Source organism: Globicephala melas, chromosome 9, assembly GCF_963455315.2.
Source record: "Globicephala melas chromosome 9, mGloMel1.2, whole genome shotgun sequence".
Lineage (NCBI taxonomy): Eukaryota > Metazoa > Chordata > Mammalia > Artiodactyla > Delphinidae > Globicephala > Globicephala melas.
In genome coordinates, this window is record NC_083322.1 from 56,160,653 (window position 1) to 56,405,007 (window position 244,355).

General features: G+C 36.8%; 2 protein-coding genes across 10 annotated transcripts; one reads left to right on the forward strand and one right to left on the reverse strand.

The window, feature by feature from the left end:
- Positions 1–16,076: 16,076 nt before the first annotated feature.
- Positions 16,077–64,218, reverse strand: HEPACAM2 (HEPACAM family member 2). Of its 8 annotated transcripts, none has more exons than XM_030857264.2 (10): positions 63,855–64,218; positions 49,356–49,706; positions 44,384–44,668; positions 34,050–34,346; positions 24,291–24,416; positions 24,178–24,202; positions 24,048–24,085; positions 22,615–22,688; positions 19,509–19,618; positions 16,077–16,614 (listed from the first exon to the last, which is right to left on the reverse strand). In XM_030857264.2, the coding sequence occupies exons 2-10, from the start codon at positions 49,558–49,560 to the stop codon at positions 16,611–16,613; spliced, it is 1,164 nt and encodes a 387-aa protein (XP_030713124.1). In that variant the 5' UTR covers positions 49,561–49,706; positions 63,855–64,218; the 3' UTR covers positions 16,077–16,610. The 8 variants fall into 8 exon arrangements, 6 of the variants coding, with proteins under 6 accessions (XP_030713124.1, XP_030713123.1, XP_060160578.1 ...); XM_030857263.2 differs by having other exon boundaries at positions 49,356–49,709; XM_060304595.1 differs by lacking the exon at positions 63,855–64,218 and adding an exon at positions 56,700–56,791 and having other exon boundaries at positions 49,356–49,709.
- Positions 64,219–64,367: 149 nt separating this feature from the next.
- VPS50 (VPS50 subunit of EARP/GARPII complex) lies at positions 64,368–200,104 on the forward strand. Of its 2 annotated transcripts, XM_030857259.2 has the most exons (28): positions 64,368–64,511; positions 72,146–72,214; positions 84,599–84,721; positions 87,599–87,670; positions 89,837–89,890; positions 90,699–90,769; positions 91,542–91,659; positions 91,743–91,778; positions 92,932–93,014; positions 105,307–105,349; positions 106,749–106,847; positions 108,494–108,634; positions 126,996–127,128; positions 130,132–130,223; positions 134,269–134,363; positions 134,689–134,787; positions 155,951–156,041; positions 158,779–158,955; positions 161,766–161,884; positions 165,723–165,829; positions 175,677–175,798; positions 183,838–183,918; positions 189,682–189,830; positions 190,876–190,972; positions 191,999–192,157; positions 194,542–194,663; positions 196,523–196,712; positions 199,230–200,104. In XM_030857259.2, exons 1-28 carry the CDS (start codon positions 64,479–64,481, stop codon positions 199,347–199,349), a joined length of 2,895 nt encoding a protein of 964 aa, XP_030713119.1. In that variant the 5' UTR covers positions 64,368–64,478; the 3' UTR covers positions 199,350–200,104. The 2 variants fall into 2 exon arrangements, with proteins under 2 accessions (XP_030713119.1, XP_060160582.1); XM_060304599.1 differs by lacking the exons at positions 130,132–130,223; positions 134,269–134,363; positions 134,689–134,787; ... (10 more) ...; positions 196,523–196,712; positions 199,230–200,104 and adding an exon at positions 108,765–108,811.
- The last annotated feature ends 44,251 nt before the right edge of the window (positions 200,105–244,355 follow it).

Sequence of the window (244,355 nt, forward strand, 5' to 3'; positions counted from 1 at the left end):
AAGCACTTGGCTGGGTGCTCTATATGCTGCAAAGATGACAAACTCTCTCCTCATGTAGGAGCTGACAATCTGATGGGGCAAAAGCAAGAACAGAATCTGAGCTGGAAGGATGTTCGTTATCCTTAATACAGTGCACTAAGTTGAGAGATCATCAATGGGTATAAAGAGCACATAAAGGCAAACTGGAAATGCTATAAATGAGGGATCGAGGAATGAAAGGGAAAGTTAGTTCAGCTGAAGTAATGTGGTAAATGTTTTGAACAATGAAGTGAAGACCAGAGCAAAAAATGAACAGATATGTTATCTATGTCCCTAGCTACCAGTTTTTATTCTGTAGTCTTTTTTTTTTAACATCTTTATTGGAGTTTAATTGCTTTACAGTGTTGTGTTAGTTTCTGCTCTATAAAAAATTGAATCAGCTATATGCAAACGTATATCCCCATGTCCGCTCCCTCTTGCATCTCCCTCCCACCCTCCTTATCCCACTCCTCTAGGTGGTCACAAAGCACCGAGCTGATCTCCCTGTGCCACGCAGCTGCTTCCCACTAGCTATCTATTTTACATTTGGTAGTGTATATATGTCCATGCCACTCTCTCACTTCGTCCCAGCTTACCCTACCCCCTCCCCGTGTCCTCAAGTCCATTCTCTATGTTTGTGTCTTTATTCCTGTCCTGCCCCTAGGTTCATCAGAACCATTTTTGTTTTTTAGATTCCATATTTATGTGTTAGCATATGGTATTTGTTTCTCTCTTTCTGACTTACTTCATTCTGTATGACAGACTCTAGGTCCATCCACCGCATTACAAATAACTCAGTTTCATTTCTTTTTATGGCTGAGTAATATTCCATTGTATATATGTGCCACATCTTCTTTATCCACTCATCTGTCGATGGACACTTAGGTTGCTTCCATGTCCTGGCTATTGTAAATAGTGCTGCAATGAACATTGTGGTACATGTCTCTTTTTGAATTATGGTTTTCTCAGGGTATATGGCCAGTAGTGGGATTGCTGGGTCATATGGTAGTTCTATTTTTAATTTTTAAAGGAACCTCCATACTGTTCTCCATAATGGCTATACCAATTTACATTCCCACCAACAGTGCAAGAGGGTTCCCTTTTCTCCACACCCTCTCCAGCTTTTGTTGTTTGTAGATTTTCTGATGATGCCCATTCTAACTGGTGTGAGGTGACACCTGATTGTAGTTTTGATTTGCATTTCTCTAATGATTAGTGACGTTGAGCATCTTTTCATGTGTTTATTGGCAATCTGTGTATCTTCTTTGGAGAAATGTCTATTTAGGTCTTCTGCCCATTTTTGGATTGGGTTGTTTGTTTTTTTTGATATTGAGCTGCATGAGCTGCTTGTACATTTTGGAGATTAATCCTTTGTCAGTTGCTTCATTTGCAAATGTTTTCTCCCATTTTGAGGGTTGTCTTTTCGTCTTGTTTATGGTTTCCTTTGCTGTGCAAAAGCTTTGAAGTTTCATTAGGTCCCATTTGTTTATTTTTGTTTTTATTTCCATTTCTCTAGGAAGCGGGTCAAAAAGGATCTTTCTGTGATTTATGTCAAAGAGTGCTCTTCCTGTGTTTTCCTCTAAGAATTTTATAGTGTCCGGTCTTACATTTAGGTCTCAAATCCATTTTGAGTTTATTTTTGTGTATGGTGTTAGGGAGTGTTCTAATTTCATGACTTAAATGGTCATTTTGATGAATTGTTGGAAGCTGAGCATGAACTAACATGAGAATGAGAAACTTTCAGTCTTAGAAGGGCCCCCACGCTTTGATGGGTTTTATCTCCAGGAAACTCATGGGGAAGAACTAAGAAAATTCTGCCTTATAGCTCTGGCAAGGGGAGGAGAGAAATAACCATTCTGAAATAAAACTACAGCACTCTTCACAACAAAGGCCTACTTTCCAGGGGAAGACTACCAGAGTCTTACCCCACCTACTGGGAATGACATTTATCCAACTATCCTTCCTGTCTTACCTAAGCGGGGAGAAGCTAAGAAACAGCTGTGAAAGTCACAGCTCAGGGACAAGGTTCCACTAAAAAACTGATATTTAATCATAGGATTATAGAATGCTTTCCCTCTCCCCCACCTTAGCACCACATCAATAGGGCTCCAGGCTAGTCACAGTGGATTATAGTTAAAAGAACTTAAAAATATAGATTCTATTTAAGAAGGATGCAAAACCAAGAACATTAGAGGAATTTAAAGCCTCTGAAACCTACAGTTCATGCCTTCCCAGAGCTCAGTATATTAATTTTCTAAGGCTACTGAAATTACCACAGACTGGGTGGCTTAAACAAAAGAAATTTATTGTCTCACAGTTCTGCAGGCAGAAGTCGAAAACCAAGGTGTTGAGACAGTTGGTTTCTTTTGAGGGCTGTGAAGGAAAGTCTGTTTCATGCCTCTCTTCTAGCTTCTGGTGGCCTAAGTCACTCCTTGGCTTGTACATAGTGTTCCCTTGTGTCTTCACATAGCCTTCCCTGTATGCGTCTCTGTATCTTCACATGGTGTTCTTTTTTTTTTGCGGTATGTGGGCCTCTCACTGCTGTGGCCTCCCCCGCCACAGAGCACAGGCTCCGGATGCACAGGCTCAGCGGCCATGACTCACGGGCCCAGCTGCTCCACAGCATGTGGGATCTTCCCGGACCGGGTCACGAACCCGTGTCCCCTGCATCGGCAGGCGGACTCTCAACCACTGCGCCACCAGGGAAGCCCCCACATGGTGTTCTTTTTATGACACCGGTCATTGGATTAGAGGCCCACCCAACTCCGGTATTACCTAATCATAACTAATTACATCTGCAATGACTCTATTTCCCAAAGAGGTCACATTCCTAGGTATTAGGAATTACTACGAGTTAGGACTTCAACATATGAATTTTGGGAGGGGGCACAATTCAACCCATAATACAGACTAATAAAGGGAAAAAACATAAATGGATAATATCAGAAATGATAGAGAGGGCATTACTACTTATCCCACTGACATTAAAAAAGATAAAAGAGGAATACCACAAACAACCCTATGATCACAAATTTGGTATCTTTGATGAAACAGACCAATTCCTTGCAATATACAAATTATTAAAATTCACACAAAGAGGTTTCCCTGGTGGCGCAGTGGTTGGGAGTCCGCCTGCCGATGCAGGAGACGCGGGTTCGTGCCCCGGTCCAGGAGGATCCCACATGCCGCCGAGCGGCTGGGCCCGTGAGCCATGGCTGCTGAGTCTGCGCGTCCGGAGCCTGTGCTCCGCAATGGGAGAGGCCACAGCAGTGAGAGGCCTGCGTACCGCAAAAAAAAAAAAAATTCACACAAGGAGAAATAGATAATATGAATAGGCCTATATTTTTAAGATATCAAATCAATAATTAATAACCTTCCAAAAAAGAAAGGACATGCCTAGATGGTTTCACAGGTGATTTCTACCAGACATTTTCAAAGTAAACAATACTAGTTGTGTATAATCTTTTCCAGAAAACAGAAGCTGAGGGAACACATCCTGACTCACTCTGTGAGGTTAGCAATTCCCTAATACCAAAACTAGACTAAGACAAAAGAAAGGAAAATTACAAACCAATATCTTTCATGAACACAGACGCAAAAATCCTCAAAAAGGTATTAGCAAATAAAATCTAACAGTCTTTGAAAAGAATTATACATCACAACCAAGTAAGATATATTTCAGCTATGGAAGGTTGTTTCAACATTTGAAAATTAATGCAATCCACCACATCAATGGGCTAGAGAAAAAAAAATAATACGATCCTGTCAATTGAGTAAAGGTAATTGGCAAAATCCAACACCTATTCATAATAAAAACTCTCAGCAAACTAGGAGTAGTGGAGAAATTTCTCTGCTTGATAAAGAACATCTACAAAAATCCTAGAGCTAATACCACACTTAATGGTAAGAAACCAGATGCTTGTCCCCTAAGATCAAGAATAAGGCAAAGATGTCCTTACCACTCTTATCTCAAACTGCATGGAAGTACTAGCTAGTGAATTTAGACAAAAAATTAAATCAATGGTATACAGGTTGGGTAAAAAGAAAGAAAACTATTGAGACTATTAAAACTAATAAGACATTATTGCAGTAAGGCAGACAAGAGATAATGGTGACCCGGATTAACATGGTGGTGGAGATGGAGAGAAGATGGATTTAAGACGTAGGAAGTAGAAGTGACAGAGCTTGGAGATGGATTAAATGTTCATGACGAAGGAGAGGGAAACATTAAGGATGACTTTTAGCATTTGCTGTGTATAGCAAGATTGGTGGTGGGCCATTTATAGAGATGAAAGAGGACACTGAAAGAGTAAGTTTGGAAGGAAAAATCATGAATTAGGTTTTGGTTAAATAGAGATTGAGATACCTTAGAGATCTTTAAGAAGTGAAGAAATATATATTTTTTACATGTGTTCCTGGAGCTCAGAAGAAAGTACTGGGCCAGAAATTAGGGTTTGTGAATAATTTGGATATAGGTGGTAATTTAAATCATAGCTATAAAGAATTTCCTAGGAAGAGATTAAAGAGTGAGAAGAGGGTCAAAGACTGAGCTATGATATTCAATGGCCAAGAAGAGGAGGATGATCACTGAAAGAAACAGAGAAATGTCTAGAGAAGTGGGTGGGTGGGGGGAAGCCAAGAGTAGTGAGTGTTTCAGGAAGGAAGTGTTGGTCAAGAGTGCTGACTACTGTTGAGACACTACAAAGAATACCGAAAAAAGTCCATGTTTAGTAAGCTGGAGGTCATTAGTGATTTTACAGAGAGCTGTTTTAATGGAGTGTTGGGGGCACATACTCCCAGACTGGAGTGAGTTTAAGCCTGAGCAGGAGGTATGAAAATTGTAATAACATATATAGAAATTAAGAAGCTTGACTGTGAAGTGAGAGTTAGAGATAGGAGTATATGTTGTCAGAAGTGAGGGTGTAGAGGATGTGGGTTTGAGTGAAGAATTCTTATTATTAGTTTGGGTATCAGACACAAGTATATTTTAAAGCTGGTGGAACACATTCCACTGATAGGAAAGACTGAATATACAGAAGAGAAGAAAAGGATAATGGATGATGTAAAGTTCTTGAGTAGGCAACAGGGGGTAGATGCCAAAGCAGAGGTAAAGAGGTTAGTTCCCTCTATGATAATTAGAGAAATGCAGACCAGGATGGAAGCACAAGGGAGGTGTGTATTTTTTATTTTAGAAAAATGAAGGAGTTTCCATCTGGTGACTTCTGTTTCCTCTGCAAAGTAGGGACTTTGTCTCATTTATCTTGACTGGTGCGTATGCAAAAGACAACAATCAGCACATTTATAAATTCTGTTTTCTAGGCACATAGCTGTTTAGTTTTGTGGGTTATGGATTTTATTTTTGGTGTGCTACTGCATACTGTAGTTTATTATCTCTTTAGGGTTTTGACAGTTTCTAAAAGACCTGAAATCTTTCTATAAAGATAAAAATTATAGAAATTATAACTAAAGGTGATTTTTTTCTTTCTGACATTTTTAAAATGGTTGCATCATATTCCAACTCATACATGTATTATAATCATTTGAACATTAAGTTATTTTAAATACTACTGTAATAAATATTCTTATACACGTCTCATTGTCCCTCATCATTTCTTAAACATGGATTACTGGGTTAAAGAGTCTAAACATTTTTAAATCTCCTAATGCATATTAGGAGATTTGCCCTCCAGAAAGATATTCCGTTCATTTAGTCAAACCCAAACGGCAAAACATAATAGAATGATAAATACGGTAATTTAAAAACAGATTACTGTTCAAAATACACAGATTTTATACTTTAATCTAACACTTTCTAATTTGGAACCATAGGTGGCACTAGAAGATCAGGGAATGGAACCGCTTCCAGAATCCCAGGTTGGAAGGGATTTTGAATGGACATCTCAGCCATAGACAAGCTATAAACAATTCTGGAAAAATAATCCTTCCTGTTCTTAACTTATCTATAAATCAACTTGGCTGAACATTCTAATCTTATACTTTTAGTATTAACTGTCATATTTGAGACTGTGTAACAGTGCAAGACCTATTTGCATTTATCTTCTCTTCTAGACGGTGGAGTATACTTCACCATGCCGTTTGCTAACTATTCGTAAAAACACCAATTGTTTAATGCAGAAGCTTTCATTCTTCTGCTTCTATAACTTTTGTTTTTTCCAATAAGAAAACATATAGTCATAAGTCAGAAAAGCAAAGAGTTCTCCCATGACCTGATCATAAAGATAAACATTGTAACAATCTGGATGTGAGTTTATGGGACATACTTAATTTGCTAAGCTGTATGGTGACTTTCTAAGTTTGCAGTGCGAAAATTGTGTTTTAAACAAAATATATACGAATGCCAAACTGATGCGTCCTACTAGAGATGGTTTTGCATGCCCCCACTGTCCACTGTTTACACTGTTAGTGGGAGTTGTTCATGTGACTTCTTACTTAGCACTTCTACATTTCAACAGGTCAGTGACTGAGAAGCAAACAGGCTTGCAGGCACCTGATTTTCTTAGAAGACCAAATGGCCCCTGCTGATCCAGATGAAACATACATACATTAAGTACTGCTTGCCTTGACTTAGCTTGAAATGAAAATCTGGGAGTTGGCTTTCCCTCTGTAACCCCCTTCAGCAATGACAGTAGAAAATGTTTTCATTACCCCCAATTTATGGTTGGGAGATAGGAAGGGGAGAGAAGCGGTGGGAAACATATATCTTAGTGCCTTTACAAAGATATGCCACAAAATGCTAACCTTACTATTTGTCGCTCACAATAAAAATGCATCAGATGCAGAGGATATGAGAATTGAGTCTACTCATTAAAACTAGCTTACACTAGTTTAAACAAGTACCCACTAATTCAGAGAACTTTCAGAGCCACCTTAAACACAGACACACAGACACACAGGCACACAGACACACAGACACACACACACACACACACACACACACACCCTGCCTTCATCTAGACCTTCTTGTTTTTATATAAATAAAAGTTACACTAACAACACTCTGGGAGCAGCTTGGTATCAGAGATATGACTTGAAATTCTGGGTACCCAATTCTAGAAATGTCAGGACCATTACCTTATCTTTATATCTGCAGATAAAGAAGTTTGGAAATGGAAACATTGCCTGAATATATATAAATATGTATATAGATGTTTCTATATATAAATAAATATATTTATATGTACATATGTGTATATACACACATATTGAGAGATACATACTCCTTTTGATTATAGTGTGTTGATTCTGCTTCTTAAAAAATTCTCCATTTTTTCTACTTTTTATCTGTAAAGGAGAAGCCACATGAACACTGAACACATTAAATAGTCTATGTTCTACTGCTATTTAACTCCAGTTAAATTGTCTTAGCGCTTAGAGGCATTATCTGGGGACATTGTAAGTAAACACATGGCTTCATGAAGCCTTCCGTATAATTTCACAAAGCAGTCTTTGCTGGACTGGGCCAGGAGGTAGCTAGAGATGACACAGACATATACTCATTAGTTGATGACATTGGAGAGATGACCCAACTTCTCTGAACCTCAGTTTCTTCATCTATAAAGTAGGGATAGTGCTTTATATAATTATTCTGAGAGATAGGGAGAATATATTTTAAATGCCCGGCAGAGGTTGGTATATATTGCACAATACATTGAACAATAAATTAAGGGAATCCATGAAAGGCCTCTGCCTCGGGTTAGTCTTTTGTGTTCCAAAGCAACGTGCTTCAGTTCAATTTCAATTCAGTTCAGTTCAATTCAATGACATAGACTTTTAGCCGTAAGAAGCAAGACACCAAATATGTAATATCTTTCACTCACCGTTCTAACCTGGAAGTTGCCATGGTAACAAACAGCTCTGTCTGTTTTTGGTGATGAGGCTCCTTCACTCCAGGTTTCACCCTTCTTCTTTCTTTTACAACCTAGCTGGAGAAGCGGGCAGGCCATTACAGTCAAATCTACATATTCTGATAAAGTAAGTTCTAGGTTTCATCAATAGAATTATGTTTTAAATATCTCCATTGCCAGGCTCTGAATCTTGATGTCCTTCCATCTTGGCCACAGTTCTTCACAAGTGGCCAGAATCAAACAGTTGGTCCAAAATCCTCTATTTGGGGAGCCCTGGGCCATGCTCAGAGCCACTCCCCATTACAAATGTCACCTGTTCACACTCTCTGATTTTTACCTTTCAGGGATCCAGCTTGGGGGAAGGGAGAAAGGAAATTAAAGGCAGAAGGACATGAAATGCAACAAGGAGAAATGAAAGCAGAAAAAAAGAAGCAACATCAGGAGGAAAGGGACAAGGAAAAGAAAGAAAGAGTGTAAATGAAGAGGACAGAACACTGTCGAATAAATGGAATTTCAGGCAGATGTGTGATTAAAATGTTAGGTTCTGCTTATTAAATGTTTTTGCCTTTTTAAAATTGTAAACATATATCAAGCAGTACACATTTCTGTAAAGTGAAAAAGAAAAAATGCAAGCCTTTCTACCCACTACTCTTTTCTTCTTTCCAGGGGTTGCTACCATTGACATTTCAGTATATTTCTTACTGAAATATTTTCTTTTTTTAAAAAATTAATTAATTAATTTGTTTGTTTTTACTTTTGGCTGTTTTGGATCTTCGTTGCTCTGGGTGGGCTCTCTCCAGTTGTGGTGAGCAGGGGCTGCTCTTCGCTGCAGTGCGCGGGCTTCTCATTGTCGTGGCTTCTCTTGTTGCGGAGCACGGGCTCTAGGCACACGGGCTTCAGTAGTTGTGGCAGGTGGGCTCAGTAGTTGTGGCTCACAGACTCTAGAGCGCAGGCTCAGTTGTTGTGGCTCACGTGCTTAGTTGCTCCGTGGCATGTGGGGTCCTCCCAGACCAGGGATCGAACCCATGTACCCTGCATTGGCAGGTGGATTCTTAACCACAGCGCCACCAGGGAAGCCCTGAATATTTTCTTTATATAAAATGGTTTATCTACATAAGGAATCATACCATAAAACTGACCTGTGACATATTGTTTTGCAGCTAATAATATGTGCAGCATTTTCCCTCATGTTATTATCGCTTACTTTTTAATAGTTACATAGTGCCCTAACTCAATGTAACTAGTATTTAACTGATACTCTGTGGATTGGTGTTTAGGCTGGTTTCTTCTTCCCTTCCTTTAAACATATAACTTGAAAAAGAAAAAAATTCAAAAATAATGACTGGGAAAATTGTGGACAGTTCACTGACATCACAGTACACTGTGTGTAATTACTTATTGGTGCTTACACTAAGTAGTGCTGCATAAAAATCATAAGAGTACAAGTGAGGTGCCATGCTGAGTTCTTAGACGAGAAAACAAACCCTTTATGACTAGCTTCTCTTTCAGTTATTTTAGCAAAGGCAGCAGCTTGGTTAAAAAATTTTGACCTTTCAATATGTCTGCTAAGCAGATATAGATTTTGTAGTAATTAATAAAATGATAAGTCATGGAATTTAAGGAAATTAAAGAGCTCTTTTGGTCATCCCTCTCACATTACAGATTAGACAACCAGGACTGTTTGGTTTTGTATGGATATATACACTAGTATTTTTTAATAACATTTAACGTTTCTACATTTATAACCTAATAACTAAAAAAGTTATTTTATTTATTTAAAATTATTTCAAGAGCTTCCCCAAGATGGCAGAGTAGGAAGACCCTAAATCACCTCCTCACAGGTACACCAAAATTACAACTACTTACAGAGCAACTAACAATGAGAACAACATGAATACTGGCAGAAACTATTTTCCACAACTAAACAACTAAAGATATAAAGAAGGAGTCACAACAAGAGGAGTAGGAGGGGCTGAGATGGGATATAGTCAGGACTCACATCCCCAGGTAAGTGACCCACAACAGGAGGAATATAACAATCACAAAGGTCCTCCCCAAGGAGTGGGGGTCCAAGCCCTACAGGGGGTTCCCCATCTCAGGGGTCCTGAACTGGGAAGATGAGCTCCCAGAATGTCTGGTTTTGAAAAACAGTGGGGCTTATGTTCGGGAGAGCTGAGGGCTGTAGGAAACAAAGACTCCATTCTTAAAGGGCACGCACAAAATCTCACATGCTCTGAGTCCTAGCACAGCAGCAGTAGTTTGAAAGTAACCTGCGTGAGACCCACATGTTGATCCTGGAGAAACTTCCAGAGAGGCAGGAAGTAAGTAGGACTCCTGTGGGGGACAGAATCACTGGTGGCAGCCATTTTTGAGAGCTCGTTCTACTGTGATGACACCTGTAATGGCAAGCACCATTTTGGAATCCTCCCTCTATCCTATAGGGGCTGGGGATTTGCCCCACTCACCAGCTGCCCAAACTAGCTGCACACTACCCGGCTGCACAGCAAAATGCACCGAAAGCCTACCCTGCCCTCCAGTGGGCCCACAGCCACTGCACAAGGCGGGACCTCACAGACCACCGGGCCAGGGACCAGCCCTGCCCCCAGCGTGCCCACAATAGTTGTCTCTATCACACTGAAGAGCCCATGCAGCCCACATAGGGGGCACAGCACTCCTAGAGCATATAGCTCTGGTGACCAGAGGGGAGTGTGCTGCTGGGCCCCATAGGATGTCTCTTACAAAAGATCACTTCTCCAAGATCAGGAAATGTAACTGAACTACCTAATACATATAAATGAACACTGAGAATTAGGCAAAATGAGAAGACAAATGAGTATGTTCCAAATGAAGAAGCAACATAAAACCCCAGAAGAATAACTGAGAGGAGTGGAGATAAGCAAACTATCCGACAAAGAGTTCAAGGTAATGATCATAAAGATGCTCAATGAACTTGGGAGGAGACTGGATGAACACACTGAGAATTTTAACAGAATTAGAAAATATGAAGAAAATCTAAACTGAACTGAAGCATACAGAAAAAAAACAAAAAAACACCTATAAGCGATCAACTGTAGATTAGGTGATACAGAGAAGTGGATCAGTGAACTGGAAGACTTATAGATAATGGAAATCACCCAGGTTGAACAAAAAAAAAAAAAGAAAAAAGAAAAAAGAATTTTAAAAAATGAGGACAGTTTAAGAGATCTCTAGAATAACATCAAGCATTACAGGAGTTCCAGAAGGAGAAGAGACAGAAAAGGGGGCAGAAAACTTACTTGAAGTGGTAGTAGCTGAAAACTTCCCTAACCTGGGAAAAGAAACAGGCATCCAAGTCCAGGAAGCAAGGAAAAATGGCTCCCAAAGTTATCAAGTGCCCTGAGAGTCAGTCTCAAAGAACTGGAAGACTATTGGAAGCAGTAATTTATTTGCCTCCTATCCCTGGTGTCTTCATTAAATATACAAAGCATAGGTAATGCAATTCATTACAATTCAAAAACCATTTATTGTCTGTGTTCTAAAGTGCATATAATGGGATGGATGCCATATGGGACACTCAGAAGAGATGGCTGTCATGGGGGCATGGTCTCTGAAGTCCCCACCACTTCAGACAACTGGTTTTTGTAGAACTTAAGCAACTGACTGCTCTGAAGCTTCAGAAAGCCTCTGCCAACAACCTAAAGTGGAATTCTGCTGCAGGAACCATCTGCCAGTTTATGCCCCATTGTGTGGTGAGCAATAGAGCTGTCATCTTCACTAGGAGCATATTCAAATGAGAAAGTTCTCAGACACAAACAAAAACCAAACAAATATAGTCAGCCCTCCACATCTGTGGGTTCTGCATCCATGGATTCAACCATAGATTGAAGACACCCGAAAAAATATTCCAGAAAGTTCCCCAAAGCAAAACTTGAATTTGCCGTGCAGGCAACTATTTACATAGCACTAATGTTGTGTTTACAACTATTTACATAGCATTTACATTGTGTTAGGTATTATAAGTTATCTAAAGATGATTTAAAGTATAGGGGACGATTGTGTAGGTTATGTACAAACACATTTTATATAAGGGACTTGAGCAAATCTTTTCATTTCCTGAGTATTTGTTCCTTCATCTGTAAAGCAGGTATGCTTGTTCTAGCCCACAAGGCTCTTGTGAAGATCAGTGGGGGTAGTGGATGTAAAAGTATTTGTAAACTTCAAGGTTAACACAGTAATTCCAGTAAAAAGTGTACCTGGCAGATGAGAAGGAAGGAGAGTACCAGTGTTAAATCCAAGTGCTGTGTCTGATTTCTGCCTACTCATGAGAAAGGAATCTCTGCTTTCTTACTGCCTTATGAAACTAAAACATACACATTCATATGTATATGAACATGAACTTTAGAGGAATATGTAAGAATGACAGAGAAGTTCACAGGGATGCATAGAGGTAGAAGCATACAGAAGCAGAAAATTAAAACTTTCTAAAAATAAGTTAAATCTTTAATAACATAGTAAAATAGCTACCTATATGCCATGTACTATTCTATCATTCAATTTTATTAAACAGAACCTTATAAGGTGCATGATCTCATAAAACTGAGAGATCACATAAATCGTCTTAGAGTGTATTTTGCAGTTTATTTTAATTGAAATTGTCTTATTAATATGGAAGTGCACAAATGTCAAAGAAATAAGGAAAACTTTTATTCGTAAGTATTTTAATTTTTGCTTAAAATTCTATCAGTAGGATATATTCTTTCAAAATAATAAGCAGGAGGAATATGAATCTATTCCAAGTTAGAAGCAATAATATGAAGTTAAAAATTTTAATTAACAACAGCCAAGATTATGTTTAGTAATAAGGAAAGAACTTTAGGCTGGTTTTTAAAGATTAATTTGTTAATTAGGTGAACATCTGGGTTGGTTCATCACTTCCCTTGGAAATCTTGATTAATTTATGAGATTTTCATCCCCACTTACTAAAAAAGCAGTGAGTCATCCAGTGTTACACACTAGTGACAGCAAAAGTTAATTGGATTCTAGATCCTTTCAGACTTCTCCCTTCCGCAATTCCTTGCTGCTTTGAGTGGAACCACGCACTGAGTCTGTGTGTTTTTGTGTGTGTGAGAGAGACACAGAAGTGAGAGAAATAGCAAGTGATTGAAAAGTGAGTTTGAAAAAAATAAGTGTATGTGTTTGTATTTCCCTTGGTTGTGGTAAGAAAGTCTGGAGGGATACACAGAACTAGCCTAACCCCAAACCAAAACCAAAAACTAATAAAAACCAGTTATTAGTGCATACTTTTAATAGGATTTTGATTTGTGAATCATGTGAATGTATTATTACCTATTAAAAGGCTGTTTAAGATTGTCTATGTTTTAAAGTGTCCCAGAGTTGGGTCTAGAAAAGAGAACACAGAGATGCAGCAGTAGCTCATTGTAGTTAGGGTCTGCTCTACAAGTAAGAAGACACGTGGTCTCCAGGAGGGGATTCAAATTTGAGAAAGGAGGGGAGAGACAGATGTATCTGGGGTGACTGGGTGACTGGGAAAGCTGACCTGCTCTCTCCTAGCCCTGCAGTAAGATTTCACCCTTTCTTTGGCTCTGACAACTAACAAATCGCATTCAGTTCAGAGGCCCCTCCTTAGAAATCCTCCTGTATATGCCGCATGATCTCAGTGGTATAAAACAATACTCTCAGATGAAGGGAAATTCATCATACTAGTTATTAACCTCATTTCTTCTTTCGCCTTGCCTTTGTAAACTCTAATTTTTCCTTCATCCTGTTTTCTTTATCACCTTTATTTTTGGGGGTGTATTTTATCTTGTTATATTATGCATTTATATGAGCTACCATAAATCCTTTCTGGAACTGGAAGGAGTAGGAATAAACGTATGCATAACTAACCTGGGAAACTGCTAACAGGTTACTTCTGGAAGGTGAGATTACAAGTGATTTTAAATTTTTATCCAGATTTATTGATATATAACTGACATACAACATAGTATAACTTTAAGGTGTGGTGATTTGGTACATGTATATATTGTGAAATAATTATCACAATAAGGTTAGTTGACACATCCATCACCTCACATAATTACATTTGTTTATTTTGGTCATGAGAATATTTCAGATCTACTCTCTACAGGTGATTTTAATTGTATATATATATATATATTTAACAATGGGCAGGGATTCCTTTTCTAATTAGATAATTTTTTTTCTTTTTACCAAATGTAGAAGAATATTTGTGGTGGAACTGATGGACTTTTCCAGCAGAAAAATATATAATGGTGGTAGAGAAAGAAAACCGGGAAAGAAGATAGGGTAGGTTGTAAGATTTAGTCTTAATTTTCCTTTCACCATGTTCTTCTATGAAAATATGGGAGGTATAGTATAAATATAGTGGTTCACTTGAAATACGTTTTTAAAAAATGCTATTCCTTTTTATTATTTTAAAAAATTTTATTTCTTCAATTTAAGTATAGTTGATTCACAATATTGTGTTAGTTTCAGGTGTACAGCAAAGTGATTCAGTTATACATATATTATATATTCTTTTCCAGATTCTTTTCCCTTATAGGTTATTGCAAAATATTGAGTAGAGTTCCCTGTGCTATACAGTACGTCCTTGTTGGTTATCTATTTTATATATAGCACTGTGTATATGTTAATCCAAAGCTCCTAATTTAGCCCTTCCCTCCCTTTCTCCTTTGGTAACCATAAGTTTCTTTTCTATGTCTGTGGGTCTATTTCTGTTTTGTAAATAAGTTTACTTGTATCATTTTTTTAGATTCCACATATAATCAATATCATATGATATTTGTCTTTTTCTGTCTTTGTCTTCACTTCGTATGATAATCTCTAGGTCCATCCATGTTGCTGCAAATGGTGTTATTTCATTCCTTTTTTACTGCTGAGTAATATTCCATTGTATATATATGTATACCACATCTTCATTATCCATTCATCTGTTGACGGACATTTAGGTTGCTTCCTTGTCATGGCTATTGTAGACAGTGCTGCAGTGAACACTGGGGTGCATGTATCTCTTAGAATTAGAGTTTTCTCCAGATACAGGACCAAGAGTAGGATTGCTGGATCATATGGTAAGTATTTTTAGTTTTTTAAGGAACCTCCATACTTCTTCATAGTGGCTGCACCAATTTACATTCCCACCAACACTGTAGGAGGGTTCCCTTTTCTCCACAGCCTCTCCAGCATTTATTTTTTGTAGACTTTTTGATGATGGCCATTCTGACCACTGTGAGGTAATACTTCACTGTAGTTTTGATTTGCAAGAAATGCTACTCTTTTGATTTCTTTCTCCTTTATAAAATAATAGGCCATTAGACGTCTAATGGCCTATTATTAAAGTCAGAAAATATAATCATATTTCTTCTTTTTTAATAGTTGCAAGGTGAATCATTTTATGGACCTAATGTCACTAATGTCATTTTTAAATCCCCCATTGTTGTATATTTAGGTTGTTTCTACCTTTATTTAGCCAGAATAAAATTCTAAAGAGTGGCATTGGCAGGTCAGAGTGTCTGTAGCCAATGTCAGTAAACATAAATTGACATAATCTTTCATCTTCAAGATCTACAAGACTGACTGCTCCATTCCCACTCCCTGGGACTCACTGTACCCTGAAGAGTTACCCATGCCACTCTGTATACCTGCTTCTCTCTAGGTCTCAGATCACCTTTCTCTCACAGAGTTTCTGCAACCTAACCCTTGGTAGTTTTATCTGGTACCTTTTATCTAGCAGTCTTGACTAATGATAATTGTTATCTGAATCAGTTATTTCATTTGGGGGTTATAAAATGGTGTTTTTTAATTCTACTGTTTAGTTTCTAACTGATTTTTTTAAACTACAGCAATATACAAGTAGAATCCACAACTCAATAAAGTAAAAAATTCAAGCCTGAAAGTAAATAGTCATGTGAGTGCAAGAGTCTTATTTTAGTAGCTCTCTATGATGCACATTGGGAAATAAGGATAAAAAATCTAATTCTATAATGTTATTTTATGTAAAATTTTTACTCTAAAATACAAAGAATCAAGGCCATATAAAAGCAAAAGCAGAATAATTTATTTGAATCCATCTTTCTTTGAACAAAAATAAAAATAAGACTCTAAGTCATTTCCTTCAGCATTTTACAAGTCTTTTCAAAAACACCATTGGTGATTGACAACCTAGAAGGCACAGTCTTGCTTTTGTGACAATCATCTTTATTATTCTGTGGTACAAATAGCAAGAAGGAAGTTTGGGAATGACATAAAAAAATACAGCAATCTTAACAGTAATGAGAATTTAATAAAACAAAGCCTGCTGAAATTTTTACAAATATAAGGTTTCCACATTTGTAGGTTAGATAGGATAGTGTCAATGCTGATGAAATGGAACATATAGATTAGAATTAATTGAGCGTTGTAGGAAACTTGATACCGAAAAAGTAATTGGAAAGTCCCGTCCTTTTCTTCCTTCCGTCAGGGCAATAAAGACTGTCCGCTGAGAACTCTTTCCCCACCATGCTCCTCTGCAGCACAATGCATTGTGTGTATGCTGGAAAACCTGCAGTCTGATTTTTATAAATGACTCTATTCTGCATTAAAAGGAGTGATGAGTAAGAGGTATCGGGTTTGATTCCTTCACTGTTGCTGGATGAATATACATTTTCACTGTTTTTCCTCAATATGTGCTTTCATTATTTCGCTTCAATGCATTGCTTTGCCCATGAATGCTCACCTGGCAAAGAGACGTGTAAAATGTTCTATAGATTTCCAGGTCTACATGTCAAAGAACCTTAAATTCTTTTATTCTTTTCCACAGCTGCAAATAATATGAGTGTTTTGAACTAGTTTAAGAAAATTACATTTACAAACCAATAAGTATAAAGAGTAAGCAATCACTAAATTCTGTAGATAATTTCCTTTTGAAACTAAAAGGTTTACTTACTTGGATGTCCTGTGAGCAAGTCGAGTTCAAAACAAACTGTGCCAAGAGCATTTAATGAGGTCAACAGACAGCATTTAAATAAATGTAGCCATAAGTTCAATAAACAAATAACTGGGCTGAGTAGCAGAATATGAACACAGGCCAACTTACCAATTTGTTAAACACCAGTTCAGTTAGGTAATAGATGCATGTAGTAATGAAAACAACACTGCTAGAATAGTCTAAGAGCCAAAGGAAAAAAATTTTGGCTGTGTTTCTATCTCAGAACCAACTGTCAAATAGAGGTAAAAGAAAGCAGGAAATTACAGTTCTTCACCCAGACCTGGCACATTTACTTTGGGAATGGGGGAGATTCACTAACCACCTATAATACTGCATTATTCATGAAATTGATCTTTGAATTTAATTGGACCTAGAGAATAAAACCATAGGAAAGATAAAGGGTCTCTGAATGTTTAGGGAATGTTTATTCTATTGAGGAATATTTATTCTACTGAGGATCACTGATCTTTAGTTAAAATAAGCAAAGAGGAGCCCACTAAGCTATGAAATCTTCAAAAGACTGAGTCTTATTTAATCTCTGTCCCTAGGACATAGTTAATGACCTGGAGATGTTTGTGGATTGATTGTAAGTAAAACAAGTGCAAAACAGTTTCTAATGAAATAAAGAGAAAATATTCTATTTGTTTGTTTTTAAAATTTAGAATAGGTAACACATCTGTATTCAAGGAAAACAACACTTGTAAAAATGTTGGCTCCTCTTTAGGATGAGCTGGAAGGGAGAAAGAGGAGGAAAAATTTTAAAGAGATATTAGAGAGAAGGGAGACAGTCTTACAGAGAAAGAAAGGCAGATTCAGAGAGCGAAGACATCTCAGGATGGAGGTGAAGTCCAGCCAAAGACACACAAAGGGCAACTTCCTCAGAAGATGGGGCAGAAGGAGGTGAGAAGAGAGAGGCTATGGAGATGGGGAGGAGAAGGCACTGGGGCTGGGAGTATGAGGGAGTTCTTGCATGGACTGCCCCTGGAAAGAGCATGTTCTCAACAGCAGTTAAATAGTCCTTTATGTGCTGGAAAAAGAGCTTTTCTGCTTTATTTTTAACTTTCAAAGTTTATTTCTGAAATCAAATTTTATACTCCCAAGAAATTGTAGATACATTGCTCATGTCTGAAAGCAGTCTAATTTCAGAGGATGATTTTTTTTTTTTAATTTAAGGAATCATTTTTTTCACCTGCAAAACCCACCAAATCACTTTATTTGGTGCTCTGAAATTATAGCTGCCATATTCCACAGTTTAAAATCATTTATTTCATTGTTAGGAGTCTTAAAAGATAAACCGCAAGTTTTCATTTGGTTTGTTTGCAGGCTAACTGGAAAAATAGATACATAGAATAAAGGACATATAGAAAAATAAATGAATTTAAATAGGGTAATATTTTTGATTGGATACAATCTTAAAATTAGGAAGCAGACATACTCCCAAAATTCTTTATATTCCTTATTTTTAACAAAGAAAAATATCCCTTCATTTTCTATTCTCCAAAGTAAAGAGGATTAGATATCATTTTAGAGAGGTTTTTTTTTTTTAACTGTCATGGAATAACATTCCACTATTGTGTTCTATTAGATTAATAACATAATGCTATAAAGCAATTTTCTTTTCTTTTCAAACCAGAAGCTCCCAGTTCCATCAGAGTCTGCTCCTAATTAACCTGATTCCCTTTTCTCCAGGCTCCCTGAGACAAGAAGGAATGCACTGATGGGGTCCTCTGAGGTGCTCTCGCCACTTATTTAGCCCTTAAATGACTGCATAGTACCCCCAGGACTGGGTATTCTCCCCGGAAGACCGTTTCCCATGCATTCATCCTAGCTGTTATTTTTGATATTTACCCAGAGGTGTGCATGAATTACTTCACTAGAAGTGTTTCTTTTGCCAAAGCGGAAGTTCCTGTGTGTGGTTATTGATATTCTTTTCAAAGTCAATAAATGACAAATAAAGAAATGATGGAAGATGATTTGTGGCAGTTACGCCTGCAGGCAGCTACAGCCCACAAAAAAGGGAAGTTCATTTCACTATTTCAAAAGGCTGTAGGCTTAGTTTTCCACAAATGGGAAGGGAAGGCGACTGCTTGGTGTCAGCTCCGAGGTTAACTGGATAAGCAGTTTCCTGGCTTTGGCCTCAGCTTAAGTTTCACTTCTCTGGGTGTGAGGCCAGTGGTTTTATTCACTTGGGAGTAGACTGCTTTGAATCTGTGAGAGGTGGGCGTTTGATGGTGACACTGTTGGGCACATTTTGCAGGTTTGTTTTTTTCCTGGTCCTATTTGTAGTGATAGATCACTGGCTTTAAAACCACCACAGTCACTGGAAAATCATCAAGATAACCAAGATGGCTTGAGAACTGGTCTAAAGACCCCTTTCTTACCAAGATGTGGATTCCCTGGGGGAAATGCTAGATTCTAGAGCTCTGCATCTGGTTCACTGGCCCCAGAAGATACTTGTGTGTTAGCCTGTTTTATTTATTAAAACTATTTTCAGGTGGGAAAGTGTGTTCAAATGTACAGACACTATAATTTCCTGTTTTAATATTTTTTTCTTCTGAGCCTTTCAATAAACTCTGGGGACAGCTGGGGATGCATGCTGAGTCCTTTCAATGTAGCATCATAAAATGCAAGTTCATACTTACTCTGGATGGTCTTGCTGTTGGGCAGGGATGTGCTGAATAACTTCGTAAATTGTACTGTGCAAATCTTGCCCTGGTACACCATCAGAGGCTGGAACAGATCTCGCTGGCATCTAGAAAATGTGGCACGTTAAAAAGATTGGCAGACTAGTAATAGTATTCCCAGTACGTTGCACAGTTGAAAACAACTGGAAGAGGTTAAGATTAGAAAATTAGAACTATTTAACTTCCCTTCAATATCCATTTCCTCCTTGCTACAGTTCCCTGCACTGGTCCTATGGTAGTTTGTGCAGTGGCATAGCTATGAGGTCAGAGAGGAATAACTGGACAAACCATCACTTTTTTTCTCCATTTAAGAAAAAAGCTGGCAGTACTGTAAAGGAAATACAGTAGAAAAAAATAGCAAAAGAGAAGATATCAGGATAGCTTAGAATCAAAGAGCATATATTACTATCCTTTATATTACATCTCAGTCTTACCTTTCTGACACTAATCACCAATCACGTGTGCAAGGGTGGTTTAGAAAAAAAGGATAACTTACAGGCAGAAGCCTTCATCACATTGCAAGTTATTAAAGATAGTACCAAGAAATACAGAACACACAAAAGAAGAGGTTTTGGTTTGAATGCAGTAATGGGCTCTAAAAAGTAAGGCTTGGATGTATGTGGAAAGTACAGTAGTGTATGTCTGTCTGGTTAAAATCAACATGTATTTTATTGAAATTGGCATTCATGTTTCATTAACTCCTATTCCTTATATTTGATACTGTTATGCTTGTAAACACTGTTTTCCAATCACTTAGCTAAAGTCTGGTTCCCCTCCTCCTCCCAAACTCGTTCTATTTTCATCGTACTTCTGGCCACTTTCAGTCCTTTATATTTATACAGATCCACCTAGAGGACTCTTTGCCCTTGATAAATCATCTGAAGAGTTCTTTATCTCATTTGACCTGCTAGGTTACTTTGGAATATCTTAGCTTTAGATTTTTCTGGAAACTGCCTGTTTCTATTCTACTTCTTAAAGCTCTCATGGCAGTCCTAGGCTATTCATCCTAGGACGGAATAGGTGATTCATCCTATCATTTTTGTGTCAAGGGGATTTTGGTTTAGAGTTTTTACTCTTGATTTTCTTTGGTATAGAGGTGTTCAGGGGCTATGATAAAAGCAATCTATAGATAATGACTAACTTACTCAACTAACCTAATATTAGACCTGTTAGCAAGTAATAAATTTCTTCATTTCATGCCATTGCTTTCTGTCCAATTCCCCAAAAGAAGTGCTAAATGGGCAATGAAATGTACAGTAAGTAGAGAGAAGAGGAGTATGCATCTGTACATGTATCAAAACAAACTCAAAGATGATTCTGATTTTTAAAAACTCAAAAAGTTAGTAATCAATTTATTTCCCTTCTTAACTTCAATTTTGAGATCTTGGTAATGTTATTATTATTCCTTTTCTTCTCAAAACCGTTGCATTTAGCTGTTAATCTTCACACATAACTGCCATTCTGGCTGCTTCTCACACAGATCCTCCTACTCATGTCCGGGTCCTTCTGCTCCATGGGTTGTTGGTGTTGGTTTCTCACTTCTTCCCAAAGCACCTGGAACTGCCAATGAAGGACCTCAGCTGATTCCTCAGGAGTTTTCAGCATTGAAGATGGGCATAGTTCCAAGTTGAGTTATTCTACTTAAGACAGATATAAGCGGGGCTTCTGATACGTAATCAAGCACTCATTTCTCTGCCTCAGGTTCTTTAGAACTGTAGTATTTTGAGCAGATAGAGGTCCTCTCAATAAAATCTTGAAACTGAGTACTGATTAATTGCAAGGCTAAATTTAAAGTTTCCTACATAGATCTCACTCCTTTCCAATGCATTCCTAGGAATAAAAACTGACTTCAAAATTCACTTTTAAGTCTTATTAGTTCTTCAGTTTCCTGCTTTCCCATTTAAAAGCCACACCTGAGAGGGGTGCTTTCTGCCATGGTGAGGAGCTGTTTGAAATAACTCATCCACCAAGTATTTATTTTTGTCTTTTTGATTGTAGAAGTGAAGGGTGAGCCAATCCTGCGTGAGACTGAATAGGACATTGCAAAGCTTTTGCAATGCAGTTTTTCTCTTCATCTGTGATGATGTGGGCACTGGTGCTACGACTCACCCATAGGAGGATGAAATCCAATCAATCCCCCTCCATTACTCACGTGGCATTTGAGAACTAAAGCCTGTGGCCAGGTAACTTACTGCTTGAACCTTAGAATCTTATATAGAATTCTCTGAACAAGTGAGGTAACCAATCCCTAACAACAAATATTGATAGTTCTCTTTTAAAAAGGAAAATGAAAATGCCCAGAGGCAAGTAGTCCGTTTCTGGCCCCTTCCTTAAGTGAACTATCATAGGGGAATACGGAAACAGAGGAAAGGTCGGTTGTACATAAATCTGTAAAAATATTAATGAGCTGATTAGCTCAGAGAAACATTCTGCTTTCCTGTTAAACAAAACTGATTGCTGAAAAGACCTTGTCTGTGTGGACTGAAAAAAATGGCTTCAACTGTATAAAAGTTCCCGCTCTCACATCTCATGCACCTTTAGGAAAAAATAAAGATATGTACCTGCATACTTTGGGTTTATATGGTACCTTTCTTCTGAAGAGCATAAGGTACCTTCAAGGGTATAATCAATTGTCTTTGTAATGTTCTCATGAGATATGAGGAGGAAATAAAGGGGAAACTGAGCAACAGAGAGAGTCAGTGAAGTGAGAGGCTGCAGTCATCAAAGTGATGCAGAATTATTTAAACCAGGGACTCTTGGTCCCCTATTTATTCACTTCTCTTGACCTTCAACCTAGTTAATTCCCTCTTCCCTGAGCTTACCAGGTAAGGAAAGTTTATGAATTCGTGTAACTTCCTTATTTGTGTTAGCTTTATTGATAGAGGCTGAGAAAGATGCTTTAGCTCCCCAGATCCGGCAACGTCATTCATTACAGAGTGAGTAAACACTGCTGAGGGTAATGCAGCCATCTGACCACACTGCCCACATGCTAAATGAATGCTGCTTACACCTCTCGTGAAGCAGAATGCTACTTCTGGGCTAATTGGCCACTAGGAAAACCAACCCTGGGAACACCAGAAGCATCTGGAAAAGCAACAAATTCATATATTCCAAAGTCATCCAGAGCATCTTCGTGGCCTGAAATGGAAAACAAATACTACTTACAAACCAAATGCCTCAAATTGCTATTGCTATTTTTTAGAAAAACCTTTATAAAACTTATCTTCATGGTTTGCTTCAAGTGGTATGTGTATAAAACCAATTTAACATTTCTTAATCACCTATAGTCATGCTGCCACTAAATAGTATTGGAAATCACTCCTGTTGAAGCTCAGAATTGAAACTGAATTGGGACAATTATTCTTAAAGTCTGATGTGGAAACTGTGTATTATATATTAATACACTGTTTATATATAATATAATATTATATATATATATTATATAAACACATGTGGGCAGCCTTGTCCTTTGTAACTCTCAGTTACCAGACACTTATAAACACCAAGGCTTCAATCTGTCAATCACAGCAGCTCTTAATCCACCCATAATATCTACTGTACTCTGCTAGATCTAAGAGTCCCCCAGGACTAATAAGAATAAATAAGCAACTATTGCTGCCCATACATACAAAACAGAAAACAAGTCCGATGTCACCTAAACTATCAGCAGTAAAATGACAGGAATGGGGTGGTTGGGAGGAACCAGGTGGTCTCTGGGGCCTTTCTGAACTCTGACGGTTTATCATTTGTGAGAAAGGACTAGACAAGAGGAAGAAGACCCATGTTTACTGAGCATCCAGGCATTGTATTAGGCACTCCACCTACATTACTGGATTTAATTCTCAGAGCAACCCTGAGGGGAAGTTATAATCTCTATTGTATAGGTGAGTTGAGGTCAGGAAAAATAATTAATTTTCCCAAGGTGACGTTGGGGGAAAGTGGCACAGATGGGATGGAAACCTAGCTCCTCTGACTCCAAGGCCTGAGCAAAAGCCCCACTGTTAACTTATGACAACTCAGTAGGGAGTCAGAAGTGAGGGGCACCGCTGGGGACAGAGAAGCAGCAAACCTGTGGGACCTCCCTTTCCTCTTCTCCCTGGGAAGGAGCTGCCAGCACTGTATCTGCTTTAGGAACTGACACAGTGAGAGAACCCTTGGGCATTTTCAAAATAATAAGAGGATCAATGGAACAGGATTCAGCAGAACTCAGTGATGGCGGGCAAGTGACAGTCTCTCTGAGCCTTAGTTCTCTTGCCTGTGAAATGGAGTTGAAAGTGCCTTTCAGGCTTATTTTACAGACCTGTGTGACTTACATAAAACTAATACAAGGGATAGAACTTTGTGAAGTGAGGGCAGTCATCCTGGGAAGGGAGTGTTAGTGTTATCCCATGTGAATTCTGTTATGTAAATAGTACATTTTACATATATAATCAATATCAACAATATATATTAATATACATTAATATTGATAACAGCCCCTCTCAGCCCAGCCATTACCTGAAAACGTTTGAGCTTTCCTGTATTCGGTTTCTGGCCTGAAAAGACAAATTGGTGTTTCTGTCAGTCTTAATCATTGAGGAAAAAGCATTCAAGAGAAAAATTATTTTCATAGAAACATATGCATTACCTGCCTTCTAGCTTTTGCTTTATAACTAAAACCAAAAAAGAAAAAACACAGTAAGATACACTTTAGTGCACATATACAACCATTCAAAATTTTTAAAAAAAATTTTAACCTACCTTTGTAGGGTTGATATTTTTTCCATAGGAGGAGAAGACACATGGATATAATCAAAAAGAGTGATATTCCAGTTATACTTGCTAAAGGGGACAATGATTTCCCTTTTTGTGCAAGTTTCTCTATTCCTAAATAAAAAGACAAATATATTTTTATTAAAGATCAATAATAAATTGATCCTAAATAAATAAATCCTAACTGGTACAGTACTGCAAATGTGTGTGTGTATATATATATATATATATATATATATATATATATATATATGGGGAGAGAGAGAGAGAGAGAGAGAGGGAGGGGGAGAGAGAGAGAGAGAGAGAGAGAGAGAGAGAGAGAGAGAGAAGTCTGAGTGAGACCAAACAGAAGGCAGGCACTTATTTTAGAATACATACTAAACTCTCTAAGGATATTTGTGATTGGAAATGTGGTGAGCTGTCCAGGATAATACCAATATGTTGTACTAGATGTAGCAAATAGCTCATATCATACTTTTCAATAGTGTTCACCAGCATTTAGCTTGGATCTGTTGGATCTCACTGTATAAAACATCCCCAGATGCTAGGTTGTTCTCTCTCTTTCCATCTCACTCTTTTAACATTGTTCAGGTATGTGGATTTTCTAGGGCAGTGGTATGTAGTTAAAGGTGTGAGAGGGGAGGTGTTCATTTCAAATAATTACTAATTTTTGACCAATAAAGAAATTTTAATCCCTAAAATAGAATGTGTGTATGATTGTCAATAAGACATTTAAAGCCCCACCTTTGACTACAATTCACTGTTTTGCAAGTCATTCCTTTTGTTAATATCTCTATATAAAATATAGTGCTAAAAGCTAACACTTGCTGAGTGCTTATAATACATCAGACTCTGTTCTAAGAGCACATGATACGTATTAACCCATGGAATGTTCACAACAATGTTATTAGGGAGGTAATATTATTATTATTATCCCCTTTTAGAGATGGGAATCTGAGGCTTGCCTGAGGTCACTCAGGTTGTAAGTGGCAGAGTCCAGATGTGCCCCCAGACTCTTGACACTTTGTGCTGCCTCACTTTGATGCTGTTTTGACAAAACTTACTAAGTATGGCAATGTTAACACCAGTTCCAGACTATAACATGCTTAGTCAGAGAGTTAATCTATAAAGTGGAAAGTTGTGTGGCCTTCAACAAAAGCAAGTAACAGATATCTGTCTTCCATGTTATCATGTGAATCAGACATTGATGTGGAAATGAATGGTGGCAGTTGCCTGTCTCTGTCTAGTTTAATGTGGGAGTGAAAGTTATGGGATGTCACTTCCCTTCTGCCGTGGTGGAGAACAGCTTGGAGGATCTGGGTGTGGTGAAGAACATGGTGTGGACTCAACTCTGCAATAAATATCCAGCCTGCACCGTGTTGTCTTCCACCACAAAGCCTCTACTGAGGTCTCCAGCAGCCAAGATAAGGATGAAACTTTAATCTTTCCCTTCTTTCTTTGTGGACCTATATGTACTCTCTCAGCTTTTCTACCTACAATGTTTTCACTTTTTAATCTTCCCAGAATCTTTTCATAATGTAGTGTAGATCATATATGTTAAACTCCAGTTAAAAGTCATGGAAATCATGCTATCTCCTCTAATTTTCCCATGTAATACTGTTCTTGTACTCCCTTTAAGTCCTTAAGAGTTTAAGCAGGTTGCTTTTCATCACCAAAAATCTTTACCATCTCAGATGGTATATTTATAAATTTCTGATATGCATTCAGAGAATTGTGTTCTTAAAATGTTCTTTTTATGGGATTACAATAGCTGTGTAATATTTATTGCTTTTAAACAGATTTTAAGGTAAAGTCCTTTTAGCTTTGGGTGGAAGAAATAAATGCAAGGTAGTATAAAATGGACTAGAATGGCAATTTATTGGTTCTGATCTAGACCAGAACATCACAAAACTTATTAGAAATGTTATTTTTCCTCCTTTTCTCTTGGTTAATAATTTGTAGGAAAAGTTATATTCTCCCACTGTTAGAATGCTGAGCTTTAGGTTTGTAACTACTTTAGCATTTGGGTGATCTCTGTGTGAGGTCTTAGCCTTTCTTCAGATACTGTGCTTCTACTTCACAGGTTTGTTCTCTCTAAAGAGCTGGGCAGCTTTGAATGAGCCACTTGACTCTAAGGGTCTGGATTTTCCCAGTAGTAAAGGAGGAGGCCTGAATGATTGGTTTTTAAGTTCTTTTGTTGCTCAGATATTATATGACTTGAGGCAGCCAAAGAGTTTTACATGAAGTTTATGTAAATAGGACACTATACCCAATGGTATGCTAGTAACTGAGTATCAAAAAGAATTATATGCACACATATACATACAAAAGTTATAAATTTTACTGATATGAAGGATGTGTGGCCTAATTTAGAATAATAAAATATGCAGTACTCTTTATTGTTAATTCCATATATCTAATTGATTCTCATGGAATGCTTTTGTTGATTTTTGCTGAACTCTTGCATTTTCAACCTGTGAGTGATATTCAACTATGCTTTGAAACAATTATACTTCAAATAAATGCTTGGTTACTATCCAATTCAGCAAAGAGATAGTTTACATCATAGATGAACAAGTGTAGCTTCAACACGAACGCTGGCTGATATGTACTAAGATGAAAGTGAAACAACAATGACATTCATTGGAATTTCATTTAACAGTGATGTGACTGACTTCTTTGCTAAATAGGAAAATAGATTTTGAATACCGGGAGAACTCAATTTTTTTTCGCCATATGTAATGTGGCACTTTTAAATTTAATCTGTATTATCATCTCCATCTTTTAAATTTAATCTGTATTATCATCTCCATCACTTTCTTAAGTGTAACAATCAACAATTTCTCCATCACTTTCGTACGTGTAGACAATCTTATTAACTGAACAACATCCCCTGAGTTTTGAAAAGTATTTTCATTATTATTAAGTTCAAAATATTTTATAATATTCATTGTGATTTCTTATTTATCCTAGAGATTATTTAGAAGCATATTGTTTAATTTCCTCATGCCTGGGAGTTTTCTTTCTTGATTTTTTTAGTTGAATTCCACTCTATTTAGAATGCATACTCTGCTTGATATAAATCTTTTAAAATTTGTTGAGATTTAAAAAAAAATGACCATATATATAGGTGCATGCTTCTAAAGTATAAATTCAGAAGGACCCATACTCTGCTGTGGTTGTCAATAAGATAAAGGTAAATAGAATGGTCTCTTGAGACACAAGCAGTGATACAAAAGCAAAGTAATAAAGAAGAAAAAATTGTTAAGAAATACTAAATAATAAAATGGCATGATTTAAGACACAGCATATGATTTGGGCACCACTCTTATCAAGAGAATTCTCTTATTTCTTTATTTTAGATCCAATACTAAAATCAAAACTACACAATTTTCAGATATGCACAATTAAATGTATGTGCATTATATGTATATAAAACCAAATGTACATTTGTTTCCCATTTATTTGGTACAGATATATCATATCAGTAATAATGAAAATAATAAAAAAATTTAAAGTGTCATTTATAGGTACAGATAAAGAAACAGTTTCAGAGAAATGAAAATATTGGCCACAGTCAGTATGCTGTTGATCCATGGTCAAAGAATAGTTTTCTCCCAGGCTTTTCTTTTCTTTTTAAAAATAAATTTATTTATTTTTATTTATTTTTGGCTGCGTTGGGTCTTTGTTGCTGCGTGCAGGCTTTCTTTAGTTGTGGAGAGCAGGGGCTACTCTTCATTGCTATGCACGGGCTTCTCATTGCGGCGGCTTTTCTTGTTGTGGAGCACAGGCTCCAGGTGCGAGGGCTTCAGTAGTTGTAGCACGCGGGCTCAGTAGTTGTGGCTCGTGGGCTCTAGAGTGCAGGGTCAGTAGTTGTGGCACATGGGCTTCGTTGCTCCGTGGCATGTGGGATCCTCCCGGACCAGGGCTTGAATCTGTGTCCCCAGCATTGGCAGGCGGATTCCTAACCACTGTGCCACCAGGGAAGCCCAAGAATGGTTTTCATAATTGGCAGGTAGCCCCCAATATATTCAGTTTTTCCTCCAACCTTTTCTAACACCAGATTTGATGTGCTCTGACTCTCTCATTTCTTGATAGCCAGACTGCCTTCACTAAGATTCAATATCCCTTAGTCCCTAAAAAAAAAATTCAATGCTAATTTATTCTAGTCCAGTTTCAACAATGAACTTTACAACGAAAAATATTTTACTGTAGTGTCAGCTATTTTTTCCCCCTTAAACCTGAAAATATGCTAATAAGTATTATTTCAGAGTATTTCTCATTCTCATTCTTATGCTGAAGTTACACTATGGCATACATCAGCTCTTTGCCAGGCACTTCCATGATTCTGAGGCCTTGTAATAGGTTTAACATACAATGACTGGATGTCTCATACTATATAAGATACATCTCCTCCCCTCTCCATTTTTACCTTTTGTCCCTTTTATTTTGTGTTTCCTAAAATGACTGAATTTGTACATTCTGTCCTACAGAGGATCCAACTCGTTCCCTTTACCATTATTTCTTTATTTCTTCAAACTCCTTCCTTATTGCCCTCTTTCCTCTCTCTCCCTTGGCCTCTGTTAGCCCTCCATCAGAGAACCACCCTGAGGTGACCACCACCTGTCAGCTTAAAACCCTGGCTATGGCAAAGGCCAAGTGTCTTTTCCCTGGAGAATGAAGAATAGAGATAGTCCTTTTCTCAGAAACAAATGATCTTCCCTGTTGGGCCCCCTTCTCTTCTAGAGCATCCCGGCTCTCTATGCTCAGCACTGCTTCTCTCTACCAGAACACACAAGATTTACCAGGTCCAGCATTTGAAATTCACAAAATAAAAATGCCAGATATCTCTGGGATCAAATCAAGGGGCACAGTTGCCGTTGTGTCAGCTCTAGGCAAGTGTATTTTAGAGAGATGGATTTCTAGAACCCAACTTGAAAATAAGTCAGCAGGGAAATTCTGACCCTATTGCCACAAAGAATGTATAGGGATCCCAAGTGCAGTTCTGGATACTTGCAGGAGCCCCATTCTTCCTCCTTTCAGAGAGTTTTGTACTCTTTAGCACATAGCATGCCACTCTCCCCATTATTTAAACATGACTGACTCATTTACCAAAGCCCTAGTGCAAATGCTATTTGCCCCCTCCTTTGACAAACAAATAAAATGAAATAACATATTAAGTGCAAATATAGGCAAGAGGTGTGGTATCCATCGCAACCCTGCTGCTTGAGAGACTGCACCTAAAACAGGATAGCCGTATGCTCCAGTCAGCGTGTCTATTTCAAGATCAGAATGGAGTCCTGAGATCTCGCCCATCCAATCTGTTAGCTGATTACAGCCGCTGATTCATGTCCCTATGGAAATGAAGGTGCCCTACTGGGAAGGCACGCTATTTCCACACTCTACTATGGCCCCACCTGACAGACACCGTGGTTCTATGCTAGATGCTCATGGGATGTCACCTAATGTTTCAGGTTCTGGATGTCAGGGCTGCAGCTTATCTCAGTTGTTATATCCCATGGTCCAAGGTGAAATACACCTCCTGGAGATCTTAACCAGAGAAATTTCTAGGTAGTTAGAAGAAATCAGTAAATTTATCTTTCTGCCTAGGAGTAGTGTCATTTTCCCATTCTTTTCTTTATGAAAAGATGTGCAATAGAAATAGATATGAAAAAATTATAGATTTTGCAGAATCATGTACAAAAATATTTCTACTATAGCTAAATCTCAAACTATGGCCATGTGGCTCTTGAGAACTCTAATAGTGTATACAGTGGAATGTTTTCATTAAATGTGAACATTTGCATTCTGATCATAAACATTTTCATTTTATACATATCGCATGTCACAATAGTGATTTAGGCCCAGTTAAATTTTAAAGTAGGGACACTTGCATTCAAGGAAGTCTTTAATTAAAGTAATAAAATCATTCTTTTTCCAAAATATGAATGCTAATTTATTACTTTAATTGCTATTCTTTCCTTGAAACTTATATGCTAGCTGTTACTTTTAGTTACAGATATTTCGTAATTTCTCACTAGTATGAAATTATACACATGTCTGGACAAACCAGAGTATCTTTGTATATAGCATGAAGTTAGTTAAGATGATAAGAAAATACACATTATCTTGTACATATATGTGACATATCTTGTATATATGTGACATATCTTTTAGATATTGATATTCTCAGTTAAGAACATCCAGGGAGACAGTTTATACAGTGGTTAAAAAAAGGGTTTTGAATTTGGATACTATTTTATTACCAACTAGCTGTGTGAATTTGCCTATTTCCCCTGTTTTCTTTAGGATATCTCTACTAAGATACAGAAAGGTCAACTGATATCTCAAATTAGATGTGAATCATAGCCCACAGAGCTGGAAGGCACCATCTGGTCTAGTCTTACACAGGCAGGAAAACATAGAGCTAATTGTCACATTCTCCAGTCTTCCTCTCCCCAACTGAAAGTCCCTAACAAAACTTTTGATTATTTCCAGACTTTGTTATTTTATTTCCATATTTGTGACCCTGGAGTCATCTTTGACTCCTTTTCCCTTTGCCTCCCACTTCTTATTGTTGAGGCTTTTTGATTGGCCACATTCTTTGCCTCATTAAAAACAAATGTTCATCTATTCCTTATAACTGGACTCTGGTTATGCCAAACACAACTTGTTTTCGAAAATATCTCAGAGGCAGGTATCTTATCCCTCTAAATTATTTCAAATTTTCCACAGATATTAATATAGGTAGCTCATCAAAGTGGATGGTCAGTAAGTGCTCAATTGATAGTTACAAGAGATGTCCATTTTTTTCACTGTAGCTTGGTGTACCCTTAATCTGCATTGCAGAGATTAATTCATTTGGAAAGCTTTAAAAAAAATCAAATACTTAAAACACATCAATAGTACTCATTTTCTTTGCTATTTGCCGCTGTTTAAGATCTGTGGACATTTGGGGACTGGAAAACAGCTCTAAAAGCCACAAAGAGGTTATGAATGTTGACAACATTGAATCCTTCTGAAAAATAAGCACCTGCTCTTCTTATTTACAATAATAACAAATGTCTGGTCTTTGTACTGGTCAAACAGGTTTTTTAGATTTTACAAAAGGTAATTATTTGATATTAAGACTGTAGCTGTCTTTGGACCTTGGTAATAAGATCTTAATCAAATATTGGGGGCTTCTGATACTATGACAATATCTTGGCTAAATATTAATGGAGAAAGTTTAGGTAGTAAGAAAGGCTTCACTGCAGTATACACCTACATAGTATAGCCATGTTTTCACTTGCAGTGAGCATGAGGAACAAGTCTATGGTAACATCCAGATTGCCACAAAGTTATTTTATATACTTAATTATGGTGTGTTTCAAAATTATGTTTCAGTTAACCACTGAGGTAAAAAGCTCATTAAATCATATTAAAAATTTAGTAAAATAGAAAGCAAAGAATGCTAGCTGTTTACATACATGCCTGCCATCCATATGAAGTTGTGAGCATCTTGTTAGCAGGAATTATTTTTTTTAAATGGCATTTTCAATGTTTACCCGAGTATTTGGCCCATAATAGGTGTTAAATAATGAATGAATGAGTGCCTGATTTATATAACCCTGAACACATACATGCTTTGGGGACCTATAAGGGAAATATGTTATTAACTACTGCCCAAGTGAAGCATAATTCAGGTAAAAATTCTAGAGCTGCATCATCCAATATGGTAGCCACTAGACATATGTGGCTATTTACATTTAAATTAAAGTTAATACAGATAAAATGAAATAAAAGCTTCAGTTCCTCAGTGGCATAAACCATATTTTAAGTGCTCTAAAGTCAAATGAGGCTAGGGACTACCATACTGGATAGAGCAGACATCAAACATTTCCTTCATTGCAGAAAGTTCCACTGGATATCACTCTTCTAGAGAGTGTGGTATTTTCTTCATATGATAAAAAACAAAATCTCACCATGCCAGTATGTAAATTCTAATGTACTGAAATGATTTTGCAAATATGAATACCCTCAACTTCATGGAGTCTTGGGAAGGCCCCACCTACCATATATTTATCAATCTGTAAATTTTTAATAGTCTTATCATTCTCAATGGCTCGTTAAGAGTTTTAAATTAAATTCAAAAGGCTATGGAGAAAAAAAAACCCACCTTAAACAAGTGGGTGTCACAGTTGTGCTTGCTAAATAATCAGATCCAAGATCCTAGCTGCCAGGTCCTGATCTGATAGGTCTGAGGTATCTTAATGAAAATACATTATTAGACCTCCCCAGGTGATTTTGATGCACATGGCCCAAAGGCCAAGTACTGCAAAATTTGGCCTAAGAATTCCAAGGATTATATTCTTGCTTTATATATTAAAGAAACATGTACTGACTCTGTCTATGTAACAGGCCCTATTCTAGGCAGCAGGGCTGTAAAGACAGAGAAAGAGAAGACACCAATGCAGAAGGTATTAATGAGCGGCGCCTTTTGCAAACTTGTTCCTCTACCAATCATAGAAACCCTGACCACCACTTCCTGTCCAAGCCTGTCCCCAGGTTGTCCCCAGGTGGAATCTGGCTTGTCTTCGTCTGCATGCAAAGAAGAGTCTAAGAAGGACTTGACAGTAGCAGTAGCAGTAGTAGCAGTAGAGGACAGAGCAAAAGAAGAAGAAGGTGGAAGCAGAGGAGAAAGCAGAAGGGGAGGAGGAAGAGGAGGAGGAGGGGAGAAAAAGGGAGAAGGGAGAAGGAGAGAAGAGAATGGGCTTGAGAGATAGAAAGAAAGGAAACTCGATGACTGGATGTTAGGCAGGGCAATAAGCAAGAGAAAAAAGTCTGGGATGGGGTTTAGCTTTCTGGCTAAGGTTGGTAGATACTAAGACCATTCATTTAAACAGGGAATACAGAAAGAATGGTAATTTGGGGGAAAAGAAGATGTTTCATTTTTGATATATTGAAACAGTATGCTGCCTCTAGCACTTGAAAGTAGAGACATTTAGAAGGTAACTGGGAATACAGTTTTAGATCTTTAAAGATAAAGATTTGGGATGTACCAGTGTCACATGAAACCACGGGAGTGAATGAAATCATACAGAAGAATGAAATCATACTGTAGAGAGAAAAGAGAAGGCTCAGAAAGTTGGGAATTTGGTGGACATAAATATTTTAGGCAGTGATTCTTAACTACTTGGATTGATGACCTTTCTGAAAATCAGATGACTTCTAGAAAATGCCAAATTTCACAGACTTACAAAATTGTGTAGTTTCCAAGGTGTTGAGACCCCTATTGTGAACACCCACAGATTTCAGATTTCAGGTTTTAAATGGTGAAAGAAGAAGGGAAGCCTGTGAAGGACAGTGAGAAGGGAGCCAGATAGGAAAACCAGATTTCATGGAGATGTATTCATCTGACCTAATGCAACAGTAGATATAAAACTTTTAAATGAATAACCTCTTCTCTTATATTCCTGTTTGTAAAATCAGGAAAGCAAGAATATACATTTAGAAGTAATTTATTGAATTCCCTTTTTCTTTATAGCCCCTCGGAGCTAGCAATTGAATTCTCTCTCCATTATTCTTTGGGTTTTCTTTCTTTGACTCTTAGAAACCATGGCTTAGTTAACTCAGGAAAGAGTTTCTTAGAGTATATGAACAATCCCACAATGATATTCTCTTCCACACAGGTATAAAATAGGAGTAGAGGAAGGCTATCGTGCATTTGTGTTTCATTGGGATCCCTGCCTTTTACATCACACTCACCTACAGAAGTGATGATGATGGTGAAATGAGTTTCGTCTCGCCTTCCAGTTACATTGTTGTAAGCACAGCACACATAGTCAGTTGTCTTCTGGGCTATTTTCTCAGATGCAACTTCCAAGCGAGGCCCGTGCTTAATGACATATGTGACATTGTCTGTCCTCCGGATCCAGGAGTAGGTGTTGGGAGGATAAGAATCAGCAGAACAATCAAACAAGATCGCTTCTCCAATATCCACAGTGAACACTTCCCCTACTTTTAGCCCTTTATCAGAATTAACTTGAAGTCCATAAGGTCCATCTACATTAATTGAAAAAAGAAATAAAGGGGTGACATAAATAATTACAACATAGTTTTTGAGTTTGGGAGAGCTTAGCAGCATTTTATTTTCCATGAAAGTCCTCATGTTAAACGTGGGCCGATAGATCTTCATTTAGACTCCCAGTAAATGATAAAGACCTAAAAGTGTTTTATTCTGGTATCCATGGAAATGGAAATAATTTTGAGATGTGATTGAACTTATCTGAAATAGTGTAAGCCCTAAAACTTAGGATATAATTTTATAGACACTGTTATCATGATTGTGGTGCTAAGCTTTCGAGTCATGTATAGATAAATCTGCAATCTTGTTAGACAAATTCCATTTTTCTGAAACTGCAGTTGTACTTAAAAGCATTTAAAAAATAGATTATGGCCACTATTTTCTCTTTGACAACCTTTCTTTGAGTATTATCTACTTTTCTTCTAAGGGCTGGGACAGTTCATGCAAATATTTATGTTACACAGTTTCACGTGGAACATCACATGGAACAAAAATTTGTGTAAAAAGATATAGGAGTATTCCATACTTTCATGACATTTTAAGAGTTTAAAGAATTAAAAAAATTCCTCCCACAAGCTAAGCATAGATTCCATTTGGAAAAAATACATCTTCATTATCATCAACAAATATTCATTGATCATCAATAAACTACTTAATCATGGATATCCCCTGGTATTTTTCCTTACACTGCAATGTTCCTGTAGCAGCTTGCTATTTCTATGGCACAAGATTGCCTGCAGATAAAGACACATTTCCCACTGATTTCTTCAGAGAACATATAAAAAGAGATTTAAAAAATATTCCCCAGCTAGATAGGTCTCTCTCATTCGTATATATCCTGACTTATATTCTAAAAACTTTAAGGTTTAGGCATTATTGTGCTCATTTTTCAGCTGACGATAACCAGTATTTGTTGGATATTCACCATCTGAAGACACTTTAAGTACTTATGCAGACAACCACATTTAATCTTTAAAGCAACCGCATAAGGTAAATGTTATTATTCCCATTATAACGTGAAGGAAGAGATATTTAAAAAATTAATTTTCCCATGGTCACATAGCTATTAAATGGCAGCTCTGGGACTATAAAATATATGTATTTAATTATTCATATTACCTCTCCAAAAAAACTGTTAAGTGGTATAAACTTTCTATATCAAAATAATTTCTGGTTTTCTAACTGTATTATTTGTTCTACAATAAATTACTGTCTAATTATACATTAATTCTGTACTCAGTTAATCAAGTAATCAATCAAAAAATACTTGTTTGAGAGATACTAAGTGTTACATAATATATTTAATATGTGAGAGATAAAAAATGTGTAAGAGATAAAAAATGTGTAAGACACAGTTCCTATTCTCAAGGAATTTATAAACTGGATAAGGCTATGGATGGATTGCTCATAAATAACCTAATCTCAAAGGTGCTGATTTAAAAAAAAGTAACGACTGTTCATCTCTCATTGTGTGGAATAATATAATGTAGTGATTAGACAGTAGGATAATGAGGTTAAATCCCGATTTTGTCAATGATTAGTAAAGTGTTCTTCAAAAGTCATTTAAACTTCTGGGGTCTCACTTTCCTCACCTTTACTATAAAAAGATTGATTAGATGACTGGTTGCCAATTGTGCTACCTTTGAAACACCATGATTCATGCCATGCTAAAGTTATTCTGGATACTGGCAAGCCAACCCCAAATTTGCAGATTCCCAGACTGGTTCTCCATTATGTCAGCATATTCTGACCAATCTACCATTGGAGAGACAAATTTCCCAAGATACAACAGAAACTGAAGGTGCAAAACAATAAATTATATTTAGCTAGAGGACATACACTTTACACATATTTACTTCCTAAAGACACAGAGGCATCTGAAGGAACCCTGTAGATTTATACTAATATGTATACATGAGATGATCCTGCTTTCAGAAAGCAAACATAGAAGTACCTTCAAATTCGAAGTAATCAGGAACTGGAGATGGAGCATTAAAGTGAAGAGAAATGAATGCCCCTTTCCTGTGACTGAACTAGAACCCTGTCATACTGTTTTCTCATTTCAGGCTGTGATACGGTCTCGGGGAAAACCTCTGCTTTAGAACTGTTTGTTGTAAAATAAAACACTCTTATTCTGAATTCCACTGAATAATATTGTGTAATGGGAATGAAAAGTTGTTTTCACTCATTCAACCAAAATCAATATTGAGATGCTACTGTGTGTGCATGATACTGTTCTAGGCATTGTGAGGAGACCTGAGGTGTCGTATACTGGTTCCTGTTGCTATTATCTCAGACCCAGTGCAGCAGCAGTGTTCCCTCAAGTTGTCAGCATTGATAGAACATTAGGGAAGCAAAGGCCACCGACTGGTGGGCACTGGTTATGGTTCCCATAGTAGGAAACCAATGGGAGGAATCAACAGAGGTTTAGAGCAGCAAAAGCCCCGAGTCTGTCACAAAGGTTAAAGTCTGAGAGCAGAGAGGCGGGCTTGAAAAGGAAGAGAAGTGTGGTCATTCAGTATTTTCTGTCTTCCCACTTGTTTTCAGGGTTTATAGAATGTGAGTATAAAAACAAATTGTTTGACAATTTAACACACATAAAAATGAGAAATACTGCTTTCAAAATGTGCTGACATTACTCAAAACTTTTTGGGGAACTTCCCATTTGGGATTGCTTTAGGACCTTGCAACATAATGGAATATTCTCAAAAGTAGTAATTCTTCCATTTTGGAGAGTGGGTTCCATTTGCAGAGAAAGCCCACAGTAATTTAGAGCCAAGGCTGGTGAATAAGGTTGATTATCTAATTTAATGATCACTCTAGTTTAAAATAAAACATGTTTTTAAAGAAAGGAATCTGATTGTCTTAGTTCCTCTTCCCTATACTCATGTTTATTTTGATTTTGCTACTTCCTCATTTATTGGGTTTCACGATTGGCATAATATTTTCTCTCCTGTCTGCTTAATTATATGCTATATGTGGCTCTTCGGAGTCAGCATCAAATATCTCAAACTCCCCCAGCCACCACACAAGCACCTCTTCCAGTTCCTGGAACCTAACACCTTGAAGAATTTAAGTTCCTTGCTTCTGACATGATTTCTTAAAATGTAGCATATTTTATCTGATTTTATAAGAAATACATGTTCACTGCAGAAAATCATAAAATTCCAGAGAAGGATGAAGATGAAAACTCACTTGTTTTCATCTCAGAGAATGAATATCCATATTTCAGTATATGATCTTTAAGCCTTTTTTCTCTACCTCTCCCTCTCCCTCCCTCTCTCTCTCTCTCTCTCTCACACACACACACACAGATTGATCTATCATCTATCTACTTATCATCTATCTATCATCTATCATCTATCTATCTGTCTGTCACACTCTACCTACAGCTTACAATATATTTTCTTCTTCCTATACTATGATGTTATTTCCTTCTCATTAGCACATCAGGCTGACCATCCTTTACTTTGAAGTGCAGTCTAGTATATTATTCATGGGAATGAGCAATCCAATTGAAGACATTTGGAGTGATTCAACCAGCGTGGCCTCTGACATTGAAGATGAAAGCAGAAGGATAATTCTATTTTGACTGTGGTTCAGTTTCTTGCCCTTGGCAGAGAACTCCCAATAGAAGTGAACCCTTTGCCTCAGGAATGGCTGTTTACTGAGTGACTTGTAAAATACATATCATCTGTTCTCTTTAACAATTTATGGCTGGGCAGGAACAGTACCTAAATTTCCATCATGATGCTGCCTGCCACCCTGCTTGGGAGCAGATGGTAAGTATTTACTGTGAATGACCTTTTTTTCTTTAATTTTTATCACTTAGAGCACTTCCCTGCAGCAGTGCCATATGTTGCACACAAAATGCATCAGTTACTGGGTTATTATTTACAACAGAGCTGGAAGGCATACACATTTCATGAACTGCAAGTAGCTACTAGCCTGAATTACTGGCTTGACATTGTATTCCACCAAGGCCAATACCAGGTTATGACATCATAACCTCATAAATATCTAGTCACTCTTGATTTTGTTATACTTTTTCTGCCAAAATAAAAAATAATTCCTGCTTTCATGAAGAAAATTGTCATAGAAACAGCGCCTTAAGAAAATAGAAAAGGTGATTCATGCTGAAATTCTCAATGATGATGTGGTCCTCTACGGGGGAATATTGGAATATAACATTTACTACATTACTGAGGAACTTTGCTAAAGGTCAGAAAAAACAAAAACAAAGCAAAACATAACAATGAAGGGCCAGAGCACTATAACTAAGAAGCTGTTATAATGGGAATTTAGCCTTCCTACAGCTTCATCAAGTAACACTGAAATCTGAAAGGGATATGAAGAAAGATAATCTGGTCCATTTTAGGCAAATTCAAGAAACCCCTACTGAATTCTTAATCTGTGTCAAGTATTGCCTTAGGGATACAGAGATGAATAACACGGAGCTCCTATTTTGGCCTGAGGTGCTTACGAGTGGAAGAGACTAAAGGAAACATAATGCAGTGAGTTCCAGGGGAGAGATGTGCGTGGGGTGCTGCAGGAGCACAGCAAACCTCTTAGTGACACTGAAGACCTGAGACCAGGGTGGGGGCAGGTAAGCCTTTCTGGAGAAGATGATATTGTGAAGGAAAAGGAGGGTATAACTAGGTGAAGAAAGAGAAGTGGGAACATCAACTAAGGCACATATTCTCAGTTTGCATGGAATAATAAAGATTGAAAGCATGTTGATGCTGTATCAATAGAGTAAATGACAGTTCTTCAGATTACATATTTTATTTAATTCTTGTAACCCCAAACCCAAACCAAAACCAACAAAACAAAACCAAACAACAAAATGGCTAAAACTGTGACAGTAAAAAAAAATAATGAATCTGGGTTGTGTTTCTGTATGTTACATGGGTAAAAACTGCTTAGCACAAACAAGACCATGATGTTTGATTTCTGAATCAAATCAAACCATAAGTGAATGAGTGAATAAATGAATTAGTGAATAAGATCAATAAGATGAGATGTTGATCAAGTGAAGGTCCTTGCATTTGAATGCAAAAATAATCAAGAAAATAAATTATTAACATTCTATTCAGAATTACCACAGAGTAAGAGTAAAAAATCTTAAATCATCTAGATAATTCATCTTTACAATGTGGAAATGGAACCCACATTGTAAAATTTTCCAAGTGTTCTTCTTTCTACTACCTGTCATTAGTCTTTACTCATGACAGGTGTTTCTCTGTGAGATTTCCATAGACTATGCCTAAAAGAGTGCAAAGAAGAAAGTTCAGTCTGTAAATAGAAGATATGTCCTGTAAAATCTGAACTGATTCAGATGGGGATATTCTAATTCTTTCAAATAACACAGGAAAGGAAAGAGGATTTAGGAGTTTAAAGCATAATATTTAACATTTACAGGTGTGATTATGGTTTTCCCCCCATTTTAATACTTTACACACTGTGTATCACCATATTCTGTGATAATCATAAGATTAGGGCATGAACTTGCACATGTTGAAAGAAAGATCTTATTTTCACTTTGCCAGATAAAACTAAACTATATAGCAAAGCAAAAGTGTATTTCAAGATGCAAATGATACTTTCATGTACCTGTAATTGCTTATGCAATTTCCCCCAGGAATTTTTCATTTACATCTATGGCTAGAGTTTAAAGATAGGTAAATAGATGGTGAGATAAATAGATAATAATAAGAATTCATGTAAAGAATATATTTTCATGTAGAAAAATAAAATGTGGTAAATAATGGTAACGTCTGGGGAAGAAAGTTCTTTTCAAAGTATTCTTTCAGTTTTCTCTTTGCAGGTATCTTCTAAATTACCCAGGCTTTCCACAACTTCTTGCTGTCATGTTGCCAATTATGTAAGCATAGTTTGGGCTCCAAGGGAAAAAAAAAAGAAAAAAAAAGAGGAAAAGCAAAAGAGCGAACATTATTGAGTTTTTCCTATGTGCCACTTGCTGCCTTCTTTACACATAAAATCTCACTTAATCCTCCCCATCCCTCTAGAGATAGGTATTAGCCTTACACTGAGACAGTGCAGATAAGGAGATGAGGAAACTGACGTACAGGGTGACGATGGCAGTCTGAATGGACAGCTTAGGCTCATAACACCGTGCTATCCACTACACTCTCCAAAGGACACGATATTTACTAGAGTCCATGGTTGAAACAAAATAAAATCAGGTTTTCTTCAGTGGACAAAGAATGCTCCAACACAATCTTACTTCTGCTCTTACCACACTGAATGATGGTTCCTCCAAATTAATATTCAGTAGATGATATCTGGCTGGTTTAATATCATGTTTTGCATTTTGTACGTTTTCTATGTGAATGTAAACCATTTAGACCAAATAATAAAGAACAACGTAAGGATGTGTCTATATAGCCCTAGATTCGATTCCATTTGTCTGCTCACATTTTCTTTCACTGTGTTCAAGTACCTTGAATGCTTAGGTCTGTGCTACCTGGAGTTGAATGGAAGTTTTAATTCATGTCAGAATAATCTTATTCAGTCAAGAATATGCCTACATGTATAATAGATGGTGCCAAATCTAAATTTTTCACTCCAATTCAATGCTAGTCGTGCAGAGAGTCACAGTTTACACTTCGTAAATCTATTTCTCTGCCTTGTGCTTTAAGGCAGACAGAATATTTTCACAATATAACTAATGATTGTAATAAATCTTATATAAGTTGCTTCTAGTGAGTGGTGTTTTGGTATTTTTTGGTGAAAAACTGTAATTTCCTTCTTCTCTGGCAATCTTTAATATAATTTCCTCTGTTTCTGTTTCTCTGTTCATCTTTGAGACACTGAATTCTGAACTAGGTTGGACTAGCAGTTAATCCTCTTTGAGTTCCCCTACACCAAAGGTGAATTACACAATCAATGTATGAAGTTTTTTCTATTTCTGTGTGAACAATATTTTTCAGAAAAAAATGCTTTCATATTGCTCTTAGACATGTTTAATCACTGTATGGAGTTCAAAATTGGTAACGTTTTTCTCTATATTATAGGTTAATAAAATATATCCTACCTTCCTTTTTCCCTTTCCTATAAACACTCTTTCTATAATTGCATGACATTTGTGATCCATTTTGAAAAATGTGATCTCTTGACAAACATTTCTTGATTTAGTCTAGAATATGTGTGTATTTACTTATAAAACATTCTGTAGTCTTTTAAAAAATTTGAACATTTGCTTTAAAAATAATTTTCCTCATTGTTTACCAAGTAATGCCTGGCATTCGAAGTTCCCCCTAATCTGACTCAAATATACAGGTATCCTCTGATTTCAAAAACTTTGCATTACGCCACTTGGCTTTTATGAAAGACCTACATTAGTACCTGTTTTAGCTGACTGAAAGAAATCTGAAGAGGATTTTTGCTTTCACAAAAAAGATGAAAAGCAAAAATTGGCGTTCAGTGTTTGTTTTGCAGGAGCCGTTTTAGAGGCAGTGGGCACCCCAGCGGCGAAAGTGGCGCCACCAAGCCCCTTCCCGGGGAACTAAACTCAGTATCTCCGTATGAAGGCTCCATAGCTTTGAACTGCGTCTGTGAGCAACTGTGCTTTATTTTGATTTATTTTGTGCATCCATTAGCAAGACATGTCATAAGGCAACTGCTTATTCACTTTATACCATTTCGGTTTACACAAGGTTTCATAGGAACGCTCTACTTTCTGATGGAAGGGAGTGGGGAACCTCTATCTATTCCTCATTGTATCCTACGCTCTAGCCAAACTGGACCATTTGCCAAATACTTTGACCTCTGCTTAGTGTCTGTGTCTGCTGTCCCTATTGTGTGAAATGTTTTTTACAGACATTGCCCCTTGCCCCATTCATACCCATTGTTCAAGGTCCATCTCAAATGTTACTTTCTATAATAAGTCTTCTCTCCAGCTAGAAGTAATGTTTTCATCTCTGAATTCCCATAGACTCATAATAGTATAGTAATAATAATGGCCAACAGTTATATAGTATTTACTATGGGCCAATCACTGTTCTAAGCAATTTACGTAAAGTAACAGATTTAATCCAAACAATAACTCTGTGAAGTAGGTACTATCATTATCATCATTATATGGTTGAAGAAACTGAGGCACAAGAGAGGTAAGGCAGTAGGAGCAGGATTTCTGGCTCCAGAGTTCTGGAGCTATACTCCTTTGTATACATTCCTATGGTATCTAAGACATTCTCATACATTTCACTGTCACATTTTCTCACTTCTGCTAAAATACAGGATAGCTTCCAGTTTTAAGATTCAATGGTTCTATTTTTATCTTAATTTTGCTTAATTAAACAAATGTTATTGTATAACTGTGTCATACCACCGTACTCCACTTCCCAGAAGTTGCTTTTCCTGCTACAATTCTGTGGCTTGGTTTTATTGTTAAGCTTTATCTAGTTGAAAAAACCTACATATGCTTTTTTCCAAAGAGTTAATAACACACTTCCTCAAGAAGACTATCAATTTTCTATTGAAGAAAATAGAATACAGATGTATCAATAATACAAACAGTTTCCATTTACTGAATGCTTGCTTGGTGTCATCTACTGACTATTCTTCAGAGAGGATTGATTTCATTTAATGTGGTGAGGTAGTTTTAACCATCTCCATTTTACAGATGAGGCTCAGAAAAGTCAAGGGATTTCTTAAAGTCACATAGGTAGTGACAGAACCCATTTCCCACGTAGGCCTACCTCCTAAGCACCTAAACACTAGGTTTTAGGGCCTTTCTGAGCATTATGCAGATATATTTGATGAGTGAGTAGATACATTTACAAGGCTTAATTTTACCCTTGTGATTCAACCAGCTGAAACCTCCACCCTCATGCCACACAGTGAGAAGTTTTACTTTGCCATGCCTTATTTATTTTGTTATATTGCTGTTGTGGCCATGCACTAAGCTATAATGGTAACTGATCAGATGACTTCCCAATGTGATAAGCCATTGGTTCAACTAGGGGAGATTTTGCACACACCAGTCCCTCTCCCCCACACTCAGGGGACATATGGCAATGTCCAGAGACATTTTTAGTTGTCACAACTTGAGGGGAGGGTGCTACTGGTATGTAGTGGGTAGGGGCCATGGATGCTATTAAACATCCTATAATGCATAGGACAACCCCCCACAACAAAGAGTTGTCCAGCCAAAATGTCATTAGTGTGGAGGTTGAGAAACCTTGTGAGAAGCTGAAATTAGAATGCAATGTTAAACATATTGGAGGTGGTGCTATGGAGCAGAGGGGATGGGGAAAAATAATACAATTAAGAGAGAGAAATCTTGCTTGGGTTGGTGATGATAATATGACATGAACTGAAAAGTTTGGTGAACTTAACTTGTACATGAGATTAAACAAAAATAACGATAGCAACTACATCAACAGAAAAAAGAACCAGAGAGAATTGAAAGCCAAAATAATTACGGATTCCCTGGGAAGCTGAATAGCTTACTGCAGAATAATTATGCTTTCTCTGTGATCCTCTCTGCACCCTGCCTCTAGAAGTGGAGCTGAGAAAATGGGCAGAGAGAACAGCCACGCCTTGGGCCGCATTTCCCATGCATAGCCCGGGAACATTCTTTCTCCGTGTAGTCAGCTCCAGAGCACGTCCCTCTCCCATTTTATGATGAACAGCTCCTCCTCCACGGGGGTGAATAAATCAGTGTCTTCTGCATGGTTCTGGGTTTGAAATTGAGGTTCCTACTTTCCACTAGAATTAAGGTCACACATGCACTGAGTCAGAGAATGTATCCTAAAAGGCCCCTGGCCAATATCTCAACTTGATTTTCAAGAAACAGGGTTGTACAAGTAACTATATTTCATGACAAGACAGTGCCTAGGAAGTATAATTGCACCTAGTACTACATTACAATGATGGTGAAAACCGAATGACATCTGGTGTCAACATCTGGTGATGTTCTCTGTGACTCCTCTCATGAAAACTTCCCAGAAGAAAACTCATGTGTATGTATATATTTTAAAAAACTTACAATATATGGTAGGCATAATGATGTCACTTTCCATCTCACTGATAGGGTTCTTCACCAGACAACTGTAATTCCCAATGTCTTCTTTGGTCACTGGAACAATATGAAGGCTGTTGTTTTGGAGAGAAAAGGAGTTGGTGGAGCTGGTGTGGACAGGCCTCCCATTTTTTAGCCACTGGTAAACCAGCCGGGTGCCCCCTTCCACGAGGCATGTCAGGGTCATGTTCCCCACATACTCCACAGCCCCAGAGGAAGGCTGAGTCTGCACCACTGGTTTCGTGACAGGATCTGCAACATCAGAACAGATAGAAATGATTTTTGCCACCACAGAATTATAATAAAAGTCTATGAGGTCTTTCAAATATTAAATCCTAGGAAAATGATTCCAACGTTTTGCACTTTATAAATGTAGACAGTTCAGGAAGTAATTAAAGAAGAAAATAAAAAAGTCATGGCAAACACAAAATGATAAAATATAAAAATATCATTTATAGCAGAAATAACTGAGTCTAGAAGTTACTCTTCAAGGATTTTCTAATGGAAACCTTTACTTTATAGATAATGCAGTTAGTGGTAGAGAATGTCGGCTTCCCTATTTCCTGTTCATTGTGCTTTCCTCCGACACCATAAGGGTGTACTCTCACAAGCAAAGTTTACGTAGTTATTCCCCTCTCTTGATTTGTCCTAATATCCCAAGAGCAGCTGGCAGGGATACATGTGGTGAGCGCAAATTCCTACCCACCATCTGCAAAACACAAAGCTCAGATATATCATACTTTGGGGGGATTGAGAGAAAGTTTTAAAGAATTACATTTGCACCATTTACTTTTCCTTCTATGTAAGTGAACTAATTACATGTTTTAATTACTGTGCATTTATATTGCAGCGTTATGTTAGTCACTGAACCATGTTAGTCACTGTACCATGTTAGTCACTTTAACGAACGAAAGCCTATAATAATCTCCTTCTATGCATGATTACAGGACACACAGAGAATGAGATGATATATAAGTAACAGAAAATTGGCTCCAATGTTTAGCTTTCAATTTCCTATCAAACTTTTAATTGGGGTTGAGATAAACCCACGCACATATGGTCACCTTATCTTTGATAAAGGAGGTAAGAATATACAACGGAGAAAAGACAGCCTCTTCAATAAGTGGTGCTGGGAAAACTAGACAGCTACATGTGAAAGAATGAAATTAGAACACTCCCTAACACCATACACAAAAGTAAACTCAAAATGGATTAAAGACCTAAATGTAAGGCCAGACACTATAAAACTCTTAGAGGAAAACATAGGCAGAATACTCCATGACAAAAATCCAGCAAGATCCTTTTTGACCCACTTCCTAGAGAAAGGGAAATAAAAACAAAAATAAACAAATGTGACCTAATGAAACTTAAAAGCTTTTGCAAAGCAAAGGAAACCATAAACAAGAAGAAAAGACAACCCTTAGAATGGGAGAAAATATTTGCAAATGAAGCAACTGACAAAGGATTAATCTCCAAAATATACAAGCAGCTCATGCAGCTCAATATCAAAAAAACAAACAACCCAATCCAAAAATGGGCAGAAGACCTAAATAGACATTTCTCCAAAGAAGATATACAGATTGCCAACAAACACATGAAAGGATGCTCGACATCACTAATCATTATAGAAATGCAAGTCAAAACTACAATGAGGTATCACCTAACACGGGTCAGAATGGCCATCATTAAAAAATCTACAAACAATAAATGCTGGAGAGGGTATGGAGAAAAAGGAACCCTCTTGCACTGTTTGTGGGAATGTAAATTGATACAGCCACTATGGAGAACAGCATGGAGGTTCCTCAAAAAACTAGAAATAGAACTACCATACGACCCAGCAATCCCACTACTGGGCATATACCCTGAGAAAACCATAATTCAGAAAGAGTCAGGTACCACAATGTTCATTGCAGCTCTATTTACAATACCAGGACATGGAAGCAACCCAAGTATCCATTGACAGATGAATGTATAAAGAAGATGTGGCACATATATACAGTGGAATACTACTCGGCCATAAAAAGAAATGAAACTGAGTTATTTGTAGCTAGGTGGATGGACCTAGAGACTGTCATACAGAATGAAGTAAGTCAGAAAGAGAAAAACAAATACTGTATGCTAACACATATATATGGAATCTAAAAAAAAAAAAAAATGGTTCTGAAGAACCTAGGGGCAGGACAGGAATAAAGACGCAGACATAGAGAATGGACTTGAGGACATGGGGAGGGGGAAGGGTAAGCTGGGATGAAGTGAGAGAGTAGCATGGACGTATATACACTACCAAACGTAAAATAGATAGCTAGTGGGAAGGAGCCGCATAGCACAGGGAGATCAGGTCGGTGCTTTTCGTCCACCTAGAGGGGTGGGATAGGGAGGGGGGAGGGAGATGCGAGAGGGAGGAAATATGGGGATGTATGTATATGTTAGCTGATTCACTTTGTTATAAAGCAGAAACTAACACACCATTGTAAAGCAATTATACTCCAATAAAGATGTTAAAAAAAAACAACAACAGCTTTTAATTGGGGTTGATGCATCTTCTCAGGTAAATCTGTCTTGACTCAGGTTCACATTTTTTTTACACTGGAAAATGTGCATTAGAGCACAAACAGATCCAATCCTTCTGCCCAGAGAAGACAGGAAAAAATGAAAGATAAGGAGAAGAGGTTGAAAGGTAACTTGCAGGGGTGCTGAGTAGTTCTGAAGGCTCCAGCCTTTCTCAAGATGGGTGCAATCAAGTGGTCCGCTCAATTTAACCCTTTATATTCCCTGGCAAGAACAAAGGGTTTGGAATAGCTTTTGTTTACATTACTATGATTTAAAAAGAAAAATGAATTGGTACATTTTATTATGTAGAAAAAGCTTATGTTTCAAATGTGCCCATGCATGGAAATACATGTGGTATGGAATAAGTCAAATAGATGATGTTGAAGGTCTCATATGGGAGAGCCAATCATTAGAATAGATGTTGGTACTGTGATCATACACTTGCATTTAACAGTGTATCTCAGATATGGAAGTTTCCTAAGAAGATTTTTTACACAGGCCCTAAATCCCTATCAAGACCTTTTTGTTGCAGGGGGAAGGCACAATATAGGAGTAGGTTAATAAGAAGTACAAACTACTATGAATAAAATAAATAAGTTACAAGGGTATATTGTAGAGCACAGGGAACAGATTCAATATTTTATAATAACTGTAAATGGAGTATAATCTATAAAATTTTTGAATCACTGTATTGTATACCTGTAACTACTATAATATTGTAAATCAACTATACCTCAATAAAAAATTTTTTAGGAAGAACTTTTGGCTGCATGTCTATAAACAGATCCAACTGTACTACATATTAACAAGTAATGGATGTTCTATTAAAAGTTTGGAAGGAGAGACAAGATACTACCCAGGAGAATTTCATGAAAATATGAAAATGTCCTCCTTTTCTCTCCCCAAAGTTGTTCTCTAGGCATCTGCTGCCACATCCTGTGTCTTTGTTCCCCTGCAAGCTCTCCAGTTTCCACTCATTTACTGTGCACATATTTACTGAGTGTCTACAAATGGCCTGCATCGGGGTTTAGGCAGTGAGGAAAAAGCAGCAAATACAAAGCCTGCTCCCATGGACCTTGTATTCTAGGCAAGGAAGAGAAACAATAAAAAAATAAAAATATACAATACATCCAGTGTTATGAATGGAATAAATCAGAACTCAAGATAAAGAGTAACTCTCTCTCTCTCTGTATACTTTACATAAGGTGGTCAGGAAAGCCTTTACAGATAAAGTGACACTTTGGCTGAGACAGAAAGGAAATAGGAGATAGTGCCATTACCTAAGAGAAGAGCAACCTAGGTAGAGTGAACAGTCAAGTACAAAGGCCCTGAGGTGTGAGTGTGTTTGGCCTGTTCTAGGAAGAGCGAGGAGGCCAGTGTGGTCAGAACAGAGTGAGTGAGGGGAAGAGAGCTGGGAAGGGGTCAGAGAGGTACTGGGTATGTTGGGGGGGGTCACACTGGGCCTTGTGGGACATCGCTAGCACTTTGGCTTTGATTGTGAGTGAGACAGGAAGCTATGGGAGGATTCTGAGCTGCAGAAGGCAGGGGTAGAAACGGGGATAGTGGAACAGGCTGTTAGGACAGTTCAGGCCAGAGCTGATGGTGGGGTCGAGCGGGTCGGTAGTGGGTGTGGTGAGAAGTGACTCACTTCTGTCCATATCTTGAAGGTAAAGATGCCAGGATTAACTTGTGGACTGGATGTGGGGTGTGAGAGAAAGAGGGAGTCAAGGGTGATGGCAAGGTTTTGTCCTAAGCAACTGATGGAATGAAGTTGCTATTTGCTAAAACAGAGGAATATTGTTAAATAGACAGGTTTAGGGGGGAAAAATCAGAAGTTGGGCTTTGGGTGTAGTATATTTAAGGTATGCTGCTTACATACCTCAATAAGGAAAATAAATGTCTGAAAGTTGTCTGAACCCCACTCTCCCTCAGAGGACATACCTAGCAAATTCTATTGTTGCTTAAGTATGGTCACTGAGCAAGTTTCATCCTCCCCAGTGTACCAAAATAAAAAAAAAAATTCTTTATGTGACAAAAATGGGGCGCTTCCCAGGGTACATTCTGTTAATGAGAAATAAAATTTTCTCTGCCTCATTATATCAGCAACTTTATACTTGATAGTTTCCAGGCAAACAAATAATACGTTTTCCTTACTGCTTGATTACCTTTAGCAGGGCACTGCGCATATACTTTACATGCATGTCTTATTTAATCCTTAGAAAGCCTCATGAGGTGGATAATGTCATTCATGCCATGAGACATTGAGGCTCTGAGGGTTAATTTGCCCAAGGTTGCAGAGCCAGGACCTAAAGCCCAGGTAGTCTAATCTCCTGAGCCATTGCCAACTGCTGTGCTACTCAGCTGCCCATGTCACTTATAGCGGACTTACCATCAACGGTAACTTGAATCTTCTGACTAGCTGACACAGTTCCATTTCCCTGAATGTTGACCTTCACGATGTAATTGCCTTCATCAGTGAACTGCAATGGGTTGATGAGCAGGGAGGCATTGGGTGGCATCATGGTGAATTTGTGTTGGTATTCCAAGTCGGGAACCACAGACTTGTTCACAGAGCCCAGTAAGTATTTGGGCATCGTGTGGGGTCTCTCAAACAGCCATATGATCTGGATATCTGAAGCCGGAGTGTGGAATCCATAGTGTACGGGGAGGTAGAGAGCCTGACCCCTGATGCCATGGACTGTGTGTGATGGCACTGCCACCTTCAGCCCGGAACAAGCACCTGCTATGAAGGAAAGGAAAGTTGTAAAGACCCTGAACCACATTTCACAATCTAAAGGGGAAATACAGAGAGAACCTGATCGGGCGATAATCCTTTTCAAAGAAGAGAGGCTTCTAGGTACTGACTCTTCTAGTACCGGTTACCTGTAGAGGTAAATATTTGTCTCTGAAACCTGCATTTTAAAAACTCCCCACAAAGACTGTTGATTGCATGACCTCTTTAAAGGCAAGATGAAAAGGAAAAGCAGAAGTTATTATCTCTAACTGTTAAAGAATAATGGGAAAAGGAGAACTGGGAAAGATTATTAGTTCTAAAGTCCAATGAAACCTTTTAAAAAATTTGAAATTGTGACTGATTAATGTCTGAGTCATATCATATCCTAATCAAACTATGTGGTTGAGGGGCTACTTCCTCCTGAGAATCTTCCTCCACAGTCTTCTGAAATGGCTTAACAGTCCATAATTGGAAGTTTTTCCTTTTAGCTGAAGCCTTGCCAAATGCAAATATCCTAAGGAGAACGGCATTAAACTATGACCAGTTGTGACTGGTTATTCCTGCTCAGAAGCAGGGATCTGGTTGGTGTGTTTGAGTCACAGCAAGAGGCAGGAGCAGGTGGAGAAGAGTGGAGTGTAGTGAGACAGGAGGCCAGCAAGGTGGCTGGGCCAGACCAGGGAGTGCCTTAGGGTCATGGCAAACACTTTGGCAATTTTACTTTGAGTGAGATGGGAACACAGCTGGATTTCTGTGAGCAAGAGGGATAGAGGTCTTTCTTCTTATTTTTTTAGGTGTGCTCTAGCTGCCGTGAGAACTGACTGAAATAGGGGAAAGAGCAGGAGCAGGGTGACCACTTAGGAGATGACTGCAGTAAAGTAGGCAAGAGATGACTGTGTTGTAGATAAGGGTGCTAGTAAAAGATATTGTGAGAAAAGCCCGGTGGTGCTAACAGGATTTGATGACACATTGCGGGTGGGATACAAGAAACAAAGATGAGCCAAGAATGATTCTAAGGTTGTTGACCTGATCAACTGGAAGAAAGGAGTCGTCATTTATTAATGGGCAACTAATCAATTAATCATGGGGAATACTGTGGGAGACATTTTTGTGGAAAGATTGGGAGTCAGCTTTGGACATGTTCATTTTAGATGCCCATTAGAAATCTAAGAGGCAAGGTTTCTTCGTAGTTTCTGGCACCTGGAGATTTCCGCTTCTTTACCTTGAGCTATATATTGTTTTATTTTATCTAGCATATATATATATATATTTACAATTGAGAAGAGAGTTCTCCTTAGCTCAGGTTACCATGTAGCTACCATTTTCTACCATTTTGATTAGAATACTAATCAAAAGCTCTTTGCTTCAAAATCCTCATTTTAAAGGGGAGCAATACGGTACCTACATCATATGAACAGTGGAGGAGAAAATGAGAGGAATTTAAATGTGAAGTCTTTTGAACAGTGATGGAAAAAAGAAAGAACGGAAAGGAAATTGGAGACAGTTGGCATAGACAACACTTCTGGGGAATTTTGCTGAGAAAAGGAGCAGAAAAAGTATTTTTTAAAATTTCTTTTTTTTTCTTTGGATAGATGCTGAACAGCATGTTTGGAGCTATTGGAATGATCACTAGAAAGAGAAGTCTTGATGAAGCAGAAAACAGATGGGTGAGGGTGGAAAAGAATCCTAGGTGAGGAGGGATGAAAATTTGGGCACAAATAGAGATATCTTACAATTTCAATTTTGTCATATACAAAATGTTTATCTTCTTTGATTGCTTCTCCCTTTTCATCTCTACTAGGAAGGGGATCTTTAAGATTTATCTGAATCATGTTGTGAAAGGTCATCAATATTAGGAAGGGAATGGTAGAAAGGTCTGTTTGTACAACGATTTATTTGGAGAAACTGAAATATGTAGGTCTGCTCCTATGAGGAATAAATTCTACTAACAGTAAATTCCTCTCTTTCTTTCCCAGGGTGGAGGTTAGAGCAGATTTCCATGGTTTTCGTTTTTGGGTAGCTGTTGGTAAACAGTGAGACCCTGGGGCCAGCAGGGAACTCAGAGCAAGGAACTGAAGAGGAAAAAGGACAAAGAGGAAGATAAGAGGAGTTTAAAGGGAGAAGGGGTGCCTAGATGCTCAACTGAAACTGACCATACAGACTAAAAATTAGGTGACTCTATGGGAAAAATAAATATGTGTCTTACAGTCTCCTTGGGCTCTGTGTGTATTTGTGATTGACATGTAGTTTTTTTTTCTGATAATGGGCTGTACCTGTACATTCATTGTAGTGATTTGGTCCATAACAAAGGAGTTACAAAGGTATGAGGATTTGCTTCTGTTTTCTTTTCTGGCAAGTGCAAGAATGTTAAATTTGTAGTTCTTCTTAACTTGAATCATTAGAAAAAGAAGGAGCTTGTTGCTGGGAATTATAAAGAGGAGATAAAGTGTACTGCAGAAAAGGCAAGGAAATCATAAGAGAGCTAAAGGGAGATGAGAGAGTAAATCTAGGACTTAAAACTAGTGATGTCTGAGATATGTGAAGCAGAGACTGAGAGAAGGGAGTGAAGCTCTTGAAGTCATAGACATAGAAAGACATTGGGCATTGGATGGCGGACCTGTACAGGAAAAGATTCCTCTTAGTACATGTGTTATCTGCATGAAACAACAGGCATTTTCATGCCTTTCATTGTAATTGGTGATAGGAAGTGCCTAACAAGTTCCTGGTAAGCAGAACTAGTTTTTTAGCACCCATTATTACTAACTTAAGATATGTAAAATGCACTTTTCACTGTATTTATTGTGTTGCTATTTCCTTTTTTACTTCAGTGAATACAAAAATATTCCTGAGGGTTTCACGGTTCATTCTTGATCTTGGACTCCCTTGTCCATACAGTCTTAAATTAATCACTTGCAAATTGCCTGGAAATAGGGATTTCAGGAACCTATTTTCTAAACTTGCAGAGAGATTTCTGAATTTCCTACTTTGATAAAGTTAAAAGTACACTGAAATATGAGGTCTTAGTACAGAACACATACCTGGGATAAAATGGTGATTAGTTAACTGACCTTAGATAAGTCATTTTAATTCTCTGGATGGCAGTTTTCTTATGTGTGAAAAAAGGGTAATATTAGATGAGGTCCAAGGCCTCTCTCTACTCTTTATGTTTATGTTCTTGACATCCTAAGGTGCTTTTCTCAGGGTAGCAGCTACTCTACAGTTTAAAGGGGAAGGACTCATATTTTAGTGAGAAAGGGCCCAAAGAATTTTGAAGTACTGAATCTCAGATTTAATATCCACTTATTAAGTTGGATATCTTTTCATAAAGTGGCAGTTCTGTGTTTTTTGCCAAGGTATCAAGGGGGATGGTGGGAATCTACATCATTGCCTTGAGAATGCACTGGAAAAAACGGCATAGCTCCTGATATAAAACTCAGTAGTTGCCTCTGACAGTAAGCAATTTGGTCATTGACTTATTGGTCCACTTAATACATTTCACAGCTCAACCTAGAAACCACTGCTAGACTGAGCTGTAGATAGATGGCCTGAGTGCAATTCTGGCCAATCTGTTCTCGGACTTTGGGGAAATCATTGCAGAAGTCCTTGTTTACTTTTTTTTTTTTCTGAAAAGGGGAAGAACGCTTTTTCTCTACTTTTTGTGTGGTTAGGTTGAAAAAGATTAACTGAGTTTGTAATATTCTGAATATGATTGGGAGGCATTTTCTTACCATGGAGTGCGAGCATGACTAGAATAGAAATGTAGGTGACTTTTGGATCTTGACTCAGAAAGCTGAATCTTAAGTAAGAAAGCTTGACTGGAGAGTCTATGACTGAAGTTATGGGAAGAAATTTTATTTAATAAAATATTAAATATGATACAAATATTGCAGCCCAGGGAAAAACGAAACTACTTTAGCAGAAAATAACATTTTATATGGCACTTACAATAATCATTAAGGGGAGTGACCTAGTTCTTTAGTCTATTTTAGAAACTGCATCATGTAATAATACCTTAAATAATATATTACCATCAATAGTATCTCTGAATATATTCAATGCTTATCATACCAAATGATATGATATCATGTTATTTAATTATTTTTCAAATATGTGTGCTTTTTCAAATATATGTATGACAGTGAGAAGACAGCACAGCTGTTACAATAGCTGTTTGCTTAGATTGCCTACACCATTTTTATCAGATAAATTATAGGTAGCAAGTTATAAGAGTATCAGTGAGGAATGAAATTTTCTTTATACAGTTTCTAATCTCAGCCACTAAAATCTTTTTATTTTGCAGGAAAGACATGAATCTATTGATATGATGCAATCCTTACTTGTAGTGAACTTTGCAGAATAAACAGATAATAGGGTGCTTTTGCTACATTTTAGGATCACATACTCTTTTGCCATTGCTGCATTTCCCCTGACAGGTGTGGAATCCATGCTGGCAAAACAGTAGTTTACGGACTTAAAAAAATTAGCTTCATTTTGAGAAATTTTCAAGTGCTCTTTCCTTGTTGTACGAGAAAATGTAAATGACTAAACTATTGATTTTAGGAAGTCAACCTCTGTAAGAACAAATAAATTTTATGAAAATAAATGATATAAAAATGGATGAAATTTTAATTTCCCCTTAATATTCCAAATATTTGTACTTAAATGAAAATTCAATTTTATTATTAGATTCACTAATACGTACTTTTTGAGTACAAAAAAGGAAACCCTTGACTTTTTGCATATAAGGCACTACACTAATTTGGAGAACATTGATAATGCCATTAAAAATCTGACATACAGGGACTTCCCTGGTGGCACAGTGGTTAAGAATTCGCCTGCCAATGCAGGGGACACAGGTTCGAGCACTGGTCCGGGAAGATCCCACATGCTGCGAAGCAACTAAGCCCGTGCGCCACAGCTACTGAGCCTGCACTCTAGAGCCCACAAGCCACAACTACTGAGCCCGCGTGCCACAACTACTAAAGCCTCTGTGCCTAGAGCCCATGCTCCGCAACAAGAGAAGCCACCAAAATGAGAAGCCTGTGCACCACAATGAAGAGTAGCCCCTGCTCGCCACAACTAGAGAAAGCCTGTGCGCAGCAACAAAGACCCAACGCAGCCAAAAAAAGCAAATAAATAAATTTATAAAATTAAAAAAAAAATCTGACATACAAAGTTATAGCAATACTCTCCCCTTCAGAGACTCCCTTAAACTATAAAACTAAGACATTATAAAGGACTGTCCAGCGATAAAGGACACTTTTGACGTCATATTGCAAAATTTATCTATATTCCAGCAACAAAAGACTCCCTAGACCAGTTTCACTGTATTTAATATAAACATCAGACTTCACAAAGTGACCTCTACCGTGGCTCAAAATAGTTGGCATTTACTTCCCCATTGCCATGTATGATATTAGCAAGCACAACACAACTATTATTGACTGAAAATAAACTCTTGTATCTTTGGAGAAAATAGAAATTATGATGTACTTTGAACAGACTTTATGAACTACATTTGGGGCTTCAAATTTCTAAGATTTTTTAAAAGAAAAAACAAACTGATACTCAATATTCCAAAATACAAAAACATTTCCAAATTACCCATGGTCTTTACAACATACTACCAATGGAGAAAAGTAAATTTGTGAAAGAAAGAAAGTCTTAAGGGACAATAACTGCTTTAGCTACTTATGAACATGCTATCTATTTCTCTAAAGTATATTTAATTTTATTTTAGTAGAATTCTTCAAATGAATTGTCTCTAAGTTCTTCTTAAAGCCAATTACAAAAAATTACTTAGGAAATGACAGCAGTCCCATTGTTATAAAATTAAGTGTGGCACTGACACAATGGATACTTTCGAAGCCCAGAAAAATGCACAAAGATAAAAAAGCCGGTTACGGTCATCACTTAATTTTCCTAAAAATTTCAAAACCTAAACAGATATATAGGCTTGAATTTGACAACATAAACACTGGAACAATAATCACAACTATGGGAAACTCAAACATTTAAAAAATTTACAAACTGTATATTTCAAATATGCAGAATATGAACAATATTAGGGATAAATGTAAATAACAATCACATTTACTATGAAAACTATACCATAAGATACCAGTAAGTGCAAAGCTCTAAACTACTGAAGAAGGCTAAAACTTAAGTTGTTTATTTAGCTAATTTGTTCTTAAAATTTAAGGAATAAAGTTTTTTTTAAAAATTTCTGTCTCTTGGATATAAATAAAACAAGAGACTTTTAAAACTGATAAATAGGAAGAATGGAAAGAAAACACCTGGTGAAAATAATGATGACATAAAAACAGTGGGAATGTTGGAGAAAGACTTTAAACTCTAAGGTTAAAGAGGAGAATGAGGGAGAAATACTAAAGTAGAGAAAAAAAATTTTAATTGAACTAGCCATTGGGTAAAGAGAAAGGCTAAAGGCATTTTGGAGAAATAATACTTTTAAACACATTTCTCCCGATTGTGTATAAAATATTTTTTGTTAGTTTGGAATCTCACCTTTTTCCACATTTCATAAGATAGGTAAAAAATAGGTAGAGCTAACAGTTTGCCACAATATCTTTAATTAAAACAGCCCAAAACTATGTTCAAAACTTGTTTTAAGTTTCACTGTAAGTGGTCACAAATTCATGATCTACAAGAATATTTGCCAAAGTAGAATGCATTAAAGAGTGTTCAACCTATATATAAACTCTGTAAAAAGAAGAGATTCATTAAGTTTTTAGAATGTCTTAACTTTCTTAATGAGTGCTACTCACAATAACTGTTGTCCTAAGAAAACAATAACCATCTATTTATTGAACCTCACTTCTCCTAAATGATCCTGTTTCTTTGCTGGAACAAAGTGTGTTATTGTTTAAAATTCTAAGCTGTTCTTCAATTATCTGAGTGAATCTACAGCCTAAAGCAAATATTTACCTTATGCCCACAATTTAATAAAAAGGTAGCTAGAACAAACTTCATGCAGTGCCTTACCTAAGAGAAGGAGGTATATTTTGCACTGAAAGACCCCAACCGTGCTGCTGAAGGGCTCCATGAAAGCATCCTGTCCCATGCATACAGTGCCCTGTTCCTGGTGGCAACTTGGTTCATGGACCAGCAGCTGCTGGTTTATTTGCCAGGGAAATTAGCAGTGAGGTAACATACCCTAGCCTGCCTCTTGCTTCTGTGATTTGAATACAGAATGAATGTGTATGCAAAGGACACAGGGAGTGGGAACACCTGTTATATGCTCTGCAAAAAAACAGGCTTGTGACTTTCAGAACAGCTTCTTAGCGATTATCAGTAATTGTCAGCATATTTCATGAATTATTCTTAGTTATTAATAATCACATGAAGGAAAACATCCTTTTGGGTGACTCTAATGAAACCCAGTATGCTTTCATAATGAGAGCATATTGTGAAATTTCCTGAAAAACAAAAGCGGGTTTCCTATCATGTAAAACGATGCCATTATTTTGAAATTAAAATTTTTTTCAATGAAAATTGCAGTATTTCATGTATCTGCTAAACAGTTATAAATCACCATGAAATCACTAAGTAACATGTAAAAGTTATACCAAAGAAAATAGAGCATCTTAATGTCTTTAAATGTGTATTTTTCTATGTAGTACTTCCTGTTACAAATGTCTGCCATGGTTTTATTGAATCTATGGATTCATGTAATTTTTAAAAGCAAACCACAGGTGTGTTTCCAAGTGACACTGAATCATGGACCGTGTGTAATTATAAATAAAAGCTTAAACCAAAAGATAATATCTGAGGTCACATTTTCACAACTGAAGCACAGAATAAGTGAACCAAGGCCCAGAGACAATCTTGCCTCTTACAGTGGTATCTGGGCTACAGATTTTCTGCCTGGCCTTTTCACTGCCATGGCAGCAGGCAGTCTGCGCACTTCCGCTTAATTTACTAAGTTATAAGTTAACCTCTATTTCATTTAATCTACTGCAAGAAGGTTCTAGTCCAAGCCTTTGCTATATAAAATAAAAATCTGCATCTAATCAAGCAAAATTCCTTGCATAAATCATTTTTTTAAAGTAAAGGCTCACTGAAGAAGTTCAAGTTTGGAAACACTTTTAGCATTAAAGCTTCCAGAACTGTTTCTACAGGCAAAGAAAATAAGTGACTATTGGAAAACCTGAGGCCTCTTCAGAGGTCACTTTATGACCTCTCCAAGCTTCAGAAAAATGGTAAGAGCTTCTCCCTGGTAATTATTATACCACAACTTTCTCTGTGCTATCTCTAAATCTTGCATGTGTAATTTAGAGATAGCAGCATTATTTCAGCACTTATCTCATTAACCTCAATTGATTTTATTGCATGTTTATTTTCCCTCTGGGCTCATCTAATACAAAGACTGGTCTTATTCATCTATGGATCTAGCATAGTGGTTAACTAGTATTTTTGTTAAGTTGTTCCCCCAGAAATAAACCCAAATGTTCCTTGGCCCATGTCCTCTGATTCTCAGTTGATGCTTAAGAAATGCGTGTAAATTTTAATATTGGATTGCACAAAATACAATTTGAAAGTAATATTGAAGTTCTATATATAGCACATAGACTCCCCCTCACATCTTTTAAATCAATATTAATCTCTAATTGTTTTTTATTAAATAAGCTCTTTCTAGTGCTTTTCAGAAACAGTGCTGGCTCATGATAAAGTGTTTTGGGTCCTAGGCAAAGTGGGAGAAATAAAGATGATGGAGTAAATTTTTCCTAATTTTTTTTTTTTTTTTTTTTGCGGTACGCGGGCCTCTCACTGTTGTGGCCTCTCCAGTTGTGGAGCACAGGCTCTGGACGTGCAGGCTCAGCAGCCATGGCTCACGGGCCCAGCCGCTCCGCAGCATGTGGGATCCTCCCGGACCGGGGCATGAACCCATATCCCCTGCATCAGCAGGCGGACTCTCAACCACTGCGCCACCAGGAAAGCCCTTTCCTAATGTTAAATTTACTCAATCTAAAGGACTGATATTTATTCTGAGATTTTTTTTCTGTTTTTTTGTGTGTTATATTAAAAATCCTTTACTTTATGACATAGCGATAACAGATGTTACATAAATAAATTAAATTCCAAAATGAATTAGGTCAGCTTTTCATGTCATGGCACACAGTAAAAAACGACAACGCCTGTCTGGCACATCCTGAGAAAGTGTTGTCACAGAACCATGATAATGCGCCCTCTAGTGGCAGATAGTAGGAATAAAATCTTAGCTGCTGGAGTTATTTCTGAATTCAGGATGTTTACACAGGAAGCCGCACAATATAATGTTAAAATACACCTTCATTTGATAAAGGAGGCAAGAATATACAATGGATAAAAGACATCCTCTTCAATAAGTGGTGCTGGGAAAACTGGACAGCTACATGTAAAAGAATGAAATTACAACACTCCCTAACACCATACACAAAAATAAACTCAAAATGGATTAAAGACCTAAATGTAAGGCCAGACACTATAAAACTCTTAGAGGAAAACATAGGCAGAACATTCTGTGACATAAATCACAGCAAGATCCTTTTTGATCCACCCCCTAGAGAAATGGAAATAAAAACAAACAAATGGTACCTAATGCAATTTAAAAGCTTTTGCACATCAAAAGAAACCATAAACAAGACAAAAAGACAACCCTCAGAATGGTAGAAAATACTTGCAAATGAAGCAACTGACAAAGGATTAATCTCCAAAATTTACAAGCAGCTCATGCAGCTCAATATCAAAAAAACAAACAACTCAATCCAAAAATGGGCAGAAGACCTAAATAGACATTTCTCCAAAGAAGACATACAGATGGCCAACAAACACATGAAAGAATACTCAACATCATTAATCATTAGAGAAATGCAAATCAAAACTACAATGCGATATCATCTCACACCAGTCAGAATGGCCATCATCAAAAAATCTACAAACAATAAATGCTGGAGAGGGTGTGGAGAAAAGAGAACCCTCTTGCACTGTTTGTGGGAATGTAAATTGATACAGCCACTATGGAGAACAGTATGGAGGTTCCTTAAAAAACTAAAAATAGAACTACCATATGACCCAGCAATCCCACTATGGGGCATATACCCTGAGAAAACCATAATTCAAAAAGTGACATGTACCACAATGTTCACTGCAGCTCTATTTACAATAGCCAGGACATGGAAGCAACCTAAGTGTCTGTCAACAGATGAATGGATAAAGAAGATGTGGCACATATATACAATGGAATATTACTCAGCCATAAAAAGACATGAAATTGAGTTATTTGTAGTGAGATGGATGGACATAGAGTCTGTCATACACAGTGAAGTAAGTCAGAAAGAGAGAAACAAATACTGTATGCTAACACATATATATGGAATCTAAAAAAGAAAAAAAAAGTCATGAAGAACCTAGGGGCAGGACGGGACTAAAGACGTGAGCTACTAGAGAATGGACTTGAGGACATGGGGAGGGGGAAGGGTAAGCTGGGACAAAGTGAGAGAGTGGCATGGACATATATACACTACCAAACATAAAATAGATAGCTAGTGGGAAGCAGCTGCATAGCACAGGGAGATCAGCTCGGTGCTTTGTGACCACCTAGAGGGGTGGGATAGGGAGGGTGGGAGGGAGGGAGATGCAAGAGGGAAGAGATATGGGGATATAGGTATATGTATAGCTGATTCACTTTGTTATAAAGCAGAAACTAACACACCATTGTAAGCAATTATACTCCAATAAAGATGTTAAAAAATATATAACTTCAATTGCTTTCCATTTTTACATGATTATTAAAGATGGTTTAGTGTTTTATCATTATAAGAAATTTCCCACCATCAACATCTCACATCTCACCTGTAACCTACTGAGGGGCTCTGATTTACCATACAGTTCAGGAGCTTGTTTATTGATCTTATATTTGCATTTAAAGTGGAAAAACTGATTACATTAAGCAATCTATATCCATGGTGACTAAACTGCAAACAATGCCAGAAGCTACTGGGGGTAGTGTGTGTGTGTGTATGGGTTTGGGTGGGGGTGACTGCAAGGCTTTTTTGTCACTTCTCAACTCACACTGTAGTTTACTGTCAAGTTCGTTTAAATTTTAAGTAAGGCTTGTCTTGCTTTATAAAGCAAAGAGTCTTCCATATGCATTTCAAACATCCACATTCATTATTTATATGAGTGCTTTGGAATCGCAGGAAGAACTGGGAATGAGAGGTGGTGACATGCCAATGCCAAGGTCAACATAGGGCAGTGGGGAGTAAGAAGAACTGGGGAAAGAAAGCCCTGTCTTATATTCTAATTCGATAGGTCTTAGGAAAGATTAGAGTTTACAGGGGAGAGCTGGCTGCTAGACGAGGCCATCATAATTGCCTATTCCTGTGCTAGTGTTCGCTCCTACTACAGTGCTGCCTCCCAGAAGCCCTAATCTACTGATATGGCCCCTAAATGACTATACAGCAATGTTTTCCTTCCTGGGCCCTTCTCCAGGTCACTGCTTTACCTTTGGCAAGTGTCCTGTTTTCTACTACTGCTTGCTCAGGAAGTGTAGTTACATCATCCTGGGGAGGCCACATCTTTCTGCTGCTTTGATATTTATAGGATGACTAGAAATGTATCTGCCTAATCAAGCCAGGATCTCAGCTTTTATTTAAGCTTCCAGGGGCTCCTCCTATTTGGGCCATCAGAAATATGTCCTTATCTTACTTTACTGCTAACGCTACTGCCCCGAATCAGATCAACTTACTTAATTCTTAGCCTGGATGTTCCAATCTACAAAAATGGGGCTGGCACCCCTTTACCAAGGGACGGCTGTCCAACAGGTTCTCCTCAAGACTTACTGGCAGGCCATTCACACCCTCCACTAGTTTGCTCTGGCCTACCACTAATGACCCTCAGGCAACTGTGAAAGTTCTAAGTCTCATATATGTACGTTTTTTTGTTTGTTTGTTTGTTTTTGCGGTACGCGGGCCTCTCACTGTTGTAGCCTCTCCCTTGTGGAGCACAGGCTCCAGACGCGCAGGCTCAGTGGCCATGGCTCACGGGCCTAGCCGCTCCGCGGCATGTGGGGTCTTCCCGGACTGGGACACGAACTCGTGTCCCCTGCATTGGCAGGCGGACTCTCAACCACTGTGCCACCAGGGAAGCCCTCATATGTGTATTTTTGAAAAATGGAAATGAAATGACATACTTCACCTTTTAAAAAGTGCTCTTTAGGGCTCTAGGTTTTTGTTTTTATTTTTTAGTTTAGGGAGTTAAAAAGGTAGCATGGGTGGCTCAGTTATTTTCTATAGTGTTAGGGTATGCTGAATTAGAAAATATATTTTATTTAGGCAACAGCACTGATTTACTTTACATGCTTCCAATATTATAGTTACAGCCTTTGAACTTTTAGAGGCCTGGCTGTCCACTTCGTTTTAGTTAATAAGAAGTAAACTAAAGTGTAGAGTATTAGAGTTAAACAAAGTTGTAATGCTTTCTTGCCTCTTCAGGGTCAAGCAGATACAGAAAACACTTGCTTCCCCAGTTTGGCGGATAGGAAAAAGCCAAATACACAAAATGAAAAAAACTTTTTTTTTTTGGTCACCTGTAACTTTGTGTATTGAGGGGAAAAATTCTGGGTTTGGATCTGGGTTCTAGTCCTATGACCTCAGAACCTTAGATGGATTCATTTTCTCATTCTAAAGAGTAGATTTTAAATGCTAGAGCTGGTTGCCTATAAGAATCCTTGACCTTAAACAAAGAACTCCCGCAAAAATGATAACAATAACAACGGCATCCTCCTCAGGTGAATCTGAACAGTCAAGTTTGAGAACTACTGGACTTGGATCACCCCTAATATATGCTTTTCAACTAAACTGTAAACTCCTTAAAGGTCAAAACTGTATTTTATTAATCTGAAGTGCTTAGGATAGTGTTGACTAGTGCCCAATAATCAACAAATGTTTACTGAATTGGGTTTCATTTTATATGCTAATATGGTCAGCAGTTTCTGTCTCTTTCATATTTTCAGGAACTTCTAAATACTGAAGACTTTCACACAGTAAGAACTCTCTGGCAATTAAGATTAGAGCAGGTGAAGAATGAACTAAACTAAAGTTGCCCAAAAAGTACTGAAATTTCTTCATGGGGTTAGAAGTAACAGAGTCAGAAAACCATATAGGTAAGCGTATCATTTTAAAAGGAACTGTCAAGCACAATGACAGAACTATGAACAGCGTGGTTCTGTTGGAGCAGAAAACTGGGCAGAATTATGACTATAATACTTCATAATCGTAAGGTGCTTTACAATTTATAAATTGCATTCACTTACATGCTCTCACTTAACCTTACAAAACCCTAAGTCAAATATTACAACCTCATTTGTAAAAAATTCATAAGACAAGATGCTGAGAGGTCAAAAACTAGAATTTCAGAGCTGTCAATAACCTCTATATTAGTGTCCCCCATTTGCACACCACTTTATTATTTTTGCCATATCTGACTATCACCCACTACTGTTGTTTATCTAATATTTTTCATTAGTTTGGCACACTTTAACATTTCTTTAGTTGTCCTAAGAAATATCTTTGAAATCATGGGTCTGTGTTTTATTATTTCCTAATAAACATTAATTGAAATAAATGCAAAAAGAAAATCCTTGGTAGCCTTACTTAAAACATCTGGATAAACAGCCCTTCATTTTCTGCTTGCACATCTGCAGTAACCTTAGGCAAGTTACTTAATTTCTCCGTACCTCAGATTCCTCATCTTTAAAATGGGGATAATAGTACCAATTCCATATGATGCTTGTGTGGATAAATGAGATACCAAACGTAAAGCTATTAGCAGAGTTTTTGACAGGTAGTAAGCTCTCAATAAATGTTATCTACTGTTAATTGTTAGCTCTGGGTCACTTTTTTTTTTTTCTGGTATTCTCATAATTGGAAAGTTCTTTCTTAAATTAAGCCCCAAACCACTCCCCTGTTGCTTTCCCCAGTTTAGCTAAACTGCTAAAAGTTGAAAAGAGGACGTTAAAGTGACATGTGTACTTATTGTTATATTTTCCATCTTGACTTGCCTTAGATTACACAGGTGGTAAAATGATAGGTGGGGATTAAATCCTTTGGTTTTAGTTTTCTGCTCTGGATGCCAATACTGAGGAAGAACAGCCCTAACCTGGACAGCCGCCATTGGACAACGTGGACCACTCTTTTCCTCAGGCCAAGCCCTGCGCCACCTGGGGAGTGCCAAGTTCTCAGGTCACCTCTTGGAGCCTTCCCGTCCCTGGCGTTCCCGTCCTTTCGCGTGAGTCTGTCGTCCTCTCACTCCGCCCCTCAAGACCAGGTGGGGTTTCCTCCACCACACTCCTGGGGCGGGGGGGTCATGTCAGTCTGGTTTACATACTGTCTTCTCAGTGTTTGCTCCTGTTGCTCAATGTCTGGTCACCTATGAGTTAGGTTTTCGCCTCGCCGGAGCAGCTACCGAGATCAAGAACCGCTTTAAAGGCCTGCGACCGCCATGGTCTCTCAGAGCAACAAGATTTGTGGGGCTTAACCGAAGCGTCAGCTGCTTTTCTTGCCGGGAAATGTAGTACCTGGGCCGTCCTCTCGCCTCCACTGCAGGTGCCGACGGCAGCCGGGGGACTACAATTCCCAGAACGCTCTGGGAAAGGAAGGGAAACCCAGCTCGGCAGCTCCACGTGACCACTCACTATGGCTTCCCTGTGTTGGGACCGGCTGTCTGGTAGTTCTGTGTGATTTGTTAGTTCTCTGCGGCAAGGTGCCCCTTCACGAATTCGACATGCAAAGAATCAAATCTCTTATGACCCGGCAGGTAAGTCGCAGAGGCTGAAGCAAAGGTCTCCTTCATCTCTCCTGGAAGAGGAGCCGAGATGTTCTGTCCCTGGGCCGCAGGCAGGCAGATAACCAAATTATAGGTTGTGGCAGGTGTCAGGGGCACCATAAAGCTCGAGCACACCCTGGAAAACTCACCTAAGCCGCCAGGTTTGGAGCCCTGCTCATGTGGATCCCGGTGACCCAGAAACATTCCTTTAGATGAGGTCAATGAGGAAGTCGGAGGCTACATTTGTTCGTCCTTTTCTGCCTTTTGCCAGCTGTCCGGTGATAGCCCTAACTACCCTGCAGGGTTCCCTTTATTCAAGCTGCCCATCGTCTGTGAGGATGGCCTGGGTAGGGAAGTGAGGTCTGTGCAATAAAGATGACTAGAAAGAGTGAAAAAAGCAGATAATTTGAAGACAGAATTGATAGCTTTATGACTTTGGGCAAGTCCCTAAATCTAGTAGCTTTAAGTTTCCGGATGTGAAAATGAGAATAATAATTATTTTTGTTCATCCTGTCTCACAGTTCTGTTATCGGAGTCATCAGTAAGTTAGTGTATGTGAAATGATACTTAAAAAAAAATCATTGTCATGGCAAAATAATGGTCTTTTATTTTTTGCCAGAATGCTAATTCATGAATAAAAACTTTGGCTGTTTTCTGTCTCATCTCATACATGTTAGGGACTTCCTAATAATGTGTCAGCTTCCTTCAAATCAGAAGTGGCAGAAACTTACTTTTATGTACTTATTGATTACGCTTTGGTTTTAGATACCTTTATTTATTTCAACTCTAATATTTTACTAGAATTGGCCATTCTTTATTATTTTTATATGAGAGTAGGGTAATTTAGATTAAAGTTTTAAATCAGTGTGATTTTGGGAACTTTGGAGAATGTGGAGGATGATCATTTAGTGAAAGGTTCATTTGTGAATTTTTTTGTTGATTAAAAAAAGACTACAAATGCCAAATTAAATTCTTATTTGATAGTTTAGAATTTGAGAGATAGCTGAATAGATTACAAATTGTAGATCTCTGGTGAAGAATACACGAATCCTATGTGTTTATTTTACTTCTGTCAAATTATATTGTTAATGTCATGAAAATAAAATTTAGAAGTTCTGTGAATAATAAGAGATTTAATTAAGTGTGTAATAACAGTTGGCAGTTCCTCACATTTGTTGAGTCCTGGTCTTATGCTTCGTAACACTTCTTTTTTTAGGATAGGTTTGAGTCCTGCTCCATCCTGTAGTAGCTGTGTGACCTTGAGCAACTTACCTAACTTTTTTGAGCATCTGTTTTCACATCTTTAAAATAGGAATGATAACATGTATCACATGGGGCTTTCCTAGTGGTGATGTGTATATGATATGATTAAGGTAAAGAGATAAAGGAGTTACCACAGTTCCTGTGCCTTATCAAAGAAGTGCATGATCATAGAGATCATCTCAGTGACTGAATTGATGGTTGGAAAGCGGGAAAACTGGAAGCCAGCAGTAATTCAAACAATAGTTGATTTCAGGCTGACTTTGGTATCCGTTTGATTTTTTTAAAAAATAATTTTATTTATTTTTGGCTGCATTGGGTCTTCATTGCTGCGCACGGGCTTTCTCTAGTTGCAGCGAGCAGGGGCTACTCTTTGTTGCAGTGCGTGGGCTTCTCATTGCAGTGGCTTCTCTTGTTTCAGAGCATGGGCTCTAGGTGCGCGGGCTTCAATAGTTGTGGCACGTGGGCTCAATAGTTGTGGCTCGCGGGCTCAATAGTTGTGGCTCGCGGGCTCTGGAGTGCAGGCTCAGTAGTTGTGGCGCACGGGCTTAGTTGCTCTGCGGCATGTGGGATCTTCCTGGACCAGGGTTTGAACCCTTGTCCCCTGCATTTGCAGGTGGATTCTTAACCACTGCACTATCAGGGAAGTCCTGCATTTGATTTTTAAAACAATATACAGCTTTGTACATTATGCCACCAATACCCCTAAACTGCCTCTGGGATGCTGAATTTGGACTTTTGTGCCTCAGCTAAGTTTGGTGCTCTCTCCTGTTGCTTGCTGGCAGTTCAGCACAGTTGATATCGTCATCATTGTATAGCAACTTTGATTAGTTTGTTTTCTTTTTTTAAAAAATAATTTTTTTAATTTTATTTTTGGCTGCATTGGGTCTTTGTTACTGTGCACGGGCTTTCTCTAGTTGCGGTGAGCAGGGGCTACTCTTCGTTGTGGTGTGTGGGCTTCTCATTGTGGTGGCTTCTCTTGTTGCGGAGCACGGGCTCTAGGTGCATGGGTTTCAGTAGTTGCAGCACGTGGGCTCAGTAGTTGTTACTCGCGGGCTGTAGAGTGCAGTCTCAGTAGTTGTGGCTCACGGGCTTAGTTGCTCCATGGCATGTGGGATCTTCCCAGACCAGGGCTTGAACCTGTGTCGCCTGCATTGGCAGGCGGATTCTCAACCACTGGGAAGTCCTGGTTGGTTTGTTTTCTAACCCTATTTTGTAATAGTGAGTAGGAGAGAAAAATACAGAAGTCCAGATACCAGTGATAATAAGTTTATGTCTCTTAAATGTAGTGAAATTGTTCTGAAAATGAACTCTTCAGCCTCAATCAGTTGTTTATTGGATTGAGCAGTAAAATCTGTGGTTAGTTGGGATGAAAAAAAAAAAACTAGACTAAAGAGCACATACCAAAAGCTGGAACTACACTGTGTAAAAGGTGAGGTAAAATTCAGAGTTTCACACGTATTTTAAAAGTCATCCTAATTATATTTGTTTATGGCTTGACTTCCACGTGTTTAATCATTATTAATACACATTTCATGAATCTGCGAGGTAGGAAAGTAGGGTGCTGCCTAGAGTTACATTGGGGATTTTATTTGTACTGTTTGTTGTTAGGTTAAATGTAGTAGTATTACAAATAAATATACATAAAGATGTTTCTTTTTTGTGAGGCTAAAGAATATGCTGATAATATATTGTTGTTGATGTGGAGAGATGTGAAATTAAGGTCTATGAAACTTAAAGTTTTTGGCATTTCAGCTTTCCAAGGATCTTGGTTTGGAGGAGAGTGTAGAGCAGGCTTTGTTAGCGCTCTTTATTTAGATGAGCTCTTTTGTTCTGCTTTCTCCATTATGCTGGGCTCTGTTGTTTCAGTTCATTCAACAAATGATTATTTAACACTATGTGCCAGGTACCATTCTAAGTTTGGGGGATGTAGCAGTTAACAAAACCAAGTGCTAAGGCAGATGTGGTGATACATGCTTTGGAGGAATAGAGGATAGGGAATCCTGGGAGTTATTGGCAATTTGGGGTCATTTATAATTTTAGATAGGGTGGCCATGGAAGGCCTCACTGAGAAGGTGACATTTGAGTAAAAACCTGAAGGAGGTGAGGGAGTAAACTCTGAGGATGTCTGGGAAGGAGCATTCTGGGTGGAAGGAAAAGCAGATGCGGAAGCCTTGAGGCAGGAGCATGTTTGAGGAGCAGCAAAGGGCGGTGTGGGTGGAGTGAAGTGAGTGAGGAGAGAAGTAGTAGGAGATGAGGTCAGAGAGCTGAGGGCAGGAAGCCTGATCACATAGACCCTCATCCTCATCTCATCTCCTCTACTTTTCTCCTCACCCATAGCAAGGCCAGGGAGACCAATAAGGATGCTAATGCAGTAATCCAAGTGAGATACGGTATGGACCTCACTCAGGGTGCTAAGTGGTCGACGTGTTGAGAAGAGGTCAGATTGTGGATGTATCGTAAATGTGGAGTTGACAGGATTTCTTTCTTTTTTTTTTTTTTGCTGTACGCGGGCCTCTCACTGTTGTGGCCTCTCCCGTTGCGGAGCACAGGCTCCGGACGCGCAGGCTCAGCGGCCATGGCTCACGGGCCTAGCCGCTCCGCGGCATGTGGGATCTTCCCAGACCGGGGCACGAACCCGTGTCCCCTGCATTGGCAGGCGGACTCTCAACCACTGCGCCACCAGGGAAGCCCGACAGGATTTCTTAATAGATTGGATCTGGGCTGTGAGAGAAAGAGAAGCTTCAAGGTTGACTCCAAATGGTTTGGCCCCAGCAATTGGAAGAATGGAATTGCCATTTAGTGAGGTGGGTAAGACTGAGAGAGGAACAGATTGAAGGAAGGGAGAAAGTTTTAAGACTTGTTCATTTCAAAGCCTCTTGGATATTTGGAGAAAGAAAATAGGCAGTTGGCTAAAGGCCTGAATTTCTGAGGAGACATTCAGGGTATAGATAAAAATTTAGGAGTTATGAGAATAAAGAGGGTATACAAATTGACTAAGATCACCAATGGAGTGATTGTAGAAATAAAACGAGTCCACAGTTGGAGCTTTTGAGGATTCAGTGTTTCAAGGTCGGGAGAAGAGGTGGATCTAGGAAGGCGGATTGAGAAGGAGCAGCCAGTGAAGTGAGCAGTCTGCTGCAACCCGAAGAGCACCTGCCCTGTAGCAGATGCTCAATAAATATTTGTTGGATAGAGAACATCCAAATCGAGTGGGTCCTGGAAGCCACGTAAAGAATTTACAAGACGAGGGAGTGATCAGCTGTGTTAAATGCTACAGATGGGCCGTGGAAGGTGAGAATAAGAATGAGCCTTTGGACTGAGCAGCGTTAAGGTCGACGGTGACCTGACAACAGCGCTTCTGTGGAGTGGTCAGGGGGAAAGCCTGATTAGGGTGGGTTTGAGAGAAACTGAGGGCTGCATATAAACACTCTGTTGAGTTTTGCTGAAACTTTTTCTGAAAAGAAAAGGAATCACAAATCATCTCACAGGCTCCTTTTGATCATTGGGATGTAAGTTGCTGGTCTCATAAATGGAAATTGAGTATTCATAGGGACAAAACAGAAGTAGTCTGAAGTGTATTCTGATTTGGGCAAAGAAATAAAGTTGCAAAGACAGGTATTATTTATGATGGATTTTATATAAATTTAAACTGGGGAAATTATGAAAACAAAAATCAAATACAAAAGAAAATCAAATAATGGTTAATGATTATAGTGAAAGTTTTAATTAATAAAGGCAGAGTACTGTACTTATAACCATGACTTCCTGCTTTAAAGAGGCGAAGATAAAATAAAAATGCTGACTTCATATTTGTTAGTAGAAATCTATAAAATTCCTAATCAAAGGGTTGAGGATCTGTAATCCTAAAATACAGGTGAGTCATATTGTGCTTTGAGACATTTACTTAATTCTTTATTTCTGTTTTGATAAGATAAAAAAAGCATTTCTCTGTGACATTCAGAATAATGGTCAACACTTGAAGAGTGCTTACCATGTACAAGACACCATTTTTGGCCTCTCATATATGTTATCTCCTTTATCCCTTATAACAGCCCGTGAGTTACTGTCACCGTCATTAGACTATGATGACAGGCAGGTTGTCTGCAGAAGACATTCTGTGAATCCCCTGCTTCCTAACATGTACATAGGGTTTCCAATTTTTATTACTTTTATTTTGTACATTTGGTGTGAAGTTGTCATGTATTAGTAGCAAATTATCATGTGTGGTAACTAATTTGGAGGCAAGGCCTTTTTCTAGATATTGGTATATACCACTTGTTTACTTGTTTTAGGCATTGTTTTCTTTACTGAGTAACTCTGGGGAAAGAGAAAATTACACCTGATATATTCCTTCAAGAATTTATTAGAGTGGTTAAACAAATCTATACATTTTAAAATGTTTGTTTAAATGTCATGGCAATTATTTTTTTAAAAGGTATTTCAGGGGTGGTCGTGATTTTGAATCAAATTATGAAGTTTTACTCTCATGTATGTGTATATGTTTGAATGTATATAAGTGTGTGTATATGATGTATAGAGAAGTTTATTTCATAACCCAACCTTGCCTTCTTTACCACTTTTGGTGCTATGCCCTTGTGATGACTCTTGGTGAGTAATTGAGACAACGAAGAACAAACACACAAGAGTAGTTTTGTACTTTTATTTTCTCACTCATTGTAAGACTTTTAGCCTCAGTATGCTTTTCTTATTCCTGCAGACTTCCCTAGAAACTTCATTTTAAAGTCAGTTGCATATTCCCATGGGAACGATGGTCTAATTAGAGATTGGAGCCTAAGACTCCAAATAATTTACTAATTTCTTTGGTGCTTACTCTGTTCCTGGAACTGTGCTAGCTCCTGGGCTATAAAGGCCAGTAGAGGACTTGGTCTTTCCCTTCTCTTGGGTCTGAGAGATATATATTTGATATTTAAAACTTCACTACTTTGGCAGAGGTGTTGGGAAATGTCTAGTGGGGTTTCTAAAACATTGGAGATTATAGTAGTCATCCAGGTTGCTTGTTAAAATGCAACTCCTGGTCCTAATCTAGAAATACCTATTTATTAGCTCTGTGGTGGGACCTAGAAGTTTTATGTGGAAGTTTTATGTTTAAAAACTTCCCTGGGTAATGTTGATGGAGATGATCCATGAGCATTACTGAGAAATTATGTTTCTTTGAAACGTAAGATTTAGGAAAACTTCATAGAGGAGTTCTGAAAGTGGAGTATTGGTTTGGTTTCTTTAGAGGGTGGTGTGTGTGTGTGTGTGTGTGTGTGTGTTTGTGTGTGTGTGTGAGTGAGTGAGAGAGAGAGAGAGAGTATGAGAGAGAGAGAGAGAAAGAGAGACAAAGAAGGGCGGTATTCTGGGGATAATGGAAGATTGGGGATGAGGTTAGAGCACCTTGTCATAAAAAATTGTAGCTATGACTGGTGGTATTTTATAATAGGGAAGAGAAAATACACACCTCTATAATTTAAAAATGAGCAAGTTCTACTCTAAGACCCAAATAATCAACCTAAACATAACATGTATTTTGGTTACCAAGGACACCAAAAAGCCAATATAGAGTATCTAAAGGACAGAAACTTGACAGTAGAGTAAATCTCTCTTCAAGTTCATGTACCAGCTAATTTTGCTTATAGACTAATATTACAGGGAATTTAGGTGTCTGCTTTGAATAGACTATGTTAAAAAGAGGCTTTTAAAGAAAATTTAAATGGCTGACTTCTTTCTGTCTTGATAACTTTCCCTGGTACAAATGAGACTTTCAGAATCCCTCATTTGATGTGAATATAGAAAGTACCAGGTACTTTCTATAAAGAGCTAAAGCAGTGAGATGTGAGATTTAAGTCTCAATTATGTAGTATAAATTGGGTGCATTGCTGAGAAATGATAAAATCTAGGGATTACTTATGTATTAACTAAGCAATTATCATTATTTAAAAATCTTTGGTTAGCTCAGTCAGTTGGTATATTATATCTGTGGGTCATAATGCTTGGACCTTTTTACCACATGCATTTGGTCATGATTAATAGATAAGTGCTTTTATAGAATGCTTTTTGTCACCCAAGTTTCTTTTTGTTGTTTTTGAATCATGGTTAAGTTAGACTTCAACCATTAGGTATAAAGGTGCCATATAGTAATTTTATTTTAAATTTCCGAAAGTAAATCTTTACTTGATTTAATAATAGTATAGTACTATATGTGTTGTGACAATTGTTTTTAGAAACATATGTTCTATCTATTTTAAGGCAGGAAAATTTCTGTTTTTAAAATGGTGATTTCTATTTCAATAAGTATATTCTATCATGTTACAGTTCTGCAGCACAATTAAAATTCCTTTTATGTTATTATTTTTTTTAAGGGTCTGAAAAGTCCCCCAGAGAGCCTCAGTGATGTTGGTGCCATTGAGAGTCTCCGGGTCCCTGGAAAGGTATTGATCTACATGAGTGAGCGCGACTTTTCACTTCCTTAAGAAAATATTGTTGCCTTTGGATAATTGATTCACAGAAGATTTTCCTTCCCACAGGCAGATGGTTGTTATGATGAGCTAGGTAAAGTTTTATAATGCTGTAGGCTTGGGGCTTGTTTTTGCTTTCATTACTCATTGGGATGCAGTATGATTCATTATAGTGAAGCAGAAAATGCGAAACTGATAAATTTAGAGTTTATTATTGTATCAAATTCTTTGCCTGAAAGCAGTTATATATCTATAAATGAAACTTATTGATTCATCTGCTGTAATTTGGATAAATAAAATGAAATGGCTTACTTTTTATGCTGTAACACTGAGCCAAAAATCATAGTAAATTATGTTTTTGTTATGGAGCAGAGCTTTTTCTTTTTCTTTTATAAATTTATTTATTTACTTTTGGCTGCATTGGGTCTTTGTTGCTGCATGCAGGTTTTCTCTAGTTGCAGCAAGTGGGGGCTCCTCTTTGTTGCGGTGCACCGGCTTCTCATTAAGGTGGCTTCTCTTGTTGCAGAGCATGGGCTCTAGGTGTGTGGGTTTCAGTAGTTGTGGCACGGGCTCAGTAGTTGTGGCTCGCGGGGTCTAGAGCGCAGGCTCAGTAGTTGTGGCTCACGGGCTTAGTTGCTCCGTGGCGTGTGGGATCTTCTTGGACCAGGGCTCAAACCCGTGTCCCCTGCATTGGCAGGTGGCTTCTTAACCACTGTGCCACCAGGGAAGTCCCTGGAGCAGAGATTTTTGAGTAAGTAGCTAAAGCACAGCTTATGCTAAATTGTAGATATTTTGGATTTTAATCCCCTGATACTCATGTGAACTTCGCAGTCTACAAATTTAATAGGTGTCATTTGAAAGCTAGCTGGCTTCCCCTCAGGAGAAATATTAGCCATTGTTAAATAAATAAATCCCTGCTGTCTCACTCTCCGGGGCCTCGCCACTCACAGTTGCCTCCATGTATAGCAGCTGTATCGCAGATCAAAGCCTGTTTTGAATGTCTGCTCTTGTGGTTTTCAATTTGAGGATCATATTTGGAACTACTGTTTGTTTCCTGTGTCTGGCAACTTAATACACAGGGCTTGTTTCTCTAGATCAGCAATCCTACGGCCTCTTATCACACCTCAGTGTCAGCTGCTTAGGAGGATGATTTCCCACCTCTTTGAGGTGCCTTGCCCCCTAAAGTGAATTTTGTATTTACTGCTTAGCTTTTACATTAGGTCAGATACAAATATGATAAAATTCTAACCAACGCTTTTGCATGAAATGGCTCAGAAGCTATAAAGAGACATTTTGAATAGTTTTATATAATTTTAGAAAAGACTGTTGGATGTGATAAAATTGGGAGAGATAACCATAAATCCTAATTGACAGATAATTCTCTGTATTTCTTTGACTTAAAGAAATGATTATCAGGCATTATGAACATGCCTTGAAGTGGATTGCATTAGATGTTTCAGAACCAGAGTAAAATTGATGTGAGCCTCTTTAAAAAATACATGAATGTATTGCATAGGAACTTTCTGTTGTCTTTAAACCATGAGTCCGTGATGTTTTCCCAGTAGCGGTAGGTAGAGAATTTATAATGATTTCATTACATAGTCTTCTTACTGACTCCGCACCCTCTCCCCATCAGTGATCAGCGGTGTATACTCTTTATTTAAAAAAAAAAGATTTTTTAGTTTTTAAGTTTTTAAAAAATTTTATTTTATATTGGAGTATAGTTGATTAATGCACAGGGAATTCTACTCAATATTCTGTAATAACGTAAATGGGAAGAGAATTTGAAAAAGAATAGATACGTGTATATGTATAGCAGTGTATACTTTTAAGATGATGGGCTCTGGCTAGAGAGGCCAGTCTGGAATCACAAGGTCAGCAAGTGTAAATGGTTCAGGTGATGATTAAGCCTAGGGCAGTGGGCTGATTGACACTAAGAAGCTAATTGAGTTAAACTGTAAAACAGCTAATGGTAAAATTAGCATCAATGCCCTCAGCTTAAATTTAGCCTTATACTAAGAAAGCCTTTTGAGTTTTTTGTGTCTATTCTCTCTGTGCTCTCTCTAGAAACATTTCAAGTACTGCAGGGTGAGCTACTCTGGGTGGTTTTGAGAAATTGAATTGCTGGGTCTGGAGAGTGGCAAAGCTCCAGTCAGTAGATTAAGTTTGATGTGGTTGAAGTTCACAGTCAGTACTGAAACTAAGAATTAAGAAGGCTCACGTTCAGAAATTCCTTACACAGCATAGCTTAGTATAACTTGGATGCTGAAACATAATGCTGTGTTTCACAATTTAGATGTTACTTTATAGTTAGGTCATACATATAAATTTAATTTTCTCTAAAAATTCTGTAACTGTTTATGGTGACAGGTGTTAACTAGACCTATTGTGGTGATGATTTTGCAATATATGCAAATATCAAATGATTATTTTGTACACCTGAAACTAATATATTGTTGTACCTCAATTATACCTCAATTTAAAAAAAGCATTATTTTAGCTTGGATTCCCCTGATATTCCAGTGGGAAAAGTAAAAAAACAAACAAAAAATCAATTTACACTGTTTAAGTGTTCAATGTAAATACTTGTATAGAGAAGCTTTTAAACATTAATTTATTTAATAGCTCTATCTCTCAAGTATAGGTAGAACATTTAAAAAAACGCATCTTTCGTCTTCAGGAATGGACCCATTTCTTTTTCCTGTTCTTGTCATCATATTTTTCTAAGTTTTAACAAGGAATTGAGATTTCATTGGGGTTTTCAAGTAAGAAAGTTTAGCTTGGGTGTTACATTAAAAGGTTCTTGTATAAAGGATAAGTAGGAGGGAAATATTAAGATGGAGCATATGAAATGGCTGTTTTAGATTAGAAATGGTCTAATATTGGCAGATTTCGTATGGTTCGACTCATTAGGAAAAGGAGGGTAGTTAAGGAGAACTGAAGAAGGGAGTCAGGTGAGCTTGATAATCCAGAAAGTACTATTGATTTTTTTTTTCTTGAGAACTATATAAATTCTGAGTGGGAAGAAACCTTAGAAATCATCTGGTACAATTTCTGCATTTTAGAGATAAGATGACACTATATCCCATTTTAAGAGGAGATGTGAGTCAAATAATAATCCATATATTGGAAAATTGGAATTTTGGTGGAGAAAATAGTACAGAAAGTAAAAAAAAAAAGGATTCTTTTCAGAATTTGCTATAGGAAAGGAAACTTGAGCAGATTAAAAAAATCTTAGCTTAAATAGTTCAGAGCCAAGGTTAATGGTGCCCAAACTTTGCTGCACATTAGAATCACCGGTACCCAGGCCGTACCCCAGTCCAATTAAATCACGGCGTGGGGGGTGGAGCCAGGCGTCGGTAGTGTTTAAATATCCCCAGCTGATTCCGGTGTGGAGCCATGTTTGGGAACCATCGGCCAAGCGGAGGACGCGATGAGGAGAAAGAACAGGAATACAGGAGCCCTTCTAGATAAAATTTTGTAAGTTTTATTGACAATTTTTGTGGGAAAAAGTAGAATGAAGAGTTAGTGATGACCTAAAATTTCATTCCTGGTAAATGGATTCTGTTGTTTTCAAATTAATGGGCTTTTCATGCAGAGGTAAGGATATAAGAAATTAATCTATATTGTATTTACTGACTAAACTTGTTATCCATTTAAGGAAATCTATATTGTTTGAATTATGTGAAAGATTTTTAGATAATTTAATTGGTTACAGAATTATGAAGAATTAAGACCAACATTTGTTATATAATAATTGTAATAGCCACATGGTTGGTAGTTATAGAACTTATTGGGACTGTGTTTGAGAGGATTTATTGAATCCCATTAAAAAATAAAAATATCAGAACCTTATAAGTCTATATCTTAAGTAAAACTTAAGTAAACATCTTAAGTAAACTTCCCACAGTGCTTCTATAATGTTTACATATCGTAAACCTGAAAAAAAGTACTAATATGAATATTGTTTATGAATTTTTACGGAAATACTGCCTTCTGATATTATTCTTTAAAGATAAGGGGTTTTTTTGGTTGGTTGTTTTGTTTTTTAAGGCCTTGACTTTATTGACTTGTAAATACAAATAGGATTCAGCTATGTTTACTCTTGCGTGATTGGCTTAACTATGCCTTTGATTTTCTTCATCGAAGAAAAATATAGGGTGAGGAGACAAAAGAAATAGCTGTTGCAGTCAAAACCTGAAAATATATTTGTCTAAATATAAGTATTTTTGTTTGTATACTTAATTCCATAAATATTTATTGAGTACCTACCTACTCTGTAGCATTTCTATTATATAATATTCTGGGAGTTTGGTCAGAGTGTTTTCTAGCTTTTAAATACTTCTGTGAAGTAAGATAAATGGATTTGACCGGCTTCTTAGAATCGGGGAAAAGAATCCTAAAACCACATTAATTACAGAGCTTTATTTTCAGAACTTTACCAAAACATGAGCAAAGTGCTGGAATAAGAGCCAAGAGAGCTAGGTTCAAGTATTGACTTAAACATTCAGCTTATTAAAGGGAAGTCATTTTAATAGCTTTGTGCCCCAGCGTGCTCATCTGTGAAAACATGTGAAAACTAGACGATATATATATTTTTGCGGTACGTGGGCCTGTCACTGTTGTGGCCTCTCCCGTTGCGGAGCACGGGCTCCGGACGCGCAGGCTCAGCGGCCACGGCTCACGGGCCCAGCCGCTCCGCGGCACGTGGGATCCTCCCGGACCAGGGCACGAACCCGTGTTCCCTGCATCGGCAGGCGGACTCTCAGCCACTGCGCCACCAGGGAAGCCCAAACTAGATGATATTTAAGAGCCGTTTTAGCTCTGATATTTTATACTATCTTTATTGTAATATTTGTAGGAGAGAGAAGACAAAAATACAGTCAAAAGAATAAACTGATGAGTCTATTGCTATCTGATTTAGACAGGATTAGTGTTGAAATTTATGACTAGGAGACTTTTTTAGCTTTAGTGATTGGGATAAATCACTAAATTTCAATTTAGGATTATGTTTCATTTAAGACAGGTGTCTTCTGCAGGTGGTACCAAGAGGGACTCTAACCATGGATCTGAAGAATCATTTAGACTTTTTCTTAGGCATTCATGGCTAAAAATATTTAACTGTGTTCTTTTTAACCATTAATGAAATTATGCTTCTCTTGGCTTCAGATGCTTTGATATTCTTAACCCTTCTTTCGTAGCAAATCATAAAAGATCATTTACGCAGTGCATTTGGCAATCATTTATTGAGCCAGGCTGTTACTAAGTTTTGAAGATGCAAAGAGGTACAAGACTCTATTCCTACCTGAACCTGAGTAGAAGAGACAAGCAAAAATAGATAATTGCAGAGGAGTATAGTAGAGATCTATACTAAGGTATGCACAGTGGTAGCACAGCTAGGAGAGGATTAGGGGTAGGTAGACGTGAGTGCGGGGTCTTCCAGAGTTGGTGATTAATTTGTTTTAGAAAGATAACTAGGGTACAGAGATATTTGAGTGGCAATCCTAGACCAGGATACTAATTAAGAAGATAAAGAGTATGAGGTTTAGGAAATGGAGAAGGGTTAAATTTGAGAGACATTTTAAAAGTAGGATTTAGGACTGAGAATTTTATTGGATGTAGAAGGTGTAGGAATTGGAAAGACTGGGGTCATTAAACACTGGGATTGAAGGTGCTGTGATGTCTTTTCTCAAAATAGTATTTCTTTTAAGGAGAGGTCTGATGAGGTGTTTGAAAACTAAAAAACCAGAAAACCGTAAATTAAGACTTATACACTGGACTTTTCTGTCTGTGCTTCAGCTTATGTGTCTTTTCTTCAGCTTTAGCTAGACAGGCATGTGGCAAATAGCTTGATATTTTTCATTGAAGTTGAGAAATTTTTAAAGATAGCTTTTAAAAAAAATTATATATTTGATGTCTCCAAAGCTATTATCTTTAATGTTTTCTTTTTCATAGAAATAAATTTAGGAAAATACTTGTTAAAATAGCATAACTATTGAATAAGAGAAGTAAATAAAAATATTTGGCAGAGTATCAAATATGAAAGTTTTGCTTTCCAGTTTTGTGATTTTTAGTATGTGATAGTAATTCAGTACATTTCCATGAATAAAATCAGTTTTCCTTCAAGATCTGTTTCTTTAAAAACAAATATGTGTATATTTGGAATGTTGTTATTTTGAAGAAAGGATTAAAATATATTTTATCACTTAAGTATAAAGCTGGATTAAAATAATGCCACTTGAATAACCTTTTATAAAAATCTTCTGTAAATCATTTTGCTGAAACCTCCTTTTAAATTGTAACCCTAGTAATATTCCACTAGATGGCACTGAGAGCCTGAAGAAAAGCAGGGTTGGCTTGAAAAGTTCTGTTTTATTTAAAACACACACACAAACTGATGAAACGGTTGCTTTGATGGATTATTATTGTTCTAGTGGGATTTTAAGGAAATGTGCCATTTCCCCACATAATCAGACATCTGCCAGTTCATTATAAACATACATGGTATATGTATAGTTTTAGGGTGTTTGTGATCTTGAATCCTATTTCATTTGGAAACAGAAAACCTGTTTTTGTTCAGTGATTTATGATCTTTATCATACTGATTGCATATTGAAAACTTCATGTCTTTGTTCTTTAAGCTCTGTGTAGTTTTTGATAGATAAACATATTTTGCTCTCAATTAGAGCTCTAATGTGATGTTAACTTTGGTAAGACTATGGTTTCTGTTTTTAGAATAGCTATTTTTGTTGACTGATGAAAAATGCAAACAGAAAAATAAAGCTTTTGTCTTGGCAAACCCAAATTCATGCTTTACAAGAGCAAACTTTCTTCCTTTATTCCCTTCCTTTCTCCCTCCCAACACAATGAATTCTGCATTTATTCCGGTATATAATGTGAACTATGGTCTAATAAGCTAAGTACAGAGATGGAAGTTGGTTTGCATTTTTTTTATTCTACTATGCATTTTCTTCGGGGTTTTGAAACCTGACCTGTGAAATGAAGATTTTTGCATTCATCTTTTGTTCGAATAAAAACTTACTACTGCAGATGATAAGTTTCCAGGCTGTTCTGTGGGTTTACAAATGAAATTCCTTTTCAAAGAGAATATTGAATTGAATAATATTAAGGAGAACTGTTAAGCCGTCACAACTAACTTTTTACATTTATAAGAGTGAATAGGATTGAAAGTCTGAGTTTGGATTGATGTTTTTAATTAGTGTGGTATTTTGGGTAATTTGAAAGTAGTCATTAAATATCAAATTTGCAGTCTTTCTTTTCCCTCCTAAACATGAATGCATTCCCTTAAGAGGCGAACTCTTAGGTGGGAAATAGCTTTGTAAAATTATAGCCTGGTTTCTTTAGAAACCATAAATATATTGGAAATGTTTTATAACACCTTACAGTTGAGGGCTCTAATTGTTTTATAGAGTTGAATCCCCAGTTCTCATATAACCTTTTGTTGTTACGTTGAGAGGAAAAATAGCTTGGCTAAAGTCAAAGATGTTGGCTTAAATGTTTATTATGATTGTTTTTCTTTATTTTTCATAAAGTTACATTTACGATATGCATTTTTATATGTATGTTCACGTAGCTTTATCTTGGAGATGATCAAAATAGAAGAATAGGATAGGTAGTATGTGTTATATGCAACCTTATAGTGTATTGTGACTGCTGGAAAAGACAGCTTCTAAAGTATTGAATGACTTCTTCGTTATCTGACAGTTTTCCTAAAATATTCCTGCTTGGTTTACTATGTTAAGAAAATATTTAATGTTTATGCTTACTTTTTGGTTACAGTATCTGGCACAGTGATATGTGTTAAGATATTTTTAGTAAAGGAAAAATATGGTTTTAGTATATATAAAAGTGTGTTGAATTTTAAAAACATCTCTCCCCCATGACGTTTTTCTGCCCTGCGGGAAGCCATCCTCTATTCCTTAATCTGTTGTATGCTTTCCCACTCCACTGTTTTTACTTTTGCTTTGCTTTATATTTTGTAACCTTATTCCCCCAATTTCTAATATTTGAAATTTTACCTTTTCTCATATTCTCTAAATGCCACCTCTTCCATCAGATGTGAACTCACTATCCTTTGATGCCCTTCATTTTGTTTGTATTTCCTTTATGTTCTGCCCTGCATCGTCATTGTTTATTCGTCTAACCCACTCCTATTACTTCAGCAGCTATTTGTGGGAAGATTTGTATTTTACTCATCTTTGTTTCTGTACGACCTAGTACAGAGAATTTTTACATAGTGGGAATTTTAAAAGAAATTGTTAAATTAAAATATATGACTTGACCGGGAAAGATAATACTAGAGGTTTGACAATAGGCAGGTTATTTCCTGATGATAGTATGGGAGAGAGGTTTGATTTGTTCTTTTTTGACATTTGTACTTTTGTTTTTATCTCCTTTACAATTAAACTCATTACTTTAACTGTAGTTTTTCTCCAGCTTTAATTCTGGGGTGATGTTCATGTACTCTTTAGGTGTAGTTGATTACCTACCATCAGCAGGCAAGTTGTGGCACATTTGATGGTCTGTAGTTGTTGACATATTATTTTTGGATTTTCAAAGTTTGTAGAGCATTTATAGCACTATTATTAATTATAATATGTATTTATTAGTTACTATGTGTCATAAACTTTACTATAACAATTCTTTAAAAAATTTTATTAATATCAGTCCGTAAGACTGAAATATTTTATTACCAAACATCGTTAAAGCATCTAATCTTCTTGGTAACTTTTAAAAGCATTACATATTTTAATATGGTGTAAGGAGTTTCATTTGTTATTCTATTCCCTTGATTGTGCCTTTAAAATTTTTTTGTAGGATATCTTTTGTTCATTTTGTTTATGTAAAATTTTGCCTCATACATTTATATTGGCTTGCAAAACTGGTTCTCTTTTACATGAAGAATTATGTATTTTTGTACATCTCCAACCCTAGAAAACCAGTTTATATAATGGCAAAATTATGGAGTAATTGTTTTAAGAATATGCTATCTAGCTGTTTTTGTTTATTCTAATTTACATGCATAAAATATCCCTAAAATCATTTTACATTTATTGTTATTTCTAGTTAGAAGAAAGAAGCCTTTCCTTAAGAGTTTGTGGAAAATTTTGACTATCAAAACAAGAACATGTTGTCTCTTCCTTTCCTTTTGTTCATATATTCCTTTTTTTATACAGTTCACTGTGTAAATTAATTTTAGTTTGATTCATGATTTTTATCTACATTGTGCCTTGGCACTTTGGAACATAATGATGGAGAATAAGGAGAAACCTCAGTTCTCAAGAAGTGTGTAATCTGATCGAGCTGTCAGCACTAACAGCTATGAAACGTTTAGAGAATGATTGGGTAGCAGCAGAGTCTTACAGACAGCCAGTGCAGTGGGATTAACAGGAACACGGTGATTGGGATTCTAGGCAGAATGGAGTTTGTCTGAGTTCAGATGTATGTTTTCACACAGGAGCACTAAGTTGTCTGAAAGGAGAGAGTATTTTATAGGGATATGGTGTTGGGCATTTGTTTTTGTTTTTGAATTCTGCTTTGTGTGCTATGTTTCTTTTTCTGCCTTTCTTGGTTTTATCTCTCTCCTCAGTCCAGGTTACTTAGAGTGTCAAGTGTTACATGTCACTTATTTGAAATTATGTGAGTTTGTCTGCTCTCTGTGATATAATTGCTTAGTTCTCTAGGAAGGAATGGCGTTTGACCTTTTTATATGCATATACAGATTGTACTCTTTTTTACAGATTCATCACACTTGTGAAACGTGCACTTGTGAAATATTTATAAATGAAATCATGCTTTCCCTTTGACATTTTTAATAACTTTGGATATTTGTTTCACTGTCGTTTTGAGTGTGTGTGTATGTATGTATGTCCTTTACAGGTGAAAAAAAACTAGGCATGAAGAGACTAAGTAAGTTGTCCAAGGTTAATAACAGAGTTGCAGCTAAAACCCAAGTGTCTTTACCTTTAGAACAATCAATTAGGTTGTACAGGGAGAACAGCATGTAGTTACATGCCATTGGCATTTACACATTTGAGATGAAAGTGCTCATTCATTGCAGTCTATTTGAATTCCTGGCTTGTTTCATATCTGATGGTTTTCATTCTTAGCAATTTTTGTAATCTTCAATTTTTTTGTGAATAGTACCAAGTACATTTATTTGCTGGTGGTGCTATGGAATTACTAGGGGGAGGCAACATTGCTATATCCTCACTTGGGCTTTATTCCTTCCCTCAGCTTGCAGCATCTGAAGCTGGTATTTCAAATGCCTATGACCCTTTAGGGAGAGAGATTGCCAGGAATTTCTCATCTCTTTTTCTATTTCATGTCTCACTGTCGATTCAGATTTCCACTGGATGCAGGGAGGTTGCCTGTGGATAGGCGAACTAGTTGGGAACCCTTCCACAAATGGTGTGGGTTTAACCCATGGCTCTTAAACCTCTTCAGTGCCATTGTCCAAGGTGCTACACAGATTAGTGGGTTGTAGATAAATCCCCACCGAAATACAGCTCCACTGTTAGGATGCTGGATTTCTTAGTGTACTCATAGTATCTAATTGCATGCTAAATCAGTGATGGCTGTCTTTAAACTTTTTTTTTTTTTTTTGCTTAGTGTATTCTTATAAGTTGAGTTTTGGTACCAAAGACGCATTTTCTTTTTCATGCACTTTTAATTCTGCAGGTTTAGTTTTTATACGACTTTGCCTTCTCTTTTCAATTTATTGGAATTTTAAATGTAAACAGTTAAGTATTCTCTTAAGTTTCAGATTTATTGCTCTCATATTTTCTTTTAGTTTGAATATACCTAGAGGAATTTATAGTAATAATTTTATCAATTTAAAATATAAATTAAAATCTAAAAGATATATAAGCTAGGCTCTTTTTTATAAATGAAAACTAGCCCTGCCATAAAATAATCTAGAGTATCTCTATTTGGAAAATATTGTCCTCAAATTAACCATATAATTTTTGTGTATTTAATTAGTGATGATTCATTAAGAATTTTTGTTAAGTATTATTTTGACTGTAAAATGATTTTAAATACTAGTTTCTTTTTCAAAAAATTTACTTATTTTTTTGGGCTGTGTTGAGTCTTCATTGCTGTGCACAGGCTTTCTCTATTTGTGGCGAGCGGGGGCTACTCTTCATTGAGATGTGCGGGCTTCTCATTGCGGTGGCTTCTCTTGTTGCAGAGCACAGGTGCTAGGGCACGCGGGCTTCAGTAGTTGCGGCTCGTGGGCTCTAGAGCGCAGGCTCAGTAGTTGTGGCACACAGACTTAGTTGCTCCCCAGCATGTGGGATCTTCCCGGACCAGGGCTTGAACCCGTGTCCCCTGCATTAGCAGGCGGATTCTTAACCACTGTGCCACCAGGGAAGTCCCAATACTAGTTTCTTTTTGTGTACTTAAATGTATTTGAGATTAATTTTAATAAAAAAACTGAATGACTAAATTATAAATAATGTCTGGTATTATAATAAATTATAAATAAATAATGTCTTGATTGAGTGTGTCAGAGAGTGGGTATCCGAGTTATTGAAATTTTCCAGTTAACTGAAGGTTTATCCAATTATGCAGTGAACTTGCATAGGATAAGGATGCTGACATTAAGGGTAGGGATTTGTCTGTTAAGCTCTTTTTTTGTTGTATAAATCCATAGAAGCCCCATACTCTATCATTAGAAAGCAAGCATTTTATCAAACTCAGAGCTTTAGGTTCATAATCAGTTCATTAATTGTAGTATCAGTACACCTTGAAGGAAGCCTCATGGAATTACAGAGCTAAACTTGTGAACCTTTTCTAGACATAAAATTACAGAACTAATCTTGTGAACCGTTTCTGGAACCAGTATTTCTTAGCCAAGCAGTGAGATTTTCAGCAGAAGGATTTCTGCTGTTCAGGGTTCCAGTACTAATTGTGACCTGAAAGTCACTGAGATGTACGCTGGTTATCTGTGTTGAGAGAGATTTAGAACATTGTTAGATGATGAAAACGTATATATATGTGATATGTATATATGATAGATATTAGGTAGTCTCTTTGTTTTTTCCTTTTGTTAAACATCTAAATTCTCTCAGCTGCTAGTTGGCATGCAAGGAATTGAAAATAAAATCTAGATCTTCAAACTGGCTTGTTTTTCCCTCCAGTAGATGGGTAGTTTTTAGTGTTCGGCTGTTTACTAATTTTCCATGAACTTTCCTGTTTTCTATTAGTTTGTCTCTTTGGTCAGAATGTTTCCTGGGAGAACTGTCAGTGTTAAGACAGATGATTATTTATGTCCGTGCAGATAGAATTATAACAGTTACAAGTACTATAATTGTGGTTTCCTTTCCCTTAAAGGAGGAATTTCGAGAACTTCGAGAACAACCTAGTGATCCTCAAGCTGAACAAGAACTAATTAATAGTATCGAACAAGTGTATTTTTCTACGGACTCATTTGATATTGTTAAATATGAGCTGGAGGTAAAAAAAAAAAATTCATTAACCTATCTAAAGCTTATTTTGTTCAGTGACTGAATTTGTGAGTGAGATATGAATGCCTTTTAGGGGCATTGTAGTTTTTTGATACCAGGACTGGTCTATGATGACCATATTGTGACTAAACTATCAGCATTGTTTAAAGATGAGAGTATTTTTAAAAATGAAAAATTAAGTGCAGCTATAGAATATTGGTCCAGGAAACATTTTTGTATTTTTGGTTTTTAACTGTTATCACACAATATGTTAGTATGCTGTCTCTATCTTATTTTATGTTGGCTAAATATGTTTGGGAAAGCTCTGAGACCTTTTTTTTTTTGCGGTACATGGGCCTCTCACTCCTGTGGCCTCTCCCGTTGTGGAGCACAGGCTCCGGACGCGCAGGCTCAGCGGCCATGGCTCACGGGCCCAGCCACTCTGCGGCATGCGGGATCTTCCCGGACCGGGGCACAAACACATGTCCCCTGCATCGGCAGGCGGACTCTCAACCACTGTGCCACCAAGGAAGCCCAGGGAAAGCTCTGAGACTTTTAATCATGAAAGTATATTTACATAATTGTTTAGTCATAATAAATACCCCATGCCTTAATTTTTTTTTTAATTTATTTTTTTAACATCTTTTTTGGAGTATAATTGCTTTACAATGTTGTGTTAGTTTCTGCCGTATAACAAAGTGAATCATCTATACATATACATATATCGCCATATCCCCTCCCTCTTGTGTCTCCCTCCCATCCTCCCTATCCCACCCCTCTAGGTGGTCACAAAGCACAGAGCTGATCTACCTGTGCTATGCGGCTGCTTCCCACTAGCTATCTGTTTTACATGTAATAGTGTATATATGTCAGTGCCACTCTCTCACTGCGTCCTAGCTTACCCTTCCCCCTCCCTGTGTCCTCAAGTCTATTCTCTACGTCTGTGTCTTTATTCCTGTCCTGCCCTTAGGTTCCTTAGAACCTTTTTTTTTTTTAGATTCCATATATATGTGTTAGTATACAGTAATTGTTTTTCTCTTTCTGATTTCACTCTGTACGACAGACTCTAGGTCTATCCACCTCACTACAAATAACTCAATTTCATTTCTTTTTATGGCTGAGTAATATTCCATTATATATATGTGCCACAACTTCTTTATCCATTCATCTGTTGATGGACACTTAGGTTGCTTCCATGTCCTGGCTATTGTAAATAGTGCTGCAATGAACATTGTGGTACATGTCATTTTAAAAATTTATTTATTTATTTTTGCTGTGTTGGGTCTTTGTTTCTGTGCGAGGGCTTTCTCTAGTTGTGGCAAGTGGGGGCCACTCTACATCGTGGTGCACGGGCCTCTCACTATCGCGGCCTCTCCTGTTGTGGAGCGCAGGCTCAGTAGTTGTGGCTCACGGGCCTAGTTGCTCTGCGGCATGTGGGATCCTCCCAGACCAGGGCTCAAACCCATGTCCCCTGCCTTAGCAGGCAGATTCTCAACCACTGCACCACCAGGGAAGCCCAACATGTCACTTTTTGAATTATGGTTTTCTCAGGGTATATGCCCCGTAGTGGGATTGCTGGGGCGTATGACTTCAGACTATACTACAAAGGTACAGTAATCAAGATAGTATGGTACTGGCACAAAAACAGAAATACAGATAAATGGAACAGGATAGAAAGCCCAGAGATAAACCCACGCACATATGGTCACATTGTCTTTGATAAAGGAGGCAAGAATATACAATGGAGAAAAGACAGCTTCTTCAATAAATGGTGCTGGGAAAACTGGACAGGTACATGTAAAAGTATGAGATTAGATCACTCCCTAACACCATATACAAAAATAAGCTCAAAATGGATTAAAGACCTAAATGTAAGTCCAGACACTATAAAACTCTTAGAGGAAAACATAGGCAGAACACTCTATGACATAAATCACAGCAAGATCCTTTCTGACCCACCTCCTAGGGAAATGGAAATAAAAGCAAAAATAAACGAATGGGACCTTAGGAAACTTCAAAGCTTTTGCACAGCAAAGGAAACCATAAACAAGACGAAAAGACAATCCTCAGAATTGGAGAAAATATTTGCAAACGAAGCAACTGACAAAGGATTAATCTCCAAAATTTATAAGCAGCTCATGCAGCTTAATATCATAATTGTTTGTAACATTGGCATTTTACATTTATAAGAACTGCAAAAAAAAGAATAGTAAAGTTCGTGTTTTAGATGAAACCAATTGCAGTATGCATATGTACTTCATATTGCAGTACATGCAGAGTTAGTACCCAACGTATTCTGAAATTTCATCATCAGTTGACTGAGACTTGAAGTTTAACTTGGGAGTTTCCCATCTACACAATGGAATGCATTTTTGTTAGTTTCCATACTATCCTCCAGCATATGTATAATCCAGAATGTACTCCAACAACTGTCACTATCACACTGTAGTGCTTAGTTACCATTCATAGTATTTCAGAGGGGAAATATGTTTTGAGTTCTGGACGAGTAGGGATATATGGTGGCTGGTAGAGTGGGGGATAAGGGTTAGGACTTTCTCACATTCTCCTGTTGCAGGTTGTGGAAGCAGTGTTTCCCAGCTCAGGGGCCGGAGTCCCGGTGGTAGTGGGGATTCCAGGAGTTTGGAGGTGGCAGCAGTGGAGATAGCAGGGCTGGGTGAGGGATGGAACTTGAGTACCAGGGGGTTGGGTAACAGAGATATAGGCTTTTGTGTCTGGAGTCTAGTGGGGAGGTGGGGAGGATGGGAGGAGTGGGATGTGACACCGTTTTGTATGTGCAGGTTGTAGTTCCTAAGTCAGGTGTGCAGGTAAATGAAACCAAATTAAACAATTGATTTTTTACTCTTTATTTATGGATTTTTTTTTTTAGAAGCTCCCTCCTGTTCTCAATTTGCAAGACTTAGAGGAGTACAGAGACAAATTAAAACAACAGCAAGCTGCAGTAAGTAAAAAACACATTTCTGACAAAACTGTAAATGAAACACAACAGAGAGGTGTAACGTTTGCAGGTTTTATTGTTTAACTAATATACTAACATTTTAAACAAACCTTATTATTTAACATGACTTTGACTCAAATGATGCATTTGTACTTATTCAAATTTATTGTCTATTCAGTTTCCCTCACATTACCTTGATAGATATGCTTCTAGAACTTGGAGTTCTTTCTCTGGAATCCTAAACGTGATCAAAGAATTTTGAACTTTTTTTTCCGATTACTAAGTACCTTTTTAGATTACTCCTTGTCATGCATGCATGACTTTCCTACCCATAGTTTTATGATGGAGCTTTCTTATCTCAGAATAAAGGCTCCCACTTCTAGTTGAAATAGGTCCAAAGAGATTACAGGGTTAAGATTCATTAAATCTGAATTGCTGTCACTATTTAATCGTGTGATGTTGGGCAAGTCACTTAACCTTGCTAAATCTCTTGTTTCATCTGTGAAGTAATGGGTTGGGTTGGGCCTGCATTTTCTCTAATGCCGTAAAATTCTGTGATTTTGTATTTTCCTTGTGTTAGGCTGAATTCCTTTTATAAAACTCAGACTGTACTGTAGAAGATTAAGTAATGGTAGTAAGTGGTCTTGTTAATTTTTTAATACCGAAAGAGCAATTGTAATAAATTTAGCCATTTTAATTTAAGGTATGATCTTTAATAATACATCTGACAAATAAAGGAGGATATACTTCTCTTTCTTTAGTGTTACACCCAGATGTCTCAGTTGGTGCTTGGATCTCCCTGGGGGTAGCAGCATTGGTGTGGGGAAGGGCCTTGAGCACTAGAGGGTTGTGCGGTAAAAACATGTTGTTGTTTTTGGAGAATTAGAGTTCAGTGGATGGTGGCACCTTTTGCCTTCTCCTGGTTTCAGCATATTTAAATATGTACTCCTCCATCTCTGTACTTTATGTGGTAGTATTCTTTTGGGGATGAACCCCACCACAAGGGCTGTGTAGCACAGTGGCCTTTGGAATTTAATCAACCTGGCCTTGAATCCTGACCTTGCAGCTTACTAACTGTGGGTGAATTACTGCTATGTTTAAGATTACTCATCGGGAAAATGAAGCATGTAACCCATTTCAGTAGATTGTCATAAGTACTAATTGAGATAATGTAGGAAAAGCAGTCAGTATACTGCCTAGCACAGTGTAGACTAACAATAACTACATGGTCTATTTAAAACAAAAAAAATGAAAAACCCATAACTCAAAAAAAAAAAAGGCAATGACCCAAATAAATAAATAAATAAAGTGATAACAATCCCCAATTTGGTAAAATTAGGTGGGTTTCTGTCCGTGTACATCTATACACATTCATATCTATACAAATCTATACAAATTCATAGCAGATTAAGAAAACATGAAAGAATTAACACAATCTTTGAATGTATGTGTAGTGTTTTGTTCTCAGTTGGCTTGGGGAAGGGGATACAGTTGTGTTTCTTGAGCAGATATTCACTAAATACCATTGGTGTGCCATGCTTCATGCTGGACGTGGTACCTCTGTAGTGTAGTCCTACAGGGGCCCCTGAAATTGTGAAATAAGAGGCTCATGTTCAAAATCATTATAATTCTAACTCGCATATGTTACCGTTTTTCATGGAACTGACCAAGAAACCTTAGGTATCTTCAGAGCACTCCAGAAAACACGCTTCCTGTTTTTCAGAAGTAGTGGACCAAACTGCTGTTTGTCTTCTTACGCGGTACAAAGGATTTAAAGGGTGTTCTGTTTCCCAGATAGAATTTCCATAAATTCAGTAGATTAAACATTTATTTATCTTAACAAGTCTATCTTTTTTAAAGCAAATCCTGTACCCTTAAAAATGGTTATACTTTTGTGCATGTTAGTTAAAGCAGATACTCATGTTATTAACAATAATAATGACCACATATTGAGTTTCTATTAAGGACCAAGTACTGTGCTACATGCTATATCTCTTGTACTAATTTCATAGCCAAAGAAATGTACGTGGCCAATGCATGCCAGTATTTGCTGTAGAAGTTATTAGGAAGACCTATGGAATATTCTTGCTAAAATTTTAAATGTAGAATGTAATAGGAAGCATGAGGCTTTTTCTTTTATTTCCTTTGTTTGATTGCATGTTCTTATAGGTCTCTAAAAAAGTAGCAGATTTAATCCTTGAAAAACAGCCTGCTTATGTAAAGGTAGGATAACATTTGTTATTTTTAATAGTAAAATATTAAAAATGTTTGAGTGACTTATACTTGGAACTTGAAATATTTTCATTTATTCTTTTGTCTATAGTTTATAGCAGCATATTAACTCTATTTGGGTTGTGTATATGTATGTCTTTTTTCTCTCATTTGGGGAATTTACCAAACTGCAAGAAGTGGAAGAGTTTTTATATTTGATTCTAAAGTAATCTATTTGGTTTTCCTAACTTGAAGAGCCAATGAAAATTGCTTCAGTGCACTTTGTAACTCATAGATCATTAATAATGACTGCTCAGTCTGCCTTTAAAATAAGATAAAATTGGAACTGTCTAGCTGAATCTGCCCTTTCATCAGAAAATAAGAGACTTCAAAATCCATTGAAATATCTTAACAGTGTTCAAATGAAGACATTCATTGTCAAAGCACCTTAGCAAACAAATCATATTTGTCATATACTTAATTACCTCATGAAGTTCTGTTGGATAGAAACATTTAAACGGATATATTATTAGTGTTTATTTACGCCCGTCTAAAGAGGTTGGGTCTAGATTTCCTTATAAACAATACTGCCTAAATATTTTGTTACATGCCATTGTGAAAATCAATTGAAAGTGGTTATTTAAAATAATTTTGTGGAAAAATATACCAACAATGTTCAAGTTCAGGTATTTTTGTTGCTACTTTGTTTTCCAAGCAGGCTTTTCTTTGAAGCCCACTAAAGTTTTTGTTAGAGAACCATACCAATAAGAAAGAAAAATAAAATGCCTCAAACAGTAACCTACACCTAATCTTTCCATAGGAACTTGAAAGAGTTACCTCATTACAGACAGGTCTTCAGTTAGCTGCTGTTATCTGCACAAATGGGAGGAGGTATTGCATTTGATGATACTTTGTTCAAGCTGAGTAACATTTAAGAGAAACTCTGAAACTGTCATGGAAAATTGATTTTTTTATGATGATTGCGGTTTATAGAATGCCATTCATTAACTGAACATATATAATGGTCTAAAAACTGCACTAAGAAGGTCTGTGAGAAATGTCTTTAAATCTTGTTATGGATTAAAAATATTATTGTTTTTGTGTTGCTTAAATCCGTGCTTCTCAAACTGTCTTTGGTGAAGAACCAGTTTTCTTTTTTTTTTTCTTTTTTAATTTCCAACTTGTTACAGACTATTGTTTTTGTAAAATGCAATAAAAACAAATTTCTAGGAAAATGAATTTAAAAAGACCCAACCAAACACATATAAAATAGTCTCATTTTTTCTATTATCAGATTCATCAAGCATAAAATTATTGTGTTAACTTTTGCTCTGTGTGTTTAAAAATTTTTTTATTATTGGATTCATCAAGCATAAAATTGTTTTGTCAACTTTTCTTCTACATGTTTTTAAATGCTTATTCTTAATTTCTGTACTTTTGTGGTAGATCAGTAACAGTTTGAAGATTGGTATCAGACCACCCACCATGCTTCAAGTAATGCTGGTTTAGTTTGAGCCGTTGAATAAATTTGTCAAATAGTGCTCACAGTCCCCAAATTTAAGAGCAATTCAGGATACTATCTCATTAATTGCCTAATTGTTCTGTGTGGATAGTGTTCTTATTATACTAGAAAAACTTAACTATTTATTTTTCACTTTTACAGACACTTGAATATTGCAAAGGAAGGTTTTACTCAAGCTAGTTTAGGCCTTCTTGCAAATCAAAGGAAACGTCAGTTGCTGATTGGACTTCTGAAATCTCTGAGAACTATAAAAACATTGGTATATACAGGTTACTTTTTAAAAGTTAAAGCTTAATTTTATGGTTGAAACAGATTTTACCTTTTGATTTATGTTCTTTTCAGCAAAGAACAGATGTCCGCTTAAGTGAAATGCTGGAGGTAAGTTTACAAGGCTTGGAAATTTGGTGATCCTAATAATATTAAATAGAGAATTATTGTGAAAAAAATTCAGATGTGCATTTTTCTCAAATTGGTATATGGTATGAAGAGCATTTTTAGACATGTAAAGGAACTTGCTGTAGTGCATCTTCTTCTATTGATATAATATACTTCATTTAGAAAAAATTATTGGGGGAAATGTTCAGTTTGTAGCAATGTGGGAGTGTTAACTTCAGTATCTTTTGATTATATCTGTGCCCAAATAGCAATGAAATTATCTTTTGTGTCTAACATAAAGTAGTGATTTGAGGAGTATGTCATAGATTAGTTATGTTTGGTGTCTCATATATTAATTGATTTTCTGAGTGAGCTATCTGTTTTCTGTTTGATGCTTTCTTAGCATTGTCTGTATACTTCCGCTATAAGTTTCACCAAAGCCTAATATATTACGTGTTTCCCCATAATACTCGAGCACCTTTGGGTAGGTACTTTGTCATCTCAGCATCCCCTGTGGTTTGAATTGCCTTTGTTGAATTTAGATATGAACTTCAGGAACTTTTTTTAATGATTTTCTGTATAATCACTGTATTACTTCTAAACTATTACCACTAAAACTAGGGTTTGAGAAGTGAAAAATTCATTTGCCATTAAATTACTGTTTAGGAATATTTGGGGCCATTAATGAATATTTCACTTTTTTCCAAATTTATTTGTTTAAGAATATTTATGGATTTATGATAGAACTGTTGAATGTTGATTACAAGTAGAATGCATACTGATTTGGAACATTTTCTATAAACATTACTGAAAGAAGAATGTTAACAGTTAAAGAACTCCTTCCCTCTGAAGCAGCTTGTACTTCTTTGTAGGCTTTATCTACATGTCATGGTCTCAGAGGGCTATTACTGTGTTTTTAAGGGAACAGCATATTTTTTTCATGGATACATTTTAGGCCTGGAGGTAGTTGCTTTGTTATATTTTACTATTTTGGTGTATTTTACTATTTATCTGTTGTTGGTATTATGATCCTTATTTGAGAGGAATTAAAATTTTCTGGTGCTGTAACTTTGGATAGAGTATGAACAGAGATTTTTCTTTTTCAGAAGCTTTAAGAAAAATGTTTCCGGCCTAATGACTTCTGTTGTTGATTCAGGAGGAAGACTATCCAGGAGCTATTCAGCTGTGCCTGGAATGTCAGAAAGCTGCTAGCACTTTTAAACATTACAGTTGCATAAGGTAAGGTGATGTAAAATTTTTAAAGCTGACTTTATTGTCAGTTTTTATATAGGAGTTGTGTAACATACAATGGTAATAAACACTGAATATTAATATTAAGTGCTATGTTCTAGTTTAGCCTTCTTATTTGTAAATGAGCAGCACAGTAAAATTATAAATAAAAATTCTTAACGTTTGAAAGATCAGATACTTTCTAATCCTGTTTCTTGTCACCTCATTGAAACTCTTTTTTTCATATTTTTTCCAATCTTATTGATTTCATTTTTATGGAGTAGTAGAGAATAAATTCATCTGTTCATGTCTCCATTGCAGCTCTTGAGAATTCTTCCTCCTTAACTATGCCCAGATTATAAATATTGAGAGTTCTGTTGCAGTTTGCTTTTCAGATCCAGATGGTTCAATTGTTGGCTCATCATGATAAGAATTCTTTTGGAAAATTTAAAGTGATTTCACTTTATGTAGGAGTCATCTTTGTAATATTTAAGTGATTATGTATTTAATGTATTATATCTTCTGTTTATTTATAAAATGTACAATGTAAAAATAGCTGCTGCATTCTCTGCTCTTAGTTCTAACTTTATTAATGGATTTTGGTCTGCTTAAAATGAAGGTTTTGCATTAGTTGTGACAGTACCTTGAGGAATTTCTAATCCTCAAGTGTAATTTCCGCCATTCCTCTAAAAGCATCAAAAATAAATATAGAATCTAGGGAAAATAGTGAGCTTGCCAAGGAAACCCAGTTTCAAATTAAATTCATACTTAGCCTAGAATGAGTCCCTTAGCCTCCCCTGTATGGAGAATCTGGCACTCAGTGAGCAGGATGCACTGATATTGTAGATGTTGATTGCTAGTATCTGAAAAAATAAAAGGATTATGAAAGGACAAAACATTAATACAGCTTTGGATTAAATTTTTTCTTTTAATATGCTCTCACATCATAGGTCTGTGCTGGGTATAGAATAACTAGGTATTTTCCCCCTAGAGATGATATTTTTTTTTCTTTAGGATTATGTATATTGAAGCGACCACTTTTTATTTGATTAAGAAGTGCATAGTTGGGTAGTACCAGTAATATTTTTATTTTATCCATTTTGATAATGATTAACTTTCACTATTAAAAACTTGATTATGTCATTTATACTTACTAAGTTGGGTGAATAAGCTCTAATATGTTGAATATATTTGAAAATTTCTAGCAAGGCCTTCTGGCTCCTGAAGAAGCATAGCACTCATTTAGTTCATTTCGTGGTGGTAAATCTGTTAGAATGAGAAAAGCTTATTTATGATTGGCTCAAAATACTTCAGGCAGTTATGTATTTACTGAGCGTTTATTATATGCTAGGTGGTTTGTTTTGGAATTGGCTGTATAGTGATGAACCACATATAATGTAATCAGTATAATCCATGGTTTTCTAGAGTGCTTAGTCTATCAAGATGGATTTGGATTGAAGTAGGCCCAGGTGGAATGGGGCTTTATAGAGAAGGAAGTTGAGCATACGGTGGAAGCATTGGGATCTAATTTTCCTTAGGGGGTCAGGACTAAGGAGGACCTGAAGGAGGTGCAGGAGGGATTAGCTAAACCAAGGTATGAGGTGTTGTAGATACGAGATTACGGGTATCATGATGAAGTCTTTGTTGCAGAGATGCCAAGCAAAATGAGGACGAAAATATCTATAGCATTTATAGCAACAAAGAAATCAGAGTTGACCTTGTTAGGGACAGATTTGGTTGAAGTGTAAGTGTAGGATGAGGAAATTTTATATGGAGGAGAGATGTGGAATTGAGAAGGAGCAACCTGAGTATTTGAAAATCAATGAGAAAGAGTGAGAGGTTAAAAATAAGACAGAGAACGTAATAATAAAGCTTCGTAGGGATTATTGGAGAGATTGACTTCGAAAAAGTCACCATTCTATTATAATAGGAAAGAATGAGTTTGGAAATTTGTTGGCAGGAGATTGAGGGTGCAGGTGACATGTTGACACTTCATTTTTTCCATTAATTAAAATTTTTGTTTTAGGTTTGTTAAAGTAAATATCTTACTTGGTGAGAGTTAACTATAAAAAACTGAAAGAAATCCTTATTTGGGCTTTTTCAAGTTAGCGTGAAGTGGCTTCTAAGCACTTTTTCATTTTTATGTATATAGTGATATGTGGAGGAGTTATCTGACCTGATAAAAAGTTTTGATCAGAAAGATCTGTAATGATGATGTAAATTAATCATTGTTTTATTTTAGATAATACGGTATATAAGCAGCATGCTATGTTTACATATATGAGTCATACATGCAGTAATAAGAAAAGTTTGTCTTATATTCTGAAAATAGGTAAAAATACATGCACAGATAAATTAAAATGTCCTAAGGAATTCATTGTAGTGGGATTTTATCTTAGACTTCCCGGAAATCTGTTACAGTTGTGTTTTTAACTTGGTGATTTAGTGACAACATCAGGGTGGCTCCGAAAGCAGAGCTGTTAGTTGGAAATGCTGGGTGGTGATGATAGGCCCTCCACCAGCAATTCTTCTCCCCCACATAGAGCAGTGTTTCCTTTGCCTGCCACCATTCACCTTCTCCCTTCACCTCTTATTTCACCCGTTAGCTCCTAGTTGGGAGAACGTAGGTTTGTTCACTTCTTGTAGATAATGTGATATAGGAAATAGAAATAGAATTAGTTGATATGTGGCACAGATTGAGTCCCCAAAAATGAAAGGAATTTTATTCTAATTTCCTTTTATTTTTGTCTTTATTAATTAGATGCCCCTTTCTTATTCTATGCATTTATTTTTGTTTTGCTTTTTCCTCTGGTCTGCTGAATACAATCAGTATTGAACCTGTTCTTGAGCTCTTTCATTGAGTCTGTTCACACATAATTCACCAACACTTTAAACATTCTTTTAATTTACCTGGGTCTGTGGAATTTAGCAAAGGCAAGATTCAATCTTTGCTTGGACCTGAGTGCATCAGGGTGAAAAGTCATTTGACACTCTGGTAATCATAGGAATAGTTATTTCCAACTGAATTCACACTCTTACTTTCTTTAACATTTAAATGTATTTTTATTCCTGTTGATGGTTAGAGAATCAAGAAATATATTCTTTTTTAGAAATGTCCTTTAAGAGGATCATTCCATGATTCTGAGCGTTTCTGAATTCTTGTGTGGTGTTTGTTTTTCTGTTTTTATGTTGCAGGCAAAGTCATATGTACAGTGTATCTACTCATGCACTTCTTAATTTTTCTTTAGTAGATTATATGTTCCTCTTTTCTTTCCTAGTCACATTGCTCCTTTATTGGAAATAAAGTACTTGGTAGAAGGCAGAGACTCTTAGGAGTAGATTACATGGAACAACTGAGGGTTGACTCTTATGATTCTGAAAATAGAAAAAAAGAGAATTCACAAATTTGCTTCTGCATAAAGAGGCATTGACTGTTTACCTAGTAAGTCTCAGGTTATATGACTATGTAGTTTAATACGTGAAGTACCAAGCAATTTGGTATACCCAGTTAATTGAAAAATGAAAGAAAACTGGTAGCTCTTCAATACCTTGTGTCTTCCTTGAGATGTGCTGTGTTTCAGCATCTTTAGTAAAAGATACTGTAACACCAGTTTTGTTCACTTTGATAACTGACAGGGTCCATTTTTACATTATTTGACATTTCTTGAGTTGATTGACAGAGTTATATAGTTGGGATTTACTGGGAATAAGAATCAGTGTGTTTATGTTAAAATACGTCTGAATAAAGCATTTAATTTCTTTATCACTTGACATTTATCTAAATTAGTTTCAAGAAAAGTTATTAAAAGTCAGAACTTCTTTATTTTTTAAAATTTCATTTGAAAGAAACTACTGGAATGTACCTGAGAGCATGCTGGATTATGCTCTGAAAAGTTTGTATACCAACTGAACTAGTTTGTTGAAGACTACATTTTAACATACGCAGATGGATTTAATTTCTCATAATCTTTAAAATATCCTTTTATTTTTTTCTCTGAAGACGATCTTGGCAGTTGAAAGAAAATTGCAGGTTTTAGAACTTTAAATCACAGAATAATGAGCACAGCTTTTAGGTACAAATACAGCAGTACTTGGGACTATTCTTCCCCTGTTGCCCTTGATTTCATCTTAGCAAGCAGTGCCTGCTCTCTTTCTCTAGACTCAGGCAGGGGGAGTGCAGGAACCTTACCTGGAGCAGTGTTGAGCAGTGAGTGTTTGTGCAGGATCACCAGGCCTGCTTAGCTACACCCATATGTAGATCTGAAGTCCCTGTTGCTTGATTGGCTTGGGCTGAGTTATTGATACCATGTTATTTGGACACCACCTGCATTCCTTATGTTTTATCTTAACTTCTTTTCCTCTGGCTTCCTCCCCCACACAGTGCCATTTAAAATTAAAGTGAAATCTACACAAAACGTAATACTTGAACAAAACGTCTTAAAAGGTAAAGACTTTTCTTTCTGCCCACCCATCATTCCCTTTCCTACTACCTAGTATAAACTGCTTTTACAGCTTATTAATTTTTTTCCTAATAGATTTCACTGTAATTTAACTACATGAGAATATCTTTTTCCTGATTTATCACTGTAGATAGTTGTTGATGCTCTGACTGTTTACTCCCCATAATAAAAATCAATAAGAGATAGGTGTTTGGTATACATTTTCCTTCTATTTGCTTCTCCATCTTCCAAGTTTTGTTAGTGAAACTCTTATTTTTACTTGGTCAAGTTTATAATGTTTATATTCTTTTCACAACTATAATTAAATCTGTGCGTTTTCCAACTGGTTACTTCTAAAAAAACTAACCTAATAGAAATCATATTTACTATATTATGTTTATTTAAATATTATTATCTGCAGAACTGAGTGATTGGACTTATAAAAAAGGAAAAATAATCCTTTGTCTCTGAACGAAAATCAAAATCCATTAGTGTCTTTCTATTTCTGTTGAACATTTTTCACCTTTTTGTTATGACTCGGCTGCTATCATTTCTTTGTAATATTCCTTTTTTGTGTATTTCTTTGTCCTGTGTTATAGTTACCTCTCTGAAAATTATTTTTTTTGATATGGGATACATGGGTGTAAGTGTTCAGATTTTGAAATGACCTTAATTTAGTCCATACACAATTGAAAGAAAAATTATTTTTTTCTTTAGAAAATGGAAGGCATTGCTCAGCTGTCTATTCCAGCCTTCTGTTTTGTAGGACAAAGTCAGATGCTACTCCCATTCCATTCCACCATAAATAGTGTCTTTCCTTTAGAATTTTTAGGATTTTTTTTTTCTACTTGAAGTTATAAATTTTCACCTGTCTAGAAAAGTCCTGTGTCACTCTTTACTCCTAGATGATGAGACAAGAATGAAGTATTATTTAATGCTTAACTGCATGAGATGTTATGTTACTTGTTATACCAAGAACTCTTGAAATTTATTTCTCTAGGAATTTGTAATAACAGGCAGTTAAGAGGCAGACTGTGGGATAATATGCCAGTTAACAGCACAGAGTGCATAAACAGAAGCCATCAGAGATGTTCAAGCTGTGAATGGCTCACTTCCCAAACCCCAGCACGAATGGGAAATACTGACATTTATAGGAGTGGGAGTAGAAGCTAGGCACCATTAGCTAAGGCAGCACTGACTATACAGTAATTCTAAATTATATTTTAATAAGGTTTTCTCACTAAAGCTTTATTTTTCAGCTTTTAAATATTGAATCATGATGATGGTGATAATGATGATGGTATAATAATACTTAAAAAATTTTGGCCTTTACTATGTGTCAAGCACTGTACTTGTCATTTTCCTTACTTTTTCTTATTTAACATTAACAAAATATTCCTCAGAGGTGTTGTTGTTGTCTCTCTTTTATAGATGAGGATGTCGATGCTCTATAAAATAAGTGGCAAAGCCAGGATTTAAACTTAGATCTGTTGGGTTGCAGAGCTTGTTGTTCTTTAACCACAACTATGCTAGACTGTCTACCAGTGTGATAGCTGTTATGTGTAGTGGGACTCATGGCTAATAGGCCAATTTATATTATTCTGCTCCAGTATCTGAGTTATATTCTTACTAGAGTTAATTGTATTTTTCCTAAAAGATATTTCTGCCAGTTGTGTTTGTTACTGTATTTATGTTGTTTAAGTAAATAAACTGAGATGAAACACAATTTTTGAAAGTAAGTTGAATGCATTGTAAAAACAGAACATATTGTTAAAAATAAATTTCCTTTTGAATTTTTTGTAGATGAAACAACTCATAAAAAATTGGGGCATATAAGGTAGCAGTGTGATCTGACATTGGGATTGTTTTGCATTTGTTTTTAAGCTCCTGCTTCACTTTTGAGAAACTGAAACTTGAAATTACAGACAACTTACTAGTCATTTGGCTCATATGAGACTAAGAATTTAAAACTCCAGTCAAATGAAAAGACAAGACCTTGGCTCGAAATCAGAAATGGGTGAATGAAGTACATTTATACAATTTTAGTTAAAATATTCAGTACACATAAATATTCTTGTTTTAACTTTGACCAATTGACCAACGAAAACGTCTTCTGCTGAGCTCTAGCACAGGGTTGGCAGAGCGCCTTTGTCTTTAAAGGGCCAGATAATAAATATTTTAAGCTTTGTAGGCCATAGGTCTTGGTTGCAACTCTTCGGCTCTGCCCTTGAAGACCAAGAGCTGCCTTAGATGATATGTAAACAAATACATATGGCTGTGTTTCAATAAAACTTTATTTAGAAACATGGCCGGTTGGCTAGATTTGGTTCCTCAGCCTGACATCTGCTCTGGAATTACAATTCATAAAGTTTGGAGATGTTGTGAACATTTTTAGTGTCCTTAGTAATGGACTCTAGGCTTTCTCTGTGGTGAATGATAGTGTTCTGGGTTAGGTCAGGGATTTCTGAACAGTGTATTTTACTTACGTGTATTTCAGAAGTTTTAGCACTCTACTGAACCATATATAAAGATGTAGTAATTGGGTAACTGGTGTTCAGCATATAATGGAATCTTGAAACTTTAGAGCTAGAAGCAACCTTTTAGATCCAGCCCACTTTTGCATAGGAAACTGATGCCCAGAGTTATTAAGAGACTTGTCTTAAATCACATGGCTTAATAACAGAACAGGGAAAGATCATTAAGAGGCTAATTACTTTCATACTATGTTGTCTTTCAGCAAGTCAACTTTGTACAAAATTTTGATTTATATGCATTTTGCAAGTGTGTGTCCAGATCAGTTATTTAAAAGAAAACTTTTAATTATTTATGGATATGTTATCTTTCATATTTTCTATAGTGATTATAAAAATGCCACCCCAGGGGCTTACCTGGTGGCGCAGTGGTTGAGAGTCCACCTGCTGATGCAGGGAACGTGGGTTTGTGCCCCGGTCCGGGAGGATCCCACATGCCGCAGAGCGGCTAGGCCCGTGAGCCATGGCCACTGAGCCTGCGTGTCCGGAGCCTGTGCTCCGCAACGGGAGAGGCCACAACAGTGAGAGGCCCGCGTACCACAAAAAAAAAAAAAAAGCCACCCCAAAATTGTTTGATTCATTCCATTCACTTGCAGATAGCCTTTAATAGCTTTTAGCCTTTCATCTTACAACTGGTAATTTTTTTGACTGTAATGTAGCTTTTATTTATCCAAATGTTTATGAATAGGTCCTTTTTACATACTTTGATTAATTGAAATAACTGGAATTCAGGTTTCTAAATGATGGCTAAGGGTTTCTTTAAAGGCTATTCATTTAATATGTCCACTCGTTAATCACATTTTTACATATGTATCTTTAATTAGTAGCAAACTGTTGTCAAACTACAGTTGTAGATTTTGAGAGCATTTTTAATAAGACCAAAATGTTTGATTTATAAATTTTATATTTAAAAATTTCTGCATACTATTTACATTACGATGTTTGCATTAACTCTTAATATATAGGCTATAAAATCATTTTAATCATAAATAATAGAAGCAATAAAAACATCTAGATTTATAATAACATTGTAAATAAACTCTAAAGCCCATTTTTTTAATTGCGAAGCTGAAAAAATCATTACTCTCACCTATGAATTAGTTTATATATATTCCTTTTTTCTCCAAACTCACAATATTCCCTGAGAGAATATGTTTACCAGTTCTGATATTTATTATTCTGCGTGTTCTTGCCTCTCCATATCTGTGTCTCTAGCTTGAGCCCTGTGTGATAGAGGAGTGGAACCAGCTTCCACTCTGCTTATCTCGTTTTCTTTCACTAAGGCACCTGTAGACCCAGAGTCTAGTCTGACTCTTTTTCTTCTAAAACGTTCTCCTTTTTTTTTTTTTATCTCTGTAGTTTTTTTTTTAATTGAAGTAGAAAATGGGGGCTGAAAGAATGATGGTAAATTTTTGTCATTTTTTGTTTAAAGTGCAAATTTGACTTTGCAGATATTTATTACCTGCTCTGAGTCAGGCAGTGAGTTTAGTTAGTCCTGGGGCGTCACTGGGGAATAAGCCACAGTCTGCTCTGACAGATAGTCACAGATATTTCTTTACTATAATTCAGGGTGCTGTAAGCAGAGCATTGTGAAACTTAAGGGAACAGTCAGCAGAGGAAGACTTCTGAGAAAAGATGACATTTGGAAGATAGATGGACATTTGGGCCCAAGTGAGAAAAGGAGAACGTACTTTATAGTTATTGTGAACATTATATGCAAGAACAGAGGGTGTGAAAGTCTGGGGTTTGTTTGGGGAGTTGCACATAGTCCATATGACTAAAATACAGTTGACTCTTGAACAATGTAGGGGTGAAGGGCGCTAACCCTCAGCTCAGTCGAAAATCCATGTATAACTTATATAGTTATAAATTATACTCTGAGTCTGTGATTCTGCTTCTGAGGATTCAACCAACTGAGGATTATGTAGTACTGTAGTATTTACTATTGAAAAATATCCCCTTATAAGTCCACCAGTGCAGTTCCAATCCCTGTTGTTCAAGGGTCAACTGTATAAGCACTGGAAAGTGAATGGGAAGTTAATTTTTCATGTCAATTGTTAAGTCTTATGTGCCATGCTAATTTGGGGCTTTATCCTTGGTTTAATCGGGAGCCATCACACATTTTAAAGCAGTGGATTAATGTGATTTTTATTTCTGCTTTACTTAGGAACTGCAAACTCAGTTGTCTTTAGGGACCAGGCAGGTAACATGTATGTGAAGCTGCCAGATGACAGCAGGAAATGGTCAGGTCTGCAGGACTGTTGGGCCTTGCCTAAAGCCTTTCACATACAAGCTATTGAAAATGATGCATCTGCCAAATCAAACAGAATGTTGACCAAATCCAGTCTGGAGTTAGACCCCTGCTCAGAGCTGTCCCTGAAAGCTTTTTGGAGTTTGTTGTACAATGTTTGGTATGCAGGTTGATGGTGTTCGTCAAATAAACAGATGTATGAGTTGAAGGGTGGGATGTGTGTGTTGTCTGCAGAGATACATTAGGAGGTTATTGAGTGATAATACTTGATTTAGAACACAAACTTGATAAAGGAGAAGCATAGGTGGATATGAGAAATACTGAAATGGTAGAATCATCAGGGTCTGATTACCAGTATATATGAAGAGAGAGAAGAATTAAAGATGGCTTTGGAATTTCCAGCTTGGATTGAATGGGTGGTAGTCATATGAATCAAAAGAGAGAGAACATGGGAGAAGGAACAACTCTGGGAGTTGATACTGATTTTTTTTTTTTTTAAATTGGGTGGAATGAGGAATTATTTAATTCTAAGTGCTAAGGTGCTATCATGGCTATCCTTTTAGAGGTATTATTTTGAAGCCCTTAGCTCTCATTCCTTTTTTTTTTTATTCATTCATTTATTCTTTTTCGGACAGAAATTCTCAGAATCATTTTTTTAAGGAAAATCTCACTCCCGCCTACAGGTATTTCCTTAACCTATATTTGTGTCTGTGGCTATTTTTCAGGCATAAATCCTGGTTAGAGACCCTAATTTTTAAAATAAGGTATTAATCCTACACTGTTGATTGTCAAATCCTGAAGATTTGTTCATTTTCAGTGTTTACTAGAGAATATAATCTTCAATTCTCAACCTTAATCAAAAGCATGCTTATGATAAATAATATTTGTAGAAAATGGTCTTCCTTTATGTTTTTGGATGTTTATCTTTGAGACCATCAGAAACTGGGTACTTGTATTATTATTGGTTTTACTTTTCTGACAAATTGCTTTGCATTTGTGTCTGTCTCTCTCTCTATCAAACCACTTTGGTGTTATCTCCTCAGTTTGCATTAAAAGGCTCTATAAGAAGCAAAGACAAGGAGTCCATGAATCCATATTGTATATTCTGTAAGGCTGTTACCAAGGGTGTTGTTCCTTAGGAGATAAAATATTGCTATCCTCTTTATCAAGACTGGCAAAATTTTCTCTCTCACTTAATGCCAACAAAAGTGATTTTTTTTCTCTTTGTTTTGTTTTTTCTCTTGAGTTACTGGTGTGTTTTGATATTCTGGACACTGAATTGTGTACTCTGGGCTTCCCTATTTGTTTTGACTGCTAGGACTTTGAGAGTCACATTTATAATCAGATGACAGTTGTAAAAAACCTTGTATAATTTTGGTGTATTAAACAACATCTTCCACTTGTTCTTACTGTTTTATTTTAGTTTTGCCTTAACCTCTTTTGTTAAAAATGTTTTCTCTAAAATTGTATTTATTTTGTTAGATACCACAGATCTTTTTTAATATTGGGATATTATAATTCAAATAATATCAGTGTTTTAAAAAACTGACCTAGGGAGAATTAAAGGGGAAAGAAATCAGATTCAATCACATATTCTAAGTGTATAACTCAATATATTTTTACAAAGTGAACATAATTGTGTAATTACCTCCCAGAAACAGAAACAGAACTAGAACATTTCTAATACCCCAGAAACTTCCTTCATGCCCCATTCCAGTCATTATTTTCCCAAGGTAACCAGTGTTCTGGCTTCTGTCACTAACGTTAGTTTTGCCTGTTTTGAACTTTAAAAAGTACATGCTGTATGATTCCATTTATACAAACTGACTTCTTTTTGTCCAATATTATGTTTTTGAGATTCAGGTAGTATATTTTCATTGCTATAGTATTTCATCATAAATATATCTCACTTTACCCATTTAATTGTTCACAGACAATTGAGTTGCTTCATTTTGCCTATTACAAATAATGCTGCAAGGACTGTGTATGCACTTATGAAAGATACATATCTAGGACCTCTGGGACATAGAGTATTTGTGTGTTGAGTTTTAGGTGTTAACAGTTTCCCAAAAGGTGCTATCAGTTTTCCCTTCCTCCAGGATTGAATTGCGTGTTCCTTTTGTTCTACATTCTTGCCAACATTTGTTGATGTCATTTTTAATTTTTTAAAAATATTTTTAGCCATTCCGGTCGTTTGTTATAGTGTCTTATTGCAGTTTTAATTTGCATTTCCTGAATGCCTGATGGAGTGCATATTTATATGTTTTATTGGCCGATGGGATATCTCCTTTGTCAAGTATCTGTTTAAGGCTTTTACCCTTTGTTTTTATTCTGTTCTGTTGTTCTGTTTTTGTATCCTTATAATAAGTACCACACTATCTTATTGCTGTAACTTTATAATAAGCCTTAACCTATTTTAGTGTATGTCTTACAGCATTGTTCTTCACAGTATTCTTGACTGGTCTTAGCCCTTTGAGTTTCCACATAAATTTTAGAAATGGCTTGTCAGTTTCTACATTAAAAAGCCTTCTGGGATTTTGATTAGAATTAGAGATCATTTTGGTGAGAACTGATATCAACAATATTGAAGGTTTTAGTCTGTTTACATGGTATATACCTCTATGTAGTTGTCATCTTTATTTTAGCTGTACTTTGTATTGTATATTTTTTATTTGATTTATTCCCAGGTATTTGGTTTTTTGAAATTGTATTTTTAAAAATTTCATTGTCTAATTCTTTGTTTCTAATATATAGGGATTAATTTTATTTTTGATATTTTACTTTTCATCTGTATTAAACTTATTATCTTTAAAACTTGCTATCAGTATTTAATTCTTAAATTCTTAGTTTTATCTATAGATTCTTCAGGATTTTCTGCCCACACAATCCTGTTGCTGCTAGTGATGACTCTTCTGTTTCTTCCTTTCTAATTCTTTTCCTTTTATTTATTTTTCTTGCCTTTTTGTACTGTCTGTAGGATCAGCAGCACAACTTACTGCTCATACTATTGATCTGTGCATTTAATTATTCAGTTTGTCTCTTTTAAAGATTGACACACCTAATTCTGTTTTATTTAATAGTGAACTGAATTCAAAGCTGCAAGATACTTTAGAGCAAATTGAGGTAAGAAGAATTATATATTAAGTTAAATGACTTTTTCTTTTCAGAGGTTTTTGAATAGCGTAGATGCATCTTATGTTTTGACTTTCATGTTATTATCAGTGTTTCTACATCACTATACTTTGTGTTTTTCATTTGGAATATCTATGCATGGTCAAGTTAATGGTAATTTACTTGTACTCTCAATAATACTTTAGGAATTGTGGGATCTGAAAAGAGTATTTGAAAATATTACCATATCCAGCAAGATCCCTAAACTGTTAGTCATAGGTGTGTTCTCATGTAAACTATAGGCAAAATACTTAACCATGTATTAATTATTTTTTGATTATCAACTGCTACTCCTTTTTAGTTTAGTGAGTTTATTTATTTTAAGAATGATTATTGGCTGATGATAACCCTCCTAAATTCCTAAACCTCATAATAATATCTCATACAATTCATCAAATATGTAGAAACTGGAAAGGAAAAGCTATGTTCTTGTGAGCATAAAGTCTTTTCCTCCTACATTTATTCAGAGTTCATCTCTTTCCTCAGAATCTTTGCAAAGCAGAGTGTTCATTTAAATAAACTTAATAAGAATTATTTGGTTTCTTCTGATACTTTATTTTATTGTTTTCCTGATGAGAGTACTTAGAAAAGTTGAGGGTAGACTTTCAAATGACTTTTGTGAAAGTAGTTTTTGATCATAAATGCAATTATTTCCTAATTGTAAGAATGACAGTTTATTTGGTAAACATAAATAGAACTGCTTTGAAAATCCCTTAAGTAAATAATCACGTGAAAATTTTAATGAGGACTTTCTTTCAAAGCTCAGTTTCTTTCATTCTTATAATTTTCTGTATAAGTACAGAATAATATTTATCTTAAAATGAAATCATTGAGATAGAAACCCATAAACAAAGTTGGTACAGTTAGATATGAAAGGGCAGTACCTTGAGGTATGTACTTTTAAGGTCAATGTAGTTTTCTAGAAAATTATCATTGCTTTTCAGTGATTTACAGAAGGATTGTTTTATTTTTCAGTAGTCCTACAAACTCAGTTCATATGATTGTAAGATTTTAGCAGATGCTTGAGGAAACATAGTTAAGTAAAATTAAAAACTAAAATTCCTTTAGAGACTATGATAATTATTTTGTGTCCCTTGAAACACTAGGCATTTTTTTTAAAAAACTCATATATTAATAACATCTCAATAAACTTGAGTATAGCTGGTAATAAGAATTATAATTTATTTATATTTTTATTTAAATTTGTTTTTGACTATTAAATCCAGTGTAATGGTAAATGTGTTTAGATATTAGTTAAAAGTGAGAAATTAGTTTTACTTAATATTTTCTTCTTACTACCTTGAAAATATAATTCCTTAACCACCTCTTGCCTCCTCTTTTAATTATACAGGAACAGTTGGATGTTGCTCTGTCCAAAATCTGCAAGAATTTTGACATTAACCATTATACCAAGGTTCAACAAGCTTATCGACTTCTTGGAAAAACACAGGTTAGTTTTGAAAGGATGTTTTCTTTTTTCTTAATCAGGAATCTGTTGATCTTCATGATTGCTTAAGTTTGAATATTATTATTAATATAGAGGGCTTAAAAAGTTTCATTTAACAAAGTAAATTTTTATGTTGTATTAACAATAATAACATGATCTCATAGGCTCAGAGTGTGTGTAGTGTGATTAAAACATTACAGGGGCTTCCCTGGTGGCGCAGTGGTTGAGAGTCCGCCTGCCGATGCAGGGTACGCGGGTTCGTGCCCCGGTCTGGGAAGATCCCACATGCCGCGGAGCGGCTGGGCCCGTGAGCCGTGGCCGCTGAGCCTGTGCGTCCGGAGCCTGTGCTCCGCAATGGGAGAGACCACAACAGTGAGAGGCCCACGTACCGCAAAAAAAAAAAAAAAAAAAAAAAAAAATTACAGAAGTCTGTTTTAAACTATGAAGTGTTTCTCAAGGTTAATATTTTCACCATTCTATGTAGGTTTTTTAAAAAGTATATTATGAGATAATTCAGTGGGAGAGAATTGTAGTCTTTTTTACCTCAACTCTTGGTCCTGAATAAGAACTTCTAAATTTGGAGCCTCATGGTTCCTAGATGAGCCATCATGACTCCCTCAAAGTGGTATGTAAACTTTTGTGCATTGTGTACATTTGTTGTAAAACAGGTCCGTTGCACTTATCAGATTTTTCAAAGGATTCTGTTATCCTCAGAATGTCCTCACTGCTCCCATGATGCATGGCTTTACATACTCTTAATTCTCAAGGGCTTCCTTGAAAAATTTGAAGTAGAGGCCAGTTTGAAAATTAATTGTATCTTCTGCAAATATAGGATTATACATTTTTCTAGAGAACATCCAAACATGATAGGTGTAAATGTTTTCTTCCCTTAAATGGTCTCTTGTCTTAGAAGGAAATTGAAGGCTTTACCAAACTGTTTAAACTCTATTTACATTTTATAATAAGAATAAAGAAGTTTGGTTATTTATTGTACTTTATTAGTTTTTATATCTGAAGGTATACCTAGGGAAAAATACTAGAAGGAAGACATTTGGTAATTTCGAGGGACATGTTTAAAGACCTTTGAAAATACAACTATAACTTCTGATTTCCCCCATTAGATGAATTCTTCTACTCATTAAATATTTATGGATACCTACTATGTGCATTGCTCCAGGCACCTGGATATAGGCCCTCATGTATGTTACCTTCTAGGGAGGGAGACAAACATCAAAGAAATAAATCAGTGTAAGTGGATAGAGTGATGCAAAGTACTGATTTATATAGGATAGTCAGGAAAGGCTTCTTGGAGAAGATGACCATTGAGTATCCTGAACAATGTAAAGGAATGATGGCAGAAGGCATCCAAAGGTGTGATTATGCATGACATGTTTGGGAAAAGGTAGGATGGGTACCAGTGATAAATACAGAGCAACAGAGCAGTGTTCATAATTCAGGTTTATCTTTAGTGGTATGATGTTCTGGTTATTTGCAGGCTTATTTGCAAATAATCAACACTTATAATTCTGTGTATAATAGTTATTCGTGCTGTAGCTAAAATTGGTAAAGATTTTTTCCTGTGTTTTTAAAATCTGTTGAAATTTATTTTAATAATATAAGATTATGTTGTATGTTTTTTCTTTCCATAGACAGCAATGGATCAACTTCATATGCACTTCACCCAAGCCATTCATAATACTGTGTTTCAAGTTGTTCTTGGTTATGTGGAACTATGTGCAGGAAACACAGATACAAAATTCCAAAAGCTGCAATATAAGGATCTCTGTACGGTATGTCATAACTTAATTATTGTTCATATCTATTTTAGTTTTTAAGTTTATATTTCATTTATTTTAGAGCCTACTATTTGAAGATATGTTTGCAAACAGTTTTTCTCCCATATTATTCTTTTCCTCATAGAGAAACTGGAAGATTCAGTCACATGAAGAGTAAAGGTTGATGAGATGGTACGGATTTGTGGAGTGCGGTTGCTTCTAAATGGACTCTCTCTCCTCTTACAGCTTCTTGTACCCCTCTGTCTCAGGGTCTTAACTCTCTTCTGTGAGCATCTAGGGTGCTTTTAAGCAATCATCTTTGCTGATTTTCCTTACATACTTTCAATCAGTCTTTTCATGTGTATAAATGTTGCTTCTGTCAGCATCTGTAACCAATTTTTCTTTTTCATTCTTAAAGAAACATAGGTCTGTAGGTAATATAATCCACAGGTGCGAAGTGAACTGAGTTGGGTTCTCCTTTCGAATTGTTCTTGCTGATGGATTGATGTAGTGTGAGGGAAAGAGAATGATGAACCTCTAGGAGAATGGGGGTGCTATTTGCTTTTAAAGGAAGCCTGGTAAAGCATGAATTCTGTTTGATACTTATTAACAGAATTAGGTATGATAGGTTCTTTAATGTTGAAAGAACAGACTTAGAGGAGCTGAATAATGAGATGAAGAATATGATGCATTTTAAGGTGGCCCACTTTCTTTGGCACTATTCTTGATAAAAAATTAAGGACGTTTAGAAATTACCTCAGGCTTCTTGGAAGTATTTAAGTCAGTGCTGTTACTGGCAGACAGGGATGTGAATATCTCTTATAAGCCTAAGTAGGTTTTAATTTGTTTTATAATATTGAGTTATATTTGACCTATTTAAACCAGGTAAGATTAGGAAGAGATTATCTCATATCAGATTTATTTATTTAGTTTGATGAAAAGATGTGGACTTTTAGTAAATTAAAGTGGTTAGCTCAGTAGAGGAAAAATGGAAGGAAGCCTTAGATGTTCAATCAATAAGCTGATGGAAGGAAACTTAAATATGTTTTCCTGGTGAGAACACATATCAAGGATCTGGAATGGCATGACTCAGGCAAGTGAGGTGATTCGTGAAGGAGCCTTGTATTAGGATGTACAATTCTTAATTTTTCAATATATGGCAATTGGGAATCATTTTTGCCCTAATTAAAATTAACTGATAATAATTATTGATGAAATACTGATGTAGGAGCATATGTGGCAACCGAGTGTCAGGTAAGAAAGAAACAACAGAGCCCTCAGGATATATGTGCATGGTGTTGACTGGCAGATTTTGGAAGTGAGAAGGAAGAGCCGAGGCATTTGGGCAGTTGGTTTTCTCTGTATAGTAGCAGTATTTTGAAGGAAGTCCTTAATCATAGATAAAAGTTTAAATATAACGTTAAAAATTGAAATAAGTGATTTAAAATTTTGTGTTGAAGTATAGTTGATTTAAAATTTCTGCTGCACAGAGAAGTGATTCAGTTATACGTATATATGTTCTTTTTCGTATTTTTTCCCATTGTGGTTTTATCACAGGCTATTGAATATAGTTCCCTGTGCTGTACAGTAGCACCTTGTTGTTTATTTTATATATGATAGTTTGTATCAGTTTAGCTCTTTTATTTTTATTCTTTTATTTTTATTTTTTAACATCTTTATTGGAGTATAATTGCTTCACAATGGTGTGTTAGTTTCTGCTGTACAACAAACTGAATCAGCTGTACATATACATATATCCCCATATCTCCTCCCTCTCGAGTCTCCCTCCCACCCTCCCTATCCCACCCCTCTAGGTGGTCGCAAAGCACAGAGCTGATCTACCTGTGCTATGCGGCTGCTTCCCACTAGCTATCTATTTTACATTTGGTGTGTATATATGTCCATGTCTTTTATTTTAGACAATCACTTCCCCTTCTTATATTTTTCATGGCATCCCATTTTTGAAAAGACCAGGCCCTCTGCCTTATGGAATGTGGCAACGGATCTTACTGTTGATCCCCTCTGCTCAGCACAGGGTCTGGTAATAGTAGCCTTTCTGTCCGTTTGCTGAGCACTTGAAAACAGTGATAATGGTTATGAGTAATAATCACAGAAGCTAAAAAAAAAAAAAAGATTGAAATAAATGAAATAGTATACTGATCAGAGTTGATAGAGGGATAGTGTTTCTATAAAGAGGGGAACATTTTATTTCCTTTAAATGGAAAGAGATTGGAAATGAAGAGAGATAATCATCTGCTTGTTCTTATTCACAGTATTATTTTATAAATTTTTTTTAATATAAATTTATTTTTGGCTGTGTTGGGTCTTCGTTGCTGCGCGTGGGCTTACTCTAGTTGCAGCGAGCGGGGGCTGCTCTTTGTTGCGGTGTGCGGGCTTCACATTGCGGTGGCTTCTCTTGTTGTGGAGCACGGGCTCTAGGCATGCGGGCTTCAGTAGTTGTGGCTCGTGAGCTCTAGAAGTACTGAGTACTGAGCGTAGGCTCAGTAGTTGAGGCACATGGGCTTAGTTGCTTTGTGGCATGTGGGATCTTCTTGGACCAGGGCTCGAACCTGTGTCCCCTGCACTGGCAGGCAGTTTCTTAACCACTGTGCCACCAGGGAAGCCCCACAGTATTGTTTTAAACCACTCACAGATGTCAGTCTATTACTAAATGGGCTAGAATGAAATTGAACTCCTTTTTTTTCCCCATCTTTTTGGACATTCCTTTACAAAGAAACCTGGGGCAAAATTAGTGTTCTGTTTTTTATTTTCTCTGGTAAACAGAGAACTTCAGCGTTCTTAAGGCCAGCAGCATACTGTCCCCATTATGAAGTGTCTGCCATTTGTGTTCTGTCACCATTGCTCTAAGTTTAAAAGTTGACTTTGAACTTTTTGAAGTCATTTTGTAACTGAATGTACTTTCTTTACTAAACTGTAATTTCTAAGTGATTTAATTAAAGGCACAATTTTTCTTTTTATAGTTTATCCTTGTCTAGTTTCCTATTTTTTCTTGAATGTATCGACTTAAGAGTTTTTAGATCAGTAATTTAGGCTCTTTTAAAAAATATGTACATTATCTTGAAGCACAAATAAAGGACTACTCCTTAGAAGCAAAAGTTTCAAATGAGAATTAAATCTCATATCTGGCAAGGGCCAATGTAAAGGGGCATAGTGGTTATTTTATCTGATTAAAAAGCCTCTTTGTGATTGCGTTTATCAATACATTGATGTACCCTACATGTTCACACCAGTTTGTGGAGAGATTTAAAGACACCAAGTGGAAGCTCTTTATTTAGTGACCTTGTAGAGAAACATTTTGTAGGTTTTTTGAAAGTTTATGAAGTATGCATCAGTTTTTAAAAAAAAAATGTTGTTTTTTTAACATTTTTTTTTGGCAGGCTGATGGGTTTCCCTTGGGAGCTTATTTCAAGATGTTAATTAGGATACTGTTGATTAATTTTATGATAATAGAGCTGGCTAAGCTGGCTGCAGTGTTCTCAACCATTTTTCAACTGTTCATTTTGAAATGCTTTTAATGAGTTTTGAGTTCTGTTTTTTTTTTTTTTTTTTTTTTTTTGCGGCACACAGACCTCTCACTGCCGTGGCCTCTCCCATCGCGGAGCACAGGCCTCGGACGCGCAGGCTCAGTGGCCATGGCCCACGGGCCCAGCCGCTCTGCGGCACGCGGGATCCTCCTGGCCCGGAGCACAAACCCGTGCCCCCTGCATCGGCAGGCGGACTCTCAACCACTGCGCCACCAGGGAAGCCCCTGAGTTCTGTTTTTGAAATGAACTTGATAATGTAATAATACTTTGGGGGAAAATGTAATGTTTCTTTTAGAAAAAGCTTTCTGAAATAATTTCAATATGTATTTTCTCCTTTCGGCACATTGGAGGTGTTTAGTAAATATTTCTTAAGTATATTGGATTGACCTCTTCGTCTCTAACTTGTGCGGTGTTGACTTAATCAATTTTCAGGTTTGATTAAGTGAGAGGGAAAGAAAACCAACATTGAGCACTTTCTCCATGCCATGTACTTTTACAGGTTTTTTACATGCATACATCATAGAAAGACCAACTAAAGGCTCATCAAATGTTCCATTCTTCTAGTTTTTAAATTTTTGATGCTTATAAATACTACCTCTTGATATTGAATTGTAATTCAGTGGCAGTTTGAGGGTCAATAAATATTTTTAGTAAGATCTCTGTTGAAGGTATAATTTATTTTGATGTTCATATAAGAGCCTAGAGAAATTTCCTCTTGAGACAAAAAGCTATTTCTGTTCTTAAATTCTCAGGGCACTTTCTGTTGTGAAGAATTAATATATTTTCTCTTATCAAATAGTATGAGAGTATACAGACTCTCTATGATGATAAGCTGCCAGGAATTTCAGTGCTAAATTTAATGTTCATTTGTAGTAACCATCTTGTTTTGGGTTTTCTGTAGAATTAACTGCCTCCTTATCCTTTCTCTGTTTTCTGACTTCTTAAACTAGTCTCTTTATATGTTTTTATATCACTCACAGTCTTTATGGAGTTAGAATACTGATTATATAAGTAGTCGCTCAAATTCAGCAATCATTAATTAATATATTTACTCTTAAAATACATGTATTTTAAATTATACACCTAAAACATTGATTGTAGGAAAATACAGATAAGCAAAGGAAGAAAATAAAAAATAATATTTCTGTATGCAGAGCTGGTTCTTTTAATGTGTATATAAGCAAATAGCTTTTTAAAGTAGGATTATGCTGTACACAGATTTAGAACATTTTTTTCCACTTGCTGCTTTATAAACAATTTTTCATTTCAGTAAATATGCTATGCACATACCTTTTAGTGGCTTGACAGTACTTCATTGTAAGAGATCCTGTGGATTAATTAACCAGTTTCTTATTCTTTGATGATCATAATGACAAAAGTTGGAAATAATATAAATAACACTGTAGTAAAATTTTTTTTTTTTTTTTTTTTTTTTTTTGCGGTACACGGGCCTCTCACTGTTGTGGCCTCTCCCGTTGCGGAGAACAGGCTCCGGATGCGCAGGCTCAGCGGCCATGGCTCATGGGCCCAGCTGCTCCGCGGCATGTGGGATCTTCCCAGGCCGGGGCACGAACCCGTGTCCCCTGCATCGGCCGGCGGACTCTCAACCACTGCACCATCAGGGAAGCCCTGTAGTAAATATTTTTAAAGCTAAATCTTTGCACACATCATTAATTATTTCTTTAGGATAAATAATGAAAAATAAAATTGCATTGCCAAAGGCTTTGGTTTATATTTCCAAAATTGCCCTCTAGAAAGTGTGTTTCAAATTATGCTCCTCATCAGTAGTGTCTGCTTTTATCCTTTTTCCTGTGCACATGAATGCTGAGTATTTTATATTTAATAGCTTAATTGTCAGATACCAGAAGGTAGCATATCAATACTAATTTATGTAGCTTGTCACTCAAGCATATTTAGCATGTGAAGGAAATTAAACAGGGACATTTAATTGATTGTTGAGGTTAATTTGGTTGATTTGGTTGGATAGGTGAGTGGACCTTTCCTTTCTTACTAGAGAAACCTTTTCAGTTGGAGGAATAATGCTATTTACTTGATTGCTTTATCAGATCAGTTTTAAAATACTCTAAGAATTCAGATGTCACATTCTTACCACTTATATAGTAGCACCCAGCTAATTTTTTATATGAGTTATATATATATTTTTTAAATTAATTAATTAATTAATTTATGGCTGTGTTGGGTCTTCGTTTCTGTGCGAGGGCTTACTCTAGCTGTGGCAAGTGGGGGCCACTCTTCATCGCGGTGCGCGGGCCTCTCACTATCGTGGCCTCTCTTGTTGCGGAGCACAGGCTCCAGGTGCGCAGGCTCAGTAGTTGTGGCTCACGGGCCTAGTTGCTCCGCGGCATGTGGGATCTTCCCAGACCAGGGCTTGAACCCGTGTACCCTGCATTGGCAGGCGGACTGTCAAACACTGTGCCACCAGGGAAGCCCCTATATTTTTTTAATATAAGAGTTATATATTGGTTTCTAAATATTTAAGGTAAAATAAAAAATAAGTTTTGGTAATTTTAAATATTCAAAACTTAATGATCAAAAGATAAGGAAAGTTTATCCGTCTCTTCCTTTTTCCCTGCCATTTACTCTTTGGATTGTCAAGAACTGTGAAGGGTCTGAAATTTTATCCTACTTGCAGATTAACAAGCTAGCCTGTTACTGTTTCATGGATGCTGGTAGAAGATGCAAGATTCCACTTTCTTAGTGCTCTGACTTAGTGTAAACCAGTTTCCCTTGTCATTACCCAGCTTTTGTTAATCAGTCAAGTAATGGGTTCAGCTCAGCAAGGGTAAATATGGTTATAAAGAGTTTGAAACCTAGTAAGGTCATACTAATTATGATCAGAGGTAGAATAAGAAAAGTTCAGACAACATATACAGTAGTGTCAATGGGATCAACACAGTTCTTTAAGGGTTTAAGGAGGCAAAAGAGGAGCCTGCAAGTTTTGAGTTGGTTTTGGATTTCAAGAAGCACGATGTATGTGGCTGAGTACAGGTATACAGAGGAAATATCCTGAGCAATGGCATGAAAGAAGAGCATAGGGCAAGTGAAAGGAACAGTAGGTTGTCTGGCTTAGTTTAACTGGATTCAACCAAGTATGATGATTTGGTGGTTTCTGCCATACGCTGGAACTAATGAGTGCCTATGGAGAACATGCTTTGGGCTGCTGTTATCTGAGTAACCAGCTTTCCCTCTCTTGGCTGGAAGTGAAGGGGTTTTCTAGTCACTTGAAACTGGCTCAGGTGTGATGTCCAAGTCTATGAACCCTTAAAACTATCAATGTAACTTAGACTGCTGGGTGATTTTGTGTGTGTGTGTGTGTGTGTGTGTGTGTGTGTAGGATGGGGGTAAATGTTAAAGAGCCAACCTATTTTTAACACGTGGTACACAGCTACCAGCAGAAACAAAATAATTTACTGGTAAAAAGCCATTCTCAAAACCTGCCAAGAAACCATATTCTTAGTTGGTCTTTTTACATTTAAATACTGCCCATTTTTGGTGATAATCTTAGCATAGGGTTTCACAGCATTTTATTACTTGAAACTTTGAAAGATAAATTATATATTCTGATAACACAAGCTTTGCTTGTTTTATAGTATTAAGCTTTCCATTTGATTAAGGCCATTTAGCAGCAATTAGACAAAACTGAGGATGGTAGTAAAGGAGCCCCCTTCTGTGTATTTCACAATTTAGAGGGTACTAGTTACTTAGTTCCAAGTTGGCATCATTCACACCATACATATTACATATGTCTTCATGTGTAAATACATATTTAGTATTAATGATAAAATGCCTGGGAGATGAGAATGACTTTTTTCACCAAGATGTTTGTGTTGTTGTGTTTTTTGTTTTGTTTTGTTTTTTACAATGTTGTGTTAGTTTCTGCTGTACAACAAAGTGAATCAGCTATATGTATACATATATCCCCTCTTTTTTGGATTTCCTTTCCATTAAGGTCACCACAGAGCACTGAGTAGAGTTCCCTGTGCTATACAGTCTGTTCTCATTAGTTATCTATTTTATACATAGTAGTGTATATATGTCAGTCCCAATCTCCCAGTGCATCCCACTCCCCATATCCCCCCTTGGTGTCCATACATTTGTTCTCTACGTCTGTGTCTCCATTTCAGCTTTGCAAATAGGTTCATTTGTACCATTTTTCTAGATTCCACATATATGTGTTAATATACAATATTTGTTTTTCTCTTTCTGACTGACTTAACTCTGTATGACAGACTCTAGGTCTATCCATGTCTCTGCAAATGGCACAATTTTGTTCCTTTTTATGGCTGAGTAATATTCCAGTGTATATACGTACCACATCTTCTTTATCCATTCCTCTGTTGTTGGACATTTAGGTTGCTTCCATGTCCTGGCTATTGTAAATAGTGCTGCAGTGAACATGGGGTGCGTGTATCTTTTGGAATTACAGTTTTTTCTGGGTATATGCTCAGGAGTGGGATTGCTGTGTTGTATGGTAGTTCTATTTTTAGTTTTTTAAGGAACCTCCATACTGTTCTCCACAGTGGCTGTATCAATTTACATTCCCACCAACAGTGCAAGAGGGTTCCCTTTTCTCCACACCCTCTCCAGCATTTGGCGTTTGTAGATTTTTTGATGATGGCCATTCTGACTGGTGTGAGGTGATACCTCATCGTAGTTTTGATTTGCATTTCTCTAATAATTAGTGATGTTGAGCAGCTTTTCATGTGCTTCTTGGCCATCTGTTGGTCTTCTGCCCATTTTTGGATTGGGTTTTTTAAATATTGAGCTGCATGAACTGTTTATATATTTTGGAGATTAATCCTTTGTCCGTTGGTTTGTTTGCAAATATGTTCTCCCATTTTGAGGGTTGTCTTTTCGTCTTGTTTATGGTTTCCTTTGCTGTGCAAAAGCTTTGAAGTTTCATTAGGTCCCATTTGTTTAGTTTTGTTTTTAATTCCATTTCTCTAGGAGGTCAAAAAGGATCTTGCTGTGATTTATGTCATATAGTGTTCTGCCTATGTTTTCCTCTAAGAGTTTTATAGTGTCTGGCCTTACATTTAGGTCTCTAATCCATTTTGAGATTATTTTTGTGTATGGTGTTAGGAAATGTTCTGATTTCATTCTTTTACATGTAGCTGTCCAGTTTTCCCAGCACCGCTTATTGAAGAGACTGTCTTTTCTCCATTGTATATCCTTGCCTCCTTTGTCTTAGGTTAGTTGACCATAGGTGCGTGGGTTTATCTCTGGGCTTTCTATCCTGTTTCATTGATCTATATTTCTGTTTTTGTGCCAGTACCATACATACTGTCTTGATTACTTTGTAGCTTTGTAATTTAGCCTGGAGTCAGGCAGCCTGATTCCTCCAGTTCTGTTTTTCTTTCTCAAGATTGCTTTGGCTCTTCAGGGTCTTTTGTGTTTGCATAAAAATTAAAAAAAAATTTGTTCTAATTCTGTGAAAAGTGCCATTGGTAATTTGGTAGGGATTGCATTGAATCTGTAGCTTGCTTTGGGTATTTTAGTCATTTTCACAATATTGATTCTTCCAGTCTAAGAACATGGTTTATCTCTCCATCTTTGTGTCATCTTTGATTTCTTTCATCATTATCTTACAGTTTTCTGCATACAAGTCTTTTGCCTCCTTAGGTAGGTTTATTCCTAGGTATTTTATTCTTTTTGTTGCACTGATAAATGGAATTGTTTCCTTAATTTCTCTTTCTGATCTTTCGTTGTTAGTGTGTAAGAATGCAAGAGCTTTCATGCATTAATTTTGTATCCTACAGCTTTACCAAATTCATTGACCAGCACCAGTAGTTTTCTGGTGGCATCTTTATGATTTTTTTATGTATAGTATCATGTCATCTGCAAACAGTGACAGTTTTACTTCTTGTTTTCTGACTTGGATTCCTTTTATTTCTTTTTCTTCTCTGATTGTTGTGGCTCGGACTTCATGTTTTTAAATTATGAATGAATCTGGTTTAGTATAAGGAAAGTTTTGCTATAGCATATGCATATTTTACCTATGGAGAGTCATAGTTTTTAAAACTTCAGAGAGACTCTAGGTTATTTGCTTTATCCCTTGGCATTAATATATGAAGTGAAATGCTGGAGTCATGACCAAGTCAGTCACAGAGTTGGGACCCATGCCCAAATATGTGCCATCCAGTTCACTATACTGAGCACCACTCTGATTTCCAATGATTAGAAAGTACCTAAGCTATTCATATTTTGTACAGCTTGGTCCTTGCAGAAGTAATTAGAGGTTGGAGAGATCTTGTAATTGCTTGGCCCAGCCACTTATTTAGGTCCAGAGTTCAGCCTTCCCAGAGATATTTTTAGCTCCCTGGGCCTAGTGCTGTTTTGACCTGCAACATATTTCCAGAAACCTCCCAGCTAAACAGTAGTCCTTTCCAGCAGCTTCTGGTGATGTGAGCTCACTGTGCTAATAGCATTCATCTAAAGATGCTGATAAGCCTTTGTTGTTTTCTTTGAAATCCATCTATTAGTGAGTGTGTGTGTGTGTGTGTGTGTTTGGATGGGGGTGGGGATGGCAGCACTACGAGTTTTAAATCTCTGTGAGGATGCCAAACATCTGCTCCCTTTATGTTTGTCAGGATGTGATTAGAGTGATAAATCAAAGTGAAACAAGAGCATAATAATACTTTAAGGATACTCCTAAGAATTTTATTTTGATGTTTTAATATAAAAAAATCATCTTCCTGAAATTTTTGGAGGTAATTGGTAATAGAGATTTCTGATGGGTATAAAAGTAAATTAATGTGAACTAAAGGGCTAAATTTAGCGGCCTTTTTTTTCCATATTTACCACTTTGCACCGAAGCACCTTTCAAAAGGTGACATTTTTTTCATTGTGTGCTTCAGGTTTGAAAAGGCTGCATATATTCATTTCTGGATTTACACTGTTCTGTGAAAATGGCCTCTAGATTCTTATTAAATTTATTATTTATAATTAAGGCTGAGATGTTGCTCGTTTTAAGAAGCTAACTTCATGATTTTAATTTTGACCAGGTAGGTTGGTTGGGATGGTTAATAGGAGAGATGGGAGGTACAGAGTTTTACTCTTAACTGATAGTGATGAGATTGGAAATCAGATCTGTGGATTCTGTGAAAGTGTTAATCAAGATTTGATTAAGGAGTGACTTTTGATGTTTGAATAGTGAAGGTTAGTTGTAATGCTGTGTTGAGCTTTTTGCATTGTAACATCTGGATTTGTGAATCTTCTCTAAATCCTGACCCCCCCAGGATATTTGTTACCTGTGATCTCTGGTTACTAGACATGTATGTTATCTGTATGGAGGTTGTGAGTTACAAAAAAAAAAAAAAAACTAGGTTACTTAAAATATTCCTCCTTTTCTGCATGATCTTTGGTAGTTCTGAAATACTACACCTTTTTCCTCTTTTCTTTTCACCTCTCAACCTTTCCTGAATAAATTGGTACTACTAGCTTTAGAATGGAAGTGGAAAATAGCTCTGGAACACAGAGAAATGTTTGATAAGTAAATTTCTATTTCCCATATATTCTTTTTTTTTTTTTTTGCGGTATGCAGGCCTCTCACCGCTGTGGCCTCTCGCGCCGCGGAGCAACAGGCTCCGGACGCGCGGGCCCAGTGGCCATGGTCCCCGGGCGCAGCCGCTCCGCCGCATGTGGGATCTTCCCAGACCGGGGCACGAACCCGCGTCCCCTGCATCGGCAGGTGGACTCCCAACCACTGCGCCACCAGGGAAGCCCTCTATTTCCCATATATTCTTAAAAAAATTTTAAGGCATGCTATTTAGTTCTTTGGGGTGGCTCACTGTGTGAATATTTTCTAAATTGCTTAATTCAAGGCTTTCGTTGCTATCATTGCTATGTGGTAAGAACATTGAACTGGAAATGCAATATGGCACTCCTCTGCCTTGGTATTCCTGGTTTTATACTAAAGGAATCACCCATTAATTGGGACTTGAACTGAGTTGCAGTGTTAGGTATCTAGTAATAAGTGAATGGATTAAACCAATGAAGAGGTAGCAGATCCAGGAATCTCTAACACTGTTTCGTGAAAGGTGAACCTAAGATACCCAGAGTGGTTTACTATCTAAGGGCATGTGACTGGTAAGTTGTAGAATTGGTGCTGGCTGGGATGCAGGGCTTCCAATTTCTTGTCTAGTTCTCTTTCTGTTATGCTCTGCTGGTGTGAAGAAGGATTGATGTCTAAGTGGAAGTTGTAATTCAGAAACTCAGATTCTCTTCTTGGCCTGCCTTTTATTTTTTGACTACTTATACAATTATTTGCTTATTTGTTGGTTTCTTTGAATCTGTCTTGTTATAGTTATGGTTCACACATGTCTGTGTAATAAGTTTCTCTATTTGAAATTTGGAGGTGATTTTTTATAAATTAACGAGAGAGCACTAGTTATGAATGATTTTAGTGATAAGGTATTAAAGGCATCAGAAGCATTTGTTGCTTTGAGAATTGACACTAGTTGATTGCACAGTATAGGGGAAAGTGGTTTCTGGAGTCCAACTTTAAAATGAAATGACTCTTTTTTTTTACATCTTTATTGGAGTATAATTGCTTTACAATGCTGTGTTAGTTTCTGCTTTATAACAAAGTGAATCAGTTATACATATACATATGTTACCATATCTCTTCCCTTTTGCATCTCCCTCCCTCCCACCCTCCCTATCCCACCCCTCCAGGCGGTCACAAAGCACAGAGCTGATCTCCCTGTGCTATGCGGCTGCTTCCCACTAGCTATCTACCTTACGTTCGGTAGTGTATATATGTCCATGCCTCTCTCTTGCTTTGTCACAGCTCACCCTTCCCCCTCCCCATATCCTCAAGTCCATTCTCTAGTAGGTCTGTGTCTTTATTCCTGTCTTACCCCTAGGGTTCTTCATGACATTTTGTTTTTCTTAAATTCCATATATATGTGTTAGCATACGGTATTTGTTTTTCTCTTTCTGACTTACTTTGTATGACAGACTCTAGGTCTATCCACCTCATTACAAATAGCTCAATTTCATTTCTTTTTATGGCTGAGTAATATTCCATTGTATATATGTGCCACATCTTCTTTATCCATTCATCCGATGATGGGCACTTAGGTTGTTTCCATCTCCGGGCTATTGTAAATAGAGCTGCAATGAACATTTTGGTACATGACTCTTTTTGAATTATGGTTTTCTCAGGGTATATGCCCAGTAGTGGGATTGCTGGGTCATATGGTAGTTCTATTTGTAGTTTTTTAAGGAACCTCCATACTGTTCTCCATAGTGGCTGTACCAATTCACATTCCCACCAGCCGTGCAAGAGTGTTGCCTTTTCTCCACACCCTCTTCAGCATTTATTGTTTCTAGATTTTTTGATGATGGCCATTCTGACTGGTGTGAGATGATATCTCATTGTAGTTTTGATTTGCATGAAATGACTCTTATTGTCAGCATAGTCTTCAAGTACAGAGATGAACACATTTTGGCTTAAATCTATTAAAAACTATATTTATATATCTATCCCACTTTGCCTTTTTTCGTAAACTATTTACTTTCTGTGTATTTAGTGTAATGAATCTATACATTTGTTTTGTTTTAGAATATAAATGTAGGTAAGAATCATCTTGCTCAGTACATCATAGTCTTATGTTTGTACATATGAACATATTTGAAGATAAGTTTGGGAGATTTTTAGACGTGGGCACTGGCCTAGCTAGATTTGTGAATTATTTACACTTGAGTAAGTTTGGTGAGAAAAAGCTTGGTATAATTTCACTAAATAATTTCAACGTTTTCTGAAAAAAATTTCCTATAAACATTTCTGTGTGTATACTGTCATCCAAACCCATTAAAGTTTAGCAAATAGTCAAGAGTTAACACAGTAAAGAACCTCCTTTTCCTTGAATAAATAGGCAAATGATATAGCTAGACAGTGGTTGGGTGGAGAATAGAAGGTAGTAGTTCCAAGTTTCAATTTTCTGGTTTGTTAAACTGTGGCAAGTATTATAAAAGTTAATTGGTGGGCTATAGCACAATTATTTGTATAGTTATTTTTCTTTGGGAAAAATAAGACTAACACTGCCTTCCTTTTATCTGTCAGAAAGATATGTTGGGATATAATTAGATTAAATTTATTTGCATAATATAAACACAAATTTATGCAAAGTTGAGTTTATGAAAGTTTGTAGAAGAGTACCTTTATTCCGGTGAATGATTTTTGAGTTGCAGCCCAGAATGTTTTTGTGATTTTTGCTTTTCTTTGTCCTCTGCTTTTAGCTTTTTCCTGACCTTGTGCATCATTATCGGTTTTCATTACATGTGTGTGGTATGAGAGCTATGTCAGTTGTAATGATGTGGTAAAAATAAACCAAGGAAAAAAGCAAGACTGGTTCATTGTAAAGGTAGTAATTATAATAGTAAACAGGGAAAGTCGACATAAAAAGTTACCCCAAATTATGGCATAAATATGCAGAAATATTTGTGTTGATCTCTGCAAGCCATGTGTAAATCTGGATAGCTATTCTAATTTTTCTGCAAATAGGTACCCATAGCCAATACGGTATTCTCAGAAGTGTCACTCCCTCCTGTGTTCCTTCCATTTTTATTCCCCACGCCACCTCTTACAGGTAACTGACTTCAGTGTTTTCTTCTTTATATTCACTGTGTTTATTTTTTTGATGATAGGCAAATATATCATTAATTTTTTTTCTATTTCTTATGACATACATATATATATAAAAACTTTTCCCTTTCTCACGTGTATATGTATCATATGAAAGGGAAAATTTTTTATTTAAAAATTTTTTAAAATGTATATGTCTGCTTATCATTATTTTTCACAGTTGCAAAGTGCTCTTTTGTGTGTGTGAAGTTTATCCAGCTGATCTCCTGTGTTTGGACATTTAGATAGATTCCAGTATTTTGCAGTTACAGATAATCCTTCAACGAATAACCTTGTGCATATGTGTTTTTACATTGTTTGAAGTACACCTTCAGGATAAATTCCTAGAAGTGAGATTGCTGGGTCAAAGGGAAAATACACATGTAGTTTTGTTAGACAGTGTGGTTTTGTTAGATAATGTCAAATTCATTTCCAGAGGATTGTATCGTTTTGTGTTCCCACCAGCAGTGGATGAGAGTTCCTGTTTTTTTTGTTCACAGCCTTGCCAACAGAGTATATATGGTATCAAAGATAAACAAAACTGGACGCTAAAGTGGTATGGACAGATTTCAATCAGTAATATACTGTTGTAATGGGGAAAAGAATCCATTGTGAACTGAACTCAGCTTCCATTTGTACAGGCATCACTGGGCATTGTAAAGGGAGAAAGAGGGACTAGGAAGGGGGATGAGCAGGGGCTCAGAAGAAGCAAGGAAGTGAAAAATTACAAAAAAAAAGGGGGCTTGGTTCATGTGAAACCCATCTGGGTTAGGCTCCCACCTTCTCCCTCAGAGACTGGGAGACAGGGGCCCTATCTTCAGGTTTTAGCTGGAACAAACAATATATTCTTTTGGCAGCCTTGACTTTTCTCAGGCAAGCACTTTAAGGGGTGCTAGGGTCATCCTAGAGTTGTGGCCGTGAGCTGCTAGAAACTACATTAGTGTCTTGTTCAATTCTTTGTAGGTCAAGATTGAGGACTATTGAAGGAGAGGGCTCAGGGAGCCGGCTAGAGTTTGGTCAAGGGGAGAATCTTTGTTAATGGTCAGCTTTAAAATTTTCACTGATCTGATGAGTGAGAATTTGTTTCTTACTGTAGTTTTAATTTACATTTGCCCTATTATGAGTGAAGTTGGATATGTTTTCAAATATTTAAGGGCCATCTTTATATCTCTGTTAAGTGTGTTTATATCTTCTTCCCATTTTTCTATAGGATTTTTGGTCTTTTCCCCCCAAATCTTTAAGTGTTCATTATAAATGTGAGATTTTTTTTATTGTGACATGTATTGTGAATACTTTTTTCAAGTTTATCATTTGATTTGTTTACTGTTGTTTTTTTGTTGTTATACAAAATTTATAAAAATTTTTATGTAGTAAAATTTATCAAATTTTACTTTTATTACCACTGAATTTTGAATCATAATTACAAAGCCTTTACCTATATCAAGGTGAGAGAAGAATTAACTCATGTTTTCTTTGGGTGCTAGTATAGTTTTATTTTTTAGGTTCAGCTGTCTTATCCATTTGGAGTTTGTTCCTGTGGGTGGTGTGAGGAGTAGATCTAATTTAGTCTTTTCCAACTGACCATCCAGTTGTCCCAACACTATTAATGAAAAAGACTGTCTTCACTTAAGTGATATGAGATGCTATCTTTATCATATACCATATTTTTATATGAGGCTAGATCTATTTCTGGATTGTTTTTATTGGTATCTCAGTAAATTCATAAATTAACCTAGGGAGAACTGACATCTCTGATGTTGAGACATCCTAACCAAGAGTGAGGGATGTCTTTCTATTTGTTCAAGTCTACCTTTATGTTTTTCAGTTTTTTTTTTTTTTGCATTACGCGGGCCTCTCACCGCTGCGGCCCCTCCCGTTGTGGAGCACAGGCTCCAGACACGCAGGCTCAGCAGCCATGGCTCACGGGCCCAGCCGCTCCGCGGCATGTGGGATCTTCCTGGACTGGGCACGAACCCACGTCCCCTGCATTGGCAGGCGGACTCTCAACCACTGCGCCACCATGGAAGCCCATGTCTTTCAGTTTTCTTCATAGAATTTTGGATCATTTTTTGTTAAGTTTATTCCTAAAATTTTTATCTTTTTTATTATAAGTGATTTCTCATTAATTGTATCTTCTAAATAGTTATTATTTGTGTATATGAATTCTGTTATTTTTATATGTTAATTTTATAACCTGCTACTTGCTGAATTTTTTTATTTTTTTTATTTTTTTGCGGTACGCGGGCCTCTCACTGTTGTGGCCTCTCCCGTTGCGGAGCACACGCTCCGGACGCGCAGGCTCAGCGGCCATGGCTCACGGGCCTAGCCGCTCCACAGCATGTGGGGTCCTCCCGGACCGGGGCACGAACAGTGTCCCCTGCATCGGCAGGCGGACTCTCAACCACTGCGCCACCAGGGAAGCCCTTTGCTGATTCTTTTACTGTTTGAGTTTCATCATTCATTCTCTAGGAATTATATTCTAGGTATATTATGTCATTTACAGATAGAAGTAGTTTTATTTCTTCTTTTCCTGTTCTTTTGCGTCTTATCATTTTCTCTAGTCTAATTGCATTGGCTAGTACCTCAAGAACATTGTTAAAAAGTCGTGGAGGGCTTCCCTGGTGGCACAGTGGTTGAGGGTCCGCCTGCCAATGAAGGGGATGCGGGTTCGTGCCCCGGTCCGGGAAGATCTCACATGCAGCGGAGCGGCTGGGCCTGTGAGCCATGGCCGCTGGACCTGTGCGTCCGGAGCCTGTGGTCCACAATGGGAGAGGCCACAGCGGTGAGGGGCCTGCGTACCGCAAAAAAAAAAAAAAAAGTAGTGGAGATAGTGGACATTCTTGTCTTCTTCCTGACCACAGTGGATATGCACTAAAGCTTCCTCATCTTAGGGAAATGTTTATCTGTTTTTATTTTCTCATGAGTTATTATTAGGAATGACTGTTGAATTTTGTCAAACCCTGAAAAAGGGTTTTCAGCATGTTTGGGGACAATCATTTTGTTTTTCTTCTTAGACCTATTAATGTGACAGATTGTTAATCGATCCTATAAGATTGAACCGTTGTACTGTTCTTGGCATAAGCCCCACTTGGGCAGCCTGACTCCAGTGGTTAACAGCGCCTTTATTTTACTACTTCTTAGTTGAGTTTCAGAGATTTGACATGCCTATACAAAAGTATACTTGCTGAGTCATACAAATTAGTATTTTTATTAATTGCTTGATGAATGAATGTTTTAGTAAATGGGGAATTTAGAGGAGGGGGAAATCATTATGGAGAGAAAAAATACTTTTTGAAAGAGAGAGGACGACTACCAACTGGGATTTCCTGAGCATCAATAACACCATAGCTATACTTTCTATATAGCTTATTTCTACTAGCTATTTATTTTGGAGGGCTTGGATCATAGTCTTATTAGCCTTTCACTGTTTTATCAGCATGATCAGTTGTGGTTGTTTGATTACAAATTGAAGAAATGCTACGAAATCTCAAATGATGGAGCAGATGCTCCACTGTGACAGACAGAAAGCCTGCAAAATAGAATCGAGGCATTATTCTACCTGCAGAAAAAAAGGACAGAATGAGAAACTGATAGTTTTTACAAAGGATAGAGGGAGAAAAATCCATGCATTTCCTTTAGGGAGAAGATTTTGGACCACATATTGTTTCATAGCCATGTTATACAAAACATTTTAAAATGCTGTTGTCAAATATGAAATATCTATATCAATGTGATTTACAGAATTTGCAGATTGTCAAAGTTACTTACTTAATTTACATAAATAAAATGATTGACTTGTAAATTATGACCACCTTTTTGCAAGTTGTAACTTGGGTCCAAGGGTGAGTGTAAAGCTGCATTTCATGCTAAGAACATGGCTTTGAAAAAAATATATTTGGGGAAGTTTGCACTCCTGGTTATGAGAGCACTTGCCATTCAGTAGTATGTGGATTCATAGTATATGGACTGATACTCCTAATGAATACTAAAAAGCCATGTTGAAATAGGAATTACTTGAACAAAATTTTCTTGCCATTGAACTTTCTTTTTAGATATATCAGTGGAAGAAATTTTCTTATCTAATTCTTGAGTGCATTTGATTGACACCATAACATTTTATTTTGATTAACTTTGTGTTAAACATGATAATTTGAAAGTTGGCTCTTGTCATTTTCTTCAGCATGTTACACCAGACAGCTATATTCCATGCCTTGCTGACCTGTGCAAAGCACTGTGGGAGGTTATGCTCAGCTATTACAGAACTATGGAATGGCATGAAAAGCATGACAGTGAAGATACTACTTCTGCTTCTGGTAGGAAATTATTTTGATTTGATTTTAAAAACTGAACTATAAATATGCCGTATTTCTGGAGTAAGGAGAAAGAAAAGGGACAGCTATACTTTTAGAATTTCAGGGACCACGATGACCATAGGTTAAATGTTCACCAGAGAAAGTGATTCAGCTGCTATAAAAACTCCATTACCTTTGGGGATTAACTGGGCCGAAGGACTTCTTATGTGATAGGTATTACAAGTTTCCAGGAATATGTGGTGATGACCTTAGGACTAAGTTATTAAGAAAGAGCTTTTAAAAAAAAATGAGTTGCAAACTAGGTAGGCCATTGGTCTGTCCAAATTTACTACAAAATTAATGCTAATGTTCAATATTAAGTCTTTTTTGCTAATTTTCAAGTTGTACTAATAAAACTAGATTCTAAGAATTAATAATTATACTGATACTTTTCTTCCTGAAAATAGATAGCAGGACATAAAAATTTCATAAAAAATGATGTTTTTAAATACCATCTTTGCAAGCAAAATACAACTTTAAATGTTTATGGTATAGTCATAAAGAGAAAATCTTTGAGAAGTTATATTAACTAGGCATGTTTAAATTACTTCATGTAATTATATATCTTAAGTGATTATCCTTGAACAATAGCTAAGATTAAGTATTCAAAATACTTTTTAAAGTAATAAATGAGTCTACCAGTATTTAGTATGGGCAAAATAAATTATACTGTACCTGTTTTCTTGTATTACATACAGTTTAATATAGCTAGTCAATCAAGTTATTCTAATAACTTCTAATTTCTGAAGTGTTTGGTTTCTGTGATTGTGTGGGTGGAGGAATGCGCAAATCTTAGTTTGATTAAACATAGGATTTTGGTAGTATAGAAGACACACGTTTAATATTTATCTTAACTCATAAGAAGCTCATAAATATAGATAGCAAAAAATAAGAAAGATAAATTCTGTGGAAGGATTTTCATTCTTTTAGAAATATTGTTGAGGGAGGAAGGGGTTTAAAGAAAGAGAGAGAAAGGAGAAAGTAGAAAACGGGGGGCATTGAGCCAGGATTCTAGGCCAGACTAGGCCAGTTGGGTATTTTTACCCAACTCGTCTACTACCTCTGAGAGTATGGGCTTTGCAGTCAGAGATACCTCGCTTCAAAGTTTGACTGCCATTTACCAAAGGCGAGAATGTGAATAGGTCACTTTATCATCTCCAGGCCTCAGTTTGCTCCTTAAAATGATAGGTTAAGAAAACAAAACAAACAAAAAGCTTCATAATATAGTAACACATCTACCTGTAGGATTGCTATAAAGTTTAGAGAAAATTTGAAAGTGCTTACACTGGTTGTTGTTAATATCATCAAAGGAAATGGATCAAGAGATGATTATAATAATAATGAAATGTCTATAGGCCCTTTTTTTTTTTTTTAAATTTCATTTTACTTAGGGAATTCCTGGGCTTAAGGGATTTTTTCCCCACAAAGTTTATCTTGTTTTGGCAACCTTTCTTTTTTTCTAGATATGGTACCAGTTTAGATATCTCAGCACCTCTTTTCCTTTTTCTAGTACATTATTTAAGGAGAAACCAAAGGAAAAGTTTGGAACAAAATTAATACATACTTTAGATATAAGAGTATAGAAGACAATATATACTTATCATGGTGAAGCTCGCTTTTTGCTTCAGGCTAATAGTTTACAGGTATTATGTATTGTATGCATTTTCATTGGGGTATAGATTCAAACTTAAAACTCTATTTGAGGGCTTCCCTGGTGGTGCAGAGGTTAAGAATCTGCCTGCCAATGCAGGGGACACGGGTTTGAGTCCTGGTCCAGGAAGATCCCACATGCCGCCCGTACGCAGCAACCAAGGCCCAACGCAGCCAAAAATAATAAAATAAATAAATTAAAAAAAAACTCTATTTGAACCTTCTATACTTAGTCCTATTTGCTAAAATTCCTTCACCCTAATCTGTATAATTTAAGAATGTTGAGGGCTCTGATCAGTCTAATAGTCAGGTGACAATATCTAGTACTGTAAAAAGTTATTTGTTCACCGGGAATTCTTCCTTTCTTATTCACATTAAGGACTAAAATTGTAGGAATCAGTAATTCAAAAGTTATTCTTCACAGAACTTCATACAGCTGAAAGGGCCTCTAGAGTTCATCCGTTGTTGTTCTCTAGTGATACTACTGGTGTCCTAACACTTCACCATTCTAAATAAACTAAAGCTGTAGCTCAGGTGCACTGCTCTGAGCTGCTGGGTTCCTCATAGCCAGACCATACAGATGATATGGCTTAAGCTGTAGGAGTAGTCACAAGTACATTAGGCATGTATCTGGGGCCTGGCCTATGAAAGGGCCTTTTGCTGCTTACCAGTGGATACCCTGCTAGCCTAAGATGAGATCATATCCTCAGTTGTTCTGCACAGTTTACTTGCACAAAGGCATAATTTTTAAAATATAATGTGTATGTGTATTTTCAGTTGCTTTTAGGGGGAGAATTATTTTGAGGCAGCTCATTGATCTTACCTGTTGAACTGGACATTGTTAGATTATTTACCTGGAATGGATAAAAGTATTCTGGATCATGAAAAATATAAAATGCATGCATCATTGCCTCACTGCATGAGCAGTTTTGCACTCTGCACTCTTGTTAACATGCATATTAATTGAAAATTGGGTTAGTTGGTCCTGTAATGCCCTGGCAGTAGGCAGTATATGGGTCATTAAGAATCTGGTTTCTGGGATCACACTACCCAAGTTGGAATCCCAGCTATAATCATGTATAAGCTGAGTGGTCTTAGGTGTAAAGTACTTAACATTTCAGAGTCTGAATTTGTCTATCTTATCAAATGAGTTTAATCCTAATTTCTACTTTTTGACATTGTTTTGGTTGTATAAATATTGAGAATATTGTCTGTATTTTACACATGCTTACAATATATGAGAATCCAAATTTTTTTTTTTGAAAACAAAAATGTGAAGCAAATTTTAAAACATATACCATCTTTTATTTTCAGAAGGGAGTAATATGATGGGTACTGAAGAAACAAATTTTGATCGTGGCTACATAAAAAAGAAATTAGAACATGGACTTACACGAATATGGCAGGTTTGGTTTTTTTAAACTATTTTTTTACAAAAGCAATAGAAACCTTCATGTCAAAGTTGTTTTAGAAATTCAGTATTTAAGTTTTCTGTATTTGTTTTCCCTGCAGATCTAATCATGTGTTAGTTTTTCTTTGGAATAAGTCTACCATTTGAGTTCTGTAATTTAGTTGTCAATTATATTTGACTATAAGTGGCAGTAGAAAAAGTTTTAATTTGAAAATATCCATTGGAAATATTCCTTGATTACATTTTGCTTTTAGTGACCTAACAGATTTGTGCTTTCCTAAAGAAGTTGTTTTCTTATTGAGATACTGTTTATTTTGTGTGTGTTTTTTTCCTTTTCTATTAATTTTAGGAAAAGGATAACTATATAATAGATGACATAGTTGGGTTGGAGTCTAGAACAGAATGAAGAATTCTAAGTCAGTGATTTTTGTGCCTTGAGTGAATCTTATGTATTTATTGATTGAATGTGTATTCCTTGGCTTTTCTTTAGCAGTTTAGTAGCTTAGTTGTTATCAGATAACTAAATTTGTTAATTTGTTAAAAATTTTCACTTCCTAGATAAGTGTAATTTCTTTGATGGTAACTTTGTTCTTTTTGGACTGCTTCAAAATTTAGAAGACGATAGACACTTTGACCATATTATGGTCTTTTAAAATGTATTTTTTATTTTTCTAATGAAGCTGATGTTTAGTTCGAAAACCTTTTATAGGATTTCTTTTGAAAAAAATGTTTAGGAAAATATATACTGAAAACATAAATTTCCTCAAGAATCACTTAGCAGTTATAATTTAGTGCTCTTCTAACTTTTGATAACTTTCTATTGCAGATATGCTATTTGAATTTATACTTTAATATTTAAATATGTGATAGTGGTAAGAGCTTTGCCTTTTGTGTTTTCTAATATGACCATATGAAACAAATTTTTAGTTTCCCATTAATTATGGGTTGGGGCTGACTTTTTTCTGAATGTTATATATAACAGAAAGGAAAATCTCATTCTCTAGTGTCAGATATGAGTTGTTTCTGATTTAGTCTTCTAACAGGCTCTAATTATACTTTGTTGAAATTGTAGAATCTATGATAGAATTTCTGGTAATTCAAAGTACTTTGGATTATTGGCCTGGTATTTTATATAGCTAGTTTCTATTCAATCTGGCAACCTGATGTCATTCTTGATATAGGAATATCTGTTAAATGTAAGATTTAGTAAAGCTATTATCATTTAAGTGTTTGGCAGTTTAATGAAAGTCATCATGCTTTTGAATATAGATAATTATGTTGTAGGTTTCAAGTTTTAGAATATCTTCATCTCCACCCACTTCAAGTCCCTTGAACCCCAATTCTCCAACCCCAATTCTCATCCAGTTCTACACAGGACTTTGTGTACGTTAGGAACTCATTAGTATTTGTTAAATTGAAATTACGGAGCTCAATGCAATTGAAAAAGGCAAAAGCTCTGAAAAATAAATGTTTTTTGAGAACACATCTGGCAGACAAAACCTGGCAGGAATTGAATTCATTTGATAGCACAGTCTGACCAGAATTGTCATTTGGCTTTTTGTAGTATTTATTTATCCCATTAAGTTGAACATTCATATGTTGAAGGGATATAAATGTGTTTTATTTTGGGATACTGCCCTAGACCCCACTGGGGATGTTATATAATATATACTATACATACCATAATATATTTCTAATATCTGAAATGCTAAATTCCAAAGCACAAGTGAGCATGTGACAGTTTATTGACATCATAAATTTATTATAGAGATGATAGATGATTGAGAAGCATAAGAAGGTAGTTAATATTTCTGACATAAAACTAAACTCAGAATCATAATCACCTTGATAATTATTATAAAAACTTTTCAGTTTTGAGAATATTGTTGCAAATTTTCCATGCATTTTAACTAAGTCAGAACCTTTAAGGGAAAAAGGTTGTATCAGTCATAATATGTGTATCGTACTGTTTGTGAGTTTAAGAACCGTGGTGAAAGCATGGTCCTTGACCTCGTGGAGCTTACATATCCAACCCTATGAAAGTCTTGGTCTTTCAAGATTTTCTTTTTAGTCTTTAAATATTTGATATGTGAGAAGTGACAGTTTTAAAATGCTTATTATTTCTTTCTTTTACTATAGAAAATTAGGGTTGGAGTATTTCTTCTTTCTGTGATTTTGAGATTTTCTTTACAGCCTAATAAACCACCCACTTTTAAAGTTCTTCCTGGGGCATTTGAAAAATAACCATGTATTTCTTCTTTGTATTGGGAATTAGGTTCTCTATGTAAATTAAAGCAGTTTATTATTTATATGTATTATTCTCATCTATATTCTTATTTGGTTGTGGTTTTCTTGGTCTGTGCTGTTCTGCGGGAGGAGTTTTAATCTTCCAGAATGATTGTAGTTTTTGTCAGGTTTTTCTTTTATTTCTAACAGCTTTTGTTTTTATACTCGGATGCCATGTTGATTGATGATGCAATGCTAATAACCACTTTACTTACCCTCATTGTACATAATTCTCTTTATTAATTTAAAAAAATAGCTCTTTTCTCCTTAGGCATTTTGCAGTGAATTCTAGTTTGCTTTATTATTACCATTGCTGTATTTATTTTGTTCATATTTTCCTGATAAATCCTTGACTTTATTTTAAATGTTTTTCTGTCATGTTTTAGTTGTAAAAATAAAGATAATATATAAAGTTCTTAGTATAATGCTTGACAAAAGTAAATAATCAGAAAACAGTAGTTTTTACTGCTGTTTATTAAGCTTTTATGTGTATATTAGCACTGTTTCTGATTTATTTTTCCTATTCCATTGACTTTTCTCTATATTGCTAGTGTTTTGGGGGTAGTTTTTAATATATTTAATATAGGTGGTACAAGTCCTCCATCATCCCTGATAACTTCATCCTTTCAAAGTGCTGTTTTTAAAAAAGAGGTTATTGTCTATTTATTATTTCTAGTGAATTTTAGAATAATTGTTGAGAAGAAAAGTTTTTGTGTGTGTGTGATTTTGGTTAGAATTTCACTGTATCCCTACATTAACTTGGATAAATTGACATATTTACAGTATTTAGGTATTCAGTCCCTTGACTCTCAATTTATGGAAATTTCTTTTGTATCCCATTAGAATTGTTAGTTTTTTGTTATAGGTCTGATAGCTCTTATTAAAGTTATTCCTAAGTATATTGTATTTTCAATATTTGTTTTAAAAGAAATCTCTCCATTTTTAGGTGCTTCAGCCAGGTATACGTGAAAACTATTAATTTTTATATACTGTACTTAAACACTTCACACAATATCTTATTAATTCTAATTATTTTTGAATTGATTATTTTGGGGTTTCTAGCTTACTGAACCATGCCCGATGATTTTTATCAGTATATCTAGTATGAGGACATAATTCTTATCTTGCATGTGTGTGTGTATTAGTAGTGATGATTGTGTTGCGTACTATTTTTTTTTAATTAGTTAATTTATTTATTTTTAGTTGCATTGAGTCTTTGTTGCTGCATGGGCTTTCTCTAGTTGTGGTGAACAGGGGCTACTCTTCGTTGTGGTATGTGGGCTTCTCACTGCGGTGGCTTCTCTTGTAGCGGAGCACGGGCTCTAGGCGTGCGGGCTTCAGTAGTTGTGACACACAGGCTCAGTAGTTGTGGCACGTGGGCTCAGTAGTTGTGGCTTACGGGCTCTAGAGTGCAGGCTCAGTAGTTGTGGTGCACGGGCTTAGTTGCTCCGTGGAATGTGGGATCTTCCTGGACCAGGGCTCGAACCCGTGTCCCCTGCATTGGCAGGCAGATTCTTAACCACTGCGCCACCAGGGAAGCCCCAAGTCTGTACTATTTTTATATCTGATGTTCATGGAATTGTCTCTATGATATCACCCTAAATATGTTGACTATTAGCCTAACTAGATATTTTTTTTTATCAAGTTCAGAATCTATTCCTGTCTCATTTTAATGTGTAACTATACAAAAAATGGCTCTGAGAACTTATTTTCTATATTTTGAATTTACTTGAAATATTTATTTTTTTTTATAGGATGTTCAGCTAAAAGTAAAAACCTACTTGCTTGGAACTGATTTGTCAATATTCAAATATGATGACTTCATCTTTGTTTTGGATATAATCAGCAGGTAGTGTTTGAGATCTTATTCTTTAGTTTGATTCATTGAACCATGATAATCAATGAAATCATGAATCACTGAGTTGTAATGTATAACTTAATGGAAGTAAAGATAATTGAACATTCATAGTCTAATTTCTGCTAGGTTTATGTGTGAGTGTGTTTAAATATTTTTGCCCTTTGGATGTTTGTAAACTGTAATGAATGTGATCTTTAGAATTTCTTCAAACATCCAAATTTTTATGATTTGTTATCTTTGAATAAAGATGACCTGTACTTTTTTCCCTATAATAAACATGTTGCTGAAATTTACGTAAATCTTTCTGTCCAACTAGGTTGATGCAAGTTGGAGAAGAATTCTGTGGTAGCAAGTCTGAAGTTTTGCAAGAGTCTATTAGAAAACAAAGTGTCAATTATTTTAAGAACTACCATAGGTAAGAACTCTAATAAAATATGAATAGACTTATTTAGGTAGTGAGAATACCTTTGTCTAATGCTTAACCTTATAGTGTTAATTGGTTTAAAATAATTACTTTTGAATTTGAAAGACTATCTTTGTAGCCTTTTTTAGGATGGTTAAGGATTTTTTTTTACCAAAAATATCAAAGTATTCTGATTATTTTTTGTAAATTTCAATATGTGTTTTGTCTTGAGGGGCTTAAAATATTGAACTGACTTCTGTATGGGTGGAAGATGATTATTACATTAAGGATCCCCAGAAGAATTTGGCCACTATTCTCTACCTGCATATATGCTGTGAGCTAGTAAGGAAGTTAAATCAGTAGCGGCAGCACTCAGTGAGTGGGGGATGCTTGAAACTGTGTGCCTTTTAGGAGTAAAAAGGCTTTCAGAGAAAAGGGCATGATATTCAGAATGTAGCTACAAAGCCAAGATTTTGTACTATTGCTTTGCAAAACAATCACTACTAACTTTAAAAAGGGTGCCTAGGAATGGTTTTGGGAGTGGAAGAAGGTGGGAAAGAATGTTTATACAGCAATGTGTTTGTATGCTTAAAGCAGCGTTAAATTGAGAGAATATTTATTAGACCTTTCTTCATATAAGCTGGACCCTATGCTGTACACGTTATATACATTTTATCATTTGAATTGAGTTACAGCTCACTTTTTATACTGCATTTTTAATTTTTAAAATTAAGTTTTGATTTTGTTGTTATTTGGTGCTGGGGAGAGTTGGGATTTGAAATTCTCCTTTCTTTCCTTGTTGGGAATCAACCCCTGGTCACAGGGATATGTGCTATGTCAGAAGAGAGGTTACTGGACGTGAAACCATTGACTAATTTATTATTAAATATATTTAAGTACACATTTTCTGTCTTAATTGTAAACTATTAAATATTTGTTTTGAAAGTATATTTAAGTTGATCCTGTACCAAAGCAGAGCCCTTGAGTTTCACAATTGAATGAAGAGAATGTTGAAAAATTAAAAAAATTTTTTTAATTGATTATACCTCGGGAAAACAGTGGTAAGGGAACAACATGAAACCCTAACACTACCTTAATTTATAACTTCCTTTTCTTTTAAAACTTAAGCCCTGTTAAAACAGAAGGCTTGGCCTGTACACATTGCTGTCCAAAATGAGAGGGGCCTTATACTCACAGATGGGAAAGGATAAAGAACTATGAAGGAACCAGAAGCTTCACTTACCCTATCAGAATGCAGGCATTGCTAGATGTCCATTTCTCAAAGATTGCTTTATATCCAACAAGACAACTGGGGTGTCTTTTGATGTTCATTGTGACTGCAAGATGTGTGTAATGCAAAAACATGGATTCATTTAATGGTTTGCATTCTGCATTCCATTTTACTTACTGTCAAAAGGTGTCTGTCATCTGTGGCCACCAGGCAAGGGCATTTCTAGACTCTGACTATGATGGATATTCCTTACAAAAGTTCACCTTGATGAAATTAGAAAATATAGAAATGAATTATTGTTTCCAAAACACTCAATATTTTAATGGACTTTTCTTGTTAGAAACATTTGTGAAACTTGTTTCCCGTTGAGGAGGCTGTATTGTATTCTTAGAAGGAGAGCAGGACTGGGAAATGGTAAACTCGGGATCTGACAACATTTTTGCCACCTGCCATCTCTCTGTCATTGGACAAATCATTTAACCCCTCTGAGGTATGGTTCTATCTATCAATCGTAAAATGAGGTGGCTGGACTAAAAGATCTCCCGAAGTATTACCTGCAGATCTTTCCCTTTTTTCTTGCAGCATTGTGTATTATAAAAATTGGAATAGGTTAAAAAAAAAGTAAAGATGTAATCTTTCTTTGTAGTATTCTTCTCTTTTCCCAATGTTTAAACCAGTCTTGCTCATATACTGCCTGTAGTCATTCTCTCTCCAACAGCTGCCATTTGGGAAATTATAATGAAATCACTTGGTAAAGTTGGTGCCAACCATCAGTGTGTTCTGAAGTACATCTGTTTCTTTATAAAGCAAGATAAACTTGACAGGCAGTTTAGAAATGATGCCAATGTATATATATTGAGTTGACGAAAGTCATTACATTAGCCAGTGATGAATCTAAATCTACTAAATTCCGATTTAATATCTCCTTCACCAAATCATATTACATAAATACCGAAAAATACCATGAAACATGGTGAAATATAGATCATCTGTTTCAATTTTGTTAAAGTGTTTAAATATGCTTACAATTTGTTTCATGGTCCTCTACTGCCAAGTAGAGCTCTTGAGAATAAAGAAATTCTTGAACCGAATTACTCTTATTTTATAGTCCATTTCGGTTGTTGATTTGAAGATGTAAGCATAATAAAAAGGTGAAAATAGAAGCATTTTCCTCTTTGGCAGAACATCTGTTTATAAAATGTACCTACGTTGCTTGTGGAAGTTGTATTAAAGCTTGCGTGCCATTATCTTTTTCTAGGGCAAAGCTGGATGAGAGTGTGAGGGAGCACAGTCTCTGTCATCTGTCAGTGTAAATTCTCATCTTTCAAAGATATATTTTATTCTCCCAGGTTTCTTTATGTTCAGGTTCTAAGTTTGTATATACCCAATGCTGTCATTCTTCTGCCAGATGTTGCAGAATTCCCCAAAGCACAAATAATCTAATTTGAACAGTAATGACGTAGAAATTATGTAGCAGTGTGCTATTGCCAAAACATTCTATTTAACAAGCACCTTTTATTTTTAATTACTTTAGTATTTAGAGCTTATAAATGTTTTCAGTGATCCTAAAGGTGCACTGACTGATGTCAGAAGAGGGGAAAGGTCACCTGTCCTTTTAGGGAGAAAGGTCTCTCCTTGCCTTTTAAGGTTTAAGTTTATTAAGGTTTGGTTTATTCCTTAAGTGTCTTTAAAATGTGTGTTTCTAGGGTCATTTTTATTATCCATATACTTATCTTTGTTTTCTGTCTGGATCAAATGATTTAATCATCTCTTCTGTTTTTGAATACTGGGCCTGACATTATCTAGAACTGACCTGCCGGCATGTGTTGCACCCCTACCCCTAATCCCCCACCCATATATCCTCTGCCAAATAAGTTGTTTTGGTTAAGGCTTCAGGGAGAGTAGTAAATAAGTTACCAATAATTTTAGTTGTTTTATGGGAGATCTCATAAAGAGGTTTTTTTTTTTTTTTAAAGGAAAACCTAACCTATAATAGCTTCAATTTACAAGTGTCCACGGATATGTTTTCCTAGTATTGCTTTGTAACAAACTGTCCTGAAACTTACAGGCTTAAAACAACCATCATCTTCTCATTATTACATGTATTCTGTGAGTCAGGAATAATTCACTCAGGGATCAACTGATTCTTCTCCTTCTCATAGCACTGACTGAGGTGACTAAGCAGTACTCAGCTGGTGGAAAGCTTGCGCAGCAGGTTCAAGACGGCTTCACTTGCACCTTGGTGGAGATGGCTGGAAGGGTGTACAGCTGGGTTGGTTAGTCAACATGTCTTCATGTGGCCGCTCCAGTGTGATGATCTCAGGGTGGTTGGACTTCTTACGTGGCAGCTGGCTTCCCATAGGACTAGAGTTCCAAGAGAACCACACAGAGGCTGCATGACCTTTTCTGATATAGGCTCAGGAGTCATGACTACCACATTCCTTTGAATACAGGCTTGTCGTAAGGCTGGTCCAGACTCAAGAGGAGGGAAATTAGACTTTTTCTTTTGATTGGGGAGTGGTAAGGTCGTGTCATAGAAGAGCATGTGTGTGGGATAGGAGGTATTGTTGCAGCTCTCTTTGATATATTCCTTGGGAAAATAAGGAGAAATGTTTTCAGAAAATAATTTTTTTGGACTTGGTGATAATGGTGCCAATAAGTTAAATTTATTTTTAATATGTGAAGTGTTTTACTGAAAATTTATGTAAAAGTACAACTATTTTCCATCTCTAAACTATAGAAGAGGGCTTAAATTTTGGACTTAAAATGAGAACAAAAGGAACAATGTCTTCATGATATGTATCTGTTACATTACACTACTCCCTCTTCTCTATATATGTACATACACATAAATACACAATAATAATGGGTAGGCAACTATTAAACTCCTCTTAGTAAATACAGTTGTTACTGATTTCCAATTTTCTTCCTGCTGGTAAAGCGTCTGGGGCAGTGTGGCGTTATCAGTGGCCTTGGGTTCCTACCTCTAATGTGTTACTCACTGGCTTCATGGCCTGTGTGATTTTAACCAAGTTTTTTACTTTTCTGAGCATCAAATTCCTTCTCTTTAAAGTGTATAAAGGCTTATATTAGATACTCTACCTTCTTTAAACCTTGTGCTTTTATCATTCGTTTTTGGAACCTACATTTTATTGCTTCAAGTCTTTTATTAGGTTAAGTAAAAGATCGGTGTTTCACACAGTTCTAATTCACTGACATTTTTCCTTTAACTTGTAGGTCATTATATTTGAGACACGTTGTAGATCGGTTATTATCTCCTTCACTATATTTGCACTTTAAAATCTCTTTAATTTTATTTTGATTGTACGTATTTTTTGTATACCAGAGAAGGTTTTTTGTGTCCTGCTTGTGTGTTGTTTCTAAAGATGCAGGTGGCACCCAGAGTGCTTAAAGTAATAATTGGGACTGCTTTTCATATAACTATGATTATAGTCAGTTCTGTTATTCAACATCTGATTACAGTTTGTACTTTACATACTCATTCATTGCTTTTTCATCATAACTGCCATCTTTTTTGTGATTTAGAGTAAAATAGAAGAAAGGAAATAAAATGCAAATCTTTCAATTTGTGTAAAATGTTCTTGGGGAAAGAGATGCAAAGGAAGTTTTCTTTGGCTCTATTGAATCAATTTGGATAATATGAACCAACATCATTTACAGTAAAAAAAAAAAAAAAAAAAAAAAAAGTAAATTTTTGCCTTTGACTATTGTTTCCAACCATGTTGCAGTGAAAAGAACAAGGTTTGGAAATCGGGGCCCCTGTCTCTGCTGTCTACTACTTGTGACCTTGTGACCCTTCACAAGTGGATTAATGTTTCCTTGGGCCATTTGTGGCCTTATCTTAATGGGCCTGCCCTTTATTGCGGACAATTTAGGAGGGTAGTGAGTAGATTATTACAGTTTTTTCTTTTGAAAAACTTTATTAAATCATAATTCATATAAATGTATGCATATCTTATTGTACAACTCTATGAATTTTTTACATATATGTACACCACATAAACTGCCCGGATTAAGATATGGAACTTTTCCAATATCCTAGAACAAGGTACAAGGTGTATCCCTTGTACCTTTTCTCGGTCAGTAGCCTCCTCAGAGGTAACTGCTATTCTTCTGTCACCAATGACTAGTCATGCCCGTTTTGAATATTATGTAAATATTGTAGTTTTATAAATGTTGTTCTGAATTGTATTGCTTTTTATTTTAAATTTCCTGTTGTTTCTTACACACACATACACACACACACACACACACACGTTGATTTAGTTAGTATATTGACCTTGGATTCCTATGATCTGGTGGTTAAATTAGCATTTTATTAAATCTAATAGTTTGGAAATTCTTTTGAATTGTTTATACAATATGTCATTTGTGAATAATGACGGTTTTATATATGTCTTTCTAATCTTTGTATTGGTTAGGACATCTGGTACAGTGTTGAATAGAAGTGCCAACAAGGGATATCCTTTCATTCAGTACTTTATGATATTTGTATGATATTTGTGGTAGGCTTTTGTAGATACTCTATATCAGATTAAAGAAATTCCTAAGAGACAGCCAACTTTAAGGCAAGAAATATTGGTAAAAGTAGAGGGGATACTTCATAATGATGATAGATTGTTAGGAAGATATAATAATCCTAAATTTGTATATTCCTACTAAAATAAATTTAAAATATATAAAGCAAAAGTATTCAGACTAAAAGGAGAAATAGACAAATTGATAATCATAGTTGGGAAATTTTATGTGCCACTTTCAGTAATTGGTAATACAAGCAGACAAAAAAATCAGTAAGGATATATGTTTGACCAACATATTAGTAAAATTTGCCTAATTGATATAGATATATTGGTATATGTATGTTTATACATGTGTATATATATTACAACACTTGACAGCTGAAGAATTCATATTTTTTTTTAAGAGCAGAAGGAAGGTTTATCAAAATCAACTGCTGGGCTCTAAAGCAAGTCCTTAAAAAACAAAAAGTCAAAAGATTGAAATCATAGAGAGCATATTCTCTGACCACAGTGGAATTAAACTACAAATAAATAAGAGAGATAACGAGAAAACCTGCCAGGTTTTTGAAATTAACCTATTTTCAGTGTTAAAGAAGAAATCATATTGGGAATTAGAAATTATTTAAAAATGAATGATAATAAAAGTATGATATAAAAATTGTGGGATATAGCTAAAGCAGAAGGGGGAATTTTTAGCTTTAAATGCATTTTTTGGTAAAGAAGAATGTTTGAAAATCAGTGTACTAAACTTCCATTTCAAGAAGTTAAAAAAAAATGACAGCAAATTAAACCTAAAATAGAGGGAAGATAATTACAAGAGCAGAAATCAATGAAAGAGAAAGTAAATGTATAGTAGAAATCTACAATGCCACTTAGCAAGACTGAGCAAGAAAAAGAAACACAAATTATATCAGCAGTTAAAAAGAAGGTATCTACACATCTTAGGACATTAAAAATAAAACAAAATGATATAAACTTTATGCTGATAAAGTTGACAATTTAGATTGAAAAGAACGAATTCCTTGTACATACTTAATAAGCTGATAAAATAAAATATAGAAAATCTGAATAATCCTGTATCTTTAAAGAAATTGAATCTTTGCTACAAAGCATTTCCATAAAGAAATCTCCAGGCCTGCTGCTGTCACTGGTCAATTCAGCTAAACATTTAAGGCAGAAGTAATATCAAGATAAACTCTTTCAGAGAACAGAAAAGGACGGAATGCTTTATAACTTATTTTATGAGGCCATCGTAGCACTGATACCAAAACATAACAAGTACATTATAAAAAAAAAAATTACAGGCTAGTACCTCATAAGAACATAAGTGTAAAAATCGTGAACAAAAGATTGGCAGATTATATCCAGAGATATCTAAAAACGACAATACATCGTGAAAAGACAGGGTTTATTGCAGGAAAACAAGGTTGGCTAATTTTAAAAATTAATAAATTTAATTTACTAATTAACAGCTACAGGAAAAACACCACATTGATCATTTTAACAGATAAAGAAAAAAAATTTGATGAAAATTCCACCCTAGTTCCTGATTTTAAGAAATCTTGTCTGTAATTTTTACTTTCAATCTAGTTTTGCTTCCGACCTAATTTTAATATCAATCTTACATGTAAAGTATGCCTCTTATAAACAGCATGTAGTCTTTTTTTGTTTTCTTATTTTAAAATCCAATCTGACAATTTTTGTGTTTTGATTGAACTGTTTTTTTCGTTTTCATTTAATGTATTTATTGGCATAGTTGGGTTTAAACCCATCACATTGCTGTTTGGTTTCTGAAAGTGTAGATAACTTTTTTCATTTATTTTTTTCTCTTTCTGCCTTCTTTTGGCTTGATCATCTATGTTTTCAATTTTCATATTTTTTCTCTCAGGTTTAAAATGTATATTCTCATAGTGGTTACCATCAACATTCCAATATGCATTCCTGTTCTGTTCCAGTTGACCTTAAGTTAATATACTTCCATAATAATGGGAGAACCAACTTTGTAACTCACTTACCATCTCTTACCTTTTAATGTTTTTGTCATATATACTTTTACTTTCTGTATTATTTTCTATACTTTTTTTTTTTTTTGCGGTACGCGAGCCTCTCACTGATGTGGCCTCTCCCGCTGCGGAGCACAGGCTCCAGACGCGCAGGCTCAGCAGCCACGGCTTACTAGCCCAGACGCTCCGCAGCATGCGGGATCCTCCTGGACCAGGGCACGAACCCGTGTCCCCTGCATTGGCAGGCGGACCCTCAATCACAGGGAAGCCCCTATTTTCTATACTTTTTATGGGTAGGAATAACTAAGCTTCAGTCTGTGAGTTGGTATCTTTTATCACCATACTAGTTTTATATTATTCTGTAATAGATTACAATGAGTTTAGCAGCTTAAAACAACACCCATTTATTATCTCACAGTTCTGTGGAAGTCTGGATCAGCTTGTCTAGGTTCTCAGCTTAGGTTTTCAGAGGGCCAAAATCAAGGTGTTGGTTGGGCTTTTATCTGAAGACTTTGAGGAAGAATCTGCATCTAAGCACATTCAGGACATTGGCAGAATTCAGTTCCTTGTGGTTTTAGGACTGAGGTTTCTGTTTTCTTGCTACCTGTCAGCTAAGAAGTGTTCTCAGCTTCTAGAAGCTGCTCTCCAGTCCTTGCCCCTGACCCCTTCCATTTTCAAAGCCAGCAATTCTCTCTGACTTCCCCCTTCTGCTATCAGGAGGAGAAAAAACTCTGCTTAAAAGGACTTATTCAGTTAGATTTGTTCCACCTGGATAATTTCTGATTTGATTAACTCAAGGCAGCTAATTGTAATCTTAATTATATCGGCAAAATCTTTTTTCCATATTTGGTAATGTAATCATGGGGGTGTTCTTCAACACATTTAGTCCTGGGAATTAGGGCAGACAATCTTGAGGGATTTTAGAGTGCATTTTAGAGTCATGCCTACCTCAATAATTGTAATAATAGCTTTATTGAGATGTAAATCACATACCAAAAATGCCCAAAATTCACTCCTTTAAAGTATATAATTCAGCAACAACTTTCACCACTATCTAATTTCAGAATATTTTTATCACTCCATAAAGAAACCCTGTACCAGTTTATTGTCACTCTTCTCCGGCAGCACCTGACAATCACTTATTTAGTTTTTGTCTCTATGTATTTGCCTGTGATATTTGCCTGTATACGAACATTTCATATAAATGGAATCATACATTATGGCCTATAGTGTTTGGCTTTCACTTAGCATAATATTTTTAAGGTTCATCCATTTTGGAGCATGTAACAGAACTTCCTTCTTTTTTATTGGTGAATAATATTCCATTGTATAGATATACCATATTTTGTTTATCCATTCCTCAGTTAATGGACATTTGGGTTGTTTTCACTTTTTAGCCGTGATGAATGATGGTGCTGTGAACGTTCGTGTATAAGTTTTTCGTTTTGTTTTGTTTAAGCTATAAGGATTTATGGTACAACATGAGGAATATAGCCAATATTTTGTAGTAACTGTAAATGGAAACCTTTAAAAATTATAAAAAAAATTTTTAATTAAAAAAATAAAACTTATTTAAAAACAGCACTCTCTTCAACCAAAAAATTCTCTTCCCTCGACCAGTCAAAGGAACCACAATCCCACTGAAACTTCAAACAACAACAAATGCAAAAATAATCAGAATAAAAGTATACCTTTTCTGCAGATGAGAGATCCAACACAGTTTTCTTTTTTTTTTTAAACATCTTTATTGGAGTATAATTGCTTTACTATGGTGTGTTAGTTTCTGCTATACAACAAAGTGAATCAGCTAAATGCATACATATATCCCCATATCCCCTCCCTCTTGCATCTCCCTCCCACCCTCTCTATCCCACCCCTCTTGGTGGTCACAAAGCACAGAGCTGATCTCCCTGTGGTATACAGCTGCTTCCCAGTAGCTATCCATTTTACATTTGTTAGTGTGTTTTGTCAATGCTACTCTCTCACGTCATCCCAGCTTACCCTTCCCCTTCCCTGTGTCCTCAAGTCCATTCTATATGTCTGCATCTTTATTCCTGTCCTGCCCCTAGGTTCATCAGAACGTTTTTTTTCTAGATTCCATATATATGTGTTAGCATACGGTATTTGTTTTTCTCTTTCTGACTTTCTTCACTCTGTATGAGAGACCCTAGGTCCATCCACCTCACTACAAATAACTCAATTTCATTTCTTTTTATGGCTGAGTAATATTCCATTGTATATATATGTGCCACATCTTCTTTACCCATTCATCTGTTGATGGACACTTAGATTGCTTCCATGTCCTGGCTATTGTAAATAGTGCTGCAGTGAACATTGTGGAACCTGACTCTTTTTGAATTATGGTTTTCTCAGGGTATATGCCCAGTAGTGGGATTGCTGGGTCGCATGGTAGTTCTATTTTTAGTTTTTTAAGGAACCTCCATACTGTCCTCCATAGTGGCTGTGTCAATTCACATTCCCACCAACAGTGCAAGAGGGTTCCCTTTTCTCCACACCCTCTCCAGCATTTATTGTTTGTAGATTTTCTGATGATGGCCATTCTGACTGGTGAGAGGTGATACCTCACTGTAGTTTTGATTTGCATTTCTCTAATGATTAGTGATGTTGAGCATCCTTTCATATGTTTGTTGGCCATCTGTATATCTTCTTTGGAGAAATGTCTGTTTAGGTCTTCTGCCCATTTTTGGATTGGGTTGTTTGTTGTTTTGATATTGAGCTGCATGAGCTGCTTGTATATTTTGGAGGTTAATCCTTTGTCAGTTGCTTCATTTGCAAATATTTTCTCCCATTCTGAGGGCTGTCTTTTCATCTTGTTTATGGTTTCCTTTGCTGTGCAAAAGCTTTGAAGTTTCATTAGGTCCCATTTGTTTATTTTTGTTTTTATTTCCATTACTCTAGGAGGTGGATCAAAAAAGATCTTGCTGTGATTTATGTCAACCAGTGTTCTTCCTATGTTTTCCTCTAAGAGTTTTATAGTGTCCGGTCTTACATTTAGGTTTTGAATCCATTTTGAGTTTATTTTTGTGTATGGTGTTAGGGAGTGTTCTAATTTCATTCTTTTATGTGTAGCTGTCCAGTTTTCCCAGCACCACTTATTGAGGAGACTGTCTTTTCTCCACTGTATATCCTTGCCTCCTTTGTCATACATTAGTTGACCATAGGTGTGTCGGTTTATCTCTGGGCTTTCTATCTTGTTCCATTGATCTGCGTTTCTGTTTTTGTGCCAGTACCATGTTGTCTTGATTACTGTAGCTTTGTAGTATAGTCTGAAGTCAGGGAGTCTGATTCCTCCAGCTCTGTTTTGTTCCTCAAGATTGCTTTGGCTCTTCGGGGTCTTTTCTGTCTCCATATAAATTTTAAGATTATTTGTTCTGTAAAAAATGCCATTGGTAATTTGATAGGGATTGCATTGTATCTGTAGACTCCTTTGGATAGTATAGTCATTTTCACAATATTGATTCTTCCAATCCAAGAACATGGTATATCTCTGCATCTGTTAGTATCATCTTTAATTTCTTTCATTAGTGTCTAATAGTTTTCTGCATACAGGTCTTTTGTTTCCCTAGGTAGGTTTTCTCCTAGGTATTTTATTCTTTTTGTTGCAATGGTAAATGGGAGTGTTTCCTTAATTTCTCTTTCAGATTTTTCATGCTTAGTGTATAGGAATGCCAGAGATTTCTGTGCATTAATTTTGTATCCTGCTACTTTACCAAATTCATTGACTAGCTCTAGTAGTTTTCTGGTAGCATCTTTAGGATTCTCTATGTATAGTATCATGTCATCAGGAAACAGTGACAACTTTCCTTTTCTTTTCCGATTTGGATTTCTTTTATTTCTTTTCCGTCTCTGATTGCTGTGGCTAAAACTCCCAAAACTATGTTGAATAATAGTGGTGAGAGTGTGCAACCTTGCCTTGTTCCTGATCTTAGAGAAAATGGTTTCAGTTTTTCACCATTGAGGATGATGTTGGCTGTGGGTTGGTCATATATGGCCTTTATTATGTTGACGTAGGTTCCCTCTATTCCTACGTTCTGGAGAGTTTTTATCATAAATTGGTGTTGAATTTTGTAGAAAGCTTTTTATGCATCTATCAAGAATATCATATGGTTTTTACCCTTCAGTTTGTTAATATGGTGCATCACATTGATTTGCATATATTGAAGAATCCTTGCATTCCTGGGCTAATAAACCCCACTTGATCATGGTGTATGATCTTTTTCTTTTTTACTTTCTTTTTTATTTTTTTAACATCTTTATTGTGGTATAATTGCTTTACAATAGTGTGTTAGTTTCTGCTTTATAACAAAGTGAATCAGTTATACATATACATATGTTCCCATATCTCTTCCCTCTTGCATCTCCCTCCCTCCCACCCTCCCTATCCCACCCCTCCAGGCAGTCACAAAGCACAGAGCTGATCTCCCTGTGCTATGCGGCTGCTTCCCACTAGCTGTCTACCTTACGTTTGGTAGTGTATATATGTCCATGCCTCTCTCTTGCTTTGTCACAGCTCACCCTTCCCCCTCCCCATATCCTCAAGTCCATTCTCTAGTAGGTCTGTGTCTTTATTCCTGTCTTACCCCTAGGTTCTTCACGACATTTTGTTTTCTTAAATTCCATATATATGTGTTAGCATACGGTATTTGTTTTTCTCTTTCTGACCTACTTCACTCTCTATGACAGACTCTAGGTCTATCCACCTCATTACAAATAGCTCAATTTCGTTTCTCTTTATGGCTGAGTAATATTCCATTGTATATATGTGCCACATCTTCTTTATCCATTCATCCGATGATGGGCACTTAGGTTGTTTCCATCTCCGGGCTATTGTAAATAGAGCTGCAATGAACATTTTGGTACATGACTCTTTTTGAATTATGGTTTTCTCAGGGTATATGCCCAGTAGTGGGATTGCTGGGTCATATGGTAGTTCTATTTGTAGTTTTTTAAGGAACCTCCATACTGTTCTCCATAGTGGCTGAACCAATTCACATTCCCACCAGCAGTGCAAGAGTGTTCCCTTTTCTCCACACCCTCTCCAGCATTTATTGTTTCTAGATTTTTTGATGATGGCCATTCTGACTGGTGTGAGATGATATCTCATTGTAGTTTTGATTTGCATTTCTCTAATGATTAATGATGTTGAGCATTCTTTCATGTGTTTGTTGGCAGTCTGTATATCTTCTTTGGAGAAATGTCTGTTTAGGTCTTCTGCCCATCTTTGGATTGGGTTGTTTGTTTTTTTGTTATTGAGCTGCACGATCTGCTTGTAAATTCTGGAGATTAATCCTTTGTCCGTTGCTTCATTTGCAAATATTTTCTCCCATTCTGAGGGTTGTCTTTTGGTCTTGTTGATGGTTTCCTTTGCTGTGCAAAAGCTTTGAAGTTTCATTAGGTCCCATTTGTTTATTCTTGTTTTTATTTCCATAACCCTAGGAGGTGGGTCTAAAAGGATCTTGGTGTGATTTATGTCATAGAGTGTTCTGCCTATGTTTTCCTCTAGGAGTTTGATAGTTTCTGACCTTACATTTAGGTCTTTAATCCATTTTGAGCTTATTTTTGTGTATGGTGTTAGTGAGTGATCTAATCTTATACTTTTACATGTACCTGTCCAGTTTTCCCAGCACCACTTATTGAAGAGGCTGTCCTTTCTCCACTGTACATTCCTGCCTCCTTTATCAAAGATAAGGTGACCATATGTGTGTGGGCTTACCTCTGGGCTTTCTATCCTTTTCCATTGATCTATATTTCTGATTTTATGCCAGTACCATACTGTCTTGATTACTGTAGCTTTGTAGTATAGTCTGAAGTCAGGGAGCCTGATTCCTCCAGCTCCATTTTTCATTCTCAAGATTGCTTTGGCTATGGGGTCTTTTGTGTTTCCATACAAACTGTGAAATTTTTTGTTCTAGTTCTGTGAAAAATGCCATTGGTAGTTTGATAGGGATTGCATTAAATCTGCAGATTGCTTTGGGTAGTAGAGTCATTTTCACAATGTTGATTCTTCTAATCCAAGAACATGGTATATCTCTCCATCTATTAGTATCATCTTTAATTTCTTTCATCAGTGTTTTATAAATTTCTGCATACAGGTCTTTTGTCTCCTTAGGTAGGTTTATTCCTAGATATTTTATTCTTTTTGTTGCATTGGTAACTGGGAGTTTTTTCTTGATTTCACTTTCAGATTTTTCATGCTTAGTGTATAGGAATGCCAGAGATTTCTGTGCATTAATTTTGTATCCTGCTACTTTACCAAATTCATTGATTAGCTCTAGTAGCTTTCTGGTAGCATCTTTAGGATTCTCTATGTATAGTATCATGTCATCTGCAAACAGTGACAGCTTTACTTCTTCTTTTCTGATTTGGATTCCTTTTATTTCCTTTTCTCCTCTGATTGCTGTGGCTAAAACTTCCAAAACTATATTGAATAAGAGCAGTGAGAGTGGGCAACCTTGTTTTGTTCCTGATCTTAATGGAAATGCTTTCAGTTTTTCACCATTGAGGATGATGTTGGCTGTGGGTTTGTCATATATGGCCTTTATTATGTTGAGGAAAGTTCCCTCTACGCCTACTTTCTGCAGGGTTTTTATCATAAATGTGTGTTGAATTTTGTCGAACGCTTTCTCTGCATCTATTGAGATGATCATATGTTTTTTCTCATTCAATTTGTTAATATGGTTTATCACATTGATTGATTTGCATATATTGAAGAATCCTTGCATTCCTGGAATAAACCCCACTTGATCATGGTGTATGATCCTTTTAATGTGCTGTTGGATTCTGTTTGCTAGTATTTTGTTGAGGATTTTTGCATCTATGTTCATCAGTGATATTGGCCTGTAGTTTTCTTTCTTTGTGACATCCTTGTCTGGTTTTGGTATCAAGGTGATGGTGGCCTCGTAGAAGGAATTTGGGAGTGTTCCTCCCTCTGCTATATTTTGGAAGAGTTTGAGAATTATAGGTGTTAGCTCTTCTCTAAATGTTTGATAGAATTCGCCTGTGAAGCCATTTAGTCCTGGGCTTTTGTTTGTTGGAAGATTTTTGATCGCAGTTTCAATTTCAGTGCTTGTGATTGGTCTGTTCATATTTTCTATTCCTTCCTGATTCAGTCTTGGCAGGTTGTGCATTTCTAAGAATTTGTCCATTTCTTCCAGGTTGTCCATTTTATTGGCATAGAGTTGCCTGTAGTAATCTCTCATGATCTTTTGTATTTCTGCAGTGTCAGTTGTTACTTCTTCTTTTTCATTTCTAACTCTATTGATTTGTGTCTTCTCCCTTTTTTCTAGATGAGTCTGGCTAATGGTTTATCTATTTTGTTTATCTTCTCAAAGAACCAGCTTTTAGTTTTATTGATCTTTGCTATTGTTTCCTTCATTTCTTTTACATTTATTTCTGATCTGATTTTTATGATTTCTTTCCTTCTGCTAACTTTGGGGGTTTTTTTGTTCTTCTTTCTGTAATTGCTTTAGGTGCAAGGTTAGGTTGATTATTCGAGATGTTTCCTGTTTCTTAAGGTGGGCTTGTATTGCTATAAGCTTCCCTCTTAGAACTGCTTTTGCTGCATCCCATAGGTTTTGGGTCATCGTGTCTCCATTGTCATATTTTTCTAGGTATATTTTGATTTCCTCTTTGATTTCTTCAGTGATCACTTCGTTATTAAGTAGTATATTGTTTAGCCTCCATGTGTTTGTATTTTTTACAGATCTTTTCCTGTAATTGATATCTAGTCTCGTCGTGTTGTGGTCGGAAAAAATACTTGATACAATTTCAATTTTCTTAAATTTACCAAGACTTGATTTGTAACCTAAGATATGATCTATCCTGGCGTATGTTCCATTAGCACTTGAGAAAAATGTGTATTTTGTTGTTTTTGGATGGAGTGTCCTATAAACATCAATTAAGTCCATTTGTTTAATGTATCATTGAAACCTTGTGTTTCCTTATTTATTTTCATTTTGGATGATCTCTCCATGGGTGAAAGTGGGGTGTTAACGTCCCCTACTATGAATGTGTTACTGTCGATTTCCCCTTTTATGGCTGTTAGTATTTGCCTTATGTATTGAGGTGCTCCTATGTTGAGTGGATAAATATTTACAATTGTTATATTTTCTTCTTGGATCCATCCCTTGATCATTATGTAGTGTCCTTTTTTGTCACTTGTAATAGTCTTTATTTTAAAGTCTATTTTGTCTGATATGAGAATTGCTAGTCCAGCTTTCTTTTGGTTTCCATTTGCATGGAATATCTTTTTCCATCCCCTTCCTTTCAGTCTGTATGTGTCTCTAGGTCTGAAGTGGGTCTCTTGTAGGCAGCATACATATGGGTCTTGTTTTTGTATCCACTCAGCCAATCTGTGTCTTTTGGTGGGAGCATTTAGTCCATTTACATTTAAGGTAATTATCGATATGTATGTTCATATTCCCATTTTCTAAATTGTTTTGGGTTCGTTATTATAGGTCTTTTCCTTCTCTTGTGTTTCCTACCTAGAGAAGTTCCTTTAGCATTTGTTGTGAAGCTGGTTTGGTGGTGCTGAATTCTCTTAACTTTTGCTTGTCTGTAAAGGTTTTAATTTCTCCATCAAATTTGAATGAGATCCTTGCTGTGTAGAGTTATCTTGTTTGTAGGTTTTTACGTTTCATCACTTTAAATGTGTCCTGCCACTCCCTTCTGGCTTGCAGAGTTTCTGCTGAAAGATCAGCTGTTAACCTTGTATGTTATTTGTTGCTTTTCACTTACTGCTTTTAATATTTTTTCTTTGTTTAATTTTTGATAGTTTGAGTTAATGTGTCTCAGTGTGTTTCTCTTTGTGTGTATCCTCTATGGGACTCTCTGCTTCCTGGACTTGACTGACTGTTTCCTTTTCCATGATATGGAAGTTTTCAACTATAATCTCTTTAAATATTTTCTCAGACCCCCCCCCCCTTTTTTTTTGTAGTATGCGGGCCTCTCACTGTTGTGGCCTCTCCCGTTGCGGAGCACAGGCTCCGGACATGCAGGCTCAGTGGCCATGGCTCACGGGCCTAGCCGCTCTGTGGCATGTGGGATCTTCCTGGACCGGGGCACGAACCCGTGTCCCCTGCATCGGCAGGCGGACTCTCAACCACTGCGCCACCAAGGAACCCCTCAGACCCTTTCTTTTTGTCTTCTTCTTCTGGGCCCCCTATAATTCGAATATTGGTGCGTTTAACGTTGTCCCAGAGGTCTCTGAGACTGTCGTCAATTCTTTTCATTCTGTTTTCTTTATTCTGTTCCCTGTTTGTTATTTCCACCATTTTATATTCCAGCTCACTTATCTGTTCATCTCCCTCAGTTATTCTGCTATTGATTCCTTCTAGAGTATTTTTAAGTTAAGTTATTGTGTTGCTCATCACTGTTTGTTTGCTTAGTTCTTCTAGATCCTTGTTAAATGTTTCTTGTATTTTCTCAATTCTGTTTCGGAGACTTTGGATTATCTTTATCATTACTCTGAATTCTTTTTCAGGGAGGTTGACTATTTCATTTTCATTTATTTGGTGTTATAGGTTTTTACCTTGCTCCTTTGTCTGTAACGTATTTTTTTGTCATTTCTTTTTTTTTTTTTTATGGGTGGGGTTGTATTCCTGTCTTACTGATTGTTTGGCCTGAGACGTCCAGCACTGGAGTTTGCAGGCAGTTGGATAGAGCTGGGTCTTTGTGCTGAGATTAGGACCTCCAGGAGGCCTCACTCTGATTAATGTTCCCTGGGGTCTGAGGTTCTCTGTTAGTCCAGTGGTTTGGACTCAGAGCTCCCACCATAGGAGCTTGGGCTGACCTCCGGCCTGGGAGCCAAGATCCTGCAAGCCACATGGTGCAGCAAAAAAAAGAAAAAAAAAAAGGAGGAGTACAATATCAAAGAATAAAAAACAAAATAAAATTAGAAAAATAAAAAATATATTATGAAAAGTAAAAATATAATTGAAACAACTGTAGTAATGTAAAATAAAACAACAACAGAAAATAGAAAAAAAGGAGGGGGGGCCATGCAGTGGGAACAAGCCAAATGGAGAGAGCAATAACAAAGTATAAAGAATAAAGTAAAATTAGAAAAAGAAAAGATTTATTAGGAATAATAAAAATATAAATGAATCAAGAACAATGAATCAACAAGGTAAAACAGAACCCCAATCTAAAAGAGGAAAAAAAAAAAAAGCCTTGGCTGTGGGAGTGGAACTGAGGCGGGGGTGGGGTTTACAGTGGGGTGAGACCTAGGCAGGTGGGGGGTTGATGTTTGAGTGTAGGGCAGGGCCTCTGCTTAGGACCTGCAGGGAAGGGGAGAGGCAGCATGTGGAAAGGAGGGCCTCTGCAGTGTGGAGTTCTGAGTTTGGAGGTAAGGCCCTGGGTGAGGGTGTGTGGGTGGGGTTTAGGCCCAGCACATTGGAGGGGGTCTCCGAGTATAGAGGTAGGGCCCTGGGTGTGGGTGTAGGGGCGGGGCTTGGGCTCTGCATGGTAGGAGGGAGACTCCAAGGGCACAGGATTAGGCCCGGGAGCCCAACAGGCTTCCCAGTGCCTAAGTGGACAGGGAAAGCTCTGGCCCCGTTCCCTTCCATTCCTCCACGCCCCCACTCCCCATCTACCCCAGGGTCTCCCCAGTCCCCGCTGGACCCCTAACCATGGGTGTGTCCCGCCTGGTGTAGGAACTCCTCCCCTCACCTCAGGGGTGCCAGTCCTAGAGGTCTGGCCTTTACTTTTGCTCCCCGTTCCCTCCCTCCCACTCCCTCAGGACCCATGTGGCTGGAGGGGGCCTCGGTGGGCAGAGGATCAGGCCCAGGATCTCAGCAGGCTCCTGGGGGCCCAAGTGGGCAGGGGAGACCTGGCCACGCTCCCTTTTGCTCCTTTGTCTTCCTGGTGGTCCCCCAATTTCCCCCTTCGGGTGTGAGATCCCTTCCTCTCTTCCAGCTGCTCTTCAGGGGTGCCAGTCCCGTCCCACCTCTGCTTCCCTTCCCCCTCAGCCCCTCATGCCCCACGTCCTACCCGGTCGCTGTGGGTTCCTCCCATCCCCTTAGGTGTCTGTGGTCCTTCACCGGTGCCTGGTAGATGCCCTAGTTGTGCGGACACATGAATCCGTGTCCTCCTAGTCTGCCATCTTGACTCTGCCCCCTTGTGTATAAGTTTTTGCATAGACATATATTATCAGTTCTTTGGGTATGTACCTGGGAGTGTTTGGTAGTCTGACAGGTCATTTCGCTGTTCTCCTCCTCCCCACTCCCCACCCCCACAAAAAAGTCAGGTCCTAATACCTGGAAACTGTAAGTGTTACTTTATTTGGAAAAAGTGTTTTGTAGATGTGACTAAATTAATGGTCTTGTGATGAGGAGGTTATCTTGGATTATCTGGATGGGCCCTAAATGCAATCACAGTTAAAGGGAGACAGAAGGGGACTTGATATAGACACAGAGGAAAAGACATACACATATGCAGGAGAAAGTTATGTGAAGACAGGCAGAGATTGGAGTGTTGTGGCCACTAGCCAAGGAATGGCAGCAACCACCGTAAATTGGAAGAGGCAAGGAACAGATTCTGTTCTAGAGTTTCTGGAGAGAGTGTATCCCTGCTGACAGTTTGATTTCAACCTTGTGATTTCAGACTTCTGGGCTCCAGAATTGTGAGATTATAATTTTTGTTGTTATAAGTCACCCAGTTTTTGTTAATTTGTTATAGCTGCCACAAGAAACCAATACAGAGTGAAATTGGTGGGTAATATGGTAATTCTATGTTTAATATTTTGAGGAACTACCAAAGTTTCCCAAAGGGGCTGCACCATTTTATGTTTCCACCAGCACTATATAAGAGTTCTAATTTCTCCAAATCCTTGCTCGTACCTGTTACTGTCTCTTTGATTATAGCTATCCTGGTGGTTGTGAAGTGGTACCTCATTATGGTTTGGATTTATATTTCCCTGATGACTGATGATGTTCAGCATCTTTTTATGTGCTTACTGATCATTTATATATCTTCTTTGCAAAAATGTCTGTTCAGAGCCTTTGCCCATTTAAAAATTGGGTTATTTATCTTTTTATTGTAGAATTCTAAGAGTTGTAAACTTTATAGTTTTAGTTCTTACATTAGATCTGTGATTCATTTTAGTTAATTTTTGTATATGGTGATAGGTATGGAGACAATCACTTTTGCCAAATTCTCAGTTATTACCTACATCTTCAAATATTGCTTTTGCTCTTTCTCTGTCTCTCCTCTCCATACAGTTGCATGCATACTAGATGTTTTGAATGTGTCTCACATATCTCTTACGATCTTTTCTCTTTCTTCCATTTTTCTTTTTCCATTTGTGCTTCAGTTTGGATATTTTCTGTTGCACTGTCTTTGAGTTCATTATTCCTGTCTTCTGCTGTTTGACTTACTCAATCAGTTTTTAATTTGAGGCATTGTATTTTTTTGGTTATAGAACATTTGTTTGATTCTTTTTTGTTTTTATTATTACAATGCTTTAAAATTTTCATTTCTGTCCATTTTGTGCATCTTTTTCTCTATTTTATTTAACTTATTTATAGTAGTTATCTTAAAGTCCTTGTCTGTTAACTCTAATATTTGGAGCAATTTCTGCTTTTCACAGATTTTACTGTTTATTCCCTCTTTACTTTAGAACCTGTGGATTTAAAAAAATCTAGATTTTGTTTTTAGCTTGATTTTGGAAACAACAATGAGGCTTGTTGCAGGAAGAAGGAAGAATAGGGCAGACCCTGGCCCTTTGTTTTCTGGGTTAACAGGAAGGAAGTATTTGTTTTTCTGGAATTGCTCCTATAATGTACTGATTACTCAGGAGAGACAGTAAGAGCAATAGCATTAAAGAAAGAAGAAATCAGTATGACATGTGACTACTTGCTAATTTAAGTGCCATACTTGCTAATTTAATTGGTAAATGCTGTGTGGAGACAGATAGGCCCTGAGCTAAAATATTTTTAGATAGTGATAATCAACTTGATCTTTTGGCTTAGTAAGAATGATTAAGATCTATGCTTTTTAGCATAAAACACGTATTAGCATTTGTGGTTTTATAAACCCTATAAATTATTTCTTGGTTTTTTTGGCACTAATAGCTAAGGATGTCTTAAGTACATGAGTTGGTGAGTAGCTTTTAGTTTAGTCCCTTAAGAAAAATATCATTTCCTATGCATTCATTATTTTTGCAATATAGTAAAAATATTCTGAGTTTAGTAAATATTTGTGGGTTTTCTCTTACAGATGATAAGATATTAACAAGTATGTAAAAGTGTTTACTGTGTTGGTCTGAATGGGTTTTCAAAGTTGATTATGATCATGATGATAACTCTATAATAGTTTTTGTTATATTCTTGTGTGCAGTGTACTTTTCTTATTTTTTGGAGTATTCATTTTCTTTTTTTAAGAACACGGCTTGATGAACTGAGAATGTTTCTAGAAAATGAGACCTGGGAACTTTGTCCTGTTAAGTCAAATTTCAGCATCTTGCAGCTTCACGTAAGTTTAAGAGCAAATAAATCAGTCTTTTATGTAGTCATCTTTAAAAGCAAACCATATATATGGAAACATTTATAAAATAATTAAATTAAGAAATAGTGCCTTTCCTTTTTTCCTTTAAAGTGATTAATAATAAGCCTCTTTTACAAGGTGATACTTTAATGGATGTCAAAATCTGTCTCTTTTTACAAATTCATTTTATACACTTGAGTAAAACTCCTTTGCCTGAAAAGAGTCACAATTAAAATAATTTGTTTTCTTTAGATTTCAGAAGAGGGTCTACTGCTTCATTTAAATTTTGCAGAAAAATCAGTTATATTTTGATGGTCTTTAATGAAAATGCTTATATTTGCAGAACACTTGTCATTTCTTAAAGGGTCTAATAGGTTCTGAATTTATGCTGCAACTCATAAATTTGTCTGTAATGAGAAAATGCCTCAGAGATAAAAGAGGCACTTATAAAAAAAAACATAACTAAGTTTTGTTAGTTAATTGATTCCTTGAATCCTATAATGTAATATGTGAAAATATCCTTATTTTTTTTTCTCTTGGTTGAAACATATTATAGATAAATATTTCTTGTGTGGTAGACTATGTCCTATCTGACAAATACCAAATATCAGAATACGGTATATAAATTTAGATCCCTGTTTAGAAAGTCGAGTGTGTAGTTTTTGCCTTTAGAAGAAATGGCTTTCTAGAAAGAATTTTCTTATTCCTGGATAAATGTAAAGAATACATGATTAAAAGTTTTTTTAAAGGGACAGTGTTTATGCTCATATTGTATAATAGCTTACTTCTCATCCAGGTTTATCATATTGCTTTCCTAATGTGGAAATATTAAATACACTGAAACATGTTGATTAATAAATGCTTTAAAGACAATCAAGTTAACATTAATTTTAACATTATTTAGAGTTATTAAATTAAGATGATTCCTTAACATTATTTAGAATTCCAGCATTGATTTTAGAATCTCTATTTAAATACTTTTATTTGAATTTGTAGTTAACCATCAATTTGTGTGTGTGTGTGTGGGGGGGGTACATGTGTATATAAACTTGCTGTAATTAGAAAACAACTTTTTTACAAGGTACGTTGAAATATTTCCATCCAAGTGAGCATTATATCCTTTAAAGTGGTTACCTTGAAGTTTCAGTTATGTAAGATGAGTAAGTTCTAGAGATCTATGATACAACATTTTGCCTGTAGTTAACAATACTATACTGTGCACTTAAAGTTTTTTAATGGTAGATCTCATGTTGTAACCACAATGGGGGAAAAAAGTAATTACATTGAAAGCTATTTACAGCTGAGATAGTGTTCATTTGACACATGTATTCCTGTAGATTTTGTTTTAAAAATTTTTTGTCCTATTAATTTATAGTCACCCCTTGTTTAGAATTTTTAAAATAATGGCCTGATTTTTTTTTTTTTTTTTTTGCGATACATGGGCCTCTCACTCTTGTGGCCTCTCCCGTTGCGGAGCACAGGCTCCGGACGCGCAGGCTCAGCGGCCATGGCTCACGGGCCCAGCCGCTCCACGGCTTGTGGGATCTTCCCGGACCGGGGCACAAACCTGTGTCCCCTGCATCGGCAGGCGGACTCTCAACCACTGCGCCACCAGGGAAGCCCGTAATGGCCTGATTTTTAAGCATTATTGTGGATCTGATTTAATGTGTAGCTGCAATTTAAAAAGAAACTAGACACATCATTTGAAACTTAGTAAACCAATGTAATTTTAAAGAGGATTATCTCTGAATATGAAAAATTTTAAATTGGGGAATAATATTAAAATGATTAAAAAGTATAAGAAAAATGTGTACTAAATTTTTATTAAAAATCATTAAATCAAGAGTTTTGTAATTCGAAAGAACTTGAGCCATTATTCCATCTCTTCCTCTAATTAGCTGTATAATCTTGAACTTGGACCTGAATCCCTCTGGACTGCCTCAGTTTCCTCATCTGAGAAGTGTGTGATTTGGACTGGGTGCTATAACTCTCTAGTTTTGGTATTTGTGATTCTTTGATCTAGATCGACCCTTTCATTTTACAGATGAGGAAATGGAGGCATAGGGAATCAGGGGACATTCCCGATACTATGTAGGAAGTTAATGGAATATAATGGATTAAAGTCGAGCTAGGACTAGAAGATGTATCATCTGACCTCAGTATGTATTTTTGTTGTCAGCTTCTTGGTATATGAAGAAAAATAAATGAAAGTTTATAGACATCAATATAACAAAGAAAGGTATATCTTTTATGCTTGGATTTCAGTGTACTCACATAGAGTATCTCAAATGGTGCAAGCTATTTGACTTAACAACAATTAGTTTTTATGAATGACTTTATTAAAACTGTACTCTACTAGGACTTTTGCTGTTGTGTAAAAATTTTTAGAATTATCATTCAAATTGAAGTTATTTAAAAAAATTTTCTGTGGAGTTCCATAAAGTAAGCCAAAAGCAACTTGATGCAGATAACACTGTTTTAAGTGACATCAGCGACTGAGTTGTCTTTAGGAAAACCTTTGAACACGTATGTCCAAGTTTGTGCTTTCAGATAACTTGCAAGATTTAAAAATGAATAACCTAAAAAAAAAAGAATAACCTAAAGAATAGGATTGTTTTCTATACTAACTACATCTGCATTGATGGAATATGTTTATGTACTTGAATTTTATTGTTGTGGCTAAAAGGGATCTGGCTCCTTTTTTTTTTTTTTTTTAAACATCTAGGAATTTAAATTCATGGAACAGTCACGTTCTCCATCAGTTTCACCCAATAAGCAGCCATCCTCAACTTCCTCAAAAATGGTAACCTTGTTTGAGCAGTACTGTAGTGGTGGGAATCCATTTGAAATTCAGGCTGACCACAAAGATGAAGAAACAGAAGACGTCCTGGCTTCTAATGGGGTATGTGGTGCTTTTAAAACATACTGTGGAACGTTAGTGGGATTTTCTTATTGAGCGTGTTGTACCCAATGAGCAAGGTAATTGACTAGATTTATTCATACATTTAACACCCACCTTCTTACCTATATACTTAGACACCTGTAATACTACTTGTACAGGTAATGAATGGCTTTCCAGTATGCTTTGTTGACATTGTCCTTTTGAATGATAAGTTTTGCCTTTATGTTTATTTTATGTTGTTATTAGATTACTTTATGTTCCTACCAGGTTACTAATTGAGTAGGAGCATAGTTTATTCACTGCATAATTATATGATTTATTGGATAGACAGATGTATGAAGGAATAGATCATCTGCACTTTTTTCTCAACGCCACTTGTTGGGTAACTAAGGAAGTCATTTTGTTCCATGTCCCCTTAACTGAAACAGGGTAATGTCTTGTTTAATTACCTGGCAGGGATATTTTGAGGATTTAGGAATACTACGTTTTAACAGCACTCTGAGCAGCTCAAAAAACAGTATAAACTAGAAGTAGTGTGAGTTAATGGAAAGATTTGCAGGCAGATGAATGAATATGACCTTTATTATTGATTAGCTTTGTGGATCTTGGCAAGTTATTGTGATTTTGTGACCCTCAGTTTCCCCATATTTACAATGAGGAAATACTTACTTCACAGTTACCTGTAGGGCGTTTTTACAGTATTTAATTTCCAGAGGGACTAGGTATAATTTTCATTTTAGATTTGATGAAGTTGAGGTGAAAACTGTTTGGGTTTGACAAAAATCTGTTGAATTTGTCTCCATATTTTTGGTTTGTTTTTGTTATTAAGTGAAGATATAATTTAAAAAATATTGTCATGAAAATATACCATTATCATGTTTTATCATGAAGTAGAAGTTATTCCATAGAGAACCATATTTAAAATTATAATTTAGTGATTCTTTGTGACATTTTGCCTCTATAAAGTAGACTAAACTGAAAGGAATTAAGTCATTCCAATATTTTTGAAATAATATATCCCTCTGCACTGGTGATTTGTTAATTTAAATCTCGCATAGCATTTGATTCTCATTATTTCTGGCAGTTGTGTTCAATAAAGTAAGCACGAACTATGAATTAACAAATACAGAACCGTTGTTCTTAAGCAAAATATGGGATTAAGTATCTGCAAGCCTCTGGTCACAACATTTTCACCAACTGGTCCATACACAACCTTGTTTTATGCGTGTTTTTCCTTAAAGACACCTAATTTAATATAGTGCTGATTCGTTAACTTTGAACACATGACCAACAGCACTGTAACTCATGCCTGAGTGAAGCTTATCTAACATACGTATTTTTACCTTAAGGCATTTTACAGTCTTCTCGCACTTGGGAACACTAGACAGCACTTTAGTACTATGATTGGGGGGCATTCTGAACAGTGAAATCACCAGCAAAATGTACAAAAATTTTAAGAATGTGACACTAAATAGACTTTGAAAAGGGCACTTGCTTACAGCAGGAGAACTGAAATAAGAAGGTAGAGTGTCGCCTTGCTTGCTCTTAGCTGGGAACATGTATGTAGGGTGACTCAAAAGTGTTTGCCACTCCACATGGCACATATCCGTGAATGACCAAGGAGTGTCATGAAGTATTGATGTTGGGATTACAAATTGTATCGAGTAGGGAAATTTGCAAATAAAGAATCCTTGGAAATGAGGATCTGTTGTACTGTGGAACTGACCCTAGTTTGTGTAGAACACCTTTCTGAATGCCACCAGGATCACATTGTGTACAAGTGAGGGAGAATGTCTCTAATGTTTGTTTGTAGTTATTAATGTGTGATCTAATCTTCACAGGTACAGCATAAGTCCTGAGGGTCAGGGTCCACATCTTAAAACAGCCTGTCGTAATGCTTTAGACTCTTAAAAAATAGTTGTTGAATTAGGGGACTGACTTCTTCCCTTATTGTCATTATACTGGTCTCCTCAACTGGCATATGGGGACAAAACTTCCTCATAGAATTGTTTTGAAGATTCAGTGAGACAATTTATGGAAGCACTTAGCCCAGTACTTGGTTGAAACTCAATAAATGTTAGCCATTATTTAATCATATTAGTTTATAATACTAATCAGCAATGATGATGGTGGTACTGCCACTGCTTCCTTTGTTGTGCATGGACTCCACTGTCTTCTCCCTTGCTGGCACTGGGCCATGGTGCCAAAAAGATGATGAAAAGGCACTCTTCCTCTCAAGAGCAAGTCCACCATTTTTGTCCTTGCTCTCAGTAGTCCATAGGTGCTAAGCCTAATTTTCTAAGTTGCCCTTGGAATTAAATCTCATCATAATGAATTAGATAGAATATTAGCATGTGTGTTGTGTTTAATTAAACTGACTTAATACTTCCAGCGTACCAGAATTGTATTCTCAAGCTTTTTATAATGAACTAGCAAAATGGAAATAAATAGGATGAAACCACTTGAAGGAAGAGTTTTTTTAATCAAATAAACACTCTTTTCCTGTTCTAAGGTCTAGCAGGGTATGTGTTTGTTTTCATTTGTTTATATGGAGATTCTTTTGGGCATTTATAAGCATTTGAAATATAATGTTTGTATTTTCTTTTGAGCTGGTTTAAGGTAAGATGATAAAGAAGAAAATGGAAAGTTAATATGATTTCTTGATGGCAAAATTAAAGCTCAGTTATTAAGAACTTTCATCCGTAATGTACTTCTTATAAAATTGGATACTTTTTTTACTGTGTTGAAAGACTCCAAGAAAGGTTGGTTCTTCGTGCCCATTGTTGAATAATATACTGTGTTCTTTTCAGTATGAATCTGATGAACAAGAAAAAAGTGCCTATCAGGAGTATGACAGTGACAGTGATGTTCCTGAGGAACTAAAACAAGATTATGTTGATGAGCAGACAGGCGATGCTCCTGTGAAAAGGTACTTATTCTTGGAATTTATGGTACTTCTCATTTTATGTTGCACGTTTAACATATAGGATTTACTTGAAAGGTTAAGGAAAAAAACTCATTAAACTTTTCTTTTAGTTATAGTGTCATGTGACAGAAGTTACTGTTTGTTTGTTTTTTTAAACATCTTTATTGGAGTATAATTGCTTTACAATGGTGTGTTAGTTTCTGCCTTATAACAAAGTGAATCAGCTATACATATATCCCCATATCTCCTCCCTCTTGCATTTCCCTCCCACCATCCCTATCCAACCCCTCTAGGTGGTCACAAAGCATCAAGCTGATCTCCCTGTGCTATGTGGCTGCTTCCCACTAGCTATCCGTTTTACATTTGGTAGTGTATATATGTCCATGCCACTCTCTCACTTCATCCCAGCTTACCCTTCCCCCTCCCCGTGTCCTCAAGTCTGTTCTCTACGTCTGCATCTTTACTCCTGTCTTGCCCCTAGGTTCTTCAGAACCTTTTTTTTTTTTTTTGGTTCCATATATATGTGTTAGCATACGGTATTTATTTTTCTCTTTCTGACTTCAATCTGTATGACAGTCTCTAGGTCCATCCACCTCACTACAGATACCTCAGTTTCATTTCTTTTTATGGCTGAGTAATAGTCCATTGTATATATGTGCCACATCTTCTTTATCCATTCATCTGTTGATGGACACTTAGGTTGCTTCCATGTCCTGGCTATTGTAAATAGAGCTGCAATGAACATTGTGGTACATGACTCTCAGCAATCCCACTACTGGGCACATACCCTGAGAAATTAATGTATTTTAAAAATGATTCCTGAAAGGCTAAAAATGTAGTTTTTTTGATAATGGGCATAACCCAAGAGCTCTTAATCTAGAGATCAGTGGTTTTTGCAGAAAAACAAACCTTTGATTTATAGAATCAGTGCCGCCGTTGGAGGCAGTTTATGCTTCACATAGGTCAATTTATGTTTCACATTGATTTCCTTTTTCTCAAGGAGGAAAATAGTCGTTTGTTTTGTATGCGGCTTTGCTGCCTCAATCTAGTAAATACAGAAAAATCTTCCCAATGTCATTGATATTTTGAGCCTTCTATTAAGGTTCCTATTTTTGTACTTGAGTTTTGTTTTATGATAAACTGTCTTCTTCAAAAACTGTGATAACTGTATGAGAATTTTTGTCACCTTCTTTAAATTGGGCCTGATTCTGATTTGTGAGTGAGGTAGTTTCATGACTGAGTATCAGATATTGAGTGACCACAAATATACTTTATTTTTAATGATAGATTTAAGTATAGTCTTCCCTACCCTTTACCCCCAAAGTACCTAGTGAATACTTGATTGATTTGACACCCTGACTGATGTAATCTCTCACCTCAAAAGTGAACAACTCATATAATTGGGGATATTTTAATTGGGGAAATTTGTTTCCATTGGTTTACACAAATATGTGGTACTTAATTATCTACATCTATGATCCATTATGAACTGAATAGAACTATTTTGTTGGACTTTTTCATTAGATGTTTTGAGTATGTTTTTACTAAAAGAAAAGGTCTAATTAAGTTGAAATGAACAAACGTCTGCCACTATATGTGTATGTCCTGGCATTCTTTGTAGGGTTATGCAGCCTCTTAAACTGTCTTTAACCTACCCCTAAGAAATATACACAATGTGAACTACTGATTGCAGTTAACCAGTTGACTGTTATATCAATTCCAACTTCTAAGTGTCTCTTGAATTTATCAAAATTTCTTGTATTTCACTGCTACCATCCTAGTTCATGCAGAAATCTCTGGGCCAGATTATTGAATCGGCCTCCTTACCATGGCTTCCCATTTCCAGTCTAAACCCTTTCTAATCTGTTCTTGGATACAAATTTAGATTTTTCTTTTATATACAAATTTGATCATGTTATTTTCCTGGTTAAAATGTTTAATGGCTCACCACTGCATTTAAGATATGGTTCATACTCGTTATAATCATGAGGTTCAATTCCTTTCAGTGATCTGGCCTTTACTTACCTCCTTTCTTATCACATTTCCCTCTGCCCACTCATTCTCCAGGCTACCACTGTCAACTCCTTGCGCTTCTTTAAGCGTACTCTGTTCTCTTACTTCCGATCTTATTACATGTTGTCCCCTTTTTTCCTGTACTTACCATATAACTTCTACTTTTTCTTTGAATCTAGTGCTGCCCCCCAACTCCAGACTTTACCATTATACTTTATGCCTAATCCAGATTCTAAGGAAGGTATTTTTCATATTTGTAGGTCTGAAATCAGGATGCTTGGTACAGTTGATGTATAATTTTCCTAGAACATTTTTTTAAGTGACATAACTTCTTTTTTTGTTTATTATTTTATTTATTTGTTTTTTATTGAAGTATAGTTGATTTACAATATTGTGTTAGTTTTCAGTGTACAGCAAAGTGATTTGCTTATACATATATGTGTATATATATTCTTTTTAAAAATTCTTTTCCATTATAGTTTATTATAAGGTATTGAATATAGTCCCCCATGCTATACAGTAAATGCTTGTTGTTTATCTATTTTATATCTATTTTTATGCATCTGTTAATCCCACACTCCCAGCTTATCCCCCCCTACTTCTCCTTTGGTAACCATAAGTTTGTTTTCTATGTCTGCGAGTCTGTTTCTGTTTTGTAAATAAGTTCATTTGTACTATTTTTTAGATCCCACATATAAGTGATATCATATAATATTTGTCTTTGTCTGACTTAATGCACTTAGTGTGATAATCTCTAGGCCCATCCATGTTGCTGCAAATGGCATTATTTCATGCTTTTTTATGGCTGAGTAATATTCCATTGTATATATACACCACATCTTCTTTATCTACTCATCTGTTGATGGACACTTAAGTTGCTTCGATGTCTTGGCTGTTGTAAACAATGCCACTGTTAACATTTGGGGTGCATGTATCTTTTTGAATTAGAGCTTTTGGCTTTTCTGGATATATGCCCAGTAGTAGGATTGCTGGATCATGTGGTAACTCTAGTTTTAGTTTTTTAAGGACCCTCCATACTGCTCTCCATAGTGGCTGTATCAATTTACATTCCCACCAACAGTGCAAGAGGCTTCCCTTTTCTCCACACCCTCTCCAGCATTTATTATTTATAGACTTTTGATGATGGCCATTCTGACTGGTGTGAGCTGATACCTCATTGTAGTTTTGATTTGCATTTCTCTAATAATTAGCAATGCTGAGCATCTTTTCATGTGCCTGTTGGCCATCTGTATGTCTTCTTTGGAGAAGTATCTATTTAGGTCCTCTGCCCATTTTTTGATTGGGTTGTTGTCTTTTTGTTATTGAGTTGTATGAGCTGTTTGTATATTTTGGAAATTAAGCCCTTGTCAGTCACATCATTTGCAAATATTTTCTCCCATTCTATAGGTTGTCTTTTCATTTTGTTTATGGTTTCCTTTACTGTGCAAAAGCTTATAAGTTTGATTAGGTACCATCTGTTTATTTTCGCTTTTATTTCTATTGCCTTGGGAGACTGACCTAAGAAAACATTGCTACAATATAGTGACATAGCTTCTTTTAATGGTTGTTAATTAATGTCTGAGAACCAAAGAAATACATTATAGTACTTTATTTCTCTGTTTACTGATTTCTCTTCCCCTCTGGACTGTAAGCTCTGTAAGGACAGGAGGATAATCTCTATATCCCCAGCCAATAAGTGGTAAGATTTTCAGTAACTAATTGGTGATTTTCAGTAACTAATTAGCAAATTAGATCCTAAGCTGAGTTACTTATTGATTTACTACTTGACAACCCTAATTGCAAATCTGTTTTGTTTTCTCATATTAAGCGTTTCTCGAGAGACTCTAAAAAGCAGGAAGAAATCAGATTACAGTCTAAATAAAGTGAATGCACCCATCTTAACAAATACAACACTGAATGTAATAAGACTTGTTGGTAAGTAGCTACACCTTTAAAAAAAAAAACCATTATTATAGCAGTTAAATTAGTCTACATTTGTTACCAAATGGGTTTTCATTGGGTACTCCAGGGCCCACCACAGTGAATGATTTAAGATGGTCATATGTCAGTGCCTTCTCATCTTAATTGTTCCAAATAGTATAATACTAATGTTAATGTCAGTTTTTCTTTTTTAGTTAACTACTTGAAATTTGTATCTTCCACTTTTCCTAAAATATTCCAATTAATAGAAATGTAATGGAAAAATTCTCTGTGAGTTAGAGGTACATGTAGGGTGATGATAATACCAGTTTTATATTTGCACAATATTTTGTACTTAATTGTTTCATTGATCTTTGCAATCTTCTTGTCAGATAGGCAGAGTGATTAGTGGTTTTCTGGCATTTTCAGACACAAGAGTTCTATAAGCTAAATGTTCACACCATAGGAAATGTTCTTATTACAGATAAGACCTTTATTGATGATTTTGTAGAAGGCAAATAGCATGAAGAAATGCCGTATGAAATATTTAGGTTTGAAGATGTTATGGATTTTTTAATATCAGTATTTCAAAATTTTATATGCTATCTCAACCTTTGTATTTCACAGATAGGTCTGTACATTTGACAAATAAGTTATAGAGATGTCTTCTCATGTTAATTAAGTCATCTATACCAGTCAAGAATCTTAGTGATTTTCTGTAAAGATCTCTGTCTTCTGTTTATGGAGATGATAATTTCCTGTTTCCTGGTTTAATTACTCTTAGCTCTGATAAAATAGTCTGTGTTCCTAAAGATAATTTCTAAATTTCATTAATGAATAGGATAAAGAAGACTTTTTTAAGAAGTCCCACTTTCTTTTAGGGAAAATAGTGTGGAAAATTATAATAATGAACTGAGCAGAAAAGAAAAATTATGTATTTTTATGACACAGAAAAATGACAGATTCTAAAAAGCTATTGTTTGGCTGATTATTGCTGGGGAATTAGCTTTCCTTCTTTATCCAAGAATGCTAACTGAACCTAGCATCATGAGTTAGTCTCTAGAATTTACAGAATCAAAATTAGAAGAATTCTGAAGAGGTCATCTGGTATAATTTACCATAGAATGAGCATTTCTTTCTTTACTGCATCTGATATGTGGTGGCCATCTAGCCTCTGTTTTATGTCTTACAATTGCTGGAAGCATATTACTTTGGAAGACTACTCATTCTGCTATTAGACTGATTTAATTGGTAGAAATCTTGTCCTCATGGTAAACCAAAATCTCTATTTCTGTCTCTGTCTCTAATTCTACCCTCTGGTCTTAGTTATGCCCTTAAAAGCAAAAAGAGTAAGTCTATACTTTTTTCTCCTACTTTTCCATGTGGTCACTTTTCAGATATGTGGTGGTAGGTATACTGTCCTTCCTTTCCTTGTACTTCCCCTTCCCCAGTCCATTCTTCAGGGTCAGTGTGCTCAGTTGCCTTATATGGTCCTCACTGATGGATATTCCAAAGTCCTTGTCATCCTCCTTAGTCTTCGGTACTCACTGTAGTTTTCAGTGTCTGGATACACGCTTGAGATGTAGTTGAATGAAGTCAGCTTTTGCTCGGTTATGCTGAAGTAACAAAACACCCTAACGTATCAGTGGCTTTCAACCCAGAGGTTTATCATGATGCATATTGACTCCTGATCATCTTAGTTCTGCCCCATGTATGTCTTCATTCTGAGATGCAGGCTGAAAAAGTAGCACCAATCTGGGATTTGGGGAGAAGAGTAGAGCTGAACCATGTTATGACTCTTAAAGCTGCCACTCTGATGTGCCACCCTGACATGTCACTGGTCATAGCAAGTCAGGCTTGACTGGAAGAGAGAAGTGTACTTGTACTTCTGTCACAGGAAGGTACAACCAGTCCAGGGCAGTGGACAAGGATGCATAATCTTCTTACAAGAGTGGAGGTGGGGAAGAGCAGATAATTGGGGAAAATTATACAATCAACCACATTTAAGTGGTTGTATAATTTTTTTTCCTTACCTAGATCAAAACGGACTAGAGGTCATCATATTGCTTTTTACTGTAAAAGACATACATTCACTCAAATCAGATATAAAGCCACAACAAAATTGAGGAGGGGGAAGTCATGTTTTATTCAGTTCAGTGCAGACAAATCCAAATCTTCACTTCTTGATAGGCATAAGGAAATGAAGAAACAATGCCTTGTGCTATTCTCATTATCTAAGAAGGGGTATTATAATGACAGAAGTGTGCTGCTGGTGCTAAGTTCAGAAGACAGTAACAACGAATTCTTATATAAGGATTACTGACCAACACAGTGGACACTGTTTTCTAACAGTGGACTTACAGAAACAGAAAAGCTGCATTCTTATGGGCCTTTGGTAATCAGCCATATAAAGCCAGAGCAGTCCTGAATAAAACCTTACTCAGGGAAGAGAATCTGACCGTTGTCATTTCAGTCTTCTTCCCACTAGATCTTTTACTAGAGTTGCAATTAGGAAACAAGGCCTAGTATGAAAATTTAACTTTCATGTCTTTCCATTTAGGGCTGGGAGTAGGTGCTGCCATTATTCCCCAGTAGACTTTCCTGCCTACCACTTTCTCCCTGGGATGTCTTTATCTTCATATTGTACATATTCATAAAATAGAACTTTAAGGGAACCACTCACTAAGGGGTCTCCAACTAGTAAATGCCCTATTCGAACCACGGTTGTTATTGCATAGAGGTGCTTGAAGACTATAAACTGACAAAAGTAATGTCTCTTCCTACAAGGCCAGAAGTACAGTTGTGTGAATAAGATAGATTAATTTTTGGTGCCTGGGAAGATGAAGGAACTAATTACTCAGTGGTTGGGCGACACATTTTAGAACATTAAAGGCATATTCAAAATGTTATTTTTAAGTGATATTTATTTGGCATAATTAGGAGATATTAAACAAAAGAGTGTTAATGGGGCTTCCCAGCCCCAGGTGGTACCTAAATCTGAAGGCTTGGCGTTTTTCACAAGTGCAGAGGACCAATCAGAATGCTTGCTTGTGAAAAAAGAAAATCCTGTTAGCCTGATGATTTCTTGCAGACAGAGACAGAGAAATTTTAGGGAATGTGTCTCATCACTGAAGTAGCCTTGGTGTCCAAGGAGGCAGCTCTCACTTGAGCGGGTGTGATAGGTCTGAGGGGCAGAAGATAGGTTGCCGAAACCCATGTTTGTAAAACCTACAGACCTTACAACAAAATTATTACTTTAGCAGCTGGAAGAAATACACACCAGCACATGCACAGGACTTAACATTAAACCAGAATATGTACATAAGGGATATTTAGTCATACTGTGGCTGAGTTGCAGTGTATATGATGAACACAGAAGTAGGAGGGAAGAAATCTCCTTCATTGGTACATTCTTTTAGGTGGGGCATTGATATTTTTATTTTATCATGGAGTTTTAAATTGAAAAAGTAATGCATGAAAAATTAAAATACCCTGAGGTATAAACAAAACTCCTGACCTCCAAGTCTCCTTCCTCATTTATAGCATTTCCAGTTTGCCTTTATTTGCTCTTTATACCCATTGATGATCTCTCAACTTAGTGCACTGTAGTAAGGGTAACGAACATCCTTCCAGCTCAGATTCTGTTCTTGCTTTTGCCCCATCAGATTGTCAGCTCCTACATGAGGAGAGAGTTTGTCATCTTTGCAGCATATAGAGCACCCAGCCAAGTGCTTTTCGCTTTTGTAGGTGCTCAATATACACTGGACTGACAAAACTTAATTTGTAAAATCTGAGTGTTAGAGAAACACTTTTTGCTCCTCTCTTGTAATAATCCACAACGGAAGGAGCCTCTCACCCCCACCCCCGACCCATGCACGTGTGTGTACACACACACACTTCCAGCACTTCTTCTTACCCTGTGTTCCCTCCTCTGCATAGGGGTTGTGGCTCAGACTGAATTCCCCTGGGCCGCCTTTCCTGTGGTAATCACGCTCCTCTCTCTGCATTTCCTACGATGAGCTAGTAAGTCAGGCCCCGACCTGTTCCTCTTGGTTGTAGTCCTTGTCCATCCATGCTGCTACTTGCTTGGTTTCTTTGCCAGTCCCTCTGTGTCTCTTTCCCTTGAGCATAAGGACTCATGGTCTAGATTTAGGGTGAGAGACGGGTTTTTTTTAATTGAAGTACAGTTGATTTACAATGTTTCAGGTGTAAAGCAAAGTGATTTAGTTATATATAGATATATACACACATACATATATACATATATATGTATATATTTCTTTTTCAAATTCTTTTCCATTATAGGTTATTACAAGATATTGAATATAGTTCCCTGTGCTATACAGTAGGTCCTTGTTATTTATTTTGTATATAGTAGTTTGTAACCCCAAATTCCTAATTATCCCTCCCCCGCTTTTGGTAACCATAAGTTCGTTTTCTATGTCTGTGAGTCTATTTCTGTTTTGTAAATAAGTTCATTTGTATCATTTTTTTGGATTCCACATATAACTGATATCGTGTGACATTTGTCTTTCTCTGACTTTGCTTAGTATGATAATCTCTAGGTCCATCCATGTTGCTGCAAAGGATGAGAGTTTAAACAGTGCTTCCCCTGTGAAGCTTTTCCTCATCTCTAGATTAGGCTAGATTCCCTTCACGTAACATCCTGTATATACTTCTCCCTTTTTGCATTCATCATAAGTGTATTTATTTTAAAATAATAGCAGAGGTAGCTAAGACTTCTTGCTCTTTTATTATATGCTATGTAAACACTTCACATGAATTTTCTCATGAATTCTTCATAGTACCCTTTTTACAAACTAAATTGAAGCTCAGAGATAAATAACTTGCCTTATGTCTGTCACACAGCTGGTAAGTGGCAGAACCAGGTTGTCTGATCTTAGAGCCAGTACATTCTTAACTTTCATCCTTCACAGCCAGTGGAGGACATCTGGAGCATTAATCCCTGGACAGAGTTCAGCAAGGTTATAATATAGGTTGGAGACAGGAGAACTTCTCGCAGTTTGTAATTTGGGAAGAGACATCTTTTGTGGTTATCTGGGCTATGTATTAGGTAACCTTCCTCCGTGTTCCCAAAGCATGCTGCGTCCACTGCTCTCTCTGTGCCCTCTATAGGGAACTCTGGAGAGGAAGAGAGAGGGTGGTATGCATCTGAACCATATCTTGAGCCACTGACCACATTTTTCCAACTAGGCTGGCTAACTTTAGAACCATGCTTCTATTTTTCTATCAAGGTAGCACCTCTCACAGCAACACATTAAATAGTAAAGAAGAGCTTGCTGCGAAAAGCAGGTGTCTCCCACCCACCCACTGCTCCCTACCAGGAGTGTGAAGGCAATCTCTTGGTTTGTTTCTGTTTGTCTTTCTTCTAGTTGTAATTGCCCAGAGAAGGGTGATAAGAAGGAAATGTTTTGAATCCTTGTCAGTCTAAATATGTCTTTATTCTGCTCTTTCAGGGAGTGACAGTTTAGTTGGCTATAGAATTGCCGTTAAATATTACTTTTCCTCAGAAAGTTAAAACCTCTAATGTTCTATTCATTTTATTGTAGGTGAATTTCTTCTCTCTCTCTCTCTCTCTCTCTCTCTGAAACCTTTTAGTGTTTTTTCCCTTGATGTTTCAAAATTCTCTATTGATGTATCTATGTGTGAGTTCTTTTACATTAAGTGTGTTGGGTAGTTCATGACCCTTTCAATCTGAAGGTTCATGTGCTCCTCAGCTGTGACTGATACTACTGTTTCATTGACGATCTCCACATCCCCATTTTCTTTAATCTCTTTCTTTGATTTCCCCTTACTCAAGTGTTTAGTCTCTTAGTTTGGCCCTTTATGTCTGTCATATTTTTCTAATATTTTTCTATATTCTTTCTGCTGTACCTTCTGGGAGACTTCCTTTTTCCCATTTCTTTAATTTTTTATTTAAAAAATCACATTTTTAATGACTTTAAATCTTTAAGAGCCCTTTATAATCTGTGTTTTTTCCTGCCATATTCACCTTTTATAGGGTTTTATATAATTACTGTATTTCTCTTCCTTACCTTCAATTATTTTATTTTCTCTGGGACCAGCTTTTCTTTTTACGTTCAGTCTCTGAATTTTCCTCATGGGCCTGGTGATGTTTGATTATTCTTCCCTAAAATAGAAGGCCTATATAGCCATTGTGGGTGTTCTCTGCTGAGTAACTAGAATTGTGTTGAAGCTGGCTCTTTCTCCTTAGAATGAATGCTGACTAGGAACTTTATGTATAGGGTAGGGCAGGTCTGGGTGGATTTATTGGTAGCCTTTACCTTATGGGGACAGATCCCTAAATTCCCAGAATGAGATCGATTTTAATCTGTGGTGCCAATATCCACACTAGAAACCTTCGCTTTTCTAATTTATTTTCTTAAGTTTGCTCAATTTGGGGGGTGGGGGGGCTTGTTTATTTCTTTTGAAGAGGAATCCTAGGGGGTTTTATTGTTTTTGTCTGTGGGAAAATTCTGGCAGCCTCTACAGTAGTCCCCCCTTATTTGTGGGGGATATGTTCCAAGATATCCCCTGTGGATGCCTGAAACCACAGATAGTAGCAAACCCTATATATACTATGTCTTTTCTTATACATACATACCTATAATAAAGTCTAATTTATAAATTAGGCACAGGAAGAAATTAACAACAAAAACTAATAATAAAAATAGAAAAATTGTAACAATATACTATAATAAAGTTATGTAAATGTAGTCTCTCACAATATCTTATTGTACAGATTTAATGCCTTTGCCATTTTAGCTAAGCACTTATCGCTGTGGCTGTATCTTTTGCAGTCTGAGGTGTGACAACAGAACTAGCATGAATTTCTTTTTCCTTTTTCCAAATTTCACAGATAGAAGATTCATTCTTACCACAGATCTTAGCAACCTCACCATACGACTTTTTTTCTTTCTTTATTAAGTCATGAGCTTTCACCTTTTCACTTGAAAGAAGCACTTTACAACTTCTCTTTGGCATACCTGAATTGCCAGCATCACTACTCTTGCGTTCTGGGGCCATAATTAAATAAAATAAGGATTACCTGAACACAAGCACTGAGATACCACAACAGTTGATCTGATAACTGAGATGGCTACTAAGTGACTAATGGGCAGAATGTGCGGGACAAAGGGATGGCGCCAGATGGCATGAGATTTCATCATGCTGTTCAGAACAACACTTGATCTAAAACTTATGAATTGTTTATTTCTGGAATTTTCTATTTAATATTCTTGGACAGAGGTTGACCCTGGGTAACTGAAACTGCTAATAAGGGGTGGGGTGGGGGGCTACAGTAATAACTGCTGGGGAGGAACAGTAACTGGGGGCATGTGGACAGGTAGTTTGTCCCATATGTAGACCTTCAATTAATCCGTCCTTTCTCAGCCCTATTTCTTGCTCCTGTTCTCTTGCTGTAGCTGCTGCTTCTAAGCAGTCACATCCTATCGGACAGCTTCCACCTTCTTTGTGGTTCTCTTTGCATTTTTCCATCAACTTGTTTCCATCTACTGTCTGTCATCTAGTACAGGGGTTGGGAAACTATAGCCTGCAGGCCAAATCAATCTGACTGCCTGTTTTTGTAAATAACGTTTTATTGGAATACAACCATGCTCATTTGTTCACATACTGTCTGTGGCTGCTTTTGTGCTATGACAGCAGAATTGAGTAGTTGAAACAGAGACCAGCAGAGATGAGTCTCTGCCACAGAGGCTGAATGACATACAAAGCCTAAACTATCTAGTCTTTGGTCCTTTACAGGAAAGGTTTGCCAACCCCTAGTCTAGAAATGTTTTGAGATTTCTCATTTTCTGGTGGTCATACCTACCTGCTGTTACATTCTCACCCAGTTCTCTTCATAGATGTTTTAATTCATTGTAAAATTCTCTTTCAGTTCAGTAAGTCTGAGGGGGTACATAAGTTCCCTCAGGCCTCCAAAGGCCTACTCTGCCCTCTTGAACTGGAAAGACAGAGTTCTCACTCTTCTATATTTGAATATACTAGCAGCCTGCTTATCAATGGCTGCCTTCCACGTATGACCATTTAAGGTCATGGAAGGAGCTCTGTGAGAGAGCAGAGACTCTGTGTAGTTCCTTGTGTCTTAACACAATGCCAAGAACATAGTAAGCTTTCAAGAAGTGTTTGTTGAATGTATTGAATGAGTGAATGAATATAATTATTTTTTTCAGAGCATTTGGGACCATCTAGTTTTATTTTTCTTCTGAATGCACATTTAAAACAGCTTTTACCTATTAAGAATTCATTTTTATATCCTTTCTTAAGATGAATTATATGAACAGTGGTTCATCTTATTAGGAATGGAGAGGAGCTTTTTATTCTGGATATGTATCAACCCCGAAGTTTGCATCCTTCCTCATTCTACTATTCACCTGTTTAAAATTTTCTTTTATGGATAAAAGTAATATAGCATTTTTTCATTTTTTTCCTTTACAGTATCACATTATTTAATGTGTAAATAGTTTAAATAGCTATATGTTTGCAGTCAATGAAATATCTGCAGTGATCCAGAATGTTCTAGGAGCATACTATCAAATTTTTTTCAATTGAGATTTTTTTTTTGAGATATTTTTTTAAATGTCTGGTTATGTGAAATAATTACAAAGAATGATTCTGAAACAAAAGACTTGTAAATAGGAATAAGAACAGAATCTAAATTGTGTAGTTTTTACTTTACGATGTGTATGTCTTCCTGACTGTTATTTAGAATCATTTCTCATGTAAATTAAGACGGATGGACTGAGTTCTTAGATAATAAAGAAATGGTTTTGATAGTAGACATTTCCATTAGAGTAAATTTGTCATTTTTTCCTACTGCAGTTAATGTGTTTTCTCTTGAATCCTGGTGTCCTCAATAGTACCAATTTAAAATTTATAGCAGTTACATAAAGTAGAGCCAGCACCTGAATCATTTGCTCATTTGGAAATAAAACAAATGGCCTGTTTTAATATCTTCTGCAGAAGAGCATTTTTTTTATAGATATGCTTCTTTCCCTATTATTTCCTATAAAAAATAAACACAATTAGGGACTCATTATTGTTTATTATTTGATTCAGCCCATCTCCCATGCACCCTTCAAACACATTAACAAGTTTATGAATGCAGGCATTTTGGTTTTTAAATTTTTTTCTGTAACTGTGTCATATGTTTAGAGGAAAAAGAGTGTAATATTGGCATCTTCCAAAGGAAGGAATGAGGAAGATATGTTCTTGGCACTTTGCGAGTATTGAGCTCTTGAGTGATGTAGTGATAAAGAAATGTTCTTAGCCTCTGACGCTAGATTTCACAGGACTAGGATTCAGGGGAATGGGAAGTGTCTTCCACGTGTCCTTTTTCTTCTTGTTTTTTTACTTTTGCTATGTGTGTATAAGCTTATGAAAAGACCCCACTCTTCCTCAAGTACATTGTCTTTTGTTTTATTACACCTAAACATTTTTGAAGACATTGTTTGAAATGGAATCTCCAAGAAATGAGGAACTGTGTTGTTTGTACAGTGTCATTGTAGAAGAGTTAGTTTAAGAGTTCCATAAATATAAGACAAACAGTAAAATATAATGATATGAAAAATCTTCGTAGGTATTTTTTAATATCAGTGCCATCCAGTAGTACTTTCCAAGATGGTATAACTGTTCTGTATCAGTGCTGTCCAGTACAGTAGCCACTAGCTACAAGTGACTGTTGAGTACTTGAGGCATGGCTGGTGTGACTGAGGAATGTAATATTTCATTAAAAAAATATTTTGGTAAAGTAATTTTATGGTTTCTTAATAATTATAGACTAACAGATTTTAATTTTCTATTTATTTTTTTTTCTTTTCAGGTAAATATATGCAGATGATGAACATTCTTAAACCAATTGCTTTTGATGTTATCCATTTCATGTCTCAGCTATTTGATTATTACTTGTATGCAATATATACCTTTTTTGGTCGGAATGATTCAGTAAGTCAACCTTTTGGGGGAGGAGTCTGTTTCTTTTAAAATTTATTTGTTTTTGTAAATGTAAAATTCATTCTCTCTGTATAAAATACATAAATAACATTACTTTGAAAATTATCCATAAAAAATCCAACATATTATTGATATTAGCTTTTTGTGTACCCCATCACCTTATTTAAAATACATTAATTTTAAGCTTTGATATGATAAACATATTGTATGTTATTCAAATTTTTGGCAGAAAAAGTACAGCATCAGTTTCTAACCTTGACATATTTTGGTGATGAAAAATGTGCAGGTTGTCTTGTTTAAATCTGGCCCAGTGTGTAATTATTACACAGTAAATGAGACATTTTAAATATTGGCTAACAACCTTAGCAGGCACTACTACATTCAGAAGATAACGGCAAATATTTATTTAAAATAATTGAAAATCTTTGAACTGAACCTGCCACAGAATTAATTTTCCTGCACCTCCTTTTTGTGTTTCCGAAGCTCTTGTTGAGTTTATCTTTTTCTACTCCTAAGGAGAACAGCACAGTATTAAGCAGGTAACTGATTTGATACTTGGGAATTATTATGTAGTTCACCTACATGTTTGACAGTTTTTCGTATAAAAGTATACTCGTAATACTAACTTTTCGCATACTATATTTTGTACCTTTTCAAAAACTTGTGAATTTTAATGGATAACTACATTCATCATATAAATGTTCATAGTCTTGCTGTGATTACAAGTATATCAAAGACATGATCTTTTAATATGGGATCTGAATTTCCTATGTTCTTAACTCTGCAAAATTAGAAAGAATACTAATATAATCAGAAACTAAGTTGCTGCAGAATTTATGTTGCTTTAAAATATGTACTAATCCATCACTCTCAATAAATAAATACTAAAGAAGAAAGACATTCTGGAGTTTTAGCCAATTGTCAGGATCGTTCAGTCTTCTACATGAGCTTTACTCTGTCTTCTTGGACTGTGCCTCTAGACCAGTGTGGTCTAAGAGAAGTTTTGCAGTAATGGAAATATTCTATATTTGTACTGTCCAATATGGTAGCCATAAGCCATAAGTGGCTTTTGAGCACTTGAAACGTGACTGGTATGATTGGGGACTGAATTTTCAATTGTACTTGATTTTAGTTAGTTTATCTTGAACTATAAATAGCCACACATGACTTGTGACTATCATATTAGTTAAAACAGTTCTCAACCACAGTTTTGATAAGATGTGTTCAAGTAGAGTCCTTCAGAAACTTTTGGAACTGAGTGCTTTTGGATGTGACTTTCTAGCTGATTAGATACTGGCACAGATTTGTTTACAGTGGGGTTCACTAGAAGCTGATGAAAGTTAGCCAAGTGCAGGTAGGTGCTCACTGTAAAGTATGCTGCATATTTTATTTAAAATCTGTTATGTTTTAAAGAAAACATTACTCTGATATTTTATATTAAAAGCATTTTTAATCCTGTAAGACTCAGTAAAAGCCATTTCACTGTATTCAAACAACATTGTTAATTATAAGGGTTTCTTTCTATATGGATGTTCACCCATATGCTGTATTAGAAACAGTGTGTCTTCTATGAACCAGAACAAAATGTGCATATGAGCGAGTTTGTATGAGTGAATACTGCATTTACTCTACCTCTTACTTGCACTTTTTAACATGGCTACTGCTGCTTCCTTCCCAGAAGAGAGAGAATTGTATGAGTGAATTTAAATGGTTGCTGCTCATGGAAGAATAAGCATCTCGTTGTGTCCTGGGGGTTCTAGAAAGTCATTGTCTGGAAGGGGGGACACAGTGTATGCGTTAGGTTAAGGGATTTTTTTCTGTTCATACTAATTACTCCTGAAGCTCCTACTCTTCACTGAACTGGTTATAGCCTACTACATCATGTTGTAGTATATATCTAATCCATTTGATTCATTATAATAATGGTACTCATAGTATTGCTTTGTCTTGCCTTGCCTCAAGCCTTCTGTTGTTCAACTCCTGAGTTATGTTTTCTTTGGTCCTTTCTGTTCATTCTTTTGTGAAGACCATTCTGTAGCTTACTTTAATGCAGTAGTAAGCACATAGTAGATTCTTAGGAGATATGGATTGATATCCTAATTATTTCTTTTTTCAATAATTTTATTTATTTGGCTGAGTTGGGTCTTTGTTGCTGCATGCGGGCTTTCTCTAGTTGTGGCAAGTAGGGGCTAGTCTTCATTGCGGTGTGCGGGTTTCTCATTGCAGTGGCTTCTCTCGTTGCGGAGCATGGGCTCTAGGCACATGGGCTTCCGTAGTTGCAGCATGTGGGCTCAGTAGTTTTGGCACTCGGGCCCTAGAGCTCGTGGTTTTCTGTAGTTGCGGCGCATGGGCTCAGTAGTTGCGGCAAGCGGGCTTCCTTTGCAGTGGCTTCTCTTGTTGTGGAGTATGGGCTCTAGGTGTGCAGGCTTCAGTAGTTGTGGCACACTGGCTCAGTAGTTGTGGCTCACGGGCTCTAGAGCGCAGGCTCAGTAGTTGTGGCGCACGGGCTTAGTTGCTCTGTGGCATGTGGGATCTTTCCGGACCAGGGCTTGAACCCATGTCCCCGGCGTTGGCAGGCGGATTCTTAACCACTGCACCACCAGGGAAGTCCTATATCCTAATTATTTCTTATCCAAGTAAATCTTATGAGGGTTATTACTTGACAACAGTTTGTGAGCCTCATTTAAAGTTAACTTTCATTAATGGAACTGTTTTTTTGTAGAGAGTCTGATTCAAAATCTAAACTTTTAAGAATGAATTAACTTCCATTTCTGGGTATGAGGGACTGAGACCTTATTAGATGATATTTCCTGCAGAAAACAATGATAAAACATGGATGTTTTATAAAACAAAAGGCAACTTCTTGAAGATGCTGGAGAGTGAACAGAAGCATATAGACTCTGGTGGGATTTCACGCTAGCGGTTGGGGAAAGGGAAACTATAAAAAGAAATTCTGGGCTTCCCTGGTGGCGCAGTGGTTGAGAGTCCGCCTGCCAATGCAGGGGCCACAGGTTCGAGCCCTGGTCCGGGAAGATCCCACATGCCGTGGAGCAACTAAGCCCATGCACCACAACTACTGAGCCCTTGTGCCACAACTACTGAAGCCCATGCTCTGAGAGCCTGTGCTCTGCAACAAGGGAAGCCACCACAATGAGAAACCCGTGCACCGCAACGAAGAATAGCCCCCGCTCGCCTGAACTAGAGAAAGCCCGGGCAGAGCAATGAAGACCCAACACAGCCAAAAATAAATAAATTAATTAATTAATCAAAAAAAAAATTCCATCTCCGTGGCCTTTAGCCCAGGACTAAGTGCAGTCCCTGAGGCACATAACTGGAGACACGCATAAGGAAACCTATAGTCTTTATGGATTGGGGAATCAGAAAAGTGAAGCCAGGAAACTGGGAACACTGAAAAGAGTAGGGAGAAGTTCAGATGGGGAAGAGTCAGAGGAGGGATCCCCAATTTCTGTCTACCCACATCTCTGACTAACCGATGAACCACGTTTGTGTGGAACAGACTGACTGCAGCCAGTCAAAGAAAAAAGAGCTGAATAGAGACTGAAGCTGCTACACAAGAGACAGTTTATAGTTCAAGCCTGGCCAAGAAAATTGCATACTGAAAACAAAGGAAACAGTACTTATTGGAGAAAAATAACAGAATCCGAAATCTCCAGAATCGAATGGATGATGCAATCCAATGTTACCTAAATACATAGAGCCAAAAAAGAGGAATACATCCTTCAGTAAAAAGAAAATCAATATAGTCTGAACTCAAGATGTTGGAACTAAGGGATAAAGATTTTAAATGGACCATTTTAACTATCTTCAATAAAGTAAAACAAAACATGTTTTAAATGCATGAACATCTCAGTAGAGAAATAAGAAGTTCTAGTAGAAACAGTAGGAAGAAAACCAAAGAGAAATCCTAGAACTGAAAATTCAGTTCCAGCAATTAAAAAAAATTACTGAATGTACTTAGCCAAATGGACATGACAGAGGAAAGAATTTGTGAAGTTGAAAATAAATCAATAGAAATTATTCAAAATGAAGAACATAGAGAAAAAAAGATTGAAAAACACAGATGATCAAAACCTTAGGGACGTGCTAAGTTACATCAAATGGTCAAACATACATTTAATTGGAATACCAGGTGGAGATGAGAGAGGGAATGAGGTAGAAAAAATATTTGAAGAAACACTGTCCAAAAACTGCAGATACAAGATGCTAAATGAACAGCAAACAGAATAAACACAAAGAAAAGTCTAGTGGGGTACCTCATGAGGAAATTGTCTCTTGAAAACTTTAATAGACTTATGACATAAAAAGGACCAATGATCTGATTAACAGCTGACTTCTCACGAGAAACTGTGGAGACTAGAAGAGAGTTAAACAACACCTTTCAGACACTGAAAGAAAAGAAAAAATGTCTGCCCAGAATTTTATAGCCACCAAAAATACTATTCAAGCATGAATATGAAATTAAAACATTTTCAGATAAAAAGAAAAAAAAGCACTAAGAGAAGTTGTCACCAACAGACATGTAATACAAGAAATGTTGAAGGAAGTTTTCCAGAGTGAAGGAAAATGATACCAGATGAAAACATCAATCCTCAGAAAGTATGAAAGCATTGGTAATGGAAACTACTTGGGGAAATGCAAAAGATTGTTGTTGTTGTTTTCTTTTTCCACTTAATTTCTTTTTAAACCATATAGCTGTTTAAACCTGAAAGTATAACATTCTTTTCTGGAGTTCATAATATATGTAAATGTATTACGTATAACAACTATACCATGGTATGTGGAGGGATGTGGACCTATAAGATGGCAAGATTTCTATATATTATGTAAAACAGTACATTGTGAACAGTAAATGGACTGTGAAATATCGAGAATGTATATTATAATCCATAGAAGAATAATGAAAAATAATACAAAGCACTTTAACTTTTGCCTACAGGAAAATTAAAGTAGGATTCTAATAAAAGAAAAAATCATATAATTAGAAAAAGCAGGAAAGGAGGAACCAAGGAACAAAAAAGAAAACATGTAATGGTACATGTAAACCCAGCCACAGTAAATGTTCCTGGACTAAATACTCATATTAAAAGGTAGAGATTGTCAGAGTGGATTAAAAACAAAGCCCATGCTTAGTAACAAAAAACATAGATTGAAAGCAAATGGATTGAAAAGATATGCCATGCAAACAGTAAGCATAAGGTGGCTGCAGTGGCTATGATATGAGATAAAATAAGTTTGAAAACAGAATGTATTACCGGAGATAGAGGGATTTCTAATGATGTAAGGATCAATTCATTTGGAAGACATAATGATCATAAATGCATATGTGCCTAGTAACAGAGCTTCAAAATAGATGAAGCAATAATTGACAGAATTCAAGAGGAAATGAAAAAATTCAACGACAGCTGCAGATTTTAACACTAGAGTAACTACTAGAACAAGTTAGATAGAAAATCAGCAAGTACACAGAAGATTGGAACAACTCTTTCAACCATTTTGACTTAATTGATATTTGTAGGACAACATACCTAACAATGGCAGGATATATATTCAAGTGCAGATGGTACATTTATCAGGAGAGACCATATATTCTGGGCCATTAAACATGTTGTAATGAGTTTAAAACATTGAAATCATACAGAATATATTTTCAATGTAATTATATTGGAAACCAATATCTATAAAATAGGAAAACCTAAGTGTTTGGAGATTAAACAACACACATCTAAATAAAGATTGGGTTAATGAAGAAACCACAAAAGAAGGAGGTCAATTACAAAAAAAAAAATTGACCTCCAGCACAATGTAAAGTAAAAGTGGTGAGAGTTGCCAACAAATACATGAAAGAGTGCTCAACATCACTAATCATTTAGTGATTGCACTGTTGGTGGGAATGTAAATTGATACAGCCACTATGGAGAACAGTATGGAGGTTCCTTAAAAAACTAAAAATAGAACTACCATAGGACCCAGCAATCCCACTACTGACCATATACCCGGAGAAAACTATAATTCAAAAAGAGTCATGTACCATAATGTTCATTGCAGCTCTGTTTACAATAGCCAGGACATGGAAGCAACCTAAGTGTCCATCAGCAGATGAATGGATAAAGAAGATGTGGCACATATATACAATGGAATATTACTCAGCCATAAAAAGAATCAAAATTGAGTTATTTGTAGTGAGGTGGATGGACCTAGAGTCTGTCATACGGAGTGAAGTAAGTCAGAAAGCGAAAAACAAATACCGTATGCTAACACATATATATGGAATCTAAAAAAAAAAAAAGGTTCCGAAGAACCTAGGGGCAGATCAGGAATAAAGACGCAGACATGGAGAATGGACTTGAGGACACGGGGACGGGGAAGGGTAAGCTGGGACAAAGTGAGAGAGTGGCATGGACTTATATGTACTACCAAACGTAAGATAGATAGCTAGTGGGAAGCAGCCGCATAGCACAGGGAGATCAGCTCAGTACTTTGTGACCACCTAGAGGGGTGGGATATATACATATGTATATGTATAGCTGATTCACTTTGTTATGCAGCAGAAACTAACACACCATTGTAAAGCAATTATACTCCAATAGAGATGTTATAAAAAAAAATGATTTGAAATCAAAGGTTTTACCTCTCAAGAAAAAGTGGTGAGAGTTGACATCCTCATCTTGTTCCCTCCACTTTCATCTATCCTGGATAGGAAGCATTGAACCTTTCACCATTGAGTATGATGCTAGCTATTTTATAGATGCCTGTAGTCATGTTGAAGAAACTCTCCTCTGTTACTGAATTTTTCTAAACTTTTACCATGAAAGGATAAATTTAGTCAAATGCCTTTTTCTGAATCTATTTAAACAATCATAACTTTCTTTCCTAAAGAAATATATTAATATGGTGAAATACACTGGTTAACTTCAAAGTAGGATTTTTGGCTGTTAAACTAGTCTTGCATTCCCAAGACAAATACCACTTGGTCATGAATCAGTTTGCTAATATTTTAAGGATTTAAAAAATTTGTGTCCATAAAGTTTAGGAGTCTGTAGTTACGTTTTGTGTGGTATCTTTCTTTCTTTCTTTTTTTTTTTTTTTGTGGTACATGGGCCTCTCACTGTTGTGGCCTCTCCTGTTGCGGAGCACAGGCTCCGGACACGCAGGCTCAGCAGCCATGTCTCACGGGCCCAGCCGCTCCGTGGCATGTGGGATCTTCCTGGACCGGGGCACGAACCCGCGTCCCCTGCATCGGCAGGCGGACCGTCAACCACTGCGCCACTAGGGAAGCCCTCTGTGGTATCTTTGTTTGGTTTAGGAATCAGAGTAATATTAGTAAAACAATAAAACAATTGGGAAACATTCTCTTTTCTTCTACTTTCTGAGGGTCTATGTAGGACTAGTACTTTTTGAAGGTTTTTATTAAATGAAATTTAATAAGAGCTGCTAAAGTTTTCTATTTCTTCTTAGGTCAATTTTTATAATAGCTTGTCAAGGAATTTGTCTGTTTCATCTGGTTTGGTAAATTTATTGGCATAAGATTATTCATAGTATTCCCTTATTATCCTTCTGGTGTTTCAACATTAGATCTGTAGTGTTATTCATGCTCTTATTCTTGATATTGAAAGTATGTATCATCTCTGTTTTGTTTTTTCTGTATCAGTGTGGCCCTTCTTATCCTTGGGTTCTTTAAGTATCTAAAAATCTTAAGTTTTGCAATTAAAAACAATAACTTGTGGGACATAAATTTTGGTGAACTCTCTCCTGATAAATCCATTAGATTGATAGATGTTAGTGTGACCTGTAAATGCACATGTGTAAATAGCTCTCTTGTTCCTTTGAGGGTTAAGATTTGATTTCTGTCTTTGATGTTTTGGTATTTTTAAATGCAATTTGGAAACCCTCTGAATGCTAAGTATCTGAGTGAAAACTCACCACATACTTACTTTTCACTAATTTGAAGTTACAACATTTGCAGGGTTATCTCCACAGCAGTTTAACATGCCTCTCGTTTTCTTTTTCAGTTGGAATCCACGGGACTAGGTCTTAGCAGTAGTAGACTAAGAACAACTCTAAACAGAATACAAGAAAGCCTCATTGATCTGGTAAGTAATCAATTCTTTTAGGTTATTTAAAATAGAAATTGGCGATCTAATCAACTACATGTAAGTGTATTTCTATATGTACATCGAGTTCCTGTGTCCCTAGAACATTAATGGCATGCAGTAAGTAAAATGGAGATTTCTTATAGCCTGATGGAGAGAGAAAGCTGGTGTACACAAAAGAATATGATACTGGCTCTACATGCAGTACAAGTTCAAAGAGAAGAAAGGTTTATGTTCAAAATTACTGTGAGAGAATGACTGAAGGAGGAAGTGAGACTTATGCTAGACTTTGAAGAGTAGGCATGGGAGCAGTGGGGAAGAGGAGAAAGAAAGCATTCAATTTAAGGTTCAGAGGCTGAGCAAGGGCCTTGAGGTGGGAGCGAGCCTGGCCCAAATTTTGGCAGATTTTTGTGATGGGGCACCAGTTTATGCCAAAGAATTGTGTTGCAAAGAGTGTTTAGGATGACTTTTTAAATGGCTTTAATATTTGAGAAGTTTAGGTTTAGTCAGCTATGCAGTAGGGGGTCTGGATTCTTAACAGTGTCATGTGATGAAATGCATGTTTTAAAAAGCTGGGTTAGGTAGCAAAACAGGGCTGATCCTCTATAGTGTTTAAGCCAACATAAGCAGTTAAAATAAAAAAAAATTTTCTTATGCTTGGTCACTGTAGCCAGAGACTTTTGTCATTCAGTGCATTTCTCTGCATCTATGAATTTTCCTTTATTCTGTCACTTACCCAAATAAGCAATCACTTTCCTCTTTTCTCATAAGCTCTATATTATGAGCATACTTCTGTTATTGAAGTTTTTATAAAGCAATGTAATCATTCTTTTAAGAAATACTTGTTTGGAATAATTATTATATGCCAGGCATTGTAGGCCTGGAAAGTCATCAGTGAACAAAAGAGGTAATTCCCGTCTTCTTGGAACTTGAATCTTATTGGGGCAGAGAGACAGATAAATGTATAAGAGTGTCAGATACTGATCAGTGCCAAGAAGAAGATGAAGCAGAGTGATGGGACAGTGATCTTTAAGCAGAGATATGAATAAAGTGAGAGAGGCGTATGCAGATATTTCAGGTGAGCACTGTTTACACAGAGGAAATAACCTGTATCCGTCTCATCCATCCCCCTTAAAATTTGGAGGTCTTTTGGCCCAGCACTTTTTTTTTTTTTTTTATGGTACGCGGGCCTCTCACTGTTGTGTCCTCTCCCATTGCGGAGCACAGGCTCCGGACACGCAGGCTCAGCGTCCATGGCTCACGGGCCCAGCCGCTCTGCGGCATGTGGGATCTTCCCGGACCGGGGCACGAACCCGTGTCCCCTGCATCGGCAGGCGGACTCTCAACCACTGCGCCACAAGGGAAGCCCCAGCACATATTTTTTTAATATATGTTCATAGTCCTAGCACTTACCTTGGCACATAGCATCTGTTCAATAAATGTTTATAGAGTAAGTGAATAAACTCGAATCCTTGAGTTTGGTGTCTCCTGGATTAACCTGGCTTGTTTTCTTGTCCACTTAATCCTGATCTTTGTTTTCAGAGTCAAGGCTCCTTGTTTGACACAGCCATCTATTTCTTTTTCTTTTTTCCTTCTTTTTTTTTTTTTGGTCTTTGTTGTGTAAAATCCATCATTGGCTTTCAGTCCCATTGGCAGTTATCTGTTTTGATTTTGCTTCTCCTTCTTTGATACTTAGTATAACCTTGACCTGAAGATCTTGTTTTCCAGATCTTAGTCCACAGCCTCAGTTTTTCTTGTTTCTGGCTGAATGCCTCAAGATAGGTGGGCTGAAATATACCACTAGAATCATTCACTCTAGCATTTCTCTGCCAGCTCTGCTAGTTACTAGCTTATGATTGTCAAACCACGGTTCCAGATCTGACCCTTAAGCTGTGGATTTAATGCTGCCATACAGTGTGTAATGAAATAGCATGACCCAGTAAACAATGGGACCAAACTAGCTGTTATTTAAGACAAGCTGTCACCCATCTAACGATAACAGTGTATCTGTAGCATCTGTCAGACCAGTTCTTTGTTCATTGGATAAGTTTTTTCCTGAATTGCTGTAATAGTCAATTTTAGAAATGCGTTTTTTTAAAACCAGCTACACACCCCTCCCCAATAAATTGATACATGTGCCTGGTTTTTTCTTTGCCACCTTGTCTTTTAAAAATATCTTTTTTTTAAGACCTTATTCTTAGCATCTCTTAAATCAAAGACTGTACCTTGGATCAGAAGACTGTGTGAGCCGTTGTTCCTCTGTCAGTTTGTAAGGAGCACTGACCTTTGACAGAGCCTATCCACAGTCCCCACTCCTCTGATGGATAAGACTCTACAACAATACAGTAGAAGTTTTTCTGAAAATTTCCAGTGTTTTATGTGTTAAGTTATTACGCATACTGCTAAGCATCGTTTTATTATTTTAAAAAATATATTTGTCATTTACTAGACCTTGATCTCAGGTTTTCATAAGCTGGTATATAAATTTTCTTCACTTCATTAATTTGCATCTACATTGGCAGAGAACATTAATTGGTTTCTTGCTATTCAATACATTCTTTGGCTATTAAAATAATTTATAGCCTAATTTGGAACCACTGGATGGAGGTAGTATTTTTCCTTATATTTCTCCTATGTGTTAGTTAAAACTTTAGTAAGCACTTTTTTGGTGATTTTATTTTCTCCATATATATCTTCTGAGTTTTGCTTCTCTTTAAGCTGTAAAAGGCAAAATGGAATCATCATGTTCTTTAAAATGCCACCTGAAATTGTTTATCATCTAAATTCACCATAAACTAAGAAAATTTGTTTGACCCATCAAATAAAAGTCTAAGAAAAATTGTCTAATAGTGGATAAGCAGGAAAGGAAGTTGGGGTAGGTGGTAATGGTACCAGAAATGTGAATTTTTAGTTATCTACCTGGTGATGCTGAACTGTTTAAGACCTGTGGCCAACTTTGAATCTTTGATAATAAAAATGTATTTTAAATTGATCCAGAAAAGTCCATAAATATGAATTTTCTTTGTGTTAGTACATTACTGGCAGGAAAGGCTAAAAATATAAGTTTCACTGTGAGAGTAAAGATTGATTAAAGTTTCATTTTTTTAAAGTCTTCAGAGAGTTGTGTGTCCTTTCCTTACTATACTGGTGTAAGCTGAAACATGGATCTGTTTAGGAGCTTTTCCGTTTAAGTGTGCAATAAGCACATACCATTTATTTATGTCAGCTTGATAGTTTGGGACTTTCTTGCTCTCTTCAAGTGTATTTCCCTAAATGGATCTGTTTTGAAGGTAGACACATTAAGATTTGTTGATGGATTATAAGAGGAGTGTGACACTGAGAAGAATCAAGGATGGCCCCTGACTTCTGGAGAATGGAGGTGCCATAATGGGGATGGATAAGACTTTTAGGAGGACACACTTGAAGAGGACATCAAGAGTTCAGTTTCAGATATGTTAAATGCACTAGAGGTGAGAGAGGGGTCAGGGCAAGTATATAAATTTTGAGCTGTTGGCATGTGGATGGCATTTAAAACTGTGAGACCGGATGAAATCATGTAGGGAGTAGAATGTAAGTCAGAGAAGTCTCAGGACTGAACCCAGTGTTTAAAGATCAGGGGGAATGTTCAGAGATGGATATTCAGAGTTGGTTATTGGATTTGGCCATAAGGAGGCCGGTGGGGACCTTGCTTACTCTTTCTTTGGAGTGGAGCAGACAAAAACCTGGTTGGAATGGGCTTGAAAGAGGATAATAGGAGAGGAAGAGAAGATTCTTATCAACATCTCCATCAATGAAACTAACAGAGGGCCTGCTAATGTCAACAGGCATGCCAAGGACTTAAGGTACAAAGAGGGTGAAATTGGTCCCTACCCACCAAGAACTCACAGTGAGGTAGGAGAGTTAGAAAACAACAACTGATAAAGTATGCAGTATGCCACATAACAGGTATATGTATAGGCAATATTAACACAAGTAAGATAGTTATTTTTCTTGGGAGACTGAGAAAGTTATAGAAAGGAGGTGAATATGCGTTCCTACTTAAACAATGAGGTAAGAGCCAGGCAGGCAAGGAGAAGAGAGCTGTTACGACAGGAGTGTCAGTACGACAGGTGTAGTAAGCAGCCCAGTGTGACTAGACCTCAGGGGTGTAGAGATTATCTTGAAATGAGACTGGCAAGGTTGCTGTTTGTAAAGGAGTAATATCGTGGCAACAAGTTTAGGCTTTTTTTCTGTAAGGAAGGGATCGTCAGTTGAGACTTTTAAATTACGGAGTGGTATGATCACATCTTCATTTTAGAAAGATCACCTAGGTATTACTGAAGTAATGACATGAGGAAGAAACAAACAAGAGAGGTGTCTGTTTAGGCATGAGGGAGGTGCAAAGGAAGAGGGGGTGTTCAAGAATGATTCTAAGGTTCTTCACTTGGACAGTCTGGTAGATGGTTATTAAATAGCCCCCTCAGGGACTTCCTTGGTGGTCCAGTGGTTAAGATTCCACGCTCCCAATGCAGAGGGCCTGGGTTCAATCCCTGGTCAGGGAACTAGATCCCACATGCTGCAACAAAGATCCCGTGTGCTGCAACTAAGACCTGGCACAGCCAAATAAATAAATAAATCTTAAAAATAATAATAATAAAAGTATTAAATAGCCACCAGAATTAAATTAAATAGCACAGGCACCCAATTGGTACCAAACCATATGTAATTTTGTGATTTGTGTGTTGTTGTTGTTGTTTTTGGCAGTAGTTGGGTGATTATTTTCCTTTTTAGTAGAAGGAAATAAATAGTGGAGCTGTGACATTGATTAACTTGCATAGTTCCCTTATCCTGATTCTCCTTAGAGAAAGCACAGTTGTTCCCAAAATAACTTTTAAATGCTAATTGAGTAATTAGAGATTGAAGAGAGACAATACCTTTAGTAGAATATAGGATATAAAAAAGAACTAAACAAGAATGAAACCATTTTCTAACTTGAAAGGTTTTATAATGTATTATTTCCATTTTGCAAAATTTATAAACCTGTTATACTCCCAGGGTCCTATGCATTTGATGTCTCTTTTATTCATAAGGCAAATGTTAGAGATTTGTGATTATGTAATTGATTTAAAAAGTAATCCAGATTTACATTTTGTACACGTTTAGATTTGTTTGTATTCAATTTTTGTGCTGTAGTTTTCTTTGAGGATCTTATAAGGCTCATCTCACTCTGCTCTTTGGGCATCCCTTTCTTTTATTTCCATTTACCATCTTCTTTCAGGTCAGTAATCTATCCCTAGAGATATACAATACAGTTGCTTCTGTTTCAGTTTAGAACAACATTTTAGTCCTGCCTTCTTGGGATTATACCAAAGTTACCTTGATTAAGGTTTAGGTGTGAAATGGTTAATCACACCATAATTTTGGATTTTACCAGCCTGGTCCTGGAGAGGCAGTCTGTTCTTCCTCATTTACAAGTTCTTGAAGGGCATCTCACTATTGTCTCTGTGAAATATTTGTCAATTCATAAAGATTCCTTGTGTTGGCCAATTTTAGGTCATGCACAGATAATAGCATATGGAGTTGGATCATTTTCACTTAGTATAAAAAGGAAAGTTCTAGTAGTTAGAAAATGTAAAAGGAGGAAAAAAAGAACTGAAACTAAATGTAATTAATGTATGCCTGAGAGCATTTTAATTATAGCTCCACTTTTGTAAAATCACATGGGTTATTGCTATTAGATTTGCTGTTTCAGGCTGTGTGTGTATATGTATGTTATATTTTCAGGAAGTTTCAGCTGATCCTACTGCCACGCTCACAGCAGCAGAAGAGAGAAAGGAGAAGGTACCGAGCCCTCACCTCAGTCACCTAGTGGTTTTGACATTTGGGGATACATTGTATGGGTTGGCGGAAAGAGTGGTAGCCACAGAATCCTTGTAAGTTGTTAAAAACAGTTGCTTTGCCATTAAATATTTAAGAAAGATTATAAAAGTAAGCACTGTATTCTAGCTGTATGCATTTCCCACTTCTAAATATTCCTTAAATTACTCAATATTTCTGAGAAGTATATCCTAAACTAGATTACGAATCAGTTTTTAAAATGGCATGGTTGATTTTCAGGTGTATAAATGGAAGGAGGGTAATCTTTTAAGTTTCATTCTTTAGCAGCATGATCCTTGGTTTAAGTAAGACTTTAGAAAAGCATATTATATTATAGTACTTTATAGTTTGCCATTGAATTACAATTCTAGAGAAACTGTAGTTACATTGTCAGTTTAGTGTTAAATGTAGTCGATCCTTGACATCAGCAGGAGTGCATCCTGACCTTTATAAATCTCCAAGTTCTTTAATAAAGTGAGAGCATATAACTTCTTCCATAAAATATGGTCCAGTATAATTTAAGAGGTTTTGTATATAACAAAGAGTAGTGAAAAACAGTGTGACTACCAGCAGTCTTCAGCTGAATGATTACGATTCATTCACGTGTATGTCTCGTGTATGCATGTGAAGTTCACGTCTGTGTCTCAGCCAAGTTCCATTTTATTTCCTGTTATGAATGTTTGGGTTATTTCTAAAAAGTGTCAGGTGTTAAATCTGTGAATTCATGGGTCTGATGTGTGTAATTACATGGGAAATCCTTCTAAAAATACTGTTGTATTCTTTCTTCAATCTTTTGTGTTATCTGTGCTCATATCTTACATGCAAAGCAGCATAACTGTACACCTTGTGGTAACCAGATTAGCTCCTTTGAAGTCATCCTTCTTTCACATCACCTCACGTTCAGTGATAACTCAGCATTAATTTTTGTGTGAATTGTAAATGAGTGTGTCAAGTGGCAATGCAAGGTAGTTGTTTAAAATGGAAAATAATTTTAATTGTTAAACTTTTGCTCAGAGATCTTAAAGATTAGTTACACAAAAAATATTGACAGGCTCTAAATCCTGTGTTTTGTTTACATGGTGGATTATTTATTCCCTTTAGGGTATTCTTGGCTGAACAGTTTGAGTTCCTTCAGCCACATCTGGATGCTGTGATGCCTGCAGTCAAAAAACCCTTTCTTCAGCAGTTTTATTCTCAGGTCAGACATGTCTTATATATCATTTCAACTGTGAGCAGGATAGGACTGTCACATGTTATTTAGGTGTTTCGTTTTTTTTTTAAACTAGTGGTCAGTCTCTCAACCTCAGGAGAGGTGGATTAGAATATTTGTTTATTCATTCATGAATTCCTGTATTAAATAAATACTTATTGAGTACCTCTTATAACTTTTAGTCTAATAAGAGAAAGAGCCAATTAAAACTATATTACAATAAAGTATAGTTAAGGGAAAGAAACAGTGGCAGGATATTTAACCTTGACTGGAGGCGGAGAAGGGGTATGGTTTGGGGGAGGTTATCTAGAACGGCTGTCTTGAGAAACTGATGTTTAAACTGGACCAGAGAGAAAGAGGGTGAGAGGAGTATATTTCGACTAAGGTAGTGGCTTATATGAAGACCTACAGATGAGAGAGCACGGTGCCTGTGAGCAGCTAAGGAAAATTCAAGTTCTCAGAGCGGGGAAGAGGGCCAGTGATGAGAAAGATGGCCGGAGTGATTAAGCAGAAGTCACATGACATACAGTGCTCCCAGCCAGGAGCTGAACTTTGTTCCAAGGGTACTGGGAAGCTACTGGAAGATTTGAAAGAGGTGGTGAGTAGTATGGTGAGGTGTGTGTTTTAGAAAGCACTTTGGGGGAAGTGTGAAGAATGGACCTCAGATGGCAAACCTAGAGGCAGGAGACTGGTTTGAAGACTTTTAGACTAATGTGGGTGAGAGATGATGGGATCTTGAGGTGCAAGTGGAAATGGAAATGGAGAGAAGTGAAAAAATCTATAGTTTTTTAGTTGAATTGTCAGTGGCCTCAAGTTTGTTGAATATCTCAAAATTATGTTTTGAGTAAGACCCTTCCTTGCCCACAAGTTAAAGTATTTTCATAATTTAAATCTCCAAGAGTATAGTGTTTTATTTTCAGATATGATGTGTACTAGAAACAGGAACAAAATATATTTTAGAAATTTTATACTTTTAGAAAATATTTGGTTTCATTTCTGTGAAATTTATTTCAGACCGTCTCAACAGCCAGTGAACTACGCAAACCAATTTACTGGATTGTAGCTGGTAAAGCCATTGATTATGAACAGATGCTGCTCCTAATGGCTAATGTGAAATGGGATGTAAAAGAAATTATGTCACAGCACAACATATATGTAGATGCACTGTTAAAGGCAAGTATTCTTGGAAACATCTCTGTTAAAGATAATTCTACTAAGGGAATTATTCCTGTAATTGCAATAGCTCCAAAATTGTGAGATTATAGTTTGTACCACATTCTAGCATTCTTGTGATATTAAAGTCCCTGAGTTGGATTAGGATTTCTTTCCAAATTTTGTGTTCTTTTAGACCCAAGAATACTTTGTAGATTTTTTGTTTTTGCTCAGTAATATCCCATTTTGAATTAGAGTCTGATTAGTGTGTCTTAGCTGGCTTCATATTATGTAACCTCAATGGCCATGACTGTAGTGACAAGAGGATATTTCTGTTTAATTAGAAGATATTTCTAGAGTTGTATATATTCATTAGCAAGAGACTACACCCCTGATTATTCTAAGTTTTTTTTCCAGAAATCACATTACTTTTGCAATGTGTCATGCAAATACCTTTGTGTTCAATGACTTAACATTTATAAGTTTTCTGGAAAGAATTGTAATTTTTTTTTCATTTATGCATCAAGAGATATTTATAAATCACCTGACATATGCCATGTACTGATCTAGGTGCTGGCAATATAGTTGTGAGTTAAGGAACTTACGTGCCATCAAGGAATTTATATGCCAGCGCAGGGACAGCAATAAAGAGATACATTAGGGCTTCCCTGGTGGTGCAGTGGTTGAGAGTCCGCCTGCCAATGCAGGGGACATGGGTTCGAGCCCTGGTCCGGGAAGATCCCACATGCCGCGGAGCAGCTAAGCCCATGCGCCACAACTACTGAGCCTGCACTCTAGAGCCCACATGCCACAACTACTGAAGCCCGTGTGCCTAGAGCCTGTGCTCTGCAACTAGAGAAACCGCTGCAATGAGAAGCCCGCGCACCACAACAAAGAGTAGCCCCCGCTCGCCACAACTAGAGAAAGCCTGTGTGTAGCAAAGAAGGCCCAACGCAGCCAAAAATAAATAAATAAATTTATTTAAAAAAAGAAAATAAACTTTTATGATAAATTTTGTTCTGTTATTTTCCAAGTCCAAACCTTTAGGTAAAAGCAGTCTGCAAAAGAATCTGTCCCAAAAGAATCATAAGTAAAATGAAATAGTTTTATTATTCATTGAACAATAAGCATTCTTGAACATTGGATTTAGCAATGAGTAGAATGGCATTTCATACAGTAAGCCTATAAATTTATCTTTAAAATATTAATGAAAAGTATTGAATTATGACTCTTGAAATCTAAAGCAGAGTTTACTGTAGTGAAGCATAAATACAGTAGCAAATACTGTTTTGCTAGATTCATGAAATGAAAAAGAGGAAGAGCAATTACTTATTTACTTTGATTTTCAAAAGTAAGCTTAGTGGACTGAAGACCTACTTCTTTCTCATAAATGATTAAAAGCAGTTAACTGTCAAAAATCATTAAAAAAATTGTGATTTAGGAAGCAGCCAGAGATAACACAACGATCATGTGTAGCTTGATTGGTGATGATCAGATTTTTTTCCACCTGTGTGTTATTTGAATACATGTCAGTCTTGACTTGGTACACATTGTGTAGTTTCTCTATTGAGGAAACTAAAGAAAAATATATCATTTTAAGGCTTGTTAAAATTATTTGAACTGTATTGGCGAGAAAGGATCAACAGCATTTACTTTTGTAAATGAACATATTTAGATGATAATAGTCGAAAGAAATCAGAAATAAATTTACTGAAGGGTGAACCATCTGCTGCTTTCATGTAGCTGTTGAAATTGTCTAAATTAGTTACATATATTTTTTAGTAGAGTGGTATCACAAAAGATACTAATAAGTAATAAAAATGTTTAGTTTTTCTATGCGTAATGAGATAATGTATATTATGGAGTTGTTTTGGTGCTAAAAATTTACAACTATTACATTACTTTTGAATCATTCAGTATGTAATTTATTTACTTTAAAAGAATGTTTAGGAAAGAGAATAATTTATCAGATTGCTCTGTAAGGTGTACAGCTACAAATTACAAATAGTTCACTCTGAGGTGAAAGCTCATTCAAATGCTTTTTTAAAATATGGGTTTCTTAAAGATATTTTTAAAGATATATTAGTTATTAAGCCTTTTTAATCCATACTGACAGTCATACAAAAATTTGAGATGTAGAAACATTTGAACATTGTTTAATCAGTTAATGACACTTATTTCCTTTGAGATGAAATGTAGTGTACTCTGTATTACAACATGCTTTATTCAATTTGATATACTTAAAAAAACACTTCACACTAAGTCCAAATTATCTTTGGCATTATCTCTCTTTGTTTTACTTGATTTCATTCTGAGCATTTTAAAATCTTTTTTGCCTCTAAGATGGGAAAGCAATGTAACATTATAATTATATTCACATATGGCCACGATTTTTGTCTTCTTAGGAATTTGAGCAGTTTAACACGAGGTTAAATGAAGTTTCTAAGAGAGTTCGGATACCCTTGCCTGTGTCTAATATACTTTGGGAACATTGTATACGTCTGGCTAATAGAACAATTGTGGAAGGGTAAGTTTTTCATGAAAGCATTATCTGATTCTTCAGTGATAAATCATAATATATGAATAATATTATATGTTATCACTAATGGATGCAGAGAATAGGTAGAGATAGTGATAAATAGTGATAAATAGCAGACAGTCTCATAGTAATTCAGGTTTAACTTTGGAATGTAATTAGAAAAGAGACCTTAAACGCCACTGTGTCACTTTTTTTCTTGCTGGTGACTTAGAATCAGCTAGTAGAGGAGTGAGGAATGCAGCATCTAATGGTTATCTGAAAATTAAACTAGTAATAATTATTATTACCTAATACAGTTATTACAATGTTGATTATACATAGCATTCATTGAGTGCTATTTGTCATTTATTGAAACAAGCCCTTCACAGGATTCTATCACCAAATCCTAACATAAACTCTCTTTGGTGGTAGTATTCTCGCTGTTTTGTCAACAGAGAGATAACCTAGCCTCAGAAACTCAAGGCTAAAGAGGTTAAGTAACTTGTCCAAGTTCACACAGTTTTTAAATGCAGAGAAGGCTTATGAACTCCTCATTTTCTAATGGTAAAATCAGTCCTCATAACCACTATATCACTGTTAATATCATTATTATATCATTGTAAACTGTATCAATCTTTCATATGTTGAGTTTACAGATCAAAAGTAATTTTCCCACTTAGAGACCATGCTTACTCTGCCTGTAACATCTAGAATACAAATAAGAATCAGTAATACATTTAAAATATCCCTGGAAAGCAAACTGCTATTTCAAAGACCATTCACAGTGATCTAGAATTGCACATCAGTTGAATTTTCACACTATCATTTATCTGATTTCTCATCGTTTCTTATTTGTCATAAAAATTAATGTATTTGAAAGTGGAAGTGACGGTGACAAGCTGACAACAGCCTTGGCATTTTGTATAATACACCATCCAGTCTGTTAGGGTTAGGGTTAGGGTTAAAACCAGCAGTGCTGTAAATCCCAAAATGGCTCTCGGTCAACAATCATGACTGGATTGTACTGTTAACAAATTTATTTAATGGTAGAAAAGTGAATAACAAATGTTATATTTGTGTATAAAACACTTCTTATTTAAAAAAAAAAAAGCTTGGTCACTTTAAATAATATAAACTAGTTTTCTTGCAGATTTCCTTAGGGGAAGTACCTCATTTCCTAGTGTTGAATTCTCCACATTTTGTATGCTTGAAGGAATGAGACACTGACTTATGAATAATAAAATGTACTGTTAGGGTTAACATATTTATTCTTATTACTAGTCCACCTTAGAACACAGTTTTTTAGTAGTGTGGGGTCTCAGAATAAGTCTATAAAGTGTTTTTTTATGAAAAATATGTATGTACTTTCTTTGCTTATATGCTTACATGTTTCTTAGGTTTGCTGAATGTTTACGGGAGAGTTATTTCATTTGTTTTCTTTGCATTGAGTAGTTAAAATATTGAACAGTTTTATGAAGCTAAGATTACTTGGGAATATTCATAGCTTAGTTTTATAAATAATTCTTGGCAGCCAGATTAACTGGAATACCAGTTAAATACCAGTTTAACATTCTTACAGATGATTATGTTAATTGAGTAGGCAGAACTATGGTCTGTAGAGCAGGAAGAAACCTTAGAAGTTATTTGATCTTTTTGCTTTGCAAATGAGGAAACTGAGGCCCCGATAGGTAAGTTGACTGCTTGGTGACAGGGCTGGAACACAACCCAGTCCTTCTGACTCAAGGCTCATGTGCTCTTTTTTCTCATAGAATCTCACCAAATGTGGATTAGAGAAAAGTTTAAGTACCTAAAGGTTTCTTTTTCTAACCATCCCATCATTTATGTGTTTTAATTCTTGTGTGTCTTAGATATGCCAACGTCAAGAAGTGTAGTAATGAGGGTCGTGCCTTGATGCAATTGGATTTTCAGCAGTTTTTAATGAAACTTGAAAAACTAACAGATATTAGACCAATTCCAGATAAAGAATTTGTGGAAACCTATATTAAAGCTTACTATCTAACTGAGAATGACATGGAACGCTGGATCAAAGAGCATAGGGTGAGAGCTGGGAAACAGTTAATTAAGTTTTTATTCCTTATCCATTTTGCTGTTCTTGTCTAGTATATAATTCAAAATCATATGGGTGAAACAGAAACATTTGCTTTTTTAGCATGAACTACTTATGCCAGTTCTTTACCGTATTTCACACTGTTTATGCAATGTCCTTTGCCTGATCAAATCCTTTTGAGACTTTGTGAACTGTAGCAGTAATTATCTGGAAAAACAGCCAGAGTCTGAACTTTAGCTGTGTTTATCCTGCAGCTGTGTTGTAGGAGACGGCTGAAATTGGTTAACATCAGGACAAATTGAATATAGCAACACTGAAATGATTCACAAGCTAAAGTCTGTTATGTAACTTAAACCTTCTTGTAGCCCTGAACAATGAATGGGTGATGGCCTGAACACGCTGACATGTAGTAGTGATGATTGGTATATTAACATTTAAATAGCTAAATTTAACCTCATCCTACATTAGATTTTACCTTAAGTATAGGTGAGATTATTTTTCTTTTGTGTGAATATATAGGTAAGTAGAGAAAAATACTACTTATAGCAAGTGTTATTGTGGATGCTGAATTTTTTTGACACAGTTCAACTCAACATATATCACCAGAGAATGCTCAGTACAGGGAGCTTTTCGGTATAGTTGTTATTATATATCATTTGTCTAGATAGGCAGTATGTGAAGACAGATTTAATGAAAATATGAGAAGTGTTAAAATTATCACCAAATCTTATTCCATCAGTAACTCTAGTGTTCACATTTATTAATACTGTAAACATCATGGGTAAAAGCTAAGTAAATTTTTATCTCATTTGACTGGGTAAGGAAGTAAGGAATTATTTATATTTACTTTATCAGGCTCATCCTTTCTAGTTTCAACACTGTAGATAAATGAAATGAGTTTTAGTCTGGACCATTAGCCTGAACTTTGTGTAAACATGCCCACTGTAGGGCAGTTTCAGATCTTTGGGAGCAAAGTAGAAATGTACATGTTATTTTCAGTGATTTAATCAATACACCAGAATTGAGAAAAATGTCACCACTTTTTGTCCCATTGACCTCCGTCATTTGAGAACCAAAATGCTAAACCAGATGCAGATGAACTGCTGATGTTGCTAGAATCCATTTAATAAAGTAAGCTGTAAACACTTTGGGGTTGGTACTGAGGAAGGGATTTGGGGTAAAAGGACAAGTAACTGAAGAGAAAAAGCACAGCTCGTAGAGGTCCATTATTTGATGTAAGAACGATGCCCATTTTAGGGTTTCTTCTTTTAATATAGTGGACTAAAATTTTTAGTAATCGTATTTTGGAAAAGCTTTAACTAACTGATATTTGTAATACAGTGAAATTTTCCCAGCAGCCCGGATTGTCCTGTTTTCAGAGAACTTTCCACAATGTCTAGTGCAGTGCTTGGGTGGTACTTTCTAAATGTTGAGTGATTGCTTGAGAGAATTTATGAGGTGTTTACAGGTGCTCTCAGAGATCAGATACACAAACTGAGCAGTTTGCTGAATTTTAAGATGAACTCTTTCTCATGTTTTGAAATTGCACTGTTTTATTGGTTACCTCCAGTGAAGACATGTTCTTTTCTTATTAGATGCTAGTACACAACTCTTTCCTGAGCTGAACTCTTACTCTTCATCCTCCAGAACCAAATGAAGATATAAAACTTTCTGATGAGCTCCTATTCATGCTCATCCTAACAACTTATCTGAAATTCAGGAACTAAATTGATTTGTACAGCAAAATAATACTTATATAGTTGACCCTTGAACAACATGGATTTGAATGGTACAGGTTCACTTATATGCAAATGTTTTCAATAGTAAATACTATAGTACTACATGATCATCCTCAGTTGGTTGAATCCTCGAATATAGAGGAACCTTGATGAGGAGGGCTAACTATAATTATGTGCAGGTTTTCCACTGCATGGAGGGTCAGCACCCCTCATCCCTGCATTGTTCAAGGGTCAACTGTAGTCTTAATTGTACTTTCTAGCTACCAATTATAATACGAGGGTTTGAAAACCAGTAACTTTTTGTCCTTTGTTACCTTATTCATTTGTTATATCTCAGAAGAGTTGTTCTGTGGTTGGAGATTTTTTTCTTTTACCTAAAATGTTTGCAAAAGCTACAGTGCTAGAAACTGCTTACTTAGTGGCATCTTAAAATTTTGAAATGTCAGTGTATTTTGATAACCTAATAACAAAGACTGTCATAGAAAGAAGCATAGTGTATGATCTTAATTGGTATGTTATGTGCCGTATTAAAAACATTCTAGTGCTTCCTGTTTCAAGTGTGTACTATAGGTATCCTTATTCCCCACTATTAAGAGCTCTGTAAACAGTGTGTCTTCCATGTCTTGACTACAGTTTCCACTGCTTTACGCTGATTTCTAGTGCTCAGTAACTATCCACTGAGACCTGAATATCTGTCTGCCTGTTTTTTGCATTGATCACATACATGTGTTTCAGTGTACTAAATTTGAATCTTCTTTTTTTGAGCAGGAGTATTCGACGAAGCAGCTGACCAATCTGGTAAATGTTTGCCTGGGATCCCATATCAATAAGAAAGCAAGACAAAAACTTCTCTCAGCTATAGATGATATAGACAGACCCAAAAGATAATGAACACAGTCCCTTTTCCTCAATGACATTGATCTTCTCTCAACATACATGATATGAAAGCCAATTTTTCATGCACTCCTGACAACTGTCTTAAGAAAACTTTGTGCATGTTCTTTCCAACTGGAAAGTGGAAAACATTGGAGTTTATGTGGTGTTCTCAAATGATTTTTATACGCTCCGATTGCTTCTCTTCAATTTTTAGTTTCATTTGTTGTATTTCTTTCTTGAAATGATATTGCCTCATCATAACTATTGTTATGTGACTACAGTTATACCTTTTACTGAAGAATGTACTATAAATATATGATTAGAAAGAACAGTGACAATACATTCGTGGGCAGTTTTGGAGAATGAATTTATGTTGGCATTTTTCTACCCTCTGAATTTGGTTCTTAATAAGCATAATATGAGAGTGTTAATGTATAGTAGTATCTCCTAATTATGAGCACTGCATGACAGTTGAAAAGTAATGTAAGCAAAATAGTTGAAAAATCAGTTTGCCGTCTGTGTTTCTAAATGTGAAAGTTGTGTTAGGGTTAATTTGGTTGTGAGAGTGATCATAAATGATGAAATTTAATAAATATTATACTCTAACATGATCAGCCTATGTGAGACTGCATTTTGATATTTTTCCACAGCAGGCAGATTTCATGAAACTATAATGGGATTTTTTTTTAGTGTTTTCTAATTTTAATGGTCTTGTATCCTGAAACCAATGGTGAAAAGTAATTTCATTGGGTAAACCTCTTCAGTGCCTGAGTAGCATGCAGAATGGTGATGGTAGGATTTCCTCCCTCCCTCCCTCCCTTCCTTTTTAAATAATGGGATATTTTTCCCTGTAAGCTTTACCCTCTTCGAATTTAACTTTTCTCTTAGAACAGCAAAACCTGGCTTAGCTGACTCAGGGAGAGAATTGCCAGTTAGTTAGTCAAGCATAAGTACAGGGTCATAGGTTCACCATTCTTAAATATCTGCTTTGTATCACAGATACAATGTGAGTTTAGCCAGTGATAAACTTCGGAACTTAATTAGTCTTTAGTAACTGTGTACTGTTACTCTAAACTTTGCTTTGAAGCCAGGGATATTCTACCAACAAATATGACATAAAAATCAATTTCCCTTGCGCTCCTGCCAACTGTCTGATAAGGAATTTTTTGCATGTTCTTTCTGACTGGGGAGAAGCTTGTGTGTTGGTCCAGGATTACTGGCATGACCTGTAACATCAATAGCTCACAATCCTGAAACATCTCATGAGAAACTGGCCTTGTGTACTGTGAGTCTTCGAGAGCTGAGGTGCTGAAGTGAAGGGCAAGGTGTGACATGTGATCAAGCACAGAGGTGACAAGGAGATGATTGCCACTCAGTGTCCATCGGTCGCTGCAGGTACCCATAACCGGCACAAGATAACATGAAACACTTTTTGAGACTATGTCTGTGTGAGGGGTGTTAGTTTGCATCTGTGTGATGAGTTTTTTGTTTTCAGTCTCTCGCTTCCCTGTTCATTTGCTGCCAATTTAATATTGACAGTAAATCTCCCTTCTTGTGAAAAGGTATGAATTTGGTGCCATTGTGATCTACTTGTGGAACTAGACTGTGTACTTGTAAGGTAGATCCTGCTGGTAGCCATTATCTATTTGCAGCCACTTGAAGAAAACAAACATGAGATAAGCTTGGTCCTTGTGTTTCAATGCCATATTCAACTGGGCACATAAAGAGCTTATCAATCTCATTTCTCAGTTGATTAGGAGCTGCTTATTTCTTATTTTTCACATAGATTTCATAGTTGGCTTTCTTTAATTTCTACTTTAGTTCACTCTGGATAGTACGAACAGCAGTTTTCTGCCTGGTAGGGTATTTTCCTGGGTGATAACAATTGATACAGAGAATTACTTATCTTGTTAGAGACTCAGCTGTGCAGTTGGAGAGACCTTTTTGCTTAACCATACTTTGCTTTCCCCATCTTCAAAATAAAAATCTTTCTGATACTTTTTGGAAAAGGTGTTTTGTTTGTGTTTTCATTAAAAGGTAACTTAATAAGTGCAAATAACATCAAAATAATAACAGGATATTTGAATCATTAAATTACCTAATAACAAGAGAGTTACCAGACATTTTTCTCCAATATATTATGTAATGATATTGAATTATAATCGTAACAGTTTATGAAACTAATTTTAAGATAAATAGAATTGAAAAGCTTGAGAATATAAATGGAATTATACATGTTCTAAAAACTTTACTGTTATAAAACATTTCTTTTAGTGTCTAAGTGTTCCTGAACTTTGACATTTTGTATGAATGTGTCCTGTAGAATTCAAGATTTTAAGTTGAAATGCGAGCCTGGTAAATTATCCCCTGAGAAAGAATGATGATTTCTACAAATACATTGTTTCGCATTAAGAAATACTAGGGAGATGCATAGCAATTCAAGTGAACTAGTTTGCTTCAGTTTATGAAACCTATAGAGATCTTATAAGTTCACTTTGACTAATAAGCTCATTTGCTCAACTTACTGAAATCGAATTTCTCTTAAAGCCAGGATCGTATGGTATTTTATCATATCTTTAAGCAGAATTTCCTTTGAAATCTTCTATTTAGCTGAGTGCTAAAGTGAAACTTTAAGTTAGATTAAATAGCTTTTTCTTTACCCATTCACTGAAATGTAGTCATAAAAAAAGGCTTGTAATTCAGTTCACTTTGAAAGCATAGTTATCTTTTCAAATGAAAAAATGTGCCTGAAGGTGAAATAAAAGTTGTGCTTAGAGAAAAAGAAGTGGTCCAGGGGAGAAATATTTCTAATTTATATTTACTCTTTGGAGTAATTTTAATAGAGACTTAGTGGTTAACAAAATGATATTTAACTCTGGACAATGATTAATGACAAGAGAATTATTAATACTCTGGTGTATTCTTTGTAAATGTTAAAACCAGTGCAGCTTTTTACAGATTTTTTTTATTGTGTTGAAACATATTTGCACAATTCTTATCATCTACAGATTTTTAAAGGCCATCAAAAAGTTTAAGCTGCACAGCTCTCTCAAGGACAAAGCTGTGTCAGATTTATACATGAGAATTCTTAACTCATCCAAAATGATGGAGGAAAGAGTAGTTCATTAGTTCTGATGATACTTTTTTTGATCGGCATATCCTTTTGTGAATGTTGCTAAGTGTACCTGCATCATGTTTTTCCAGAGTTGCCATCTGCCTTGCAACTGGGCTCAGGACAGTTTTTACATCACACATGGTGGGTTAAGGAATAGGCTTTCTTGGGGAAACTTACAAGCTTTGGACAGAAAAAAAAAAAAAAGAGAAGCCTTTGTCCCCTACCCACTTGTCATTGTCCTCATGAGAGGTGAGACAGGGCTAGCAGAGTACAGAGACTGTACTGGGGGAGGATTTTTTATAGCAAATACAGCAGCTTGCCACCTAGTGACCCGGGGCCTGCGGGTGTTGTTCCTTTGTCTGGGAGGAGAGAGCCATTTTCTTTGGAAAGATGAGTTCCAGTGCTACCCCTTCCTTTAGTCAGCTCATCCCCCAAGCAGCTGAGTGAGCTCCAGGGTCATACCAGTGTCTGCCTGGTGTCAGGTACTGGGAGGGCTCTAGTGGATTGGACAGATAACACCTGCTCTCAGGTAGCTTAAGTCTAGCAGGATAAATAGATGTAAGCCAAAAGAAAATTCTGGAGTAGGCATCAGGAAAGACTCCACTGGGGAAGAGGCATTCACATGGAGACTGAGGATGAGTAGGAGTTGGGTGAGGAGGCTAAGGGAAGAGTGTGCCTGAGGATCAGAAAAGCCCGTGTGGTTGGTACACAGAAGGGAGCGCGAAAGCGGGGGACACAGAGAGAACTAAGGAGATGCGACAAACTTAGATGTCTCAAGCACCCAAGCAGGAGACACAAATGAATAAAGCAGCAGATGTTATTCAATAACGAGTGACAGGCATTTTGAGACGTGAACAGTTCAGGTCAGGCCGTACCTGCAGGCACTCGAATTATACTTTTAATCTCTGCATTCAAATGAATGAATCTCCTCCTCTGGCCCATCAGCTAAAGGGAGGAGGGAGTCTGTATACAGGAGGGAAAACCCAGAACAACCATCTGTGTGTTTCCTTGTGCACCTTGACAGCACTTAGCACAGAATCTTACTTTGCTCAAAACTACACGATGGATGGAGTGGTCGAATGGATGAGATGCAAGTGCTTGGGCCCATCAAACTAGAATTCCCTCCTAAACTGTCCTGAACAGCTGGGCAGTTTCTTTGGGGCAGGACTGTCTCGAGTTAACTTCTTTACACTCTAGAGGTCCTTGTCCTGGATCAGACACATAATTGATGTTTGTTTATTGACTTCTCAGTACTGAGGAAAGGATTAATTACTCAGTGATTGTTGAAGAGAGGTGCCCACTGGCATTGGAAGCTGAAACAGTAGCAGTTTAAGAAGGAGCAAATACTTCTATTCCTTAATTTTTTTTTGCACACCTGCAGGCAGCCTGAGATGAAGATTGACTTGTTTTAATAGGCTGCGCCCTAGACCAGTGGTTCTCAGAGTCTGGTTCCCAGACCAGCAGCCTCAAAGGACTGTAGTATAGCTATTACAGACAGACTGCTGAGCGGGCCTTTTTTTTTCTTTTTTCCCCACTTTAGGATAAGAATTGATACTTTTCTACGGAATAAATCTTAGAGCATTGCCTTCCCCATATGAGCCTTTATGAGTGACTAGTGTTTGAACAAGCCACCAAGCATGTGTGTGTCCTTTACTCTGACTTGAGTAGAATCAGAAAGATTCTCCCAGGACAGTTTTGATTGGTGCATAAGTCACAAGCAGTGAGAAAAGTGGAACTGCAGGAATAACTAATATAATGTATTTTACAGAGATTTTGTCTTTGATTCTCTCAGCAGTTCATTGAATCAGACGGAGAGGGGCCAGCTGATGATTTGACAAGGGAAGCTTGGCGTGAGCTGGATGTGTGTTGGCGACTGGGCTTCTGTTGAGTTCATATTCTTTCATTCCTGCCTAGTCTCTAGGTACTCCTCTGTGTCAATAATTTTAAATTTCTGTTTATCTAAGATGAGATAATAATAGTACCTACTTCATAGAACTATTGTAAGGATAAAAGAAAATGTGAAATTAAGTTCTTAGAACAGTGCCTAGCATTTAGTTAAGGGTTCAATAAATGGTGGTTATTATATTAACTTTGTTTTGTGGAGATGGTGATCGGGGCCCAGGAGGCTGAAGCTGTCTTCCCAGAGTCACGTTGCAAGGCAGGGAAGCAGCACGTGAACCCAGCGCTCTTTCCATCACAGCTTCTAGTAGAGGTCTGATCTATGTATTGGCCACTGATGGACCTCATCACGTTCCTCCAGAAGCCTGGTCTGCCTGAATTGCCTCCCTTGGTCAGTTCCTTGGCTGTACTTTTGCCTCCTTCCTGAAGGGTTGGCTGGTGCACTGCAGAATTCACGCTGGTCCTCACTGGGGCTCCTTCCGCTTTTAGTGCTTCCAGATTTAATAGCAGAGCCTGCTGCAGGTGAGTGATGTGTCTTGACTTGGGGAGGTGAGAATCAATGTTTATGCCATTATGACAGGCAAAATGCTCAAGAGTCTTTTCCTTCATGCATTCTGTTGGTAAACCACCCAGGGGACCCTCTTCTGACTCGTAAATCAAGAAAGTCAGGTATGATACATCTGGCAGCGCTAGTGTTTCTGCTGCCATATCAGCTTCTAAGGAAATCCTAAATGTTATGCTCAGTTCCACCTCAGGCGTGCGCAAGGTTTTCTTTTTTGCCTCCTCTTCATAACAAGGTACACAGTCTTCCCAGTCTCTGTTCAGGGGTTTAAGTCTAGGGCTGTGGAGTGGCAGGTGGCCCACGGGTAATAGGAATGTTCACACTCGGGGCAGCACAGCACTGTGTCCCTTCTTTGGTCTCCTGTCCATTTGACAGAATTGCCTTCCTTTTTCTCCACTTTGCTCTTCTCCATACCTTCCTTTTTCATCAGTCACCCCACTGAGAAAGTCAGCCTCTTTCTCTAGCCTCAGTCTTGCCACGTTTTGGGGAACAAGTGGTTCTGCAAGTGGACATGTTTTTGTTTACACGGTGTCAACTAGGTTTTAGTAATTCAGCTTCTTTGAGGGTTGAAGGAGGAAAAATGGCACTAGCGTGCTAGTGAGAAGCAAAGAAAAGGGAAATACCCAGAAAACCAACAGAAGCATTAATGGAGATACAACCCTGCCACTTATTAATATCTTAAGAGTGTCAGAAGAGTACTTTCAATTCTTTTAATAGGTTTCTTTATAATTTGTAAATTTATAAATACGAGGACCTGATATTTTCCTCTCCAGGCTTGTATGTTCACCTACATCTCCTGGAGCTCCCAACTTCATTGACTAAACAAATGTACTGCCCTGGTGTCTGTTTTTTCAGATAATGGAATAGTTATTTTTAAATTTATTTTAGCTGAGGCCCATCAGTTACCTCTTCTGAGTCATTAATCTTTGAGACAAGGCTGTTACAAGCAAACTAACTGCAGTTTTGTCCCTGAGATTTAAGTGTGTATCAATAATAAAATTCTAAATGAGATTATAATTAGTGCGGGCTTAGGGGCTGAGATTTGGCAGTACCTGATACACTTTTCTCAGTAAGTATTTTGTCTTCATCTTTAAAAAGCTCACTTGTTGGAAGGGGGTTTAAATGCTTTCCTAAGCATCTTATAGAGAAAAGCCAAGATGATTTTCATAAGTGAAATTCGATTGACCACTTTGAACGTATCAGAGGAGTTTTCAACATACTGTCAATTTGCAGTGTTGTTTGGCTGGTATTTAACCATGGTAAAAGGTACTGGGCTCTTATGGTTTAAGGCATCTTGATGGTTTTTTAAGAGAATTTTAGGCCAAAACAGCTTTTGGGTTTATTTGTTTGTTTGTGGGGTTCTTTGGGGGGGGGTCGTTTTGTTTTTGTTACAGGTCAAACTTCTCTTTTTCCTTTGACCCTTGTTTTGCTCTTTCATCTTCAGGAGGACATGAAGAGGAACTTTGGGAAGAGATCACAATTTAATAAAAATGATGGTGGCGTAGAAGAAGACTTTGTGCAGGGGTTGGGATAAGCAGGTATTGACCAGTTGATGCTATGAGCTGCTGTTCCCTGAGCTTCAGGGACAATGTATAAAAGACATAACTGTAGCATTTGAAATAGGAAGATTTAGCAGTGACAGCATCACACTAAAATTGTCCATCTGGCGAGGTAGAGTTGGGGGGTAAAAAATATTTTAGTGAAAACAAATAACAATTGAGCATGAAAAATAAAAAACAAACAATTATCTCTTCACCATAATTTGGGGAGTCCACCATAGATCTACATGGAGGTGGGGGAGTGACAAGTAGGCAGGGAACGTCGGGAATCTTATGTGAACACAAAGTCCAGGAGCATCCTGTTTTCCCAGGATCCAGTGGGTCTATATGGAAGGCAGCATATGGGCCTGGCAGCAGGGATGCATATATTATACATAGCCCCAGGGGATAACAAGATAAGGTGCTGAGAAGCTTCCAGAGTAACATCTAACAGTTTTGAAGCTAGTAGGAAGCTTCAAGGTTACCTAGTGCAACCTTCCACTAGGAAAGTTATGGATATCCATAACCTCTGAGTATTCACAAGGCAGGATATCCTTTACAGCATACTTACCAGATCAGTCCTAGCTACTTTCTGAGAATTTCCAGCATCAGGAAACTTGCTTCCTCACAACCTCTCATCAGAGATGTCCCTGGATCTGAAACCTGTACTCCATGGGGCCTACATTCATTGTCCTGTGTTCTGCTTTCTGATCAGAGAGAATATAGGAATGTTTCTATCTCCCTTCTATTAATGCTACCTGCAGCAGCATTAATGATGATAACCAGATCGTATGCAGGATGCTAACTCATTTTGAGCTTTAGGTAGTCACCTGAAGGTCTTACATTGATTCAGTGCTGTTAAAATCTATCCTCTTAAGCATTTGTGCAGTGGATTATTTTAAATGTCGATTCAAGATCTTACACAATTTTTGTATATATGTTATTTTATTACTTTTGGCCTTACTGTAGCCTGTCTAGGATTTTTTGGTTCTAGATTCTGCCATTCAGAATATGAAGTATGCCCCACTTTGCTGCCCAGGCAATAAGGTGGTATTTCTTGTAGGTCCTCAGTCAAGTGGATAAAAATGAAAGTGGGAGTGAACCAAGGACAGAGCTTTCAGGCCCAGCACAAGGTAATAACTCCGGTAATCAGAACTCTTTGAACAGGTATATTAGAACTATGAGTGTACTACCTTTTATCATTTTCCCCAGGTTTTTCTACTTTGACCACAAAGGTAATATGAAATTTTGTGAAATTCTTTGCTAGGAATAAAATAGTAACAACACTGTCAAAACGATCAGTGGAAATATTTTAGTATTCTTGTCCTCGCTTGATTCTACACTGGCTTTTGATGATGACCTTTTATAAGTGCTCACAAACGAATTTTTAATATTTTATTCTTGAAATCTGCCAGTATTCCATGGTAAGCTCACCAGCTGGTTGTGTGGGAAGCTTAATCCCTCTCAATATGAGAATGTTATTCACCTAATTCTAGGCTTCAGACACTTTGTGTCCACTTGTAGAATTGTGCAGAAATTTCTGCTGGATCTCCCTTCTAGTTCCTTTGTAACCACAGGAGGAAGACTTGAACTAATGTAAAGTTTCTAGGTGTTTGTTTACTTATTGGAGTATTATGTATCTCTGACTTCCATTTATCTTAATAGTGTTTGTTCTTCCTTTTCTAATTATAATGAACATTCGTCTTTTTAATTTAAACCTAATTAATATTACTTCGTATACCTCAAGCAGTGATGTGTTTTCCTCCTCCTTCGGGCCTGGAACGTATATGTAAACACACTGAGAGTTGTCCTGAGGCTCCTGATATCTCAGGTCACACTGTGCTCTAACCTCCTGAAAGGTCACTTGTCACTCTTTTGCATTTGACTCTGGTTATGCACCTACCTCTCTCTTCATCTTTTGTACTTTCTACAGTGAAATGAGTAGAATATTCCTTGGGCAGGTACACTATCATCTTCAGAGGACTCTTTCTCCTTCTCAGAATGATTGCTTTGAACTCCCTAGTCAGAATTTCTTTTCTCCCTCTCTCTTCTTTTTAATGTTCTTCTAGAGCTAAATTCCCTCTTAGTCTGGACACAGGATTGTGATATCTTTTCCTGACCATTTTTTGAATTTTGCTTTCTCTTGGGGGAGATGGTATAATAGTTAAGCTACTCAGCTCCAGGGTCTAACATGCCAGGTGAACTTGGGCAAGTTACTTAACCTCCTTTTGTCTCAGTTTCCTCATCTGTAAAATTGGAATAATAGAATAATATGTCATAGGGGAAGATTAATGGTAAAAATAAGTAAAATTCTTAGTAAAGTGCCCAATGCGATACAATATGTATTAATTATTTTTATGGTACAAGGATCATTTTTGACCAAGCTATTACGAATCCTAGGAATTTAGTTCCGTTCATCCAACACTCTCATCATCTTCCCTTTATTAATCAGTTCTCCCTTACTTGAAAAATGAAGTGTAAAAAGCTGCCTTCAGGGCTGTGTGTTGTGTACTACACAACTGCAGGGGGCAGCGTCGCATGGACTGCAGTGGGAATAGTGCCTCCTACAGTTGTGCAGTGCACACATACACATACTGGCCCTGTGCCTCCCCCTGCTTCCTGAATGATGAAACCATCAGCGACACAAAGCCAGAATTCCGCAGATGGCCCTGCCTTGAGCAGAATAAGCCTTATAGAAGATGTCTTCAGGTTTGAGGTCCACTTCTATAGCATAGTTTCATTGGAGGAAGAGGAATCCATATTGGAGAGAGTCCCTGAGGGAGGGAGGGAGGGAAGGAAGGAAGGAAGGAGTTGATGATGCATGAACTGGGATGTGGTGAACGATACATGTATAAATAGCCCCTAGCGTTGGATTTAGATACTTCACCTTCCTTGGGCAAGTTGCCTACTCCCCAAGTGTGGTTCATTACCACTTGGTCACCCCAAACTCTCACCCTCAGGCTATGTAACTGAAGACTAAGGAGATTCTGTGTGTTCCACAATCCTGCAGGTGGATAACAAGGAGTTTAGCTGCCTTTGCTTCAGTTTCTTAGAATCCTCTAAAAATAATGTATTTTTATAGGAAGTGAGTAAACCACTATGATGTCTCTAAGATGTGTTATATTTTTCTGAGTCATAATAAAAACACTTCTAACATTCAGCCTGTGTAGGCTTTCTGTTTGGTTTTGGCAGTCTCCATATTTTCCATTGGCACGGTAGTGTGGAAGGTCCCACCTCGGGCAAGCGGTTCTTGATACTCTGCAGTGCACCAGTTCAAAGAGATGACAGAAGGCCTCACCATATTTGCTCTACAACTGTCAATGGGCAAGTTGATTAAAATGGTGCTTTAGGATTCGTTTTGAAAGCAAGTCTTATCAGCTAATGAGATAGTAGTATCTTTATTAACTCTTAACTGAGTGTTGTTTTTTCTGTTTTCCATTTGCCCTGGTTCTGTGTCTGTAAATTGGAAAATAGACTTAGTCATTGTATGAGTTGGTAATTTTAACCTAGAATAGAGTAAATAGATAGCACATGCCTCAGTAACTTGACCACTTATGATGTCTTAGGAATTCAACAAATTAGAAACCCTGTTTTACAAAGGCACCCAGCCCTAAAGCGCCTTTGTGTTGAAGTGTTCCGAGAGCCTGTCTGGGTTTGTAATGTAGTTGTACCTCTGGCCAGTGGGGGAAATATGATCCACATATAATTTCTTCTTCAGCCTGTTGATGTGTGGATTACATCGATTGCTTTTTGAAATATCAAACCAATCTTGCATACCTGGCATAAATCCTGCTTGGTCATGGTGTATAATTCTTTTTATATATCACTGAATTCTATTTGTTAATATATTTTAAGGATATTTATATCTATATTCATGAGGAATATTCGTCTGTAGTTTTCTTTTTTGAACTGTCTTTGTGAAGTTTTGATATCGGGGTGATAGTAACTTTTAAAATGAATTGGGAAGTGTTTTCTCCTCTTCTATTTTCTGGAGAAGATTGTTTTGAATTGGTGTTCATTCTTCAGTGAAACAGTTTGGGCCTGGGGATTTCTTTTTGGGTGGGAGGTTTTAAATTCTGAGTACAATTTTCTTAATAGATAAAGGGCTATTCAGATGATCTGTTTCATAGAGTGAATTGTAGTAGTTGGTGTTTTTTGAGCATTTGCTTCATTTCATGTAAGCTGTCAAATTCATTTGTATAGAATTCTTTGTAATATTTTCTTATTATCCCTTTGGTGCCTGTGGGGTCTGTGATGATACCTACTATTTCATTCCTGATATTGATAATTTGTATCTTCTATCATTTTTCACTTTTAAGTCTTGCTAGAGTTTGTCCATTTTATTGATCTTTGCAATGAACCAGCTCTTAATTGACTTTCTCAATTTTTCTATCTTCAATTTCAGCAATTTCTGCTCTTATTTTTTCTTTCTGTTTGCTTTCATTTCCTTTGATCTTCTTTTTTGGTGTGCATTTAGCTTATTTCTTTGAGACTTTTCCTCTTTTCTAATGTAAGCGTTTAGTATTACAGATTTTACTCAGCACTGATTTAGCTCTTTTCCACAAGTTTTGCTATAATGTATTTTTATTGGTTCACCTTATCTTTTGATTTTCCTTGAGGCTTCCTCTTTGACCTTTAGAATACTTAGAAGTGTGTTGCTTAGTTTCCAAGTGTTTATAGAGATTTTGAAGTTTTGATATCAGGGTAATAATAACTTTCATATAAGTTTTTTTATATCAGTGAATTCTAACATCTGAAAAAATATCCTTTGTAGACCATTGCCTTGATACTGTTTTCAGAAAGCATGGTCTAACTTGATTTTCTAATGCCATTTATTGAGCACACCCTGTGTACTTCTCTGGCCTCAGCTGATGCTCTGCCTTTGCTCAGCCTGGTTCAGCCACACTGTTCTTTCTGTTACCACCCGAACATATCAACCTCTCATCCCTTCAGGGCCTCTGCACATGCTGTTCTTCTAAATCTTCCATAGCGGGCTCTTTTGCATCACTCACGGCTCAGTGCAAATGTCACTTCCTCAGTGATGCCTTCCCTGGCAACCCCATCTAAAGTATCATCCCCCCTGAAACCACCTACTTCCCTATTAAATCACCTTGTTTTGTGTTCTTTTTCGTAGCATTTATCACTATTGAAAACATTTTACTTATTGCTAGTCTTGTCTATTGTTTGTTTCACTTCACTTGAATACAAGGTTCTTGAGAGCACGGGATCTGTGCTTATTCATTGCTGAACCCCTAGCACTTAGTATTCAATAAATACATTGTGAATGAATTAGAGTGGACATTCAAAAATAAATATTGAATACATTAATGAATTCCAGACCCTGTAGTAGGCAATTAGAATACACAAGTATGAGTAAGGAGTAATTCTGGCCCTCGATGAGCATACACACATGCACACACAATGAATTTTCTAATGAAAATCAGTCTCGTAATGCTTCTTAGCCAGGAGCCACAGGATATGCTCGTAACAGTTTTTAGTTTTCCCCCAGCAGTGAAGAGGGCTTAACACTTACTAAGCATAAGTTCTTACCCACTTCACTCTGGGGACTACCCCACCACATTGCTAAGTGAGTCAGTGGGGAGAAGCACAGGCACTGGTAACACAGCATCATGAAAGAGTTTTGCTGCAACCTTAACCTTATTGTCATCATTGAGCAATTAGCTGAGCACAGCAGCCATGGAAATCCTCATTAACAACTAGGAAGTGGGACGGTATCACTGGCATATGGAGATGTCGAAGGGTTTCCTGATCAACGTTTCCCATGGTGTGCTTCTCAGAACACTGAGTCTCAGGATGTTAATACATGTTAAGTAAATAAAATGATGTGTGGGTACCTTGGAAATGCTGACTTAGAAGAAGCATAAACAGATTCCTTTACTTCAAAATTCTTAATATGCTAATACAGATTTACAAAGAAGGTAACAGTATGGACTAATTCTCAACATTATTTGACCAGTGTTATGAGTTGAATTGTGTCCCCTCAAAAATATATGTTGATGTCCTTGGAACCAACCTAAATGACCATCGACAGATGAATGGATAAAGAAGATGTGGCACATATATACAATGGAATATTACTCAGCCATAAAAAGAAATGAAATTGAGTTATTTGTAGTGAGGTGGTTGGACCTAGGGTCTGTCATGCAGAGTGAAGTAAGCCAGAAAGAGAAAAAAAAATACCGTATGCTAACACATATATATGGAATCTAAAAGAAAAAACATTGGTACTGATGAACCTAGTTGCAGGGCAGGAATAAAGAGGTAGACATAGAGAATGGACTTGAGGACACGGGGTGGGAGGGTGAAGCTGGGGTGAAGTGAGAGTAGCATCGACATATACACACTACCAAATGTAAAGTAGTTGGCTGGTGGGAAGCAGCGGCATAGCACAGGGAGATCGACTCGGTGCTTTGCGATGACCTAGAGGGGTGGGATAGGGAGGATGGGAGGGAGGCTCAAGAGGGAGGGGATATGGGGACATGTATATGCATATGGCTGATTCGCTTTGTTGTGCAATAGAAACTAACACAGTATTGTGAAGTAATTATACTCCAGTACAGATCTGTTTAAAAAAAAAAGAAAATACAATTCCTCCTATTAATAATGATAATAAATATTCTTTATTATGTAAAAAATATATATATTTATGTTGATGTCCTAACCACCAGCACCTCAGAATGTGAACTTATTTGGAAATGGGGTCACTGTAATTAGCTAAGAAGTCATACTTGTATAGGGTGGGCCTTTAATCCAGTATAACTGGTGTCCTTATAAGAAGAACAGAGAGACACATACAGAGAGAGGAAGGCCATGTGAGGGGGGCAGAGATTAGAGTGATACATCTACATGTCAAGGGATGCCAAGGATTGCTGATTGTCACCAGAAGCCAGGGGAGAAGAATGGAACAGATTCCTACTCAGAGGCCTCAGAAAGAACCAATCTTGCCAGCACCTTGATTTCAGACTTCTGGCCTCCAGAACCCTGAGAGAATACATTTCTATTGTGTTAAGTCACTGTTTTAGTCCATTTGGTTTGCTAGAACAAAATATCACAGGATAGCTCGTAAACAACAAAAATTTATTTCTCACAGTTTTGGAAAATGGAAGTCAGAGACCAGGGTGCCAGCATGGTTGGTTAAGTACCCTCTTCTGGGTTGCAGACTTCTCACTGTGTCCTTATGTGGCAGAAAGGGACGAGGGAGCTCTGTGGGGTCTTTTTTATAAGTGCACTAATCCCGTTCATGAGGGCTGTGCCTTCATGACCTAAGCACCTCCCAAAGACCCTACCTCCTAGTACTGGCATACTGGGCGTTAGGATTCCACATGTGAATTTTGGGGGAACACAAATATTCAGACCATAGCAGTCACCCAGTTTGTGGTAATTTGTTATGGCAACCCTAGGAAACTAATACCAGAGAACTCTTGTTCAAGGAGCATCTTGAGAGAACAGTCTTTCAAAGACACTTTTCTAGGTGACTTTCCATGTTGAAATGTGATTCTCCAGCTGCTTGTTTACCGTCTGTATTTAAATGAATAGTAAAGAGAGCTTAGTTGAGAGATCCCTATTTCGTGGTCTTAGCGCCGACATTTTGAAGATTTTACTGTTGCAGTGGGTGCTGTTGTTTACTTGGCAGAGGATATTTAGCCTTGAGAAGTCATGATTTACCAGAATCTCTTCGTGAAGGTGCTGATAAATCGGAGACAAAGATTATAGTCTTCCCAGAGAGCTGCAGTAGCCCCTGGAAGCCTGTTAGAGGAAACCTGAATGTTGTAATAGAAGGAGCTCTGGGGCTGGACAGCCCATGGGTTCAAAACCAAGGTTTGAGGCCTGGGATGAATCACTGGGCTGCTCTACACTTGGATTTTGCATGTGAAAACCAGAGATACTAATGATAATAGCTCTGACGCTGGCCACCTCGCCAGGTAACTTTGCAAATTGTGAAGAGCATTATAAATTTAAGGTTCTTATTAGGTAAAAAATGGCTCTTTTGTTTAGCAGAGTCTGGTCATAGAGTTTTTTCTGTCAAAATTTGATGTACATATTCTAGAGGTAAAATAGCTTTTACTGAACCATGGACTTATTTCTAATTTTCCTTGATATAGACCAACTCCTGAAAGGTCTTCTAACTTGTGCTGTAATGGGAATGACCATGAGGAATCAGATGTAGTGTACAGAGAAAGATTTTCTGGATTGACACTTATAAATATCTTATTTATTTTTTTCTAAAATATGCCCCATTGTACTTCCAAAAGTAATTTGAATACGTCTATACATATAAAGCATACGTACATATAAAAAAATCAGATGTCATGTGTGGAGGGGAAAGAGCTGTACAGTTTCACTTACTCACTTATTACTGAAATAATACAGAATTTATGTCACCTTTCTGGCAGTCAAAGAAAAAAGGAAAATAGGATGTTCCATAGATACCAAGTCTACTTTCAGGCTATTACAAGTGCACTTATAGGCACTAGAATCGAACTGATGCTTGTACCTTCTAAGGAAACTTTTTTTACGAGACAGGTTTGTATTGGAAGATAACCCTACTTGCAGGTAGTGCACAGAAGACAGGACCTGGGGAAGCCGTAAGAGTTCCCTCATTAGAATATAGTTATCAGAGTGATGTTTACTTATCTATTTATTTATTTTCTATATCTGCTTTCAGAGATATGGAAGGTATATTTATAGGGGCCATAATAGAAATAGAACCTTATACAGGCAGACCTTGTTTTATTGTACTTCACTTTATTGTGCTTCACAGATAACGTATTTTTTTACAAATTGAAGATTTGCAGCAAGGCTGAGTTGTCAGATGATAGCACTTTTTAGCAATAAAGTATTTTTTTTTAAATTAAGGTATGTAGGTTGGGTTTTTTAGACATAATGCTATTGAACACTTAATAGACTATAGTATAGTGTAAACAGCTTTTAAAAATTTTATTGAAGTATAGTTGATTTACAATGTTGTGTTAATTTCTGCTGTACAGCAAAGTGATTCAGTTTATTTATATACATTGTTTTTCGTATTCTTTTCCGCTATGGTTTATCACTGGATGTTGAATATAGTTCCCTGTGCTATACACTACATTTATCCATTTAAATGTAACTTTTATACGTAGCGGGAAACCAAAATTTCGTGTGACTCACTTTATTGTGATGTTTGCTTTATTGTGGTGGTCTGGAACCAAAACTGCAATATTTCTAAGGTACGCCTGTAGTGTGGCATGTTGCAAATCTGGACATCTACTGTTCCATTTGCCCTGCCTTCTTTCTCTCTTCTTTTGGGAATTGGATCTCTCATCTTCACTGTATAAGTTAGTTTGGGGTTGCTACATGTAGCCAGCGGGTCCTGACTACTTTTGATAGCACCTTTTAGGTTTCGCTTGCCCAGCATCTTTCTCCTCTTTTTCCCAACAGCACTTTGATTTTCCTTTTGGGAACCGCCTTTCTCATTCTTGGTCCTTGTAGATGGGTCACATCGACTCTTACACCCCCTTGTGACTGCAAGCATGGAAATGTGACTCAGGCATAGCCAATGAGACTTATTTTCTGGGGTTTAATTGGAATCAGGGGGAAAGAGAAGCTGGAAATGCCAGGGATTATTAAATGGAGAGGGCCTGCCAATGAACAAAGCTAATACAGAAGAAAGTAGAACTCAGAGAGGAGAAAGAGAGACTGAGTCCACTTGGTACCTTCAACTTCTGGATCTTAGTATGCCTAAACCCAGTTCAACCTCGGCTTTTTCAGCTACATGAGCCATTGCATTCCTTTTTTCCTTGTTATACGGGTTTGAGTTGGCTTTCTGTCACTTGCAGCTAAGATCCTTGTTTGATAACAATGTCTGAAGTTGGCCTTACATTGAGTATTGAGAATTGGGAGGGAAGCCCCAGAGCATCTTTCCTCCCTACACAAATTTAGGAATTTTCTTATGCTGATTAGGTCTCCAGTCAGGACAAGTCACCAAAAGGTAGAAAACCAGATGTAAATAGATTGTAGTCTATCAACATTGGAGTATTATTTATTGATGTTTTCCATCAATCAGTATTTTATCGGATCAGTACTTATTCAGAAATACTTTCAAACTTCCTTAGAAAGAGTGCCAACAATAAGCCACTTAAAATCAGATGGCAGTATTTACGTTATCCATGGGAAGAATAATTGCCGTGTATATTTTTGTGTCAAAGGCATAAGAGTTATGTTACTTTCTACTCAAGTCTTTCCTAGGAGGATGGTTGGTATTAATCCACCTTTATTATACTCGATCTACCACTTGTAATGAACATAGGATATTCTGAAATCTTTTAGGTAAAAAGTAAGTCAGTGCTTCAGTTAAGTGAATCTATGCTGCTCTTTGGCAGGGACTGACCTGTGCTTTATATGTTTAAAAAAAAAGAGGAAAAACATTTCCTGCCTGGTGTATTTAGACAAACATTTGTCTCATACAGTCTTTCCTTTATGGATAATTTCTTTGTCCTCATTCGCTGTTGATAAATATCATGTTCAGTATCCAAAAGGCACAATTTACAAATGTTTTAAGCCTCAGCAGTTACAGTTTTTCCTTGTCGCATCACTATTTCTTGCTTTTGATAGTTCTTTTTGTGGTTATAAGACCTTTCTTAATGACTACATGTTTTCTTACTTTTGGTAAAACATTTGATCTTGGGTGGATTGACTTTACCCTGCCTCCTCTGCTGCCTGGATGGATAAGAGGTGTTTCTTTATTTGGGGTTTTGTTTTTTTGATAAAACCATTGGGGTTTTTTTCATGTTTACTACTACATATAGAGGGCTTTCTTATTTTTAAAGAATCACTAAGAGCATATGCCTTTTGAATTAATAATATTCTTTGAAAATTATTTTATTGATCACATTGTCTAAAGATTCTAAAGTTATATGAACTTTCATAATTCAAATTGTTGGGAATAGAATAATCCCTCTTAGATCTGATACACTGGAGAATATCTTTCCACTCACAAAGAAATTGAAGACTATGTAAACTGCAAAGCACTTTGTTAATTTTGAGGCTGTGTCAAAGCCAAAGCTTAATTATAATACCTTTTAATCCTAGTTCTAAACAATCTGTAGGAATTTGTTGTGTAAATAGATTTAGTTTGGCACTCTCTAAACATCACGATTTCGAATAGGGTATTCCTAAAAGATGTTACGTTTTTAAAAGTACTTTTTAATTTCCCCTTATGCAAAACTTTGGTTATATTCAGATTGAAAAACACTTTTTTTAAATTGGAAAATTAAGAATATAGAAATGATCCAATTAATATGATACTCTCTAAAAACTAAAGCTAATCCATCCAGAGAAATATTTTCACAAGTATCTTTTGAACTAGTAGGATAAATCCAGGGAACAGAAATGCAACCGAAGTTATCAGTAGACAGAAAATTATATTCAAATCTTAAATGGGAGATGGATATTTTTAAAAAATTATTAAAAAGCATAGCTCAAGGAATTTCATCATAATTTTGGGAGGCAGAATGTTCCTTCTGTCCTACTTTGGTGAGTAATGTATTCAGTCCTGACCATCTCATTACCTAAGAAATGTAGGCAAAGTGGAAGGAGTTCCAGAGATAAGTAGCAGACATGACCAAAGGCCTTGAAAATCTAATCCACGGGGGAAGATTCAGTGAAACACAGCCTGCTTGGAAATAGTACACAAGCTGAGCCAACACTGGGGGAATAATCAGGGTCATGGGAGGAAGCAGCACAGTGGAGGAAACAGAGTGTAGTACATGCAGCCGGCTTCATTAGCAGTCTCAGAAGGGGGACTCACTGGGATTGTGGAAAGGACAAGACAGCAATTAAAACTAGGTAAATAAACTCACAAGCACATGTTAAGGATTTTCAAAAATAAACTGAGGCATATTAAAAACTTTAAGAGTTGACTTGAGCAAAAATCAATTCTAACTGGGCAGCAGCCCAAACCAGAAGTGGTTAGGAAAGGAGCCTGGGGGAAGACTTAAATAGAAAAAGTGGGGACCAAAGGAAAAAATTACTTGATTGGCTATAGCTTGATTATCGTTGGCTGTTTGTGATTGGTTGTCCTTAGTGTTTTAATTTTGTAACATTGAGGCATTTGCAGGCTCGGGTTTTGGTTTGCTTACAATGGCATTAGAGCCACTGTGAGAAATTCACATGTATTCCATTTTCCTGGAAGTGGAAGCTCATAGCATGCTTTTAAAACAAACAAAACAAAACAAACGAACAAACAAAAAAAACCCCAGATCCTCCACAGTGTCTTTGTTATAGGCAAGACTACCTGCTGCTTGATTTCCAACATATGTGGGGTAAATAAGTGTCAGTGTCCTGTCTTCTCAGCCAGTTTGGAGACAACTTAGTACATGTGATTAGTGTTAACATGATTAAACATTCTAACTTCAAAATTCTTCTTGACAGTTCAGTGGCTTTTTGAGCGCCTTCTCATTTGGAAACAGAAATTGAAGCCCACACTTATCTCTTGGCTCTTCTCCATGGGTTGCTTTCTTTCCAGTTTGGGGAGATCTAAATATCAACATTGTTTTCCTCTACCTCCCTGGGAAGTGGAAGGCGAGTTAACGTAAGCGTAAATCATGAGTTAGGCCTCTTTTCCTTTTCTCTTGAGAGCTACTCTCTTCTTCTACATGCAGCCACAAACTTGCCAAGAAACTAGTGTCTGGTGACCCCCTGTGGTGGTACTCCATTGGGCCCAGCCCTTTATAGAGTTTACAGGATCTTGGCTCTTCTTCTTCTTTCCTGCCAAATTCCTCTGTTTAGAATCCCATTCCTTTTTCTTTTTTTTTTTTTAAATTGAACTGTAGTTGATTTACAACGTTGTGTTAGTTTCTGGTGTACAACAAAGTGATTCAGATATATATATATATATATATATATATATACACACACACACACACACACATATATATATGTATATATATAATTTCATATTATTTTCCATTATGGTTTATTGCAGGATATTGAATATAGTTCCCTGTTCTATACAGTAGGACCTTATTGTTTACTTTATATATAGTAGTTTGTATCTGCTAATCCCAAACGTGTAATTTATCCTTCCCCCATCCCCTTTCCCCTTTGGTAACCATAAATTTGTTTTCTATGTCTCTGAATCTGTTTCTGTTTTGTAAATAATTTCATTTGTATCATATTTTAGATTCCACATATAAGTGATATAATATGGTAAGTTTGTAAAGGAATTCTAAACATGAACATAATGTAAGTAATATTCCTCCTTCCCCAACTGTGTCTACCCTAGTCTTCAGAAAAAAAAAAAGGTGAAATTTTTTTGGTTGTTGTGAAAATGGTGACCATGCTTATTCTAATGGTTTATCATTATGAGTTCACTTAATAACATAGGAAATTTCATATGCTCACTTATTTACTTATAATTAGAGGCTATCAGAGAAGTGTGAATATATAGTCTGCCTTGATTCTAGACATCTTGATTCATAGTCATAATTGGTTGGTTGTTATCTCCTTCAGGGGGGAACAGAGTCTTGGGGAGAGCAGGTTTAATATATCTTTAGTCAACAATCTACCAATAAGAACTGAATTTTGGTAAGACTATATAAATTACAGCAAGAAAAAGATTAAAATGTCAGTCTTTACAATTCTTGACCAACTTGGATCATGTTATTCATGCTGTCATTTATGTTTGAAACTCATTATTAACCCAACCCAAGATTTTCTTCACCTACATCCTTTCTCCAAACCTCTTCCTTTCCCAGAATTCTCTCTTAGATAATGCCATAAACATCCTTCTAGTCACTGGCTGGAAATCTTGAGACCATTTCACCTCCTCATTTTCCTTCATCTTCTGCATTCTGTGAAATACCAGTTCTAGTTGGTTCTGTCTAAAGAGTTCCTTTCATATGTGCCTTTTTGTTGTTGTTTAACACAAGCATTGGCTGATTGCAGGTTCTTGGTATTTCTTGTTAGAATAAGTACTATACTCAATTCAACTTGAGTATAGGTTTCAAATATTTGCCACCTCCCATCCAGTATGCCACTGCCCCTGTTAAATGCTATGAAAGTCTTTGCATTGTATTTGAGTCTCTTGTATTGACCCTCTAGTTCAACTACAGTGGCCCACTATTTCCCCAAGAAAGTCATTTTCAGATTTCTGCTTGGTTTATGCTAGAAATGGCAAAATAGGTCTCAACCCTTAGGTCCAAATCAGAAGCAACCTTTGACACTTTCCATGTAATCTGTATCCTTCTGAGCTAGGAGACAGCGAAGGTTCATTTGATAGAGAGAGAAGGAAGACTGTAATAGGACTAGAAACGTACCCTCCTTTTAGCTTCTTCAGCCTCTCCATGCATCCAGTGCCTTCCTTCTTTCCCTTCAATATGCTCTGAATGCTGCTGCATGCTCTGCTTCCTGACCAGGGGCGTGGCTTATTGGGAGGGTCTAGCTGAGAGCTGAAGAAAAGGGGAAAAGCTAAACTTCAGAAAGCATGCACTTAGCATGGACACAGGGTCTGAGGCATTCCTTGGGGAACACAGAGAACCAAGGACTTGGTGTTAACTCAGCCCAATTATTTATTTACTTAATCCGACTTCGTTGATGACCACTTTTCCAAACTTAGGGACAGTTCCATTTGCACCTCAGTCCTCTCCTGTATAAAAACATGATGGTGAATTAAAAAAAAAAAAACACAAGGGCTTCCCTGGTGGCGCAGTGGTTGAGAGTCCGCCTGCCGATGCAGGGGACGCGGGTTCGTGCCCCGGTCCGGGAAGATCCCACATGCCGCGGAGCGGCTGGGCCCGTGAGCCATGGCCGCTGAGCCTGCGCGTCCGGAGCCTGTGCTCCGCAACGGGAGAGGCCACAACAGTGAGAGGGCCGCGAACCGCAAAAAAAAAAAAAAAAAAAAAAAAAAAACACAAAAAAACCAAACAGCCATGTTTCTGCTTGATGGTATATTTCTTATCACAGCAAAAGTGTCTGATTGAAATGGTTATAATAGAGCAGAAGAAGCACGGAAGTTAAGGTAAGCGGACCTGTTTGAGTGTGATGTGGACGTGCTTTTGAAGTACACTCCTGGTGCTCTCTTCTGCCCACACCTTCTCTCCGGCTGTGTGTAGTAGGAATGAGGGGAGAAAGGGAGAGCGTGTCACAGATTCTCCCCCACTGCCTATGATGTAGCCGCTTCTCCCATGCAAAGAGGAGACAGACAGCCCTCAACTGGCTCCACAGGCTGCTGTTTGATGTATTCTAGCCCTGCTAGCTGAGAGCAGACAGACAGTCCTTGTTGAGAGGAAGTTGTGGCCTGAACTCTAGGCTGAAATGGAGACAATTGGATCACTGAACTAGAGGGGTGAATAAGTTTCTCAGCTATTAGGAATTAGCACCAGAGTCCTACATTGGGAAACACATTCAGGCCACAGGTAAAAAGCAAACTGGTCATGATAAAGCTTGTGGATCATGGAGCGGCCCCACTCTACTCACACCTGTACATTTGCTAGAGGGGAGAAGTTTTTCCAAAATGAGAAGTCATAGCCTGTAAATATTAAGTGGCCAGCTGTGAACCACTGCAAAGCCAATCTGGACACATTTTAATTGGAATAAGAGCCAGAGAAGTAGCCAAATGGACATCTGCCAAAGGAATGGAAGTAGATCTTGGTAGTACTTGATTGCCCACTGGGGATAAAGGGCAGCAAATCAAGTGGTGGAAGTTAGAACCTTGTGAGAACAGAAATGGGGCTAGAAAGAATGGCAATGTAAGTTTTCTTTCCATAGATTAGCAACAACTAAAGGCAGATAAATCATTCATCCTTTAAATCGTAACATTTTCTTTGGAATGATAGTGTAGTTTACCTAAACCTTTTTCCTTAGTTCTGGTGAAATAACTCGAAGTTTAATTTCTTTGTGTATATTTCTTCAGTTCCTGCATTGGCAGACCTTCAAAATAATAACCCCCCTTAGATTTAATACAAAGTCGGTTTAAACTATGATAAAATTATTTAGATACTGCTCTAGGTTCTTATTGGAGTGTAAATGTGCATCTTAATAGAATGTTGGGTGGAAGTAGTCTCGAGCTATCATCCACATCCGTGGCATCAATGACTAGGGATCTAACAGTGCATTGTGAACTGAGTTCTTTTCTTCATCTTCAGTTATTTTGAACTTTTTCATCTTCTCTGAGAGCAGGAAGGTGGGATTTAAGGAAAGGATATCTGAGTGCTGAGACAGGCACACGTTCAGAGAAGACCATTATGAAAATTCTGAAATAAAGAGCAAGTAGAGCATAGAGCCTGTCATTCCCTTCATGACATGTTAAAGCGGGGCTAGTCCAGAAGGGATTTTTCGGTGACTGCATCAAGGCACACAACCAGTTTGGGATGAAAATTTGTTAACACCGAATCTTGAAAAATGAAGACGGATGAACTAATTTGTAATCCTCGTCATTATTTTCTCCCTCTGGCTACAGGTAATGGAATGTGACTGTTAACTTTGCTGAGTGTGTGGAAATGGTGCTGTGGAAATATTTCTTAAAAAATACAGCATCTCCAACTGATGTCTCTAACATGAGAGACATGTATAATTACAAAAAGAAGATACAATTCCAATGGCAACTGGTAATAGAATCTTAGAGTTGAGGTAATAGTTCCATTAAAAAATTGAAAGTTATAAGCAGTCTCTGTCATTTTATGAAAATGTGTTTTATTCTCTAATTTTTTGAGAAAGAAAAAGAAGTGTAGCCCATTACCAGTCCAAACAAAGGGAAGCAGCTGATAGATTTTTGGAAAGTGCTGATTGTACATGTGAGCAGCCCATGGTCTGCTTGCTCCTGGAGAGGAGCATTCTCAAACTTGAAATTTTCCAGTGTTTGGCAGGCCCGGGAAGTGTCAGCAATGGTTAAGTGAGAATGAGATTTGGTGACCTTAAGAGTGGTTTGGCTAGAAAACCTGAGGAAATACTCAGGGGTACCATCCCAGCTGACAGGGAGTAGTGTGTTTCCTGGGTACTGGAATGGCAGGGGGTGGGGTTGGTCCTTGGGATGGATGTGCACCTGCTTTCTGAGAGGTGAGAGGGAGACGCAAGAGGGAAGAGATATGGGGATATATGTTTATGTATAGCTGATTCACTTTGTTATACAGCAGAAACTAACACACCGTTGTAAAGCAATTATACGCCAATAAAGATGTTAAAAAAAAATAAGAGATTTGGTTTTTCTCCGACAGGGGTGACTTAGATGTCATCCTCTCTGGGACAGAGATGTCCTTATGTCTCTGAGGTTTGACCAATTTCCTAAGAGACCACAGGGATGTGTTCTTTGACCTGGACTAGTTTTGATATGGGGTGGCACTTAAATTACCTTTTCTCAGGCTTGAGTTTCTTGCTTTATCTCTGCATTGCCCTCACATTCTCCCAGAGCCACATTCCCCCTGCTCTGACACCTGCTTCTCTGAACTCTGGAGGAAGTTCTGCGCATCCGACAGGGCGAGTGAGGTCAGTGGAACACTGAGCCCAGCAAGGCAGAAATAAAGAAAATGCAGCAGTCATTCTGGACGGTGGTAGGGTTATGTCCCAAGAAGAAGAAAACACGAGCACTTCAAGGACACAGGAATTTGTCAGAATGCTTTCTTTGCCAAATCCTAGCAGAGGTCTGTCCTCAGTCCACTGTCAAGAACAATTTCCTGTTCTCTTTCTCCAGCCTGCATGTCAGTTCTGTGGAGAAAGACTTGGCTTCCACTGATGGACTGTCAAATTTAGCCGAGTTTCGTACCTTTGCCAAAACGTTTAACCATTTCCTCTGGACAGCTGAAATCCAAATAGAATCTACCCAGTAACCTTATTTGCTTTCATGAATTATTAAAACTGCTAAAATTTTACCTGTCAGTCTCTCCTTTGAAAGCAGTGGGAAATCTGAGGATAATTTTTTGCTGAGAAATAAGTAAGACATGATCTTAAAGGTAAAATTTTAAAGGTGATCACGTCCCACAAGCCCAAAGAGTTTCCATTGTAATAGTCCAGCTGCTGGTCGCATGCCACATTCATGCAACAGTGATTCATTTTTAGATCTTGCCATCAAAACGCATACAGCTCAACCCAGTAGAACAGCTAGCACTGATGGGAGCAAGTGGGCAATTCATCTAAACACAAAGTGCTGCAGGAGACCTGAAATGTTTCTTCAGAGATCTTTCTTCCTACATTTGCTGATTTCTTTTAATGAGTATAGAAATAGAGACTATTTGTGCTTAACTTTATGTAAGTTTCTATTCAGATATGGTTTCTTGTAATGTAGGAAACATTTTTATTTTTAATTTCAGAAGCATCCTGGCCTGAAATGTGACAGAAAAGAAGTCAGGGTAAGGGTTTGCACAGAAAAACTTAAGATGTTTGGTTTCAGTCGTTGCAAAGGAGAATGGTTTCTGCCTAGAGACTTAGTTTGGTGATGTTAGAAAATCACAAAGATAAGAAGACTGAATTAAAGACATTTTAACTAGGCACCTCAAGAACAGTGGTCTCACATTGAAAATGTTTTGCAAATCAAACGTTTGGTAACTTCAATTCAGATGCATTTAATGTGAACTCAAATATGTGGTAAGTATGTGTAATCAGAAAGCGTCTACTTTCTATCAGTTTGTGGTTATATGAAGACAATTGACGTTAATTTCCAAGACTCACTATTTGGTAGCCTTTTAGCGTGTAACCGTAAAGCACCAGCGCCCGGCACAGTTGTCCCCAAGGAGTGACCCACACCCTCTGCCGGGCGCTGTCTCATCACTGAGCCAGGCGTTTTGTCTTCTGGCCATCAGCCTGGCCTTAGGGACAGCCCTAAGTTGGGTCGTGTCCTCGTGGGGGATCCTCCTGGCAGTTGTCTTCTGAAACAGCCCAACTGTCACCACCTTCAATTGCTAAAATGACAAAACCCTATGGTATGAAACAATCCTGTGTCCCCTTCAGTCCTCAGTCTACCCAGGGGCCACATTGTAGTCTGTGTGGAGTTGGTTGTCTTTTTCCTATTTTGAACTTCACTTTGGATCTGGACCCTTTTTACTTGTGCTCTGAGTCTTACTAAGTCATTTGTGAAAACAGTCCTTTGATTTTCTGCTTGAGAGTAACTTCCTCTTAGAGGCTAAAAAACTGGCTGGTACTAGACCAGAGGCCATCACATTTCCCTTTCAGTCCTTCACTGGGTTCCAGGAAATAAGTCATCCCCTATAATTAGACCCCGATGTGTTGCCCCAGCAATAGCGCTTCATCCTCCACCCCCTGAAAAGACTGCATTTCCTTTAGGGCCATCCAGAACCACTGCTGATGCATAGCAAAAGCCAACTCTATTGTAAAGACAGTAGAGCCATGAAACTCTGCAAAATTCACACATCTAAAATTGTTTCCAGACAGACCTACAATCTTTAACATCATCCCCTTCTCTCCTCACGCCAAACAACTCTTTCCAGTAACTTCAGAAAGTGAAGAGAGATGGTAAACCTGAAACTTCTGTGTGACAAAGAGCTCAACAGTTGTGATTGCTTGCAGCACATGTAGTCAACAGGGGAGCTGGGAAAGTTTATTTCTACTTCATTCAGGTACTTGCTCTGATTTAAAGTGATCAAAGTCGGTGCTTTGTGTCCACCTAGAGGGGTGGGATAGGGAGGGTGAGAGGGAGACGTAAGAGGGGGGAGATATGGGGATATATGTTTATGTATAGCTGATTCACTTTGTTATACAGCAGAAACTAACACACCGTTGTAAAGCAATTATACTCCAATAAAGATGTTAAAAAAATAAAGTGATCAAAGTGGAGAAAGACACTAGTACTCTTAATTCTCTATAAATTGGTCCAGATAAGTATGGGACACAGTAGACAATAAAAACCCAGTTATCCTCCTTTTATACTCCTTGGAATTTAGGAGATTTCAGAAAATAACTTCATTCACCAGAAGTATATACCAACTAATAACAGACTCTGGGCTTGATGCAATTTCTTTTCCTTATTGATTACTGGATCTGTTAGGAAATGCTCAAGATATATTGCATTCTTACCCTTACCTAGAGGGAGAAATTATATCTGTCTGGTATCTATGACTTTAGTTACAATGTCATGTCACAACTAAAAGTTGACTATATGGACAAAAAGCTTAGTATTTTGATCATTATCTTAGAGGGATTTCTGACTGATTGAAGTCTTTAAGGAACTCTCTAAGGAATGTTAAATTAGAGGTCTTTTTTTTAAATAAATTTATTTATGGCTGCACTGGGTCTTCGTTGCTGCGCGCAGCTTTCTCTAGTTGAGGCGAGCGGGGGCTACTCTTCGTTGCGGTGCATGGGCTTCTCATTGTGGTGGTTTCTCTTGTTGCAGAGCTCGGGCTCTAGGCACATGGGCTTCAGTAGTTGTGGCACGCGGGCTCAGTTGTGGCTTGCGGGTTTTAGAGCGCAGGCTCAGTTGTGGTGCACGGGCTTAGTTGCTCCGCAGCATGTGGGATCTTCCCAGACCAGGGCTCGAACCCGTGTCCCCTGCATTGGCAGGCGGATTCTTAACCACTGCACCACCAGGGAAGCCCTAGAGGTCTTTTTAAGCAACATAATTTGTCTTACTGTAGTTTCTTTGCTCTCTCCCTCTAAGATAAAAACGGGATGGAAGTGTGAGGAGTCAAAAGTCAGTGGTTTGGGGAAGGTGTGACACTTTATTTGGGGGAAATCTGTTCACTGATTAGCTGGAAACTTACCCACCTAGGAAGTGGAACCTCCTGGGGGTAAAATTCTTCTTACAGAGTATGCAGAAAATTGCAGACTTTGGAACATTCTTGCAGATGTGCAGATCCAGTCACATTTATTGTCTGATCTCTTATGAAAAATTTTTAGAAATACAGTTGACTCTTGACATGTTAGATTTTAAAATGTGCCATTTGGACCACTCACAAGCAACCCAAAGGATCAAAAATGTGTGGTTTGCTGAGGTACAAATTTGAGTGATTTTCCAAACATTTAGTGAGAAGGATGGCATTATTTTACATGTTTGCATATCTCTTTAGTGACTGGCTTAATGAAGGCAACTGGATTCTTATATCTGCCTCTGCCTTCAGTCTGTTGAAATATATTGCTTTTGATTGAACTATGTAAAGAAAATCTAGTCTCACAGATATGTACTAGAACATGGAAGAGTGTTTTAGTAACTCTTCTGGATAACTGTAGATTATTTTCTTTGATTCATAACCTCTGGAAGGTTAAGTGTAATGCAGTCATTGTATTTATAGTTTTTGAAGTTTCATCATTGCTAAGAAAATTCTTCATATGGTCTTAGAATTATAAAGCCAGAAAGAGCTTCATTTCAGATGTGGAAATCAAGACATGGCATGTGACAGAGATAGGATTCAGACTCCAAATTCATGATCATTAAAGCAGGCTACACCTCACCTCAGGTTTACCTGTCATTGTTTTTTGTTGAAAGATACCCTTGTTTTTCAAGAAAGTGAAAATGTTACTTGTCAATTGTAATTTTAAGAATAATAGATAAAAAATTTTATTTTTCCTCTCTGTTTCCCCCAGGTGGTTTCATGTTTTTGAAGAAAGTGAGGAAGAGATTCGGTTGGCTATTGCAGAAGAGAGCATGCAGGACCCTCCATCTCTCTAACAGATAAGAGGTGCAGTACCACCCTTTAACCCCTAGTAAGCACTCATATTCGCCAAGCTTAGTAAGACTTGCCATAAATACCTAACAGACTGAAATTACCATCTGCAAAATGTTTTCCTCTGAGAGTGCATTATGAAGTTAAATCTATTCTGTGAAATTCTGTCAACTAGTAATTAATGTAACTAAAGTAGAAAATTTTTGTGGAATGGAAAATTGCTTTTAGTTGTACTATTGTTCAGGAAGAACAATTTAAGAACATCTGGATTCTGTGTTCTTAGCTCATCGTCCTAGTTTATTGTGTTGCTTTTATTCTCCTGTAGGTGGTAAAACAGTGATTCAAAGACTAAGATAAAATATAAACGTGGCTCTCCTTTTTAGGTCCTTACTAGTAGAGAGGGGTATCTTCTGGAGATATTTAAAGGGCTGGATTATCAGCAACTTTGTAAATGTTTAGGATTCAGTACAACTCAATTTGGGTTTGGCTGTTTACTTACATCTGTAATTTTTGACATCGCATCCATTTTAGGGCGAACATAATGTGTTGATTTATGAGCACTCAGAAATCCACAAACATTATAAATGAATAAATAAGACAGAATATCAAGCACGAAAAGTGTTTCTATTAATAAGGATAAGAATTTTGCTTTCAGCAAATGAAGTATGGCATGGGTTTACTTCCCCCAGCATCTGTTCAGAAGTCTCAGAATTTGAACACTTTGTGCATTCTCTCTTTTGCTCTGTGTTCCTTTTGGGAAAATTCCTTGAACTGTGACCTAGAGAAGGTGAGAGGTGGACTGGTCTTCTATTCAGACTAGTACATTTCCTTCTATTTAGTTGATTTTTAAAATCTTAACTGGAAATAAGAATAGCTACCTTCTCCTAGTCGGAATGCCTTTTGCCACCTACTAGTTGTGTGACACTCGGCAAGTTAGCTGACTGAGCCTTACTTTTGTGATCCATAAAGTGGGACTAATATCTTCCTTGATACGGTGTTTAAGGGAATTAGAAGAAATAGTGTATGTAAAGTACTTAGCATAGTGTATGACCAAAGTAAAACCTCATTTATCATTACTGAAGAAAATTCTCCAGATGAAGCCATGTTCCTCTTTCCCTCCATAAAGCATTCTGGCAGATGCCCATGGAATGCTGAATGCTCAGGGCTAGAAGCTACTCAAGAAGGTGTGGTCGAGGACCAACAGCATTGGCATCACCTGGGTGATCACCTGGTATCACCTTGGTAGAAATGCAGATTTTTAGGTCTCAACCCCAGACCTACTGAACAGGAGTCTGTATTTCAGTGATCCCCAGGTGATTCGTAAACACATTAAAGTTTAAACAGCACTGTGACAAGTACACCTGCTTAACAAATGTTTGCTCCAAAACCATTTGATACCAGTTGCTCTTGTTTTTGTAATTACATAATTTAACTATCACATAAAGCTAAATAAGAGTGTGAAAAGGGAGAGTTGTTGTTTTTAAGAAAACTAAGTTAAATGCTTTAGAACAATAATAGTGAAGTAAGTGTGGGTGAGGCAACCATAAAGATTGGAAAAATGGTAAAGATCTGTAAGATTGTGAGCTCTGAGTTCTTCTCTTGCATGTTTTAGTTTCTAGATTTCACTGTAAAGAAGTTTAATACCACTTAGTCAGTGGCTGGGGCCACCCAGAAAAGAGTGTGTGCTCAGCCCAAAAGATGAGAGGGACCTGGAATTAACAGCTGCCAGCTAACTGCACATCTGGGCAGCCAGTCCTTTCTTACAGGGGAGAATCAAGGGGCACTCACGATGTCTGCCAGCATCTCCATCTGTTTCTTAAAAATGCAAACCTATGAATACTTGCATGGTATAAATAAATAAGCCTACGAGACCAATTTCTTATCTACTTTATTGAATGAAGACACCTACAAATGTGAAGACTTTGAACATCCCAAGTGCAAAAATTTATACACTTTAATGATGGCGTTTGAAACTTGACAAATAATCGTGCTCTATGCACACCAGTCTATAAATATAGTCAACAGTCGTCCCCAGAGCTGTGAAGTGACTCTTGACTGATTTTCAAATTATTGTGAATTTGCTAGCTAATCAAAATTCTGAACACAAATTGGCTCGGTCAGGATGCATGATGCTTATCTAAACCACCAAGGAAATACCCGAGCGGCTTTAGGAATTCGTCTTCCATCATCTCTAGTACGTTTTACAGACCACAAATAGCCAGTGGGGAAGGGTGTTTCTCCATAGCATCTATCACAGTCTCAAGCTTTCTTACATAATGGCAAACTGATGTGGTAAAAAAGAGTGATACTCGAAGTGAGAAGGCCTGTGTTTGAGAATGGCCTCTGTCATTCAGTTCCTGACTTAATGTCATTGGGGATTGGTGGTCACAACGTCTACCTCCCAGAAACTTGGGAGGGATTAAGGAAGTGGATTTGTTGACTCCCTACAGTGAGTCAGTAATGTTATTACATTTACTTATCATCTGGTTTAATTCTTGAAATGCTGTGAAGTTAGATATCTACATTTAATAGAAGAGGAATATGACACAGAGTTGCTAAGTTGCAGAGGTAAAATTTGAACCAGATTCTCTCCAATACTAGAAGGTGTGTTCTTTTCTTTATACCAGCCTGCCTCCAAATAAGTTTGTGAAATTCATGTACATATATGTTAGTTAGTATTATAAATTGAATGTCAAAATAGCACTCTTTATGTCTCAGTTTTGAGACAAGAACAATATGATAGGTGTCCAGTAACCCTACAGAATATCCGAAAGCACAAGGTTAGCTCACACTGGAGGTCCCAAGAGATTATAAATTAGATATCCAACAAGATAGTTTCTATCACTTACTTTGAGAGTATAAAAGAGTTGTGGTAGAGAGACCTTGGGAGAAAGGATTTATTTGGAGAGTTGTAAATATTCAAGACCCTCAGCTTCCCCCTGCCTGCCCCCACCAATGGCAGAAGGAAGATGGTTGTTTCCTCCCCATGAAAACCAAATTAGAAATGCTGAAAGGAGAACCACTCAGAGAAGAAAACTTGATATGCTTAAAGAAGCTTAAGGAAAGAAGACTGAAGTCCGACCTTCACCAAAAAACCTATCATTGCGTGACTGCTTGAAGCTGCCCTGCCTGATGGCGGCAAAGAGGTTTCTGTGCTTTCACTTTTTTTTTGGCGGTACTCAGGCCTCTCACTGTTGTGGCCTCTCCCGTTGTGGAGCACAGGCTCCGGATGCGCAGGCCCAGCGGCCATGGCTCACGGGCCCAGCCGCTCCGCGGCATGTGGGATCTTCCCAGACCAGGGCACGAACCCATGTCCCCTGCATCGGCAGGCGGACTCTCAACCACTGCGCCACCAGGGAAGCCCTGTGCTTTCACTTTTAGTGGTGTGTGTTCTCCAGAAACCAATATGGACCTATATGGAAGGGAACCAGCCTGGGGTGAAGAAGTGACCCTACCAGAGGGAGTGGATGATGGGAGAATGTCCATAAGCTGAGAGAATGTCAACCAGTAAGAGAATGAATCCTCCAAGCCTTCCTCAACCCCCTGGTCCAGTAAAGGGAACCTCCAATAGAGGGTAGGGCCTCTGAGGAATCTGCAGTAGAAATAACCAGAAAACTGTAGGCCCCACACATCCAGAGGCAATAAAGACAGATCACAGATGTGCCTACCATGAAAACCTCTTTTCACCAAACTCTGCCCTCCCTGGGCTCACAAACATCAGCTAGTGTGATGGTGGGGGAGAGATACTGATCAACACCTCCTGCCATGCCTTTGCTGTAATCTGCTCTGCCAGATTCCAGGACCGAGGGACTGTGATTATTACACTGTCCTGAACATTTTCATTCCTTAAATGTGATTATTCTTGTGAATGAAAAGGTACTTTCCTAAAGCCTCATCCAGCAGTGGGGAAGAACCAGTTTACAGAATCAGTTTAAAGGAAATGATAAGAAGGAGTGAAAGTGCTTGTGATTTTTCCCTACAGAGGGCAATTCATTCACATACAGGCTTTATTATTATCTAAGTAATAGTGGACTATATAATATAGACCTCTATATAATAATAGTGGTCTAAATAAAAGTGGACTTGGTGCCGTTCCTCATTCATATTCAGCATGTTTGGGTGATGTAAAGGCCAGCTGATTGAGATTTCCTGGTGTGAAATTAGAGACCTGGAAAGAATGTTTATGATGACCCAGTGTCTAAGACCTAGCCCAGCGCCTGGCATCTTACAAATATCAAATATTCAATAAACACTTGTTGAATTGAATGTAGTCCAAGATCCTCGTTTTACAGATTCAGAAAGGGATGTTCAGAGAGGTGAAGTGACAAGGTCAGATAACTAGTCACGGACAGAACCGAGACCTTCTATCAGACAATGGCCCTCTTGTTGCTTCTCCCCTCTGGGGTAAGCTGCTTCAGAAAACTCAGTTATAAGTCCAGGTAGGTAATAAGCCTCCAAAACTTGGACTTAACAAAGTTTTATTTCTTGTATGTGCTACAGGGATGATGTGGGCTAGGTGGGGGCTGTGCTGTGGGGACACCAGGTTGTCAGAGGTTCCACCATATTAGGTTGCTGCCATCTCAGCATGCTACTTCTAGAGTTGCTGCAGCAGAGGAAGAGAGCAATGGAGAAGGCACACTGTCATTTAACTCTCTTGAACTGAAAGTGACACATTGTCATTTTCCACTCTTAGGGCATTGGCCAGAATTAGCACATGGTCCCACTTTCCTACAAGAGTACTGGGAAATCTTCCAATGTACCCATAACAGAGAGGAGAAATTAATATGATGACATAGTAATTGTTACCACATCCAGAAGTGGAAACTCACTTTAACTTTTGTTCTCCTATCTAAAGTTTGTTTTCCTGTCAAAACTGAGAAATGATCTCTGTCAATTGCAAGGCCACAAGGGAGAATGGTTGCTGAATGGTGAAGTCAAAATATCTCTTTAGAAGGTTTCTGTGTTCTGTGTATAAGTTCATTCCTGCTGAAGAAATTGCTGCAAAAGACATATTGCAGCCACATACTAGAGCAATCTATTAGAGCAGTCTATAGTGCTGATCTGGCAAAAGGAAGTCCTGTGGTGAGACGTTTTGTTGACAGGTGTTATATCTTATTTGGAATGGAGGTTTTCCAGCCAAAAATAGGCCCAGTATTCTGATAGCCAAATTGCCTCCCAGAAGGAAGAATGCATTTATTTTAACAAATGATATAGTCTCACAATGAATGGCTTCATTTCAAAACTTTCAAAATGTGGATCTTATTTATTTTTCTAATGAAGAAACTTTCTGTAAAACAAACTCCTACTGCTTCAGTTACAATGACTAAACACTATTGTTCTTTGAAAGTGTCATAGAGAGACATGAGACAAGAAATTAGGGGCTGAATGGAAATGTGATATGAATAAAATGGGGATGAGGATTGGGTTTTTCTCTTGCAATCTCTTTGAATCACAAACAGCTCAATATTTTTATTACCAACATCTTTTGGTGCTTATAAATATTTTTGATAAAGTGAAAAATAGAAACTTATCAATAGGAGCACCTAAATATGTAAAGCAAATATTAACACACCTCAAGGGAGAAATAGACAGCAATATAATAGTAGTGTGGGACTTTGATACCTCACTTAACTGATGGATAGACCATCCAGACAGAAAATCAATAAGGAAACATTGGACTTAAATAAGAGATAGATTTAACAGGCATATACAGACCATTCCATCCAAAAGCAACAGGACACATTCTTCTCAAGTGCACATGGAACATTCCCCAGGATAGATCATATGTTAGGCCACAAAACAAGTCTTAATAAATTTAAGAAGATTGAAATCATATCAAATATCTGTTCTGAACACAATGGTATGAAAATAGAAATCCATTAGAAAAAGAAAACTAGAAAATTCACAGATATATGGAGGTTAAACAATGTATTACGAACATATTACTGATCAAAGGATCAAAAGAGAAATAAAAATTACTTTGAGACAAATGAAAATGGAAATACAGCATACCAAAACTTATGAGGTGCAGCAAAAGCAGTTCTAAGAGGGAATTTCATAGTGATAAATGCCTGCCTCAAGAAACAAAGATCTCAAGGAGCCTAACTTTACACCTTATGGAGCTAGAAAAATAAGAACAAATGAAGCCCAAAATTAGTAAAAGGAAGGAAATAACAAAGATCAAAGCAGAATTAAATGAGATAGAGACTAAAAAGACAATAGAAAAGATCAATGAAACTAGGAGCTGTTTTGAAAAGATAAAGGAAATTGACAAAACTTTTGGTAGACCCATTAAGTAAAAAAGAGAGAGGATTTAAACAGAATCAGAAATAAAAGTGGAGTTATTACAATTGATACTACAGAAATACAAAGGATCATAAGAGACTAGTATGAACAATTGTATGCCAACAAATTGGACAACCTGGGAAAAATGGATAAATTGCTAGAAACATACAACGTACCAAGACTGAATCAAGAAACAGAAAATCTGAACAGACTAATTACTAGTAAGAAGACTGAATCACTATCAAAAACCTTCAAAACAAAGCAAACAAACAAAAAGGAAACAAAGTCCAGGACCAGAAGGCTTCACTGGTGAATTCTACCAAACATTTAAAGAATTAATACCAATCTTTCTCAAACTCTTCCAAAAATAGAAGAGGAGGAAACACTTCCAAACTCATTTTACAAGGCCAGCATTACCCTGATACCAAAATCAGACAAGGATGCTGTAAGAAAAGAAAATTACAGACCAATATCTTTGATGAATATAGATGAAAAAATCCTCAACACAATATTGACAAACTGAATCTAGCAATACATTAAAAGGATTCTACTCCAAAGAATAGTGAAGATGTGGAAATTGATTCTTTTTTTTTTTCATTCTGTAGTATCCATGTATAGTTGAAGGTTCCTGGGGAATAATTAAATAATAATTGGGACTGTCATAATAGCTACAATAGAAAGCTTTATCACTGGGTTCCCTATATCTATTTTGAAGAAGAAGAAATCCTTGCTCATCAGATGTCTGTACTTGCATAGTTTGTTAGAGATATTTGAGTTGCATTTCTTTTTTAGAGCAAAAAGAGTTGACAAGTCAAACTCATAGAAACAGTAGAATGGTGATTGCTGGGGACTGGGGGATGAAGGAAACGGGGAGATGTTGGTCAAAGGGTACAAACTTCCACCTATAAGATGAATAAATTCTAGTGTACAGCATGGTGGCTATAGTTAACCAACTATATTATGTACTTGAAAGTTGCTAAGTCTGTGTGACTCTGTGCGAATTTCTTTTTATTTACTCTTCTTGGCTTTGTTGGGCTCCTTGTGTCTGGATTGATGTGTTTCAAGTTTATGGAAAATTCTAAACCATTATCTCTTGAGATATTACTTGCAACCCATTCTCTTTCTCCATTTTGTGGAGCTCTGGTTAAATATATATTAGACCTTCTCACATTGCTTAGCTTCTCTTCTACCTGTTTCTTCTGTCTATGTGTGAACTCTGGATATTTTCTTCTCACTTTTCTTTCAGTCCATGAATCCTCTATATCTATGCCTAATCTATCAAACTCATCTACTGTCTCTCAGATATTATTATCTTTTTTATCATAGAAATTATATTTGATTCTTTTTTAAGAGGTAGAGATAAAGGCTTACCTTTATTTTTCTTCCAGTTTTATTGAGATATAATTGACATACAGCACTATAATTTTAAGGAGTACGCTTTTAATAATTTTTATTCCTTGCAGATATCTTCAACCTTTTATATACGTTTAAACAATGTCAGCGAAGTTGTTTTATAATCTACATAGCAAGTTCAACATCTAATGTCTTGGCAAGTCTATTTTTTTCCCAGCTCTTCATGAAGTCTAGTCCCTATGTGCCTAGTCATCTTTGACTATGTGCTGTACAGCATATTTAATTTTTTTTTTGACTACTGACAAAGTTTGCAATTACACTTTTTAAAAATAGAACACTTGAGATTGCTTTTGCCAGGCACATGTGCATAAGTAAGGAACTCAAATATTTCTGGAGAACTTAAACTAGGTTCAGGAGTTGAAATTCCCTAGTTTATCCTGATGAGTGGAATGGGATATAATTCCATAAGAGTTACTTTAATTCACCCTTATCCTGAATCCTGATGGTGTAGCCTTTTGGGGATGTCAGATCATTGTGGGGAGGGGTTTTTTCCTCATTATTAGTAATCTTTCTTCTTTGTATGTCAGAATTGCGGTTCACGTTGACAAATGCCCTCAGTGTGCAAGTGCCTTCTTATCTTTCTGGGTTATTATTTTCTCTTCGCTTTTGATTTTGTGTTTTGTTTCTTTCTTGTTTTCACTTTTATGTTTTTAACAGATAATTTTAATATTTTATCAAGATTTTTATCTGTTTTCTGAGATAGACTTAATCTGAATTATCTAATCAACTATTAACAGAAGTAAGAATTCCAGCTGTGCATATTTCTTCAAAATGTGCAGCATCTTGCTCAGAGAGCTTCATGGATACCAGGCCGATTTCTTTAGATGCTCTTTTTTCCCTTCCTCATCAGGTCCATTATTGGTTTTACAGGCAGATCAGTGATTTTTTTCATACATTCTCAACATACAATTCTGGTCTTCCACTGCTTCAGTAGTTGAGCTTTTTAAAAAATATATATGAGGCATCACATCTTTCTATTGCTCTGGTCTCTCCAACTTTCTGTAACATCCACGTGACAGTACTTCTCTATTTGTGTTAATATTTCAATTCACTTTGTTACTCTTACACTTCACATCCTTGTAGGATATAAGAATTGTTTCTTTCTTCCCAGATAATTTCCCATGAAACATGGGAAACGTGTCCTCTTCTTCTCTTATGGTCTTGCTTTATCTGTCAGCCTGGGGTCCTCTGGAGAAAGTTTTGGAGCTGTATCTGGGCACTATTATCCCTCTCTTCCTCACTTTTCAGTTCAAAGATTTCTTGGTTTTGCCAGTAGGTTTTCTGCCCAAGAGAATCCTCTCAGCCTTTAGGATGGGCAGGCAGGCCCTCAGTAGGGACCCAGTGTACTGATGCATTGATAATAAGATTCAGAAAACCAAATTCTATTTTTCATGGATATCCTCAGATTGAACTCTTCTCATTCTACCTTCTTTCTCTGAGAAAGCTACTACCATCATTTGGAAGAAGAAATGAAAATCACCAGTGCTTCCATGACCCTCAGCCTCTTACCTAAAACCTTCTGACAGGGAACATTTTTTATGACATTAGTATTCATTCCTATGGGAGTATGAGTATGTCTGATGCATTTAATGAGCCTTGGCAAGATTTTCTTCAGGGCTTAGACATATGCTCTAAGAAGCCAATTATCTTAGGGCACATTGCGATGTCAGGAAAGAAATCTACTGCAACTATTTCAAGGAAAAGAGGGATTAATTGTAAGAATACAAGGCAGTATTATAGAATCCAATTGGAAAAACAGCCAGGTCACTTGGAAGATAGAAAGTAACCAGGCGGCTACTTTTTCCATCTCTGTCTTGATCTCTCTCATCATGGTCCCCTGTCTCCATTCTCTCAGCGTCTCTATTCTCCTGATTTTTTCTTATTTATCAGTGCATATATGGCTAAAAATGGCTGCTTAGTTTAGGTATCTGCCTGCGTTTCTTTATTTTATTTTGTAATTAAAAGTTTTAATTGAAGTATAGTTGCTGTACAATATTATATGTTACAGGTGTACAATATAGTGATTCACAATTTTTAAAGGTTATACTCCATTTATGGTTATTATATAATATTGGCTATATTCCTTGTGTTGTACAATATATCCTTATAGCTTATTTTATACCTAATATTGATAGTTTGTACTTCTTAAACCCCTATAATGACCCTCCCCTTTTCCCTCTTCCCACTGGTAACCACTAGTTTGTTCTCTATATCTGTGAGTCTGCTTCTTTTTTGTTGTATTCACTAGTTTGTTGTATTTTTTTAGATTCCACATATAAGTGATATGTGACTTATATTCCACATATGTCAGACAGAAAGACTTTGTCTTACTTATTTCACTTAGCATTATGCCCTCCAAGTTTGTTGCTGCAAATGGCCAAGTTTCATTCCTTTTTACGGCTGAGTAGTATTCCATTGTATACATATATACCACATCTTCTTTATCCATTCATCTGTTGGTGGACACTTAGGTTGCTTCCATATCTTGGCAATTGTAAATAGTGCTGCTGTGAACATTGGGGTGCATGTATCTTTTCATATTCATGTTTTGGGGTTTTTTTTTTTTTGGATATATACCCAGGAGTGGAATTGCTGGGTCATATGGTAGTTCTATTTTTAGTTGTTAGAGAAACCTCCGTACTGTTTTCCACAGTGACTGCACCAATTTACATTCCCACCAACAGTGTAGGAGGGTTCCCTTTTCTCCACATCCTTGCCAACATTTGTTATTTGTGTTCTTTTTGATGACAGCCATTCTCACAGAATGTGCTGTGACAAAGACAGTGAGATCATCTGGTCTAAACATAGAAGACAGATTCTCTTAGATGGTAGTGTAGATGTAGTGATTGGTTTATCAGTAGATCAACATATTCACTGTTCTGGAATGTAGAGACACTTATCCACTTTTTAAATGCATGAAGTGTCTTCCTTGATTCAATTATTTTAACACATATACTAAGGGCAGAGATAGGCAGGTTATTTCTTGTTATTAATTGACTTGTAGATTTGTGTGTTTTTAGGTTGTTGTCATTGCTGATTAAATGCTTCAGTTTCACCCTCCCTGACCACATGGCTATCACACAAATCAGATCAAGAGTTACCTTTTCTATGTGTGTTTTTCTAGTCACTAAGTTCTAAACTTTGTCTTTGCTTCCATTCTGAACTTTCAGAATTATTTTCTTCTTTCTAGTCTTCCAATGAACTGGAAGAGGGTTGCCTTCTCCCAAATAGGGGTACCTGCTTGCTCCTAAAATATATATTATCTGTGAGACTTTTGAATCAGACAAACCTAACACCCACTTTTCAGGTTCCCCTCTCACGAGATGAGGTGTGGATCCTGATGGTTCTCCCTGGAAACAGTCTTATTCCCATGTCTAATAGTGTCATTGTTCTAGTAACTACTTCTCTGCTAACTAAAGAGTCTGTGGATATCTTCATATGCTTTTTAACTTTTTGGATGACTTCTTCTATAACCTGCCTTTGCATAGCCCATGTCAATATTTTTCTTATTGATTTACTGGAGTTCTTTCTATGTTCTAGACATTAACTCACTATTAGTTGTATCTTTCATTCTAACATTTGTCTGTTTAACAAGGGACACTATTCCTTATTGATCAGGTGTCTTTATTTTGATGTAAACAAATTCTTTTTCATTTTTTGGTTTTTTGGTTTATGTTATTTGTTTAAGAAATCTTTTCTGCCCTCAAGCTATTTGTTTGTACATTGTTTTTGTAAATGCATGTATTCATCTTTCACAATTAGTTCTTGATCTCCCTGGAATCTACCTTTTTATGTAGGATTAGTAAGAGATCCAGTTTTATTTTCCTCCATGTTGTGAGCCAGTTTTTCCAACATTGTCAAGGTAATTTCTCACACAACATTTTTCTTCGTGTGTGTGCGTGTGTGTGTCTGTGTGTGCTTGCTTTTACTCCATTGCTCACCTTCTGTTTCTTCTAGAATAAATATATCTAAAGTTTAAGTATCCTTCAAGGAACAGCTTTAGGTATGTCCCATAAAATTAGAGATGTAATGCTTTCCTTATCTAATTAGCATTAATACTTAAAAACTAACATGACACTAATATAAGACAGTCAACATTCTATAATCTTTATTTATTTATTTTGGCCACACCATATGGCTTGTGGAATCTCAGTTCCCCAACCAGGGACTGAACCCGGGCCATGAAAGTGAAAGCCCGGAATCCTAACCACTAGGCCAGCAGGGAACTCTCTATAATCTTTAATATCCTTTTGAAAGTCAAGATTGTACAGAAATATTTATTGTTTCCAACATCAGATTGTTTAACTTACAGTTTTGTTATTAATTTTTAATTTTATTGCATTATGGTCAGAGATCCTCTGAGTGATGTTAATCCTTTGGAATTAATAGAGGTTTCCTTTGTAGTCTTAAATATGGCTGTTTTTGTAAGCATTCTGTGTGTACTCAAAAAAGAATGCATGTTTCCTGTTTGCTGAGCGTATAGTTTGATATCTTTAATAGTTTGAGTTTGGTGATTGTATTTTCCAGATATTTTATAACACTTCTAATATTTTATTTGCATGATCTATTAGATTCTGAAACAAGGATGTTAAAATATTCAGCTACAATTGATAAGTCATCTATTTCTTCCTGAAGTTGTCTTAGTGTTGTTTGGTGTATTTTGCAGCTGTATTTTAAGGTGCATATGAGTTTATAATGGTTATAATCTTCTTGTTCAATTATCCCTTTTTCTAATACATAATTTTCTTTCTGTTCTTTATGCTTTTTTGCCTTATTAAATTCTATTTTGTCATATATATATATTTATCATTTAATATTTATATTTTAGTTCCTTTCATATTAGGCTCTTTAACCTTCTGTGATTTTTTTTTTTTTTTTTTTTTTGAGCCGCACTGTGCAGCATGTGGTATCTTAGTTCCCCGATCAGGGATGGAACCCGTGACCCCTGCAGTGGAAGCGTGCAGTCCTAACCACTGCGGAATGCCAGGGGATTCTGTTAGTCAGATATTGAGAGGATCTCACATTTCTTTTGGTTCATGTTTCCCTAGCATAACTTTCCCATCCATGTTTAATATTTAATTTTCTTTTTGTCTTAGGTGTGTCTCTTGTTGCCTGTACATTGTGGGGCTTTAGTTTTTCACTCCAATATGGGACTATCTGTTTTTTATTGGTGACCAAGGCCACTCTATTATAATTAATCTTATATTAAGATATTTCACACATTTTATGGCCCATAGTCATGTTTACTCACCCATATTGCTTTCTTAGCTATCCAGATCTCTGTTTCCTCCCCTAAAAGAGAAAGCTTTAGGCTGCTCTCTTGTCATGTTGATCTTGCCCCAGTCTTGTCAATATTAATAAGATTTTAGTTTAGGGTATTTATTTGGCAATCTTTGAGTTTTTCTTATTTGAGGTCTTTTAATCTTTCTTTAATCCTGGAGGATTTAAACAGTATTTTTTCAAATATTTCCCCCTCTCTATTTTCATTTTTTGGTCTCCTTTTGGGACTCCTTTTGTCCAGGTGTTGGATAGAGACACTTTCATAGCCACTTTGTAGAATTATGAGCCTACAGATTCATCTTACTGGCTTTGATTTCCCCTTTGGACCATTCTAAATAATGCCCATTCTTTTTTTTGAGAATTACTAACTAGGTTTTACAAGTCATGCAGCAACATGTCAGGGGAAATCTTTGCTTGACTAATAGAGTAATGGTGGCTATAGCCTGTTTTGATTTACAAAAAGCTGTTGAAGATTCCAACTGAGCCTATTGGGAAAAAAAAAATACTGGCTTCTGTGGCTCTGGATGAAGAGAAGGAACTGACAGCTGTCTTACTCTGGGTATAGAATGTCCACCATTGAGGACAGGTCTTATTTAGCATTTTGCAGTAGAAAATTATTCCTGGTTTTCAGACTTAGTTTTTTAAAAAATGAGTCACCTCTATCCCTTTCAGTGGGACCAGCCTCCCAGCCCTGCACACCCTTTCACTAGGCACCTGAGTGAGAGCTCAGCTGCAGGGTGAAGTCTCTTATCTCTCCTTCCAGTTAGATGACCCCTATCTGGCCAGTCTCCTCAGCTCTGACTCATTTGCTTGAGCCAGAAACAGTAATCAAGAATGAACTTGACACATTTGACCTGGGCTCTGATGCTCACTTTGACCCTCCTTATTCCCAAGCCCCTTTGATACCAGCTTCTATGGCTTGGAGTACTATCCTCCTGACTCTGTAGTTCACCTAGGCCTCATTGCACCTACTATTCCAGGTACAAGTGCTCTTGGGGCCCCTCTGGTGCACTGCGGCCAGGATCTAAACCAATCTGGTTAGCCCTGTTTGCATCTCCACCAGGGAAGGGCATCCTACAAAATGTGGCAACACTCTTAGTAGGAAACAAAAAGTACTGAACAAGAGCTTTTGCCAGTCCTGCAAGGTGGCAATTTAAAAAGCCAGAGGCATTGGGCACTCTTGATTCAAACCCTAGCTCAGCCACTTACTAGCTGTGTGACTGTGGTGGGCATGTTATTCGACTTGGCTTCCACTTAGTTTTCTCATCCCTAAAATGGGGGTAAAATCAGGTTTGGTTGTTATAAGAAGAGGTAAGCTAATGTCCATAGGTTTATATTGACTATGGTGTTTCAATGATTGGTGTTCTTGTTTTCTTCTCAAATCATCTCCATTTGTGGGATGTTCTTCATAAGTTCTCTGTAACTTCATATTAAGCCTCACAATATTCCCCTTGTGACGACAGCATACAGAAGCTATAATGCTGCGTGCAGTGGAGAAGTGCTATATCCAGAGAAATGCTTGCTGCCCTGAGAATTAACCACCTATCCTGCTGGGTGAAGATTTCGAGGGCTTGCAGGTGGATGTCTGTTTCAGCCTGAGAGACCAGTGTCCTAGTTTTGATTAGCCAGTCTGGCAGGGTTGGATGGAAACAGATGTCCTGACCTATTCTAAATGTTTTTTTTTTTTCATTAGAGACATCTCCGTTGGTTTTTATTGAATATGTACTTAGCACTTCACCAGTAACACTCTGAGATTTTATTTGGAGATGATTTCTCCAAATTAAAATGAGATATTAAGTCTCTCAAGTAAAGGAGACTGCAGTGACATGCAGTGGCATTGCTGTTCAATCGGTGAAGAGTGAGACGGTTTTGAGTGTCAGTGGAAGGGTTTCTAGGTAGAATGCATTGGATGTCTGTGAATGGAAAATGGACATAGATCAGTGACCTAAGAGACTGGCTGGTCAATGCTGAAGATAATGGAAAATCTCTGAAATCTTTCAGAGGTGTTTGCTAATCCAAATGAAGGAAGATATGATATTAGAATCTCTTCCTGACCTAAGTTAGCTTAGTTTCAATGGCCGTGTTTTCCCTCCTTCAGTGCTTATTTTTCACAGATATTAAACATGTTAATTCTATGTCCAGAAGAACAAAAACCATCAGAAATACTGTTTTAAATTTTCAAATGTGGTTTTTTTCTTAGTCTTCACACGCACGTATTTTTATCCTTTTTCTTTATGCTTCCAGCTAATTCCCCAACCTCCCTCCCCACCTCATACAAATTATCTATGGATTGGTTCAGTAAAATTAATTTTCCTAAGCTTAAGTTAGGAGCGAGGCACCTGTTTCCACTCTCAAAATAACAAATGACCATTTCTTTCTGAGCTTTCTAAATATGCTTTTCTAAATATGTCTTCTGATCCATCCTCCTCATGAATAACCTTATTTTAAACTCTAAGTGTTAACTCCAACCATAAGATGTTGAACTGTAACCTAGCCAATGAAAGAATTACTACTTTAGACCTTATCATCAAGAAAATGAGTCCTTGCTAAGCCTTTATGCAGAGATCTTGTTCTGAGAATACTTCTTATAACTTAGCTGTCCCACCCAGCACTAATGTGGAGAAGAGGTCACACGCAGCTACCACCTCCAACCCCACGTGTGTGTGCTTCCGCCCCAAAGATATCAGTGGTTATGGTTTAAGGGTATGGGTTCACTTGGCAGGTTTGACACAAAGAACTCTGTCATGATGACTTGTTGGATAGCCGAATGAAAGGTGTATGAAACATCTGTTGCATCAATGACAATGAATGCAGGAATGAATGAGAAGGGTTGGAGATCCATGATGACAGCATTTCTATCATTTCTTTTCCAACATCTTTCCCTCCTCCAGGAACCATGATATCCACATGTATCCAAAGGCCAGTTTTGGATCAAAGCAGGTGGGCAGCTGACCCCCTGAGTTCCAGTTACCCTGTGGAAGAATCAGATTTTACGGTATGACGGGAAATTATTTTTGTTCTTCAGTATCACGAGGGTAAGGATATTTGTTTCTCCCAGTGGAACACAAAGGGAAAAATGTAGCCCTGATGTATCCTTTCTGAAAAAGTTCCCCAGATCTCCTGAGGCCAACAATTCTGGTTGCTGTCACGTAGTATGAAGACCCTACAAATTGCTCCTGTCCCCCTGTATTAATTCATCATAGTTCTCATTTATTCCTCATTTCCAGACCTGAAAATCTTTCCAGTAGTGGCCTTTATGCATTCTAATGATATTTAATTAGTTGTCTTTAATCCAGCCAAAACTATCTTAAAAATCAATGATTG

What these genes read in the sequence shown, in the direction of transcription:
- VPS50 (XM_030857259.2), top strand. Translation starts at nt 64,479, where the DNA reads ATGCAAAGAATCAAATCTCTTATGACCCGGCAG. An exon ending in GTGGTAGCCACAGAATCCTT is followed by an intron (nt 189,831 to 190,875) that starts GTAAGTTGTTAA and finishes TATTCCCTTTAG; the next exon opens with GGTATTCTTGGCTGAACAGT. An exon ending in AATAGAACAATTGTGGAAGG is followed by an intron (nt 194,664 to 196,522) that starts GTAAGTTTTTCA and finishes TGTGTGTCTTAG; the next exon opens with ATATGCCAACGTCAAGAAGT.
- HEPACAM2 (XM_060304595.1), bottom strand. Translation starts at nt 56,778, where the DNA reads ATGGGACAGGATGCTTTCATGGAGCCCTTCAGCAGCACGGTTGGGGTC. An exon ending in AATATACCTCCTTCTCTTAG is followed by an intron (nt 49,710 to 56,699) that starts GTAAGGCACTGC and finishes TTTCCTTCATAG; the next exon opens with CAGGTGCTTGTTCCGGGCTG. An exon ending in GATTCAAGTTACCGTTGATG is followed by an intron (nt 44,669 to 49,355) that starts GTAAGTCCGCTA and finishes CTGATGTTGCAG; the next exon opens with ATCCTGTCACGAAACCAGTG.